This window comes from Canis aureus, chromosome 10, assembly GCF_053574225.1.
Source record: "Canis aureus isolate CA01 chromosome 10, VMU_Caureus_v.1.0, whole genome shotgun sequence".
Lineage (NCBI taxonomy): Eukaryota > Metazoa > Chordata > Mammalia > Carnivora > Canidae > Canis > Canis aureus.
In genome coordinates this window covers 22102452-22307500 of record NC_135620.1, presented here as the reverse complement: position 1 = coordinate 22307500, position 205049 = coordinate 22102452, and the positions used below count along the sequence as shown (strand labels likewise).

General features: G+C 44.3%; 4 protein-coding genes and 2 long non-coding RNA genes across 34 annotated transcripts in view; 3 read left to right on the top strand and 3 right to left on the bottom strand.

Annotated features, from left to right (window-relative positions):
• Nucleotides 1–17288, bottom strand: part of RAD50 (RAD50 double strand break repair protein) — a 92109-nt gene extending 74821 nt beyond the window's left edge. The window contains exons 1-3 of one of the 3 annotated variants that reach the window (XM_077911612.1): nt 17261–17288; nt 15143–15226; nt 33–184 (exon numbers count right to left, since the gene is read on the bottom strand). In XM_077911612.1, the coding sequence (XP_077767738.1) occupies nt 33–100 (68 nt within the window). In that variant the 5' untranslated portion in view covers nt 101–184; nt 15143–15226; nt 17261–17288. Of the gene's footprint in view, nt 1–32; nt 185–15142; nt 15227–16839; nt 17236–17260 lie in introns of those variants that run through there. The other 2 variants (XM_077911611.1, XM_077911613.1) reach the window with 2 other exon arrangements.
• A 1920-nt stretch (nt 17289–19208) lies between these two features.
• On the bottom strand, nt 19209–155061 carry LOC144322075 (uncharacterized). 21 transcript variants are annotated; one of them, XR_013387638.1, is made up of 6 exons: nt 154908–155052; nt 142323–142429; nt 114517–114557; nt 112418–112571; nt 112034–112113; nt 88609–108834 (listed from the first exon to the last, which is right to left on the bottom strand). It is a non-coding gene; the product is annotated as an uncharacterized LOC144322075 (long non-coding RNA). The 21 variants fall into 21 exon arrangements; XR_013387632.1 differs by having other exon boundaries at nt 142327–142429; XR_013387644.1 differs by having other exon boundaries at nt 142335–142429.
• IL5 (interleukin 5) lies at nt 26365–28952 on the top strand. The gene is made up of 4 exons (XM_077911622.1): nt 26365–27100; nt 27304–27336; nt 28206–28334; nt 28451–28952. The coding sequence occupies exons 1-4, from the start codon at nt 26957–26959 to the stop codon at nt 28547–28549; spliced, it is 405 nt and encodes a 134-aa protein (XP_077767748.1). The 5' UTR covers nt 26365–26956; the 3' UTR covers nt 28550–28952.
• Nucleotides 73112–80364, top strand: IRF1 (interferon regulatory factor 1). Its single transcript, XM_077911619.1, has 10 exons — nt 73112–73320; nt 74356–74447; nt 75705–75804; nt 76606–76782; nt 76888–76937; nt 77045–77177; nt 77368–77487; nt 77940–77989; nt 78921–79056; nt 79380–80364. Exons 2-10 carry the CDS (start codon nt 74361–74363, stop codon nt 79490–79492), a joined length of 966 nt encoding a protein of 321 aa, XP_077767745.1. The 5' UTR covers nt 73112–73320; nt 74356–74360; the 3' UTR covers nt 79493–80364.
• On the top strand, nt 154098–190193 carry LOC144322076 (uncharacterized). 3 transcript variants are annotated; one of them, XR_013387653.1, is made up of 5 exons: nt 154098–154547; nt 178183–178307; nt 179422–179488; nt 186212–186328; nt 189301–190193. It is a non-coding gene; the product is annotated as an uncharacterized LOC144322076 (long non-coding RNA). The 3 variants fall into 3 exon arrangements; XR_013387654.1 differs by lacking the exon at nt 186212–186328; XR_013387652.1 differs by lacking the exon at nt 189301–190193 and having other exon boundaries at nt 186212–186737.
• Nucleotides 167520–195241, bottom strand: SLC22A5 (solute carrier family 22 member 5). Of its 5 annotated transcripts, none has more exons than XM_077911615.1 (11): nt 194774–195241; nt 187068–187171; nt 180617–180790; nt 179396–179692; nt 178130–178256; nt 176163–176263; nt 174026–174240; nt 172588–172770; nt 171444–171579; nt 170979–171089; nt 167520–167741 (listed from the first exon to the last, which is right to left on the bottom strand). In XM_077911615.1, the coding sequence occupies exons 1-10, from the start codon at nt 195164–195166 to the stop codon at nt 171002–171004; spliced, it is 1818 nt and encodes a 605-aa protein (XP_077767741.1). In that variant the 5' UTR covers nt 195167–195241; the 3' UTR covers nt 167520–167741; nt 170979–171001. The 5 variants fall into 5 exon arrangements, with proteins under 5 accessions (XP_077767741.1, XP_077767740.1, XP_077767742.1 ...); XM_077911614.1 differs by lacking the exon at nt 167520–167741 and adding an exon at nt 169650–170777; XM_077911616.1 differs by lacking the exon at nt 167520–167741 and having other exon boundaries at nt 169650–171089; nt 179521–179692; nt 180636–180790; nt 194774–195236.
• Between the last annotated feature and the right edge of the window lie 9808 nt (nt 195242–205049).

Below are 205049 nucleotides of genomic sequence, written 5' to 3'. Positions count from 1 at the left end.
AACAGATATTCAAATATAAAATAAACACCTACTTTGTTCTAGTAATGACTCCTTCCAGGGTTTTAAATTCCGTCTTTTTGCTTTTCTGAGTACACACCATAGCTCTCTGCACAGCTATAAGTTCTCCATTGACATCACGAAACCGCAGACGAATCTGGGCTCTAACATCTGTTTCTTGAGCAACCTTTGAAGGTAAATGGAGAAAAATTATGCTACCTTAGTATCAGAATGTTAGTTCTAAAATAAAAGGCACAAGAAATCTTATCAAAAATGAGGACAAAAAAGAAAAATGTCCAAAATAAGTGACATTCTATATGCTATTCAATATAGAAGAGGGGAAGAATAGTCTTTAATTGATTTACTAAAATTGTTTATTTTCTGTTATTCAGTATTAGATCAAATATGTAGATTTTTCAAATAAATAAATCTTACCTTCTTAAATATCAAAAGTGTTTTCCAAAAGATTTTTTAAAACATACACAAGCTTACAAAAAGTAAAAAAAAAACAGTATACAAAACTACTCTCTGAACCACTTGAGATTAAGTTGCTGATCTGATGTCCCATCAATATTTCCTAATAAAATAGGGATACTTTCAAATCTAAAAATCAGGAAATTTAGTGACGTACTACTACCATATGGTCCCCAGATTCTATTTAGGTTTTGCTGATTGTTCCAAATATGTCCTTTAAAACAAAAGAATCCAGGTCAGAATAATACACTGTATTATATACTATTCAGAATTACATATTGTTGTCATGCCTCTAGTTTCTTTCAGTCCGGGACAGTTCCTCAGATTTTCCTTGACTTTCCTGATTGATTACTTTGAAAATTACAAAACATTATTTTATGGACTATCTCCCAAAATTTGGTTTGTCTAATATTTCCTCATGACTAGAATCAGATTATGCAACTTTGGCAGGAATATTACAGAAGTGATGTGTGTTCCTTTCATTGTATCTTGTCTAATGGGACCATGATTTCAATTTATCCCACTACTGGGATAATGGTGGTATCTGCCACACTTCTCTCATAAAAGTTTTTTTTTAATACTTTGCTATTAATAAATATTTGGAGGAGAGATATATTGAGACCATATTAATATCTCATACCTCATCAAACTTTCTTCCACAACTTTTAGCACCTATTAATGTTTCTTACCTGAATGAACTATTTCTATGATAGGGATCAATTAGTTATTTTCCAGTTCCATTATTTCTCCTACATTTATTCATTAAGATTCTACTATACTATAAAGGGTTTTGTCTTTTCCCCCATTATTTACTTTCATTTAAAAAATATCACTGTAGGGATCCCTGGGTGGCGCAGCGGTTTGGCGCCTGCCTTTGGCCCAGGGCGTGATCCTGGAGACCCGGGATCGAATCCCACGTCAGGCTCCCGGCATGGAGCCTGCTTCTCCCTCTGCCTGTGTCTCTGCCTCTCTCTCTCTCTCTCTCTGTGTGACTATCATAAATAAATAAAAAAATAAAATAAAATAAAAAAAAAATAAAAAATATCACTGTAGATTCCTACATTCCACACCTGGACTCTAATTTCCAACCAGGTTGCCATAGTTAACATCTGTGGATGCCTTCCTCCCTTGGCTTCACCAACTGGCTTTCGTATTGAATTAATTAGGAATGAAGGAAGGTGCTGAGTTTTTACCATGAACACTGAATTTTTTTTGTTTTGTTTTGAAAGATTTTTTTAGAGAGAGAGAGAGAGAGAGAGCATAAGAGCAGGCACAAGTGGAGGGAGGAGCAGGAGATAGTCTTCGAGCAGATTCCCTGCTGAGCAGAGAGTCCACCGTGGGGCTAGATCTCAGGACTCATGAGATCATGACGACCTTAGCAGAAACCAAGAGTTGGATGTTCAAGTGACTGAGCCACCCAGGCATCCCACAAATTTAGATGTTTTTGTATTTATTGATGTTCATATGATTTTTCTCCTTTATCCTGTTAATGTGGCAAATTACACTGATCAGTTTTCGAATGTTAAACCTTGCATTCCTGAGAGAAACTCAACTTATTCATGGTGTATTATCTCTACTTGCATATTGATGAATTTGCTAACATTTTCCTATGGATTTTTACATTTTTGTTCGTCAGAGGTATCTGTGGTTTGTTTTCCTATAATGTCTGTCTGGTTTTGGTATGAGGGTAATGCTAGCCTCGTAAAATGAGCTGGGACATATTTCCTCTGCCTCTCTTTTCTGAAAGACTTTGCGTAGAACTGACATTATTTCTTTCTAAAATGTTTGGTAGAATTCAGTGAAATTATCAGGGTTTAAAGTTCTCATCATGAGGTTTTAACTATCAATTTCTTCAGTAGGTGTATTTTTTCTTGGGTTACCTTTAGTAGCTGGTGTCCTTAAAAGAATTTGTCCATTTCATGTAAGTTTAATTTATTGGCATAAAGTTGCTAACAACAGTGCCTTATTATCTACACAATGTCTGTATGATTTGTGGTGACATTGCCTCTTTTACTAATACGATAATTTCTTTTTTTAAAGATTTTATTTATTTATTCATGAGAGACACAGAAGGGCAGAGACATGCAGAGGGATAAATAAGAAGGCTCCCCAAGGAGCGCCAGATGCAGGACCCAATCCCAGGACCACAGGATCACTCCGAGCCAAAGGCAGACAGACGCTCAACCACTGAGCCACCCAGGTGCCTCAATACTGATAATTTCTGTCTTCTTTTTCTTGATCACACTGCTTAAAGGTTTATTAATTTTATTGGCCTTTTTTTTTAAAAAAAAAAAGAACTAGCTTCTGGTTTTACTGGTTTTCTCTGTTGTCTTTGCATTCTTACTTATTTTTGCTCTTAATTCCCCCTTTTGCCTATTTTGAGTTTAATTAGTTCATCTTTTTCAAGCTTAAGATAGAAGCTCTCAGGTTTTTAATTTAGATATTTTTTATAATATAAACACTTGATTCTATAAATTTCTAAGCATTATTTAGCTACATCCCACAAATTCTTCTCTTATGTTTTTATTTAAAGTCTTTTCTAATTTCTCTTGTGCTCTTTTAATCCATGGGTTATTTAGAAGTGTGCTACTTAATTTTCAAATATTAGGGATTTTCCAGTTATTTTTGTTACTGATTTCTAGTTTAATTCTAATGTGGTCAGAGAATACTGGTTTGTATGACTTCAATCCTTACAAATTATTAACACTTGTTTATGGTCCAGAATATTTGTGAATGTTCCATGTGTTCTTGAAAATAATGTAAATTCTATTGTTCACTGGTGGAACGTCTTAACAAATGTCACCTAGGTTTATTTGGTTAAAAATGTTAAAATTGTCCATATCTTTACTGATATTTTGCCTCCCTTTCCTTTTCTCTACCATGAAGGGTGTTGAGATCTACAACTACAGTTGTATATTTATTTCTCCTTTTCGTTTCATAGATTTTTGTATCTTCCATATTAAAGTTTTACATTTAGAATTGTTGTATCCTCTTGATGAACTGAACCCTTCATGATCATAAAATGTCTCTTTTTACACCAGTAACGTTATGGTTTCTGAAGTATACTGTCTAATATTAATATAGCCACTTCAGTTTTCTTATTGTTGGCATATTTTAGTATTTTTTTCCAGCTGTTTACTTTTAACCTATCTGTACTTTATTTAAAAACACTGTTATTCCTTTTGTTTTATTTAGGTCTTTTTTGTTTCATCTTGCAATTTTTCATCATCATTATGTTTTCCTTTTCATCTTTCTACACATTTATAAGATTTGTAATAATGTTCTAAGGGTACCTGCTAATTCTATCATCTCTTTCATTTTTTATCTGATTCTACAACTGAATTTTCTCCTGGTTATGGGTTCCCTCTGTCTCTCTGCATGGCAGGTAATTTTTTACTGTGAATTTTACATTGTTGAATAAAGAATTTTGTTTTACTCCTTTAGTGAGTATTGAACTTTGGTCAGGCATGCAGTTAAGTTTTTTGAGGTTTCTTTCGAACTTTTGTTTTTCAAGATTGTAAAGGGGGATCTAGAGCATTCTTTACTCTGAGACTAATTTAGTATCATTTCCCCTTAACCTCAAAAAACTCCTTTAACATTTCTTGTGGTACAAGTGTGCTGATGACACATAATCGTCATTTCTTAAAAAAAAAAAAATCTGAAAATGTACTCCATTTCCTCTTTAATTCTTGAAGGATATTTCTGCTGGATATAGGATTTTAAACTGAATGTTATTCTCCAGCACTTTGAAGATATCACCTATCTCCCAGCTTTATAAAATCTGAAAATGGGGACAGCTGGGTGACTCAGCGGTTGAGCATCTGCCTTCAGCTCAGGCATGATCCTAGGGTCCAGGATCAAGTCCCACATCGGGCTCCCTGCAAGCAGCCTGCTTCTCCCTCTGCCTATGTCCCCACCTCTCTGTCTCTCGTGAATAAATAAAACCTTAAAAAAAATCTGAAAATGTACTCCATTTCCTCTTTAATATTTAAATGCTATTGCTGCTGGATATAGAATTTTAAACTGAATTTTATTCTCCAGCACTTTGAAGGTATCACTTAACTCTGGCCTGGATGGTTTTTGATGACAAGTCTGTCGTCATTATTTTTCTCCTCTGCATAATGTTTTACTTTATCTTCAGTCTGCTAAAATTTTCTTTTTATCTTTGGTTTTCAGCAGTTTGAATATAATATATAATGTAAGTATGTTTATGCTCTGATGTGTCAAACTCCTTGGGTCATTTTTACTTTTATTTCTCTACCGATAGTTCTCTATACACATAACCACCTTTCCCTTTAAACTGATGAATTTATGTATCTTTGTCTGCTAATCCCAAAAGCTGTCACCTCCAGATCTGTTTCTATGTATAGTTTTCCTTCTAGTTATGGATCACATTTGCTTCTTCATATATCCACTAATTTCTTTTTTATTACATCTTAGACTCTTAGGCCCTGTAGATGCTACACTTAAGAGTTTGGACTGTGTCAACTTCCTTTAAAAAGAGCTGGGTTTTGTTTTAGCAGGCAGTTAATTTATCACAAACACATCTTGATTCTGTCAAAGTTTATTTTAGGATTTGTTTGGATGGCCCTTCTGAGGTCTCAGAAGAATGGTAGGGGGGTTCCACAAGACCTCCCTACTCTAGCATATCAGAACTCAAATGCCACCCAACAGTGAGTAACCTCTAGATTATCCATTCAGCTCACAATCCCACTCCTCTACCCTAGTAGTTGTTCTCTGCAAGCCCTCACTAAATCCTGTCCTGGACATATGTAGCTTAGTAACTGGCCAAAGATTCAACAGTCCCTTACACAGATTTATGGTACCCATTTCTGTAAAGCAACCCTATTCCTATATCTTTCCCACAATTTACAGCCACCTCAGCAAACCCACACTTCTACCTTTGTTTCATCTACCTAGTTTTTCTCTTTGGGGTTCTAATCCCACATGTAGAAAGCTAGAGTGAATGTACAGTCACATCATATATTTCTCTTTTCTGAAGATCAGAGCCCTGCAGCATCTGTTGTCCAATACCTAAAAACTGTTGCTTCAATTTTGTGTTCCAGTTTTACAGTTGTTTATCTTGGAAGCAAAGGCATAATACTTACTATTCTACTGTAACCAAACACAAGTCCTGAATCTTGCTTTTTTGTTTGAATCACAGACTACCTTTTGCTGGCCTTTTAATAAGTTTTTGGCCTAAGTCTAACTTTGATATTAATTCATCAAATTATTCAAAAAGTGACTAGGCTCAAATTTATTAAGCACTTGTAGTTTCTGTGTGCTGTTTTGGTTTAAAATGAAGGACACTTTTTCCTTTGAAGTATGGAAAACAGGTTAAAGAGAAGAGTAGAAAAAGGTGTGTTAAACATCATCTTAAGAGACAAACAGAATGGTCTGGGAACACAAAGTAGGGAACTCTCCTAATCTACCTGGGAGAGTTCTGGGAAGATTTTCTAAAGGAAGTGAATGTTTTAAACTGACAGATGGGCAGGAGTTAGATGAAAAGATCTGAGTAACTGAATAGTTTAAGTAATTTCAGAAAAGTATGGTGTAGAAGTAGGGGAAGGAGGAATAAAGACAGAAAACAAATGTTTTGTTAAAATGCTTTGTACTTAAGGCAACAGAAAGTCACTGAGAGGTTTAATCCAAGGGAAACACATGTAGTAGATATGCATCTTAGACTAATTACTCTGCCTTCAGGATAAACAAATTGGGCGGAGGCAAGACAGGGGGTAGGGAGTAATCCAGGAGAAACAGAAAGATAGCCTGATAAGAGCTTTAGCATTAAGGACGGAGTTAAGGAGGTAAAGTTGAGGACTGGCTGCCCAGAAGTTGTAGGATTCAAAATTAATATACAGAAATCCACTACATTTCTATACATTAATAACAAAATAGTGGAAAGAAAAATTAGGAAAACAATCCCTTTTACAATCACACCAAAAAGAATACCCAGGAATAAATTTAACCAAGGTGAAAGATCTATACTCTTAAAACTGTAAGACAATGATGAAAGAAATTGAAGATGATACAAACAAATGGGAAAATATGCCATGTTCATGGATTGGAATAATGTTAAAATGCCCATACTATCCAAAACAATCTAAAGATTCAATGCAATTCCCATCAAAATACCAACAAAATTTTTCACAGAAGAACAAGTAATCCTAAAATTTGTATAGAACCACACACAGAAGACCCTGAAAAGCAAAAGCAATCTTGGAAAGAACAAAGCTGGAGGGATCACAGTCCAAAATTTCAAGAAATACTAAAAAGCTGCAGTAAAAATAAATAAATAAAATAAAATAAAAATAAAAAGCTGCAGTAATCAAACAGGATGGTACTGGCATAAAAAGACACACAGATCAACAGAATAAAGAACCCAGAAATAAACCCATGTTTATTTATTTATTTTTTTTAAATTTTTATTTATGATAGTCACACAGAGAGAGAGAGAGAGGCAAAGACACAGGCAGAGGGAGAAGCAGGCTCCATGCACCGGGAGCCCGATGTGGGATTCGATCCCGGGTCTCCAGGGTCGCGCCCTGGGCCAAAGGCAGGCGCCAAACCGCTGCGCCACCCAGGGATCCCTAAACCCATGTTTATATGGTCAATTAATCTACAACAAAGGAGACAAGAATATACAATATGGAAAAGACAGTTTCATCAATAAATGGTGCTGGGAAAAATGGACCATTTCATTTGCTATGACACTGGACCACCTTCTTTTACCATATTCAAAAGTAAACTCAAAAAACACCAAAGACCTAAAGGTGAGATGTGAAGCCATAAAACTCCTAAAAGAAAACATAGTGGACATCAGCCCTAGTAACATATTTATGAACATATCTCCTCAGGCAAGGGAAAGAAAAGCCAAAATAAATTAATGGGATTATATCAAAATAAAAAACTTCTGTAAAGGCAAGTAAACCATCAAAAAAACAAAAACAAAAAAGCAAGCTACTGAATGGTAGAAAATACTTCCAAATGATTTATCTGATAAAAGGTTAGTATTCAAAATATATCAAGAACTCATACAACTCAACACCAAAAAAACCCAAATAATTGGATTAAAAATAGGCAGAGGAACTAAAGAGAGATATTTTCCCAAAGACATACAGATGGCCAAAAGACACATGAAAAATGCTTGGCGTTACTCATTATTAGGGAAATGCAAATCAAAATCACAATGAGATATCACTTCACTCGAGTCTGAAGGCTAGTATCAAAAAGACAAGAAATGATGTGCTGGTGAGGATATGGAGAAAAACGAACCCATGTGTACTGTTGGTAGAAATGTAAACTGGTGCAATCATTGTGGAAAATGGTATGGAGGTTCCTTAAATACAAAACAATAGGAATACTAGGGATGCCTGCGTGGCTCAGCAGTTGAGCATCTGCCTTTGGCTTAGGGCGTGACTCTGGAGTCCCGGGATCGAGTCCCACATCGGGTTTCCTGCATGGAGTCTGCCTCTCCCTCTGCCTGTTTCTGCCTCTCTCTCTCTCTGTGTCTCTCATGAGTAAATAAATAAAATCTTAAAAAAAAAAAAAAATACTGTATGATCTAGTAATTTCACTAAGGGGTATTTATCCCCCAAAAATGAAAACATAATTTGAAAAGACAATAATGCTAGCCTTGTTTATTGCAACATATTTACAAGAGCCAAGAGATGAAAGCAACCAAAGTGTGCATCTATAGACGAATGGATAAAGATGTAGTATATACATATAATGGAATATTACTCAACCATAAAAAAAGAATGAGATCTCGCCATCTGCAATAACACGGATGGATCTAGAGAATATTACATGTGAAATAAGTCAGAGAAAGACAATTATTGTATGATTTCACTTGGAATCTAAAAAACAAAACAAAAAATCAGAAACAGACATAAATATTGGGAACTGGTAGTTGCCAGATGGGAGGCAGGTAGGGGAATGGGTGAAATAGATCAAGAGGATTAAGAGGTACAAATATCCAGTTATAAGTTAGTCACAGAGATGAAAAGTACACCATAGAGAATGAGGTCAATAATACTGCAATAACATTTTAGTATGAAGACAGATGTTAACTAGAGTTATAGTGGTGAGCACTGTGCAATGTATAGAACTGTTGAAATTACTATGTTGTGCATCTGAAACTAATATAACACTGTATGTCAAATATACCTAAACACAAAACTTAAAAAAAAGGGAGAAAAAAGAGCTGCCTCTTAGAATATAAATATCTCAGTGAGGAAATGGCCAGATGTTGATATTCAGCTTTGAAAGACATGGGGCTTGATGCTATCATTTAGCTCAAGGAAAGTAGTTGCTAAGGTCTCAATCCACAGTAGTTAAAGGAATTATGCATCTATGTACTAGAAAATTGTTTTAGTTTAATTGGTTTACAACATGCCCTACCAGCAGGCCAAATAAACATTCATTCTCCATGGCACCTACCTTTCTAGGACTTAGCTATCTAGCAAGTATCAAATTATTAAGTAGAACTGAAGCAAAAGGTATCTTGTAACATTTTAATCACAGTATTGTTGGCAAGCATACTGAGGTAGAATCTCTTCAAAAGGAGCAATTTAGATTTTTTTAAGGCAAAAAAATAAATACTACACTTTAGAACAATTTCTGTCCAAAAGAATAAAACAATAAAATATTTTAACCCCTTCCCTTTCTAGTTGGAAAATCATTAAATGGGGTAGAGGAAAGTATGTGTTCATGCTGGTTGAAGGTGCGGGGACATGGCAACTCAGCCTAGAGCAGGGTAACTGTGTAGGCTGAGAAGGGTGTCCACAGGGGGAGACAGCCTGCCTAAGGGCTTCAACAGTCCAAGGGCGTCAGAGTTCAAACAGGGTGACAAGGGCGTCCATGAGAAGGGAGGAGCCAGCTCACAAGGAAGACATAATGTGGAAATTCAGAGCCTGACAATGTTAAGGAGGGAATCCATGAGAGGGAAAGTTTGCTGGGGTAATTCAAATCCCAGATTAGAGAGGGCATCCCTACGAGAGATGATCAGAGACTGAGCAGGGTAAGATGTCCACTTGAGGGGAATGAGAAGGTGGTCTTGCATGGGAAATCACAGCAGGATGGGCAACCAAGCATGTGATGGGGCCAGCCTGAGGAGTTAGAGCCTAAGCAGAGTGAGGAGGGACTTCACACAGGGTAGCATCAGTCCGGAATGGGGTGTTGGGAGCCCTACTGATAGTGATGGGAGATTCATTACAAACACGGAGATTGATCAAATAAGTAAATATATTAAGAATATAGTCAATTCCTTGCTTCTCACGGTCTTCATGGGGTGTTGGGAGCCCTACTGATAGTGATGGGAGATTCATTACAAACACGGAGATTGATCAAATAAGTAAATATATTAAGAATATAGTCAATTCCTTGCTTCTCACGGTCTTCACTGTATTTACCAGGCAATGTATTAAATTCTACTCTCCAATTTACTCAGTGCTTGATGAAATCCAACTTTCCAACTTGCTCAGGGCTTACCACTGAGCCACTGAACTAGACAAAAGAAACACAACCATGATGACTAGTCTTCTTACAAACTTTCACCCACAAACCTCAAGTGAACCAATGACACCATCATGCAACCCTGTTAACACTCCCCTCACCTTACCTCTGAGCTAAAAACTACCTTATACTTTTCCCAAGCCTCTATAAACCCCTTCTCCCACACTCAGTCAATGATTCCATTTATTTTTTCCACTGAAAATATAGAAACAATCCAAAGACAACTGATTTATTCTCTCACCACCAAATATAATTATATGCTCTGTCTGCCATCCTCTTACAATGGATAAACAATGTATACTCCTATTAACTCCTTCAGTCAAGCAATGGATCCTATCCTTGTCTACTCAAGAATTTAACTCTGCAATTATCCCTTCTTCTGCACTCATTTTCTTCCCTCTATCCAGGGTCATTTCTACCAGTCTACAAATGGTCTATCCCATTTATAGACTTTATCCCATATTTATCCATGGCTTAAATTCTATAGTGCTTAAAAACACAAATATGGGAGCAACATGTGATAAAGAAACTGCTGCAGAAATAAGCATGTGGTTAATTTACAGTATCAACCAGAAGCAAAACAAAGCTGATGAGAAGCAGACAAGAGAGAGTTGAGCTTCTGAGGGTTCAGGTCAATTGAGATGCGAACAAGGTAGAGAATGAATGGGAAGGACTGAGGTAGTCAAAAGTTTGAAAGTAGAGGAGAAGGGGGGAAGGTAGGCAAATGGAGCAATATGGAAATCAAAGTTCCTAAGAAGAGACAAATAACTGAAGACAGTTAAGAAAGATTGGTCAGAAGTAGCTGAAAAACTCAGGTGTTTTAGACATGGTAGACAGGATGAAGTATGGGGGGGGAGGGAATTAAAGAAAGGAAAAGAAAAGACAAGAGAAGCTGAATATGTAAGAGGAACTGAAATGATAAAAACACAGCAGGTTAGGAAATTGAGGGGATTTGGGCAATTCGGGTAAGGAAACTGATTCCTTCCATAACAGCGAGTGTCAGTGACTCAAGGGAGAAGCACCGATGAACAAAATAGTGTGGGTGGAAGCTCAAAACTGGGAAATCATAGTAGTTGATAAGCAGGCAGTAAGGAAAGCTAGACAACCAAGGCCAGAAGAACCAGACGGAAGACATGAGCAGACAGCTAAGAAAAATAGCTCTAGAAAGAAGCAAGCATTTGGAAGGAGGAATGGGTGATAGACTGAAATTGTCAGAGATGCTAGAGCATCAATCAACTTAGAAACATCCAGAAGAACAACAAAAATAACAAGACACAACAAAACAAGAAAAATTGCCAACAAAACTCTCCTTGATCCTGCAAACCTTTCAACTAATTCCTTCTTTCTACTCAAAGCAAACTCATAAAACAATTCCGTGTTTTGCTTTTTTATCTCCTCTGGTTTGGTCAAGATGATCAATGGCCTCCAAAGAGCCCAACCTTCCTGGCTTGGGCTATCAACATAATTGACCCAGCTGATGTCTCCCTTTTTGTTAACACTTCATATTTTTGTCTTCCAAGACCCCACTCTCCCAGTTTTCCCCACTTTACCACTTATTCTTTTAGCCTCTTTTGCTGGTGCCTCTTCCTTGTCCCTATTTCTACATGCTAATGTGCTTTAGATTAAGATCTTCCATCTCTTCTCTGTATTCACTCCTTACGTGATCCCATCAGGCTTTCAAACTACCTACATGTAACTAACTGTATCCATCAATGATTCCTAGTTTTCTCTCTCTAGCTTGAAACTCTCCCCTGGACCTACTACTTCTATTTGCCTACTGGACATTTTAGATATCTAACACACATCCCAAATTTACACATTTAAACCAGAGCCACCCAAATTTCCTTTTCCAGAGTTTCCTCATTATGATAAATGTCAACACTACTTTACCCAGTTTTTCAAGTCAAAAAGGTTGGAATTATCCAGATCATTAACTCAGCTATCAGTACTATTTTTAAAATGCAACTTAAGCATTTTTCAACATTTCTAACATTACCACCTTAATCAAAAGGTGGCATCTCACCTGGATATATCTCACCTGGATTATCACAAAATCTCCTTTACTAGGCCTCCCCTCTGTTGACCCTTACCACCTACAGTCTTCTCTCAGCTGCCAGATTGCTTTAAAACACACACCATACCCTTATCCTGTGTCATTTCTACCAAAAGATTCCTATTTAAATGAGAACAGAACCCTAAGGCTTGCAGAACCTAGTCCTTTCTGATTTAGTTTTCTACCAGTGGTTCCCCTCGCCATTTTGTTCCTCCTTGTGATTCCTTGAACACATCAAGCATGCGCCTACTTCAGGAACTGGAATGTTAACTCCTACAGACTGTGAACGACTCATTCCATCTAGAATCAACGAATATTTAAAAGGTAACTCTGGCTGCTGTGTGGAAAAAGAGAACTTCAAGAATGATGGCAGAAAAAGAAATTTGAAGACTATTAGAGTAACTCAAAGGAAAGAGGAAGGTAACTTGGACTGGGAAAGGAGCATTGAAGATGGAATAAAGGGGCAAATTCTAGACATATTTAGTGCAATCGATGAGCCTTACCCTAGGAGAACCACCTTATGATCATGGTATGTTCCTCGCCAGGTTAAGTATCTATGGACATATTTGAGAAGGCTAGCCAAGAACTGCTTCTGAACTGGCAACAGAGAGAGACGAAGGAATCAATCAAAGCATGACACACAGGTTTTGGCATGAGCAAATGTATGGATGGTGATATCATTTATTAAATTGGGAGAGGATGGAGGCAGGACTAGACATGGAAAGGAATAGGGGAACAGGGAACCATGAGTTCTGTTATAAAAATGTTAAAGAGATACCCCTTAAATATCAAAACAGTTGGATATATATATCTAGAGTTTAGGAAAGAAGTTTGAGCTAAATATACAAATCAGGAATAATCTGCACATAACCAGTACTTAAAGCCATGAGAATGAATGAGATCACCCAAGAAGAGTAAGGCAAAAATAGCCTTAGCAAAGGAGACTAAAATATGGCTAGTGAAAAAGAAGGTATAAGATAATGGCACCTGGAAGCCAAGAGCAATGTTAAAAAGGGAATAAAAAGCTATATCAAATCTTCTGAGAAGTTACTGAGAATTACAAAATGACAACTTGATCTGGCAATATGAAGACTGTCAGCAGCCTTGTAACAGCAATTTTAGTGAGAGGAAAAAAGAAGAAAATCTGACCAGAGCAGGCTGGAGACAAAATGGGAAGCAATAAAGTGAAGATGATGAGTACATACAACTCTAGTGAACTGAGCTATAAATTTGAATAGAAGTAGTAGCCAGAGGATGATCTGGAGTAAAGAGAGAGTTTTTTGTCTGTAGATTTTAGCTACCAGAGCATGGTCATATGCATGATCCTATAAAGAGAGAAAATGTTGGGGATCCCTGGGTGGCTCAGCGGTTTAGCGCCTGCCTTTGGCCCGTGGCGCGATCCTGGAGTCCCGGGAACGAGTCCCGCGTCGGGCTCCCGACATGGAGCCTGCTTCTCCCTTCTTCTGTGTCTCTGCCTCTCTCTCTCTCTCTCTATCATGAATAAATAAATAAATAAATCTTTAAAAAAAAAAAAAAACAGTAAACAATTTACCCTTAATGCAAGAGAAAACATAGTACCAATACAGGTGAAGGGTATTTTGGAAGATCTGAAGATTGGAAAATGTGGAAAATGAGGTACTTTTTATCTGATTCCTCCCAATTTTTCAATAAATTACAAGGCAAGATCGTTGACTGAGGAGAAATTGCAGATTTAAGGAGAGAGGTACGAAAAGTCACTGCAGAGAGGGCTCATTCAGTGTACTAAATGATTTTACTATCTCAGAGAAAAGGTTATAAATACTTTAATAATTACAGTTACCTTTAGTCACATTAAAGTGGCAACACCTTAAATGAACATCAACAGAGGGTCAACTGAATAAACTATAGAATATAAACTCAGTGGAGGGATCCCTGGGTGGCGCAGAGGTTTGGCGCCTGCCTTTGGCCCAGGGCGCGATCCTGGAGATCTGGGATCGAATCCCACGTCAGGCTCCCGGTGCATGGAGCCTGCTTCTCCCTCTGCCTGTGTCTCTGCCTCTCTCTCTCTCACTGTGTGCCTATCATGAAAAAATAAAAAAACATTTTTAAAAAAATAAAATAAAATAAACTCAGTGGATTAGTAATTAATTTTATTAAGACCAATGTAATAAAAGCATATATATATTAATATATGCACAGTATGTTACTAAAAATTTCACTCACACAATAGTATAAAGTGCTACTGGTGTTTTGAAATATTTATGTTTCAGTGTATTTATATCCACAAATGTGTTTTTATAAATATCAAAAAAAGGTCTGGGAGAAATATACAATGAACTATTAAGGGGGACTGGCAGGTAACAGAGGGAGGCAAATGAACCCAACATACATATAAAACAAGAGAAACCTATAAGCCAAAATACGTACTATAGAAAATTCTATGTCCTTTACACTTAGTAATGGTATAAACACTATAATTCAAAGATTCGTACACAAAGATTTTAAATTATGGCACATTTTAATGGAAAACCAAAAGCAATCTAAATGTAAGAAAATTATGCAACTATTTAATATGTTCATAATATGGGGTGCCTGGGTGGCTCAGTGGTTGAGCATCTGCCTTCGGCTCAGCTCATGATCCCGGGTTCCTGAGATAGGGTCCCGCATCAGGCTCCCTGCAGAGAGCCTGATTCTCCCTCTGCCTGTGTCTCTGCCTCTCTCTGTCTCTCATGAATAAATACATAAAATCTTTAAAAAAAATGTTCATAATAGGCTACATATTTTAGGTAGAAAATATTTCAGACATACAAAAAGTATAAAGAATAAAAGCAGCACCAATATGCCAAATACTTAGGTTAAGAATTTAATTTATTCTTTAATGACATGGGACCTTATGATAATGTTAAGTGGGGAAAGAATATCAGAATACAAAATTAGGGTATGACTTTAGCTATGTAAGACTGTATGTACAGAATAAAATACATGAAAATGTTAACAGTGGTTGTCACTGGGTCCTAAGACTGTGTGGACTTTCATATCTCTTTATACTTTTTGCCAGGTTTTCTACAATAAGTCTTATCATTTTATAACCATAAAAATACTGAAGTTCACTAGCACCATTACCTTGGGATCATGAACAAATGTATTTCCTTTGGTTCCAGGAGGAAAATCGCCAGTACAAATGTATTTTAGACATTCAATGATGGTCTAAAAAAACAGAAATTTATATTAGCTTTGAGAATCAGAGAAGTTTATCATAAAATGTTAATTCGTTATAAAAACATTAACCACAGACTATAAGAGATATGTCAGAAAAAATTTGATATTATGAAACTTGTAATATAGATATGATTAGGTGTTAAAGAATAACTGCATTGAAAAGCTAATTAAAAAGGTATACTAAAATAAGAAGTTACTGTTAAAATCTTCTATTTCCAATTAAAATCCTTTAATAACAATAGCTAATGTAAAATATGGTTACCATAGCTGATAACACCATATTATATAAACGAAATTTGCTGATGGTAAAAAAAATGTAAATATTCTTCCAAAAAAAGAAATAGAAGAAAAAGAGGTAATAGATGTGTTAACTGGAGAGGAGGGATCCTATGTATTTCCATACATATGCCAGTATGTATGGCATATTAAGTCACCCTAATATACCCTTTAAATATCTTAAAATTTTATATATCAATCACACTCTAATAAAGCCAAAATTTTTTAAAGTAAAATTTTTAAAAATGGCTAATGGTTACACAGGCCTTACTATGTGCCTTGTATTTTACTCACCACCCACCTTTACATACATTAACCACTTAATTTTCACATTAGTCTTAGGTTGTAGAAAACTCTTTTAACTCCATTTTATGAGAAAACTAAAGCGCTATGCCTCTGGGTCACCCTTGCCCGATCACATAGATTATATGTATTTGGATAGCTAGTATTTATAAACACTATGCACTTAATTCTATGTACACAATAAGTAACTTTTCCACACAAGCAAAAGTAGATAAAAGACTGGCATTCAATGCTCAACTCGAAACCTCTTTCTGTATGTTTTTTGCTACGTTTAGTCTTCTCTGTTATACAGACAACGCCCTGCTTTTTCTCAAGCCACCCTTAAAGAGCAGACAGCCTCTTGGCTATACTTTTCTAGTACCTGCATGCCACTCCGGGGTCCAACTCAAATTTCTAAATATTCCCTGGTCCTCAAAAAGCCAAAATCAGTAAGCTGTGCTCCAATTTTCTATTCTGACTGGGTAAGAGCATCCTAACAACAGTTATCCAATGTAAGTAGGCCCCACAGCATCAGTTTCACTTTAAGTCATTTATTTTCCCATTTATTATGCTTACACAGTCGGCATACTCAGAAACTCGTCTACGAAGTTCCTATGCCCATCGTATTTTGTAATTTTTTAAGAAATTCCTATAATGGGACAACTGCCAGGAAATGAATGCTATGTTTTGGGAGCAAGGAAAGTGTATTTAAAAAACAAACAAACAAAAATCAATGCAGACTACAGCTTCGCGCAGGAATGAAAACTCGCTGTAAACCTTGTCCTCCCAACAAGCCCGGACACCCTCACGAGGCTGGGACTGGTCCCCTCCCAGGGGCGCCGAGCCCCGCCGTCCACACCGGGCCACGCCCAGGGCCCGGGGCGCCAGCCGCAGGCCCACACACTTCCTGGGGCCCCAAGAGCTGAGCCATAGGGACGCCTCGCCTTTCATCCTTACTACTGTTGGGCTCCCCAGACATTTTACCCTCTAGATTTCGCAAGGTGTGGCGGACGGTAAACTGAAGGCGGCTACGGAGAACTTACCGTCTTCCCCGCCCCGTTGGGTCCAACCAAAATTGTGAGGGGGCTGAAAAAAGTGATAATTTGCTTATCTTTGTCCTCTATTCCAAAACTCCGCACGCCCAAAATGCTCATCTTTTCGATCCGGGACATGTTTGCAAATGGTTCTTTTCTCAACACGGGGGGACCTCGGGACCTAGAGGCGCGGCCCACCGAGACTTAGGGGTGAAGCCGGAGCAGGACGAGCCGGGCCGTGGGGACTTGCGAGTCTCCGAACTGGGAGGCTCCAGGGAGGAGCGAAGGCTCTGGCTGGAACGCTTCCTCCCACACCGGCTTCCTTCCCGCTTGACTGGCGAGGGAGGGGGCGGGGGCGGGGGCCGGGCCGGGGGTGCCCGCGTAGACGCAAAACACAGACCCTCGGGACCCCGCACAAGGGAGCACTCACGGATTCCCGCCGCGGCCGGCCCGCGGGTCACGTGCGACGCCACGACAGGCGTGCATTTACGCTGCAGGCCCGGGGCACGCCGGGAAGTCGGAGGCTCGCGGTGCGCGCGCAGCTCTGGCTTCCGGGAACGGTTCTGCCCTGAGGGTGTGCTGGTGGCCGCGCGGTGCTCAACGCTGCCGGGCAGCCTTAATGAGCGCTAACTGTGAGGACGGCGAACCTTTGTGACAAACGGCGGTTTCAGAGTACGATTCTGGAACCCCTGGAATGGAAGGGAGTGCGGTGTCGGCTAATGTCAAAACTATCTTCTGACCCTGTTCGGTTTGTTTCGCTAATGTACGCATCTGACGTGTGGTGACGCCATCGCACTGATGGCTAATAGGATGCGTGCTCGTGTATTTCTTGTGCTTAAAAAAAGAGTCTCAATTTTAATTTTCAATTGAGTAAATATTGACAGTTGTAACTCACATCAAACCTCTTTGGGAATCCTTAATAATTTTTAAGAGAGTAGGAGTTTAAGACCAAAGGTTTGAGGGACGCCTGGGTGGCTCAGCGGTTGAGCGTCTGCCTTTGGCTCAGGTCGGAATCCGGGTGCTGAGATCGCGCCCAGCATCAGGCTCCCTGCATGGAGCCTGCTTCTCCCTCTGCCGGTGTCTCTGCCTCTCTCTGTGTGTTTCTCATGAATGAATAATTAAAAAAAAAATCGCAAGATCTACCCTTTTAGCAAAATTTTAAGTATATGATATAGTATTGTTATGCACTATAGTATGGTTAACTACAGGCATTATGGTACACGATGTTTCATAATTCATCTTGCATAACTCAGTCTCTTAAAGGTGTCTCTTCTTATAGTGGTACTTAGAGGAATGGATTTCCTTCACATCATATTTGCAAATATTTTATAGTTTTATAACAGCATTTGGCTTTTGATCTACAACAGCAGTTCTCAAACTTTTGGTCTTTTTTTTTTTAAGATTTTGTTTATTTTTTTTAATATATTTTTTTAATTTTTATTTATTTATGATAGTCACACACACAGAGAGAGAGAGAGGCAGAGACACAGGCAGAGGGAGAAGCAGGCTCCATGCACTGGGAGCCTGATGTGGGATTCGATCCCGGGTCTCCAGGATCGCGCCCTGGGCCAAAGGCAGGCGCCAAACTGCTGCGCCACCCAGGGATCCCAAGATTTTATTTCATGAGAGACACAGAGAGAGAGAGAGAGAGAGAGGCAGAGACACAGGCAGAGGGAGAAGCAGGCCCCCTGCCAGGAGCCCCATGCAGGACTCCATGCTGGGACGGCAGGATCAGGTCCTGAGCCAAAGGCAGAGGCTCAACCATTGAGCCACCCAGGGGTCCCAGTGATAAGTGTTCTTATCACAAAAAAATTAAAAATAAGGAAAGTGGGAGGAAATTTTTCAAGTAATGGATAAACCAATGGCATTGACTGTAGTGATGGTTTCACTGGTGTATATTTACCTTGGAAGTCAACAAGTTGTATGTATTACATATGTCCACCATTTTATATAGTAAAAATTTTTAAGTAAAATAAGGGGAACAAAAAAAATGACTGAATATTGCTTTTTGGAACCCAATTTACAGACGGCTATCACATGCAAGAACCTATAGAAAAAATACAGCTATTACAAAACAGTAGTGGAAGACATAAAAATCAAAGCAAAAACTTTCGATTATTGATCCAGAAAAATGTAGAAAATGCTCTCCACTTAAAATCAGTCATTTGCAGGACTTAATACATAAACTAAAAAATTCAAGTCAAAGGATGCAAGTGAGGAAAGCCAGTGAGTACTCTCTTGATGTACCAAGAAAGAAACAGGAAAGCATCAAAAATCATATATTTTAAGTAACTAATGGAACACAGCAGATTGAAATTATACAGTAGTGCTTTATGTAACAAGCTAAATGTAATTTTAAAAATGAGAAAAGATAAGAGCCCATTTTAAAAGTCAGTTTATTTAAATATTATTTACATACAGTAAATGTCTCCCTTTTACAGAGTACAGTTCCATGACTTTTGACAAATGTAAATAGTTGTAAACCAGCAAGGCCATTTTTTTTCTGCACAGCATTTGCATTGCTTAGATACTTGGATATCAATAGGAAGAAAAAAGCAAATCTGTATCTACAAATTACCACTCTAAGTTTCAGGTGGATGAAGATCTATATTTTTCTGGCAGCAATAAGAGTAGAGCCCAAAAATGTAATTATACACACTTTTATTTAAAAAAAAAGATTTTATTTATTCATAAGAGACACAGAGAGGCAGGCTCCCTGTAGGGAGCCTGATGCTGGACTCAATCCCAGGATCTCAGGACCCCAGGACCACGACTTGAGCCAAAGCCAGACGCTCAACCACTCAGCCACCCAGGTGCCCCTTACCCACACTTTTTTTTTAAAGATTGTATTTATTCATGAGAGACACACACAGAGAGGCAGAGACACAGGCAGAGGGAGAAGCAGGCTCCATGAAGGGAGCCGGATGTGGGACTTGATCCCAGGACTCCAGCATCACACCCTGAGCCAAGGCAGACGCTCAACCACTGCGCCGCCCAGGTGTCCCGACCCACACTTAAAAAAAAAAAAATTTAAGATTTTATTTATTCATGAGAGACACAGAGAGAGAGACAGAGACAGAGACACAGGCAGAGGGAGAAGCAGGCTCTACGCAGGGAGCCCAATGTGGGACTCGATCCCGGGACTCCAGGATCATGGCCGGGCTGAAGGCGGCGCTAAACCGCTGAACCACCCGGGCTGCCCCCGACCCACACTTTTATATGAGAATTTTTGTGATGCCTGAGCGTCTGCTTTTGGCTCAGGGTGTGATCCTGGGATCCGGGATCAAGCACCACCTTGGACTCCTTATGGGGAGCCTTCTTCTCCCTCTGCCTATGTCTCTGCCTCTCTCTGTGTCTCTCATGAATAAATAAAATCTTTTTTTTAAAAAAAGGAATTTTATGACTCAACATAAGAAATTAGCAATGATTGAGACAACCAGTCTTTTTATATGTCTCCTGCTGTGATTTTTTTTCAAATGTAGCTGACTCACCATGCACATTAGTTTCACGTGTACAATATATTGATTCAACAAATTTATACAGTATGCTAGGCTCACCGAAAGTGTAGCTACCATGTGTTGCCATGCAACCTATGACAATACCCTTGACTATATGCTTCTACTGTGATCTTGGCATGAAGTACCAAATATCTCCTATGCAGTTTGGTTTTTAAAAATTAACTTGAATCTAATCTTTTTTAAAAAATACTTTATTTATTCATGAGAGACAGAGGGAGAAGCAGGCTCTATGCAGGGACTCCGACCCGAGACTCGATTCCAGGTCTCCAGAATCACACCCTGGGCCAAAGGTGGCGCTAAATCGCTGAGCCACCCAGGCTACCCAACTTGAACCTGATCTAATCACACTTTTACACTTAGCCTCAGGCATTAGGATTAGGTTACTAATTCCACAAGGACAGAAAAGACAAATCTGGAAGGAAGGGTGTGTTATAAGACACTGGTCCAGGTTCTCAGGTCAGTATCATTAAAAGAAGGACTGCTGCAGATTTTAAAAGAGTTTTTAGAAAATATTTATTTAAAAAATATTTATTTTATAGAGAAAGGGAGAGAGAGGAGCAGCCGAGGGAGAGTGAGAGAGAGTACTAAGCAGACTCTGCACTGAGCACAGAGTCCAATGTGGGACTCAAACTCACACCCCTGAGATCATGACCTGAGCTGCCCCTAAAAGACTTAAAAAAAAAAAAAAAAAGCAACACATGGTCCTGGGGTGGATTCTTGTTTGTGCATAGAAATGTGAAGGGAATTTGGGGGATACAAAGGGAAATTTGAATGCAGTCCAGAAATTACATGCTAGAAAATTATCATTGTTAATTTCATTATATTTGATGCGACATTATCTTGCTGTGTAAGAAAATGATTCTTTTTTGAGATATATATGAAGTGTTGATAATGGAGCATCATGCTTTTCTGTAATTTACTTTAAAATACTTAAGGAGGGATCCCTGGGTGGTGCAGCGGTTTGGCGCCTGCCTTTGGCCCAGGGCGCGATCCTGGAGACCCGGGATTGAATCCCACGTCGGGCTCCCAGGGCATGGAGCCTGCTTCTCCCTCTGCTTGTGTCTCTGCCTCTCTCTCTCTCTCTCTCTGTGTGACTATCATAAATAAATAAAAATTAAAATAAAATAAAATATTTAAGGAGAAAACAGCAAGCTGAAGAAAAAAGTTTACAAGATAAAGTAGCCAGATTCTATTACAAAAAATTCAACTTTGTTAACAGTTTTATAGGAAACTATAAGACTAAGAGAACATATAGGAAACTATGAGACTAAGAGAACAAACTAAAGGAAGGGGGTAGAAATGAATTTCGATAAAAATGATTAATCCCTAAAATAAAAAAAAAAACTGAAAGAGCAAACCAATCCAATTCCTATTTCTCAGTAAACTATTACTGGAAAATGTTTTCTTTTTCTCTTTTTTTTTGAAAATGTTTTATTTTTCTTATATCATAATTAGTGAAATGAAAAAAAAACTTCTATGAGTTATTTTATACTTACTAGTGAATCTCTTTTTCTTTGTAGTACTTTCTGACACATTCTTTTTCTGATATTGATGTTGATACATTAGCTTTCTTTTGATTAGTGTTTATCTAGTATATCTTTCTATCCCTTGATTTTCCATCTTCTAATGTCATTTTGCATGAAGTATATCTCTTGAAAATAGCTGACAGATGATTTTGGGTATAATTTCATAGTGTCTACCTTTTAATAGGTGAGATTAATCTTTTCAATTACCATGATTCATGATAAATTTGGATGTATTTCTCATATCTCTTTCAATGCTTTTCTTTGCTTCTTTTTCTCCTTTCCTGGTTTCTGGATTGACTAAACTTTTTTTATGCCCTTGTTGTGTTCTACTGATTTGGAAGTTGTACATTCTATTCCTGTTCTTTTAGTGGTTCTTCTTAAATTTTTCATATGCCTATTTTAAAGTCTAAAGTTAATACCTTTAGGAAACTTTTAAACAGTACAACAACAGTAATATATACCAACTTTGATCATTGTATCTTCCACATTATCATTGTTTAGTATTTTTGTTCCTCATTGTCTTAAAATCCCCTAAGTAAGTTATTTTTTGACCAGCATTAATTTATTTAGGTTTACCACTATTTGTCAGTCTCTTTGATAACCACGGCTTCTTGCATCACACCTTTCATGGGAGGTCATTTCACTTATCACATCAGCAAAACTGTTTAACCCTAGTGCTGAAGAGCCTTCAAGGAAAGAAATCTATCCCACAGTGCTGATAACCATGATTAAACAGTTATATTAGTGCAAGTGCTTTGTAAGTTGTAAAACACTAAAAATGCAAGGGATTTATTTTATGTCCATTTAATATTTTCAGAGGGGTGATCTGGTAAAATGTAACAAGAGCTGTAAAAATGTTCACACAAGTTTCTTAGCATAAGGAAATATTTTTTTAAATTATGCAAAGAGCTTTCTTAGCATTATTTATAGTTGTGAAAGACTAGAAACAATCCAATCAGTGAAGTAAACAATAGATACAATTTCATCTAATAGCAGATAACCTTGAAAATAATAAGTAGGGATCCCTGGGTGGCGCAGCGGTTTAGCGCCTGCCTTTGGCCCAGGGCGCGATCCTGGAGACCCGGGATCAAATCCCACGTCGGGCTCCCGGTACATGGAGCCTGCTTCTCCCTCTGCCTATGTCTCTGCCTCTCTCTCTCTCTCTCTCTCTGTGTGACTATCATAAATAAATAAAAATTTAAAAAAAGAAAATAATAAGTAGATACATGAAAGAGAGGTATTAATAAGCAAAAAAGATAAACACAAGCTGCACATACTCATTGATTACAAGTCTATGAAGTTATCCATGCATTAATAAAGATTGGAAGAAGTCATAAAAAAACTCAGTTGCCATGCTGAGGGGAGGAAGTTCTGTGTTTCTCTTCCCGTAATGTTATTTATTCAATAAAAAGAATTATTTTAAAGATATTGAAAGCATGAAGGTTAAAATACGGTAAAAAAAAAAAAAAAAAAGAGAGATGCTATCATTTTACCTTTAGTCACCACAAAAAATTTGTGGCATCATGCCCAGTCGATTGATTAGAATCAGTTCATAGAAAAGTCATTTGACCTTAAATGACTACACAGTTAGTAAAAAAACCACAGTTACCAGTTTTTTAAAAACACGTTGCCAATTTGGAAGCCACTAATAGAGATAAAGGTTTTTGGGCAAAAGTTTGGATGTTACCCATGAATACAACTTTTCAACACTATTCAAAATCCTTTTGCATAATTACTAGTAATTCTTAAAAATTCCAAGTACTGATTGCTAATTTTCTATTCTCCTAAAATAATGTGGGTTTTAAAAAAATGCCAGGTAGTTCACACTGACTTGGTCTCTACAGCTGAGCCTTAAAGTTTTGCTTTATCTTTTTTTCCAGGAGTGTGCCAAAGATTTTTTTTAAATTACTTCATGCTCCCAGCCTCAGGGAATAGACTCCTTGAGTTTCCACAGTATTCATATTAATTTGTTCAGCTAACACAACATGACTGCGTATTCATTCAGTTATTATTTTCAACAAACATTGAATGCCTACAATAATAGGCCAGTCCTTGAAGACAAAAAGGTCAATTAAATAAAATCTTTCTACTCAAGGAGCTCAGTCTAGTAAAAAGGTCCTGAAGTGGGACGCTTGGGTGGCTCAGGGGTTTAGCGCCTGTCCTTCGGCCTGGGTCTCTGCCTTTCTCTCTCTGTGTGTCTCCCATGAATAAATAAAGTCTTAAAAAAAATAAATAAAAGGTCCCGAAGTGCATGACATCTACAGAATGCAGTCTTTTTAATAATCATAATAGTAAAAACAATCATTAACTTCTTTCAACTTGCAATGTTTTGTTTAATAAGCTTTTATTTCAAATAGTTTTAGAGTTGCAGAAGTCGCAACAATGTTATAGAGAGTTCCTGTGTACCCTGCACCCAATTTTCTCTATCGTTTATATTACTATATATTATATTTGTCACAACTGTGGAACCAACAATTGGCACATTACTAGGCTCCACTGTTTTTTGGAATCTCCTTAGTTTTATCTACCATCCTTTTCCTGTTCCTGGATTTCACCCAGGATACCACATTACATTTAGTCACCATGCTTGGACTCCTCTGGGTTGTGACAGTTTCTCAGACATTGCTTCTTTTTGATGACCTTGACGGTTTTAAGGAGTATTGCCTGGCTATTCTGTCCCTCTGGGGTATTTGGATATGTATAATGTTTTTCTCATGGTTAGATAGAGGCTATCGGGTTGGCGGGGAATACCACAGAGATAAAATGCCATTCTCATCACATTATATTAAGACTAGTTGCTACTAATGTGACTTATCACTATTGATGTTGATGTTGGTCACCTGGCTGAAGTTTGCCAGATTTCTCCACTGCAAAGTTCCTCTTCTTACAATCTCTTTCCCATATCGTATTATTTAAAATGTATTCCTTACTTCAGGAGGATGATGCACACCTTTTGTGAGAGTGGAATATCAACAAAAATTATTTGGAAAAAAAAACTAAAAAAAAATTTATTTGGAGTTCCCTCCTGCACAGTAGATTAAAATAATTAACTTTTGTATGCAGTTTTACATTAATAAAGTTCTTTCAAATATTATTTTATAGTCTTTGCTATAAGAGAGTTTAAAGTCAGGTTTGGGAGATCAGTTTCACAGAGCAAAAGTTCAAAAATTATGACAAGCAACATAATTTTGGACATCCATGTTCATAGTAGCATTGTTCACAATAGACAAAAGATGGAAGCAACCCAAATGTCCATTGACAGGTAAATGAATAAACAAAATGTGGTATATTCATACAGTGGAGTATTGCTCTGCCCTAAAAAGGAAGGAAATTGTCAAATGCTACAATGTGGATGAATCTTGAAGATATCTTAAGTGAAATAAGTCAGTCACCAAAAGACAAATGCCATATGATTCCATTTATATGTTGCCTAGAGGAGTCACATTTGTAGAGACACAAAGTAGAAGCATGGTTGCCAGGGGCTGGCAACATCCATTAAACAGATGTAGAGTTTCAATTTTGCAAGATGAAAGGAGTTCTGGAGATGGATTGTACAATATTGTAAGTGTACTTAACACTACTGAACTATACACTTAAAGTGATTAAGAAGTTAAATTTTATGTGTATTTTACCATAACAAAATATTTTAGGAGAAATATTATTTTGAATAGAAGACATTTTTCAGTAACTAGCCCTCCAACTTGACCTTGTACTGTAAATCAGAGGCTGCACAACGGTACACTATAAGTTTTTAAAAATATGAATTGCCAGCATTTAAAAATCAATAGGTTATATATAATAATTGGGGTTTCTGACTTCTTTATAAAATGGGATGATTCAGCTACAGAAGTCCAAGGGTGTTACATGGAAACAATCAGTGGAAGCTGAATAGCATCTGCCACCTTTAGACAGGTCACATATGCTGCAGTTCACTGTAGCCTTACCGCCTTGTTGTATTACACCTGTGTATTCCATTGATTTGCACAGTCAGCTAGCAACTTGAGTGGGGTAAAGCCTATTTCCAGCCTCAGAGAGAACCAATCCATATATCCCACACCCCTGGCAACATGTTCAAGGGTGAACATGTGGTCCTTTGTCATAAGGAAGGGGAATTCCAGGACTTTTTTTTTAAAGATTTATTTATTTACTTACTTATGACAGAGAGAGAGACAGGAGGAGGGAGAAGCAGGCTCCATGCCAGGAGCCCGACGTGGGACTTGATCCCGGGACTCCAGGATCGCGCCCTGGGCCAAAGGCAGGCGCTAAACCGCTGAGCCACCCAGGGATCCCCAAATTCCAGGACTTTTGATTGAGCAATCAGAATAGTACAATTTGCCTTCTCCTGCTGCTCAGAAACAGGATACATACAGATCCAGGAGATCTGACATCATCTTGGGACCATAGTGGGAGAGCTGCCTGACAAGGGAGCCAAGGAAGAATCACCAAGGAGCCTCTCTCCTGGACCATTTGGTTGTATGATCTAACAATTCCCTGTTTGACTTCAGTCTGGATTAGATTTGGGGTCACTGGCAACAGGAAGGGTCCTAACCTAGTCTCTGGTGAACTTGGCCCTGCTAAGTTTTGATGATCTCTAATCACCATCTCTCCACCTGTATTTTACATTCCTCTTAAGAAAGATCAGTCTAGCAACAACAGTGATAGAAGTTAGTCAACCTGAAAAAAAGATATTCCCAATATTTATACATTCTGGTATAAAATTTAATGCATCATACTTCTCCTTTTTACACACATTTTTTAAGAGGAAATTCAGTCTTCTGATTTTAAGAAATGCAAATGTGAGGTAATGATATATCAACCCAAAGATTTTCTTTGTAATAGAAAATGTTTTTAAAGGGGGGAAAATAGGGATTTTTATTATTATTAAAAGATAAAGGCAAAATTATTTTTTAAGATACAAGGCATTGGAAACAATTCGTATTACGATATGCCATTATTGGGCATTCTCTATCTGATTGTTAGAAATTATTCATTTCCTCAAAGATAGAGAATAAATTGGTTGAGGATGCAATCTTGTACTATGCACTTTCTTTGCCCAAGGCAAACACTGAACATTTCAGAGCTATGAGAATGCTTCTGAATTTGAGTTTGCTAGCTCTTGGGGCTGCCTATGTTTCTGCCTTTGCTGTAGAAAATACCATGAATAGACTGGTGGCAGAGACCTTGACACTGCTCTCCACTCATCGAACTTGGCTGATAGGCGATGGGGTAATTTTCTTTTTGATTCCTACAGTCTTTAAAATGCATGGGTAATTGGTGGTGGTGGCTAGTTTTTAAAGATCCATTATCAATAATGAAGTAATGAGTGTTAATAATATATAATGGGTAACCATGTTACTCAGAAGAATTATATTAAAAGTTATGAACCTTACAATACATTAAAAATGAATGTTGTTTCCTTTCTTTTTCAGAACCTGATGATTCCTACTCCTGAAAATAAAAATGTAAGTTAAATTATGATTTGATAAAATGATTACATGAGTCAGTTTCATATTTTAAGCTATAAAGTATCAGTTAACATTGGGATGATTTAATTTTATCTATTTTGTTTTTATGTGTGCGGATGTAAATTATGTGCTTATGAATATTAGGAATGGTGTTAGGAATGGCTCTACAATATTAAGTAGAATCCATTAAGCAAGTGGATCAGGCCCTTTTTTGATGTTGTCAGTTCTCCATCTCAAAGAGCCTCGTGTCAGGCATTCTTTCCAAAAGAATTCCATATTGGGTCAGAGATACTTCCTAGGCTCCATTCACCTCTGTCGTTGGCTTTCCTCACTTCAACGTTTTTCTGAAAGTACTAGCAACTTGGGGTTATATTTTTAGAATTATGGTCAGTAGACATGAAAATATACAGTGAAGTCCTATATTAATAGTCACTTCCACATATTTAAATGATTTTTAACTCTAATGGAATCATATACATCTGGAGTATGTCATGGTCATATTAAAATGTTAAAAATGTGATATCATTAGTCTAAATAGAATAAAATTACCAGCTAGAACTATACGAGGAAATTCTGAGGTGAGGTAAATCAGTAAGGCAGTTGTATTATACCTCGTAAGCATTTATTTTTCATTAATCATTTCATTTATATCATTTGTAACACTTCTCAGTAATTATATAAACATCATTTACTTATGGTAATTATAGCTTAGTATAAGGTGGTTTCCCACCTGGAAAAGACACAAGTAAAAACCTCTTGGGAGAAGGGAACTTGTGTAAACCCCACAAAACAAAGTCTAACTTTTTGGACCAAATTTTTATGCCTTGTTTTGATGAATTATATTTTTTAAAATCTTCCTCATTTAGCACCAACTGTGCATTAAAGAAGTTTTTCAGGGTATAGACACATTGAAGAACCAAACTGCCCATGGGGAGGCTGTGGATAAACTATTCCAAAACTTGTCTTTAATAAAAGAACACATAGAGCGCCAAAAAGTAAGTTAAAGACATTTGGCAAAAACTTAAGTATATTTGTCTGACTCTGCCTGTTTTTGTTTTTTTTTTACAAGAATTGACAGTTTCCTACAATATCTCCTCTGTTCTTTTAACAGAAAAGGTGTGCAGGAGAAAGATGGAGAGTGACAAAGTTCCTAGACTACCTGCAAGTATTTCTTGGTGTAATAAACACCGAGTGGACACCGGAAAGTTGAGAACAAACCGGCTTATTGTAGTGGAAGATTTTGGAGAAGAATGGTTTTTTGGCGATGAGAATGAGGGCCAACCAACAGTAGGGACTTAATGGCCAGTATAACTAAGCTTCAGAGACAAAGTAAATATTTCAGGCATCCTACTACTTTATCACTTCACACAGATGAAATATATTTGAGATATATTTCAGGTATCACATCATTGAAGTATTTTCCTCCAGTTTGCTGCAGGCAAAATAAATATGTATTTTAATCTTATTTAACACAGCGTTCTATAAAATGTCTGTTAACTTAATATTTATTTATGAAATGCTTAAGAATTTGATAAATTAATATTTATATCAGATTAGGCTATGTTCCAATAAAACAAAAATAAACGGCTCTGATTCAGTTCGTTGCTAGCCTCTATGCTACTCCTTTTTTTTTTTTTTTCAAGATTTACTTATTTATTTGAGAGAGAGCATGGGGTAGGGGGCAAAGGAAGAGAATATCCAAGCAGACTCTCCCTTAGCAAGGAGCCTGACACAGGGCTCTACCTCAAGACCCAGACACAGGCCTCGATCTCAATGACCCATGAGATCGGGACCTGAGTTGAAACCAAGAGTCAGACACTTAACCAACTGAACTACCCAGATGCCCCATCCTACTCTTGAAGTGAGCACAGTCTGTGTGAAAACATGCTGGGTTTGGAGGGAGAGCCTGCATCTGTGCTGGCTGAACATTCCCGTCTTCCTGGTAATGGAAGCCACAGAGTTGCTAGGCATACTGCAGGTGGAAGTGACCCAGCAGGCCCTAGTGGGCATGTGGGTATAGGAACATGGGCATGGACTGAGCATGGTTTCCTCACCACAGTATACCTGAACCGGGGAGGGCATGGGTTAAATGGTAAGTGATGAAAGAATGAATGAATGAATGAATGAACTTTCCAGGGCTGCCCATAGAATTAAAATGACTTTCAAGGATTTTCCTAGGAGGAGAATATGTAAAAATCTGTAACTAGGTCTCTTCCTAGCCAGTGAGAAGAATCTGGCAGGTCAATCCTATTGCCAGTTCAGGGAAGGAGGCAGAAACCCTCTTGGTGGGGCCCAGAGCACCGTGGCCTGGGACAGTACTTCCTCATCTCACCTAAAGTAACAAAAGGTGCAGAGAGACTAGGTTCTGGTGGCTCAGTGGTTGAGTACCTGCCTTTGGTTCAGGCCATGATCCCAGAGTCCTGGGGATCGAGTCCCACATCAGGCTTCCTACTTGGAGCCTGCTTCTCCCTCTGCCTATGTCTCTGCCTCTCTCTGTGTGTCTCTTATGAATAAAAATAATAATAATAAGACTGGTTTCTAAAGGGTCCCATCATCCTGTATTCCCAGGGGGTAGAGCAGCAGCACTCTGGCTGCTTATGACGATCAGTACCGTAACTGAAGGTTCTTCTGTTTGAGGAAATTTCTCAAGGATCCAGAATATGTGTTCTTTAAAATGTATCTTAATACCAAAATAGAACTAAAGGAGAGATCCAAGAAAAATATTCAACTATGCTATTGACTCCTTCATTCATTTACTGGTCACAGGGTCTACACTGTGTGCTGGGATACAGTTGCAAGCATAGGCTGGCACTCCTTACCAATGGGTGCCATTACCCAGGGGAATTATCTGCATGGATTGTGTGGGTTACACTTGGCTGTTTCTGGGAAACAATCACTGTTTCTGGGCATAGGAGAGGGGACAGAGCAGGCAGGCATAGAGTCTCGGGTTGGAGAATGCAAGTCCCTCTGTGTAAGAAGACACGTTTTCCTTCCAACACAAACCCAGGCATAGTGGTTAATGCTCTGCTGTGGCCCAGACCCCACCCCCAACTGTGTATCTACCAGGCCTCGAGAGTCAGAGCCAAGCTGATGAAAAGGAAGATGGGTCAGCACAGCCCCATGCTGACTGTTCTAAACACTGTCAGGAAACAGGAAACTTGATTTGTGAAGAGACTGAATGTCAATTTAATTCAATTCAGCAAATATTTACTGAACTCCCATCTGGTCTAGGACTGTTCTAGGGACTAGGATCCACCAGTGAATGGAACAGATAACATTCCCTTCCCTTACAGACTTACATTCTCTCTCTGGACCTATGAAGGTCCAGTACAGTGCAGGTGGGTTTAAGGCTAGAAGAGCCTATCTGAAATCCCACTTGTGAACGCTTACCAACCTACCAGAGCTCAGAGAAACTAAAAGGAATCACCACTGTATGCAATCAACCCAAATGGGACTTCTTAGATGTACCAATGGTTTTTAAGGCAGAAACTATGCTCCTCAAGCTGATTTTACTTTCCTTTTATTTCAGAAGCAAAGCCATCCTGATGGCCCCTAGCAAGTCACATCAACTGGCCCCTAGCTCAGGCCTGATGACTGTGGGGCTCCAGAACCCAGAGCACCCAGGGAGAGAAGGAATCGGCAGCCTCCAGGTTGTAAGACTATTTTCCAGAGCCTTGCTTTTCCTCTCAAAAGCTTATCCCAACAATGAAGCATCCCTTCACTCTATCTTAGTAATATCACTCTTACTGTCCAGTGAGAGGAGCCAGTGTGAGCTAATAGGCTGAGTTTTGGAGGGACACTGAGGACCTTCCCAGAGGACACCTTGACATAATATGTCCAAAACCAAAGTCAGCTTTTGTCAGCCATCCTCATCCCCTGAAACCTGCCACTGCTTCTCCTCTGTGTCTTTCTTTCCCCTCTTCCTCTGAGGTCCCTTATTTTGGCTAATGTAACCACAACTATTTCACCATCACCTTTCTGGATGACCCCCTCACTAAATTTAACCCACTGTGCCCTCCATCCACCATTCAGCCTCTGACATGTCACTCCTATTCCACCTCTGTGTCCCCACTCCTCCAGTGGAGGCTGTGATCTCTCAGCTAGACTGAGTCAGCACTACTCTCTGTTTCAGGCTCTCCTCACGCCTTGTCGAGTCAGGGCTGTGGGTAAAGTACACTCATGTCCACATGTCCCAAGGCACAAAAACCTCTGATCCACTTGAGACATCTCTGTGCATATCAGTCAGGCTCACTGTCTCAGGTCTAGCCGCCTTCACAGGGCATACCTCTGCCTCCTCCAAACCCTGCCATAGAGAAATGCAGGCATCTCTCACTTAACATTGTTTATAAGAAAACACTAACTAGGAGCCTCGTTCCCATTATTTTAAGTGGAAAAACTTTTACTGCATTACATCTCAATCCAAAATCAACCAACTTTCCAAAACACAAAGCAGTAAAATGCCTGAATATAAGCAACATGTTAACATATTAGGTTGCAAAATATTTTTAAATTTATTTTTTGTATTTCATTATTTAATGAACTGTGGCAAAATATTTAAAACACTACTTCCTGACCATCAAACCATTAATATGGCTGCTTTGTTTATATAATACACTACATGTCTCCTTGGTTGACTGTCAGAGCCTTTCCAATGACCTTTTGTGAACCTTAATATGGAAAGAAAGTAAAGACTTTCTCTGTTGAGCTCGCTACCACCACTTTACTCAAAAATGCATCCACTTTGGGGGAATAAGTATAACATCTTTCCTACATAAATACTGGTAAAACAAAACAAAACAAAAAACCCAAAAAACAAAAAACCAAAAAAAAAAAAAAACCCCACTGTGTTGAAGGACACACATTCTATGAAGAAATGTTCCACGTGGAAAGCCTTCCGTAGAGCATGCTAGTCTTATTCTTTCCAGAATACCTCTGAGAATGTTCACACTGCCATGTGTGCCTCACGCTGCCCACGCTGCCTCAGTACATCTGTCTTTTCCCAAGCAGAAAATGTGTAACTTTCTGCCCCCTCTTTCATTCCCTGCCAACCATCAGAATTAGTTGCCCCTTCTCAGTGCCCTGCGTGACTTTGAACATTCCTTTGCCGGAGCTCTTGCTTTTACATTACAGCATTATCAGATCCATCTGATATATCTCTGTATGTATAGCAGTCAGAATAGTCTAGGTGATGCTGCAGTAACAAATCATCCCTGAATCCCAGGGGCTGTATACAACAAAAGTTTGCTTCTAAATTACACAGTCTTCTGTGGGTGTGGCTCTGGGCAACCTTCCAGAGCAATTGTCTTCTGTGTGTTGGTTCAGCAGTTCCAGGATACTTCCATCTTGTTGGTATGGAGACTCCATATCAACAACTGCCTTTGCAATTCCCTTGGTAGAGAGCAAGAGCAATGAAGAATCACACATAAATTCTTAAGTATTTCACATCATATTGGTTAGTGCAAGTCACACTGCCAAGAGTAACTTCAAGAGCCAAGGAAAATACAGTTCTCCCATGTGCCAAGAAAAAGAAAAGTCAGAGGCAGTGGAAAGGGCGACTGGATGGCTCAGTCAGTTAAGTTTCTGACTCTTTGTTTCAGCTCAGGTCATGATCTCAGGGTTTTGAGATGGAGCCCCATTACCTGCTCAGCACTCAGCGGGGAATCTGCTTGAAGATTATCTCCCCCTCCCTTTGCCTATACCCCTACTCAGGTGAGTGCTCTTTCTTTCAAATAAATAAATAAATAAATAAATAAATAAATAAATAAATAAATAAATAAATATTTTTTTCTAAGAAAGAAATACTGGAGAGTAGCACTAATATTTAACACAATAGATCCTCAACAAATGTTCACAATGTTGCAGTGTTATGCTGAGGAAGGGGAGTAATGTAAACTACCATTTACTTATCTCCTTAAATGGGTTAGGACTTCACTAGACACTTTATATCACTATCTCAGTTAATTCTCATCACAAGCCAATGAGAGGCAGTAGTATTCCTTCTTTATGATATGAAATCAAAGGCTCAGAGAGTTTAAATTACCAGCCAAGGTCACACAGCTAATAGGTTATAGGGCTGAGATTCAAACCCATGCTGACACATCATTATCACTCAAAGTCCACAGTTTACATTAGGATTCACTCTTGATGTTGTACCTTCTATGGGCTTTGCCAAATGTATAATAACATATATCTGCCACTATGGCATCACACAGAATAGTTTAACTTCCCTAAAAATCCTCTGCATTGTGTTTCTTCATCCTTCCCTCCTTTCTAATCCCTGGCAACCACTAATATTTTCACTGTTTCTAAAGTTTTGCCTTTTCGAAATATCCTATCGTTGGAATCATATAATGTATAGCCCTTTCAGATTGGCTTCTTTCACTTGGTAATATCTATTAAAGGTTCTTCTGGGTCTTCTCATTGTTTGATAGCTCATTTCTTTTTAATGCTGAATAATATCCCATCATCTGTATGTTCCACAATTTATTTTTCCATTCACTTACTGAGGGATATCTTGGTTGTTTCCAGGTTTCAGCAGTTATAAGTAGAGTTGCCATAAACATCTATGTGCAGATTTTTGTGTGGATATATTTTCAACTCTTTTGTGTAAATACCAAAGAGAGTGATTGTTGGATTGTTTGGTAAGAATATGTTTAGTTTCTATTAGAAACTGCCAAACTGTCTTCCAAAGTGGCTGCAACTACTTTGCATTCCCATCAGCAGTGAATGAGAGTCCCTATTCCTTCACATCCTTGCCAGCATTTGGTGTTGTCAGTGTTTTGGATTTTGGCCAAACAGGTGCATAGTGATGTCTCATTTTTATTTACAATTCCACAATAATATGTGACATTGGGCATCTTTTCATATGCTTATTTACTATATACATATAGTAAATATAAAGAGAAGATATATATAAAAGATATGTAGAGAGAAGATATATACACACACAGAGAGAGAGAGAGAGAGAGATGTCTGTTCATGTTTTTTGCCCATTTTAAAATCAGCCAAAATCACTTTAGGAGGGATTAAAAACTGAAAGAATGTATTACCAGTAAGCTCTCACTAAAAAATTTTGATAGATTGTACTTGTGGGAGAAAAACCATCTCAGAAGGAAGGTCTATAATGCAAAAGGGAATTAAACAGTCACTGTCTTACACAAGATGATGGTGTCTTCCTCCAGAAAGGATATACTTCACTTCCAGCAAGCAATTAGGGTAAGAACAGGTCATCTCAATCCAGTCTGAGATGCAGGTGATTGAAAGCTGGGTTTTAGTTTTAAAAGACTGGTCTATTTCTGTTAGTTCTTAAAGTATGACTCTTTAGGGGTCCCGGTGGAAAGCCTGGAAGGATTTACAGAAACCCCTTCCTACTTCGTGGGCTCCAACCTCCAATTTTTATTCCTTCATATCCATGAAATGGCTTAAAACTCTGCTTTACCCATGGTCCCTCAGCCATAGCGTTTCTTTTGGCTTCTCGGCTGCTCAGCTCCTCCACTTCTATTCCACTGCTTACTAATTGGTAAGTGCCTCAAAGCAAAAAGCTATGTCAAATGTCAGGACCATTTCTAAGCTTACCTCCTTTATAGTCTCTCGAGTCTTCATTGCCACGTTAGTTCTCTGATTGTTCTAAATAGATTTTTCAAACCATTTGGCCATCTTTCCTAATTGTTTAGCTCCAGGGTAGTTTGTACAAGCTAGTCTGCCACAGCCTGAGTTGAAAGTGTGGTTCTGGTTTTTGCAGAGGAAAGAAGATAAATGCAATGGAAATATATACCTTTAAATCCCCCTGTCCCCATATATTTCAAGTCTTTCATAGTGGCAGTCATCCAGGAATACAGTATTTGTCTTTGATTTTCTACCTTGACAGGGTCCGGATAGTTTCAAGGCCTTCCACTTGTCCCCTACTTCATGGGTTAGAGAACCAATATGAAGGCTCTCCCAGGTGTTAAGAATGTTTATCCCATGTATATGGTAAAGAACCAAAAAAATAATCAGAGGGTGTAAAAAAGATTCATGCCAAAGCTCCATTTGTTATTTGTCCTAAGCAATTTCCATTCTAACCAGAATATCATGGTGGCATTTAGGTTTTCCAGGTGTCTGGGTCAGCTCACACCTCGTATGTACCAATCTTTGAAAAGTCTGAGTATTTCCTGGGGCACCTGGGTGGCTCAGTTGGTTAAGTGTGTGACTTGGTTTTGGCTCAGGTCATGATGTCAGGGTCTTGAGATCGAGTCCCGTGTTGGGTGCTGCACTGGGCATAGAGCCAGGTTAAGATTCTCTCTCTCATTCTGCCACTCCCCCCACCCTGCCACCTGCTTGTGCTTGTGCTCTCTCTCTCTCTCTCTCTAAAAAACAAACCAAGAATACAGTTTTCTGAGCCCCACTCTGGATCTACGTCTGGCTCTGTGCTCAGTGGAAGTCTGATGGAGATTCTCTCCCTACCCCTCTGTCCCTCCACTCCTCCCCACCCTATCATGCATGCACGTGTGCACTCTCTCAAATAAATAAATAAATAAATAAATAAATAAATAAATAAATAATAAAAATACTTTTAAAAAAGAGAAAAGTCTGAGTATGTCCTTTACCAGTACATGGCTATTCTGATGAATGGCTCTAGGTCTCATTGGTAAACGGTTGAAGAAATAAAGTTTACTGTATGAAGTAGGATTGTAGGGTCCCTTCCATTTAATGAGTGGGCACTGGCATCTGGGAAATGGATAAATAGTCTGATTTTCCATTGTGGTGGCTCTTGCACACCTCAATCTATAAGCTCTTGATTGTATCTAACTACCTATGGCATACAATAGCATGTTGATTGATTATCCATCTCTCTTGCCTCTTGAAATCCTTCATTGTATTAGCCACCATTATAAAATCAAGGGTCAAAGGACTTTATATAGCCTGCCTGCTCATTGCAGTAATTATGACCACTTTGCTTCTGATGGTTAAGTGCTTCCAACCTAGCCTCTGCCATTCTAGGGATTCCGTCTTGCCCACTGATATTAGGGAGCCCATGTCAGCGGCAGCGTCCCCCACCTTCAACTCAGCTTATGGAGAACTTCTACTATTAAGCTTTGTAATGATGCCTGTTTCTCCTCCCTAGTGCATCTTGTGCTGTGTTAGTGAGAGGAGTGTTCTCTGTGCCCTCCAGAGAACAGAGTCAGAGAGCGGGTACTCAGACCATGTACAACATATCCATCTAGTATTCCTGCTTCCTGAGCTATCTGCCCTCTTCTTCAACATTATGGAAAGGAAGTTCTGGCACCTCCATTTCATATTCTGTAGGCTACCACCAAGTCAGGCTTCAAAGAGCCATTCCAGCAAACTGTTAGGATCAGCTCTGGGTGTTCTTGCCAAAACATTAAATCCTGCATCATCGTGAATAGCCTCCCTATCAAGGAATTCAATTCTATCTACTCAACTCCATATTCTTCTGGACTAATAAAATCCATGTGGTCTTGGTTTCTGACAGTACATATATGTGAGATCCCGCACACCTGAATGTCAGCTGGAAAGCTAATGCCTCTCAGCTTCAAACACATCATCTATATGCAGCTAGAACTGGGAGCCTGAAAGCCAATTTCTCCTCTACCAGCTGATTCTCTGTTAGGATCTGTCAGTAGGGGGTGCTAGACTAGGAGGCTGGAGGAAGAGGAGACTTGCTCCTTCCTGTTTCCTTCCTATTCCTTGTTTTTGCCTCCTATTTCTGTCCTAATCCTAATCTTAGTGTTACCCTGGCAGCAGTGGTTCATTCCAGCAGCAGCAATTGGTTAAAGTTTGCAGTTTCACCAACATTCATTTGAACAATGTTAGTGTACCTCACCCTTCTCCCCCAAGACCCCAGCACCTCTCTACCAGCATCACCTTCTCCCTAGAGATCTGGATTTCATTCCCATAGGCCCCTTTTCTGAGCTCAGAAACCCCACCAGCCACAGAGTAGTGCCTCTTTACAGAATTTTGAGTTTCAGGACCATGAGTTCCGTGCCCTAAGGTTGTATGTTTTAATCATTCTAACCTTTTCCCTTTGATCTCCAGCCATAGGGGCAGTAGCTGCTTTCCACAAATCACCACCTTCCTAAAATCTTATTGTTCCCTTTTTGTCTCTTCAGTTATCCAATACCTGCTTAACAATTATTTATATTCACTTCTCTCTATTAAAATAACTGGTGTAACTTCTTTCTTCTGATTGTGCCCTAGTTGATCAAACTATTCTGAGCTCTAATTCTGATTACCCTGCAAACAGTGGGGAGTATTGAGGGAGGGTTAGTTGGAAAACAAATGTCATCTTTTGACATCACTTGTGTCAAGAGAAATGATTTTTCTGTCTCCAAGCATGGAGGAGCTAGTCCACTTTGGCAAGGGGAAAGGGCTGCTTCTGCCAGTTAAGGAGAACTCAGAAGAATTTGGGGGTTTCAAGAGTCTCAGGTTTTCTCACTCACATGTTCCTATCTCAGGTCTCATGATCCCATACTCTTGCTAGAAGAGCCACAACTTTGCCATAGAAGAATGCCAAAGGTGCACAACTATTCTCCTCTGAAGCTCTACAAAAATCTGCAAATAATCAGGCCCTGAACCTAATTTTCAACCCAGTCTGCAGTCTGCCTTGTGGCTTCAGGAGATAAGGGTCTCTTCTTCATTTTTAAAAAATTTTATTGGGCAGCCCGGGTGGCTCAGTGGTTTAGCGCCGCCTTCAGCCCAGGGCGTGATCCTGGAGACCCAGGATCGAGTCCCACGTCGGGCTCCCTGCATGGAGCCTGCTTCTCCCTCTGCCTGTATCTGTGCCTTTCTCTCTTTTTCTCTCTCTCTGTGTCTTTCATGAATAAATAAATAAAATCTTTTAAATAAATAAATAAATAAATAAATAAATAAATAAATAAATAAAATAAAAAATTTTATTTATGTAATCTCTGCACCAAACGTGGGGCTCAAACTCATGACCCCTAAGATCGAGTTGCCTGTTCTTCTGACTGGCTAGCCAGGTGCCCCAGAGGTCTCTTTTAAAGTTACCATAGAAGTCTGCTAGCATTCAGAACATACCTTAAATTGGAATTGCTCTGAGCCTATTGCTCTCTAAAGGTCTCCAGGGCTGTCAGAAAAGTCACTGTGCTCTGCGATCCTTATAATTAACATGGCTTCCATATATCTCATCCATTCCATCTTCCATTGCCTTGCTCTCCATTTACCCTTCATCCAAATTAACCAGTCAAAAGCTTAAAAGACTCCAAAGCCACTGCATACCAGAAATTACTGTCAATCTGCTTAGCACCAGCAATAGGTTCCTATTATTTTATAGAGGTGAGTAATTGAACTTCAAAATTTCATTCCAAGGGTCTGTTACATCTGAAACCAATTGTCCATAGCTCAGGTAATCTTAGAAATCAGAGCCTGAGGCAAATATTAAGTACTGACACTTAATTCAGGATTATAAGCCTAGTTTGGTTAGGTTAAATGAAAAAGGGAAGTGAGGCAAGAAAGTTGTGCAGCAGTGTGGTGTGATATATTAGTGAACTGGCCACAACTTCACACCAAGATGTGAGCAAGCATAGCATATCTCTCTGCAGGTATGTTTGTCCCAGGGAATTTCTGCAGGAGTGCTGAAAGAAGAAGGCAGAAGAGCACAGAGAAAGGGCTAAGGAGAAAGGAATTCATATGCCAGGCTCCCTTTTGTCTGCGACATTCCATTGCTCAAATTCTCCTCTATTGCATTATTGGGTTGGTGGCAGCCACTTTGATGCCAGCCTTAATTTCATATAGTGTGGCATTTCACCTATGCCTAGAAGCGTAGGGGTAACTTGGTGTGAGGGGAGTGCTGACCAAGAGAGAGTAAGAGAAGGTGGAGGAAATCTGCGAAGGCGCACAAATATGTGCCCAATACAAATATAAATTCCAAAAATGGATGCAAGAGTTGTATTACCATTAGAATAATTGAATTAATCATTTAAAGTATTCCCACAAAGAATACACATAGGCTAGACAGTTTTATTGGCAAGTCTTCCCCAACTTTCAAGTCACGTGGGTTTCAAAACTCACGTATAACAAACGAAACACAATATTTCCCAGTTTATTTTGAGGTGAAATCAGAGGGGAATGTCATTAAAAAAAGAAAATTATGATCCTATACTCATTCATGAACATGCACACGAAAATTGTAAAGAAAATGTTATCAATCCAAATCCAGCACGTGTAAAAAGATATTACATAATAACTAAGTTGAACTTATTCTAAGAATTCAAGATTCAAAATTAGAAAATCTATTAATGCAATTTACCATGTTAAATAATTAAAGAGATAAATCACATATCAATGCACAAAAAGCATTACTGAAATTTAACATCCACTTATTGTAACTACTTTCACAAAGTTAAAATAAAAGGGAACTACCTTAATCTGGTAAGTTTGCAGCAAATATTGTACTCAATGGTGATATGTTAGAAATATCCCTTCAAAAGCAGTAACAATGCAGGGGTGCTGGGTGGCTCATTCGGCTAAATGTCCAACTCTTGATTTTGGTTTAGATCATGATCTCAGGATTGTGGGATCAAGCCCTGAATTGCGCTTGGAGCTTTCTTGAGATTCTCTCTCTCTCTCTCTCTCCTTCTACACCTCCCCCTTCAATATATAAGTAAATAAATAAATAAATAAAAGCACGAACAATGAATGAATGTACAGGACCACTTACATGCACTGTACAATCCCAGGGAGCACCATTTACATCATAGACATTGTGGATTTGAATATGTATCATGATATTTCCTAGCAGACAGAAGTAAAGGGTACTGAGGAATAAGTTTCTTTTTCCAATTTGCACAAAAACTTTATATGGGCTACTGGGGGCGCTGGATAATATTAAATCCATTTCTTTTAAAAACTGTGACTGCAGATACTGGGCTTTGCAACAAGATTATAAATAGTACTAATAAATATGAAGATTGTAACAGAAGAAACAAAATTCATGTACAAACACAAATACCTGCATATATATATATATAAATTATATATATATATATATATAATTTTGCAGATGATGCAAAAATGACAAAAACAAAACGTCAAAGAATGTAGAGGTAGTAAAGGATTATAAGTAATAAGACTTGGGATCCCTGGGTGGTGCAGCGGTTTGGCGCCTGCCTTTGGCCCAGGGCGCGATCCTGGAGACCTGGGATCGAATCCCACATCAGGCTCCCCGTGCATGGAGCCTGCTTCTCCCTCTGCCTATGTCTCTGCCTCTCTCTCTTTCTCTCTCTGTGACTATCATAAATAAATAAAAATTAAAAAAAGTAATAAGAGTTTAGCAAATTGCTCGATCAATATATAGAATCAATTACATTGTTACACATCACTAACAAATAGAAATATAATCTTAAAGATTATAACACAAAAATAAAAGGTGCCAAAGAATAAATCTAATAAAATATGAAAAACTTTATTGAAAGTTGATTTAAAGCTTTATTAAAATAATTTTTAGGGCAGCCTGAGTAGCTCAGCAGTTTAGCGCTGCCTTTGGCCCAGGGCGTGATCCTGGAGACCCAGGATCGAGTCCCACATTGGGCTTCCTGCATGGAGCCTGCTTCTCCCTTTGCCTGTGTCTCTGCCCCTCTCTCTCTCTCTCTCTCTCTGTGTCATGAATAAATAAATACAATTTAAAATAATAATAATAACAATAATTTTTAAAGGATCTTAACAAACACAAAGACCTACCATGATCATGAATACAAAAACTCAATACCATAATTTGGAACCTTACCTATAAATTAAATGCAAATCCTATCAAAACCCCAACAATTTTTATCATGGTACTTACAAAGCTGATTCTAAAATGTACACGGAAGGATGAGAGTCCAAGAATAACCAACACAATCCTAAAGAAGGAAATCAAAGTGGGAGATCTTGCCCCAAGAAATATCAAGAATATTTAAATATCAAGAATACTTAATAATTAGATCAGCATGATCTTTTTTTTTTAATTTTTTTATTTATTTATGATAGTCACACAGAGAGAGAGAGAGAGAGAGGCAGAGACATAGGCAGAGGGAGAAGCAGGCTCCATGCACCGGGAGCCTGATGTGGAGACCCAGGATCGCACCCTGGGCCAAAGGCAGGCGCCAAACCGCTGCGCCACCCAGGGATCCCCCAGATCAGCATGATCTTGACATAAGGTAGAGTAGTGGTTCTTCACACAGAGCAATTTTCTCCCCTAGGAGAATATTTGGCAACTTTTGGTCATCACCTTTGGAGAGAAGAAAGGGGCTACTGCATGATCTCATGTGGAGAGGCTAGGGATCCCACATTGCACAGGAGAGCCCCCACAGCAAGGAATTATCTTGTATAAAGTGTCAGTAGTGCCAGGGGCAAGAAATAGCAGAGGAGAGAGAGAGAGAGGAAGAGAGAGAGAGAGAGAGAGAGAGAGAGAGAGAGAGAGACACATAAATAACAAATTTTAAAAAGACTTTATTTAGTTGAGAGAGAGAGAAAGAGAGAGAGCACAAGCAGAGGGAAGAGGGAGATGTGGAACTCAATCTCAAGACCCAGGGATCACGACCTGAGCAGGAGGCAGATGCTTAACTAAACCACCCAGGTGCCCCTAACTAACTTTTTTTTAAAGAGGCGGGTGGGACGCCTGGGTGCCTCAGTGAGCTGGGCATCCAGCTCCTGATTTTGGCTCAGGTCATGATCTCAGGATTATGAGATGAAGCCCCACGTTGAGCTCCACAGTTAGTGAGGAGTCTGCTTCTCTGTCTCTCTCTTTCCCTCTTCTTCTGCCCCTCCCCTTGTTCTCTCTCTCTCTCTCTCTCTCTCTAATAAATAAATGAATCTTCAGAAGAAAAAGGAGAAGGAAGAGAAGGAGGAGGAGGGCGGCACCTGGCTGGCACAGTTGGTAGAGTGTGCGACTCTTGGTCTTGAGGTCATGAGTTCAAACCCTACATTAGGCATGGAGACTACTTTATAAATAAATAAGAAAATATGACCTTGAAGTGAGCATATCCAGCTGGAGACAGCTGGAATGTTTCCAGGAAACTGGGTAATTCGAGGAAATTTTATTTAATAATGGCGTCATCATTAAATAACAAGCTGTAAGGAAACCAGGAAGGCAAATGTCATCCTCTGGCACTAAAAACAGGAGCTGTAACAGGAGAGGGATAGTTGGTGAAACTCCAAGGTACAGAGAAGATGCCTGTGGGAAAAGGGCCACCAGTAGGAGTTAGGATCTTCAATCAAGGGACACAGCTAACCTGTAGCAGCCTCACAAGAAGAGAGCTGGGAGAAAAATACCTTGACTTCACTTAGCTCCTACCCTTGGTTTGTCTATGAGAAACCTCCTCATGGTCAAACCCAACAGGGGTCCCAGGAGTAAAGAAGTCATTAATGTAGGGCAGACAAGTCTGACTCCAGGACAGAGAGAGAAGGCCAAAGATATGGATCTGAAGGAGCAAAAAAGAGCTCTCCAGAATGAATGGAAGGATTTCATAAATACAACCCTCAAAGCACAGTCATTAAGGAAAAGTCATTAAGGATTTCATAAATACAACCCTCAAAGCACAGTCATTAAGGAAAACTTAACATTCAACGAATTCACTGAGTGAACAGACAAGTTACAAGCTAGGACACAGAATTGTGTTACGTATAAATGACAAAGGATTCGTTTTCAGAATGAGTAATAAAGTCCTCTTAATAAGAAAAAGATAAGTCTTCAATAAGAAAAAGATAAATAACCCACCAGAAAAAAAAAAAGGTAAATGACATGAATAAGCATATTCTCAGAACAGGAAGCACAGATGGCTAATAAACATAAAGAGATGTTCAACCTTGTCAGTAGTTAGGGAAATGCAAAATTAAACCACAATAAGATAGCATCTCACACCCACCAGACTGGCAAAAATTTTAAAAGTCAAGATATTACAAGTCTTGCCCAGAATGTGAAGTAAAAGGAATTCTTATACATTGTGTGTGGGACAGTAAAAATTGGTACTCTTGAAATGCAGTGCCTAAAAGCATTGAAGACACTTGTACTCTTGACCCAGATTTTCAATCTGATATACATACTAAAGAAATTCTTGCACATGGACATTAGGAGATTTAAGAAAGTATGTTCATAACAGCATTGGGTTTTCTTTAAAAAATATTTTATTTTATTTTTAAATAATCCCTACACTCAACATGGGCTTAAACTCATGACCTCAAGAGTCAGATGCTCTACTGACTGAGCCCCATAAGATTTTTTATTTTAAAAAAACTTTAGGAAAAAAATAATAAAATAATTTTAGGGACACCTCAGTGGCTCAGTGGTTGAGTGTCTGCCTTCGGCTCAAGGTGTGATCCTGGAGTTCTGGGATCAAGTTCCGCAACAGGCTCCCCATGGGGATCCTGCTTCTCCCTCTGCCTATGTCTCTGCCTCTCTCTCTGTGTCTCTCATGAATAAATAAATAAAATCTTTAAAATAAAATAAAACAAAATAATTTTAGATTTACAGGAAAAATTGTGAAGAGAGTGAGAGTTCCCTTGTACTCTACATCCAATTTCCCCTACTATGAACATCTCAAAATTGGATGGTACATTTGTCACATTAATAAACCAATATTGATACATTACTATTAATTAAAGTCTATGTCTTATTCAGATTTCTTTAGTATTTACTGAACATCCTTTAGCATCACTGTTTTTAATAGCTAAAACTGGAAAAATATGAAATATCTATCAGTACAAAATAGATAAATATGCATTTAGTCACTCACTGGGTTGCAGTAAAGGAGAGAATGTACAGCTTTGGGTCAACACGGATGAGTCTGAAAACATTTTGTTGAGCAAAATGAAAACATTTTGTTGAACAGTAAAAACGAATCTTAAATACATTCAACAAGATTCCATTTATAAAAAGGTAAAAAATAGGCATGCCTGGGTGGCTCAGTGGGTTAAGCATCCGAATCTTGGTTTTGGCTCAGGTCCTAACCTCAGGGTCATGAGATCTAGCCCCATGTCAGGCTCCATGCTCAGCGCAGAGTCTGCTTGAGACTCTCTTCCTCTCCCTCTGCCCCTCCTCCCACTGTCTCTTCCTTTCTCTCAGTCTCTAAAACAAACAAATAAATCTTTTTAAAAAATAAATAAATAAATAAATAAATAATAAAAAGTAGAAAAAAATTTAAAAATTTAAAAAATAAAAAAAATCTTTTTAAAAAAAGGTCAAAATAGGCAAAATAAAATCAGATATAATTTAAGAATATTTACATATGTGATAAAACCATAAAGAATAGCAAAAAAATTATTAACCACAAAAATCAAGATAGTGTGGCTACCTCTGGTGGGAGGGAGTGGGATATCATAGAAGAGTCACCTGATTCTCAGGGATAGGGTGGTGGACACATGGATTTTTAATATTTGGTTATGTTTTAAACTGTACGTGTATGTAGAGTTTTTTGTATATATGACATTTCATAACAATAATTTTAAAAGCTCTCATCCCTTGTTCTTTTTTCCCCCCATAAAAGATATTTTCCACACAGTCCTCATCCTCCAGAATTCTGGCTAAAGGGAAAAGGTGATGTATTAGAGGCAGAGCAAACAGGAACCCCAGCCCTCCATGCCCAAACCAAAGAAATGTGATTATGTCTCTTATCATCCTTTCAAGCCCTACCACACATCATGGTGCTTCCTGTTTCTCAGAAGCTGAAAAGGTGCTGACATAATGTAATGAGTGGAAAAGAAGTTGTTTCCACAGGTCCACCCAGAAGCCTGGTATCGCCCCAGTGGACAGGCTAGACTCTCGGCTATTGTCAGGAACAAGGCTAAACCCAGACCCTTCATTGGGGAATGGCCCCAAGTTTGAAGAATCATGGAACAGGTTACTCTTGTTATAAGAGCAAGCAAAACCACTATCTGCTCTGCAAGATCCCTTCTGCAACAGCAAGAGGCAACTTCTTAGCAGATCCCTTTGCCCAGGCACTGCTGGGCTCTGGGCACCAGACTCCTGCTAGTGCCTGGGAAAGCCTACCACCACTGGCACTCATGTTCCTCCATATTCATCTCTCACATGTCTGTTTGCTTGGTGTTTATTCCTTCACCCAGCAAACACCGAGTACCTACAATGTGCCAGGCACTGTTCTTAGCATTGGCATCACTGCAGGGGGCAGGACACAGTCCTATTCTAGCAGCACGACACCATGAGAGGGGTCAGACTACAAAAAGCAGAACAACTATAAATTATGGTAAGTGCTATCCAGGAAAGAACAACGGTAGAGGTAAAATAATCCAATGTCAAGGCGTGAATGCAAAAGTCAGGCTGCCTGAGCTCAAATTCTGCTTCTACTGCCTATACTTTGGGAAAATTACACTAACTTTGGAAGGGATAATCAAACCTACCAAACAGAGTTGATTGAACATTTATTCTTTCAAAAATTATTTACTAAGCGCCTCTATGTGCTAGGCACTGAGGATTCGTAGTGAACATGACAAGCTAGCTCTTGCACTCAAGGTGCTTACATCATAGCGGAGGAGTCACTGGATAAGCAAAGGCCATTTCAGATAGAGATGAGGACTAGGGACCGATGTGATAGAGGGAGATGGGGGTGGGGAGTACTGGGAAGCAACAGCCACCTTATATGTCACGGAAGACCTGAGAAGGTGACATTTGAAAGCTAACTGATAAAAAGAAGCCAAATATGTGAGAGTTTGAGGGAAAGAGACAACTCAACAGAAGGGCAAGATGCCCCGAAGTGGGAATGAACGTGGTGTGGTTGAGGAACAGTAGGAAGACAGATGGCTGGAACACATTAGTTGCATGGCAGGAGATAAGCCTGGGGGGGGGGGGGGCGCGGAATGGCCCATACACACCGGAGAGAGGACTCTGCATTTCTTTTAGTAATGGGAAGTCAGTGAGGGTTTAAAGCAGAGGAGGGTCATTATCTGACTTCCATTTTTTGAGAACTCTTGCCTCGGGGCATCTGCCTTTGGCTCAGGACGAGATCCCGGGGTCCTGGGATCAAGTCCCGCATAGGGCTTCCCACAGGGAACCTGCTTCTCCCCCTGCCTATGCCTCTGCCTCTCTCTGTGTGTGTCTCTCATGAATAAATAAAATCTTAAAAAAAAAAAAAAAAAAAAAAGCTCTTGCCTCTGTGTAGAAAGAGATGAGGTGTTAACATTTCATCAAGGAAATAAGTTAGGAGGGTATTGCTTTGGGGTTGGTGGCTTGAATTTGGGTCTGTGTGTGATATGCAGTGGTGTGGGATGAGCTGGAGGAGGCAGGATGCCCTCATGTAGGGCTTACAGGGCTTGCAGTGGACACCTGATCTATGTCCTCTCACCCCTTCAGCTCGTTCTGTTCTCTTAGGATCCACACCCAGGGTTCCATATTCTGCAGGAAAAGCCTTGGACCTCTTAGAATTCTATTCTCTCTGCAGGTGGTAGGGGGTCCCTGGACCTGAGCTCCTTCCTTCCTTTGCCCACACCTTCCGTGATATGGCCCTAGAACCCTCTGGTGTGACTCCCATGTAAGCTAGGGTCTCCCAGGCTCCTGAGACCTGAATGAGTAGGTTCAAACTCCTCTTTGCCCACGTGCGAGTCCAAAGCCTTTGCCAAGGTGGCTGCACATCCCCAAGGACTTGTGTTAGCGTGACCACCGCTGGGTCCCTGCTCCGCTGTGGGGTTCATCCTGACATTCTACCAGAGTCGCTCCTGTTCTGCGCACCACCAGAACGCAGCCCTTTCACTGGAGTCCTGGCCACACAGCAAAGGTGATCAGCTACACAAATCTCTCCGTGGCAGAAGCAATCTCAAACTAAACACTAGTGTTCCTGTTCTCTGAAGTCCTGTGGCCACCCCACTGTGGAGGATTTTCCTCTTTACTCCATTTTGCATTCCTCTTGTGCCATCTTACCAGCTCCTCCTTCCTCCTCACCCAATTTCAGTGCCTTTCTTTTTCTTTCTTTTAGATTTGAATTATGTATTATTTGACAGAGGGCTGGCGAGAGAGCACAAGCAGAGGCAGAGGCAGAGGGAGAAGCAAACTCCCCCACTGAGCAGAGAGCCCGATGCAGGGCTCGATCCCAAGATCCGGAGATCAGGACCTGAGCCGAAGGCAGCCACTTGAACAACTAAGCCACCCAGGCGCCCCTCCAGTTCATTTCTAACACACAGCAATTTCTGGGGGCTCTTTTGTGACCTCAGTCCAATTGTTCACCCACGATCTCGGCTCTCCACCCCCCTCTACTGGCTGCTCCAGGTATTTCCCCAAGGGTTCCTCCTAGCGCGGGCTTCTGGAACTGGCTGCAAGGCTGCCATCGATGCCTTTTTACGCACAGTGGCTGTTTGAGTTTAAGGTGCTTACAACATATCACAAAAGCTAACGCAGCCTGGCTGAAGGAAGCCAAGCTCTGATTACTGTCCCCCGGCTGAGGCAGTTTTCTGGCATTTCTTTGACATGCCCCAGCACCGCCCTCTGGTGGCTGACAGGTGTTAAGAACTGACTGCTGGACTTCAGCGGCAAATCAGGACTTCCCAAACTCATCCCCTCAGCCGCGCATCCACCAGGTGAGGACAGACCGCGGCGGGCTACAGCTCTGAAAACAGCTTCCCAATCAACAACCCCCACCTACTCTCCCACTTCCAGCCCCCAGGTGACGATTTCTCTGGTTTCCCTCTGGCCTTGGTCCCAAATATCTGCTCTTCGTTGTCAGAGCCCTGGGCTAGGAGTCAGGAATCCTGGCTCTACCATCAATGAGCTCTTTGAGTCTCTCATGGCCCCATCTGTGAACTGAAATGGGGCGCTGTCTCGGCCCTAGGAAGTAAGTGGGATGGGAAGGTACCCAACCATACTTAGGATTGCAGCGTCCTGCCTCAGAGCTGCAGTTCTCTCTCACTCCCTTTTCAGCATCAAAACTGTTACATGCATGATGTAATACATATCTATTATCTATCTATCTATGGCATAAGACAAAATCCTCCCAGAAGTATCCTCTGTCAGTTGGGGATATACTGTTATTTTATAGCCTTGATGCCATTCAGTCTTCACACCAACCCTGCCAGGTGGGCACTTTTATTATCCGTGTTTCAGGGATCCCTGGGTGGTGCAGCGGTTTGGCGCCTGCCTTTGGCCCAGGGCGCGATCCTGGGGACCCTGGATCAAATCCCACGTGGGGCTCCCGGTGCATGGAGCCTGCTTCTCCCTCTGCCTGTGTCTCTGCCTCTCTCTCTCTCTCTCTCTCTGTGACTATCATAAATAAATAAAAATTTTTAAAAAATTAAAAAAAATTATCCGTGTTTCATAGATGCTCAGAACAGTGAGGATTAAAGAAGGCAAGGAACTTGGTCAAGGCCACACAGTTTGTGAATGGTTAGGTTGGGATACACCATGAGGACAAAAGATTCAGTGCTGGGGGACACCTGGGTGGCTCAATGGTTGAGCATCAGCCTTTGGCTCAGGTTGTGATCCTGGAGTCCTGGGATCGAGTCCCACATCAGGAGCCTGATTCTCCCTCTGCCTATGTCTCTGCTTCTCTGTGTGTGTGTGTGTCTCATGAATAAATAAATTAAATCTTAAAAAAAAAAAGTTAAATAGTGCTAACTGTAGCCAGCCATATGCTGATTTCTCACTTGGGGAGAGGAGTGAAAGCTTTAAATCCCATAACTGCCATTCATAACTGGGTTACAAAACTCTTTCTTTGTCACTGGATCCTGTGCTCCTCAAGGGCAGCCAGTATTTTATCTTACAGCTTTCTTCAGATATAATTAACATAGGAGAAACTGAACCCAAGGTGTACAATTTATTAAATTTGAAATATGTATGTACCCGTGAAACCATCACCATGATCAAGATAGTGAACAGATCAAACACTTCCCCACCTGAGGCAATCACTGATTGGTTTTCTGTCACTATAAATCAGTTTGCATTTTCTAGAATTTTCTAAAAATGGGATCATACTCAGCCTGGTTTCTTTGACTCAGTAGAATTACTTTGGGATTTATCTGTATTGTTGCCATATATCAATAGTTTATTCCTATTTTATTTTTAAATTAATATATGGTGAAAATAACAACTTTGGTGAGCAGGTCTATGATTTTAATACACATTTAGGTTTGTGTAACCACCACCACAATCAGGATACAGAAGAAAAACTCTCTGGTGCTATCCTTCAGTAGTTCTACCTCTCTCTACCCCTGGGCCTTGGGAACTACTGATCTAATCTCCATCAACATAGTTTTGTCTTTCTGAGAGCATCGTATTAATGGAATCAGGCAGTAGGTAGCCTTTTGAGACTGGCTGCTTTTACTCAGCATAATGCCTTAGAAATTCATTCAAATTATGTTATTACTTTTTTTCTGAGTAGTTTTCATTGTATGGATGTATGCATCTGTTTATTCATTCACTCACTGAATTTTCAAGTTGTTTCCAGTATTTAACAATTATCAATAGAGCTGCTATAAACATTTGTTTAACATACATCTTCATTTCTCTAGGATAAATATCTATGAGTAGGGTTGCTGCATCCTACGGTAAGCAGATGTTTGACTAGGAGAAACTGCCAAATGGTTCTCCAAAGTGGTGTATCATTTTGTATTTCTATCTGCAAGGGTATGAGAATTGCAGCTACTCCATCTCCCCACCAGCACTTGCTTTTGTCAATATTTTCTATTTTAATTATTCTATTAGACATGTAGTGGTACCTCTTCACAGTTTTAATTTGCATTTACCTAGTGGCTAATGATGTAAAAACATCTGCTTTTAGTGTAACAATTGATATATTATGGCTTAAGTCTACCATTTCATTTTTTTATCTCTGTTTATTCTCTCATTTCTTATTTCTTTGTTTTCTATTTTTGGCCTTCTGGGTTCTTTATATATTTTAGATATGTCCTCTACCCAATATAGGATTTATAAATATTTATAAATACTTTGAAGTATATGGCTTTGACATTTTCTTGATGATGTCTTCTGAAAAGCAGAAGTTTTACATTTTGAAACCTAGTTAACTTTTCATTTATGGATTGTGCTTTAGGTGTCATAACTAAGAAATATTTGCTTAGGGATCCCTGGGTGGCGCAGCGGTTTGGCGCCTGGCTTTGGCCCAGGGCACGATCCTGGAGACTCGGGATCGAATCCCATGTTGGGCTCCCGGTGCATGGAGCCTGCTTTTCCCTCTGCCTATGTCTCTGTCTCTGTCTCTCTCTCTCTCTCTCTGTGTGAGTATCATAAATAAAAATTAAAAAAAAAAAAGAAATATTTGCTTAATCCAAGGCCACAAAGATATTCTTCAATATTTGCTTCTAAACATTTTACAGCTTTAGCTCTTACATTTAGGTCTGTTATCTACTTTGAGTTAATTTTCGTGTGTAACATGAGGCAAGTGCATAAATTCTTCATTTTGTATGAAGATATTCAATTGTCCCCAGCGTCATTTGTAGAAAATACAACTGAATTGCCTTAGCACATTGAATGAAAATGAATTGACCATTGGGGTGCCTGGGTGACACAGTCAGTTAGGCATCTGGCTCTTGGTTTCAGCTCAGGTCCTGATCTCAGGGTCATAAGATGGAGGTCTGAGTTGGGCTCCCTGTTCAGACTCTCAGACATGCTTGAGACTTTCCCTCTCCCTCTGTCCCTCCCCACCCCACCACTCTCTCTCTCAAAGAAATAAATCTTAAAAAAACAAAAAGAGAATGAATTGACTATAAATGTAAGGGTTTATTGTGGTACTCTCAATTCTGATATGTATATGTGGGGGGCAGTAACACAATGTGTTGATTACTGTAGCAGTAGAGTAAGTTTTTATTTGAAATATGTTATTGAGTTATATTTGAAATAGAACATTGCATAAGTTTAAGGTATATATATTAGTTTGATGCATTAATATTGCAAAATGATTGTCATAACAGCATTAGTTAATACTTTTTTAAAACATTTATTTATGATAGCACAGAGAGAGAGAGAGAGAGAGAGGCAGAGACACAGGCAGAGGGAGAAGCAGGCTCCATGCACCGGGAGCCCGACGTGGGATTCGATCCCGGGTCTCCAGGATCGCGCCCTGGGCCAAAGGCAGGCGCCAAACCGCTGCGCCACCCAGGGATCCCGCATTAGTTAATACTTTGACGTATTAATGTTTGTAATACAGTTTTGGTATCTATAACACTGTGCCATGTAATAGGTCTCCAAGACTTATTTATGTACTAGTTGCAAGTCTGTAACTTAAACAACATCTCTCTCATTTTCCCTTCCTCCAACCCCTGGTACCACCATGTCCCTCCAAGCTTTTACAATTTCAGTTTTCTGGATTCCACATATAAGAGATATTATACAATATTTGTGTTTCTCTGACTTACTTGGCATAATGCCCTCAAGGTCCACCCGTGTTGTTGCAAATGGCAGAATTTCCTTTTTTCTCATGGCTGAATAGGACTCCATTGTATAAATATACTACATCTTCTTTATCCATTCAACTGTTGACATTTAGGTTATTTCTATATCCTGGCTATTGTGAGTAGGGCTGCAATGAACATGGGAGTGCAGATATCCTTTTGATATCCTGTGTTTATTTCCTTTGGATATATATGCAGAAGTGGGATTGCTGGATCACATGGCAGCTCTATTTTTAATTTTTTGAGGATCCCCCATACTGTTCTCAATATCGGCCCAACCAGTTTAAAATCCCACCAACAATGCACAAGAGTTTCCTTTTCTCTATGTCCTCCCGACACTTGTTCTCTTGTCTTCTTTGACACCTGTCAAAATGATGAAGTGATATCTCATTATGATTCTGATTTGCACTTTCCGGATGACTAGTGATGTTGAACACCTTTTCATGTACCTGTTGGCCATTTAAATGTAATTTTTGGAAAAATGCCTATGTAGTTCCTCTGCTTGCTTTTCACTGGATTTTTTCTTATTATTAAATTCTATGATTCTTTAATAAATTTTGGATATCAACCCCTTATCCAACATGTAGTATGTGAACATTTTCTCCCATTCTGTAGATACCTTGTCATTTTGTTGACTGTTTCTCTTGCTGTGCAAAAGATTCAAGTTTGATGTAGTCCTGCTTCTTGTTTTTTTTTTTTCTTTTGTTGTTTGTGGTTTGGGTGTCCTATCCAAAGAAACACGCCATGGCCAGTGTTGAGGAGATTCTTTCCTATGCTTTCTTCTAGTTTTATGGCCTCATGTCTTATGTTTGAGTTTTTGATCTATGTTGAGTTAATAGTTTTTGTGAGTGGTGTCAGACAGGAATCTGATTTAATTTTTCTGCATGTGGTTACCCAGTTCCTCATTACCAGTTGTTGAAGAGACTATCCTTTCCCCACTGAATGTTCCTGGCTCCCTTCTCAGTTATTAGTTGACTGCAGATGTAGGTGTTTAATTCTAGGCTTTTCTTTTCTGTTCTGTTGATCTGTATGTCTATGTTTATGCCAGTACCATACCTTTCTTGTTACTGTAGACTTGCAGTTTGAAATCAAGAAATGTGACGCCTCCACTTTTTTGGGGATTTTGTTCTTCTTTCTTATGATTGCTTTGGCTAATTGGGGTCTTTTGTAGTTCCATATATATTTTAGGATTATTTTATCTACTTCTGTGAGAAATTGGAATTTTGATAGGGATTCCATTATAGATGGCTTTGGTTAGCATGGACATTTTAACAATCCACTCTTCCATTCCACAAACACACGATGTCTTTTGTATCTTCTTAGATTTCCTTTTGCAAAATCTTTGGCTTTTATTATACAGATCTTTCACTTCTTTTGTTTAACTTATTCCTAACTATTGTATTGTTTTTGATGCTATTGTGAATGGGATGGTTTTCTTTATTTCTTTCTCGAAAGTTTCAGTATATAGAAAAGCAACTGATTTCTGTGTATTGATTTTATATCCTGCAACTTTACTGAATTCATTGATTAGATCCAACAGTTTTTCAGTCGTCTTTTGGATTCTTCAACATATAAAATCATGTCATTAACAAATAGTGATAATTTTATGCTTTCCTTTTTGGATCCCTTTTATTTCCTCATCTTGCCTGATTATTCTAGCTAGGACTTCCGTTTAAGTGGAAGAGTGAACACTCTTGTCTTATTTTTTATCTTAGAGGGGAAGCATTCCATTTTTTTCCTGTTGAGTATAATGGTCATGTCATATATGCCATATTTATGTTCAGGAGTGTTCCTCCTATGTACCCAATCTGGAGTTGGAGTTTTCATCATGAAAGTATGTTGCATTTTGTCAAATACCTTTTCTGCATCTATTGATTTGATTATATGATTTTTATCTTTCATTCTATTAATGTGGTATATTGGTTTGTGTATGTTGGACAACCCTTGCATCTCAGGGATAAATCTCACTAGGTCAAGGTATTCCTTTTAATGAATTCTTGAAGTCAGTTTGCTAATATTTTGCTAGAATTTTTACATCTATTTTCATCAGGCATATTTGTCTACAGTTTTCCTTTCTTGCAATGTCCTTCTCTGAGTCTGAGTTTGGCATCAAGGTAATGCTGGCCTCATAGGATGAGTTTGGGAATGTTCCCTCCTCTTTAATTTTTTGGAAAAGTTTAAGTATTGGCATTAATTTTTCTTTAAAATATTTGGTAGAATTTTGTCATGAAGCCATTAGGTCCTGGCATTTTCTGTGTTGAAAGGTTTGTTTTTGATTACTGATTCAACCTCCTTACTCACTATCAGTTTGTTCAGACTTGCTATTTCTTCCTGGTTCCGTCTTGGTAGGTTGTATGATTCTAGGATATTATCCATTTCTTCTGTTATCTAATTTGTTGGCATATAATTGTTCAAAGTAGTCTCTTGTGATGCCCCGTATTTTTGTGGTGTCAGTTATTATTTCTCCTCTTTCATTTCTGATTTTATATATTTAAGCCTCCTCTATTTTTTTTCTTAGTCTTGCTAGGGGTTTGTCATTTGTGTTTATCTTTTCATAAAACCAGCTCTTTGTTTTGTTGATTATTGCTGTTGTTCTTCTGATCTCTATTTCATTTATTTCCACCATTACCTTTATTATTTCCTTTCTTCTACTAACTTTGGGCTTAATTTGCCTTTCTTTTTCTAGTTCCTTGAGATGTGAAGGTAGGCTTTTAAATTTCTATCATTTTAATTTTTGTGATCTTTCTAATTTCTTAGTATGTGCACTTATAGTTCTATACTTCCTTCTCAGAACTGCTTTTACAATGGAGCACCTGGGTGGCTCAACCAGTTGGGTATTGACTCTTGGTTTCAGCATGAGATCAGCCCTGTGTCAGGCTTCATGCTCAGCCTGGACTCTGCTTGGGATTCTCTCCCTCTGCCTCTCCCCACCTCTCTAAAGCAAATAAATAAATATTAAAAAAAAAAAAAAAGAACTGCTTTTGCAGCATGCCATAGGTTTTGGTAACTTGTGTTTCTATTTTCTTTTGTTTGGTGATATTCTTGGACTTCTATTTTGATTTCTTCTTTGACCCAATGGTTATTTAAGAGTGTGTTATTTAGGGGGATCCCTGGGTGGCTCAGCGGTTTGGCACCTGCCTTTGGCCCAGGGCGCAATCCTGGAGTCCCGGGATCGAGTCCCGCGTCGGGCTCCTGGCACGGAGCCTGCTTCTCCCTCTGCCTGTGTCCCTGCCTCTCTCTCTCTCTCTCTCTCTCTCTATTATGAATAAATAAATAAAACCTTAAAAAAAATAAGAGTGTTATTTAGCTTTCATATATTTGTGTAGATTTTCCAGCTTTCCTCATATTGTTGACTTCTAGGGCCATACCACTGTGGTCAGAAAAGATCCTTGGTATGCTCTCAATCTTCTTAAATTTGCTAAGACTTGTCTTGTGTCTTATCTTATGATCTATCTTTGAGGATGTTCTGTGTACTTGAGGAGACAGGTCAAAACAACTACAATTCCTTGAGAATAAGGTCCATTTTGCTCCTTCTGGTACTAACAACCTACATTGGGAATACATTGGGAATGCAAGCTGTTGTCTTCAAGGTTTTCACCACACTGGAGGGAGGAGAATGGGGCTTGGGTAAGTTAAAAAACCACAAAGTTCTACCAAGATTCAGCTAGGCTTTTTGTTTTTTGTTTTTGGCCTTGACTAAACATTTCCTTGGTTGCTGTAAACTTTTAGTTTTTAGAGTTCTAATAAAGCTGATTCTGACAGTTTTTGCCAGTGTATTTCCTGATTTTGTGTAGGGATGGACTTTTGTGGATTCCTAACTTCAACATTTTTGCTGACACTGCTCCTACACCATTTACATTTAATGTAATTATTGATGTGATTGAATTTATGTCTATTATTTTATTATCTGTTTCTTTGTTCACCCTCTCTCCATTTCCTCTATCTTGCATGTTTGGGTTATTTCAACATTTTTTAAGTATTCCATATAAATGCATCTATTGCATTTATAACTATCTTTTTTTCTTAAGATCGACATTTTATTATTTTAAGTGGGATGTAAAACCTTACCACCATACAGATTCCTCTACTCTCCCTTCTTTATGTTGTCCTTTCATTATTATATAAACATACTTTGAAAACACCATCAGAAAATGCTATAATTTTTTTCAATCATAAAACATATTTTAAAGAACCAAAGAATATGTCAAATAATAAAAACAGAATGTTAACCTAGATTTTACCATTTCTGTTGATCTTCCTTCATTCCTGATATTTCAAGTTAACTTCTGGTATCATTTCCCTTCTGCCTAAAGACCTTCTTGTAGCAATTATTTAAGGGTAGGTTTACTGTCAAGGAATTCTCTTAGTCTTCCTTCATTTGAGAATGTTTTTATTTCATTTTCACTCCTGAAGGATATTCTTATTGGCTATAGAACTTGGGTCTATTTTTTTCCCCCTCCATCACTGTAAAGATGTGATTCCACTTCTTTCTGGTCTCCACAATGAGACTTCCTTCTCAACTTCTGTGGTAAATCTGAACTAATTTAAATGTATTCCCCTACACTAGATTATTTGATTTTTGGGTATTGAGTTTCTTAAGTTCTTTATACATTTTGGATACTAACCCAAATCAGATATGTCATTTGCAAATATCTTTCCCATTCTGGAGACTGCCTTTTAGTTTTGTTGATTGTTTTCTTTGCTGTGCAGAAGACTTTTATCTTGATGAAGTCCCAATAATTTATTTTTGCTTTTGTTTCCCTTGCCTCCAGCAATGTGTCTAGAAAGAAATTGTTATTGCCAAGCTCAGAGGTTGCTGCCTGTGTTCTTCTCTAGGATTTTGATGGTTTCCTGTCTCACATTTAGGTCTTTCATCCATTTTGAATTTATTTTTGTGTGTAGTGTAAGAAAGTGGTTCAGTTTCATTCTTCTGCATGTGCCTGTTCAGTTTTCCCAACACCATTTGTTGAAGAGACTGTCTTTTTTCCCTTGAGTATTCTTTCCCACCTTGTTGAAAATTAGTTGACCATACAATTGTGGGTTGATTTCTGGGTTTTCTATTTTGTTCCATTGATCTCTGTGTCTGTTTTTTTGCTAGCACCATGTTGTCTTGATGATTAATAGTGTTTGAAGTCTGGCATCGTGATGCCTCCAGCTTTGCTTTGCTTTTTCATGATTGCTTTGGCTCTTCTGGGTCTTTTGTGGTCATACAAGTTCTAAGATTGTTTGTTCTAGCTCTGTGAAAAATGCTGGTGCTTTCTGACAGAGATTGCACTGAATATGTAGGTTGCCTTGGGTAGTACAGATATTTTAACAATGTTTGTTCTTCCAACCCATGAGCATGGAATGTTTTCACATTTCTCTGTGTCCTCTTCAATTTCTTTCATGAGTATTCTATAGTTTTCAGAGTACAAATCTTTTATCGCTTTGGTTAGGTTTATTCCTAGCTACCTTACAGTTTTTGGTGCAGTTGCAAATGTGATTGATCCCTTGATTTCTTTTTCAACTGCTTCATTATTGATGTATAGAAATACAACAGATTTCTGTATGTTGATTTTATATCTTGGGACTTTGCTGAATTGATGTATTGGTTCTAGCAATTTTTTGGTAGAGTCTTTCAAGTTTTCTACATAGAGCACCATGTCATCTGCAAATAGTGAAGTGGAGCTAGGTGTATTATGCTAAGTGAAATAAGTCAGAAAAAGACAAATGCCATATAATCTCACTCATATATGTAATTTAGGAACAAAAACAGATGAACATATGGGAAGGGAGAAAAGAAAAAAAGGAGAGAGGGAAACAAGCCATAAGTGACTCTTAACAATAGAAAACAGGGGCACCTGGGTGGCTCAGTCGGTCAAGCATCTGCCTTTGACTCAGGTCATGATCCCAGGGTCCTGAGATGGAGTCCCACATCCAACTCCCTGCTCAGCGGGGAGTCTGCTCCTTTCTCTCCCTCTGCCCCTCCCCCTGCGTGTGCTCTCTCTCTCTCTCTCTCTCAAATAAATAAATGAAATCTTTAAAAAAACCAATAAAGAACAAACTGAGGGTTGACGGAGGGGAGGTGGTGGGGGACTGACTAGGTGGATAATAGGTTAAGGAGGGCACTTAGGATGAGCACTAGGTGTTGAATGTAAGTAAATGAATCAGAATTCTACTTCTGAAAACAATATTGCACTGTATGTTAACTAACTAGAATTTAAATAAAAATTTGATGGAAAAAATGTATTACCCTATAAATAATGTGTCTTTTTTCTGCAATATATATTATTTATTATATATTTATATATTGCATATATTTTATAATTATATACAGTATTATATATTATATGTGCATATAATATAACATAATGAACTTTTTAAGGAAACTGCCAAAATGTTTTCCAAAGTAGTTGTATAATTTTATATTCTTGCCAGCAGCTTAGAAACATTCTAGTTGCTCCATGTCATCACCAATACTTGGCATAGTTAGTCTTTTCCATTTAGCTTTCCTAGTAGATGTGTAGTGATATTTCATTGTGGTTTAATTTGCATGTAGTTAGTGACTAATGACGTTGAGCATCTTTGCAGGTGCAGTTTGCCATCTGTATTTTCTTTGGTGAAATGCCCATTCAAATCTTCTGACCATTAAAAAAAAATATGTTGTATTCTTATTATTGAGTTGTAAGCATTCTTTGTATACAGTAGTCCCCCCTTTTCTGTAGGGGATACATTTCAAGACCTCCAGTGGACGTGTGAAATTGTGGATGGTCCTAAACCCTACTTTTATTGTTTTTTTCCTACACATATATACCCACGATAAGATTTAATCTATAAATTAGACAGAAAAAAATTAGACATAGAAAGAGATCCACAATAATAAAATAGAATAATTACAATGTACTGTAATAACAATTACATGAACATGGTCTCTCTCTCAAAATATCTTATTGTACTATACTCACCATTTTTCTTCTTGTGATGATGTGAGATAATAAAATGCCTACGTGATAAGATAAAGTGAGGTGAATGATATAGGCACTGTAACGTAGCTTTAAGCTACCATCGACCTACTGATGATATATCAGGAGGATCACCTGCTTCTGGACTACACTAGACTATAGGTAACTGAAAACACAGAAAGTGAAACTGCAGATAAGAGGTGACTACTACAGTCTATATGTAAGCCCATTTTCCAGTATTTGATCAATATATAATTTGCAAATAATTTCTCTCATTCTGTAGGCAACACATTTCATTTATCTCGTGTTTGGCTTTCCCTCCAAACTCTGCCTAGTTCCATCCCTTCTTCTTTCCACTGATACCACCACCATCCTGGTTCACCTCTCCTGGATCATCCTCCCACTCTGGCTTGCCTCCTGGTCTTGCTTCCACACTTGCAGAAAGACTTAGACTGGATTACAGTCCAGTCTGGAAACAGCAGCCAGTAAGCATTTAAAAATGCACATTGGATCAATTCACTTCCATGTACCACATCCTTCAAAGGCCCTCCATTCCTTTTGCATTAAGCCCAAGCCCCTGATGGGGGGGGGGGTGCAAAATAGCCCCACCTCATCTGACCCCCACTGATCTGACCGTTCCCATTTTCTAGCATGATCCTCCTTACCTACCATGCTGCGGCCACAGTGCTCTTTTCCCTCAAACATACTGAGCCTGTTCTCATTCCAAGCCCTTCACATTAACTCTTCCCTCTGCCTTAGAGTGCCGTTTGCCCTGTTCTGCACGTTGCTGCCCCTTTTATCACTTACAAAGTTAAAATGTCACTGCTGTAGTGGTGCAGGGTACTGCAGTCGGTTGAGTGTCTGACTCTTGATTTCAGTCAGGTCATGATCTCATGGTCATGGGATTGAGCCCCATATGGAGTTCTGCACTCAGTGGGGAGTCTGCTTGGAATTCTATCTCTCCCTCTGCCCTTCCTGCTCATGCTCTTTCTCTTTCTTTTTCTCCCTGTCTGAAATAAATAAATATTTAAAAGAAATTGTCACTGCTCCAGATAGACATTCCTTGAACACCCAATATAAAGTACCTACCTCCATAATCTCTATGACACCATGCTATTTTATTTCTCTGCAGAATAGTCATTACCATATTACACTTTCACCATTGTTAGCCTGCCTTCACTAAAATATGAGTTTCATGACAGCAGGAACTTTGTCATGTTCACGTCTATATCCCTAGTGTCTAGACCCATGCCTACCACATCCTATGGGATCAATAAATTCTTGTTGAATGTCTTTGCCATGGCAACTACCTATGTACCTGGCACCTGGCCATACTGTAAATGTTTGCTGTCTGAATTTGTCACTTAATCCATCCCCATGGCACCAAGGGTCAAAAAGCAACCCTGAGCTAGCAGAGGGAGAGAAAAGATACACATGCAGGAAAATGACAAGAAAAAATTTGTAGAGAAGCCTAAAAGAGAAGATCAATTCCTCTAGAGGTGTTTTGGGAACTCTGTGACAGAGTTGCCATGTTCCTGGCTCTGACGTGGGCTCCGACCCGAGGGCCAGCCTTACCTTGGTTGTGGAGGCTGTGAGGCTCACACAGAATGCTCACAAGGCAATGGTGCCATGGCAGGAGCAGCCTCACAAGCCTTCACCAGGGGATGCCTGGGTGGCTCAGTGGCTGAGCACATGACTTCGGCTCAGGTCATGATCCCAAGGTCCTGGGATCGAGTCCCACATCAGGCTCCCCTCAGGTAGCCTGCTTCTCCCTCTGCCTATGTATCTGCCTCTCTCATGAATAAATAAAATCTTTTTTAAAAAAAGCCTTCACCAGGCCTACTTATCAAATATTTTAGACTCTTTGACTTCATCTGGTTTTACTCTGCTCCTGTACTTCCTGGTGTCTGCAGCTTGATTTTCCCATCCCACAATCCTCAGGCTGGTGGGTCAGCCCTGCCATGAACCAGTGACAGCTCTTTGCTCCCACGCTCTCTCAGGCCATGTGGCACCAGGCCTGCAGGCTAAGCGTGGCACCTAGGGTACATGGGCAGTTTTAACACATAGCACCACCAATTTCTTCTCTTCATGTTCTCCCATTGGCCTCATCTCTCCCTGAGAACCTGGTAGGTGAGTGGTCGGAGGAGTCTCTGTGAAGAGCTTACACTATTCAAGATGAATTGACATGACTGCTAAGGCCACCTTGGGGCATGGTGAGGAGCTGCTTTCCTGAGCACTGAGTCATCTCTGAGTCCTAAGAGAACAGCAGCCACCCACACTGTCTTAGCCTGGGAGAGAAGTTTCCCTGGGGTCAAGACCCTTGCCCGGGCTCCCAGAAGCCAGGTGAAGTCTATGTACCCAAGAGTCATGATGTAAACAAATTCCCATAAGCTGCTTTTCTGAGGTGGGGACTCCAGATGCCAGGGCCATGGATGGGCAGGGCTCACTGGAGAAATCCACCCTTCTGTGTGTGTGTGTGTGTGTGTGTGAGAGAGAGAGAGAGAGAGAGAGAGAGAGAGAGAGAGAACCTTCAGGGAAGTGGCTGCCTAGGGTGTGACCCTGTTTGTGGACTTCCCGGCTCGGAGGCAGCACAGGTCCTGTCACTCTTCTGTCCACTGGACATCTTACCTAATACTCCAACTTGGTCCCTATGTCCTGAGGCCCTGGCCTGGAGCTCAGAAGGGAGTGAGTCCAGAGGAGGATGAATCAGAGGAACCATGGAGAGCTGCTCAGGAGCTCTCTCTGACTTTGTTCTGTTGAGGCATCACCACCTCCATTCTAGCCTGGGTTGGAGATTTGAAGCAGGAATTCTCTCAGGGGACGACTCTTCCTACTTTTAGATTGCCCAGGGCATTGACCCCTCAGAGACCTATCCCTGAGCCCTCAGTCCCAGGACAAATCCTCTGTGGGGCCCAGGGGGTTTGTTCTGGGAGAATCGGAGGAGCTGTCAGGGCCCACCCAGGGTGTCCAGAAGGGGCTGATTCTGTGCTCAGAATAGGATGTGAACCTTCCTGGGCTGTGATGCCAGGGTAGGGTGGGACGGTGGATTGATGAGAGGCTCCTTGCTCTCTGGCCTCTCTCAGTAGTCCTCTTAGACAATGTCAAAGTATTCAAATTAAAAAAAAAAAAAAGAAGAAGAAAAGAAAAAATGCCAACACGAACTAGAAGATATGCTAAGTGCAATAGGTCTATCAGAGAAAGATAATTATCATGTGATCTCACTCATATGTACAATTTAAGAAACAAAACAGGGGAGTATAGGGTAAGAAAGGAAAAAATAATACAGAAATAAGAGACGAAATCAGAGAGTGAGACAAACCATATGAGACTCCTAATCATAGGACACAAACCAAGGGTGGCTGGAAGGGAAGGGAGTGGAGGGACAGGGGTAACTGGGTGATGGACATTAAGGAGGGCACGTGATGTAATGAGCACTGGGTGTAATATAAGACTAATGAATCACTGATCTCTACTTATGAAACCATTAATACATTATATGTTAAGTAATTGAATTTAAATAAAGTTTTAAAAATGCAAAAAAAGAAAGAAGAAAGAAAGAAAGAAAGAAAGAAAGAAAGAAAGAGAAAGAAAGAAAGAAAGAAAGAAAGAAAGAAAGAAAGAAAGAAAGAAAGAAAGAAAGAAAGAGAAAGACTGAGTCATCTCTGTCTTTGCTTGGTCCCGTCTCTCTGGCACCCACTCAAAGGCTACTGACCAGGAAGCAGGTGCTTTGTTTACCAGGTGGCACCTGCCTATCTGCCTTAGCCAAAGTCCAACCTCAACTCCTGACCCCGCCCTTTAAACCTTCATTGACCCTTCACCCTTCTTTCTCCCCAAGACCGCTACACCCCCTTTTCCAAAAGCAAGAGAAGGGGGAGTATCTCTGTTAGCCAGCAGAGGGCACTGGTGCCATAGGGTCAGAGCTTCAGAGGCAAGAGCTAGGAGAAGGGAACCACTAATCCCTGGGGAACACAGGACCTCAGGGTGGACTCTGGTCCCGCTGGACAGCAGATGATGGTTTGATGGACACACCCAATCCAGCACTGGAGGCACCCTTATCCAGCCTTCCCTGTGTGTTGTGCCCACACACCCAGTGTCCAAAGGGCAGGGTCAGGGCCCAGGAGTCTTGGAGTACTGTTACAGGTTCTAGCTACCGTAAGTGGTGACATAGGCATTGCCGGGGTAGGCTGTGGCCTACCTCTGCCCTACTACTCTCTTTAGCTCAACAGTTTCAGCCCCCAAACTCAAAATCTAGATGAAGCCAAGGCCCAGGGTCCAGCCTTGGCCCCAGATGCAGGCATACAAACTGTTAGCAGAGCGGGGGCCTCCCTATACTCTTCATAGGATGGGGTATTATGGAGGGCACCAGAAGGGTCCTGCTTCAACCCGTTCCACATCGTGGTTATCCCCAAATCCTGTCCTCTGATCCTACTCCCAAGTAGGCCCAATTCTCTCAATCCCCTATGGCCATAGATCTGATTCACCTGGATCAACTGAGCTGCCTTTTGGCCACTGCCCTGCCTCCAGTCCACAGCCAGATCCCAGACTCGGGTGAAGCAAACAGGGGCCTGGGGTGCAAAACTTGAGGAGGCACTCAAACTCTCATGGTCATGCCAGTAGACCTGGTCCCTGAGAGTGGATGCCTCCTTAGGTTCTGTGGCCTCAGAGACTGTTTGCCACACCCTGGTCCCACCCTGGCGTGCCCATGCTTCATTCATCATGGTAGTCATGCAAAGTTTTCTAAAGCATGGTCACTCCCGGTTACCCTCACAGGGCCCACCCTAGAATTTACTTCAACAAACATCTGATTATAGACCTAATTCTCTAGAAGGAGAGGAACCATGGGTCCTGCCCTGAGGAGCCCCTATCTGCCAAGATAAAATCCTGACTGTTGAGTATGCCATTTGAACCTCTTCCCAGTATGGCTCCCATTGACTGGTCCAGGCTCAGGAATTGGGACAGCGACACACAGCCATACCTGTACTGCAGGCAGAATCTGTCTCACACTTTTGAGTCTCCAAGCTTTTCCTTGGGCCATTCCTGCATCCCAGAATGCCCTCCCCCACGGCTGGCCTATGAAACTGTGACTCATCCTTCAAGGCCCTAATGAATGCCACCTCCCTGGAGTAGCCATCTGTGGACCCTGCTGAGATCAACAGCTCCCATCTCAGTACCCAACATCTCTGCCCCTTTGTCTAATTCTCCAGGTATTGCACACATTCGTCATTCTGCAATCAGCAGTGCACTTACTAAGTGCCTACTGTTTGTGAGGAGTGTACTGGGTGCCGGGGGGATGACTCTGACTGTTAACATTTGCATCCTCTGCCCTAGGAGAACACCCAGGTTAGTGATGGGGACCATGGCTGCTCACTTCCAAGTCCCCCATAAGACCAGCACAGGCACAGGGCTGAGCAACATTCCATGACTTGCAGATGCTCCTAAGTTATCAGTCTTCTAGAGTTATTTCTCCACTAAAAGCAAAGTAATACATGTGCTCTCCAGCCCCTGTGGAAAGCCGCTTCCAACATTCCTAAGGGCTTTCCAGGAAGGGAGAATGGCTTTGGTTTCCTCGGGTGCCCAGAGCTCCTTCTCCCAGCACATGCTGGTCCATTCTGCCCTCAGTATGGACCCAGTCCTCTCAAATACTACCAGAGCAACATTTTATGTTGAATATCTGACACAGTGACAGACTCATTGTGGTTTCTCATGGGCCAAACTGAACTAGACAGTCATACTTTCTCCTGGACCATCCTGGTGGGTGGTTCTCTGCTGACTCTTCATTCCTCCTCCTACCAGTCAGCTGGTCAGTGAACACATGCTTTCCTGTGGACACACTCGTTCAGAGAAAGCACTGGAACCTCTCACACCTGGCTGAGGTCCTACTTAAATTGAGCTCTTTTGTGGACCCACCTTCTTTTAAAGATTTTATTTATTTATTTATTTATTTATTTATTTATTTATTTATTTATTTATTCATTCATTCATTCATTCATTTATTTTAGAGATAGAGGGAGATGGAGAGAGAGTGCAAGTGGGGTGAGGGGCAGAGGGAGAGAGACAAGCAGATTCCATGCTAAGCACACAGAGCCTGACCACACGGCTCAATCCCACAATACACAGGCCATGATGTGAGCTGAAATCAAGCATTGGACACTAAACCAACTGAGCCATACAAGCCTCTCGTAGACCCACCTTCTGAGAGAGGAGAGAGAATCCACCTGTTATTAACAGCCCCTTCCTCTTATTCTATGTCTGGCTGGTCCTTGTCACTGTACTCTCAGTCTCTCCGCAGGCCCTAGAGGGCACACATGTGAACAGGGCAATGGCAAAGGGAGCAAAGGTCTCCTTGGATGGACAGAAATGACCACAGTGCTGCTCAGGGAAGCCTCATCCCTCTATCCTTCCTCCCTTTGGCCCATCAAAGACTTTCTGTGGCAATTGTCTTGTTGCCAAGACCACCTCAGGGAAAGTGTGCACGCTGCTGAGATAATCTGAGAACATCATCCATCCATCCATCCATCACCTACCCACACCACACCGGTCCATAGGGCATCTGCTGTGTTCAACCAAGTCTGGATCCTGGGGATACAGCAGTGAACAAGACCTGAGCCACCCTGTTCTCTTGCTTCATGCGCTGCTTTCCCTATATGAATATACCCGTAACTCAGCACTTGCTGAGCACATTGACACATTTCTGCTATCTTTGAGTTTGATGTACACCTACTGTTTCTGAAATGTGATCTTGAATGGGGCCCAACATGGACACTCTGAAAACTAGGTCCTCTCCTATGTCAAATTTATTGGCCAGGCTGAATGAGGGTTTGGCTCCCTGCCTCAAAGATATTATTTGGACCCAGCATGGGTCCAGCTTTGGGAAAAAGAAGGAAGGGACGATAATCTACTAGTGGGGGGCTTCACTAAACTGCCATCATGGTTGTCAGGACCCTTAGGGGCGCGCGCTCTCCATCCTGAGCCTTATTCCCAGGGCAGCCCCTGGAGTTGGGATTCCCAGGATGAGTCACCAGGGTCACCAGGGACTGTGCTCAGAGCACAAGCTCCACTCTTGCAGCATTTGGAGTTTCCCTGGCTGTCTCCCAGGCCAGCCACCCTGGTCCTTAGCCTGGGCCAGAAGTCAGTGATGGCATGGACAAGGGATGTTGGAGGGTCTGTCTGCCTGTCCCTCTCGCTGGCTTACCAGCTACTTCCAAGTGGCCCCATGCCGCCCACCCCACCTCCAGCTCTTTTGGACTGAGAGAGCTCCCCTATTTTCTTTCCAAGAGTCATAGTCTTCAGACTATCCTGAAGGAGACCCCTGTCACAGACTTGGGGGCCCCAAAGCAAGAATTTAGGTGACCCTGCCCACCCAGACTCCAGGCATTGCTTTGGTCTGAAGAGGCCAGGGAGGATCCAGGACTCTGTCTCACCATTGCAAACTCCCATCCTTCCTGGCTCAGATCCAGGCCCAGCCCACATTCAGTCCTGGACTGAGCTGCAAGCCCTGGGGAGGGAAGGAAGTAGCTGACCCTCAAAGCCAGCATTCCTCTGTGATGACTATAGTCTGCTTACTGCCCAACCACCCCATCAGGAGGGCAGTTCTCAGGGAGCTACAAGGGACTTCCCCACAAAGAGGCCTTTCCTAAAAAGGGGGTCTTCATTAGCTAGGGACATCAGGATCTGACTGGAGTCAGGAGAGCTGGGCCCAGAGGCCTCCTGGAAGCAGGTCAGAGGGCCACAAGGCCAGCCCTAGAAGCTTCTCACTCCATTTCTTCACTCTTTCAGTAAACACCGAGACTCTCCTTGTGGTTAACCCTGTTCTAGGCCCTAGGCGGGGCGCGGCTGCACCCTCCAAGGGCTCCAAGTCATGTAGGAGGAATCCCCCAGTAAAAAAAATAAGTACATAAAGGGGATCATTTCAGCAATGATAAGAGCTATAAAGACAATAAAACGAGACGTGATGATGTGCGCTGAGTGGTACAACTGGGGAGTTTGGCCGTGTGAGGGGGCCCCGATTTCTCACACTCCACCTGCCCAAGCACAGTCCCCTCCTCCCGCGTGCTCACAGCCCCCCCCCCCCCATCCCACCGCCCCTTCTGGGTGGGGACTGCGGCAGGTGCATTCAGGTGGGGCTTTTCCGGGGCCGGTTTTCCCCCAGCTCCTCTTGGAACTTCCAGAGGGCCACTGACCCGCGACGCTGGACGGCCGCCCGTCCCCCTCCGCCGCGCGAACCTCAGCGCTCCCGGCGCGGTTCCCGGAAACTCCTCGGTTTCCCTGTGGCCGCGGCGTTTGCAAGAAACCGAAACCCAGGCCCCGCCCCTCGGCGCGGCCCTGCGGTGCCGGCGTGGGGGCTGGGGCCGCGCGGGTGGGCCGATCCCCCGGGGCGGCAGCGTCCCGCGAGCAGAGTCAGCCCGGCGGCTCGGCACGTGCACGCCTCCCGCGGGAGCGCGAGTGGCTGGGGCCGCAGCGCGGCCTCCCTCTGCAGCGCCGGGGACGCGGGCGCCATTTCTGCGCGCCTACTGTGTGCCCGCCAGCGGGGGCATTTACGCAGAGCTCCGCACCCCGGTGCCGCTCGCCGCATCCTGCGGGCGGGCTGGGGCAGGGGGCGAGCGGCGGCGGCGGTACTGGGCGCGAGCAGCTCGCCAGCTCGCCCGAGCTCCCACGGCCCGGAGCTGCAGAGCGGGCTGGAAGCGCTGGGCCCGCGGCGGGAGGCTGGGCGGGAGGCTGGGCGGGAGGCTGGGCGGGGGCGGCGAAGGAAGCGCCCGGGGCTGCGGGCAGGTGAGCGGCCGGGCACGGGCGGGGCGGGCCCCGGCAGGGCAGCCACCCCGGCGGCGCGGCGGGGAGGCTTTGCTTTTCTCCGCCCTCCCTCCCTTTCCAGGAAGCCGGCCGCTTACCCCGACTCACCCCCAGCCGGGGCCGAGCTGGAATGTGGAAGTTAGCCTGAGAGGCTTGTGCCCCCTCCCCTCCCCTCCCCTCCCCTCCGCACACACGCGCGCGCGCACACGCACACTCAGATCTGGCTGGGGCAGCGCGATCGTGGGTCACCTGGAGGCGAGGGGCTCCAGGTCAGGACTCGGTACCCAGGGCGAAGTAGGGGTGCTGCTGCCCCAGGAAAGCCTGGAATTCTCCGAGGGGCGCTCTAGGAGCACGACAGTGGGCGCCGGCGGTACTGCAGGACCCGGTCGTGTGGGGGCGGGGAGGATGCTGCTCCCAAGCGGAGTGACTCTGGGACGTGGCCGCCAGGCCTCGCCCCGGAGCACCCCCGCACCCCCGCCCCCGGCCCCGGGCCTCACGGGGCGGATGGGGAGCTGAGGCCTCTTTCCTCCCAACCCAGTGTTTATAAGAAATGAAACTGCACAAGGCATCAGCGGCAGCCCACACTGACACCCGCGCCCCCTCCGCGGTTCCGGAACAGTCCACAGCGCCGGAACGATTCCTGGCCCCCTCTTCCATCGCAGGACCCCCTGGCTGCCGCCAGCTGCAGCCTCCCACTCTGTATTTAGGATTTTTGTAAGAGCACAACGCTTATTCTGCTGTGTCATACAGCATTTTTGCCAGAACTGTGAGAGGGGAGGGGCGAGTCTTCAGCCAAATCCGGAGCTGACCTAGAGCAGGAGTGCGATTCATGATTTGTTGAATGAATTAAGAAATGACTTTTTTTTCTTCCAACTAGGCTCCTTTCAGGCAGGGTGATGATGGCAGGATTCTTGAAGCTTTTGGATGCTTTCTGATGATCTGATGCCTGATTTGTGTTCTGCACTTAACAGTTTGGGATTGCCTGCATCCCAGGTTTGCTGGGAAAATAGAGATGATGCCTGGAAGGGATTTTTAGCGTCTCAGAAAGCCCACTCTTCGCATCTGGAAGGCTAGAAGGCTTGCTGGGGGGTTCATCTCTTTTTGGGGACCATGGCTTTCTCTTTGGATAGCCTGCCCCACAGGAGCCCAGGGTTTCCCTTCTCTCAAAAACCTGGTGAAAGCCTGGCAGGGTTCTGTGCTTCAGAACTAACTGGAGCCCCACCTCCCCAGGGGGGTGAACATTGTATTCTGAGAGCCTAAGGGAGGGGGCTAAGGACTGGCTTGGTCATCAGGGAAGAGGCTCCTACAAGGTTGATCTTGCCTCTGGAATGCCTATTGCAGAAATCACCTCAGAGGAAGTCTTGCCAGCCCAGGAAACTTCAGGGCCTGACACAAAGGAATTAATCCTTATTAAGTAATCGTATAGATGGGAGGCATGCCGTGAGACCAGAGCAATAACCTTCAGCTAACTCCACCTGAGTAGCCAGATAGATCTGTAGAAAAATGGAGACTTTGCTCCCTAGAAAGTCACCACCCTGGTGATAAATGCAGAAAAGGCAACATAAAAGTTAAGCGCCAGGGGGTTCTAAGGTGGGGAAGGATTTTGGTTTGGCAGTTTGGGGGTACTTCCTAGAGGACCAGGCATTTACTCTGGGCCTTGAAATGGAGACCGACACCGAAGTGTTTGGTGGGGAGGGTAGAAAAAGTGAGAATGAGACAGAGAGAGCCAGAGAGGGGGGAGACTGAGTGTTGCCAAATATCACAGGAAGATAGAGATAAGGAGCAAATGGAAGGAGCAAAGACATAAGGGGAAAAACACAGTATGTTCAGAGAACAGAAATGCAGTGAAAGTTGTTAACACTACTGTTAATACATGTCATTTTGCTCAAGTTTTAGTTTATAAAGTTTGGTAGTCTAATTCCATCTTCATAATAATCAGGAGAGATGGGCAGAGTATTTCTTTTTTACAGATGAGAACACGGAGACCCAGAGAGGAACAGTAACTTGCCTAGGGTCACACAGCAAGTAGTGGAAAGCACACTATCCCAAGGCTTTCAGACCCGAATCCTGTATTCTTTACACTGCCCTCTAGTTACTGCTCAAGGGTAGGGAAGCCGTGGGAGACAAGGTTGGAACCAGAGTGAGCCTCGACTGGAATGTGGGGCTAAGGAGTCTGAGGAAATTCAGAAGCTCCTGGTGGACCTGAATGTTTGGGAGATCAGCAGAATTAGGCAGATCATCCTAGTGCAGAGGCACCAAGAAAGGAAGACCAGACAGGGAGGGAAGGAGAGAGACCTGAAGGTAGGCTGTGGTAATAACAGTCTGGGACTGGAAAGTCAAAACATGAGGATTTAGGGAAAGAAGACCTGGAGGACCAGGTGAGGCAAAGAGGAGAGGAGGACAGGAAAGACTTCATCTGGGAAGGAACATGAATTAGGATGAGAGAAAGCTGCTGGGAGGCAGTGTAGACTGGGAAGGCCAAGAGTTCGGCTTATGTCTATGTGAATCTGTGGATAGGGTTGTAGTGGAGCATCCAGAAGGCAACCGGAGCTGTGTTTAGAGGCTACTTGCCCCCAAGGGATGGCTGAAATGACAGAAGATGAGTATTTTGAGTCAGCAAGGCTCACCCAAAATGCTGGCCCTGAATTACTACGAAAAACCTAGGGAAGGCTCTGTTTTGATTAGCACCGTAGGGGATACGTGATACATTTTCGAATGGGATTCAAGAAGTGTCACAACAAAAATTTGGGGTACTTAAACAGGGTATAGTTTTATTTCACTGATTTGTAGTGAGGCACTCCCAATCATGATAAGCAGATTTTTTTAAAGATTTTATTTATTTATTCATGAGACACAGAGAGCGAGAGAGAGAGAGAGAGAGAGAGAAAGAGAGAGAGGCAGAGACACAGGCAGAGGGAGAAGCAGGCTCCCTACACGGAACCCGGCTTGGGACTTGATCCTGGGACTCAGGGATCATGCCCTGGGCCGAAGGTAGGGGCTAAACCACTAAGCCACCCAGGCATCCCCGATAAGAAGATTTTTATAGGCTTCAAGATAAAATAAGAATCCCTAGACTTAAAAGTAAAAAAAAAAAAAGTCAAAGACCCCCTTCAGAGATGTAAATGACAACTTCATCAGTAAATTATAACATTGGGGAATTTGGGGACTTCTGGGTGGCTCAGCAGTTTAGTGCCTGCCTTCCACCCAGGGAATAGTCCCAAAGTCCCAGGATCGAATCCCACATCAGGCTTCCTGCATGGAACCTGCTTCTCCCTCTGCCTGTGTCTCTGCCTCTCTCTGTGTGTGTCTCTCAGGTGGCTCAGTGGTTTAGCGCCTGCCTTCAGCCCAGGGTGTGATCCTGGGGACCCCGGATCGAGTCCCACATCGGGCTCCCTGCATGGAGCCTGCTTCTCCCTCTGCCTGCTTCTCTCTCTGTCTGTGTCTCTGCCTCTCTGTGTGTCTCTCATGAATAAATAAATAAAATTAAAAAAAAAAGATATGGGCAAGATACAGCTACACAGTGTTGTTTGTATTCAGAAAATATGGAAATAACCTAGTAGGAGATTAATGGGTAAATAATTATCCTTATTAGAGAATAATATATACCCAATAATATGTATCATAGAAGTACATTTCATGGCATGAAAGATATACATACAGATGCAGATGATTATCTGTGAATTAAAATAAAGTTTTTGTCAAAGCACTTCTTACAGACTCCTATTGTCTTAAAAGGGTCATTTTGGTCAATTTCTGACACCGTATAAGATGCAAACTTCCTTTCCCTGATCTCATTTTGAATTTTCCAGTGCCTATATCAGGTTCTTCAAGACAAGACAAGCATCCATTTGCTGCCCAGAAAACAGACTTCACAACTCAGGAGCCACTTGCTTTCTGCTCTTCTTGCTCAGAAGGTCTTGATTTCTGTAGTGGGTGTCCACTCCACCTGTCACTTACAGCACCCTACCCCTTCTCCCCCTTCCTGGGTCTCAGCACCTTCCATTTTTCTTAGCCAGCTAAGGCTCATTCCTTGTGGTTCCTCCTGTCTCTTGGCCTCTCTCTCAGGGACTGCACCCACTACTCTCTGGGAGACAGCTCCGACCCATTCTTGTTGGTCTCTTGGGAACCAAGCTTCATGTTAATCACAGCATCAGATCCTGGTGCACGGGGATTGGATTAACCCATCCATTTCCTCTGTAGGAGGAAGGCAGCTGAGTGACTGACAGGTGGAATGCTGCATCAATGTGTCTATTTATAGTCTGTACCATTGCAACTGGGTGCTGCTGTGGAGGGAGAGCTGGGTGAGGGGAGTGACACAACCAGCGCAGCCTAGAGGAGCAATTTACTTCTGAGTCAGCAGCTTTGGGGAGGTGAAGGAAGGAACATGCCAGGCCAGAGTTCTGGACACTCAGCCCAGCCTTTAGGAGAGTGCAAATGGGGCAAGGTCTACTTTAAGGCACAAGAGTTAAGTGGTTGCCCTTTCCAGGGGACTGGGACCTGGGTTCCTTAATTCTTTGTCCACATCCATGGTCTTGACCGACCCTAAGCAACTTCCCCCATGCTGCCTAGAACCTCTCTGGGCCAAGCGCCGAGGGCCACAGGCAACACCAATGCTGCTGCTAAGGAGCACCCCTGTAAGGGCTCTGTGAGGCTGTGGAGGTGGCCTAAGACAGGAGTGCTAGGGAGCAAGGGTACCCAAGCCCTAGCCAACTCCGTAGCCAGGGCTTCTCCGAAACCCTTCTCCTTCTCCCTAAGGTCAGGTGTATGGCAGCCCCAAGGATGTAGACCCAGAAGCGGCACCCAGAGAGGTGCCTCTCTGTCGCTGTTAGGCTCTGGGCAGGGACCTCAAAAGCCACACAGCACCTGCTGTCCTCAAGTGCGGCTCTGTGCTTCACAGACATCGTTTCTGGGTAGCTGTAAACCAGCAAGTTAGGGCTGCTTGTTTTACAGTCGAGGAGGCTGAGGTTCCCAGTCCCGTGCCAGGCTGCACCTGCAGCGGCCAAACTGGGATTTCCTCTCTCCCTCCCGCAGCCCCAGTCAGCACCCCAGGCGCAGTAGGCTTTCCTGGACTTCCCCAAGGCAGGTGAGGGTCCTGGGGGCCGGCCGCCCCTCAAGAAGCGAGTAGTAGGAGGGCCCAGACGCTTCCTTCTTGGCACCCCGTTAGCAGGTTTGAGGAGCCAGGCTCGTTTACGGGGTTTCAATCCCGGGCTGTCCACTCTGAAGAGGACAGCAGGTGCCCGGGTGACCTGCTCACCTGCGCTCGGAAGACAGACGTCCCCCGCGCCCGGCGAGGAGGCTGAGAGCAGGCCGGAGAACGCGGAGCGAGGGGAGTGGCTGCGGGTGCGGGTGCGGGCCGGGGGCGTCCGGCTTTCCAGGACAGCCTTCCCCGGGCCGCGGGGGTGGGGGCAGGGGTGGGGGCAGGGGCAGGGGCAGGGGGAGGGGGAGGGGGAGCGGACGGGGCGGGCCCGCGGTCGCCCCAGGGCGGCGGCGCCGGCCGGAGGGGGTGGGGAGGAGCAGCCGCCCTGTACTTCCCCTTCGCCGCTAGCTCTACAACAGCCTGATTTCCCCGAAATGATGGGGCGGCACCGACCAATAGGCGCCCTCGCGGCTCCTCGGGAGGCGGGGCCGGGCCTGGGTTGGGGGAATCCCGCTAAGTGTTTAGATTTCTCGCCGGCGCCGCTGCCCCGGCAGAGCGCGCCACTCCTTCGTCGAGGCAGGACGTGCGCCGGAGCCCGGCCGGGCCGAGGCCGAGGGAGCCGCGCCAAGCCAAGGCCAGACGTGCCCCCCGCCCCTCGACCCGCGCAGCCTCTGCCTTCGCGCCGCTCCCTGCGGGATCGCGCTCGCCGCAAGGACACCGCCGCGCCAGCCGACCGGGACCCTCGGGCGCCGCGGGTGGATCGCGGCCGCTGCGGAGGTGAGCCCGCCTTCGCCGCGGGGGGGCGGTCGGTGGCGTCGAACAAAGGCGCGCGGGGCTCCGGGAAGCGGGGCCGACCCCCGGCCGGGAGAGTCGCGGGCGCGCGGCGTCGCGGGGGCCCCCGCGCGGGCTCCGGAGGGCGCTGGCGGAGCGGCGAGCCGCGGCGGGGAGGGCGGGCCGCGCGGCGTGGACCGCCCACGAGCCGAGCCTGCCGAGCCTGCCGGCGCCCGGCCGGGTCGCGGATCTGTGTGCGCGGAGCCCCCGGGCCTCTGCGCCGCTCGGTAGACCTGCCGCGCGCATCCGTTAGCGGTGCGGGAGACTCGGCGCCCCCAGCTCCGCGCCCAGGCCTCAGGTTTCGGGCTGTACGTGCAGGTGTTGGGGTGGGGGGGGGGGGAGACTTGCTGCCTGAAAGGCCGGTGGACCTGCTGAGGCTACGCATGCGAAGAGGCGCCACAGGTGTTCCTTCGGCTACTTCGCGGAGGACGGGAGCCAGACCGGGAGGGGTACCTGGTCTGGGAGCAGCATAGAACAGACTGGGGGGTGCAGGGTCCCGGTAGAGTGCAGGGTGGTTGCTTGCCACCAGTGCACGGCTAGCTAGTGGTAGCGGCGGCAACTCAAGTAGGGGGATTTATGGGCATCAACCAAAAGAAGCCTGTCCCTTACCAAAGGATTTGAATTTGGGGAGGAAAGTTCTGGCATTAAAATATCTGTGTATTTTGTCTGTTTCTTCTGCACATAAATCCTGAAACTATCACTTGCACGCCTGTCTCCTCCCCAGAGTGTTTAGAGGATCGTGAGGGAAGGGGCTTAATTGTTTTTGCCCATGATGCTGAAAATATTTGGAGAACAGTTTTGTTCTGGTGAAAGCCTTCTTTCCCATGATTATACTACTTGGTACCTGGTGGAGGGCAGGGGAGAGTTAACTGAATGACCTTGGGCGGCGGTGGGGGGGTGGAGGTGGGGGTTGCAGGCAGGGTAGTGCCTAAGGGGCTGCTCTGCAGACTCCAAACAGGAGCGTCTGTTTTCTCTTCACAGCCAACATGCCCATCACTCGGATGCGCATGAGACCCTGGCTAGAGATGCAGATTAATTCCAACCAAATCCCAGGGCTGATCTGGATTAATAAAGTGAGTGTCACCTTCTGGGTTTTTATGCCACTATTTTAACACATGTTCTTTGAGGGGACCGAAGCTTCAGATGCAGCTCAAAAACGGAAGTGATGAGGAGGAGGCAGATGTGTTTGTTTCCCAGTGGGTCCTGCCTGCAGGCAGTATGCAAGGGCCCAGCCTTGGGCCGCTCTGCCTTCTTCCCTTCCTTGGTATGGACAGGGCACTCACCTGAGGGCACTGACAGTTTGCATCAGCAAGACTCTCCCCGCATCTGCAGAGCCAGAGTTCTGGTCTCTTTTACGAGAGACTCCTGCAAACATACAGCATCCTACAGGGTTCCAAACAGCCAGGAGGCAGAGAAATGAGCACCTAGTGGTGAGAAGATGGCTGGAGGAGCAAGGGACCTGAGAATTAACCTTGCACTGCTGGCCCAGGCTCAAGAAACCTCATGCTGGTGCACAAACCCTGCAGACATAGTAGTAATAACAATATTCATAATAATGCTTACTGTCCACTCCCTATGAGCAAGTGTGATTACTGTGCTACGTCTGTTACTTACGTTGTGTCATTTAATCCTCACAGTAGCCCTGTGAAGTAGATCCTGTTAATAGCTCCATTTTCAGATAAGGAAAACTGAGGCACTGAGAAGTAGATAATGAGATGACACAAAAAGTGATCAAGTCAAGATTTGAACCTGAGCAATCAAACTCAGAAATCCAAAGTGTTAACCACCAGTAATGATAACAGTGAGACTTAGTCTTTATATTTGTCACTGTGATTTCTCATTTCACAGAAGAGAAACCAATGAGGGACCAGGAGGTATAGGGACAGTGCCAGTGTCACACAGGTAGTCAGCATCCAAGACTGGCCCAGGGCTCCCTCCCTGTGTAGGAGCCAGTGGTCCCAATTGTCCTAAGCATCCCCATTTAATGGATGGAGTTTTCACTTCTGCGTTGGTGCTGAAAAGCCAGAGAGCATCCCAAGGTGCTCCTTATGGGTCCCAGCACACCTGTAACAGGCAGAGGGAGAGCTTTGGTGAGCTGATACTGCCATAGCTCTTCAGAACCCAGAGCCCCTTCTGAGAGATCTAGAATGATAGAGTAGTCTGTTTAAGCCATTCTCAGGATGGGTCAACTCAAGCCAGATGTCAGGGTGAAAAGGGGAAGTCAGCTTTTTCTCAGACTGGAGGTGGGGGGGGCTGGGCAGGCTCCTGCTAAAACCCTGTGGCTTCTGAGCTGACACAGCCTTGTATATATGTGTGTGTGTGCCATTCAGGAGGAGATGATTTTCCAGATTCCATGGAAGCATGCTGCCAAGCATGGCTGGGACATCAACAAGGATGCCTGTCTGTTCCGGAGCTGGGCTATTCACACAGGTGTGTGCCCTGGTCTCCAGCCCTGGAGGGCCAAGGAGAAGACTAGAGGAATCACTTCTATTAACACAGAGGCTCTTCATCGGGTTCCTTGAGATTGTGTACAAAATTTGGGGGTGAGCAGGGGGCAGATTTGTATTTCTGGGGAAAAGTTCCATCATTTCAGCAAGTTCTTAAAGGAACCTGTGAAATCAGCGTCTTAGAAAGTGTGATTTCAGGGAGTTTGTAGCTGGATTAAAGCTCCTTGGGGCAAAAGCAGTTGTGAGCCTGGATACTGAAAGACCCAAGTCTTTGATTTTCTTGATGTTTACCAAGGTCCTGGCCCAAGGCCCATCTGGTTGGCAGCCTCTTTTTATCCTTGAGGTCTGGAGCTCTTGGTCCATCTCAGATCAGACAGCACACCTATCAGTAACTGTTCTTTGATGCCTCCTCTTTGTCCACTGCTGTGTTTGGAAACATCAGATAAACCCTAGTCTTTATTTAATCTCTGGCTGCTAACAGCCCAAGCAGGGAGACTGGTTCTGGTCCAGCACCAGTACAGCCCGTGAAGACATACAGGCCCTCTAGTGCTTCTGGCTGGGCCCTTCATAAAGGTCTGCTGGATGTGTCTGAGTCAAGCATGGGCATTTGAGAAGCCCCAGGGCTTGTAGAGGGTCACCCAGGAATACCGTCTGTTTGGCTAGTGTGGATCTCTGGCAGCATGAGAGCTTAGGGGTACTCTTGCCTTCCTCCTCCCAGGCCAGACAGCAGCTAAGGATTCCCACCTCTGGTCCTTATAGTCCTCTTCACTCTTCTGCCGACTAGGTCGATACAAAGCCGGGGAAAAGGAGCCAGATCCTAAGACATGGAAGGCCAACTTTCGCTGTGCCATGAACTCCCTGCCAGATATTGAGGAAGTGAAGGACCAGAGCAGGAACAAAGGCAGCTCAGCTGTGCGGGTGTACCGGATGCTCCCACCCCTCACCAAGAACCAGAGAAAAGGTATCCAAGGGCTCTGGATCCTTGGGAAGCTCAAAGGGAGGGAAGAAGAAGGGCAGCGGGGGCTGGTGTACCTGTACCAAGACTGATGGCCCATCTGCTTTGTAGAGAGAAAGTCCAAGTCCAGCCGAGATGCTAAGAGCAAGGCCAAGAGGAAGGTGAGTGTGGCCCTGAGCTACTAGTCTTTGGTCCCCCGGGAGTCAGGGTGGGCAGTGGGAGAAGTGCCATGGCAAGCCTGGGCCTAAGCTCCTTTCTCTTGTTGCAGTCATGTGGTGACTCCAGTCCTGACACCTTCTCTGATGGACTCAGCACCTCCACCCTGCCCGATGACCACAGCAGCTACACAGCTCACGGCTACATGGGGCAGGATTTGGAGGTTGAGCGGGACCTTACTCCAGGTGAGGTAGGCCAGGTCTGGCAGGAGGCCACACAAGGTCACAATGGGATGGCTCCTTCTTTTGGGTCCAGGAGGCAGCGTGCTTGAGGAGGGGGTGGCAGGTTGGAGCAGGCCGCGGGGTCAGGGATGCTGCATGTCTTGCAAACTCAGAAAGCAGCCAGTTCTGACCTGTGGTTTCTGCTGTCCCTCAGCATTGTCACCGTGTGCCGTTACCAGTACTCTCCCTGACTGGCACGTCCCAGAGATAGTGCCGGACAGCACCAGTGACCTCTACAGCTTCCAGGTGTCACCTATGCCCTCCACTTCTGAAGGTTTGTGCCCTTGCGGCCCACATGCCTGCCTGTTTGGGTCCTGGGGAGGGTTTCCTGAGGGAGAGAAGATGCTCAGAACTCTACCTGGCACTGACCGAGATGACTGTGCTGTGCTGGAGAAAAGAGGGAAGGGGGCCCAGGGGCTGTATTTGGGTCTGAGGTTGCTCAGTTCCCTGGCTCCTCTGCAGCCCAGTCTCTGTGGGTGAGGAAGGAAGCAAGGGGGTGGGAAGAGGTGTGGCTTCAGGGTGCGGGAGGCTGAGTCACAAGGACAGTGTCCTGTTCTGGAATGTCCATAGCAGGTACATGTCTGCTGGGAGGTATGTGTGTGTGTGTGTGTGTGTGTGTGCGCACACGCACGTGCGTGGTAGGGCAAGCACTATGGTGGAACTGCAGGGGCAAGCCTGGTTGACTACCAGCCAACCTCTAACCTCTCTGCTCTTCCCCATCCACAGCCACAACAGATGAGGACGAAGAAGGGAAATTAACTGAGGACATCATGAAGGTAAAGCGCATTCCTCCCTGAGCGCTCTTGTGAAGTGGCTGCTTCTTAGGAGAGAGAAAACTACTTAGAGCTCAACACATTGGAGGGTGGAGGCAGCTGCTACTGTGACCTGGCTGCTTGTATCATCCTATAAGTGCCACATCCACTGTGCCCTCCTTGGCTGGTGGGAAAGACACTGGGGAAGTGAGGACAGTGGGGAGGCCTGGTTTCTGACAGGCTGTCCTGGAGGCAGCCCTAGGGCCTGGAACCACTCTGAGTCAGCCAGCACCAGTGCCTGGTCCCTGGCCTGCGTCCTCTGCCCCAACAGGCCCCAGGCCTGCTGCCCTGTTAGTTAGGGAAGTGCACATCAGGTTTTAATAATCAGCTTTTGGGATCTGGGATCTGATGAGGGATTTTTTCCTTTTCTTTCTTTCTTTTCTTTTTTTCCTTAAAGCAAATTATTCTCCAGGGGTGTGTTTTTTTTTGTTTGTTTTTTTTTTTTGTTTTTTTTTTTGTTTTTTTTTTGTCCTGCTTCAATCTTAAAAGCGAATATAAAACAGTTGTTGCAGTAGTTGTACCCAGGCTGTGTTTCATCAGCATAGAAAACTTGAGACGTAGGCATAGCTCCCTATCTCTAGCTTTTCTTTTCTTTTCTTGACTTGTGATGCTGTTACTTTATGCCACATTCCTGGTTGGTATGTCCTCACTCAGCTGAGGGGGAAAGTCTTAGGAGATTCTGTGCCAGAGGGGAGATGTAGGAGCATGAGTCCAGGGCAGATCCACAATTCGCAGGCCCCTGTCCTAACCACAGTCCACATTTGCATCCATCTGAGAACATGCAAATGACCAAGGGTACGATGCTGGTAGGGAAGGTTTGGCTCACCGAGGGCAAGACCAGAGGATGAATCTGCCCTGGAAGTAACCTGATGGTTCCTTATTCCTCTGTCACCAGCTCTTGGAGCAGACGGGGTGGCAGCCGACAAACGTGGATGGCAAGGGGTACCTGCTAAATGAACCTGGGACTCAGCCCCCCTCTCTCTATGGAGACTTCAGCTGCAAGGACGAACCAGAAGTTGACAGCCCTGGGGGTAAGAAGTCCCTGTAGCTGGAAGGTTTCTCCGAGAAGCGAGAAACTGGCAGGGGGTGGGTAGGAAAGGGCTGGGGGACTGGGCTAGGGAGCAGGAGAGGCAAAGCATCTTTCTTCAACTCTTCTTGGTACAGACAGCTTACAAACTGGCTGCTGCTCCCACGTACTCAGGTCTGCCTGAAGATGGAGGCAGGGTGCTTACTGCCATGTGGGGACAGTAGAGGCGGCTGTGTCTGTGGCCTACAGGGATAGGGCTGAGGGGCAGGAGGGGAACACACCTGTCTTTACCCTCCATCCTCATACAACCTTCTTCACATCTTCTAGGGTATGTTGGGCTGATCTCTTCAGATCTGAAGAACATGGACACCAGCTGGCTGGACAGCCTGTTGACTCCAGTCAGACTGCCCTCCATCCAGGCCATTCCTTGTGCACCATAGCTGGGCCCTGGCCCCTTTGACTCCCCTAGGTGTTGAGCAGGACCTGGCATCATGGTTGCCATGATGCAAAGAAACAGGATTCCTGTGGGCTCCTTGACATGGCAGAGAATGACTCCATTGCTGAGCAGGGATGGAACCTCCCTCCTTAGGACAGTGACCCTTTAGGTTCTGTTAGGCCAGGGTCTGGGCTCATCTTGTGGGGTAAAGCTGGCCCTGCCTCCTGGGAAGATGGGATTATGAGATTGCTGTGTCAGATGGAAATCTCAGAGAGGAGTCAGCCTCCAGCTTTCCCCCTCAGCCCGACTGCCTTGAAAGGGTCTCGCTGTTGCTGAGGTGGCCCAAGGGAACAGACCAGTGACCTCAGAGAAGCACAGCACCAACCCCAGGGCTGGCTCTGCACTAAGAGACAATTGCACTAAGGGAATCCTGTTCCCAGAGACCCTCCCCCCCTTCCCAGCTGAGCCCTAGGGACTGTTCCAAAGCCAGTGAAATGTGAAGGAAACGGGGCCCTGCAGGACAGTGCTCCCTCAGCTGTAGAGGAGCTCCGCCCTGCTTGGGCTCAGGGGCTTGGGAAAGAACATGGCACTTTTTCTTGTGGACCTTGCCACTTTTCTGATCAGAGGTGTACACTAACGTCTCCCCCAAGCTCTCAGCCTTTACATTTATTTATGTTGTGCCTTGCCCTGCGCCCACCTGCCCCCTCAGGCAGGCCCTGGCAGCCCTCAGCAGGCCCTGGGAGGGAAGTGGGAGCGTCTTGGTGTGATTTTTAAAATTGGAAACGCCATCTAACCACTAAGTCATGTGTGACCACATATGTACATGTGTGTAAATATGTACATTTATCTTTTTATAAAAAGTTAATTGTTTATAAAGGGTGTGGCCTTTTATTTAGAGATAAACTGCAAGTGGTTTTTTTCCTTACAGAGACATTTTATTTTGATGGAGTCATTCTTGGCATCCTGCCTGAACTTGACTGGGGGGTGAGCAGTGACATGCATCTATTGCAGAAGCCTTCCAGTTATGTTCATAGAGAAGATGACAGGAAAAAGGGACAATCACAGTACAGGGACATGCTCATATAAATATAATCACTTGCCCTTAGATTTATAGCCAGGCTGTGAGTTGAACTGGGGCTCCAAGGTCTGGACAGTGTTAGGTTTTTCAGTTCTGAGTAATGTGTCCCATAAACTATATGTCCTGCTAAACTCAAATCCAAGGGTATTCAGATGCTACTTCAAAAAGTTAACAATTAGTACTGCATGGTCATGGACAGTTACAACAGACACCAGCCCAAAACAGGTTCCTGAGGCCTGTTGTGGTGGGCATTCCTTGTCCGGTTTTTGCAGTGATGAAAATGTCCTCTCCCTCTGTACTGTCCACTGTAGTAGGTAGTGGCGAAGTCACATGTACCAACTGAGCACTGGAAATGTGGCCAGTGTGATGGAGAAACTGGATTTTAGTATATGTGCTGCTGAAGTGAGCACAAGAAACTGAATTTTTAGTTAAAATGTAAATAGCCACATGTGGTCAATGGCTACCATACTGGACAGTACAGATAGATACTGGGTTGGGAACAGATCTGAGAGGCAGAGGCTGGGGTTGTTGGAGAACACTAGGGATGGACACCTGCCAATTCAAGAGTATTTTGCCATTCTGGTGGCCAGCAATAATATATTGGTGCTAAATACAAGACCTGTAGTGTACCATGCACAAATGGGCTAAGAAAACCTTGGATGACCTCACAACAAGCAGGTTTCCTTCTCCCATGTCTCTTCAGGGTTCTGGCTGAACTTAAGCACACAAAATCTTTATGAAGCAGTATATTTGATCAGAAGAGTTTCTGAAAACCACAGGCTGGGAACCACTGCCATATGGCAATGCCCCCTTCAGATAAGGCCCAAGTCAAAGGAATGTCTAAGGGCGAGAGTTCTGGATATGGACCTTTCTCATGTCTCCCCCACCCCCATCCCCAGCCTCTGGCCCTGAGGCATAAACAGTACCCAGTAGTAGGCAGGCTGGCCAAGGGAAATCAGCTGATACAACTCGCATCATCTAGGGAGTGAGGTCATGGCGGTAAGGAGGTTCCTCAGAGAAACCAAGCCCTGTGGATGCTTATCCATAGTGCAGTCCCAGAAACTGGACTTAGATCCTGTCCCTCGGCCCAGCCCTCTGGAAGGAATATGGGCCCCTGTGGGGAAGGCAAGGCTGAGTGAGAAAATGATGAAAAAAAACCTAGAAAATGAGCAAGGATCAGTCTGACATTCTGTCAAACTCAAAGTATTTTTGCCTGATCTTGGACATGCTCTTTGAATAGCAGGTGGCTTCCTGCCAGGTGGGCCTTTTGCTTGTGGATGCCTGGAGGGACCCCAATATCAAGCTCTTCCCAGTAGAAGATCCACCTGGATTTTTCACCTGGGAGTAGAGGGGTGGATGAGATGACCTTTCTCACCTCCAAGGCCGAGCCCTTATTGACAAGTATTGGATTAACTTCTAGCCTTGTGTGGCTTCTAACTGGAAACTTGGCAAACTCTTGAAGGGGGTGATGACTTCTCTAGCTAAGGATGTTGGGGGTGGTGTGAAACCAGGTACAGTGGGCTAAGGAGGGATGGGAGGGAAGGGATGCAACCCAGAGCAAATGGCATTGACTGCTTCTGACCTTTCTGCTCTCCTCTGGTCCTTCAACCTAATCCCTGACAGAGAGTAGGCAAGCGGGTATGCTGAAGTCCCAGGTAGCTATGGCAATCTTGCAAGGTCTGATATGTGATGTTAGTTTATCACTTAAAAGTTATTAAAATGAAAAAAAAAAGTTATTAAAATGGGAGAGGAATTCTATCCATTAGCCTTCCAATCTCCAAAGCCAAGGTGGAGTCCTGACTTCTTCTAGCTCTTCTTATCCCAGGAGTCCTAAACAGTTGCGACTAACTCGAAATATCTAGGGATGAACTCCCAAACTCTAACTACTCCCCATCACAAGGGAGCTGGGTTCTGGGGACTGGGCCTCAAGAAGCAGTGTGGGATAGAGCCAGACCTTCCAAGCTGTCCCATCACACCCTGCCATGGACCTCGGCTCAGGCCTCACAGGGGAGACAGTAACTGTGATAGCAGCTGACTCTAACTCATTAGCCAGTTGGTGCCCAAACGGAGCAACACCAGTATAACGGGACCCAAATTTGAGCATAATATTTTAAGGTGATTCTCAGGGTCTGTCAATGCTTTTGTGGCTCATTCTCCAGAGTTTGAGTCTAAGCACTAGTGGTGGAAACTCTTGGCTAATCAAGCTAGGAGGTCAATGAAAGAACTGTTTTGTTGGGGTTGTGGTAACATTGTCATTAAGGACTACTTTCTGTTGGGGTAAACTGGCAAATTGGGGCTTGGTCATACCAGCTAGAACTCTGGCTAAATCTATGGACATTCAGGGGGCATTTCTGGTTAGTTATAGGTTTCATTGCCTTACTCCAAAGACATCACTTTAATTGGGCTGATTTATTCATTTAGCTCACTCGACAACAGGAAGAAAAAGAGAGGCTAATATGTTAGCTGCCCATAGAGAGGGTCATGATCACAGAAAATCTTCAGGGAAGACAAATGCAAACCATCCCTTCTTCATAAATTAGTCTTCAACATCTGTCAGTGGGCTATGTGCAAGATAAGAGCTTCCCCAGATTTCTGGAAGTCAAAGACAGGAAAAAGTCCTGCGCCTGGCTGGAGGTAGAGTCCTTTCTTCTGGGAGTGAATCCCACTGGTTGGTGACATTGAGTCATTGCCAGGCTGCCACTCTCTGGGACCATTTGGACTTCTTTCACACTCTTTGTACAGATTCCAAAGTTGTTACATTAGCAGGGTACACATTTCCTCAGCAGCCCTGTGGAAGCACCTAGGGAGGCTTTGTGTCCACCAGATGCAATGCTCTTGCTTAACTTGGGCACGACTAACCCTCCATGATAAGGATGCATGAAATTCACTAGACCTCTGCACTAACCTTTCCCCACTTATGACAGTGGTCACAAGGGCAGGAGAATGGCAGGGGGCTGGTGCACTCTCTTTTTCAGGATTAAACTTACTGGGCAGAGTGACATGTGTCTTTGTCAGCCAGGCTTCCCTTGTGAGGCCAAGTCTAAGGCAATACAAGGGCATAGTTGGCTGGCCATGTGGTTTTCCTAGCTCCAGGCAGCTCCCAAGATACTCATTTCTGCTGATTTTCTGGTGGTAGGGAATTGCAGAAGCAGCTCCTACTTCTGTAAGCTCAGTGGGGAGGCAGGCCTAGGGAGTCTATGCTAAGTTTCATTTTAGTTGGGGAGATACTAGAGGTAATGAGACAAGGATATAGGGATTGAGTATAAGAGGAGAGGCAGACATCCAACCCACCATCCCTCCTCTATTTCCACAAGCTCAGAAATGGGAGGAACTGGGAAGGACCTTCAAGTCTGGCCAGGAAATGACAACAAAAGTCCTGGGTGCTCACCCCACAGCAGGTGCTATGCCAAACTCCCACATGCACTGTCATACTGGTGCCCCACCACAGCACCTTGTTTGCAGACCAGGTGACGAAAGCTCAGTTGGTATAGGGCGCTTGCCCCGGATGACTCAGCTAAAAAGCATGGAGCCTGGATTCCAGCTCACACCTCCCTATGCCCAGAACCCAGATGAGTTCTACCATATTAGGCTGTTGGCAGAGAAGGAAACTGAGGCCTGGGAAGGATGTTTGGGAGAGCTTGTCTGGGACAGGGCACTAGCACTTCAAGCCAAGAGAGCATCTGGGGACACAGAGGGAAGGCAACAAGAGTTGCATCCACTCTGGATACTGTGGGACTCCGGCCCTGTTCTCCTTCTTCCTGGGCAACATGGCACTGCTGCTACAGGCCCCTGAGCCCCAGGAGGTGGGGGTTAGCTTGGTCCTCAAGGGAGGGATGCCTTACCTATGCCCTGGAAGCCACCTGCATTTTCAAGGGGTGGGGCTCCGGGGAGGGTAGGACACAAACAGGGCTGTAACGTGGCCTCAGGGCAGGGGCGGGTTGGCCACCCCAGCGTGTTTGTGAACCTGCTTCCAACTGCAGGGGACTCTGGCCTGCTAGGCCTTATCTCAGCTCTAGGGATCAAAGAGGAATTTTCAGCTGCGCTTCTGTCTGAGTAAGGCAATGAGAACTCTCCTGTTCTGCTCTAAACCAAACCCTTCATTAGGTCCTGGGGTACTCAGAAATCTGAACTCTGGGTGAATGTATAAGCACCAGGACTACTCACAGGTGCATCCTACTTCCAGCCATGAGACTAGAGTCTCATAGTCCTGGAACTATGGCTGTCTGGAATCTAACCTGGCTTCTTGGTCCCTGAGCAAATACAGCACCCCTGGCATCTGGCTGGTTGCTGTCCTATACCAGGGGAGTTCTCAGACTCCCTGGCAAGCTTCCTTCAGGAAAAGCTCTCGCTTGCCCTCCAGACCCCAGCCTAGATAATGGGGTCCTTACTTCCATTTCTGGACAATTGCCTTGGATTGGTCTGGGTTTCCTTCTCAGTTTCTGCCCTCTCCTTTTCCCTAAAAGCCACGTGGATATGGGAGTGTCTAGTCAGATACCACTTCTCACTTGTACTATCAATTAATCCTGAATCTGCCCAGAATTACAGTAGGTGCAGTGAGTTCTTCCAGAGCAATTAAAAATAATCAGCCACATCTTTGCTAAGAGTCGTGAAGGGATATGTCTGGGAACTTAGTTCAGGAGCAAAGTAAGTGGCCAAGGCCAAAGGAGTCCCAGGGTGCAGGTGGTGGGAATTCTGTACTAGGCTTTTCTGAGAAAGCTGACTCTATGGGATGAGGGATTTATATGGATACACAGTTGGTGTCTGGGGACCAGGCGTGGATAGGGAGGTAGTCGTTAGGCCAGAATAGCTATCACTTTCCTAAAACTAAGAACAAGTCAAGAAGTCATGTCACTTTAGCCACACCAGGGTAATGGTGGATTTCAGTCCTTGCTTGTGGGAGGTGAAGTGTAACTGCCTCTGCTGAAGATCCAGAGCTTCTTTCCAAATGCTCCTTCTGGACTTTCAAGGGTGGGGAGAAGAGCTGGATATCAGGATGCCGAGAGCCAGGGTGAGGGCTGTGCTCCTAGGTATGGAGCCTGACATTCTTAGATAGGGCGTGGGGACAGGACAGAGAGGAGGGCCTGAAGGGGTGTCCAACTTTCCAAGGCACCCTTCTGTCATGAACTGGCCAGCAGCCAGAGTACTTGGCTCAGGAGACCATCTGCCCCTATTGGGGATCACTCACTAGAAACCCATTTTCGGTCTCTGGCCAAACTAAGACATGTACAGGGTGCCCAGGGGCCCTCTTTTAGCTGATGGCCCAGAAAAGCACAGCCTCACCATCCAATGCCTGTCCCCTTCCTCTCTGCCACTCCCCTTGTGGTCTGTGGGGACCCAATCTCTCCAGACTGGAAGCTCCCCAGGAGCTCTGTATTCTCACAGTGCTTAGGCAGGACTGGCACTTGAGAGCATTTCCTGTAAAACCCCAAGTCAGCATCTGCTTACCTGTTCTGTCCACTGCCCACCTGGCTTCTCTGAGTCCTCCCGCACTCTGGGGACAAGCGAGGCTGGACTCTGGAGTGCAGGGGACAGACTGAGAGGCAGGAGGACAAAGTAGTAACTAGCTCTACCACTGCAGAAGACCCTCGGACCATGACCAACCAGCAGCCAGAGCAGAGGCTGCTGTGTCCCACTCCATGTAGTATATCCCATCCACGTCCCTCAGCAGGACTGCTGGAGGAGACATGAAGGCAGAGTCATTAATTACTTTCTTTTATTAAAAATGTACACTAGTAAAAAGTTTAATTGTACAGAATAAGAAATACAGATGAGTATTAAGAGACACATTAATTAAAGCTACCTGCAATACATCACCCAGGTAATCAGGATATTACAGTTTTTAGAGACTCGGGCAAACATGATTTCTCACTCCCCCATACAGGTATCTAGAAGCTCCATCCCATGCAGACACAGGCATTGTGTCCATGTGTGACACGTCTGCTGGCAATGCTGCAAGCAGGAGTCTATATTCCCCTATACCAGCCTGGGGCCCCTCCTCCACCCACAGGTCTCTCCACGCCCACATATTGTGCAGAACTTGGCATCTAAGAGTCCAAAGAGCTGGCTGTCCAGGCTGCAGAGGTAATCTAGGGTAGATTAGGAGGTACAAAGGGCCTTGGATGTAGGGTAACCAACTGTCCCAGTTTGCTCTGGACCGAGGTGAGGGATTTTCAGTGCTACCACTGAGAAAGCCCTGGGTAAACTGGGGCAAGGTGATCACTGTACTTGGAGAGCCAAAGGCTTTGTCCAGCCCCTCTCTCCTTGCCCTGCCCACAGGCCACCCTGCTGGGTCTCAGAAGCTCCGGGTGCTCATCAAGCAGCTCTGGGACAGAGGTTCTCTCTGGTGGGCCCCTAAGTGTTCCAGCCTAAGGCCCAGGGATGGAGAGGGGAAGGGGAATGATGATAGGCATCATCATCTGAGAGAGGATGGCCAGATGAACTCTGGCTGTCCAGAGTGGCCCGGGATGCAGCCATAGAGGGGCTCTGATACTCGGCCAGCTACTCCTCCAGCCTTAGAGCTGTCCTTAGACCCCAGGATCTGAGTCCTCACAGGACAGGCTCTGGCCCTAGTTCTTGGAAAGTGCAGTATCTCTGGGTGGGAAGTGCTCACCGCCCCCCCCCCCCCCCCCCCCCCCCGCCTCCCCCCGGAGCTTTCCATAGCCCTGGTGCAGCCAGCCTCATATCCTCCTCCTCTGTGTCCAAACCTGCTGGTGCTTCCTGCTCAGCTTCTCTCTACCTAAGGCTGGGAATTGGGGAGGAGAGAAGAGGAGTGCAGGACAGGTTGAGCTGAGTGAGAAGCAGGCAGGTGGCAGAAAGGACCTCTTTGACACAGGTGGGAACATCCTGATTGTGATCTGGCCTGTCTGTGCCTGAAGGTGAGGCCCTTGGAGAACCCAGAGGAGTGGCAGCATGATGGTCCACAGGGGAATAAAGATGTCCACATCCTAATGCATGTAATCTGTGAATATGTTATCTTAATGGCAACAGGGAATTGAAGGTTGCAGATAGAAATAAGGTTGCTAATCAGCTATGTAAAATAAAGAGATTATCCTGGATTATCTGGATGGATCCAGTGTAGTCACTTGAGTGTCCTTAAGTGGGGAAGAAGGAGGGAGGAGAGACAGAACCAGGGATGTGGCATTATGTGAAAGAGTGGACCAGCCACTGCTGGCTTTGAAGATGGAGAAAGGGGCCACAAGCCAAGGAATGCAGGTGGCTTCTGAAGGGTGATAAGAAAGGACTAGGAAACAGATTCTCTTACTAGAGCCTCTGGAAAGGAATGGAGCCCTGCTGACACTGTGAGTTTAGGCCAGGGAGACCGATTTTGGACTTCTGACCCACAGAACTGTAATCTGTGTTGTTTTAAGCCACTTAATTTATGGTACTTTGTGACAGCAGCAATAAGGGAAACCAGCTGAGGGATGCAGCTGCCCCAAGTCCCTTGGTTAGAGTCTGTCTCACAGAGCCCCAGAGTCTCTCTGTGGCAGACCCTATTCTGTTACGGGAGTCACTGAGACTCTAGTGTGCTGGGCAGAGAGTGAGCCTCCATGGCCTAGGTGGGTCAAGAAGGATGCCTGAAAAATAGTGGCTCTGCTGGACATGTCTACAGGTAACAGCTTCTTCCTTGAACCCACCCCCTTAATCTCCAGTGGTGCTGGCTCTGAGCTGTCCTAGAAGAGGTGCTCAGAGGTCAGGCCACTCAGCACCTGAGCCAGGGCTTGGTTTAAGATTCCCAGGGTGGGCTTCTGTCCTTTTCCACACACGCATTATACTTATAGCACTCTCAATCTTTGGTTTCATAAGGGCATCCGATTTAACTCAAAAAAAGCTAGGACTAGGGGGAAAAAAGTTTTGAGGAAAAATCCCTAAATTGGATGTCAGCCAGATCTGCATCAAGTCCTGGCTCTGCCACGTACTAGCTGTGTTGCCTCAAATGAGACCTCCTGTAGCCTCAGTTTCTTCATCTATACAACGGGTATAACAGCTTTTGTCTTACTGCCTCACAGGGGTAGGTAGCACAAAAGAAAACATGCTGCACCAACTGAGATGCTGTTTTTATTAATAAACAATAGCGATCACAACCACACATGTGCCTTTAGAGGGAGTGGATGATCACACATCCTGTGTTGAGGAAGGAAGGGTGAGGGCACATTCATCAACTCCTTTTTGCCCCAGGCAGGAGGCTGCACGGCCTGGCCAGGAGAGGAGAAATGCTTTTCTCTCTCTGAGCCCCTCCCTCGGAGCTCCCACCAGACATGAGGCAGAGCCACTCTGCAGCCAGCAGAGTGTCCTCCCAACCACCACAGATGGGAACTTTTGTCCTTTTCCTTTTTTCTTAAGGAAAAAAATTTTCTAGAGTTTCTTTTAGATTGAAAACAGCCCTCCTTCTCATAAAAACGCATTTTTTATAGGAAAAAAAAAAAACAGAACATGAAATTATACACAATATAATTCCAATCTAATGCATATATAATGTATAATTTTATGTGAAATACCTACTGGAAGAAATGCTTCAGAACACTAATGGTGATTACATTTGGGTGGTGGGATTATAAGTGATTATATTTATTTTTTATGTTTCCATAACTTAAAAATGCTCTACAATGACCTATAACTACTTTTACAGTCAGAAAAAACTTACATATAGTTATGTGTCAAAAATGCCAGGGACCTCCTTTTATGGGGCCACAAACTGGGGTTGAACTGGAGTCTGCACAGGTAGGAGTCCTGGCCCAGATAGTTGCTTGGAGACTCATGCCTTCCCCTGCCTAGCCCCTGCAGACCTGGTGAGACAAGAGGCTGGACAAGATGCTCTTGAGGGTCCTTTGCAGTCCAATAATGAAAAGACTTCACCTTGCTCTCATCCATCCCTGCTCCCTGCCCAGCTTCTGGGGCTCCTCTGTGCCTAGAGAATTCCCTACTCAGGCCATTCCTTACTCAGACTTGCCCTGGGAGTCCCTGCCTCCTGGCATTTGCCTGCATCACAGGCTGCACTTCTCAGAGCCCTGCCCTTCCTTGAAGAACAAAGCCTGGCAGCTCCTGTGCAGCCTGCTGGCCTGCGGTGACCCCGCTTCCCTCTAATTCGTGCATAACAATAGCTGCCATTTGATGACTGTTAATTTTAGACCTCTTTGCAAAAGTGCTCTCATTTAATCCCAGGCCACCAGCTCCTGCAGAGACTAAAATATGAACAGCACCCCCTGGGGTTGTGCAGTGTGGGGACCCTATCTGATTCTCTCTTGCCTTTGAGGGATGTATTGTGATCTCAACTTTCAATGGCAATATAACTGAAGCTCAGAGAGCCCAAGTGAACTCACCCATGCTCATGTGGTTCATGTGTGGCAGAGCTAGGACTTGACCACTAGTAAGTTTGCTTCAAGCTCACTGCTCCTCGCCTCCCCAGTGGTGTCATCCTCAACAGCTCCCACATTCCAGCACTGAGGGGAAGGAGGGTTGTGAATTGAACACACAGAAAGCACCCAGTGAATGTCTGGTGGCAGCAGTGATGATCACAATGAACTCAACCAGGGTTTATCATTCAGTAAACAAGTCTTCTCAGAGCATCCGGAGGCTCTGGGAGCAGTGACAGGCCTATTCTGTTCCCGCTCTATTCTGGCACCCAGCAATGTCTGACACATTGTATATGCTCAGTGAATGACACTGAATCCATGACTGTTTATTCAAATAATAAAACAATAAAATAAGTACTATGAGCTAATATCTATGGAGTGCCTACCATAAGCCAGCTCTCAGGGAGCCTCCAGGTGAGCTGAGGGAAAATATAACACTGGTGAAAAGGGCCATCCAGCATGGGGTATAACCTCACAAAAGTGTCTATGTATAGGCCATGCCAAAGAAAGAAAGATGATTAGCAGCAACCCTAAACCTTCTACCATGTCAGAGGCCATACCAGCAGCTGTCACCATCGCAGCTTGAACACAGCAACTGCCAAAGCACACAAACCCTGATTTTTCGTCTGCATCCACGTTCAGACTACATCTGGATGCTCTTTGCCTCTCCAGGCTAGACAACTGGAATGCTGAGGGCTGTAAGGCAAACAGTTGTAGAAATTGGCGATATTTAGCTTGGAAAGAAAGAGGAGGGTCGTCTGTAACACCTGATGAGCTAGCTGCCAATGGGCGTCAGCTTGGGGCACCCCCTGAGGAAGCCTGCTCTAGCTGGCTAGGCTGTCTGGAGACAGATCAGAGGAGGGAGCCTGGTGGGCTGTTTCTCTGGCACCTGATGAAGCCTTACCTTTCACAGCATATACTCTACACACTTGTTCACACAACAAACATTCATTGGCTGTCATCCCTGGCCTATTCCAGTCTAGAAAGATAAAGATGAATAAAACAAGTCACAACCTTAGAAAATGCCAGGCCCTTAAGGTGAACTACTGGTCAGGAATCACTAGTAGGCCTTCCCCAGCAGTGGTGACATGTCAAAGGATGTCTTCCAAACCTAAATTGCATACCAGTCTGTATCTTCCACTCCCTCCAAGGTCCCTTGGTCTGCAGTAAAAGCTAAAAGCTACAAGTTAGCAACCAGTGTGGCATCTTGAGGAGTTTTGTTTTTGTTTTTGTTTTTTGGAGAACCTATTTTTATTCCTGGTTGAGACCCTGAGTATCTTCTTTCCATGTAGAAGAATACAACGGTGTCAGGGCGCAATGAGGTCAATATCTGCTCCTCAACAAACCATCCCCACCGGCCCCTGGGCCACCACTCTAATGCCAACTGATGAGGAGCTGAGCCAGCCAGCTTTCCTCAGGACAGATGATGGCTTCATGAGGAAAAAAAAAAAAGAGGCTGGCTCAGGTACAGCCTCCACTACAGCCCTGTCCACACACTGGATTGAACATACGCACACTTTTATTCCTCATTGAGAGACAGTAATTATGCATAAATACACACAACACATATGTTCAGTGTTTTTAATAACATAACGTTCAGCTTAATAAGTGTAAAATATAAAGCAAATATTTGTATAACCACCACCAGGTCAACAGATGAAACAACACCAACCCCCTCCAAGACCCCCGTAGGCCACTCCTTATCACAACCTGCACCCTCTCCTGTGGTCATGCCTAAACTGACTTTTGTGACAGTAATTTTTGTGTTTTCTATAGTTTTACCTCTTCTGCCTATACCCTTAAAACAATACAGTCTGGCTTTGCTAGTGGTTAAACTTTGCCTGAAAGGAATTATACCATATGCATTCCTTTGTGCATATTATGTTGACGAGAGTCAGTCATTCTTACAATATTATTATCCAATATTACAGCTATTGCAAGTCACTGTAGTTCATTCATTTTCATTGGAAGAATGTTGCACAATTTCTGTGCCTTCTCTAATGCTGATGATAGGCATTTGGGCTCTTCCTGGTGTTGTGTGGATAGTGTCATGCACATGGTAGGTAAGAGTTTGGTCAGAGCAGACTCTTGAGGAGTGGAGCTGTTGGGTTATAGGGATGTGTATCTTCTTTACCAGATTGCCAGATATACTTTGTTTTTCTTTTTAAAGATTTTATTTATTCATTCATGAGAGACACACAGAGAGAGGCAGAGACACAGGCAGAGGAAGAAGCAGGCTCCTTGCAGGGAGCCCGACGTGGGACTCGATCCCAGGACTCTGGGATCATGACCCTCGAGACAAAGGCAGATGCTCAACCACTGAGTCACCCAGGTGCCTCTATACTTTTAAATTCTGAAAATGGTTCTCAGGGAAATAGTGCTGTCATACCCCGCTTTGCCTGGGGTAGAGGAAATGAGGTATGGCTGCTCTTGCAGCTAGATCAGATCAGCCTACCTTCCATCTTCAGCACCTTGTCTCCTCCAGCCCACACACCCTGTGCCCTCTGGTACCCATAGCTCACGGCCCCTTGGCAGCAGGCTGGGCTCTGGCCTCCCTATCTCGGGGATGCAGTTGAGTGGGGGTGGGAGGAGGCTGAGAATGAGGAAGTGGAAACTAAATATGAGGGCCACAGAGAAGTCCGGTTCACAAACCTCAGTGTTTCAGCAGCACACTCTGTGGGAGAGGAACATGCAAGCTGCCCATGTAGCAGCCCTAGCAGGCGCCAAGGTGCACTACCAAAGTGCACTTTGCCCTAGGTTCCTGCACGTAGGTGACTCCACGCAGTCTTCACTGTGCACCAACACTGACAGTAACATGTTATCATCCCCACATCACAGATGAAGGCATTGAGGCACGAGATGCAGAGTGACTGCCAGTACAGTATGGCAGTTCATAGCATGGGATCTGGGCCTGTGTAAAGTGGGTTCAGCTTGTGGCTTGCCTACTTACTGATGCAGTCTTAGGCCAGTTAGCTGACTTCTTTTGGTCTTAGCTTCCCCATCTATAAAATGGGGCTGACTCACTGGGTTACTGAGTTAAGATTTAACATGAAGGGCACCTGGGTGGCTCAGTCGGGTTAAGGTCATAATCCTGGGGTCCTGGGACCAAGCCCTGTGTTAGGCTCCCTGCTCAGCAGAGTCTGCTTCTCCCTCTCCCTCTGCCCCCCATCCTGCTTGTGCTCTCTCTCTAATAAATAAATAAAATCTTTTAAGAAGACAGAGATACTTTGAAGAAGGAGCTTAGCAGAGTGTCAGCACAAAGGAGAAATGAGCAGGACTATGAAATGGGACCTCTGGAGTTCCAATGTTGACAGCCAGTGCAGGAAGTAGGGTGTGGAGGGGGAGGGCACAGCTCCTGTTAGCAAGCTGGGACCAGGCCACCAAGCTGAGGGAGCTGATCCAAGGCTGTGTGAGAATGGTCAGTGGAGTGCTGGCAGGGTGGACTCTGAAACGCAGGAACCCAGGCACCTTTGCCCAGAGCTTTCTCTCTATCTGCGGTTGCTTCAAAGGGCACTGATTTCTGACAGGGAGCAGCTGGATCCCTGCACATGTGAGAGCTTCAGCCCTTCAGGCCTCCAGGAAGCTGCACTGGCAGGCGGCAGCAGTGGCAGCCAATGGGCAGCAAAGCCTGTTGCTAAGGTCACTGGTGAACCTTATTTGGCGACATGGGGCTGACCCTGCATTCACCTCTTAGAACCCTGGGAAACGCCAACCACAGATGTGAAATGAACGTCTCCAAACCACAACTGCATTTCCTTTGAGAAAAGATTCGGCTCTCTTCTCCAGCCTGCCTCTCACGGGTTGGACGCCTCCTGCACAACAGCTTGCAAGCTCAAGAGAGAAAAGTCTGCTACAAACCCATGCTGGGCAGAGAAAGGGCAAGGGGCTATGGCCCCAGTGGCCCCAGGACCCATCAAAGACCTCCAAGTTTTCTGTTCTCACCCTGGCAGCTGCCGACTCCTGCTCAGGCCTCCCTGCACACACCCTGAGGAGTTTCTGGCCCCACTTCCTGCAGCTTTGGGAAGCGGCTGGTATGAGGAAGACCCATGGCACGCAGGGAGGAAGTGGGCCTGCCCGGGCCCTTACCATCTGCACCGGCCACACTGCTTTGGTGCAGCTTACAGCTCAAACGGTCGGCGGTTTCTGTTTTTCACCTCCCTTTTGTGCATCTCTAGTCTAACACTGAATAAGGGAAACTGTTGCCCCACCCCAGACAAATGTGGGAGAGAAGCTGTGCCTTCAGTATTTCCAAAACAATGCTCTTTCCTCATATTTGTACACTGCCTTCAAGTCTAGAGACTGTGCTTACATATGCTGCTGTCTTGTTAGATCCTGTAAGCCCGGGGAAGGTAGTAATAGTGATGACTGAGCCCTCATCATGTGTCCGGAACATGACTTAACTCACAGAACCCACTATCCTTTTTCCTACTTTATGGGAGAGAAAAAAGGAGGGAAAGAGGGATTCAGTGATTGGCTCAAGGTCACACAGCCTGTGAATGACAGAGCTGGGATTTTTATCCTAGACAGCTCGATTCCAAATTTCTATTATCTTCTGTTCTATTGCTTTTCAAAGCACATACATAAGAACAAATCCCATTTACAGTGAGAAAGTGAGGCTAAGATTGAAAGAATGTAGGACTTGAAGACAGAGCTGCCCACATCTACTCCTAGAGGGCTATCCACTGGCATCATGCCTCTGCCCACACCCTCACCTCTTGACCCCCTGAGGCTAAAAGTGGCCTTTCTTTTCTAGGTATCCCAGGGAGCCAAGAGTCCTGGCCTATCTAGAAGAGGCTATGTAAGTCCATCTGTCAGGTAAGGGCGGGGGAGGGGGGGGGGCACAAAGCCAGGCCCTTTGGAGGAGGTACCACAGAGGAAGCCCCTGCCGTGGCCCCGAGAAACCTCCTGCACACCCCAGGACAGTAGTCAACCCATTCCACGGACTGGTGTGTCTGGGGACCATGGGCAGCAGAGCTGGGACATCTGTTCACAGCATCTCAACTGCTGGTACGAGGTTGGACACTGAGGAATGCCACTGCAGACCCCCTCCTGACACACTGTCCTTTTCTTGGGCTCTTCAGGCTATCCTCGTACATTGAACATGCTTTTTTGCACACCGACAATGTGTCAGGCACTGTTCCAAGCATGGATGACACAGTGGTGAACCGTACAGACCAAATTCTGGGTCCTGGCAGTTTTAGTTTCAGGGTGGGACACAGGAGGCAAATACTCCCAAAGACAACTGGGGATCCCTGGGTGGCTCAGTGGTTTGGCACTTGCCTTTGGCCCAGGGCACGATCCTGGAGTCCTGGGATCGAGTCCCGCATCGGGCTCCCTGCATGGAGCCTGCTTCTCCCTCTGCCTGTCTCTGCCTCTCTCTCTCTCTCTATCATAAATAAATAAAAATAAATCTTAAAAAAAAATAGACAACTGAAGAGCACAGGGCTCTAGAAGGCGCACCTGCAGGGTCTTAATCAAAGGAGTATGTGGTGGGCCTGCAGATTAGGGCAGCCATTCTCTGAGACGAGTGACATGGAGGACAGAGGGCTGGTGTGGAGCTGTAGGGTGGGGATGGTTCTTGGCCCACATCCCACAGTCCTCATCTCATGCCTTCAGTCCCTTTAAGAAATCTGCAGCTGTGAAAGCTGCTCTGCTGGTGTCGTCAAAGCTGCCCCTGAGCAGTGTCTTGGCTGGGACCAAGACTGTTTTTGGTACCTGTGCCTGAGTAAGCATGAACTCCGAGCTCTGGCACCTGTTGGGGTGGCTGGAGTTGGGGAGGGGGTAGGACCAGGATTTGGGGTCTCAAGCACCTCCATCCCTCCTCATCAGGGTGCTGCGTGTGCATGTGGGAGAGCACTGGCAGGCCAAAGCGTTCCTGAAGGGAGCCGGTGTGGCAAGACGCTGCTGGAATGAAATGCTGATTTCTGAGAAACGGTTTTGGAATGAAACATATTTTAGATTAAGCGAGAGCCCAGGACCCTTTCCCAAAGTACCTCTGAAAAGAGCTTTTCAACCTAAGTGGTGAAATTACCTTTTCCTAGTGAGGAAACCCTAGAAGTGCTGCCAGCAAACCTGCCAGCTTCAGAGGAAGCTGGTGAGTGGCCATGGCCCTCCCTGCGCGGGCGCCACCCAGCCTGCAGGCTGCCAAGGTGGCGTGTAGTGTGCCCACCACCAGGCTGCTTCTGGAAAGCCCTCGTTGCCTCACTAAACAGGCTGCTCTCCCCCACTGGGGACTCCCCGTGGAAAAGAAACCCCAGCACTCAGGGTGGCGAGGCTGTGATTTCCAGTTTCATTTTCCAGGTTCCATTGAGAAGCAGCTCCACTCCCCATGCCCCCGGGGCACCACAGAGGAGCTGAGGGGCAAGGAATGTGTTCCCACCAGCACCTGTTTCCTGGGGCTCCCGGAGGGTGGAGACTGGCTGAAGCCCCTGTATGGGAGGTTTGTTCAATTCAGATTCTTGGCTCCCCAGTTGCTGAGGGGGGAGGTTTGGGCCCGTCAATGGTTCTGATGTGGCCCGGGGGCCCTGCTAGGCAGTCACAGCCTCAGAGACCATCAAAACAGCCAGAGTACAGCTGGAGCGCAGCCCATTCCCTCTCCAAGGCTCTTCCTGCCAGGAGCGCTGGTGGAAGGAACGTTGTTCAGAATCTCCTCCCTTTCCCTCGCTGGTGTTGACCATGCTTCAGATGTCAGTTCCCTGGGCCTCGAGGTCTATGGAAAGCCCAGCCTATGGTCTTCACACAAACTCCTCTATTCCCCACATTCCACATTTCTCCTTAAGGTGCTAATTTGTAATAGGCATTCATAGAAATGAAGCGAGAAAAGTTCTATTAAGAGCCTTTAGGTCCTTTTGTTCTGTCCCTTGTTCCGTTTATTTGTAATTTATAGCCTATGTAATTCCAAAAAGACTGTAAGGACGCTTATGTTTTTGTTTTTTTGCCCTGAGTGTGTGTGTGTGTCCATGTGTGTCACATGTGTGTGACTGTATTTGAGGTGGGCCTTCCAATGTACCCTTGCCCCAGTTTGACCTTGGAGGGAGCAGGTGGTGAGCTCCCCAAGCCTGGCAGATGTAGACCTTTCCTAATCTCTAGGGCAAATTTGTTCTTCGGTGTTTCTAGTATCAGTTTTTGATCAATCATTAATCAAAGTTGCAATAAAAAAGATAATCTTCTCAGGACTGGGCTGTAAAGATCCTGGTTGAAACCTTAAATAAACCCTTCTGTGGAAGCCTGAAAGCCAAGAGAGAAGGGTCTTATGTCTGTGGCTGGATCTGCAAGCAAATGAAGTCATCAACCATCTCTAATCAGGGGGTACAGACATGAACTTCAGTCACCTGCATGGCTGGGGCCTCTTGCTTCATTTTTCACTGCTGATGAAGCTGGCCAAGCTCTGCCTACTAGACCAGGTGGCAAAGGTAGGGAAGGAGGATATAGTTGGGCCCAAATGTGAGAGTCTGGGGGCACATCCATAGGATGTGACAGCTGGGATATATGGCTCTGGGGCCAGTACTTAATGGCAGCAGAAGCAGGGCAGCTAATATAGCCCACCTAGCCCACATGGTGGGGGGAACCCCTCTTTCTGATAGCTTTGCTCATTCCTGCTGACTTGTAGCTCTGCAGGGCACAGTGGTGCCTGGGATGGGGCAGGAGGCCCACTTCTCATGGGAGGAAGAGAGGAAGCAGCTGCTCCTCCACTGGGCCCAGCAGGGGTCAGAGGCTGTGGGGCCCTCACGCTTCTCGTAGCTCCCTCACGGTAGAGAGGGGAAGGATGTGCTCTTTGGGGCACGAGGTCACAGGCTCCTGACAGGCTACAGAAGTCAGATCTTGGGGCTAGCACCAGGGATAATGAGGCCCAGCACCAGGTCCAAGAAGCAAGGAAAACAAGGCAGAGCACAGGGCCCTGGGGAAGGGCAGCCTGGACCAAGATACTCAGGGGTTTGGTCACCAGTGGCTTCCGTAGGACTCACAACGAGTGCATTATACAAGAAGCCAACACGCTCATGTAGACCTACCGAAGATGTGTGGAAGCTGAGAATGGGGAGAGGCACTTGCTGTTTTCTCTGACCCCTCCTAACACATTACCAGTCCCACTCTAGTATCATGTTCTTAGAAACACAGATCAAAAGTTAGGTGTGAGAAATTGTTCAAAGAACTGATGTCCAGAACAGGAACAGACTTGTCCTGGGAGCCTCAAAGGGAGGAAGCAGCATTGACACGAATAGTTGAGAGATGGATGTGAGGAAGAGACTTCCCATAGGTTGAATATGGTCTCCAAAGATAGATCGGTAGATATACATACATATTTGTTTTTGAGAGAGAGAAAGGAAAGAGAGGAATAGAAAGGTACTCACCTCATTTTTAACAGCGGATGTTTCTAGCTGGTAAGGTTTAAATTTTTTCCCTTTGTGCTTACCAACAGTTTCTAAAATGTTCATAATGTGCTTATATTACATTTTAAAAAAATTTGGTGAAACATATATAACATAGAATTTACCATTTTAACCATTTTCAAAAAAGTTTTCTTTATGGGGTGGTTGGGTAGTTCAGTTGGCTAAGCGTCTGCCTTTGGCTCAGGTCATGATCCCAGGATCATAGAGATAGAGCCACACATCAATGGGCCCCTGTTCAGTGGGAAGTCTGCTGCTCCCTCTCCCTTTGCCCCTCCCCCTGCTTGTTCTCTCTCTCTCTCTCTCTCTCTCTCTCTCTCAAATAAATAAATAAAATATTTAAAAATAGGGACACCTGGGTGGCCCAGTGGTTGAGTGTCTGCCTTCGGCTCAGGTCGTGATCCTGGGGTCCTGGGATCGAGTCCCACATTGGGCACCCCACGGGGAGCCTGTTTCTGCCTATGTCTCTGTGTCTCTCATGAATAAATGAATAAAATCTTTTTAAAAATATTTAAAAATAAATATATAATAAAAAGTTTTATTTATTTACATAATCTCTACACCCACAGTGGGACTTGAATTCACAATTCTGAGATCAAGCCACACGCTCCTCCAAATGAGCCAGCCAGGTGTCCCATTTCGAGCACTGTTAAGTGTGCAATTTATTTTTATTTTTATTTTATTTTATTTTTTTTATTAATGATAGTCACAGAGAGAGAGAGAGAGGCAGAGATATAGGCAGAGGGAGAAGCAGGCTCCATGCACCGGGAGCCCGATGTGGGATTCGATCCCGGGTTTCCAGGATCGCACCCTGGGCCAAAGGCAGGCGCCAAACCGCTGCGCCACCCAGGGATCCCAAGTGTGCAATTTAATGATGATAAGTTGAATGTATAAGCAGCCATCACTACCATCCAGCTCTAAAAATTTTCTATTGTCCTCAATAGAAACACCAAACCCATTAGACTAATTCCATATTCCCTTCCAACCACCGGCCACTGGCTGCTACCACTTTACTTTCTATTTCTATGCATCTGACTACTCTAGCTACCCCATACAAATGAGGGACAATACAATACTTGTCCTTTTCTGTCTGGCTCATTCCACTTCTTAGTATAATGTTTTCAAGGTTCATCTATGCCTTACCATGTAGGGGAATTTCCATCCTTTTTCAGGCTGAATAATATTCCATTTCATGTGTATACTACATTTTGTTTATCTGTTCATCTGTCAATGGACATTTGGATTGTTTTCACTTTTTGGTTATTATGAGTAATGCTTATATGAACATGGGTGTAAAAATACTTCTTTGAGTTCCTGCTTTCAATTGTTTGGGTATATATCTAGAATTAAAATTGCCAGATCATATAGTATTTCTATGTTTAATTTTTTCAGTAGACACGATACCATTCCCCACAGCAAATATGCCATTTTACATTCCCACCAGCAATGCGCAGAGTTCTAATTTCTCCACATCCTTGCCAATACTTGCTATTTTCTATTTTTTTGATAATAGCCATCCTGATGGGTGTGAAGTCATATCTTATTATGGTTTTGACTTGCATTTACCTACCTCAAATTACTTATTTTTTAATCCAATTCTGTCTGGATCAAATCCTGGATCAAAGCCTTTGTCCTTTATCTCTTGATAATATGGACCTTTCTCCCTTATTCCCTTTGTCTGTACTTATTCTTTGCATTATATATATTCTTTAAAATTGTGGTAAAGTACACACAACATAAATTCTACCGTCTTAACCATTTTAAGTGTACAGTTCAGTATCTTTAAGTAAATTCACATTGTTATGACCTAACCCAAGTTACCATATAAAAGGAAACAAGTACATAAAAAAAAAAAAAGGCAAGCAAGCAAGCAATGATTCTCAGCCCGTGGAGACATTCACACACTTTGGCTCAGTCTTGGCAAGAGTTTACATTCATCTACTAAGCATCTCTGATGCTCTGGGCTCTATGCTGAGCAGGAGACTTTGAGGTGAGTGTGATCTGGTTTCCGCCCTTGGATTTCATCTCTGCACAGAGCAGTTAAAACCAAGGCTGTTCTGGGACAAAAGGACCACCCTGTTATGCAATGCAGTGTTGGGAAGGTGGCAGATGTGGGAGCTTCAAAGGATCTGTGGACATTTGCAGGTACTCAAGTGCAGAGAGGACGTGGCCTGTGCTGTTGGGCTATGGCGGCGCTTATCACAACCGCCATTACGTAAGCACCTGTTAATAATTCATGTGTGTCTTCCAGACTCAGCTGTAAGCTTCATGAGAGCAGGGCCAGATGGTCTTGCTCACTGTTGAACCCTACTGTGCCCAGCACAGGCAGGGGTAAAATGAATACTTGCTGAGTAAGTATTGAGGAGGAAGAGGAGGAGGAGAGAGATGTCTCTTTCCAGAGTCTTGGCTGTGAAAGGCAGACAGCATGGCTGTGCTGCATGGGGACAGAGGGTGGAGGAAGCATCACACAGACAATGTTGGCATGAGCACGTCAAACATTGAACCATGGCAGCCAGTAGAGTAGAGCCTGAAGACCCAGGTTTGAAAGAACTAAAGGGCAAGATTGCTGGGAGGGGGCCCTGGTGAAAGGGGAGAGGCTGTGATGCATTCTCAGTGGAAGGAGAGGGGTCTCTCTTTTTATGAGACTCAGATGGCCAAAGACAGAATGTGCCAGTTGTTGGCAAGGACGTAAAGCAACTGGAACCCTCAGGCACTGCCATGTGTTCTCCCTGTTAGTATTCCAGGCTTCAGATAGCACTCTGGTCTCTGGTTGGTGCAGACTACCATTTACACCAGTCAAGAGAACACCAACATCTGTACTTAGACCACCAGACACGAAAGGCTCTATGTCCGGAGCGATTTCCAAGATGGGCCTGAATCCATGGAACATGGCACGACTGACAGCCCAGAGTTGGCTCCATGCTCACCAGCCTACCAAATGTCAACCTTGCCTATGTGCCTCCATCTCATGCCACATGGTTGGCAGGACTTCAGTCAACAGAAAGTGGACTGTGCTCTTTTCAAATAGCATGTGGATGGGTCCTGGCGAGGCTGCACCCCTGCTTGCTGAGCTCTGGACACCACGGTGAATTCCATCAGGGCGTCCAGAGCCCTTCTGCCTAAGGGGCCTTTATGCATACCAAGCCGGGCACCAGCATCCTAGTCCCCTGCTGGTGGTCCCACTCCAGACTCACTGCACAGAGCTCCTTGCTCCAGACATGGGATGTGCCAACAGGGAGCCCACAAAAGGCAGCTCTGCTCAATACCTGCACAGCTCCAGTCTGAGGGAAGGAAAATGCTGACTCCGTGTGTGGTCTGTATTTTCACTGCATCTTCCTTTTCAAGTTGGAAGTTGTTGTCACTGAGTTACCAAATGCCCTCTACCCACTGTTGGGGAGCAGAGAGAGGTGCTCAGCAGTTCCTGGGGTAAGAGTACAGTCCAGAGGGGGACATGAGATGAACCCAAATGACAGCACAGACCCAGTACAAAGCAGTGTGCCATCAGGTGCCACACTGCGTGGTCTCATCCTCAGTGCTGCAGGAGCTCAGCAGGGTGAGGGGTCCTATAGGGGTGGGCTGGGGAGGGAAAGTCTTGGAGCAGGGCCCCCACGGTGGGGAGCAGAGGACAGAAGAGACCATTACAGGTGACAGAAACAACAAAACAGGACCTCTATGCAAATGTACAGAACTCAAGACCTGGCCAGGCTTGGACTCATGTGGGAGAGGCTCACTGGCTGCCCTTTTACCCAGGAGAAAGGCCACAGATGGCAGGCTCTCGGCCCCACCCAGGCCCCTGTAACACATGTTCCACTGTCCCCAGTCTGACCACAACCCCCACATGAGCTGTGTCCTGTTCATGCTCGCTTAGAAACTGGGAAGTACCTGGCATGTGGCCCCTCCACTTCCTCCACATGATTGCTTGGGGCTCTGGGGGGATCAGCGAGGGATCATTTTTGTGGTCAGGAAATGTCTGTGGCAGCTTTGGACACCACAGGCCCTCTCTCTGTGCCCTTCTGAAGTAGAGGCTACATTCCCAGAGACTTACAACTGCCTAAACTCCAGCTCCAATCTCTTGCTTCTTCCAGGTAGGCTTATCTTAGTGTGGGGGACGGAGGGTGGAGGTTACCTTTCCCCAGCTTCATGAGGTCCCCTCAGATCCAAAATACTCTGAGTTCAAGGGCAGGACATCGAGAAACAGAGCAGCAGATACTAACTTGTGGTTTAGTTCAATGGTTTTCAACCTTGGCTGCACATAAGAACCACCTAAGGAACTTCTTAAAAATACTCATGTCCAAATACTTAAACAGGCACTTTGCAAAGAGGGGATCTAAATGGCTAATAAACATATGAAAAGGTGCTCAACTGTATTAGTCATCAGGGAAATGCAAATTAAAACCACATCGTGATGCCATTGCACACCCTCCAGAATGGCTAACAAGAAAAAGATATAAAATACCAATTGCTGGCAAAGACGTGAAGCAACCAGAACTCTCATATATTGCTGGAGGGGTGCAAATGGGTACGGCCATTTGGAAAATTATTTGGTATAGAGTACGAAAGTTGGGGATCCCTGGGTGGCTCAGCGGTGTGGCACCTGCCTTTGGCCCAGGGCATGATCCTGGAGTCCCGGGATCGAGTCCCACATCGGGCTCCTGGCATAGAGCCTGCTTCTCCTTCTTCCTGTGTCTCTGCCTCTCTCTCTCTCTGTCTATCATAAACAAACAAACAAACAAACAAATAAATAAATAAATAAATAAATCTTTAAAAAAAAAATAGACTACGAAAGTTGAACACATTCGTATCCATGCCTGCCTTAGCAATTCCACTTCTAAGTATGCACCCAATGGACATGCATACAAATGTGGTCCGAAAGCCGCCACTGGTATGCTCATAGCAGTAGTAGTTATAACAACCTCAAACCCCAAACAACAATCCAAAAACCCAAATACCCAACAACAGTAATATCCATACGGCTGAATGCTCTATAGCAATGAGAATGAATGGACTACAGCAACCATATGCAATAGCTTGCGTGAATCTCACAAACACAGTATTAAGTGGAAGAATCCAGACATGAGAGCCCAAATACAGTATGATTCCCTTTATATAATATAAAGCTTGAAAACAGGTAAGACTCATTTCTACCATTAGAAGTGAGAATGGTGGTTACCCTTCAGGGCACCAGGGGACATTGGTAATGTTCTGCTTCTTGATCTGGATGCTGGTTACTTCGGGTAGCTGGAGTTCACTTAGTGAAAATTCACTGAGATTTCCACTTAGGGTTTGTGTTGTTGTTGTTGTTGCATGTATGTTATCCTTCAGTACACACTTAGATTTTTTTTTTTTTTAACCCGGGTCAATTCAGCTGGCCTCAGTGAGACTAAGGCCCAGGCATTAATATTTTTTAATATCCTTGATGACTGTAGTGTGCCACCAGGATTGAAAGCCACTGGTTTGATTTTTTGGGAAAAGGAGATCCACTGAGAGGCTTCAAACAGTCCTGACAAAAGGCACTCTCCAATCAGGTGGAGCACGATACCCAGGCAGGAAGAGGTCCATCTTTGCTGAGGTGAGCAAGCCTCCTGCACGGGCAGAGGAAGCACTGTGGCCCGCTGTTGTAATGTTTCTTCTCTGGCAGTGTCTGTTGAAAGCTGGTTGCATCAGTTTGTAATGGGGTTTAGTGACAGCAAGGTGGACCCCAGCCGCGCCCCAGAGCACTGGCTTATCAGCACAGCTGCTGCAGGGCCATTTATAGAGAGGAGGCAGCTGGCCTTCCCAGGGATATTACCCAGGCCAGAGGCACTGCTGAGGATGTGCCACTTGGGCAGGGGCAGGAAGGGGCACGGATGTCTGTGTTTGTCGGTAACATGCAACTCTGGGTTCCAGATGATACCTAAACTCCCTGGCCTCTGGGTTCAGATTAGGAACTTGCAACATCTTGTTGAGGACTACAATGTGCTTGGTTCAAGTGCCCAGGCTGAGAATTTTCCTTCCTCTCTTTGCGGTTAGAGGCAACCACCCTACAATTGCCATCTCCAGCATACTCTGGACAACGGGCAGCTTGGACCGGAAAAGACAACATGGGCTTACACGTTACGCAGGAGTTCTACCCACCTGGGCCTCATCCCAGTGCATGGACCATGAACCTCCCACTGTGGGAAGGATCATGCGTCCCTCAGAAGCTTCCCCCAGCCCTCCAGGGCCCTCTCCAGCCATGGGTTGCCTCTTGTCCGTGTCCCTACATGTCTGCCTCACAGCATCACGTCTACAGAATAAGAGTGAACAGGAAGGGGCCTGGGCCCACTTGCAACTCTGCTGAGTGGAATGCAGTTGGGGGGGGGGCGGGTGTCAGGGGGCTCGGCTAAGCTTACTTGGCCGATGGACACAGAGTGGCGTGGGCTGGAAGAGGACAAGCTAAACCGATGAAAGCTAAATCGCTGGAGGGTAGCCAGCAGAACAACGAATCTGTCTCTAACTGTCCAGTCCCCACTCCTCAAATTAAAAAAAAAAAAAAAAAGCCCTAGAAGTGAAAGAAGCTTGAATAAGGAAGCCAGGTTGTAAAGATATGAGTGTCTCTCCAGTGAAGCTGTAACTCCCCGCTTCTCTGGCTTTCATTGTCCCCTCTCCAGGAAATTGGGGTGATACTCCAATCCACTCCTGGATTTTCCTCCCTGCCCAGGAGGGGGGCTGAGAGTTAATGGCTCTGCTAGAGTGGCCAGTGGGACACTGTGCCAAGCTCTGTGCCTATGCTGTCCCTGGCTGGGGCCTCGGCCTCCATGAGCCATCTCACCTCCCTCATCTGTGAAATACCACATGGCAAGCCCCGCCAGCCAGAGTGCCACTACCCCTTCCTGTTGTCTGCTTTACAAAGCATTTGTGAAATGTTTCCTTTTTGTACCTCAGGAAATAGGTGGCCAGGAAGAGTACTTGATTCTACCTTTTCCCTAGAGGTATGCATGCTTCAAAGGGCTGTGCAAATTAAACCAAACCTGAGGTCTGACTAGGCTGGGAGAGTGAGGAGGAAAGAGAATCCTGAGAGTGTTCCAGCAGGGAAGTCATGGAGGCCCAGTGAAGGCTGATCTCGGGGTGTGGCTGAAGGACAGATGGACTCTGGGTGCTCCTCCTGCATGTGACTTGTGACCGGGGCCTAGGCTGTGGGCCTCCCTGGGCTCTAGGTTATCCTTATCCTAGGGGACAAACAAGCACACGACACTCCTCAGAGCAAAAGTATCAAGGAGGCCACTGAGCTGGAAACACACAGGCTCAGTGAGTCTGACTGAAAGGACTCCTAATGTCAGATCTAGGGGAATCCCACGTGGACGTGGCCTGGATGTCCCCCAAATGTACACTCTTACCTTAAAGACCCAACAAGGATCTGTTATTCAGGGAGTTATTTCTTCATTTTTCTGAAACTGTTGATGTTTTCTGGTCAGTCATATAATTTCTGAAAGTCATCATAAATTCTCTCTCCTGGTTTCCTTTTATTGACATGCTTATTTCCCTCCTCAGAACACTCCAGTGAGTAATATTTCCCCATATGGAGAAGTCACTAATCCAGCACCTTCTACCATGTCTTATAGCTAAAAACTTGAATGGGAATTTTTAAAAGCCACCCCCCCCAACCCCCCACCCCACCTCATCCCCTGTGTCATTCAGAGACGTCACAAAGCTCATACAAAGAACTCTTAGGAGAATCTTGCAGGGACTATTCTTGTTTTAGATGCAAATCAGAAAAGGTTTCTGTATCGTCAGAGTCCCAGTGGGAACCAGATGCACTGCACCGATAAGCAAGGAGATGGAGTAAGGAAGGACTATGTCCCCTATGTCCTGGGTGAGCAGGACTAAGGAAAGCACAAGGGGAAGAGAAGCCTCCCAGAGCCAGCAATAGGCTAGGGTGGTGGGGGAGGGGGAGGTGTTACCTCCACCTTGAAGGGAGGAGGGCGAGGGAGCCCATCCATGGTGGAACAGACACAGGGCTGCAGGAGTGGGCTGCTATAAGGGTTGTGGCTTTAGGGTGGAGAACACAGACTCTGCTGACCAGAGGCCTAGCAGAAGAGGTAACGGGGGAGGGGTGGATAAAGCACCCCACTATTATTCTCCAATCTCCTACAGGGTTGGCCAAACCCAACTGGAAGCATGATGACGCCATGCTGCCTGGTTGATGCAGTCCAACAAACGTCAAATACTGGGAGGTGTGAGTAAGGGTAGAGAACAGGTAGGGGCAGGGCAGTGGCAGGATACTCCACACACTCATCTGGGTTAGCCACTCAGAAGGAGTAGATTGGAAGTTAATGTGCTATAATGTTGCATCCTCATCACAAATGAATGGCACAAGAGGCAGCCACGACAGAGATGATGGTGGAAAAAGGCTCAAGGCAGGGGTGGGGATGGTGATGAGGGTGGGTGTGTGGCTCAGTTGGTTTCGGCTCAGGCTGTGATCCTGGAGTCCTAAGTAAGAGCCCTGTGTTGGGCTCCTTGCTCTGCAGAGTCAGCTTCTCCCTCTCCCTCTGTTCTTACCCCTGTTGTGCTTTCTCTCATGCTCTCTCTCTCTCTCAAGTAAATAAATAAAATCTTAAAAAAAAAAAAAAAAGGCTTATGGGATTTTAGCACAGTGACCCCAGTCCCCATCACAGAGGGACAAGTTACTCTACTTAGCTTCATAATTCCAAGGCAAACATGTACATTCATAAAGTTGACTCTGAATTACCAGCAAAGGGTTATATGTGGTCACTGTACTACTTAACAGAGCTTTAACTGGGCAGGCAAGATTGTAACACAATTTAGACAAGTACTTCCTTCCAAAAGAAGTAAAACAGGGCTTCCAGTTAAAGACATCAGGTTACTCACATGTCCCAGTCTTCTTTCTCTCCTGAAGTGTCACAAAAATGCCAGTCAGGAAATAAAATGGTATACTGGGGGGAGGGATGAAATTGATGGTGGGTATTAAGGAAGGCATTTATGATGAGTACCGGGGGATGTATGAAAGTGTAGAATCACTACATTGTACACCTGAAACTAATTTTACACTGTATATTAACTGACCGGAATGTAAATAAAAACTTAAAAATAAATAAAAAATAAGTTAAAAGAAAAAAGAAAGGAAATGGTATAAACCCTCAAGTGCAAAGACAATAGTAAAGGAGACATGAGTGGATGAGATTTGAGCAGACTCCAGGAAGATGGAAAGCAGATGGAGGAATGATGGCTGGCATGGAGGAAGCTAGTCTCCTAGGGCCCACGGAGGAGGATACAGACAGGAGGTCAGTCCTCTCATGCCCAGAGCCCTGGAGGAACTCTAACCTCAGGGTAATTATGGATTGTGATGGTGGGCTCAGGAATAGGAGGCAGCAGAGTAAAGAACTAGAGAAATCCTTCTAGATCCCACTACACATTCTGCCTGGCACAGCAGGAGACTAAAGACCCAGAATCAGAGAGATGGAGGCAGAGGAGATAGCAGATGAGCACAAGGATGCAAATGGGGCACGAGGGCAAAGTCTGAAGACCGAACAGTGAGATTCAAGGTCTCCAGTCCTTTCACCCCAATCCTGCCCCAGGCATATATCACCCTATTCTGGAGTGTGTTGTATTTAAAACATGGCTGCACATTTTTTTGAACATATTTTCCATTAAGAAGTGGGTGTCGGTCTCCTTCCCTGAATCCCTGAACAAGTGTAAACTTGTTATTATTACCTATTCTTAGAAAGTTTTTGAGATGTACTTTATGTCTAGGTGTGGCAATTTTTTTTTTACCTAAGTTCAATTTAATTGACATATATTGTATTACTAGTGTCAGAGGTAGAATTTAGTGATGCATCAGCTGCACACAACACCCGTGCTCATCGCACCCCGTGCCCTCCTCAATGCCTGTCCCCAGTTACCCCGTCCTCCCTCACCCCCACTCCAGCGACCCTCAGTTTGGTTCTTAAGAGTTAAGAGTCTCTTATGACTTGCCTCCCTCTCTGTTTTTTTAAATGTACCCTATGTGCTCAAGAAAAATGTTTATTTTCCGAGTCTTGTTTTCTGTATATGTACACTGAGCTTGTTGATTGTCCGAACCTCCCATATCTTTACTAACGGTCTTTTGCCTGACCTGTCAGTAATTGGAAGAAGTGCTCTGAAATCTCTCACTGTAATGATGGATTTTCAAATTCCCCTTGTTTTATCAGTTTTGCTTTATACATTTTGAGGCTATCTTGTTAGGTGAATAAAGTTTAGAATTATGCCCTCAAAAACAAAAACAAAAACAAAAACAAAAAAACATTTTATGCCTGGTTTTTCCTGGAGCTGAGATGGCATCTACAGCTCCGATTCTGGCTCTGGATCCGGCTCCGGCTTCAGCTTCACCTCTGGCTCCAGCTCGGGCTCAGGGTCAGGCTCAGGTTCAAGGATCCCTCTCAGAGGCCTGTGGGGTTGCTATTAATTAATTATATGGCATCTTACGAGCTGAACGTCAGTGATGGTTATTTATCTATGGTCTGTTACTTCGATGAAGACCCGGATGCACCTGTTTATGTCCCCTTTTTCCAAAACCAAGCTGAGGTGAAGAAAGAACACACAAGGCAGTTCATAAGATACCTGAAGGAGCATAAGAGTAAAGTCTGCCTTCCAGTGGTTAAGAGGCTTGACAAAGAGTACTGAGGAACGAATGTACAAGCTATAGTGATGGCTTTGGAGTTGGAAAACGGGTTACACAAGCTCCTGCAAGACCTGCAGAACTTGGCTTCTCAGAAGAATGAAACTGATCTCTTAGAATTCCTGAAAAGGTTCATGGGTAAACAGAAGAGGAACATAAAATATCTGGAATACTAGCATAGCTATCAGAAGGAAGTAGAAAGGCTGACTTCGAAGGAAGGTATCTTGGAACAGTTTGGTGAAGCATCAGGCAGACAGGCTTAACATCTGAAGGCAACACAGCAAGTCTTCCATTGTAGTAGTTCCCAAAAGCAGCTACTTAAAAATCTGGATCTCTATTTGACAGAAGACTGCTTTCCTTTTAATAGTATCCCAATCTTTGTTGTCATACATGGAAATAAATTGGCTTTGCATTACAAAAAAAAAAAAAAAGCCCATCTTGGGCTCCTCAGTGCTATGGGTGCCCCTTGGAGGACCCAGGAGCCCTCCCCATAGAACCAACACTGATATGACAAGTCTTTCTTCCTTCATCCTCCAACATGCAACATCAAAGAGAAAAAAAAAAGAAAGAAAAAAAGGAGAAAATAAAGCCTTACTTTGTTTTACTTGCCATTTATTGTAAGAAAACTTTAAATCATTTTTAAGGAAACATTCTAAAGCAAGGCTGGAAAATGTCTGATTTTTCTATAGAAAGTTGAGTATAGTATGTAACTGCTGGCAACCCACTGTCCCTTTGTGGTCTGTGGCACCCAAAGCATGTGGACATACTTGATGTTCTCAGCAAGAGGAAGAAAGTATGGTCCAAATTAAATTTTCCAAATTAAAGATTTCAGTTTATACAAAATGCATCTAGCATCATGTAAATTTTTCTATGACCAAATATCTTTTAAAGTATAATCCTGAAATAATATTTTTGTCACATATAAGAGCAACTTTTTAACATTGTAAAACAGTCCAAACAATATAAATGTAAACATAATAAAGAATGAAAATTCCGGGATCCCTGGGTGGCGCAGCGGTTTGGCGCCTGCCTTTGGCCCAGGGCGCGATCCTGGAGACCCGGGATCGAATCCCACATCGGGCTCCTGGTGCATGGAGCCTGCTTCTCTCTCTGCCTGTGTCTCTGCCTCTCTCTCTCTGTCTGTGACTTAAATAAATAAATAATAAATAAAATATTAAAAAAAAAAAAAAAGAATTAGTCCCTTAGGGTAGAATTGCTCTGCAAGTAACATGCATGTTGTTTAAAAAAAAAAAAAAAAAAAAAAAAAAAAAGAATGAAAATTCCCTTTATTCCTCAAAAAGAAAAAAAAACCCAGGTGGGCCTTGTGACTACGGTGGCAAATGATGCCATGTGACTTCCAACGCCAGGCCATAAAAGGTCATGCAGCATCCATATTGCTAGCTGGAACATTCACACTGGAGCTCTGAGCTACCACATATGAAGTCCAACTCCTGGGCAGGATGCTAGAGAGGCCATGCGTAATCTCTCTGGTCACCAGTCCCAGCCAAGCCCAGGCTCCCTGCTTATCCCTGCCAAGGGAAGAACCATCTTTAAAGTGGACCCTTCAGGGATCCCTGGGTGGCGCAGCGGTTTGGCGCCTGCCTTTGGCCCAGGGCGTGATCCTGGAGACCTGGGATCAAATCCCACGTCAGGCTCCCGGTGCATGGAGCCTGCTTCTCCCTCTGCCTATGTCTCTGCCTCTCTTTCTCTCTCTCTGTGTGACTATCATAAATAAAAATTAAAAAAAAAAAAGATTTTAAAGTGGACCCTTCAGCTCCAGCTGTTCCAATCCCAGCCACTCAAGCCTCTGTTCATTTCAGTCATCCCAACCTAGGCTCCAGACACTGGGGAGCTGAGCCTTTCTGAATTCCTGACTTGTAGAATAATAAAATGGCTCTTGTTTATGCTGCTAAGTTCTGGGGAGGTTTGTTATGCAGCAATAAGTAATGGAAACAAGGAATCAGAAATGCTTCTCTTGAGAAGTGGAACGGCTCAAGTGGTGGTTCTCAGTGGGGTGATCTTGCCCCCCCCCCCCCTGCCCAGGGGACATTTAGCAATGTTTATAGACATTTTCGGTTATCACAACTCTAGGAAAGGCATCTGGAGCTTCAGGGATACTGCTCAGCATTCTACAGTGCATAAAAGCCCCTGACAACAAAGAATTATTTGTACTAAGATATCCATAGCACCAAGGTTGAGAAACCTAGTTCTGGGGAAAGGCTCTGACATTTAGAGGCTTGTTAACTGAAAAGACTGGCTTGCTCTCTACAGAGAAGCCCTAGCTAATAAGTTGTTCCCAAACAGACTATCTATTTATTCATTCATTCATTCATTCATTCACTCACTCACTCATTCATTCATTCATTCATTCATTCATGAGAGAGGCAGAGAGAGAAAGGCAGAGGGCATAGGCAGAAGAAACAGGCTCCCTCTGGGGAGCCTGATGCAGGGCTCAATCCCAGGACTCTGGGATCAAGACCTGAGCCAAAGGCAGACGCCCAACCACTGAGCCACCCAGGTGCCCCTCAAACAGTTTAATTTGGGTTTTCATTGCTTCATTCATAAGTATCGACAGATAGCCAGGACATTTGACATTTGAGGAGAGCCTCCAAAATGAAAGAAAACAAACAAAAGGCAACTAGGTGGAAACAAAGATAATAAAAAGAAGAGATTAAAACAAAACAAATAGACAAAAGAAAAATAAACGATGCCTTCAGAGAGGTAAGAGGGCAACAGTATATCCATAAAACAAGAACGTGATATTATGAAAGACAGCATGGAAAACAAGAATGAATAATTATATATTAAAAATATGGAAGCCGAAATTAAAATAAAATCAGCAGAAGGCTTGGGGGATAAAGTCAAGTAAAGTTTCCCAAGAAGTAGACGCAGAGGCAAAGGTCAGGGCAATACAGAAAATACAAGATCCGAAGAGTAATCCAGTAGGTCCAACAGGTAAAATAAAGGGGAGAAAATTACCAAAGATAGAAGATTTTTTTCCCCCAGAACTCAAGGACACACAACACACTACTTAGCTCTGCAATGAAGACTATGTCTACATTTACTTCTGAGTTAACCAAAAGTCATGTTATATTCTTACCAGGAGACCAAGGGAAGAGAACTGGAAGTGGCTTTATAGGAAAGCTCAATTCTTGACTCCCACAAGAGGTCAACAGACGTCTAAAATGGGTAAATCAAGAAATAACAATATAAACAGAACTAGAAACTAATGAAAGAGTTGAAAGATGCTACCTCTAGAGAGAGCTGGACTGAGAAAGCTAAGGGAGGGGAGGGGATTTTTATTATGAGCCTCTCTGTACTGTTGATACAGAAACCATTTGCATGCATTATTTTGACAAATTTGATAAAACAGAAATTAATTAAAAATGAGTACAGTTAAAAATTGCAATGCGATGGGATTAAGTTTGATTATTTGGAAAATTCGCTGATGTGGATGAGCCATGCCATGCCATGCCCCATTTACCTCATGAATGTGGAGGAGTTTCTCCTGACCTCACTGGCCAGTGAAAGCAGTTTGTGGGTGGGGGTGGGATGGGGACCTACACACCAACCCCTTGGAGGGGGGGTCACCAGTTACTGGATCCCTTTCCCAGCATTGCTGCATTTGAGTATGGATCCTGCCAGGGTGCCAAAGGAGAGAAGAGCTAGTTACTCTTTGAGAAATTTAGGAATTCACTAGGATTTCTTGCCTCTTCTACTCTGGACTCGGACAAAGTGCTAGATTTCTGAAGGTCCAGAGCCTCTGTGCTGATGTGCTCAGCTGCTAGAGGTGGCTGCACACACTCATTGTCTCATGCGACAGATGGGCCTTGAGTCACCATATCTCCTACCAGGAGCTCCCCAGGAGGGGCGAAAGCAGGGAACATGCCTGTAAGGGCTTGTGCCTTACCTCTAAGGTGCATCTCTTTGGGTGCCAGGCCTCAGGCCTAACAGTCCTTCCTGTTCTTTCCCTCACCCACTGCCCTTCCTCTTCCTCCTCCTTCCTGCCTCTACCCACCACCCTCCTCCGTGCCCCCCCAGCCCCGCCCTAGGGGCTGCTCAGCTGGCTTGCTTGCCAAATGCACCGCAGGTTTTTTCTTTTAACCTTTTCAATTGTTACTTCCTTTTTGAAATTACATCATTATTACATAAGTAACATGTATTCCTCATACAAAAACAAGAAAATTTTGAAAATCACTCACAATTCTACCAGCCAAATAAAACTCAGTACTTGTCTATGAATTTCCAGGATGTTTCCAGGCTTATGCACAAGTAGAAATACTACTGGCTCACGCCTCATCTGGGTACCCATCTGTTGAGCACTCAACACAGGCCAGACCCTGTGCTGAGGCCTTTAGATGTGTTAATCCCACCCAATTCTCGAAACTTTGCGAGACCTGTGTTATTATGCCCATTTTACTGGCAAGAAGTAGAAGCTTAAGGAGATCACATCACTTGTCTGAGCTCTCACATGGGTTAAGAGACTGACCTGGATTTCAACCCTCCAGCCTGAGTCCCAAGCCACTTGCCTTGCATGTTTGCTGAGCTTTCTACATTTCTTTTTCTTTCTTTTTTTTTTTCACTTAGCAATACATGTAAACATCTTTCTTGCCAATAAATATACACCTAGGATGTGCCAAATTTTAAAGGACCAATTCCTTTTTCTTGGGCTTTTCAACGTTTCTTTCCTTTTTTTTTCATATTATAAAACAATGCAGTGACAACTATCTTTATACATATATCTTTGCACGATTTTCCTAGGATAAATTCCAGAAAGAGGAATTGCTGGGTCCAAGGCTAAATACATTTTTAACACTTCTTCTCTAATTATGTCAGCAGTACACATCGGTACACAATTGCCCACATCCATTATTTACTGAGTGTTTTGCTCTCTAAAATTTGGGCTGTGATTTAACACAGAATCAGAGAACCCTGATGCAGGAAGCATTCTATATATCTCTAGATCTAGACCCAAACATCTTTGCTTAAAAAAAAAACAATGTCGGGGATCCCTGGGTGGCACAGGGGTTTGGCGCCTGCCTTTGGCCCAGGGCGCGATCCTGGAGACCCAGGATCGAATCCCACATCGGGCTCCCGGTGCATGGAGCCTGCTTCTCCCTCTGCCTGTGTCTCTGCCTCTCTCTCTCTCTCTGTGTGACTATCATAAATAAAAACAAAAACAAAAACAAAAACAAAAAAACAATGTCCAGGACCCTGACTTCAGCAGGCCTGATAGAAAACAAGGAAACAAAAGACCAAGGAGAGGCCAGGAAAGCACAGCAGGAGGCCAGCTGTGGACACAACCAACCGGCTTGGAGGAAGTTGTTCTGTTTTCCCAAGGAAAGCACAGTCTTCTTGGGTCTAAAGACCTTGAGGCCACCATGGATGATCCACTGCTCAATACTGAGCTGTCCTCACTGTCCATAGCACCCACAACTCTATCCAGGAATTCAAGACGAGTCCGCTGGACCTTCACTTCATCCAGCTGCCAACACTTTCAACACTCTGGTCTTCCTTGAATACATTCCAAGGCCTTTTAGGTTGGGAAGTCCCAAACTAGACACAGTCTTATTGTTCTCTTACCTTGATGTTGTTTTCTTCCAACAGGTTGCAAACTCTGGCACCTGGAGAAGAAAAGGAAAGTAACTGATTGAGACAGAGCACTGAGGGTAGGTCCTGAGGCGCGCGTGCACACACACACACACACACACACACACACACACACAGCCTGGATGGAAGCTACGTGGGGCCCCTCATTGGTGGTGGATTCTTCAGAAGCCACTGAGGTGTGAGCTGGCTGCATGCTGGCCCAGGTCAGACGCAGGCACCATGACTTCTACACACAGACATTCTCCGCTTGGGGCGTTTAATTTTCTCACTCAGTCTATTAATGCTCCTATGCTGGCAGGAACCCCAGTGCTTTTGCCACTATGTCTCAAAGCCTTTTATAAACAGTAAGCCATTCTTTTGTGTATTTTGAGTCATACAGCCATTCATCAAGTATTTGTTGAGCCCTGACTATATCAGGCTCTGGAGATACAGCAGTAGACAGAAGAGACAAAAATCCTACCCTCAAGGAACTTGCATTCTACTAGGGGAGACCAACAGCCAGAGAAAGAAAAGGATACAATCTATAGTAGTGAGAAGAGGAAAGTTCTCTGGAGGAAAAAGCAAACAGGAGAAGGGGAAGGGAGTATTGGAGCAGGCATGGAGGAGTATTGAAATTCTAAATAGGGATCCCTGGGTGGCGCAGCGGTTTGGCGCCTGCCTTTGGCCCAGGGCACGATCCTGGAGACCCGGGATCAAATCCCACGTCGGGCTCCCGGTGCATGGAGCCTGCTTCTCCCTCTGCCTGTGTCTCTGCCTCTCTCTCTCTCTCTCTCTCTCTGTGACTATCATAAATAAATAAATAATTAATTTAAAAAAATTCTAAATAGTATGGCCACGGAATTATGAACAAAGACCTGAAATAAATGAGGGCCTGAACCTTGACATTTAATGCGGAAAAAGCTTTCTAGTGGTGAGAACAGCATGTGCAATGGCCCAGAGGTGAGAGGCTGCCTGACAAAGATCACTGGGGAGGGTGGCGTGGCCAGAGCAGAGTGAGTGAAGAGGGCATAAGGGAGGGGATTAGAGAGGCGGTGGGGCATGCAGGGCACTAAAAGAAGGCCCTTGTATGAACTTGAGCTTTGACTCAGATAGGAGCCACTGGAGAGTTTTACACAGAAGACATGATGTGACTCATATTTTAACAGTATCATTCTGGGGATGCCTGGGTGGCTCCGTTGGTTAAGCATCCAATTCTGGACTTCAGCTCAGGTCATGGTCTCAGGGTAGTGAGACTGAGCCCCGCATTTGGCTCTGGGCTGGGCACAGAGCCTGCTTGGGATTCTCTCCTTTCCTCTCCCTATGCCCCTCTCCTGAGTCTCTTAAAAAAAACAAACCCCAAAACAATATGACTCAGGATGCTGTGTTGGGAATAAATTGGGGAGAACAGGTAGAAGCAGTCAGGAGGCTACTGCAGAAATCCTGGCAAGAGAGGATGGTGGCTTGGACTAGAGAGACACCATGGAGGTATTGACATAAGGTCAGATCCTAGAAAGTAGAGCCAGTAGGATTCGTCGATGGATTAGAAGTGGATTTGAAATAAAGAATTCAACTAGGACTCTCAGATTTTTGGCTTGAGCAAATAGGAGACTCAAATTGCCATTATCTGGCTTGCACTATCTCCACGCTGATGGAGCATGTTTGGGGGTAAGACAAGGAACTTAGTTTTGGACATGTTAAGTAGGAGATGCCTTTTAGATGCCCAACTGAAGAGGCCTGTAGGCAGCTGGATATATGAGTTCAGGGAAGATGTCAAGGTTAGAAATGAAGTTCAGCATGTAGCTCTTTAAAGCAATGACACAGGATGAGATCACCAAGGGGCAACTGTCTAAGGGCTGAGACACAGTAAAGAAGACTGAGAAGGAGTAGCAAGTAGAACAAGATGGAAATCAGGAGAAAGGGTTTCAAGGAGGATGGGGCAATCCACTGTGATAGGTCATGACAGGACAAAAAATTCATCACTGGATTTGGCATCTTGGAGTCCCAGGTGACCATGGTCAAGGGCAGATTCAGTGGAATGGTTGGGATGACAACCTGACAGCAACAGGTTCAAAAGAGAAAAGTGGAAGTCATCAGCCTGGGGGACAGAGAGATGGCAGCAGCAGGAGCCTTGGGAGGGAGGGGGGAAGGAATGATCAGATAAATTTCTTCTTTCTGCACTTCACTCCTTTATAAAATGTAGCACACAAAGCTGGCACCTCCACAACATGTGTCAGTGGCAGCCATGGTTACCAAGTTGAACTGCATTCCCCAGGTTGCTGAGCTTCATCCAGCTTCTGGCCCATGAGCCAACTACCTGCTTGTTTCTAGACTCCCATGAAGTAATTCCCATTTTCTCACAGTCCCTTGTAGCCAGAGGGAACAGGATAGGCAATGTTTCGCTCTCATGGAGCTTGCCTTGTGAAGGAGACAATCGCCCAACAGACAGACGTGCAGAGAGGTCATTTCAGGTGCCAACAAATGAAGTGAAGATAATAAAATGGGGTGAGAAGGGGAGAAAAGTGTTGGTGGGGTGGGGCCTCCTTCAGCCAGACTGTGTGGTCAGATGGCCTCTCTGGGAGATGGTGCCTAGGTAATTCTTCTCACACTGGCCCCTGCCCCACTACTCTTGGGCTTTCAAATGTCCCAGAGCTGCCTGGGGTCTGTGGTCAACTAAGTATAGGGCCAAAAGGAGACATTCTCTTCCTCTTCTCTCTTTAATGTATACTGTGGAATACTCCATGATTACAAAAGACATGCATTTTCACTGAAGGAATTGGAAAATATATTGAAAAGAGGAGGAAAAAAAGTCACTTACAATTCTACTACTCAGAGATGCCTACTGCTCACACTTGTATGCATCCTTGTAGACATTTTTGCTATGCATATAAACACATAGTTTTTAAAGACGGAGATTGGCTTGGGGTGCCTCAGTGGCTCGGTCAGTTGAGTATCCAACTTGATTTTGGCCCAGGTTATGATCTCAGGATCACAGTGGATCCTTGGGGGGGTCAGGGTCTACACCCAGTGGGGAGCCTGCTTTTCTCCTTCCACCCCTTCCGGAGGTCACATGGGCTCGAGAGCTTTCTCTCTCTCATAAATAAATAAATAAATAAATAAATAAATAAATAAATAAATAAATAAATAAATCTTAAAAAGAAGAGACCATGTTGTCCATTCTGTTCTGTGTACACTGTTTTAGTCTTGAATTTTGACTAAATCTATTATAAGCACACTTCTGATGCCATTTAATTTTCTTCCACATACCAATTTTAATGGCTGCACAGTATTCTACTGTGAATGCATACTTTTACCATACTTTATTTAATCCCAAGAACATTGGCCATTTAGATTGTTTCCAAGTGAGTGACACTAGGAGTAAATGCTATAATAAACAAACCTGCATTTTTTTCTTTCTTAGTGGAGTAGGTTTGCAAATCCCTGATTGTTTTCTTGGGTTCAAGACAAAGCATCCCTGCCCAGCAGGAGTGTCGTGGGTCTCATGGCATCAAGAAGCAGCCTGACCAGGGCGCAATCCTGGAGACCCGGGATTGAATCCCGTGTCGGGCTCCCGGTGCATGGAGCCTGCTTCTCCCTCTGCCTGTGTCTCTGCCTCTCTCTCTCTCTCTGTGTGACTATCATAAATAAATAAATAATTAAAAAAAAAAAAAAAAAAAAGAAGCAGCCTGAGGCTGAGGGCAGTGGAAGGGCAGAGCTGTGCCTTGTACCAAGGAGCCAGAGTTCACTCAGATGCCAGAGGCTGATTTTATCCTCAGATACACCCTGGTCCTGAGTTTTCCTCCCTTGAGGCCTAAACAATAGGAAAACAGTAGGCCCTTTTCTTAAACCCAGTGAAATCCAAAGGGATTCCCCACCTGAGCCAGGAAGAGGGTGTCTCCCTCTGACAGGAGCAAAAAGAGCACTCCCTTCTTCCTTTGAAATCCCCTTGAGGAAGCTGCCTCTTCCATCCCTCCTTGGGGAAAATATCCAAGTGGTGAGGCATTCAGCCTTTTTCAGGGCAGGGCTACCAGGGAGGGTTTGGGCACAGAGGGTTCTACAGAAATGGCAGCTCCTCTCCTATCTCTGATCCAGCCATGCTCCTGCATCCCTGAATTCCCCAGAAGGCTGGTAGGGGCAGTCTGTGCCCCAAATGAGAGGAGTGTCCTGGGGAGTAGTGAGTTCTGGGGTGAGGTGGGAAAAGCACAAGCCCAGGAGGCCAGAATCACAGCACATTCTGGCACATTCCAGTCTCATTTTGGGCAAGTGACTTCACCTATGGAACACAAGCTCTAGAAGCAGGACACTTGGATCTGTTTTGCATAGTTATATCTGCAACATTTAGCATGTGGTAGATGCTCAATAAATACTGTGCTCCATTATCTTTTCTAACCCTCAATTTGCTTATCTGTAAAATGGGGATGATAAAACCAATATCATAGGTTCATTGTGAGGACTAAATAAAACATGGGTAAAATATTTAACATAATGTCTGGTGTTCAACAAACACCACTTCAAAGCCCTAGAAAGTTGCTTTCATGCCCCACACCCCATGGCATGGACAGGATGCTCTGCAATTTCCTCTTATTAGATAGAATTAGTTTGCCTCCACTCTGCTCATTATTTGCAACCCAAACAAGCCTCTGGTCTGGCACATATCACACAGTGTGTATGGTTGTCTAATTCCCTTGTTAGGTTTCAAGGCAGTTTAAGGACAAGAATTTTCTTTCTGTATCCTCTGTGTCGCTGAACAATACTATGAAGTAACCAAGGTCATTGTCACCATTCTACAGAAAAGAAAACTGAGGTTCAGAAAGGTTAGGTGCTTTGCCCTGGTCACATAGCAAGGGAGTGGCAGAGCAAGATCTAAATCTGCTTCTGATTTCTGGGTCCCCACTCTCTTTTAGAGGAATCTTTGGCAAATGGGATTGGGGAGGTGGCAGTGGGTGAAGAGGAAGCAAGTCAGTTTCAACATCTCTGAGGGAAAAGACAGGCAGGACTCCAAGTAAAAGGAGGTCCTTAGGAAGTCAGCAGGGCACTGACTGTCACCTGAGCCCTGTCTCATCTTCCTGTGGATAATCATGTATACAGTAGCTGTAATCCCCAGAGACCTATGATTTGACTGGTCTCGGGCAGGCTGATGCAAATAAAGAAGTCCCTAGGCTCCCTTTATCAATGTGGAGCCCAGCCAGCAAGGGGACTTGGGTTTCCTCAGGTCAGAGTTGGTGATGGCCCCAGCAATAGCGGGAGTGGTTGTTGGGCACCTGCTCAGAACTGGCCTATCCCCAGGTATGGGACAGGTAGAGCTTCCCACCAGATCAAAAGCATCTTGATTTACTTATCTCTGTGACCCCAGGATCCTGCTGAATGGTGACAGCCTCCAACCTCCAGCACTGGGGAGTGAGGAAGAGGAGGAAGCTAGACCTAGACCAGGGATGTGAAGGGAAAAGAGACCAGAAAGAAGGTTTTTTAAGGATTTTATTTATTTATTTATTTGAAAGAGAGAGAAACAGAGAATGATAATGCATGCATGAGGTGGGGGTGGGGCAGAGGGAGAGAGAGAAGCAGGCTCCCCGAAGAGCCAGGAGCCCAATGTAGGGCTCAATCTCAGGAGCCTGAGATCATGACCTGTCGCTTCACCCAGTGGGCCACCCAGGCACCCCTAAGAAGAAGGGTTTTTAATGACCAGGAATGCCCTCTGTGTCCCTCCTCCCTATTAAATTATGTGTTTCTGGAGGGCAGGTTGGTGGCTGATTCATCTGTGTCTCTACCACACCCAGTAGATTTCTTTGCAGAGAGTTGGTACTCATTGTAGCTTATTGGAGGTATAACTGGAAGCCAGTATCCAGGATGCCATCTGCTTTTCATACCTGGGTCATCCAGGAAAAGGCCTGTCCTGATGGTCTGATGTCTTGACCAAGACAATCCCAGGGAGGGGCAGAGACTGTTAACCTGAGGCATTCAGAGTTGACCTCTGTCCCCAAGCTCCACCCAAGTGACTATCTCTCCCTTCCTTAGCCAAAGAGAGCCCTTTTGGGGTAAATCTCCAGGATCCAGGTGATAGAAATGGACTGGGTATGTGGTGTAACACCTTTGTCCTTGGGAACCTAAGAGGGCTCTGGGCCACGAGAAAGAAAAGTCTAGAGCAATTATCTCTTTATTGAGAGAGTAAAACTGCTGCTTTTGCCTGAACGGTCAGATCAGTAGATTCTTTTTGCACCTGCCATCCCCACAACATGCACGTACCGCACAGCTACAAATAATCTTGATGTTGCATATTTAAAACGACGCCTTTTTACATCCAGATGGCCAAGAGGCACATGAAAAGATGCTTAATGTCATTCATCATCAGGGAAATGCAAATCAAAACTACAATGAGATATCACCTGACACCTGTCAGAATGGCTAAAATAAAAAACACGAGAAACAAGTGTTGGCGAGGATGTGGGGAAAAAGGAACCCTTGTGCTCTGTTGGTGAGAATGCAAACTGGTACAGCCACTATGGTTCTTCAAAAAGTTGAAAATAGAACTATAGCACAATCCAGTAATCACACTAGTGAGTATTTACCCCCAAAATACAAAAACACTAATTTGAAGGAATATATGCACCCTACATTTATAGCAGCATTATTGATAATAATTGAATGACAGAAGTAGCCCAAGTGTCCATGGATAGATGGATGGAAAAAGGAGATGTGATATGAATATCATTCAGCCATAAAAAAATGAAATCTGCCATTTGTAACATCATGGATAGAGCTAGAGAGTATAACACTAAGTGAAATAAGTTAGAGAAAGACAAATACCACAATTTCACTCATAGGTGGAATTTAAAAAACAAAACAAATGAGCAAAGGAAAAAACAAAAAGAGAGAAACAAACCAAGAAACAGACTCTTAGCTCTAGAGAACAAATTGAGGGTCACCAGAGGGGAAGTTGGGGGGGGGGCATGGATAGGTGAAATAGGTAAAGAGGATGAAGAGTACACTTATCATCATGAGCACTGAGCAATGTACAGAATTGCTGAATCACTATGTTGTATACCTGAAACTGATACAACACTGTATGTTAACTATACTGGAATTAAATTAAAAAAATAAAATTGAAAATAAACTGATGCCTAAAATGCTTGTGTGCCCATCAGCATGAGTGGAGTCCTCCTCTGCAGATGTGCTGTGTGCAGAGCTTGTCTCTACAAGGCCAAATGCAGTATGCATTTCTCACCTGCATACCTGGACAGCTTTAAGCTTCAGGCTGAGTGGGGATATCCCAGAGAACAGCCATTACTCATGTCCTTCCATGTGGCCTTAAGTTAAATCTATAGAATTATGTCTAAATTCCTCAGACAGCCTTCAGGTCACGGGCCAGGACACCTGTCCACACCCCCCTCCCATCTTGCCGTTGGCTTACCTCACACTGTGGCTCAGGTGAGATGCAATTGGCTGGACTAGCTGTGTTTTCACAAGGCCTCCAGGCAATTCTGACGTGCACTAACTAGTACTCAGAAACTACGTGGTTATGAGGCTCCCTTGCTGAGCCTGGGCTGCCCTTCTCAGGCCTCTTCTGCCTCACTATCCCTCTCAGGAAGCCCTCCTCGTCCCCTGAGCACCTGTGAGCATCCCTTCCCAGAACACACAGCTCCTCCTCCATTCCACTCCCCATTCTGGTACAAAGGCTTCCTTTCTGCTCCTCTTCACAGCACATAGGTTCTCCTTCATTTTATGGGTGAACTGTGAGCATTTGTTAACTGCCTCCCAGATGGATTCCACTCTAATGCACACATGAATGTGACTCTGAAGGCACCTTCAGGAGTGAGGGCCTCACTTTGCTCCCTGTCAACAAAAATCAACTGAGGGCCTGCCAGCTGTGGCAGGAATTGAGCAACTGTGCCAGGCACTGGGGCTGGTTCAGTGATGAAAGGTGTGGTCCCATCCTTCAGGAGCACAGAATCACACAATATGCACTTTGTTTGTATCTAGCTTCTTTTGCTCAACATGTCTGTGAGATTCACCTATGTTGTTCTGTGTCATCACAGTATGCTTTTTAAAAAATTGCTGTGGGGGATCCTTGGGTGGCTCAGCAGTTTGGCACTTGCCTTTGGCCCGGGGCGTGATCCTAGAGTCCCGAGATCAAGTCCCACATCGGGCTCCCTGCATGGAGCCTGCTTCTCCTCTGTCTGTATCTCTGCCTCTCTCTCTCTCTCTCTCTCTCTCTGTGTCTCTCATGAATAAATAAAAAAATATCATTGCTGTGGTGTATTCCACTGCACAGATATGACACAATTCACCTATCCATTCTATTACTAATGGACATTTGTCTGTTTCCAGTTTGGGATTTCTATGAATAAAAACACTACCAACATTGGTGGACATGTGAACTCACTCTTCTTGAGTATACACCAGAAGTGGAATTGATGGCTATGAAATGGGCATAATCTTAGGTTTAGTAGGTACTGCTGAACATTTTTCCAAGGTTATTATACCACTTGGCACTTCTGCCAGCAGTGTGTGAGGGTTTGGCAGCTTTGGCATTATCGATTTTTTAAGTCTTAGTCCTTTGGGTATGTGTACAGTAAGTTTCAATTCGTTTATTGGCTAACAGGTACCCACTTTTTCTTTTTTTTATGATAGACAGAGAGAGAGAGAGAGAGAGAGAGAGAAGCAGACACAGGAGGAGGGAGAAGCAGGCTCCATGCCGGGAGCCTGATGTGGGACTCGAACCCGGGACTCCAGGATCGCGTCCTGGGCCAAAGGCAGGAGCTAAACCGCTGAGCCACCCAGGGATCCCCAGGTACCCACTTTTAAAAAAGATTTTATTTATTTATTCATGAGAGACACAGAGAGAGAGGCAGAGACATAGGCAGAGGGAGAAGCAGGCTCCATGCAGGGAGCTTGATCTGGGACTCGATCCCCGGACTCTGAGATCATAACCTGAGCCGAAGGCAGACGCTCAACCACGGAACCACCCAGATGACCTTAGATATCCACTTTTAAGATGTTGCCAATCAAGACTTTTACCTGTTTTGGGGTGCCTGGGTGGCTCAGTTGGTTGAGCGGCTGACTCTTGGTTTCAGCTCAGGTCATGATCTCAGGGGTAGTGAGATGGAGCCCCATGGTCCAGCTACTCAGCAGGGAGTCTGCACTAGATTCTCTCCCTCTGACCCTCCCCAACTCCTGTGTGCATGCATGCGCTCGCTCTCCTTCTCTGTCTCTCAAATAAATAAATAAATAAATAAATAAATAAATCTTTAAAAAAAGGACTTTTGCCTATTTTGTCTTTTTTCTTATTGACCTGCAGGAGTTCTTTGTACATTCTAAATATAAATCCTCTGTCGAGTACATTACTGAAAATATCAGTCTGTGACTTACCTTTTCACTCCTTTCAGTGGTAACTTGCGATGAAGAGATGTTCATGAAAGGTCAATTTATCTATATTTTCATCTGTGACTAGTATTTTTTTGGTAGCCTATTTAAGAGATCTTTATTTTAATATTAAGAAATCCAGTGGACACAGAAATAATGACAAAAATCACCAATACTAGTAAACAGAAAGAAGTAATGGATAAAGTCTGACAGTGAGTGTGGGAAAAGCACTGGCTCTGCTCACGAGGGTGTGCCTGCTTGAGTGTGATGTGCAAAGCCTGGGCTTTGTTCTGGAGTGGGGTGGAGGTGAAAGGGGAGTCTCTGATCAGTTCAATGAACGTGTGCTGGTATCCAGGTTGGATGGGGTGCTGTGCCGGGTGCTGAGGATGGCTCTGTGGGGACAGGGAGACCCTGAATGACTGACTCAGGAGAAGGACTGCCTCTTTTCATTTGTGTTAAACTGGGTTCAGCCCCCCAAACTCTGCAGGCTCCCCCTAATCCAGGCCCTGCTCCTCCTCTTCTGTGCCAGAGCCTGCAAAGACAAAAGTGTTGACACTTGTCCAGCTGGCTCAAGAAGGGGAAATTCTCCCTCCCTGAGTCACCACAGGCAGAAGGCGCTTCACATAACAAGCACGGGACTACAAATGATCACTATGCTTGTTTCACTATGCTGCATCACTTCCAAAATCCCCGATGATGCTTTCGAATGAAGTCTGGGTCCAAAAACTTTCCCCATGTTTCCCCCAGTTTGAATAGAACAATACCCAGGGAATCACAAGCTGACTTGTGAAATTGACTTCCCCAAAGAAAAGAAAACAGATATGTAGTCCAGAGTGGTCAAGCCCCCACTTCTTTTGCCAGGGGGAGGGGTAAGGGGTGGGAGTAGAAGGCTAGTGGCTCCTGTCACCTTGCCAAGAGGACCCCAACCCAACAGATGGACATAAGCCTCCTTCTGTCTCCTCCAGCAGAAAGCCAGCTCTAGAGTCCCTGGGACATCTTTCTCCCCATCCAGCTTAATGGAGATGTACTGCACATGGCCTTGAGAGCTCAGAGATATGGTGCACAAGTCCCCAACATCATTAGCTGACGGAAGCATACCTTCTCTCTAGGGCAGGGCAGTGACCACAGCTGGGTGACAGACATCCATTTCTAACATGTTCACATTAGTAGCTTTGGGGAAAACCACAAGTGATCTCAGGTCCCTCACTTGCGCCTGTTCCCCGGCCCCTCCCCACCACCCATTTACCATCCTCTCACAGAATTCAAGAGCTCCAGGGCAGGGTCAGTAGAAGGATCCTTGAAACTCACAACGGTATGTAAAATTCTGGATGTTCGTCCATCTATTTCCTTTGATTCTGGAAGGGGTGTGTGACCTCAAAAAGGCTTAGAACCACTGAACCAGGACCTCTTTAAGTAGAATGCATCAGTTCGATAAAGTTAATTTGCATTAATGAGTTATGCATCTTCAGCTAAGTGCACTTCCAAAATAACACCTGGGGAAGAATTCTTAACTGAAAATAGATTTCTAATGGCAAATATGAGGTCCAGTTGAAATTTGAACGGGGGTGGGGGGAGGATGACAATGAAGCAGGAGGACCTTCTTGTTTCCTTTAAGCCACTACCACTAGTGCACAAAACCAGTTTAAAAAAAAACAAAAAAAAACAAAAAAAAAAAACAGTTTTTCTCTCTAGAAACTTTTCAGAGGCTATGGGGAAGGGGGAGTGGAGAGTAAGAGAACAGGAGTTGGTGACTAGGATGTGCCCAAAGACACAAGCATTTCTCAGATGGATCCCAGCCCCTCAGGTCTCAGAGGCTGCCAAAACCTTAACAAAGAAGAGAAGATTCCCACCCTGACTTGGGGGCCCAGGAACCCTGCTTCTGTCATCATACCAGATCTCAAATGGGCAGAAAGTGTCTGGAGCACGCATCTCCCCCCTGCAGGGACCACGTCCCCAGAAGCCCTATGTCTGCCACATCCTGGGCCCCCATGCTCCACTGGTGACAAGACACAGCTGCTCTTACAAGGAACAATCTGAAGAGCCAGCTCTTGCTCCTCTGGTCTTTCACTGAGCTTTCAGACTTAGCCAGGGCCTGCCCCCACTGCAGTCAGGAGGAAGTGATTCTGTAAGGTATCCCAGGGACTCCCAGGGCTGGCTCAGACAGCAGACTGTTAAATAAGTGGGATTTTTTCCAGTGTTTTCAGAAACTGTTGTTTAAAAAAACATATATAACCATCCAAACTATTTACGTAACCCTTGGGAAGTCTCCACAGATATGGCTTCCAATTTGTAATCATGGCCAGGACTTAAAAAATCAAGTAGAGGGACAGTCACAATTGGAGAGGCTGTCACGTTAAAGTTCTGTGCTTTTGTAAGCCAGTTCAATATTTTATTCTACTTTGAGAAGTTTCTTTTCATGCACTTTCCCCCTTTTCTGGTTTTCTTTTCTTTCATTGTCTGCTGCTGTGCACCAAACACTCCTAACAGTTTCTGGGAACATCAGAACTGTCACCCGGGAGACCAGAATCAGCCCAGAACTCAGGTTTGTAGGGGTGTTTAGAAAGACTATGCTGGAATGCATTTAAAAGTCTAGGAATATTCTATTCTCATTGATATTCCATGCTTACCAGGCTCAATACAGCTCTCTTCTCCCCTCTCCAGACACTTGCAGAGTCTACTCTGTGTCTGGGTTGTCCTCCCTGGAGGTAGGCATCAGATTTCTTGGTTCAACTCTCAGGGGTTCAGCTCTCTGGATCCATGCTGACCTAATCCATAGGGTCCCTAAACCGCAGATTCTGATTACACAAAGCTCATGGGAGGGATGATGATCTGGGCTTCTTTCTAGAATCACCCTGGTGTCTCCACTACTCAGTGCCCATCATCCAACTAGAATCTGGCTTTCATAGGAAAACATCCTTTTTTCTTTTTCTTTTTTTTAATTAGAAAGACTATTCTTCTTCGGATTAAAGAAGTGGTTTGGATCATGGACTTTACTGGTAAAAAAAAAAAATTTGATGAGAACTATGCCTTCACCAAATGTACTATTTGATACCACTTGAGGGGAGAGGGTGGATTCAACAAGCTCTGAAGATAAGCCTGTGAACACAGAGATAAGAACCTTGGGCTTACAACGGGCTTCCTAACACCACAAAGCTCTAAGAATTCATAACCACTGCAAATCAACACCAACAGCCAAGACCTCAGGCTAGAGCCTCTTTGCTGATACTTGCACTGAACACACTACTAGAGAAGGCAGAGGCACATGGCTCTCACTCTAAGAAAACCCTAGGGTGTCCTCTGAGGACCCCACAGTTTGGAGAAGCTGAGGAGAGAATAGAGGGTGTGGCCACCCCAGCCCCAGCCTCCTTTAGCGAAGGGATAGTGGCTAAGGGACATCTAAAGGAGGGTAGTGAGTCTGGGCCAGGAGTTCTTTCTCTTCTCTCTGCCCACCCTCATCCCTACCAAGCTCTGATGTCGGCCCAACTGTGGCCGCTCCAGAGATCTTCAGCCATTTCCCACAAGTCCCCTCCCATTGGAGTTCTTTAATTGGTGGATGTGGGAAAGAGAAAGAGGAAAAATATTTCCATCCCTCCCAATCCCATCACTCCACAAAAACCCAATCAAAAAATAATTATTCATCTGACTGGGAGATCTCATCCCAGGTCTTAATAATTGTTCTTCTTATGCCCATAAGGAGAATGAGTGGTGAAGAAATGCAAAATCCCAACTCCTAAAGATGTGGTTGAAAAAGGGAAGCCCCCCAAAAGTTCCCATCTGCTGACCAGAGGCAATAAAATGATGACTTAAAAAAATTTGGGGTCTTTCCAAATCATGGCAGAATGTATGAACAGAGGAAGATGTGCTCTAGTTTTGAAACTCTGACCTGGTACCAAGATAGGTGATGCCCAATGACAGTACACACCCTCTCCCCAAGACCTTCTGCCCACCTTCCCTGTCCATGTGAGGCCCAAGCAATTCAACATTTATTGACCACTGACTGTGTGCTTTCAACCCTTCCAGGAGGTGGAGCTCCACAGCCTCTAGGTGCCATGAGAGGGGCAGGTGAACAACTCAGCCAACATTTGCTGTGCTGTGTTTTGAGGTTCGAGGGGACAAGATTCTGAGAAAAGATTAGCTAAGAACACTCCAAGTCTATGAACCTACAAATAGCACCATAGATGCAAGGAACAATTAATTTTGCATGGTGGGATCAGGGAAGGTGACCCAGAGAGGTGACATTTAAGTTGGGCTTTGAAAACACATGAGGATTTTGATGGGAATAACTGGGGAGGAGTGGCACACCAGGCAGAAAGAACTGGGTGAGCAAAGGTCAGGGTTACAGACAGTTGGTTGTGGGGGGTATGGCAGGGAGTCAGGCCAGTGGTGCCAGAGCATGGGGTCTTGGAGCAAGAGGTAAAAGGCAGGCTGTGGTTCATGACAGGCATGGACAAGAGCCATTGAGAAAAGCTGCTACACAGAGTGACAGCTTGCAACTTCAGGATCTGCCAAACCATTCAGGTCAAGGTCACTTTCTCTCCTGGGAAACCTCTAGCTAATGGCAGATGATGGCAGGGTGTTAGAGCCTGTCTGTTTCTACCCAGAGTGACTGCTTTCATGGGAAATCTTTGCGGTGGAGCCCCCAACTGGGCTGGCAGAGACAATCTCCACGTTGCATCACAGTCGGAGGATCTTAGACCTCTACTGCAGTTTGTCTGCCTACTTCTGCCCCCTTCTCTTTATCTTTCACAAGTGGTACCCCCATAAGTCCCCTGCACTCCAGATTCCATCTGGGTGTGTGCCTCTGAGAGGACCGAACTGGTTGGTCTCTGGATGAATGCCCAGTGTCCGGGCTCTGTCTTACTGGCAAGGAGGAGCCATCGGGATTTCTTCAACAGGGGAAGGTGCGGTCAGATCTGAGTGTCACAAAAGTAATCCAGCAACAGAGTGAGGAGCCAACCACTGGGGCAGAGGTGGAGTGGTATGGTGTAAGGACCATTTAAACGGATGCTGCATTTATTGGTACCAGGTTTTGGCAGCCTGTGTAATTTACTATGTACGCTTTCACTCAACAGTCTCAATCTTAGAAATCTGATAGGAACCTTGGCACAAATGCATAAAAGTGTAAGGATGAGGATGTTTATAGCGGCCTCACATATAGTTACAGGACATTGGAAACTCCATGTTCATTATAGGAGGGAAGAGGAAATAATGGTGTATCCATGCAGTGAACAATCCCAAAGAGCCTTTGAAACTAGGCAGTAGGTCCCTCTGTACTATCTTAGAAAGAGGTACACAGTATATTGCTATTTTTATTTTTATTTTTATATTGCTATTTTTAAAAGGCCAGCTGCTGAACAAATATATAGCATGATGGAATTTTCATGAACAACATTGTGCACATGTGTGCCTTTTGTTTGTTTTATAAGTAAATCCAGAAAGAGATACTTCCACTGTTATTAGAGGTTACTCCTTGAGGTAATAGGGATTTTGCTTTTTACTCTATGCATTTTTAAAAATTGAAGTAGAGTTGACAAACAACATTACATTAGTTTCAGGTACACAACACAATAGCTCAGTAACTCTCCATGTTATGCTACATTCACCGTAAGTGTAGTTACCATCTGTCATTATACAAGGCTATATTTTGTGTTTTTATAAAGTAGCAGTAAGAGAGAGTTTCTAGCTTTTATTTTTTATTGTGTTTGGGGATTTTCTGTATTTCCTGATTTTTTAGATGATGCCCATGTTTCATTTCTCTTATCAGAAAACAAAATTTTAGTTAAAAAAGCTCCACGTCTACTTAGAAAAAGCTTTTTAAAAATTCTTCATATTGCCTTTCAAGAGAACAAATAATTTTTAAAAATGAGATATTCAGGAAATCTGTCAATGGCCTGGTCTGGGTAAATAGGAATTTAAAATGAGCTGGAATAAAGCTGAACACAGGATGGTGAAGACAGAAGTCCCCAAAGAAGCTCAAAGTCTATCTTTTGGTCGCAGGCAGGAAACCTATAGGAGTGAGTGGGGAAAAGCACAGGAGTGAGCATATGTGCTGAGTGCACTGACTTTCAGGAGGCTCAGGCCAGGACAGGTAGTGTATCCGAGAGGTGACACTGGCTCCTGTCTGTCCTACAGCTCAGGAGACTATTTGGGTTTAGAAACTCATGACCTACAAGAGATTCAAAGCTCACCAAAGGCACTCACCAATGGATAAAATGTTAAGTATAAACAGTGAATCATAAAAAAAAGGAAAATATTTGTGGATATTTACCTGATCTGAATGGAGAAGGGCTTCAAATATGCGAGCAAATCACATTTTAAAACTCTAGAAAATTTAACATTAAAAAAACCTATGCTTTAAGAATAAAACTCATCTACAACATCAAAAAGCAAGCAAAAATGGGGAGAATAATAATTACATTTACAGAGAAAATATCCTTCCTATGTAAAGAACACTGATCAGTAATGAAAAAAAAGATGCTCCAGAAGAAAAACAGAACATTTTGTATTAGTTAGAATTTAGTTCAGTTACGTATAACAGAAAAGAACACTGGCTTAAACAAAGATGGGAGTGTATTTCTTTCTCTCTCTCTCTCTCTCTCTCTCTCACACACACACATACACACACACCCAGAGGTATCAGTCCAGGGCTGGTATGGTGGCTGCAGGAGTCATTAGGGACCTATTCTTCTTCTAACTCATTCTGCCCCATCCCTACGGCACACTTCTCACAGTCCATGTTAGTTGCTTGAGCCCTAGTCATTGTGCTCTCATTTATTTTTTTTTAAAGATTTTATTTATTTATTAGTGACAAAGATTTTATTTATTTATTAGTGACATACACACAGAGAGAGGCAGAAACATAGGCAGAGGGAGAAGCAGGCTCCATGCAGGTAGCCCGATATGGGACTCGATTCCAGGACCCTGGGATCATGCCCTGAGCCGAAGGCAGTTCAACCACTGGACCACCCAGGTATCCCCATTGTGCTCTTATTTAAGAAAGCAGGCTGGAGAAAGGGAGATGGAGTAGAAGACACACCCCTCTCCTTTTTGGGTGACTTCCTAGAAGTCTCATATGATATTTTCACTTATATCTCACTAGCCAGAACTTAGTAACATGGCTATACCTAGCCACAAGGAAGCCCAGAACACTATTTTTTAGTTGGCTGGCAAAGGGCTCAGCTAAAAACAAAACTGGGTTTGTTATGAAGAAAGAAGGGGAGAATGGATATTGGAAAGCAATTGGCATGTTCTAGCATACATGTGAAGAGAATTAACAAAATAAATACAAATGTAAAGGATTTTTAAAGAGCCAAACTTACAATAATCAAATAAATGTAAAGTAGCCATCTTATGGTTTTGTCCAGCTATGATCTTGAAGGACTGGCCAGATGAGCCACTGAGGGGACAGCCAGGAAGTGATGTCCTTATAACAACCTCCATACAGCTGCCCATGGAGAGAGTTTCAGGGTAAAAGCCCTCCCACCTACTGAATGGTGCCTGGCCCTTCTCCCCAGTCTCCCTCCATCCCAAGTGATGTCAGATTCTGTAAATGCTAGGGAGTGGAAAAAATTCTTCACCCAGGGATTCTCTAACTAAGCTATGGCTACAATTAAATTTTAGGTGTTTTTGAAAGTTCCTTAAAAAGTAATATCCTCATGCAAACTGAATCAGCAGTTTCAGAACTAAAAAAAACCTCTGCCCTGTGCTTGGGGTGTTACAAACTAAGCGTGAAAACTGACCACTAAAATAAAAACCAGTATTGGGGAGAATTAAGCAACCCCGAGTTAACTCTTTTGGTAAATTCAGAACTATACTTCCAGCCCCACAGGATTGTAATGTCAATGCTGCCATCCCTCAGAACACACAGAAGACGTGGCCAGTGTGAAGCCTAAAGGCTTCTGAAGTTCTTAAGCCTATTTTTAATCATTACTATGCCTTTCTCCATTGCAGACTGTCCTTCTCACTATTTACCAGAAAACCTGCCTTTAGCACTTCTAATTTTTGCTTGTTTTAAATGGTTGTGGACTGGGAAACAAGATAAAATAATAAGCAGATATTTAGTGGCGTCTGGGGAGATGGTCTCCGGTGCATGGGAAGCAATGGGGATGTAATGACTAAATGTACACATCCTTAGTTGCATGTATCAGGAACACCTGCATTTGAGTCTTAGTTCTACCCTTTACTCTGTATGCCCTTGGACAAATTATTAAACTTCTCTGAGCCTCACCTTCCTTGTCTTGCAATGGGGTGAATACAAAGTTTATTATACTGTCAAGGTCCTAAAGGAAACAGATGGCCTACTCAGCCTAGAAAGGTTTAAGGAAACCAACAAGAGATAGGGGAGCACTTTCAGGTTAGCAACAGTGTGGAGCTGTTACCACCTCCAGCCTGAAAGCGTGGAGGAAGGGAGGAAGGAGGGGAAGAGGTAAGGGAGTCCAGAGGCCATCAGAATGGGTGTCTGGTAGGAGCTGTGGGCTCCCATGGATGATGCAGTTGTATAGTAATGACCTGATGTGGATCCAGGGGAATAAATTCTTGACCTATTTTTCCTATATCAACTCATCTCCTGCCACTGCTCCCCATCAGCCAAAGCCTAAAGCCAGAGACAAGGTATATGGTGATGCATCGCATACAGGTCAGCCTCCCAGTGCACAGAGCAGGGGGAGTGAGTGCAGAGCAGATCTGATGGGGCAAATGGAAGAGGTTTGGGGAACATTAAACAAAACAGAGAATGTGATGAGCTTAGCACAGTGCTTGAACATATAGTAAGTCCACAAATCCTCAATAAATACTGATTAATTTTGGACTTTGGCCTCTCTCCCTCTCTCCTTGTGCCTACCTTTTTAACTTACTGCTTACTTCCTGGTTTTCAATAGGTTGAATGTACTCCCAGGAATCAAGTGTGATTATCTATATCGGAGAGTTTTGAGGGAGTAATAAGTGTAAAGAAGATTACCAGGGGCTCTGGGGGTTAGAAACAAGAGAGGAAAACAAAAGGGAAGACAGGAGGAAAGGAGGAAAGAAAGCTGTATGTTCCCTATCAGGCTGGAATAAACACAGCATTATCTACTTTATGATCATATTATGCATTTATTGGGATGTGATAACAGTCTTCGCAATTTTACAGCCTACTGAGACTCGCCAGAAAGCCTAGTGAGACTTGCAAAGATCTTCCTGCCCTAAACGCAAAACTCTGTTCCTACTTCTAGATCAACAGATTTTATCTTGGTGCTCCCTTCCCTCCAAAAAACCAAGCAGTCAAATGTGTTCATATGGATGTGCAAATACTTGCCCGCTCCCATCTGGGTGCCTGGTTCAGGTGATTCTTCAATTCTGAATTGGAAAATGGCTGCAGGGGGAGCTGGTCCTCCCATGGGATGGCTCCTGGTAGGAAGGGAGGCCCAGAGAGTGGTCTGAGCTCCTGAACCTCAGCCGTCCTTTCTTTAAGCCGTTGCCCACCACCACTCACTTGGCCCCCTCAGAACTTCACAAGGTACTCTCAGATGTGTGGTAAGGGCTCCGGGCTGTTCTTCTCACATCTGCTTACCTTCCCCTCCTAGCCCTCACATGGGCCTCTCTCTCTGCCTGGAACAGATGAGCTCAACGTCACTCCCAGACCCCTCAAGTGTCACCTCCTCCAGGGAGCCTCATATAGAGTGTCTCCTTCCCTTAAGGCCCACAGGGATTGAGAAGCCCCTCCTTGGTTCTCTAACCCACAGCACTTCCCACACTATCTTGGTTCCCTGTCCTACCTCTCACAACAGACTCAACAGCCTTGAGAAGAGACGCTGATATGTCCACCTTGCTTTCACCATGTCCAGCAGAATGCCTGGCACGCATTAACAGTTTCCTGAATGAATGTTTAGGGCACAATTCAGAAGATAAGAAATTTACAAATCACAAAGCATTAAGTTAGGTCAGCTATATGTTCTAGAACAGCCTTCCTTTCCTGCTGTCACTCTGGCTTTCCTGTCCCAACAGCAATCAGGACAGGTAGTCTTGTGGACTGCTCACCTCCTTTGTCCTTCTCTTCTTTTTTCGGTATTCTCTTACATGCCACTTCCTCAGAGGCCATCCTTGGCCACCCTATCCAAAGGAGTCTCTTGGTCACTTGATTATACATTAGTGTATTTTAATTTGCTACACACTACTTATTTTCTCTGTGAAAATTTTATTTATGTATTATTTCCTATCTTCACCACTAGACTGTAAGCTCCATTTGAGCAGGGATGGTTGTTCATGGCTTTATGCTCAGCATCTAGCACACTGTGAGCCACACAGCAAAGTGTTCATTAAATATTTGTTAAATGAATGCAAGCTACTATTGGGATGCCTGGGTGGCTCAGTGGTTGAGCATCTGCTTTTGGCTCAGGGAGTGATCCTGGGGTCCTGGGATCAAGTGCCGCATCAAGTCTGCTTCTCCCTCTGCCTATGCCTCTGCCTCTCTCTTTCTGTGTCTCTCATGAATAAATAAATAAAATCTAAAAAAAAAGAATGCAAACTACTGTTACTGTATTCTGATTTAATTTGATGTACATCCTCCATCTATGCTGTTGGGTTAGATGCTCCAGAGAAACTTAGACAGGCCTACCTCATGGCACTGGAAGGTGGAAGGGGGACCTCAGGTCCCTTCACAGGCCAAGGTGGGGTATACTGCCTGCCTATAGCTTCCTTCTGGCCAGATGCTGAGGAATCTGGGCCCAGAGCCTGCAGGCCCCTCATCCTAGAAATGCTCCTCCAGCTTTCTGTGAGAGCAGCTCCAGCTGCCCGCTTCCCAGACGGACAGAGGAATGTGTCCAGGGTGCCTAGCTGGCCTGGCACCCAGCAGGAAGCAGGCACAGTGGCTTCTGACAGACGTCTTCCTTCCCTGCTAGAACCGCCCCAAGAATGCACATAACTGCCTGGCTGGGTGCAGAAACTGGCCCTGCTTCATGCTGGCAGGGCAGTGTGGCTCTTTGGCTCTGCTGTGGAACAGGGCTAGCCTTGAGAAGCTTTCCTTGCTCCTGCTCCTCCCATTCCTGCAGACATCCCTCTGCCAGCTCAGGGGAGGGCCAGGCCTAGAGTCTCTCACCTGCCCCTGGCCCTTCCTTGAAGCCCTCTGGTTTACTGGAAATCATAAACTGTTAGAGACAGCCTTTATCACACCCTCAACAGTGCACTCTTAATATTTAACGCCAGAGGCTGAGACAACCAGGGGCGCTGGCCTCCCGGTTACTCCCAGTGAGTGATATTTGCACCTGGTAATTGAGGTCAGATTTGCTTCTCTTAAGTCACATGATTTGCCTCAAGGCAGGAAGGTGTCAGAGCCACTTGTTGCAAAGGGACCAGGAGGTGATTACAGAAGCTGCAAAGGCTGTCCTTCTCAGGGAGCCCAACCTGGGAGTTCAGAGCTGAGCTGGCAGCTGGTAAATGATCATGTGGGGCCTAAACCCCAACATTTCACCAAGAGCAAACTTAGGGCATCTGCTGAATGGAGCCACTTTGAATCCTCTCTGGAATTGGGTGGGGTATTAATTAGTTAATTAACTAAAAAACTAATTAGGCATGTTGAATAGGCCACCTGGAAGATTGGTCACGTAAGGGTCTCCAAATCACAGTACAGGTCCCATCTATTCAGACACCTAACCTCGCTCCAGGCTTCTCTTGACCTCAGGTATTTATCTCCTGGTTGTCATGGAAGCTGCTCAGATAAACAGCAACACAGCCAGCCTGACTCCTTGGTAAGCCTCAGATCCTTCTGAGAACAGTGGAGCTCCCTGGTGGCTACTGGCAGCCCTGCCCCCTGGGCTGGAGGCAGCTCTAGACCAACTCACATATGTGGCTGTTTTCACATAGTCTTCTGAGGCACACAGGGGTGCCTAATGCTCATTGTATGAAGGCACCTCCAGGGGGCATGTTAGTTCTCAGGCTTCAAAGTCCCTAAATAACCCCTCAGTGGCTGCTGTGGTTGGAGCAGATCCACCCCCACCCATCACACCAGTCACCCCAGGGACTGCAGGCCAGGCCGGATACAGCCACTCAGCTCCTCAAGTCACCCAGTTGGCCCCCAGGCCACTTCTTCACTCCCAGAGCCCAGCAAATAGACCTGGGAGGAAGGAGCCAGCTGAGGTCTGGTGACTCAGGTGGAAGGAAGGTGGGGACACTGTCTGGTTACACTGGTGCTGAATGCTCCATTCCACAATCACAGAGGCAGAAAGGCCTCACCGTCCACATGCCTGTGGAACATCATCAGGCTGTCTGCCTGTCCACCCCAGGACTGAGCACACTCTCAGAGTAAGTCCCTAACTACTCTGGACGATGGATGGATGGGCCTGAAACAGACACTGCAAGGGAAATGAGGAAGAAGCCACTGTTGCTACAGACTCCTAAATGGCTACCAAAGGAGGATCGGCAGTGTCCTCAGAAAAGCATCCAAGGTAGGGCAGATGTTCCCTCTGGGGCAGCTCAGGCCAGAAAGGGGGCTGGGGGACAGGCCAGAGCAAGACCTGATCTCTCAAGGCCACCAAAGTCAACCACCGCCCTGTTGGGGAGGCAAGGCAGGGCTCTGGAATCAGCCTGTGAAGCTGGGGTCTGCTGTGTCATGGCAGATGCACAGGCTCCCTGAGGCTGAGCCACACGGGAAAGCGGTTTCCACCCATATACTAGTGGGGCCCAGTGATGTGTTTAATAATAATGACAGGAATGAGGGCCACCCCAGGCCTAGCATGTGCCACGTTCACACAGGTTACTTTATTTGTTTCACACTGCATTCCTGTGAGGTAGGTATTCTCATTTTACAGATGGAGAAACTGAGAGCCAAGGAGGCTAAATAACTTTCCAAGCATGCCCACCCAGCCCCACACACGAAGAAGCAGAGCTGGGATTCAAATCCACGCCTGACCGACTGTGGCCTTCTCCACTTTGCTAGACCATTTGAAGCAAAATTCCAAGCACTATCCATTTCCTGGGGAAACCCATCTGGGCAGTCCATCATTGTCCTTCACCAGGAGCAAGGGCCACCACTGTGTACCTAAGACTAGTGGGAACAGTCCTCTGGCGACAGAGTGAGTGGGGCAGCTGTATGCCAAGGGTGTCTGCCACCCTGGCCCCGAATGGCAAAAGTAGTGTTTCTTTTTCCAAAGGGTTTTAAGGAGATTCCTCCTGTACCCAATTCCTAGGCTGAAGCCTAAAAGTCCTCCCACCATAGTAACGACTGGCTCTGCTCAGGGATGGAGAATTCTCGAGTACTCACCTGCTATGTGCGTGCCTGTCCCAGTGCCCACCCCAGGCCAGGTGTGGTCTCTGTGAAGCCCCAGGGGGCTTCTGTAGGATCTGGCCAGCAAGCAGGCAAGGCGGAAGCAGGAGAGCACTGGAAGCACACAGCCTCGAGATCCCTATACTTCTCAGAAAACAAAGAGAGAGGCTTCCTGTCCACTAGTATCACAGGTGCCCCTTGCTGAGGGGCTCCCAATGCCCAGGATCGAGAGTCCTGAGTGCTGATCCCCTACAAAATCCCCTACAGAAGCCAGAACCATCTACCAGGGGATTAGACTCAGAAAGAACTGTCCATGTGTACTAACATTTCCTTCTAGAGACTAGAATGAATCCTGGGGAGAGAGAGCACTGGCCACTGACCCCATGAGCCCTGGCTCCTATTTCCAGCTTTGCCTCTAACTCTCCACATGACTATCAGGCAAGTCACTTACCCTCCCTGATCTAAGGCTTTCTTTTCTTTTATATGGGAATAATTATATATAATCATCATTGTAATTACCATTCACTGAAGTTTTACTCTGAGCGAGGCCCTGTGCTAGAAACATTGTCACATTTACCCTCATAGTGCCCTCAGAGGTAGCTATTTTCCTTTCCATTTGTAGATGAGGAAACTGTGGAGGAACAGGGAAGTTAAGGAGCATGCTCACAGACCATGGTTAATAAAGCTGAACCTGGGTCTCCGTACCATGTCCACTATGACATACAGAATTACTTTATAAAGATCAAGGACAGGGGCGTCTGGGTGGCTCAGTCGGTTAAGCGTCTGCCTTCGGCTCGGGTCATGATCCCAGGATCCTGGGTTGGAGCCCTGAATTGGGCTCCCTGCTCAGTGGGGAATCTGCTTCTTTCTCTTCCTCTGCTCCTCTTCCTGCTTGTGCTCTCTCTCAAATAAATAAATAAAATCTTAAAAAAAATAAAGATCAAGGACAGATACAAAAGTGTTTTGAAAGAAAAAGAAAAAAAAAAGGAAGGGGCAGAGGTTGCATAATACAAATATAACTCACAAACCCTTGGACATGATTTAAGGGATAGTCCTAATCCCTTTAAGAACATTCTGTGGAATCCTGTCTACAGAATCAGAGACTGCCAAGAAGGGAGAGACCCTTAAGTCATTTTCTTCCTCCCTCCCTCCCTTTGGATAGGAATGCTATGACTCGCCAAATTCTACAGGTGAGACCAGAAGGGTCAAGCAAGGGTGATCCAGGACCTTGGGTTGTTCTGTTCATTGTCACAAGTTCACCTGGTACGTTGTAGGTGCTTAACTATTTGCAGAATACTCTAGGAAGGGTCAAGGGAAGGAATGACTAGAAAACTTCAGGACAAACCAAATCCTCATGTTCTCCTGCCTGCCCTGAAGGAGCAGGGCGGTAACAAGAGTCAACGTGTGCTGGGGCTGCAGCTGTGCTGTCACCCCGCCCGGATCACTATCAGCCCTGCGGCTCCCACTTTGGAGGAAAAGACTTGCCCGGGGACCTGTAGCTCCAAAATTCCCTGCAAGGTCTCTGCCGCCCTGGGAACGTGCCTGGACTATTGCTGCGCCGACCAAGGGGGCCTGGCTGAGTGCCGGCCCCTGCTTTCCCAGGGCCTCAGACAGGCTGGGAAGTGACTTACCCAAAGTCCCCTTTCTTCCCCTAACCGGTTCAGCCCAGGGAGTGACGCTGACAAACAAATGCAGTCACGTATAGCCTCACAGGGTGACATGGGGTGGAACTGGCTGGAAGACTCAGAGCAGTGCACACCTATATGTATTCTGGGGTCTGGTGGATCCAAGCTCCACTGGCTACGTGACCTTGGAGAATTATTTGAAAAGAAAATATTTGAAAAGCACTGGTTTTCTCAGGTGTAAAATGGAAATAAAAATCTCTATTTGAAACAGTAGTAAGCTCGTGTTCCTGTTCAAAAGTCTTTACTTCCTATTCTTTTTTTTTTTTTAAGATTTTTTTTTTTAAGTCAGCTCTATACCTCAACATGGGGCTCAAACTCACAACCCTGAGATTAAGAGTCCCATGCTCTACCAACTGAGCCAGCCAGGTGCTTTATTTCCTATTCTTTTTTTTTTCTTTATTATTTTATGTATTTATTGGAGAGAGAGCAAGTAAAGCGAGAGAGCACGAGTGATGGGGAGCGGCACAGGCAGAGGGAGAAGCAGACTCCCTGATGAGCAAGGAGTCCAATGCAGGGCTCCATCCCAGGACTCTGGGATCATGACCTGAGCCCAAGGCAGACACTTAACTGACTGAACCACCCAGGCACCCAGGGAACAAAGTTTTGACTCTCAAATCACAAGGTGGGATCCTTGAGGGTGACTGTCTCTTCTCTTACTATGTGTCTCCCATCAGGCATTAAATAATAAATAACAAATTCCTGCTGACTCACCTGAGTCAGAAATTCAGTTAAAACGCTCCCTAGTACTCCCTCATGTCCCAAGGGAAGAAAAATAAAGATAAAGAAGTAAGTTAAATTGGAGGCAAACTCAAATCACTCCTATTTCTGCATGCTTGGTCAGTTTGAAAAGAAAAAAAAAAATGATCTCTAACTCAAACCCAGATGTGAGAAGCAGAGGAACTCCCTAAAAAAAAAAAAAAAAAAAGCATAGAATAAATCACAAGGACTAACCTCGTTTAAAGATTTCAGGAAGGAAAACACAGTTAAACTGAAAACTGTTAAGTGATGTGAAACACACACACATACACACACATACATACACACAACAAACAGCCCGGAAATGTTTTTAGTACTGCACCTATCAGAGTCCCTTGGGGGCTTGATCTGTCCTTCAACATATTCTTCCTAACACCTGCTTTTACTAAAAACCAGCAGCCCAACACCAGAGCTCTGTGAGTCAGAAGCAGAGTGAAACTAGACCCCACAGGTACTCAGCTGCGAAGCACGTCACCCAGATACCAAGCAAGAGCCACACTAAGCATGACCTGTCAGTGCCCTGTGGCCATGGGGTGGGCCACAGGGAAGCTATAAGAACAGATGTGTGGCCCACATCATCCCAGATTTTCCTCCTGCCTTCTTCCTCTCTCGGCCGCTGCCTCCACCTCACCCACCCAGCTGCCAAATGTACCCGGAAAAAAAGTCCCTCTGCCACCTGCCACCCAACTAATTCCACATCATTTCAAGTGAGACCTCAGGACCAACACAAATATCTTTCTTGTTCTTTTTTAAAATAAGAATAGCAAAACATTAGAACTTGAAGACTCAAGTGATACAGAGAAGAATTATATCTAAATACCTTTTGGGTGTAACCTTGTGTTATACAGTTAATCACTCTAAATGCAAATCTATGTCTATGCAAAGAAACTGTCCCTTAAAATTACAAGCAACGTCAACATGATTCTTGTCCTCTCTCAAATTTTTAGAAGCTGGACTTGCTCCTCACAGTTTTACAGAGTCACAGAACCCAATGAGGCCCATGCAATGCACTCCAAAATATTCACAGCATTGTTCACAATCGCCCAAACTGCAAACAACCCCAAATGTCCACCAAATGATGCATGAATAAACAAAAGTGGTATAACCATACAATGGAATATTTGGCAATGAAAATGAATGGAGTACTGACACATGCTGTGACATGGATGAGCCTTGAAAACATCGTGCGAAATGGAAGAAGCCAGACACAGAAGACCATAGGTGTTGTGGCGCTATTTCTATAATGACCAGTATAGGAAACCTACAAGAGGCAGAAAGCAGGTGAGTGGTTGGGGGGGGGGGGGGGGGCCTGGGGGAAAAAGGCAGAGTAGAGGTGGGGGACAATCCAGGGGTACAGAGTTTCTTTTAGAGTAGGAAAATGTTCTAAAATTGACTCTGGTGATGGACATACACTCTGTAAATACACTAAAGCCATTCAATCATATATTTTAAATGGATAAATTGTATGGTATGAGAACGATAGCCTAATGAAGTTTTTTTTTTTTTTTTTTTTTTTTTAAAGACAAGGGAAAAAGTCTCTCACATAAGTTAGTGACTGTTGCTTTTGCAAGTGACTGTTGTGTAAATCTATCAGTCTGAAACATCCACAATGAATGTGTCCTTGAGGCTATTTGTCCTGAGTGGCTGGAGAGGAAGTACCCCAAAGTAGTGCTCAAGAAGATACCCCCCACAGGCAAAGGACAGCTTTTCTTTAACTGGCCCGTTTTAACTGTAGCATTTTAAAATGGTCAGATATGGGCAGGCACTTAAGAGTGACCTGGTTTATAAAATAACTGATTGTGACAACATTTAAGATTTTGGTTGCACCAGTCATCAGAGCTAAGCTGAGACAGAGTCCTGCTTGGGGCGCTCAGGGTTGTCAGCATGTGGATCCTCAGATGGGCACAGAAGACTTTTCACACTTGGACACTTTTCAAACTTTACCAATTTATGGAGGTCACAGGTCCTCCAAATGAACCACAAAACTACCTCACGTCAAGTGGTACACGGAATGGTGCACATAAGGATTCACATAAGGCAAATAGCAACAAAGGCAAATTTTACTCGTGTACCAACAATTCAGGTTAAAAGAAGTAAGAAAGAAAAATAGGATTATGTGAAGTTAAAATGCTAAATTCAGAGAGAGAGGTTGTTTAGGGACTATAATTTTGTTTTCCATTAGTTTTACTTTGTTCCTTTTTCAGGTCTACAAGAACAAATATGATTCATCTTCTACCCTGAGGTGGCCAGCCTCATTTTCTGATAAGAGGCAAGAGTTCCAGAGATCTTGGGCTGCCATCCTGCCTTGCTACATCTGAGCTCTGGACATAATTTAACCTCTGAGCCTTGGTTCCACATTTATAACAAAGGAGTAATATCCCTATTTGACCAGGTTTTTGTGGGGGCTGAAGGAGGTGGAAACCGCACAGCATAGTATCTGACACACAAAAGCTCGGGGCAAAGCTGGCATAGGGTAGGGCAAAGAACTACGACATCAAGCTCCCTACAAAAAGAGACTGGGGACACTGAAGGAGGATGTCATAGAGATTGCAAGTAGTAAGGAAGAAACATCATCGCAGGAAGTAGGTGCTGAAAATCAGGGAGGGACGGAGGAGAGGTTCTCTCCTAGACCTCTCATTACAATGACAACAAGGGGTGCATTGCCTTTAGCTTTACAGACAGCAAGTACCTTACTCCCAAATATGACACTTAGAATTATCGTCTCTTGAGGACAAATGGGGTCGAAAGAGAATGTAAACAGTCCTCACACACATGCTCACACTGCAGACTGTAGAAGGGAATCCATTTTCTTGCTTCTCTGCGGTTCTGCCTCAGGACTACTGGCAGCGCAGAGACGTCCAGGGCGTGCTGCCATCTGCAGGCAAAACAAGAAAAAGCACAACGTTATGGACTAAATCATCCACCTTAATCGCCTCCCCCACCCTCCCTGGGCCTGTCTTCAGGCAGCTGGAACAGCTGGGTGTATCCAGGTGCAGGGAGAACCCACTCAGTTCTGCATTTGTGATTCCACCACAGAGTTGTGATAGACATAGTAAAAATTCTAAACTATTAAGGACTCAAACATCTCTTAACAGCAACACCAAGCAAACTCACACAGGGCTCGCCATGTGCCAGATACTGCTCTAAATGATTTACATTTATTAATTCATTTAATCTTCACAAAAAATTGAACATTTTAAAGGTCTCTGCTGATTTGCCTGATTACTGAGTTAGCATGAATAATTAAAATGAAGAACATGGTAATAGCTAATTTCCAAGAGGGATCAGATACGAAGCTCTGTGAGAGGTTCTAAGCATCCTGCATATCTTGCATCTCCCATTTATCAAGTTCCTGTTATGGACCAGACACTGCTCTAGGACCTGGCATGAACCCAAAAGACAAAGTCTCTGCTCTGGTGGGCTTCCATTCTGGTGGAGGGAGGCAACAAGAGAAGAGGCAATAAATGCTGTGCAGAAGTAGCAGCAGGGTAAAGGGGACAAAGGGTGATAACAATGCTGTTAATATTCATTCACTTATTCATGTATCCCCACATACTTACTATACATAAGCCAGCCACTGTGCTGGGATGCAACAGTGGCCAAAAACCAGACATGCGCCCAGCCCGTATGCGATACTTACTCACATAGGAGAAGCATGTATTATTAATCAAATGATCAGTTAAATAAATGCAAAGGTATAACAACCTCAGTTGACATACTCGTGACAAACTCGTGACAGCAGAGTGACACAGGTACTATGAGCATCCTACAGAGACCTGACCTTGTCTGGAGCCTCAGGAAGGCCTGGAATGAAGTTAGGAGAGGAGAAACATCCTTGGTAAAAAGCATACCATGCACAAAGGCTAGATCACAGACAGCAAGCCAGAGGCTGAGTAGATAGAGAGGAGGCAGAGGGAGGTGCAGAAGGGATGTGAGGAACCCTGCACAGAAGCCCCGGAGAGGCCCTCATCCTCGGAGGACTGGCGTACCACATGAGAATTTTAGGCAGATGAATAATCTGGCTGGATGTGTGTGTTTTTAAAAGGCTACACTATGTGATAGGCTGAATAATGGCCCTACCAAAGATGCTGATGTCTGAATCCTTGGAAGTTGCTAATGTGTTCCCTAACATGGCAAGAGGCACATGGCAGAATGTGATTAAATTAAGGATCTAGAGATGGGAAGATTATCCTGGTGGGTGCAATGTAATCATAAGTGTCCTTACAAGAGGGAAGCAGAGAGACTTGACTATAGATGAGGAGCATCAGAGCAGTGCAGTGTGAGAAAGATTTGTTGGTTTTAAAGACAGAAGAAGCGGCCATGAGCCAAGGAATGCAGGAAGCCTCAAGAAACTGGAAGGGACAGCAAAATGAGTTTCATCCAGAGCTTCCAGTAGGCACACAGCCTTGCTGAAACTTTAGTTTTAGGATTTTGACCTTCAGAACTGTAAAATAATAAATTTGTATTGTTTCAGTCAAGCCACTCATTTTGTGGTAATTTGTTACAGCAGCAATAAGGAGACTAACACACACTGGCTTCCGTGAAAAAACAGGCAAGAGGTAAGGGGAGGTAGGTACCAGAAGGAAGTCACTGTGTTATCCAGGCAAGAGATGTGACTGCCTGAATCACAGCAGTAGTGGCAATAGGGGTGGAGAGGAGTTGAAGGACCCCAGGAGGGGTGGAGAAGTTGGCCAGTCAAGGGTCTTACTACAACCTAGCAGATGTTATTGGAATGCCACAACAGGCTTCTGTTAGGTTCAGGACCTAGCTAGCTGGCCCTGGGCAGAGCCCAGCTCCTTTGTAGAAGGAGAAAGCTTACACCAGAGCTGTAAGACCACTCTCCAAAAAAGATAGTATTTATTTATTTATTTATTTATTTATTTATTTATTTATTTTTTTTTTTAAAGATAGCATTTAGTCACTCAACAGAGACCTACCAACTCCATTCCCACAAAGGAATTCAGGTTTCCAGGAACAAGCTCTAAGAAGTAACATCTTGAGAATTCTACGATGCAAATGGTAGCAATTGTTTCTGCCAAGCATTAGGCCTTGCAGCAAACATTTTTTTTCTTCTCAATAGAGATTCTGTAATTCTAGAAAGGAGAAATCCAAATTTAAATATATGCACCCCCAACCCAGGTGATGCGGAACCATGATTATATCTAACATACAGAAATTTCACGGCCATGTAGAATAATACAGAAATTATAGTATGAGAATAAATAAGAACCTAGGAGAACCCCTTTCAGCATCTACTTCTAATATTTAATGCTCCAAACCCACTGAAAAAGTGGGATCCTGATGTGAGCCTGCCTAAAAGGGCTGTTGGGAAGAAAAGGCAATCGAAATAATTTAAAACTATTTTGTATATACTCCTCCGTTTTACTCCAAAGGAATAATTATATGCCCACCAAGACCAAATATCTTGGAGTGAATGGAGAGGTGACAAGGAAAGCTTGAGGATGTTATCCCCCTCTGGCTCTGTAGCAGGCTACCAGGACCTCACTGGGTTCCAGGAGCATGGGAGCACCCAGGAGTGCCTGCAGATGGTGAAATGCTAAGCAGTCCTATTAGGGTTGGAACAGGTTAATTTAAAAAATAGATATATGTAAAAAAAGATATATAGATATATGTATACACTTTTTCTGGTAACAAAGTGATATATGTTTATTATAGGAAAACACAAAAATCTGTAGTCTCAATCATCCAGACATAACTTGTTTGGAATTATTTTTTTCTACTCCTTTTCCAAATAAATTTATGTATCAGCCTCTTGATTTTGGCTCAGGTCATGATCTCAGGGTCCTGGGACAAAGCCCCATGTCTGGATCCGTGCTCAGTGGAGTAGACTGCTTGAGGCTTTCTCTTCCTCTCTCTCTGCCCCTCTCCCTGCTTGCGCAGGCATGCACCCTCTCTCTCTAATAAATAAATAACCATTTTCAAAAAAGTTTTAGTTTTTAAAAAACTAAGTTAGGGACGCCTGGGTGGCTCAGTGGTTGGGCAGCTGCTCAGGTCGTGATCCCGGGATACGGGATCCAGTCCTGCATCGGCTCCTGTGAAGAGCCTGCTTCTCCCTCTGCCTATGTCTCTGCCTCTCTCTCTTACTCTCTCTGTCTCTCATGAATAAATAAATAAATCTTTAAAAAAAAAACTAAGTTAAAAAAGTAAAAAAAATAAAAAATAAAAATAAAAAGCTTTTGATAAACACCATCCGAGTTAGTTTTACCATAGTTTCACTGTGACAGTGCTCATTGTACTTTACCCTCAAATAGTTAAGTATTATAAACAAAAATGTTAAAATGTTAAGCTTTTTAGCATAAGGTATTCAGCAGCTGAATTCTCAAAGCTATTTTCATATTTCTCTAGCCAGTCTCCAACCCTGGGGCAGGGCCATTACATGAGCCTTCAGTTAGTGGTTTAAGTTTACACAAACTGATATTGCTCTTGGTTTAACTAAGCTAAAAGTAAACTCAGTAAAACACGAGGAAGTGACTAGCATTTGCAAATACTTCAGAATGTTTTTGTGCCAACAAAGGTCAAACAAGGACCAGAATAGCATGGATTCCAAAGTAGATTTTTGAGAAATAAGGAAGCTAGAGAAGAATTATTCATGACATACCAATCACTAAAAATATTCAGAAAGCCAATGAAAACTCTAAAAGAAACATATGTGTGAACCTTCCTATCCTATGTGATAGGCAACTGCAGAAATAGGTTATGGATTAATGCAATTGTTAACAAAAGATTAATAAAATAGAAAAAAGGAAAGTGTATTTTGAAGCATGAAGAATTAACAACAGGAAGTTTCCAGATTATTTCAGTAATTCCTGGGCAGACACTTACGTGTGTATGTGCCTATGAGGGAAAGTAGGGGAGGAGGAGAGAATTAAGAACATACTACAAAGTTTCATGGGGTGTGTGGGTGGCTTAGTTGGTTGAGCATCTGCCTATGGCTCAGTCATGATCCTACCGTCCTGATATTGAGTCCCGCATCAGGCTCCCTGCTCAATGGGGTGTCTATTTCTCCCTCTCCCTCTGCCCTTCCTCTTGCTTGTGCTCACTCTTCCTCACTCTCTCTCAAATAAATAAACAAAATATTTTTTAAAAAGTTTTGGTGATCCCTGGGTGGCTCAGTGGTTTAGCGCCTGCCTTTGGCCCAGGGTGTGGTCCTGGAGTCCCGGGATCGAGTCCCACATCGGGCTCCCGGTGCATGGAGCCTGCTTCTCCCTCTGACTGTGTCTCTGCCTCTCTCTCTCTCTCTCTCTCTCATGAATAAATAAATAAAATCTTAAAAAAAAAAGTTTCTTATGTTTGGGAGGACATTAGAGATTCTGTTTAATATTTGGTATTTATAGGAAAACATAAGTTTGTCTATGCTTAAGAAATTAAAGAGGGCTCCTCATAAGATAGAGAATTCCAAGTCACTAAATAAAAAGAAGGAAGGAAGGAATGGAAACAGACACCTTGATTAATACAGAATAAGTCTTAAGAAAAAAAAGGAAAAGGATGAACTCTTGATAAATATAAATCAATTAAATTCCACTATTAAAAAACCAAAACATTCAATCTAATTGCCCTAATTGGAAAAGTTGTAGACAAATATATAAGAGAAAAGCGTCCAGAAAAACACCAACTTGGTAATGGTGGTTGTCTATAAAGAGTGAGATTGTAAGAGACAGGAGTGGGCTTTTCTTTCTTACTTTACAAGTGTCTACGTTGTTTGAAACTTTTACAAATAGCATATTAGAGTATGCTATTGCATATAAAGAAACAAGAAGAAATGAAATAAAAAACATAAGGGCAGAAATCAATGAAGCAGAAGATATAGAAGACACAAAATAAAGGTGATTAACAAACCCCAAAGTATTTCTTTGAGTTTTTTAATTTAAATTTTATTTTTAAATTAAGTTTTAAGTTTTTAAATTTTAATTCCAGTAGTTAACATACAGTGTTATGTTAGTTTCAGGTGTACATTATAGTGATTCGACAATTCTATACATCATTACTCAGTGCTCATCATAATCAAAGGATTTGAACACAGAGAAACTGAAAAACTGACAGAAGATGGGAAAAAAAGACTATGAAAAAAAGAGGAAATGACAAATATAGCAGATATTTAACAATTTATAAAAGAATATATATATGTACATAATATAGCTATATTATTCTACATAACTATAAATAACTGTATAACTCTAAATAACTATATGACAATACATATTGAAAACACAGAAATCAAGATTTTCAGAAAAATTGCCAAAATTGCACAAAAATGATAGCAAATGTGAATAGCCATTTAAGAAACTGAAGTAATTTAAAACACTTCTTCCGCATAAAGTCTCAGTTCTAGAAGGTTTTACAAGAACATTCTACCAACTTCCAAGGAACAATCTTTACTTAAATGTATTACTACAGAAAATTAAAAAAAAAGGAAACATTACCCAACCTAAATTTACCATAATTTTGAAACTTGTAATACAGATTGTCCAAGAAAAGAAAAATACAGGCCAGTTTAACTTAAAAACATGGATGCCAAATATCTAAATAAATTATTATCTAATCAAATGCAAAAAAATGTTGAGAATATGTCATGATAAAATAATAAAAAATGATTCAAAGTCAGCAAATCTCTCAATGTAATTCCCTACATTAACAGATGATAGAGGAAGTTACCATTGTTCACCACCTCTCTGTTCTCCTTTCCTTCCTGGGAATGCCATTAAACTTCCCAGCCACCTTATAAGTAGGTGGGATCGTGTGACTAGTCCTTGCCAATGGAACGTGAGGAGCAGTGATCTGTGTCCTCTCTGGCCATCATGGAGAACCTGCTGAAGGACCTAGGTCCAAGGAGATGGGGAAGCAACTGGCTGGAAAGAGACTGTGTTCCTAAACAACTAAGTGAGAAGAGTCCACTATCTCACCAACATCCTTGGACTGCATCATGAGAGATAAATAAATAGCATTCCTGGTGTAAGCCTTTGAAATGCTGGGACTGTTACAATAGCTAAGATTATTCACCCTAATAATAGATGGAAAATTGAGATGGGGGAAACAGATGATCATCTCACCAGGTACAGACAGAGCGTTTGACAAATTTCAATACTAATTCATGTGAAAAAAAAAAAAAAACAACACAAAACCTAGCTCTTAAAGAAGTAGAATTAAGAGACCAATCTCCTATCTTCCCTACCACCATCTTTTCTTCATGGCTTAATTATTAACTGGTTTAGCCACCACATGTGATAAGTTTTGTTATAAAATTTTTTTCATTAGAAAGTAATGCATGGATTGTATCTGTTTTCCTTGATATCTCAAATTCTAAGGAAAGGAACTTCTTTTCTTTAATAAAGACTATGATCTACAAACCTATAGCTAACATCATATTTAACAGAAAACTATACTCTTGTTAAAGAATGGAACAAGACAAGAATGCAGCTATCCTCACTACCATATAATAGAATTATAGAAAAAGTAGCCACTAAAGGAAATAATAAAAAGCAAAACAAAGTATAAAATTGGAAGAAAGGAGATAAATGTCAGTGTTTGCAACTGGTATAATTATTTCACCTTGAATTCTCAAGAGAATCCACAGAAAAACCATTAGAATTCATGAGTTCAGAACAGTAGTTAGATATGAAACCAACCTAAAAACAACTGATTGCATTTCTCCATACTAGCAGCAACTGATCAGAGAGAGTTGTAACAGTGTAACCAGCAACAATGTGACAAAATAAGAAACCACTTATAATAGTAATATTATTGAAGCTAGGAATTATCTTAATTAAAAAAATCCAAGAGATTTGTGGAGAAAATTTGAAAAACTCTATTAAAGTAAATCTCAGAGAAAACACAATAAATGGAGAAATTAGACCATATTCGTGGGTGAGATGAGTTGACATTAAAAGGTATCAATTGTTCCCAGATCAACCTATAATTTCAATTAATTTCCACTCAAAACTTCAGAAAGCTTTTGTGAACTCTATAGACAAATTTTAAAATGTTTATGGAAGAACAAGTCCATGACAAGATAAGAAAAGTTTGAAAAAGAATAAAATGGTAGATATTAAGACATATTACAAAGCCATAACAAAAACAAAATCCAAATGGATTGAAGATGTAAATGTAGAAGAAGAAACAATAGGTTAGCAGGAGAAAATATAGAAAAATTTTATGATCTTCAATAGATAAGGATTTCTTAAGATGTAAATAGCACAAGCTAAAAGGAGAAAAATGATGGAAGTGACTACACAAAATTTAAAGATTTATGTTTAGGTCTATGTAAACCATTTGTGGTAAACTATATGTAAACTATAAAGCTCTTAGGTGAAAACATAAGTGTGGGGATGCCTGGGTTGCTTAGCAGTTGAGCACCTGACTTCGGCTCAGAGCGTGAGGAGCCTGCTTCTCCCTCTGCCTGTGTCTCTGCCTCTCTCTGTGTGTGTCTCTCATGAATAAATAAATAAAATCTTAAAAAAAAAAAAGTAAGTGTGACTCTTCATAATCTTGAGTTAGGCAAGGATTTATTAGATACGACACCAAAAACACAAAAGGTAAAACAGAACACTGACTAGCTGGATATTAACAAAATGAATTTTTTTTTTTTTTTTTTTGCCTCAGAGAACACCATCAAGAAAGTGAAGAGAAAACTCACAGATTAGGTGAAACTATTTGTAGTTCACATAGCTGATAAAGGACATGTATCAAGAATATATAAAGAAGGGATCCTTGGGTGGTGCAGCGGTTTAGCGCCTGCCTTTAGCCCAGGGCGTGATCCTGGAGTCCTGGGATCAAGTCCCACATCAGGCTCCCTGCATGGAGCCTGCTTCTCTTTCTACCTGTGTCTCTGCCTCTCTCTCTCTGTGTCTCTCATGAATAACTAAAATCTTTAAAAAAAAAGAATATATAAAGAAGTGTTACAGTTCAATAATAAAAGACAAATCATCCAATTTAAAAAATAGATTTGAACATTTCTCCAAAAAGATACACATATGGCTAATAAGTGCATGAAAATGTGTTCAACGTCATTAGCCATCAGGGAAGTACAAATCAAAACCACAATGCCCGAAACTTCATACCTGCTAGGGTAGGTCGGCTCTAACCAAAATGATAGACAAGTCGTGGTGAGGATATGAAGAAAATGGAATCATCCCGCACTACTGGTAAGACTGTAAAGTGTTGCAGCCACTTTGGAAAAGCAGTTTGGTAGTTCCTCAAAAGTTTAAACATAGAGATACCATATGATCCAGCCATTCCACTTCTAGGTATGTATCCCAGAGAAATGAAAATACATGTTCACACAAAAACTGTACATGAATATTCACAGAAGCAATATTCATAATTGCCCCAAAGTAGAAACAATCTAAATGTGCATCAACTGATGAATGGATAAACAAAATGCAGTATACCCTTATGATGGAATATTATTGGGCATTAGCAAGAAACAACCTACTGATGTATGCTATAATCTGGATAAACAGACAAAACACTATGTTAAACAAAAGAGTCAGTCACAACAAACACATGTTGTATAATCCCATTTGTATGAAACATCCAGAAGCAGGGAAATGAAAAGAGACAAGAAGTAGATTAGTGGTTGCCTAGGGCTGGGGAGCGGCATAATGAAAGTGGAGAGTGACTACTAACGGAGTAATAAGAATATTCTAAAATTAGGAGGACCTGGGTGGCTCAGCAGTTGAGCGTCTGCCCTCGGCTCAGTTCCAGGATCAAGTCCCATACCGGGCTCCCTACAGGGAACCTGCTTCTCCCTCTGCCTATGTCTCTGTGTCTCTCGTGCATAAATAAACAAAATCCTTTTTTTTTTTTCCAAGTGCTCTATATTATGCTGAGTGAAATAAGTCAATCAGAGAAAGACAAACATTATGTGATCTCATTCATTTGGGGAATATAAAAAATAATGAAAGGGAATAAAGGGGAAAGGAGAGAAAATGAGTGGGAAATATCAGTGAGGGAGACAGAACATGAGAGATTCCTTACTCTGGGAAGCAAACAAGCGGTAGTGGAAGGGGAGGTGGGCGGGGGGATGGGGTGACTGGGTGACAGGCACTGAGGGGGGCACTTGATGGGATGAGCACTGGGTGTTATGCTATGTGTTGGCAAATCGAACTCCAATAAAAAAAAAGTGCTCTAAAATTAGATTACAGTGATACTCATTCAGTAAAATATACTACAAACCAGTGAACTACTTTAAAAAGGTGAATCTTATGGTATATAAATTACACCTCAATAAAGTTATGAGTAATCATAAAAAGGAGACCATAAATGAGGTTAACAGGTGACAAGATGGGGGGAAGACTTAAAATATCCACATCTAACAGAGATCTAACATTTTTAACATGTAAGGACGCCAATAGGAACAAAATGCAAACCCCATATAGAAAAATACCAGAAACCTGAAAGAAAAGAGGGGCAGATCAGATGGATAGATGGAAAAGCAGTTCACAAAAATGGCAAAACAGTATGATGAGATGCTCAATTAAAGCAGAAATGGAGTACTGCTTTAACCTACCAGTTTTGACAGAAATTCGTAAATTAGCCAGTAGTAAGTGCCAGCAGATGTTGGAAAAGAGACTCCTGATATGCTCCTGGTGGGAGGAAACTGATGAAGCCATTCTGCTGCACAATTTTTAGTGAAAGACGTTCCACAAGTATCCTAGAACCAGCAATCTCCTATCTGTCTATTAAAAAGAAAATTCTTGCACAAGACGCAGGGAGACACCCAAAAGGATGTTTGGTGCAGCACTGATCCTGTAAGTAAGGAGTTACAGGCCACCTCAGTGTATTCCCAGGAGGCTGGTTAAGTATTTGTGTTGTATACTTTTGATATAAAACTATGCAACAGCCAAGAGTAATGAATTAGACTTACATATATATAGCAATATGGTTTGACTCAAAAACGTAATGGGGGGGGGGGATCCCTGGGTGGCTCAGCGGTTTGGCGCCTGCCTTTGGCCCAGGGCGTGATCCTGGAGTCCCGGGATCGAGTCCCGCATTGGGCTCCCGGCGTGGAGCCTGCTTCTCCCTCCTCCTGTGTCTCTGCCTCTCTCTCTCTCTGTCTATCATAAATAAATAAATAAATCTTAAAAAAAAACGTAATGGGGGAGGGGAAAAGCAGTATGAGCTATATAGCATGAAAGTATTTTTTTTACATTTGTTTTTATTGAAGTCCAACTTGCCAACATATAACGACCAGTGCTCATTCCATCAAGTGCCCTCCTCAGTGCCCATCAGCCAGTTACCCAAAGAAAGTATTTTCTTGTTTAAAGATTTTATTTGAGAAAGAGAGCACAAGCAGGGGGAGTGGCAAAGGGAGAGAAAGAAGCAGGCTCTCCGATCAGTGTGGAGCCAGCCCTGAGGGCTCAATCCCAGGACCCTCAGATCATGACCTGAGCTGAGGGTGGACATTTAACCTTAACCAACATAGCCATCCATGCACCCCTAACATAAAAATATTTATTTTGGTAAGTGTAACAAAGCAAAACGTGACATATGTTTTAAAGATACACATGTGCTAAGAAGATATAATGAGAGGTAGTTTAGAAGAACAAACAAATATGCCAGCACGGCTGCCTGTTTGTGTGTGCAGGGAGGAGGGTGTTGACAGAGAACTGGAATATGAAGGGAGGAAATAACAAAATAAAACAAAATGAAAGAGAGACTCTAAATGGAGCAAGGAGTAGTGTGCCATGAACTAAGGCATATAAGCAGTTCAATTTGGTAGACCTTAGATACTAAGGAAAACAAAGAAATTCCCATGCACCACTTTTTAGTGAAAAATATAAGACAACCCATCACACGTTGGGGACTAAATCAGTAAATCATAATGTTATGGAGAAAAGAAGGCAGCAGGAAAGACAGGGGTTTGCTTGGTTTTCCACTAAGTAATTCCCTTTTCTGGAACATGGAAGCAAGAACCCAGGGTGGTAGAAATGGAGTGCATGGTGTCTCCACTACACCACCTCTTCCTCCCCGTGCAGACTGAAGCTGGGGAGTAAAAGGAGAGAAGTGTCCACTACTGTTCAAGTTTAGGTAATAGAAGGAAGAGAGAAGAGGACATTAGTGAATTCCAAAGAAAAGGAATAATTCACTGAATCAAAGAATCTAATTTTCTGGCTCATGATAAAGGCTGTATTTTCTACATGCAATGAATACTCAACAGGGCACCAGAGCAGGGCAGAGGAGGGACTCCATGTTTTAAAAATTAGTATCCTATATCATTGTTGTGAAATTCAGATGGCTATTCTCAAAGTTAAGATCATTCAAGTTTTGATTCAGTAACAGGCCTTAGGATCAGATCTGTGTGATTAGGCTGAATTCAGTGTTATTGAGACAAAAGTTGATTCAAAGGGGGTTCTTGGTATTGGCTACCAAGAAATGTAATTCAAGTACCTGCAGATTTAGTCACCTTACTTTCAACATTTAGTGTCTTCTACCCAGTATGCTTGTTCCACAGAGCTGGCCATGTGGGCAATTTGCATACACACATACACACATATATGATGTTTTTCTCTTTGCAAAGGGGTTGTCTCCCCAGCCTTGGGTGGAGCCCAATTCTCGAATACCACCACTGAATTAGTGTGTATGTGACCAATGGCAAAGACCAGAGAGAGCACTTCTGTTTCACCCTTCTGCTGGCAGATGCAGTGGCCCGGAAGATTCCTGGTCTGGGAAGGACTCGGTCCCTGAGCGCACCCATCCCTGACCATTTTGGCGACCCCCAGTTAGGGGGTGGGTGGGTGGGTTGGACTCTGCAGAGTAAGCTCCTGTCTTCTCATGGGCAGGGCCTTGGGGAGAGGGAGACATCCTGGACTAGCTGATGTCCGTGCCTAGGACCGAGAGAGGCGAGCTGCAGGCTTGCCACTTCAGGGAACGGTAGGTAGGAAGGCACCCCAAGTACGCTCAAGGGCACCCAATCTGTAAAACGCAGAAAGGCCGACTGCAGGAGGAGTGGAGCCAAATGGAGAAGAGTCTCAGAGGTAAGAGGGGGTAAAGCACGAGTTCCTCCTCGCTGAGCTCAGGTGAGGCCCTCTGCTCAGCGTTGTCCACGCGTCCTCCCACTTGGATTTCTGCTGAAAGCCGGTCGCGGGTGGGGGTGGGTGGCGTTGCGCAGAAAGGGAGCCGTGCTGGGACCGGCGCCCGGCCTGCGGGTCGCGTGCGCCCTGGGCTCCAGCTCCCGGGCCCTGGCACGCCAGGCTGAGCCGGGGCCACGCAGGCGCCCCCAGCCCCGCGGCGGGAGCCCCGCCCGGCCCGGCCCGCGTCACCCGGCTGCCTGGCGTCCCGCCCGCCCGGTCCGCAAGGCGGAGCCCGCGAGGCGGCCGCCGAGGGGCTGCGCTTACCTCGCCGGTGCGGGCCGCGGCCCCAGCTCGCGGGCTCCACGCAGGCCGCCGCCTCAGCTCGCTGCGCCCCTCGCCCGGACCGCACCGCGCCGCTCCGAGCCGCGGCCACGGTCACTTTCATTTTCCTCCGCGACGGCTGCAGGAAAGCGAAAGCGAAATCGGCCGAGAGGCGGGCCCGCGGCCGAGCGCGGTGCACGCGGAGCGCGGGCTGGCGGCCGGAGGCGGGGGCTCGGGCCTCGGGCCTCGGGCCTCGGGCCTGCACGCGGGAGGCGGCGGGGGGCGGCGGGAGGCGGCGGGAGGCGGCGGGAGCCCCGGGCACAGCTCCGCGGCGCGAGGCCCGGCCGGGCGGGGGGGGGGGGGCGGCAGGGGAGAGGCCCCCGGCGTGCCCTCGTGCGGCCCCGCGCCTCGGCCCAGGGCTGCTTCCCCCGTCGCCCCTCGGCCGGCGCCTGCCCTGCTTGGGCCTGGCGGGGCCCCGGGTTGGAGCGCTGGGCCGGCCGGGGCAGGTTTTGTTCGCAGACCCCAGGGCTCGGCGTGTCCCCCAGACCCGGGCATGCGCACTGGGCCCTCCGCCCGGCTGTCTGCACCTGTCTGCACCGTGGCTTGCAACGGCCTGGCCTGGACCGTGACCGCGAGGTTCCAGACGCTTCATCCTCGGGCAGCCGAAACATCAAAAGCCAAGAGTTTCAGTGAAATACGGGTCACGTCATTTGATAAGAAAAACTGAACAGCAAGCTTACGATTCGGACTCCCTGCTCGAATTGGTGCCCATTAATACCCCACCCAGGATTTAGAGAGCCCTGAACTTGTCCCTTACTGGCTGTGTGATTTTGGGCGGGATATTTCCTCCCTTAGTCTTCGTTTCTTTCCCGGTAAAATGAGGATAACCACACCTACCTCAAGGTTGTAGGAATTACACGAAACGATATCAGGGAGAAATACTTGGCGTTTTCTCTTAGGCTCTAGGTGGGTTCTTTGAGGGCAGCCACCAAGTCATTCTCTAATGTTAGTTGATAAAAGTGGAGATCTCCAGGAGAATAAGATAGCTTTCAAAGTTTAGACCGTGTTATCTTGACTTAGAGGGGCTGAGGAGGCACTGCAGTCTTTTTGGAAGACACCTCACATCTCACTTGACAACTAGCCCCTATAATTATGACACTGGATCAAGTTCTGTTAAAGTAGAACACTACTCCAATATTGAAGTTTGAACAAAGTCCCTACAGCTCTGTCCAGCATCAGTCACTGAGATCTGAAAATACATTTCTACTTGGAAAACATTCATGAGGCTTCATACATACTCCAAACAAAATTTGCCATCTGTGTGTTTGCTCATTTTTGTGATAGAGCGGTCTGATAACGAACAGAAAAGCAGAATTAACTGCCTAATCTTGGCAGAGTCACTTTGGCTTGCCTGTTTGAAATTCAGACACATTCCCTGCGTGATGGAAGCCTAGATCTGTGACTGATGTTGTGGCTTTCTAAGTATAACTGCAGTATTCTCCTCACGAGCAGGTGGGGAAGGGATACCTGGGTGGCTCAGAGGTTTAGCACCTGCCTTTGGCCCAGGACGTGATCCTGGAGACCTGGGATCGAGTCCTGAGTCCCATGTCGGGCTCCCTGCATGGAGCCTGCTTTTCTCTTTGCCTGAGTCTCTGCCTCTCTCTCTCTCTGTCTGTGTCTCTCATGAATAAATAAGTAAAAATCTTAAAAAAAAAAAAAAAGAAAAAGAAAAAGAAAGAAGAGCACATGGGGAAGTGGGGCAGGCCAAATAGCAACCTTAGATAAACAAGAGCCCGTATTTCCCCCTCCAGGAGATGATGCTTTTGGTCTATAGCATGAAGGAAAAAGGAAAAACAACAACAACAACAACCAAGGGAAGCCTTGGAGCTCTTCCTTGTGATGGGACAATCATTCTTGATCCCATGAGAACAAAAGAGAGATAAATATGTTTCTTCATAAAAAGTATGTCTGGGAGATGAGGGTTAGGAAAAGAGAGGTAGAGATGTAGGAATGTAAAGCCACATTCTGGTTTCCTTTTACAGATGTTATACATGTGACCAGAGAGGTGCCAGGAGGTGAAAGGCTAGCCTCTAGTCTATCATCTTGGTGATTTCACACAGTCCAGATTTGGTCTTTGATCCCGTGGGATCCACAATTTCATCTTTTCAGTATTCCAGTGTTGATTTAAAAATCTACGTTGTATAAAATCAGAATGCAAACTTATTGATTTCATTCACTGTTTGCTAAACTCTCTGCTAAGTACACTACATGCATTGCTCCCTTTAATTCTCCCTGTAATCATGTGGTATGTTGTGATCTTTTTTTCAGTTGGGGTAAAAAAGATGAAGGAAATTCCCAAGGTTAGTATGTACAGTATGTAAGTGGGAGTCAGGGTTCAAATGAAGGCCATCTGATGGAGCTTAACCATGACTGTTAGAAGCAAAATAGTCAGGAACATGAGACTGGAATTTGTCTCGTGAATGCACTCTCTTAAGTGTATAACTTGGAACCTAATTGTTGGAAGGTGGCTTGACGAGCTTGAAGTTGGAAGCAGAAGAGTGAATTATCTGATTTAAATGTTTAATGGTATCAGCCTTCGGGAGCCTGGTGCATCTTCCTTCACACCAGAGGTCAAACAAGCTGTTGTGAGGATTGGCCACTCATTCCTGCAGTCCCGGCCAGCCTGTCTCCTGGGGATGGTGGCCAGCAGACACTCTGTTACCTAGGTTCTCCTTATTATGCTACCAGGGTTGTTCCTCCTTAGATGAACACATTTCTTTTTTAGATAGAGCAAGGCCTTACTGAGTAAACAGTACTGTTAGGACTTGTAGGTCCTGGAGTCCTTATTTCTCTTTCAGGAGGCATGTTCTGTATCTTTGCTCTGATTGGTTTGATTTATAATTCAACTTTCAAAGGCAACTTTGTATCCCAAAGCTTTGGAAGCAACTTACTTTCTTTTCCTTCCTACATCCCTGACCTTTAGCTCTAGAATAAAATCTTGTGCCACAGCAAATTCTGCAACAAGCACTTTATTCTGGCCTGCAATGCTTCTCAAGGAAAACTTGAAAAATCACAAGTCCAAGGCCAACTCTCAAAGATTTTACCATGGGCGAAGGGTGGAAGTAGACCTAGGTGGAGATCATGAAACACAGCTGGAGAACAATATAAATAGAATGCACTGGTTAGAAAAGAAAACATATGGAGTGTGATTCAAATAAAAGGGGAAAAGATGCCAAATAACCTTTTAGATACTTTCTTTATCCAACAAATATTTTGTTGCGACTGCAAACTGCCCCCACTCTGCTAATACTGCAATAATGAGCAAAAATGGACATAGTCTCTGCCATAAGGAAACACACTTTCTGGTGAGGTATCAGTCAGATAATCAAATACAGAATCCCATCCTAATTGCTACAAAGTGCATTTAATTCATGATAAAATGGAATTACAAAGGATTCAAACTTGTGTAAAGGTCAGAGAAGGTTTTCCAGAAGAAACTATATCTGAATTGGTAGCTAAGTAATGAGGATTAGTTAACTGGGTAAAGGGGCATGGAATTGGAGAAGAGATAATTGGTAGAAGGAACAACATGTGCAAGGCTCCTGAGGCAGGAAAGAATTTGGAGCATTTGGGGAATTGGAAGGAGGTTAGATTTAATGCTATCTGATGCTCAGAGGGTCAGTGGAGCAGAGAGAGTAAGGACAACCCAAGTCCACAGACTGAAGAGTAAGGCAAAAACTGACACAGGTAGGGCCTTGAAGGTCATGCTAAGGATTTACGTCCTTATCCTATGAACATTGATGTTGTTTAAGCAGATCTAACTTATATTGTAGAAAGATGGCTCTGGGGTACCTGGTTGGCTCAGTTGCTAAAGCCTGTGACTCTTGATCTCAGGGTGATAAGTTTGAGCCCCACATTGGGTGGAGAGATTACTTAAATACAAAATCTTAAAAAAATTTTTTTTTTAAACATAAAAACCCTGCTCTATATGCTGTGTGGTGAGTAGATTGAAAGATGGTTGGGAACAATATGACAGTGGTAGTGGTGGAGGAGATACAGAGAAACGGACAGATGTGAGAGATATTTAGGAGGTGAGATGGTTAAGATCTTGCCAGTAGACTGGGTCTTAGAGATAAGGGAGAAGAAGATATCAGGCATGACTTGCAGGTTGCATAACTGAATGAATGAATGTGCCAAATGCATAGCTACTCAGATCAGTCTTCAAGAGAACCTTCTACAGGGGCACCTGGGTGGCTCAGTGGTTGAGCGTCTGCCTTTGGATCAGGTCATGATCCCAGGTTCCTGGGATGGAGTTCAGCATCAGGCTCCCCATAGGGAGCCTGCTTCTCTCCCTGCCTCTGTCTCTGCTACCCCTTTAGATTTGCTGCAGCATACACACAAGGCTACACACTCTCTGGCTTCTCCCAGACAATGAATGAACTCGGTGGGGGTACCAGAGCCAGGCCATTTCTGCCCAACGTGGGACTCAGTCTAACATGCAATCTGTTCTGTGGGGCTTCCAATCAGTGTGGTCAACAATTTCTCAGAACCAATCTGTAGCCTGAAGCCCTTCCTGCCTAATTCTCTTCCTTTCTCTCTCCCTTTTCAGAGGGGATAGACCTGCATCATGATCTGAGTCTCTCTCTGCCTACTCTTGCCCCTTCACCTCTTTACCTTTCATGAACATTTTCCTCAATAAGCTCTTGCATGTTTAATTCCATCTTGGCATGTGCTCTAAGGGGACCCAAACTGACACAGTGCTGCCCTTCATTGAGCTGGAGAATTTTAGAAAAGGCTCACATTTTGCAGGACTTAGATTCTGTACATCTTGGGTGAGGTGTCAGGTGGGCAGGGAATCTCATGTCCACTTTCCCACTCATAAGATGTATTTGTGCTTTGCTACTAAACTATCAACTATGTCCTCCGTCTGAGCTAGTATCTGATCTGCTTTGTAAAATGTTTGTTCCATGGACAATCTCCAAACCCCAGTTTAAAACTCAAAATGAAAACTGTTTGCCTCTAGAAAAATACAACCTACACGTAGCAAAAATATCCCTTAACTTTCTTAAGGAGAAAAAAGTAAACAAATAGAAAGTGAGAGACCAATTGTTCTTGAACAGCCAGATTTAAGTAATTTTGCTTTGGGTGGCCCTGGTTTCCTGTGAAAAAGGAATAGTCTTTCCTAAGTGTTCCTAGAAGAAAAGACTTACAAATTTGGCAACACAGATGGGAATCTTTCTGTGGGGAAAAGAAGCTAGTACTCCCAAAGACACTCTTGCTTTGACTTCTGTCTGCCCTTCGAGAGGTTGGCAGAGGATGAGCCTGTCATGAAGATTGCAGTCCCCGGCAGCCTGTCTGAGTGAATCACCTGTGAAAGGTGAGATATGTTCAAGTCCAACATTGGTTCATCTACTAAATCAGGCTTAGACACAAAACATGACTACTATAGGAGTATTTGAACCCTGAGTTCTCTCATAAGTCAAACAACATTTCTTTCACTAATTGAAGACCCCAGACAGCCCAGCCCATCTCGCTGTGAAGTGTGATGGCTGACAGTAGGTGAGTTTGCCAGAAGCCTAGATACCATTAGTCTGCTTGGACTAAAAAAAGAAAGAAGGAGGTGTGGGCATCATGAGGTACATTTCCCCAAGGGCTCTGGCTTTCATTAAGGGATGGATAAGTAAAAATATTTCTCCCAAAGGTAGTTATAATTTCCCTGATGGAACCAAAGAGAACATAAAAAGGACTAATTATTTGTAGAGTTAGTAATTGCCTTAGGGAGGTCTGGAAGAATAGGAATATTATTATTGTCAACACAAATTTAGTATTGTTAAGGACTTTACATGCTAATTTAATCTTTTTATTTTTTAATTTTTAAAAGCTTTATTTATTTGACACAGAGAACACAAGCAGGGGGAGCAGTTGAGGGAGAAGCTCCCTCCACTGAGCAGGGACCCCCTACACACACACAATGTGGGGCTCCATCCCAGGACCCTGGGATTATGACCTGAGCTGCAAACAGACGCTTAACTGACTAAGCCACCCAGGAGCCCTAATTTAATCCTTTTAAAACCCCAGTGAGGGGAACTTGGCTGGCTCAGTTGGTGGAGCGTATGACTCTTGATCTCCGGGTTGTGTGTTTGAGCCCCATGTTGGGTGTAAAGATGACTTAAAAAATAAAATCTTTAATACTCTAATAAGACAGGTCATTTATTTTGTAGATGAGGAAACTGAGTCTCAGAAACATAAAGTGACTTGCCTAAAGTTATTGAGGTAGTAAGCTACTTTTGGATGACCTGGACCACACATCTGTTCCAGGTGTGGGCACTTGTATACCCTATAGGGCTTCCAAGGAAGAGGATGTGCTGGAGGTGAATGCTGAACATGAGTAGCATTGGGAAATCAGAGATGAAGGATGGTGGTAGGAGTGTCAAAGACATGTAAAACTGGGAGTGTGTTATATCAGAAATCAAAATTAAAAATCTGTGACGATTTGGGAAAAGGTTGAGGGAGTTTTAAAAAATACTGAAAAATACACAGAAGAAAATAATTCGTCTTTATTGTCATCTTGCATATTTACTTCTGGTTTTATTTTTTAACTAAAAACCACTTCAAAACATATACATGCTCATTGTAAGGAACACAGACACCATAGAAAGTACAATAAATGCCTTAAAAGTTCCTCCAAATCTTACCATCTAAAAAGTATTGCTACTAATATTAGGAAAATATTCTGTACATTTTTCTTTGCATTTCTACAGAGAAGAGGATGGATGGTTAAGTGAAAATGATACCTCAATATTTTTTTCATTTGTATTTCTCTTATTAGAAGTGAAGCACAGAATCTTTTCATATGTTTAAAAATCATCTGTATTTCAACCTCTGTATATTGTTTATGCCTCTTATCCATTTTTTTAATTGGGGTTGATGATTTTTTCCCCTATTTATTTGTAGGAGATCTTTTTATATTAGGTTAATTAGTTCTTTGTTATATGAATTGCAAATGGATTCATTTATTAGGGGCTTAGACTTCACTTTTAAATAGTTTCTCTCAAAAAGGATTCATGAGTACCTTACTACTTAAATTGAATACTTGAGAATTTTTATTGCCATTACCCATGAGCAATTCTTTTAAAAAGTTAATTATTGTGGTAAAATATATGTCATAAAACTAATCATTTTAACCATTTTTTGGTGTACAACTCAGTGGCATTAAGTACATTCACATGGGTGGTCAACACCACCATCCATTTCCAGATCTTTTTCGTCATCTCAAACTGAATCTCTGTACCCATGAAACAATCACTCCTATTACCTCTTCCTTTCAGCTCCTAGTAACCATTATTCATCCATGTTGTAGCATGTATCAGAGTTTCATTCATTTTAGGACTGAATAGTATTCTATTACACACACACACACACACACACACACACACACAGTATAGTTTATCCACCCATCCTCTGATGGACACTTGGGTTGTCTCCACCTTTTATATATAATAATCCTATTATATATAATTATCTAAGATAGATAGATAGATAAATTCTTCTATGAACATAGGTATACAAATGTCGGAGTCTGTGCTTTGAATTCATTTGGTTATATACCTAGAAGTAAAATTGCTGGATCACGTGGTAACTCTATGTTTGATTTTTTTGAGGAAATATAATACTATTTTCCATAATAGCTGCACCATTTTACACTGCCACCAGCAATGCACAGCTGTTTGAATTTCTCCACATCCTCACCAATTCTTGTTATTTTCTGTTTCTCTTTTTAACAACGGCCATTCTAATGAGTATGAAGTGATTTCTTATTGTGGTTTTGATTTGTATCTCCCTAATGAATAGGACTTCTTTTCATGTGCTTGTTGTCCATTTGTATATCTTGTTAGATGATATGTCTACTTAATTCCTTTGCCCATTTTTTATTTTACATTTTTGGCTGTAGGAATTCTTTATATATTTTGGATATTAACACTTTAGTAGATAGATATATGATTTCTCCCATTTTCTGGGTTGCCTTTCACTCTTGATGGTGTTTGATGCACAGAAGTTTTTCATTTTTCCCCAGCTTTATTCAGATATAATTGATATATAACAGAAGTTAATTTTGATAAAGTCCGATTTATCTGTTTTTTTTCTTTTGTTGCCTGTGCTTTTGGTGTCGTATCCAAGAAATCACTCCTAAATCCAATGAAACTTTCTCCCATCTATTTTCCTCTAAAAAGTATTAGGATTTTAGCTTATTTTTGTTTTATTTTTTAAATATTTTATTTATTTATTCAGAGAGACAGAGAGAAAGAGAGGCATAGACACAAGCAGAGGGAGAAGCAGGCTCCATGCAGGGAGCCCGATGTGGAACGTGATCCCGGGTCTCCAGGATCACGCCCTGGGCTGAAGGCAGTACTAAACCGCTGAGCCACCGGGGCTGCCCTAGCTTCTTATTTTTAGTTTTTAATCTATTTTGAGTTAATTTTTGCATGTGGTATTAAGTAAAGGTTCACCTTCATTATTTTGCATGTAGACATCCAGTTTTCCAAGCATCATTGGTGAAGACTGTCCTTACCCCTAGAATGGTCTTGGCTGCTTGTTTGAAAATCATCTTTTTTGACAATCGTCTTTTTTGACTATATCTGTGAGGGTTTACTTCTGGACTCTATTCTGTTTCATTGATCTGTCATTCTGCCAATACCACACTGTTTTGATTACTGTAGCTTTACTTCTTAATTCTCAACTTGGATACATTTTCTTTCTTTTGGGGATCCCTGGGTGGCGCAGCGGTTTGGCGCCTGCCTTTGGCCCAGGGCGCGATCCTGGAGACCCGGGATCGAATCCCACGTCGGGCTCCCGGTGCATGGAGCCTGCTTCTCCCTCTGCCTGTGTCTCTGCCTCTCTCTCTCTCTCCCTCTGTGACTATCATGAATAAATAAATAAAATCTTTAAAAAAAAAAAAAAAAAAAAAAAAAAAAAAAAAAAAACATTTTCTTTCTTTTTCTTGCCTAATTGCTGTGGTGTTTTCATAGATGCCATTTATCATGTTGAGGAAATCCCCTTCTATTTCTAGTTCATTGAGTGTTATTTTTTTTAAGATTTTATTTATTTATTTATTAATGAGAGACACAGAGAGAGGCAGAGACACAGGCAGAGAGGAAGCAGGCTCCATGCAGGGAGCCCGACGCGGGACTCGATCCTGGTACTCCAGGATCACGCCCCAGGCCAAAGGCAGGCGCCAAACTGCTGAGCCACCCAGGGATCCCCTCATTGAGTGTTTTTTTAATCATAAAAGTGTGTTGAATGTTGTCAAATGATTTTCTGCATTAGTTGATATGATCTTTATTTAAATTCATTCAATTCACATGTTGTATTACATTATTAATATTTTAAAATTGAACTACATTTGTGTTCCTGGGATAAATCCTACTAGGTCAGAATATATAGTCCTCTTAGTATGCTGCTGAACTTAGTTTGCTATTTTATGGAATATTTCACATCTATGTTCATAAGGGATATCGATTTATATAGTTCCCTTTTCTTTTGGTGTCTTTGTCTGGGTTTGGTCTCAGGGTAATGCTGGCCTCACAGAATGAGTCAGGAAGGGAGGTTTTGGGGAGGTTTTGGAGGTTTTTGGTTATTTTGGGAGGCTTTTGATTATTTTGGAAGTTTCGGATTATTAATTCAATATCTCTACTTATAAGTCTGTTCAGATTTTCTGTTTCTTCCTGAGTCAGTTATGGGAACTTGTATGTGTTTCTAGGAATTTGTCCAGTTCCTCTAGGTTGTCTAATTTGTTGGTACACAAATGTTTATAGTGTTCTCTTATAATTCTTATTATTTCTGGAAGGTTGGCAGTAATTTCCTCACTTTCATTAATTGTCTTTTATATTTACTTATGTTGTTTCCTTTATCCATGTGTTTTATTCCTTCATGTGGATTTGGGCTGCTGTCTAGTATCATTTCAGCTGAAGAACTCTCTTGAACATTTCTTATAGGGCAGGTCTCACTTCTTTCGGTGATTAGCCCATTGTCCATTTTCTCCATTTCATCTGTTTTCTATAGTGGTTTCCAAATATCTTTGAAGAGGGAAATAAATAAAGGCCTTCATCCAGTCTGCTTTTGCCCTGATTTGGGAGTCTTAGGGAGGTTGCTTCTGATGTTGATGACTTTTCATTATGGCTAAAGACTTTAGGGGTCATTGGGTTGTATTTCATTGCTAGCATGTACATAGAATGTTCTTTTTTTTTTTTTAAAGATTTTATTTATTTATTCATGATTGTCACACAGAGAGAGACAGAGAGGCAGAGACACAGGCAGAAGGAGAAGCAGGCTCCATGCAGGGAGCCCGACGTGGGATTCGATCCCGGGTCTCCAGGATCGCGCCCTGGGCCAAAGGCAGGCGCCAAACCACTGCGCCACCCAGGGATCCCTACATAGAATGTTCTAACATACAGTGTTAGAATCTTCTCTTTCACCAATTTTTAAAAAGATTTTATTTATTCATAGAGACACAGAGAGAGAGAGAGGCAGAGACACAGGCAGAGGGAGAAGCAGGCTCCCTACAGGAAGCCCAATGTGGGACTTGATCCCGGGTCTCCAGGATCACATCCCAGGCTGCAGGCGGCACTAAACCACTGAGCCACCAGGGCTGCCCTCTTTCACCAATTTTTAAAGTGTATGTATTACATCACGCTGCATGCTTGTTTAATGCTGGTGAAAACATTTTATAGGTTTGTACTTTTTTATACTCATTTGATTGGTATAGGGGAGCATAGTTCTATGAGGACATTTGGAATTTTTTAAATGATCAAAGGTTACATGATAATTAAAAATTTCAGATCTCTTCAGGACACTGGCTCTGTGAAATACTCATACCTCTGCATGCACTTAGCACCGTGTCCTTGATGTGTGCATTCTATGCCCACACCTCTACACATTCATGAGAAGAGTTTCTCATGTGAGACTCCTTCAGAGGTAAAAAGAGATGGTCAGGTGCCTGACTGCTGCCCTCTGGCTGCTCCAGCAGAAAGATGATGTTCCAGTGTCTGGCAGCTTCTTATACAACTGTTCTTGAGTTAAGTCCCTTCCTCCCAAGGTGAGACCTTCCAGGGTGGGTCTATCTGAGATTCCAGGAAGACATGTGACTTCTGCTGGTTTTGTCACCCTGGGGATGCTTTACCAATCTCATAGGATTTGTATAAGGATCCAATGAGCAAATAAGTGAATAGGCATACCTTGGAGATACTGCAGGTTAGGTCCCGGCCTCTGCAATAAAGCAAATGTCACCAAAAAACCAAGTCAAATTAACTTTTTGGTTTCTTGGTGTGTATAAAAGCTATGTTTATGCTATAGTCTATTAAGTGTGCGATAGAATTATATGTAAAAAAAACCAATGTACACACCTTAATTTAAAAATACTTCATCACTAAAAAAATGCTAACCATCATTTGAACTTTCAGCCAGTGGCAAGATTTTTGTTGGTTGGAGCCTCTTGCTCGATGTTGATGACAGCTAACTGACTGTGGAAGTTGCTGTAGGTTGGGGGCTGTGGCAATTTCTTAAAATAGGAGAACAATGAAGCCTGCCACATTGAATGCCTCTTCCTTTCCATACTATCTCTCTGTAGCATGTGATGCTGCTTGATAGCATTTTACCCACAGTAGAACTTCTTTTGAAACTGGAGTCAGTCCTCTCAAACCTTGGTGCTGCTTGATCAACTACATTTAAATCACATTCTAAATCCTTTTGTTGTTATTTCAAAATCTTCACAGCATCTCCACGGGGAGTAGATTCCATCTCTAAAAACCACATTCTCTATTCATCCACAGGAAGCAACTCCTTATCCATTTTACTGTGAGATGGGAGCAATTCAGTCACATTTTCCGGTTCCATCCCTAATTCTAGTTCTCTTGCTCTTTCCACCACATCTGCAATGACTTCTCTACTAACATCCTGAACCTTCAATTTGCAAAAAACACAACAGAATGAATTGCAATAAAATGAGATAGGCCTGTATTTTTCCAACCTACTTATATAACAGTGGCACACACAACAGAAATTATTGCTAATACTGTGTTGCATCCAGCCTCTGTCAGCTGAAAAGCCCTTTAGGAAAAGCAATTCGATGGTAAAACACCTAGGGGAAAGATTTGTTGGGCTACTTACTACTTGACAGAGAACAGGGCCCTTTGCCCAACCCATTCACCATCAGTTAGACTAGGTATTAAGTAGAATAATTCTCTTTGGCAAATACCAGCCCTTCTGGAATTCATGAGAGTGTTTAGGGAACCCTGATGGAGACAGGAATTAGTTGCCAGGAATAGGAAAAGATCATGGGGTATACTCTTGTTTTCATCTTTATCTGTGGCAGAAAACAATACTTTTTTTTTTAATTTATTTTTTATTGGTGTTCAATTTACTAACATACAGAATAACACCCAGTGCCCGTCACCCATTCACTCCCACCCCCCGCCCTCCTCCCCTTCTACCACCCCTAGTTCGTTTCCCAGAGTTAGCAGTCTTTACGTTCTGTCTCCCTTTCTGATATTTCCCACACATTTCTTCTCCCTTCCCTTATATTCCCTTTCACTATTATTTATATTCCCCAAATGAATGAGAACATATAATGTTTGTCCTTCTCCGACTGACTTACTTCACTCAGCATAATACCCTCCAGTTCCATCCACGTTGAAGCAAATGGTGGGTATTTGTCATTTCTAATAGCTGAGTAATATTCCATTGTATACATAAACCACATCTTCTTTATCCATTCATCTTTCATTGGACACCGAGGCTCCTTCCACAGTTTGGCTATCGTGGCTGTCTCTTCAATAAATGGTGCTGGGAAAATTGGACATCCACATGCAGAAGAATGAAACTAGACCACTCTCTTTCACCATACACAAAGATAAACTCAAAATGGATGAAAGATCTAAATGTGAGACAAGATTCCATCAAAATCCTAGAGAAGACCACAGGCAACACCCTTTTTGAACTCGGCCATAGTAACTTCTTGCAAGATACATCCACGAAGGGAAAAGAAACAAAAGCAAAAATGAACTATTGGGACTTCATCAAGATAAGAAGCTTTTGCACAGCAAAGGATACAGTCAACAAAACTCAAAGACAACCTACAGAATGGGAGAAGATATTTGCAAATGACATATCAGATAAAGGGCTAGTTTCCAAGATCTATAAAGAACTTATTAAACTCAACACCAAAGAAACAAACAATCCAATCATGAAATGGGCAAAAGACATGAACAGAAATCTCACAGAGGAAGACATAGACATGGCCAACATGCATATGAGAAAATGCTCTGCATCACTTGCCATCAGGGAAATACAAATCAAAAATACTTTTAAAATCTGAATTGTTCCGTCACTTCATTTGCTTTGCCCTTTGTATTTCTATGGGTATCCAGGTTTCTAATTCTTATGGGTATTAACTGAGCACCAACTTTCCCTGTGACTACAGGCTATGCACCCCTCTTTCCCTGTAAGGATATCCCTGGTCAGGATAACCTGACCAGGTTAGTCTTCCCAAAGGTGTGGCTCTGACAGAAACAAGCCCAGGGGACCCAGAGAGAGGGCTTCGATTTTCAGATACTTGGCTCAGCCCCAGAAGCAGTGACATGAGCTACTTATTGCCTTGCCAAAAGAAGAGCTCTAAGCATTCAGGTAATTATGATTTTGACCCACAGAAGGTCACAAATGGTTGGAATCAGCACTGAGAATAAGAGAGAAAACTCAGACACTGTTCACTCATGCAACAAGAAAAGGGCAGGCAGGACCATATTTATATTCTGGAGTTACCGTGAAGCCATTTAATTAGGAACCTGGCACAGAACCAGGTTTGAGGAGAGTAGAGAAGCCAACAGGGATCCAGAACATGAGCTTCCTTCCTTCCTACCTGAGTTTGATACTGCGTGTTATATTATAAAACAGGCCTTTTGAGTTACCTGTCCAACACTGGAGCTTTTTACCCAAGTCTATCTACATGTTCTAGCTCAAGTCGCCTTGTGGCACATTTTATATACACAGGTATTGTGGACTGTGTCCAAACCATAGTCTTCCCAGACTCACCACTTACTCCAGCCACTGTTGCAGTAACCAGTTCACACAAGCTTTGATCACCTTCACAGAAGCACAATCTGACAGTGCCTCACCTTGGGTCTGCCATATATCACCTCTTGCTTTCTACCCAGGGGGAGGATCCTGCTCGGAACTCACACAGGTGTAACCTAGAAATGTGGGGAGGTGACTCCTGTGGGACTGCCTTTGATGAATGAGGAAAGGGGGCCAACACATAAATGCTTTCCCCTTTTATCCATGAGGCAGATCAGAGGATTCTAAGATACATTTCATAAGGCTCCTCAGAAGTTGTGGCTGGCTGGGGCAATGCCCTTGGCACAGACAGTGCATCCTTGTGTTGAGTTTCTATCTATCCTTATTTCCTCTCCCATCCTTAATCCTGCTCCCTCGAATCTTGTTCCCAAATATACTACGTAACTACACTGAAGCAGGGGTCTCAGGCCCTGCTTTCAGGGGAACCCAGGCTAAGACACATGTGTAAGGAGGCTGGCTCTGTCCATAGTCATTAATGGCATGAAGGTTTCTAGCACATAGGGATTAAATCTTATCCTTAGGCACTCATCACCAATCACAGCTAGAATTAGCCCAAGTTCACACAGACAATGCTGTGGTATGACTCACCAAATTGTGGAAATAAAGGCTGGAGGCAGTTGCTATTATTTAAAAAATCATTTTATTTATTAAAACGTCTTCATTTCCCAAGGCACTTCAGTAGTTTTCACAAAAATATGGTTTTTATCCAGGTAAAGCATATACTTTAGGAGTACCATGGTAACATAATCATAAAAGATAGTTACACAGAACACAAAATATCTCCCAATATTACGCGACTGAAGTGAGGAACCCTGAACGACTGTGAACACAATCTGACTTTCTTCTTTGTAATTTCTTTCCCATGATTAGGTATCACAAAAGGAACACATACAATGACGTCATTTTTGGCACTCAGAGAAGTGCTAGTGGCTGAGGCTGATAAGGCCATGCACGAATGGCAACTGCAGATCTTTGCCAGAGTAATTTTGGGTTGAAAAAAAAAACAAAAACAAAAAGACACCAACCAGGAGGCTGAGGAACCAGCCTTTCCTAAGTCTATTCTGAAGGTCAAATAACTTAAGAAGAAAAAGACATCACAACAAACAACAAACAAACAAAACACAAAAGATAAATTCTACATCATAGTTTGAGAGAAGAGATGAGTTTGCTTGTCTCTCTCACTGACAGACTTCCTTCGAACCATACGTCAGAAACCACAGGAGCTAGGAGATTTGACTTACACAGTGGTGGAAAACAAGAAGAGTAGATTCTGTGATGCATCTCATATATGCCCAGACAAGCCCAGAGCTTGGATCAGATGTAAACAAGTCTACTCAGGAGTCGCACCGAGGGGTATGAGAGCTCACAAATCAGTGCACCTGCCCATGGTCTCTATCTGCTCAATTCCCTTCATATTTACCACCCATAGCTTTCCCCAGATCCGTGCTCTCCTGCCTGAGGAAAAAGGATCCCCGTTACTATCCCTTGAGACCAAGAAAGTGTGAGAAATCAAACTCCTTGTGCAATTCTTTCTTTTTGTCTAAGTGCACCATCAGAGGGAAATGGGGAGGGCAGGGAAGGGATGCAGGCCAGGAGAAGGTCAGGAGGGGAGATTAGGCCTCCACTCTTTTCAGGAGGTCTGAAATTAAAAGGTAAATTTAGTAGGTGCCTCTCCTATTTCTTCGAGGTCCCACTGGTTCTGGTGAAGCGTTCACTTCTTAGGGAGTGCCAATCCACCATCTGCCAGGTCTGTAAGTTAGGACGTAGCTAAAGTTGTCGGTCTGGAGGGAAGGTAGCATGCCAAGGCCACATACAGCCTCTGAGGCTGGGTATCTAGCCATGAGCAAGTCAAACACGAGGTCAACAGGATGAATGGCAAAGCCCTCCACCACTCAGGGACCCAGTGTCTACACAAGATATTTCTTATGAGACACAGTCTTCCCTCCTCACCTTCTCACGCTCTGGAGGTCGTGTTATAAGGCTGTGCTTTTAAGGACTATGGAGCTGTCTTCACTGTCTTTTAACATCCTTGTGTGGCCTGGAGTTTGCCTGTATTTTATTCTGTAAAAACAAGCAAAACCAATGTTAGGAACCAATCTTTAAAAACATGTCTACCAGTCTCTAAACAAACAAAACCCAGAACCAAGGGTATCTTACTAAGGGGAAAAAGCAATCTTAACAGCAGATTCTGAAAGGATTCTCCTGGTCTCTGCTGTCCCAGGCTGCTGTAGTGGTAGAGACGTACATGGTGACATAGTGGTCTGGGTCAGACTAGACATGGTTTATAAGCACCTTGCCATTTCCAACCCTCTGATGGTGAAACTAGTCCATGGTGTCTGTGAGAATCTGTGGGTAACTCTCGGCCAGGCCCAGACCCAGTGCATCAATCAACACTGCAACCCAGGGCAACCTTACCCCTTGACCCTTAGCATCTGGTCAATGGTGTCCGGGAGGGGGGTGCCAAAGGTCTCTGGGAGGAACAAGGTCAGAATGGCTGTCAGGATGGTCAGACTCCCCATGAGAATGTAGGGCAGGAAGCGGTCATAGGCACCTATGGCAAAGCAGACAGAACCCCAAGCCAGGGGTGTCATCAGACTCGGTCTCCCTCTCTCCCATTGTGCTCCCAAGACTCTACAGGGGACCACATGCCTCCTAGGCCTCTGCATCTCCCACGGTCTGAGCTGCCCGACTAGAATCTGGTACCTAGACAGGTCTTAGAACCGCATTGGCACAGAGATGCCCAGAGGTCCAGCAGGGCCTCACAGGGCAGGGAAGGGATGCAGGCCAGGAGAAGGGGGCCAAGCTGTGATTACTATTCCTATTTCTCAATGTTGGGTTTCCACAGAACTCAAGGTTCTCATCCAGGGACTAACTCCTCCACCTCTCCAGATGTGTCACAACTTGCTCGATTTGCCTTTAGGCTAGATAAGGTGTTTCTGCTTGTCAGATCCATGTAGTAAGTTCACAACACTTACTGGGTCCTCTCAAGGTGGCTGCCAACCCTCTCCAAAGATATGCTGGCTAGAGAATGTGCCAGGGAATAGCAGCTGCCATGAGCAAGTAATTTTAAGGCATAAACATGAATCGAGGCAGATCTATACACAGTGTAAAACCAAAGTGCTCCAAATTACAATAAATCTCTGTCCATTGGACCTCTTGAATGGCCCTCTCTCTCTCCATGTTCCTTTTATACTCTGATTCCAAGAAGAAATTTCTCCAATTAAGTCCATCGGCTCCCTATACCACCATGCAGTTTCTTAGGAAAAGGAAACTGTATCTTCTGATGGAAGGCCTGGGATGGTTAAGACAGAAACAAAACTCTCTGCTTGCGTATCTCATGGATTTCTAGCTTGTCTATAGGTGGTTTTCCATTTGCAAGGGAGTGCTTCCTCCACAGTGCGCCTGGACAAATTCCTTCTCAAGCACAGATCTGGTACTGGATAGATCTCGTTTGCTGTGTGTGCTGGCTTTGCTGTTAACAACCCACCATGGCTCCCCTTAAGGGCAATCAGTGCTTGCACCCCACTGTGCCAACATGCCCTCAGCCCATGGGACTCACCGAGGTAGACAAAGTAGGGAGACAGAATGCTGCCCAGGCGGGATGCTGTGGAGCTGACACCCACGCCCATGTTTCTGACCACGGTAGGGTACAGCTCGGCTGTGTACACGTAAACCATGGAGAAGGCAGCAGTAACTCCAAACTTGCCCACCATCACCAGGACAGTGGCCAAGTAATACAAATCTGGAGACGCAAAGGGAAGAGAGTAAATAGAAGGCACCAATTCAAGAAGGCTATGCAGCCATCAGGGGGTACCCAAAGTGAACATACTTTCTCCTTTAGGGGATATGGGGGATGGTTTCTCTGATGTCCTACTGTGGGATAAATGGCTGTAGTCAAGCTGTCCCTCCAAATTCATTACTGAGAGGACAGTAGCTGGGACCTGCAGCTGTGTGAGGACATGCTCTTCTCCTCAGCCTAGAGACCACCAACGTGAGCCCTTCAATAGTCCAAGTAGAGCTGCTCCAGGCCACAAACCATTGAGGACATGCCTGTCAAGGGGTCAGGTGGCACCCAGAACTGCACTCTGTGCACACTGTGGGATTAACAACAGGCCTGTGGATGAATGATAATTCCGTTCTAACTCTTTTCCAGTTTTATGTCTAATCAGACCTCAACAATTCCTAGGCCAGCAGACCCCTAGGAATGACCCTCCAACCTACCTTGCTTGCTGTGCCAATGAGACTCTGAGTGAACCTCTATGTATGGACACTGACAAACTCTCCCCTGCCAGGGTGCAATGGCCCACAAATGATCACCACAAAGTCTCCACCTCTGCTGTTTTTTTGGCCTGAAACGTTCTGCCTTGAGACCTCTTCATGGCTTTCCCTGATACTTCTTCTACATTTCTGCTTGACTGCCACCTCTTCGGGGCTGTTGCCCATGACCATTCTATATAAACTAGTTCTCCATCGTCCTTTACTGTTGTCATAGAAGGTAACCCAGTCTGTAGCACGTTAAGAATTTTATTCACTTGTTTGTTGTTTTCTCAACTATAGCGTGAGCTCCACAGAGACCTGGGGTTCTGTCTGTTTACTTCTGCATCATTACTTTATGCCCCAAGCACAGAGCCTAGCCCGGAGGGGCACTGGGAGCCACTTGCTGAATAAATAATGACTAAGATAGGGCCAGGTTAAATAGTCATGGTGTTGGCTCTCTTTCCTTCCCCTTACTCTGCAGAGAAAAACATATATGCACTCATGAACTTGGGCAGAGAGTAACATTAACCACCAGCCTCATATAGTTGCTCTCACCACTCCCCCAAAGCCCTGGCCATGACCAGTGCTGGTCCCAGGAGACACTTTCTCTTTTTTTTTTTTTTGTGAAGGATGCAGATATGCAAGTGAGCTGTCATAGCATGGTTTTATTGGGGGAGACAGCCTGGTAGAGAATGTGTGACTCAGCGAAAACCTTGACCATGGATGCACAGGGTCCCTACCTGGGGGCACCAGCTGCACGAAGAGAAGTATACTGCCGCCCAGGAAGAGGGCTGTGGCCATGGAATAGCGCCGGGGCATGTGCTGCAGCAGCAGCCAGGCCAGCACGTACGCAGGGACTTCAACCACTGCCGAAAGGAAGCAGTTCACATAGACGTCCCCATGCAAGTTAGGAGTGTCAAGGGAGAGCCCGAAATAGCCTACTGATATGGTCATCCTGAAACAGAGTGCAGGGGAAAGCTGGAGAAGCAGCAGCCATGTGCTCCCAACCCAGACAATTTTTAAGATACAGTTAGTGTGGAAAATTCAAAACAGCAGATTTAACCCCGTGTCTTCCCTCTTAGAAGAAAAGATAATTTCCTCCCCACCCAATGTTAACTCTGGGCCAGAGCAACATCAGAGCATTCCAAACAGAAAGTGTCCCAGCAAAAAGGCTTATGATAGTTCAGATGGATTTACTTTGTTGGGAAAAAAACAAAAACAAACAAACAACAACCAATAACCCAAAAAACCCAGAAACAGCCTTCAACCTGCCTTTCAGCATTAAAAACCCGAAGCTGAAGTACTCACAAAAGCTACTTCCCTACCCTCTAACCCTCCCCAAATCCTGCAACTGCAGAAGGAGGGAGGGAATGAGCAAGGAGGCCCATATCAAGTGGGGTGTTACAGGACTGGAGCAATAAGATGAAATAGGGACCAATCGTTAGGTCAGACATTTGGAGAAAGACCCCCGGCAGACCTTCTGTCTGTGGCAACCGGCCAGGAGGAAGCTGGACAGAAGTGGCAGATCCCAATCCTACTGTACGTGTGAGAAGAGGAGGAGCTTCCGATGGTGAGCCCACATCATCTCCCATCTGCATGCTTCCTGGTGTCCCAGAGGACCTGTCCCTACTAGACATTCTCTCTGCTGATGACTGGCACTCTCTGGCAAACCAGACCTTTATGGAGTAGAATGCTTTTAACTCATCTGCATGTTGGAACCATAGATGATACAATTAGGGGAAAAGGGAAGGCCCAGGAGTCTCTGGGAAATAAGAGCCCGAGGAGCACCTGGGTGAACCACAGAACTGGTGACTCATCGCAGACTTTCAAATCTGTGCTGCAGGTTGAATGTTGGTCCTGTCTGAGGCCAACACAGGGGTGGTGCACTGCCCTGAGGGATCCTGGGCCATTCCCTGGAAATAGGTGACTCATAGTATCCCTCAGTGAGCAAAACAGCTGGCGGCCCCAAAGCTGGATGGCACTTGTAATAAGGGCCGGGAGATGAAGTCTGCCAGCAGGCTCAGGTATTGGTCTATAATCCCAAGGGTCTGGTTGCCCAGCAAAGCCTACTGAGGCACTAGGCTGTGGCCCCTCTCTCTGGTAACTCACAAATGCCTTTCTGACACACTTGGCGAGATGCCTCATTAGAAGGAGCCCGAAGAGGCCATCTAGACCATGGCCCTCCCTCCAGGGCAGTCTCTGAACATCCCAGAGGGAGGATGTCCTGCTTCCACATTTCCAGACAGTACTTAGCAGTCTCTGTAATGGAAAGGACATAATGTTTTTACTTAGATCCTTTTTTTTTATTTCTTAAAGATTTTATTTATTTATTCATGAGAGACACACACAGAGAGAGAAAAAGAGAGAGAGAGAGAGAGAGAGAGAGGCACAGAGACACAGGCAGAGAGAGAAGCAGGCTCCATGCAGGGAGCCTAATGCGGGACTCAACCCCAGGACTCCAGGATCATGCCCTGGGCTGAAGGCAGGTGCTAAACTGCTGAGCCACCCAGGGATCCCCATACTTAGATCCTTCTTAAAGGCCTCCCCTCTCCTCTTCAGTCACTATCTGAGGCACAGGGGGGCAGAAACAAACTAGGGCCCACAGTGAGCAAGCATCTGCCCCAGGATCTGGAGGGATTCCCCAAAGAGTCTACAGCTTCCTCAAAATCCCCCCAACAGATTTCATACTCCTTTTTTGAGATTCTATCAAGCTCAGAATTATAATATGCCCACTTCTTCCATTGCAAGGCAGATCCTTTCCACTTTCTGACGACACAGGCTTTCAGTTTTGGTCTGAGACATGTCTGCAAATGAGAGGCCTAGCAGCCACTGCCAGAAGCTTTGTCTGGAAGCTTCAGGTAGGTCTCACTTACGCACCACAGAATTATGGACATGACGGTGACTATGCGGATATTCCGGGTTCGAAGCAGATCCAGGATGCTATGGGACTGCTGCTTCTCAGAACTCAGGTCTTCCAGCTGCATGAACGATATGACACAGGTACAAGAGGGAGAGGCTGGAGACTCAGAGATCCAATAATATACCCCAAACCCTAGTACCTGAGCTTTCTGCATCTATGAGTTGGTGAGTATTTTATATTTCTTTCTTGAAAAGAACAGTAAATACAGTGAGTGTATCTTGAGCTATGGAAGGCTTCCCGGGGCCTTGTCAATGACCCATTAGGGAAGGAGAATGAGAAGGAAAGGTAGGTGACCAGTCCCTCAGGGGATGCAGCCAAGGCGGAGGCCCACACTGACAGTTCCCTCTTGGCCTCACCCCAGCCTCCATCAGTGGCCACATTCCAGGGAGGACTCTGAGCATTCCTTCCCAAGGCTGGCTCCCTGCCCTTTGGGTCAGAGAGAGAAACTGGCTGTGTAGTTTATTGATCTGATATTTTAAAAGAATTTCTGCTTTGAGTTCTCATACCATGTAGTTACTGGTCTACTTCCAGGGAAAAAAAAATTCAGATAGAAAAACAGGAAAATTGACCTCAGCTTCACCCAGAGTAACTTCCTATGAAATTTGGCACAGCCAAGGACATTAATAAACCACACGTCTAAATACACTGATGTTGCTTTCTTAAGCAAACTCAGCTTTGGAGTTTGTTTTTCTCAAGTTAGCAGTTCAACAAAAGGTCAACTCTTGACTTTAATGGAGCCCCTGAAATAGCCTCATTTCCTCAAAGATGCCAGTGGGGCTTCTGGATTCACCTCCACTGAAAAGCCACCAAGGCCACCATACTTAAAAGCCTGCCCTGCCATCTCCTCCCACCTAGACGGCCATGATCTAGAGCCCTTACCAGTACATGTTAAGCGGGAGCTGGTACTGGGCCAGCACTTAACTCTCAGGCCAGGATTTCCCTGATGCCCACAGTAACTGTTCTCTGGATCTGCATCCCGAGTCCTGAGCAACTCTGCACACGCCTCAGTCTGACTGCTCCAGGCTGTCCTCACAGCAGGTCCCTTGTCTTCCCATCAGATCAGAGACACATTCCAGAACTCCATCAGCCAGCAATTACAACTTCTGACCTCTTGTGGTAGTCATGAGACTAAGCAAAACTGCCTGCTGCCAAGGGTGGAGGGAGAGGGAACAGGAAGGAGAAGCAAGACCCAGGAATCAGGCAGAGCCAGGAAATTACTCACGGTGCATGAGAACAGGGTTTGCAAGAGGGGTGGCATAGAGGGAAGAGGCGGATATCAAGAAGGACCAGGCTGCAAGATGACATGCAACAACTAATGATTGGTGGGTGTAAAGAGACTGAACATTTCTAACTCCAAATCTACTTCTGCTTCATATTTTACACACTGTATTTCTTTTAAGTGCCTGGGTGGCTCAGTGGGTTAAGTGTCTGCCTTTGGCTCAGGTCATGATCTCAGGGTCGTGGGATCCAGCCCCACGTTGGGCTCTGTGCTCAGCAGGGAGTCTGCTTCTCCCTCTCCCGCTACCATTCCCCCTCTGCTCCTGCTCTAGCTCTTGCTTTCTCTCCCAATAAATAAAATCTTAAAAAAAAAAACACTTCAAGATGAGAAACTATATTAGACATAAGAAACAATGATTTCCCACAATGGCAACTTCACAAAAGGTCTATTACTCAGAGTGTTATTCAAATTAATGGTTTATGATGGTTTCTAGGTATGATTGCCTAGAAAAGAATCATATAAAATATAACCCAAAACCCACAGGAAAGGAGAAGAGTTGGTGCCTATTCCTCAATGTGTGAATTTGAACAGGGCCTGCTTCAGGGCAGCTCAGGCCCAGGGAGGAGGAGGGCTGGGCTCCTGCATGATGCTGCCCTAAAATTATGGTCAATGAGACCTTTCCACTAGCTCCTATATAGCACTTACCTCACTTGAGTCGAAGATAGTTGAGGGTGCAACAATCCCGTTCATTTTGGCAGCCTTGCGGATAATCACCTCTGCCTCTTTCAATCGCCCCTGGGAGATGAGCCACCGGGGGGACTCCGGGATGAACCTGGAAGTACAAGGAGCCATCTCACTAAGACCATCCTGCCCAAGGGACCAGGTATAGCATATGTGCAGGTGGGAAATGGGGTTTTAGAACCAGAGTTGGGTTGGGGGAATGTCTGGTGTTTCTGAACCAAGCAAAGAGATGGTTCATACCATACCCACTAATGACCTAATGTTAAGCTTCTGAGAACCCTAGAGTGCACAAAATTTATAGAGTGGCCAGCACACCAGGATGGGATTCCTCTTCAGGCTGGTCACCTCCACTTCTGAAGAGCAGTGGTGCCACCTGCTGGACACTGCAGAAACAGCCACAAGATGGGGTCCTGAGGCCTAGCTTCTTGCCTCTGGCACAGCCCCGAGCAGCCCAGCCCCTAGTCCTGTTGTTTGCTCTTGTTGCCAGGATCAACAGAAGCTTCTGCACTAGCTTCTTAACCTGTAGTTTTTTCTCATTCTCCAGCCCTGATCCATCCGAGTGACCTATCAGGCACTCCACCTATGTTTACCAAAGCACCTGGGACTTTGAAACTTTGTGGATCTTATTTTCTACCTCACTAGATGGCCCCTGCCCTTTGGTCATGACCAAGACCCATGCTGCGCTCTGTGTCCTCTCCCATCATGCTCTGAAATGCTCTCAGCTCTGAGGGGAGCAGTGATCTCACCAACCCTACCTGCAAGGTGCAATTCCCGTCTCAGCCCCTCTATTGTGTTCCCTCTCTCAGTCAGGAAGGCCTCTTCTCTGCCTGCCTAACTCCTCGATCTCAGAGGCCCATATGGAGCTGGCTTCCTCCATGTAGCCACGCTGGGGACTCTCACTTCTAGGGCTCTCCCTCTTCTTCTGCCTGTGGCATGAGGCCTCAGCAACACACAGCCTGAACCAGGGCCTAGGCTGTCTTGTCAGTCTGATAACTTCCTGAAGGTCATGCTAGACCTCATCATCTCTCAGCTACTACTTCTTCCTTTTCCTGCACTTCGATCAAGCCTAACACAGGACTGAGAACAAGTCTGTTGACGTCTGGGGATTTTGTTTTGTTTTTTTTCTTGGCTGTTCTGAGTGTAGAGAAAAGATTCTGAAACAAATAATTTACAAGTTATTTATACTTTATATTTATATAATATACAAATTATAATTTATAAATTATTTACAAATAATTTATACTTCCTGTCTCCAGGAGCCCAAATAGGGATTTGTGGCTTGTTGCTGCCCCCTGGTGAAGGCTGAACAGAAGACATCTGCCGGTAGGCACCCCGGGGGCACAGGCGAAACTCACCACCAGAGAGCTGCACACAGCACCCCTGGTAGCGTCAGTGCCAGCAGCAGCATCCGCCAGTCTCTGATGAAGTAGGCAAATAGTGGCAGCATCATGTAGCCAAATGCATAAAATATGCACACTCCTAACGTAGAGAATATAATACGAACCGATTTGCCAAGAATTTCTGTTCCTGTTTGAAACAAGGAAGGAGTTATGTCAGTCCTTTAATTTAGGTCATTTCCTTACTAATCTTCTCTTGTATAATTTTAAACATACAAAAAAGCAGCCACGCCCTGGAGAGGGATGGGATTTTGAATCTGCTGCAGTCTGACCACCTGTTGGGGGTGCCCCACTGTGACCTCTTAGGCTTCCCAGGGACAGTCCTGCCTTGAAAATTTCATTACTTCCCCAAGCCATACGCTAAAGATGCCACAGGAGGCCTCAAAATGTAAGCCTCACGTGAGGAAGAATTTATTAAAGGGGAAGTCATAATGAAAGACTCACATGGGCTTAAGGAAATATTTTTAAGAAAAGATTATTCTATTGAATGTGAAGAGAAAGAAATAATCCTTTCAACATACAAGCTAAGGCCCAATAAGCTAGAGTTAGATTCCTCCAGTGAGACTGGTGACTCTTCAGTAAAAACAGGCCAAAGCCCTACGGTATGTACTTGGAATTGAAACTCTGAAGGTCTTGAGACACTCAAGTTCATTCATATCAATTTGTTCTCTCCAATCAGTTTCACTGGACACCATGCTTTGCAGAAGAGGTAGCTTTCATTCATGGCCCTTGCTCCTCATATCACATCTCTAACTCTCCTTAGCAACCTCAGCTCTGGGAAGGGCCCTGTTTTTTTATGGATGATCTTGGCTGAGTTCTAGTAAGATGGTTACTGAATACTAATGAGACCAAGGTCCACATCTCTGAGAGCAGAAAAGCACTGGAATTCAGCATTCAGGCTGTGTGCTCCTGGAGACTCAAGGCCAGGCACATAGGGTTCACTGCACAGCCCTGGTTGGTGCTGCTAGAGACCACTTCCCCTTGAGGGACACCGCAGCTGTCTCTAGAGAGTGGGTGGTGGGGTGATGGTGAAACACAGGATCAAGTACTCAACTCCGACTGGAGGGCCATACCCAGGACAAATGCTGCCACATAGTTGGAGATCTGGCCCATGCCCACAAGGACAAAAAGCACAGTAAACATCTCAAAGTTCTTTGAGAAAATCTGCAGGAAGCTGAAGCCCGTCTGCATGCCCATGGTCACAAAGAGCACATTCTTCCGGCCAAACCTGGGAGGGGAAAGAGAGTAACAGAGATCCAGTGAGGAGAAGGTGGCCAAAATGGGCCCCACCAAGAGGGATTTTTCCCAGAGCCATTCAGGGATGGGTCATGGACAGTACTACCAGGGTATGGGACATAGACAGTCCTGGTCTCCAGCCCATACCCCCCCCCCCCCCCCCGGCCGGATCACCATGTAGCCCAGGTACCAGGACTGCCGTCAAGGCAGTGCCAGAATTACGATAATGATTGCGAAGGACTGAAATACATTCATTATGCTGAAATCCATATGTTCATAATGGTTTTTATCTTTTAAAAAGAAAGATTTAATTTATTTATTTGACAGAAAGAAAGCCCAAGCAGGAGAAGTAGCAGAGGGAGAGGGAGAAGCAACCTCCCTGGCTGAGCAGGGAGCCTGACGCAGGGCTTGATCCCAGGACCCTGGGATCATGACGTGAGCCAAAGGCACTTAACCATTTGACCCACTCAGGTGCCCTCATATGGCTTTTTAAAAAAAATAACTTGTGGGATCCCTGGGTGGCTCAGCGGTGTAGTGCCTGCCTTTGGCCCAGGGCATGATCCTGGAGTCCTGGGATCGAGTCCCACATCAGGCTCCCTGTAGGGAGCCTGCTTCTCCCTCTGCCTGTGTCTTTGCCTCTCTCTCTCTCTCTCTCTCTGCCTCTCATGAATAAATGAAATCTTTTTAAAAAATAAAAAAATAACTTGTTTACTATGGAGGATGATGGAAAAATGGGTTATTTTAAATGAAGACTGATAAAGGAAAGAAACATTTGTCCTGAAATTCCTATGTAAAGTATGTCAACAGGAACCAATAATGAAGGAAAATATCATTTTATAAAAGTATTCCAACTGTTAAATGAAAAAGAAGGATAAAGTTAGAATATCATCATCTTATAATTCTCAGTAAATGGGCATTATGTTTCAGCGACTGCTGACAGTCATTTTATAAAGAGGTAATTGAATTAGCATGATTCTTACTCTTGCTAAAGGGTATGAACTTAGATCTGATGAAGTCTCTAGATCCAGCCACCAATTTGCAAGAAACGCAGTCAGAGGAGGAATATGCTGAACTGCACCATGAGTATGCAACCATCAAAATCCAGACTGGGAAATTCTATAGGCCTGGGTGCAAAAGATAAAACGTATGGCCACAAAAAGCACAGAGGGAGAATCCCATAATCCCTCAAAAACATATCAAAAATTTTTAAGTGGGCTAGACTCAACTTGTTTTTAAGGATACACACCTGGATGATAAAACTACAAAAACCCCACAAGGAAGTGATTACTATGAAAGCCAGGTTGGTGGTTACTTATGGAAGAGGGAGGCTGTGATATTTGGGATGAGACGTGCACGGGGGCTCCTTGGTGGCCAGCAAGATTCTATTTCTTGACTTGGTGGTAGTTACAAGGTTATTTCCTTGGAATAATTCATCAACCCACACATTTGCTCTGTGTGGTTTTCTGTACCTGTGTTCTTTTGAAAAATGTTTTTCAATGTTGGTTTTTTGATGGGTTTATTCTATTTTAAAGACAGTGTCACAGGCAGGGAGGAACGAGTCAATGTACTTCACTCAACCTAGCAGGTTCAGCTGGAGTCTGGTCAGTACTGGCTGCCACCCATTTTCATTCAATGAATGTTTATTTGAAATCAATTTTATACTAGGCACTAGGGATACAGCTGAAGTATAAAAAACAGAACAAAACTCTCATTTCTACCCTCAAAGAGCTTATAGCTATAGTTGGTGAGATAGACAGGAATCCTATTCTAATCCAACAACGACCCTACTGAATGTGCAATCACACACTGACATAAGTGTGCTGAAGGACCAGCACTCAGGCTCACCAGGAACCTATCCTGGCCTGGGAAGAGGGCTTCAGGACGTGGGCATTCAGGGAAGGTCTCCCTGATGATGGGACACTGAGATGAGGCTCAAAGAAGTTATGACTGACAAGGGGGAATAGGCAAGAGGAACCAAGCTTTTGATAATATTCACTGTATAGTGGAGGAGACCAAAATTAATCATGATAACATCTCTTATTTACCAATATCTGATAGGTGCTATGAAAAAAAAAGCACAAGGAGCCAGGGTAGTATAAACCAGGGACCCCAAGTTAGCCTTCATGGTCAAGGAGGGTCATGGGTGTAGTTGGAGAATGCTGAGAAAAGCACACACAAGTGTGGCTGGAGGGGGTGAGGAGACATGTGCAGTCAGCAGCCAGCGTGACTGTAGGGATCGCGTGAAGGGGGTGGGGACCAAACTGCAAAAGGCCTTGTTGCCATGTTAAAGAGTCTGGTGCTTCTCTCCACTGAAACAGGTTTTATGTTTGTCTTTGTGCTACTGGCCATCTAGTAGGTAGAGGCCAGAGATGTTCTAAACACCTTAAAATGTCCAGGATAGCATCCCATAACACAGAATTCTCTTGCTCAAAATGTCAATAGTGCCAAAGTTGAGAAACCCTGTCAAGGAGGAGACCAACTGCCCCTGCATTATTCTATAATAAGAGTACTCAACACACCAACCAAGAGAAGGTCCCTTCCTACAGGGAGTAACCTCCATCCATGCCTCCCCTTCCCGGGGATGGATGGTAGGGAAGAGAAAGACCCAGCGAATCCTTATATGGCACCAGTCTTTGGCAGTCTGGGGCTGGACTCAGAAATGCTTGCTTTTAAGGTTTGTCAACAAAACGTCAACCACACACATGCTTACGAAAACAGAGTCAGTCTACTGTTTCCCAAGGCTATGTGCCCTCTTGTAATTTATGCACATAGGGCAGCCCGGGTGGCTCAGCGGTTTAGTGCTGCCCTCAGCCCAGGGTGTGATCCTGAAGACCCGGGATTGAGGCCTACGTTGGGCTCCTTGCATGGAGCCTGCTTCTCTCTCTGCCTGTGTGTCTGCCTCTCTTTCTCGGTGTGTTTCTCATGAATAAATACATAAAATCTTAAAAAAGAAATTTATGCACATAAAGGTAACTCAGTAACATCAGATAAAATGTTTGTGACCACCCAGGATTATTTTCATTGCTCTTGAATTTCAGGCTAATTGATATGTCAGAAAGGAAGCTCAATCTTTGCCCTACACAGGAAGTTACTGCTGCTATCCAGACAAGTTGAGGCAAGAATCTACTGCTCTGAGGTCATCTGTTTGGCCCAAGCTTTTGACTCAGCTTACTCAGTCGGGAACTGTCCATCCCACAGAGCCTAGTGCCTCTCATGGGGGTACAAACAAGCTTGGGGGTGATGCTGGGAGCTGAAGGTAGGGCTGCAGTCAAAATGGCCACACTTTTAGCTACTTCATTTACTTGATTTAGATGGCCTTACTTAGAAGAAGTCTGCTGGAAAGCTTTTTTTTAGAGGATTTGTAAAACACTGTATTTGCCCTTCAGAAGACTAAAGTGGTCCTCAGCATACTCACTAATTTTGCTTCTACTGTTTCCTTGGGATTTGATTTGTGGAAATGAAACACTTTCCTCAGGCAATCATGGTGTTCATGGTAATAAGGTTCTTGGGCTGGCCCACAAAGATCTGCTTAATCTATGACACAGATGACCCAGAAAAATGCGTTGAGTTTCAACTTCAAACTTGGGGTACCTCTGCCTGGATTTTCACATCAAGGAAATTCCTCTCTCTGCTGTCACTCAACTCTGTGACAGGGATCTGCCAGCAGCCCACCCAGAAGGTCTCAAAGCTCAGTCCTGGGCAGCTCCTCTTCTCACTCTATACTGTCTTGTGGCAATCTCTCCCACGCTCCAGATGCTCTGCTGAGGGCCCTATGGAGCTGACAATTCCCAAATGTGTTTCTCCAGCCCACAGCTCTCATGGAGCACCAGAGCCACACATCCACTTAGGACTCTCAGTCACCTCAAATTCAGTACAACCAGACTGAGCTCTGGACCTACGAACATGGTCCTCTTCCAGAGTTGTCTTAGAGAAGAGCATCATCACCTGCTCTGCTGTGTAGGCCTGAAATTTCCCCTCATTTCCTGTATCCAACCCACAGCCAAGTCCTGCTGATTGGACCTCCTATTTCTCTCTCCATTTCTATCACTATCAGCCTAGACCAAACCATCATTATTTCCCACATAAATTATGGTGACAGCCTCTTAATTGGTTTCCCCTCAACCCCAGTCCTTGCTCTGCAATGTTATCAGATAATCGTTTAAAAAAAGTACAAATCTGGGATGCCTGGGTGGCTCAATGGTTGAGCATCTGCCTTTGGCTCAGGTGTGATTCTGGGGTTCTGGGATGGAGTCCCACATCAGGTTTCCCATAGGGAGCCTGCTTCTCCCTCTGCCTGTCTCTGCCTCTCTCTGTGTCTCTCATGAACAAATAAATAAAATCTTTAAAAAAATACAAATCTGATTATGCTGCACAAACTCTCAATAGCTCCCCACTGTTCTGTGACTAAAACTCAAACTTCTAAATGTCATCAGCTAAGCCTGGTCTGCTCTTCTGCTCGGGCCTCCTCCTGCCTCACTGCTTCCTCTTTACACCACTCTCCATACCTTCACCAGAGAGGACTTTATTCCAGTTCTTAAAGTGTGCAGCTTCTTCCTGACTCTCTAAAGTACATCTCTTTTTGCCCACAATGCTCCTTCCTCTCTCCATCTCTTTATCACTGGTTAATTTCTATTCCTTTTTCCACTCCCAGCACATGCTTCACCTTCTCCGGGCCTCCTGTCAGACCTTCTCTTAGCATCCTCTACTTCTCTGTATTGCTTACACCACAAAGGATGAGTATACCACTCAATTAGTTGTTTAATACATTCTGTCTTGCCAGAAGGCAAGTTCTAGAAAAGCATGGCCTGAGAACAGTAGTCCACACAAAACAGAGGGTCAAGACTCTTTGGGCCTAAATCCTACCACTGCCACTTGCTGGCTTTGTGACTGTGTGAGTGATTTAACTCCTCTGGGTTTCATTTTCTTCATCTATAAAATGAGAGTAATAATACTTCCTACTTCACAGGGTTGTGATGGGATTATTTTTCTTTCTTTTAAATTTGTACAGTGCTGATAAGAGTGGCTGGCACATATTAGGTGCTGTGCATTTATTAGACAAATATAAGCAATCAACTGATGCTTGCTGTTATATTAAAGATCTCAGGAAGCAAAGGTCTTTCTCCCAAAAAGGCATGTGTCTCAGTCTTGTCTAGAACTGTCAATCAGTGGTCATGGCTACTTGACTCTTTAATGCTCACTGGTGCTGGTGACTGCAAGAATTTGTCCCTTTTCCAATGGCTAGATACACTTGGGAAACACAAATCTGTGAGAAGTGCACATATTTCTCATGATTCTTAGGTAAAGACAATCTATGGGTGTAAACGTGCCAGGACATCATCTGAGTTTGTGCTATGGGATAATAAAATTTGTTCTTAAAGTAGGATGACATTCTCATCCTGAACTTTTCTATTAGACCCCAACCAGCCAGGAGGATGCTGGGACTCTACCAGGTGATACAGTATGGCCAAGGACCTTGGTGAAGGCTATTCTTCTCACTGTGGACTTCTCCAACAGACCCTGGAGCCCTGTGGTAGGAAGATACGATGTAATTGAGCCCTCTGAGAACTTTATGGAAACTATGGGCCTTTATTCAGAAAAAAATGCTCATATACAATCTCTAAAATTTTGCAAATAATTTCAAGAATAGATGAACTCCTTAAGCCATGAATGTAACTTGAGTTAAATGCCTTGGAATTACATAAATGACCTGCTATAGGTCAAAAGAGCACATGTCCTTCCTGTTGCAAAGTATGTGCTAGAACCATAGGTAGCTAAGCGGTATCAGCCCTATGAACACAAGAGTTCTGCCTTTATGCCACTACAGCCACTACTGTCTAGTTAGATCTCCTCTCATCATGCAGAGAAAATGATGGTTGGGGAACACAGAGGTGGCCATTCATTGTACACTTGAAGATCTTCAATAAAGTTCTCTGCATGTGTGTGTAGTGTCTACCTCTCCCATGGTCGGGGACATGAAAGAGTTACCTGGGGAAGGCCAGCCAGACTGGTACAAGAAGTGAATCATGGCGTACTTTCTGGTCAACTAGATCATGGATACACTTAGCTCAGGTTGTTCTATTCAGCAAGAATGAGGGAGAAGAGGTTATTGGCTCTCTTCTTTACTTGGTATGAAGTCTAAAGTATAGACACAGCTTCTTCTTCCTGGGCTGAGAGAACACTACCATCTCAAGTTAAGAGCCAGGCACATATATGCTCCTTACTCAGTGCCATGGTCCCCTGCAGCTGCAGCAGATAGACACCCACCTTACCTGTCTGAGAGCTGCCCTGAAATGAAGGAGCTCACCAGCACACCCACGAAAAACAAGGAGACCGTGAGTGGGGCCTTCCAGTCGTCCTCACACACCAGGTTCCACTGTAAGGGGAGCAAAGAGATGCATCACTCACTTCTTTTGTTAAAGTTTTAAATTTAAGGCCTCTTAGAAAATGAAATGAGAATGTTCCCTATCCCTGCAGGCTCTGTTTGCAGTATTGAATGGGTGCATGAGCTCATTCAGGCAGCCAAAGGCTTGTCTGGACAGCAAAGCAGAGAGGTTCCCCCTCACAGGAAGAGTAGGTCCCCTCTCATTCTGGTTTTCATAGCTTTCAGCTCCATTGTTTTGTGACCAATTTGAGGAGAGAGGATAGATAGGGAGCAAGTACAGTGCCCATGTGTCAATCCAGGAAGTGAGGCCTTTCATGGCTGCTTCTAAGAATCTGGGGGGAGCCAGATGTGGATGGGGCAGGGGATCCTTTCAGTGGGGTTCAGGCCATTGACAGGAATGGCACAGGAGTGGTTCTAGAGCAGGGTTCTGGGGCTCTAAGAGTCAAGGCATCCAGCAAGGGACTGAGGCCACAAGGCCTGGGATGTACCTTCTAGATCTGTTCTTGCAGCTCTGTTGAGGCCCCCCTCTGAGCCAATGAGCGCTGGGACACTCAGATGACATTTACAGCTGGGATCCCTGATGCTGTGCCAATAACACCAGGCCCAATTACAGCCAAGAGTTCTGAGGTGGAAGTCAAGAAATTGGATTTAGCCTCTACTCTACAGTTAGCTGGTTATCCAGGGTCAGTCAAGATTATTCCCCCAGTTTGCCTTCTTCTTCATGTGTAAAATAGGGGTTGGGGTACAGAACAGGCCGTACTACTTGAGTTTCCCAGCTCCCAATGTGCAGTTCTATCCACAATTCCCAAGAAAAGAAGTCTGCAAGCATGGGGAAGCAGCTGAACATTCAGACTCTGGGTTGCCTTAGCCAAACAAGGAGCTAAAAAAAGGGACGAAAAGCCAAAACAAGAAGCTTGGTGGTTCCCAGAAAAATGTTTCCTAGCACAGAGAGATAGTGCTCAGTAATCACCGAGAAGGCTGCCCTTCAGGGAATTCAGACCCTGGCCCGCCTGGTGCCAGGCTGCTGACCTACACTCTGTGGAGCTTGTTGGCTCCCGAGTAACAAACAGGGGGAGTCCATGGCTTCCAAGAAAGCATTTCTTCCAGGTCAGTGACAGAGGAAAAAACAAGTTTGCTTCCCTGCTGGGCAGTATATGCACACAACCTCCAGGCACCCCAGAGGGGGTGGGAAGCAGTCTCCAGGGTGGGCATGAAAAACTTCCATAGCTAATAAGGATCACTTAGTCGCATAGCTGGCTCTTCACTCTGGAAAAAACATTCACCTTGGATGGCATGAGAATGCTGTGGGGATCCCTATACCAAGGAAGAGGTAGGATTTCAAACTCCTATCTGGAGAAAGTTCTAATTAGCAGGAGGCCAGAATATTGGAGCATCTGAATACTCAGGCTATAGCAGCCCTCCCACCTCTGCAGCCTCAGTGGTTCTAGCACCTAGGTACCATCTCTCTTCTAGAAGGGTCAGTGCTCCTCGGGCAGCCCCCATACAGACATGACTGCTAAATTTAGGACAGGAGTGGCCAGGGAGTCAGAGCTAGGGGACTTGGTGATGGGGTGCAGGCCTCTGGGTGTTAGATAAAGTATTAGGCAGAGTTTCAGGAGCCAGATTATAGCTACCGCTGCTTCTATGATGGGATCTATTTCTAGCCAGCATGTGTTAACTTTTGCAGCAACAGAGATGAAAAACTGAAGAGTCAGTGGCTGCTTCTCATCGGGACTCTAAGGGATGGGATTCCATAAGGCTGAGCTAGACTACATATCCACAGGGGCTTCTACAGCCCTCTCCACTGATAATGTCAGATCCCCCAATATAGGCTGGTAGGGAATTCTGAGCTGATAAGGACAGGTGCACCCGAAACCAGGTCAGACTATGCTTTGCAGCAGACAAGGTATCTGTCATGCTCATCTTGGGATAGATGATAGATAGATAGATAGATAGATAGATAGATAGATAGAAAGATAGAGCATCTTTCTAGGGCCTGCAGCCTCAACCCAGCCACTTGGTCCAGCCTGTCCTTACTCTGGGCAAATGTGTAACTCCCTGGAATAACTGGGCTCTCTGTCCGCCACTGAAGATCGGTTTTGTTTGTTTGTGTTTGACAGTGAGGGGGAGCGCCAGAAGGAGAGGAAGAGAATGGATCTTAAGCAGACTCCATGCCCAGCGCAGAGCCCAACATGGGCTCAATCTCACGACCCTGAGATCATGACCTGAGCAGAAATCAAGAGTCAGAAGCTTAACCAATTGTGCCACCCAGGCATCCCACCACTGATGATTCTTAACAATCCTCAGGATCTGGTTTTAGCCCTCCAGAAGCAAGCATGAGTTAAGACTTCCTTCCCACTGGCCATACATAGAGAGCCTATGGGTAGGGCCAGAAGACATAACTGGTCTCAAAAAATGAACACAAGAGCAGGCACGGATCAGATCCCATCCACCCAACCCGTTCACTTACCTGTCAACCACCACATGGATTGCAATGGGGCCAGGACTTGGCTTGCATCCTCCTTAAGAGGAGCAGGATGAGAATCTCAGAGTCCAGGCCATGCACCCAAGGCTTGTTGCATTTCCAAAGAAATCTAGTGTTCCTATACTGAACTCCTGGCTCCCCAGCTGTGACTAAAGCAGCTACAGACTAGCTCACTGATGCTTCCACTTGATACGTCCGATGGGCTGTACTGGCTAATGATAACAAGTCTTAAAGTTAGAACCAAATATGTGGGTTTAAGATTCAAGTCATGCATCTAGCATTGTGACCCCTCAGCTGAGTGAGCTGTGAAAGTGGGCACAATATGAAAAAAATCTGGGAGCCACTCTGGCAAGGGGCCTAAACTTGCTATCCTTCCTGGTCAGAAATGTCTCTGTCTGGTGGCGATACTTTCACAGATCTCTCTCTCTCTCTCTCTCTCAAAGCTTTTCAAATCGCACACTTTACTTATGTGCCATTTATTTTATGTCAGTTATACTTCAATAAAGCTGTTAACATTTTTAAGAAGAGAGAGAACCGTGTCTCTTGTACACACCATATAATTAGAGCTGCTTCTCAGTTATGGGAAATAGAGGGATGATGTAGCTCCCTGGGACTAAATGTTCTTACTTATAAATTGGCTGGAAGGGAAAAAAGATAGGGTCTGTGCCCATAGGGCAGAAGCTCTTCCCTGAGATGTACCTGGCCTGACCGCATCAATGGTCAAACACCCAGGTAAGCATCGCCTGTTACTGAATGCCATGTATTCCTTTTTTTTTTTTTAAAGGTATTATTTATTTATGATAGTCACAGAGAGAGAGAGGCAGAGACACAGGCAGAGGGAGAAGCAGGCTCCATGCACCGGGAGCCCGACGTGGGATTCGATCCCAGGTCTCCAGGATCGCGCCCTGGGCCAAAGGCAGGCGCTAAACCGCTGCGCCACCCAGGGATCCCACCATGTATTCCTACACACATTTTGTCCTGCCTCCTGCTGCAGTTAATGGCAGATCCTTATCCCAAAGTCGTCAGGGCAAGGAGACAAAGAATTTGCTGCTATATCCTCTATAATGCTTGGCAGTGCCCTGCAGAGGAGAGGCTATTTTGTACAAAAGTGAGGGAAGGAAGAGAGGAATAAAAGGGCTGTTAACTTTCAACACCCAGTTTCCCTTCTGTGAATGAAACTGTCCTTTCCTTCTTCAGCTCTTTAACTTCAGACAGCATTTCCTAAATTGTTCATTAATACATTCGACAAAAATTTCCCAGAGTACCCCAGTCTGTATCCGGCATAATGTCAGGGAGATGCAAAGATGTAAAATTGTCACAATGTTTAGTATCCTTTGGGCTTGACCTTAGGCTTGGCTGCTCAAAACCCAGATGAACTCTGAACTTCAATCTCTAGGACAGATTTTATTATATTTTCTTTCTTTTCTTTCTTTTTCTTTTCTTTTCTTTTCTTTCTCTTCCTTCCTTCCTTCCTTCCTTCCTTCCTTCCTTCCTTCCTTCCTTCCTTCCTTCCTTCCTTCCCTCCCTCCCTCTTCCTTCCTTCTTTCTTTCTTTTTCTTTCCTTCTTTCTTTCTTTTTCTCCTTCACCCTCTTCCCTGTGTCAGCTCAAGAACTTTGACCCAAAATGTTTGTTCTCCGCTAGCTAGCGTAGGTCAATCTGACCTCTCATAGCCAGATGGGTCTGCCATGACTGTGTGTGCACAGGGACCTAAGGAACCCAGCAAGTGACTTCTCTGGCTTTGCCATAAGCTCCAAAGGCAAGGCTAAGTGTCTGGGCTTCCCCAAGTGACACAGTAGGCAAAAACTCAGCAGTGAAGCACAAGCTCTAGGTCTTTCCACAAGGAGTCAGCCCAGCCCTGCCTCCCAGGCTTTTCCTTCAGGAGGGCTTGTAGATAAAAGTGGGGGCTCTCCTATCTTCCAAGATGATCTATACAAGAGATAAGAGTGATAGAAAAGATAGTCTAGAGAAAGAGGCTTTCCAGGACAATAAGGAATGGAGTCAAAGTATTGCTATGGGCTGTGGGAGGAGGCTTCAGAGAAGGAGAGAAAGGCCAGAAGCAAAGGGACAGAGACAACTGCTAGGTCTTCGATGAAGAGACCTCAACTCATGGGTGCCAGGGGAGCTGTAAGTTTCTAAAAGAATCTTTCTGGCTAGGGAAACATCTAAATGCAGGAGGCTGGGACAGCCTGAGAAATCACCAGGTTCCAGAGGAGGGGAAAGTCCTGGGCCAAGAAGCTCTCAGGGATTGGAGCAGCATGGCAAGGAGTGCTGGCTGATTCTCCAGTACTCCAGCCATGACTGAGGGGCCGGGGAAGGGGCCACCCTAGAAGTACGAGGCCAAACTCTTCCCCAAACATTCCTTTTCGCCTCATAGCGTCCCCTCCTTTCCACCAATTCCAAAACCTTGTTGCAGATCCATATAGGGGCAAGTCACAGTTTGTGGGCTGGGGGATTACATTTTTCTTAAAATATTTCAGTCAATGCTTTTTGACTACCTCCCAGTTTCCCTTCTGTGAATGAAACTGTCCTTTCCTTCTTCAGCCCTTAAACTTCAGACAGCATTTAAGTTGTTCATTAATACATCCAACAAAAATTTCCCAGAGTATCCCAGTCTGTATCCGGCATAATGTCTGGGAGATGCAAAGATGTAAAACTGCCACAACATTTAGTACGACATGTACATTCTTCAGCAAAGAAAAAAAAAAAATCAACAGGAGACCTATGGTTCTCATCTTCTGTTGAAAAATAAAGAATTCAATACCAATGTACTTATAAACACCTCTATGTAGGATCCAGGGCAGAGGGCAGGCTTGAAACATTTAGCAGACCTGGAACTAGTTGCAGTGGTCAGCAGGCTAGGTCCGTGTTGAAAGAAAATCAGAATATTAATGCAGTAACTTGCAACAGTGACTGTTCATCTGGGAGAAACAAGCAGTCTTGGACTTAAGAGTCAGACATTCCAGCATCCCCAAACAAAAGGCTAAGTAATGTATTAACCTCGCCTCCCTGCAAAGGCGGACAACCCATAAGTAGGTAAAAGGGCATACAGCTCTTATGAAACCGCTAAGATGGCTAAATAAATAGGCTAAATACAAAAAAGGAAAAACTGACATTGGCAGCAATGTAGCCGCTGTTCAAGGACCCCTTCATTAGAGTTGCTCTTGGGAGCTCATCAGTGCCATCACCAGCCTCACTCAGCCCAAAACAGGATGGCGGGGCAGTGAAGCAAGAGCAAATGACGTGAGTAAGCCAAGGGACTCTAGAAGTCAGGGTAAAACCCACAAGGATGCCATGAGCTTCTTCTGACTTCACTGCCTCTCCCTTCCGTGTGCAGCCAGAAGCAAAATTTGCAGGGACTTCCATGTCATGAAGTATGTTTCTCTTTGGTGGCCTCTGCCAGCAACCGGAGGGACAACCACTGTTTCCACAACTCTCACTGGCTTCCAGGAGTGTAACAGACTGCCTTGTGAGGCATAACAATGCCTCAGGACACTGCCATGATGTTACTAGCTGAGAGATCCCAGTGGGGCTCAGATCACACTCCTACTATGTATATGTGGGAGTAAGGGAGGCACAGATGCTAGGGGCATCAGATGTCCAAACAGAGAGAGAGAGAGAGAGAGAGAGAGAGAGAGAGCTCTAATCCCACCCCCACCCTCCCCTCCAGCCAAGAGTCTCAGAGCAGTGATTAGATTCCCTTGAAGGGTGACACCTACAGAAGAAACATTAAGAGGGAGCTCAGGACCCGGGTCAGCCCTTTTGGTTTGAAGCCATACCAAGACCTATGAGCCTTCCCCTTTGGCCCTTACCCTGTGAACTCTGCCCTCCTTCTATGTTGTTTCCTGCTGTACCAGTCTTTGCATATAAACACCTCAGACTCAGAGAGGCTGCCACCTCCAGAAAGCTTTCCCAATTTGTGAATCCCTGATCCTGACACCCAGAGAAACTGGGCACCCTGGTGCCTACTGAGGATTCTTTTCACTGCTCTGCTAGCTCATTTCTGCTAAGACTCCGGGGAGTTTAGCGTTCCAGCATCTGAGTAAGATGCAAAGCACAAGTACATGCATCCATTAACATCACGCCATGTATCTAGCTCTAATGGCTGCAGGGTCACCAGGGGACATACAAAGCCACTCCAAAAGGAAAATCCAAGGGGTTGGGGAGTGAGAAGTTCCCACCCCACACACATACAATTCCTATTAACTAAAAGTTGTATGCTTTAATTACCTCTGCCTCCGATATTGCCTTTGAATACTCTAAAATATTCCAGACCAACAAGTCACCCTGAACGGATCTTCAGATGCATGGACCCTAAAATTCTGATAACTAACCATAAGCAAAAAAAACAATTCCTGACAAGGTATGACCAGACTTATTTTGGGTGAAGGTGGGTGAGGAAAGAGTAACTGGAGAAAGGAGCATGTGACAATTTTATACACACGCTTCCTTTAGCTTTAAAAGTTCTTCAAGAAGTGTTTCTCTGGGGATCCCTGGGTGGCTCAGCGGTTTAGCACCTGCCTTTGGCCCAGGGCGCGACCCTGGAGTCCCGAGATCGAGTCCCACGTCGGGCTCCCCGCATGGAGCCTGCTTCTCCCTCTGCCTGTGACACACTCTGCCTCTCTCTCTCTCACTCTGTGTCTATCATAAATAAATAAATAATTCTTAAAAAAAAAAAAAAAGGAAGAAGTGTTTCTCTCTCTCTCTCTGAACAGATGCCAAGAGACTAGAGGAAAAACTGTAACAGCCCCGAAGCCCAAGCTCTAGCTCTGCTCCATTCAACCCTCCCACTTCCATCTAGGAAAAGTCTTTGATCATTCGGGGTCTTGGAGTATCTGCCAGGGGCCACCAAGGCCTTCTGGGTTCGTCTTCGAGGTGGCCATCAAGATAGGTGGCCAGCAGGACACCCGTGCTATGAAGGGCATGGTCTGGTTAGAAGTCACTTCGCAAAGTGGTGCTCGGAGGATGTCCACTTTGACGTGTGTAGTGTGTTGGGGATATAGAGGGGCAGCATGCAGCGTGCACCTTTTCGGGAGGAGGGCCGAGGTCCTCCCCTCGTCCCGGGCTCGGGGCTCCGGGCTCCGGGCGCGGCGCGGGGGCTGGTACCCACCTCGGTCACGATGGTGGACTGGTAGACGTCCTGGCTGAACTCCCAGCCATCCAGGCAGCTCTCCTGCTCCAGCTGCTCCAGGTCCACATCGCGCCCCGGCTCCAGCCCGAGCGCCGAGAAGTTGGCGATCGCCGCGAGCCGGTAGCGCCGGCAGCTGTGCGGCACCTCGCGGCCGTCCTGCAGCCGCAGCGGGATACTGTGGTTGCGCCACGCGCGGCTCAGGTTCGCGGCGTCGGGCACCCGGCAGCGGTGCTCGGGGGTGGCGGCCAGGAACACGGCTGACATTCCATTGAAGCCGTTGGGGATGATGCTGGCGCTGAGCAGGAAGAAGATGAGGCGCTGGAAGGGCCCCCACTCGCCCAGGAAGGTGGTCACCTCGTCGTAGTCCCGCATGCCGCCTCCAGCGGCCCGCGGCGCGCGGCCGGGGGTCGAAGGACGCGGCGCCGCGCGGAGGCAGAGGCGGGGCGTGCGCGTGCGCGTGCGCGGTGTGCGCGTGCGCGGTGTGCGCGTGCGCGCCGAGCCCTGGCGCGGCGACCCAAACAAGGACCCGCTGGAGACCGCTTCCCGAGAGAGCAGGCTCGCGAGCTTCCGCCGCCCCAGCGCGCGGCCTTACATAGAGCTGCAGGCCGGGGCGGGCTCTGGGTCTGGGCTGCGCGGCGCGGGCGGGGGCGGGGGCGGGGGCGGGGCCGGGGCTGTGCGTGACGGCGGGGGGCGGGGCGGGGCGGGGCGGGCCGCCGCGCACCTGGGACTCGCGCGGGGCGGCTGACCCGGGTTCCGTCGGGGGCGCGTCGGGGTCCCGTCTGGCTCCCGCCGAGCAGGTCCGGTCCAGCCCTGAGCTTGCCGCGGGGGTTCCCCTGGCTCGGCGTAGGAAGGCCGCGAGACTCGGAGCCCCCGGCGTCTCAGGCCGAGGCCGCTGGCGCTGCGCGGAGCCAGGGGAGGGGATGCGTGGACGAGCCGGGTGCGAGACTCCAGTGTTACGAATACCGTCCCCCCACCCCTGCCAGCCTTCTGCCGGGACGGGACGGTGACTGCCCCAGAGCCTCGCTGCCAAGTCCCTGCCCTTGACAGCCCATCCTTGTGAAAGTGGCACGGATTATTTTGAAACCAGAACTGTTAACTACCCCAGTGGTGAGGCTGGGAGCAGTGACTTTTAATTCTAAAATGTCTTTTCAGTACTTGGGTCTGCGACAGGCCCCTCTGTTGGCCTTTAGCTCGTTAAAACACATGTAAAAATTTAACTTCAAGTATTGACGATCCCAGTCTAGGATTAAATGTTTCCCTCAGATTAGGCATTTCTGCACAGTTAACTCCATAGTTGGCAAAGCAAAAACGAAACGGAAAAACTAGATAATTCTAAAGCCTCGCTGTCCACTAGTATACCTTTGTAATTTAAATGTGTCTAGTAGTCATATTAATAAAGTTACCAGATCTAGCAAGTAAAAAATATAAGACACCCAGTTAACATTTGAATTTCAGCTAAAGAGTAATTTTATAGTATTAAAACATAGGCAGGGACATAGGAAATTCAGATGCAACTAGATGTCCTGTATTTTTATCTGGCAGCCCTGTTAAGGATAAAGAAAGGGGTGGGTGAAATTATTTTACTCCTATATTTACTATGTCCAACACTATAATTTCATTATGTAATCAATATAGAAATTATTGAGATATTTTACATCCTACTATAAAAATTATTGATCTTACATCCTTTTCATTTTCACTAATCTTGAGAATCCAGCTTGTATTTTATAGCACATTTCAATTTGGTTTAACCACACTTTAAGTGCTCTGTAGCCTTAGTGCCTATATTATTGGACAGCACTGTTTTAAAGCCTTTAAGGACTAGGGCTGCTAAGTTTAACGTTTAGCAGTATATTCCTTTTTGTAATAACAGCGGCTTAGTGATGGAGAATTAAATATACATTTTTAAATGTGATCTATTGGATAAGCACTATTTAATAGTGATTATATTCTAAATTGAAAATAAAAATAAAGAAGGGCAAGCCAGCATGTTTTATGCAGGGAAATATAAACATTTCCTTAAAACATAATAGAATTAAAAACATAATAGAATTTTTAAAAATTAAGGTAAAAATGTTAACACGAGTGTTAGTCATTTTGTTTATATATACTGTTCAATATTCCTCAGAAGATGGCTGGCTATGCCTTCAGAAATACACTTAATCCTTTCTAACATCTTATCTCAAGTAACAGTCCTTTTCTGGAACTAACCAAAAAGGAAAACCAAGCTTCTTGAAAATAAACTTGTTTCTTGAATCAATTCTCAAAATTGTTTCAATATTTCAAAATAAAGGAAAGCTTCTATGAGAAGAATGCTGACCTGTGTCCAGACCAAACAATGTGAAAAGGTCTTAGTTTAAGAAACATTGGTTGGACTTCAGAAAACTCCTGAAATGGTTTGAAAACAATTCCGTAGGTTATGGGAGAAGTTGCAGATCTTAAAAAAACAAACCTTTTGTCAAAAACAGCTTGTCCTGTACATGTGCACAAAGCAAAGAGCAACCTGTGGCAGCATCTTCCAGTTCTAGGTGGGGCAGTGAATACTATCTGAATGTTACTGTTGAAATTGCATCTTTTAAAAGAGAAATTGAACTTAGACTCTGAGAAAATCAGTTATTTGAGGCCCTCCAATATTCAAAATTCTGAGTTTAAGATGTTCCTGTTTTAGAAATAATAGAAAGTAAAACTGATTGACATGGCAGCAGATTCAGGGTTGGAACCCTAGTTTAAATGGGTTAAAATGCTACCAGACATGGTAGCTGGTCTCCAAGATGATCCTTGTCACTCAGTGATCCTTGTCTCCTGGTATTCATATCCCACGTAGGCCTCACCCACTTTGTAACAGAGTTGGTCTTTGTGACCCATAGCAAAGAGCAGAAGTGATGTTTCATCACTTCAGTGATCACATTTTACTAGATTTCCATCTTGAGCGTTTCATCTGTGTCCTCATTCTCCCCTCCCCTCCTTCTCTTTCTTTTGGAACATCAAGCTATAATTAGTAAGAGGCCCAGGTGGTACCGGTGATAAGAAATGAAGACTACTGTCAAGCCAATGGGGAACATAGCCCTCCGTCCCACATGTGAGTGAGCTTGTTAGAAACAACTTCAGCATCTGTTGAGTGTCTCTCTCTCTTTTTAAGATTTTATTTTTAAAGGAGTGCCTGGGTGGCTTAGTTGGTTACGCAGTTAAGTGTCTGCCTTCAGTTCAGGTCATGATCCCAGGGCCCTGGGATCGAGCTCTGCATTGGGCTCTCCGCTCAGAGGAGAGGCTCCTGCCTCTCCCTCTGCTGCTCCTCCAGTTTGTGTGCTCTCTCTCTCTCTCTCTCTGTGTGTCAAATAAATAAAATCTTTTTTTTTAAATTTTTATTTATTTACGATAGTCACACACAGAGAGAGAGAGAGAGAGAGAAAGAAAGAGAGGCAGAGACACAGGCAGAGGGAGAAGCAGGCTCCATGCACTGGGAGCCCGACGTGGGATTCGATCCCGGGTCTCCAGGATCACGCCCTGAGCCAAAGGCAGGTGCTAAACCGCTGCGCCACCCAGAGATCCCAAATAAATAAAATCTTAAAAAAAAGATAAAATATATTTTTTAAAAAGACTATTTTTAAGTAATCTCTATACCCACTGTGGATCTCAAACTTACAACCCTGAAATCAAAGGCCACATGTTCTACTGAGCCAGCCAGGCACAAGTTGAGTCTTCAGATGACTGCATCCCTAGCCAACAGCTTGACTGCAACCTCATGAGAAACTGAACCAGAACCACCCAGCTAAGTGGCTCCCAGATTCCTGACCCTCAGAAAGTTTAGAGAAGTAATAAATGCTTATTGTTTTAAGCTGCTACATTTTGGGGTGACGTGTTATGCAGCAATAAATAAAACACAAATTATTAATATGTTGGACTAAAATAAGGAAGAATAAACATCTATAGCTCTTTGATTTGTTTTACCTTCTATTCAACAGGGTAGAATTTTATAAACTTTATAATTACTTCTGGGATAAGAGACAATACAGTGTATTGGTTAAGAGCATAGCCTCTGAGTATAGCTGTCAACATTCAACTGCTGACTCCTTCAAGTCCTCGCTTGTAAGATTGGGCAAGTTTTTAAACTTTCCAAACCTCAGTTTCCCAGGTGGTAGTAGTTAGGTCAGTGCCTAGCAGATGTTACGTGTGAAATAAATACTAGCAATAGTTATTGCTTTTATTTTGATTATTAACTCTAAAGAAGCACCTGAGAAACTATGTGTTCTTCACAGATTTGGACATTTTTATATTTATGTGGGCTGAAGCGGTCAGCATTCATTTGCTCAAAGAAGGGAAGCCTCCAAAGAAAGGACTCCTCCTTTGGGAAAAGAGAGGAGGTCCAGTCTTCAGCATTAGAGTAAAGGATGATTCAGAGGGTCTGCCCAGGTTCTGCTGTTGATTCCACAGATCGTGTACAGATTTTATGGAAAGGGCACCATGAGGAACATCTGAAATCGCTACTTTTGCCAAGATCTCTGTGGGACTTTATTTGCCTTAGCCTCAGAATATCAGGGCATGACTCAAGAGTCGAAGAACAGGAGTCTATTTGTCTCATCAGACATCATCCCAAGTGACATGTCATCACCCATGCATATCCGCATTTTGGGCCAGCAGAGCAGTTTCAGTTGAATTTGGCATAGCAGGACTTGAATTGCCAGTGGGAATGTTCACTTTTGTGCCATTTTCTGCTGTCCACTGTAGACATGCCTCAAAAATAATGTCAGGATGGCCTATCTTCATGAGTCCAAATGTGGACAAAGATTTGACTTTGAAGGAAATTGGGGTTGCAGCACATGTAGAAGGGCCAGCAAAATCACATTTGTGCTATCATATGGTCCTGCCTTTTAAGCCCAGTCTGTTTTGGCCTAGACAGATAGATAACTAACCATGAAGATAATGAGCCTTAAAACCATTCTTTAGGGTAGCCCGGGTGGCTCAGTGGTTTAGTGATGCCTTCAGCCCCGGGCATGATCCTGGAGACCTGGGATAGAGTCCCAAGTCAGGCTCCCTGCATGGAGCCTGCTTCTCCCTCTGCCTGTGTCTCTGCCTCTCTCTCTCTCTCTCTCTCTGTGATGACTATCATAAATAAATAAAAATTTAAAAAAAAATCTTTACACTAGAAGTATGTAATGAAATACTTTGAACAATTTTTTAAAGACTTTAATGTCCAGACTTTTACTCTGAATGAGTGTAATTTCAATATGAAAGCCTACAATTTGGTTTCAAAAAATATGGGACAATTAAAAAACTCCATATAAATAATTACACTTTGCTATGCTTTGGGTCAGAGCAACAATGTAAACTTGTTCCTTTCAGGGTATGCCTCATAAAATGAAATGTCAGACTTGCTGCTTACATTTTAAGACGAGTTACCACGTTCTAGACTAGATAAAAAGACACTGGTGATGTATAATGTTAGAAATACCAGTTTACCCAAAAGGCTTTTTGTTTTTTGTTTTTAGGGCTTTTTTTGAGGGAGAAAGATCGTTTGCACACAAGCAGTGGGGGAGGGGCAGAGGGAAAGGGAAAATTTTAAGCAGCCTCCATGCTCAGCACAAAGCTGGACATGGGGCTTGATCTCACGACCCTGAGATCATGACCTGAGCCAAAAACAAGAGGAAGCTTAAGTGACTGAGCCACCCAGGCACCCCTTCTCAAAATGCTTTAATAATACATATGTGACACAGAAGGAAAATTGGGTCATTAAAGTTATTTAGTTCTTCCTTCAGTCAGCAAATATTTGAATAGGATGTTATGTGCCCAATAGTGTTCTGGGTTCTGAGATTCAAGAGACAAACAAGTTATCTGTTCTCACGGAGCCCAAACTTTAGTTGGGGGATGGTGAAGCTGATGATAAACATGTGACAACAAAAATGAATTTGTAATAAAGGTAAGTGCCAGGAAGAGAGAAAAGAAGATGACAGTATAAAGCCTGACAATCAGAGTGGGTGGCTACCTTCGATTGGATGGTAAATGAGTTCTTTTCTGAGAAGGCGATAGCTAAGCTGAGATGGAAGGGATCAGAAGGAACCTGTCATGTGAAGATGTGGGAAGAGAGTGTACCAAGCAGAGGAGCAGCAAATACACAGTCTGCAAGGAAAGAGCATATGCTTGGGGAAGACCAGCATGACTGGAACATAGTGATCAAAGTGAATAACGATGGGACATGAGATCAGAGATGTTGGCAGGAGGCCAGTGTGTATGGACACCAGATCATCTAACACCCTGTAAACAGTTTGAATTTTATTGTAGGTGCAGTAAGAAACTTCCTCCCTCCCCACAGCCCTTAGCACCATCCTTCTACCTTCTGTTTTTTTTTATTTTATTTTTTTTATTTTTTATTTTTATTTTTTTTTTTAAATTTTTATTTATTTATGATAGTCACACACACAGAGAGAGAGAGAGGCAGAGACATAGGCAGAGGGAGAAGCAGGCTCCATGCACCAGGAGCCCGATGTGGGATTCGATCCCGGGTCTCCAGGATCACGCCCAGGGCCAAAGGCAGGCGCTAAACTGTTGCGCCACCCAGGGATCCCTCTACCTTCTGTTTTTATGAATTGGACCACTCTAGGTACCTCATATAACTGGAATCATACAGTATTTGTACTTTTGTGACTGACTTACTTCATTAAGCATAGTGTCTTCAAGGTTTACGTGTGCTGTAGCATGTGTCACAATTTTCTTTCATTTTAAGGTTGAATAATATTCCGCTGTATGTATATACCACAGTTTATTCTTTCATTCATCTTCTATAGACATGTGGGTTGCTTTCATCTTTCTGCTACCTTGACGTTGCTATATGAACATGAGTACATAAATATCTTTGTGTCCCTGCTTTTTTTAAAAAAAATATTTTATTTATTAGAGACACAGAGAGAGAGGCGCAGAGACACAGGCAGAGGGAGAAGCAGGCTCCATGCAGGGACCCCGATGTGGGACTCGATCCCGGGTCTCCAGGATTCTGCCCTGGGCCAAAGGCAGTGCTAAACCGCTGAACCATCCGGGCTGCCCATGTGTCCCTGCTTTTAACTCTGTTAAGTATCTACTGAGAAGTGGGATCATATGGCAATCATTGCATGCATGGATCATATGGCAATGCTATTTTTAATTTTTCTGAGGAATTGCCATGGTGTGTTCTGTCTTCTGTAGGACTGCAGCATTGTACTTTCCCATCAATGGTACACAAAAGTTCCAATTTTTACACATTCTCACCAACACTTGTTATTTTCTATTTTTTGTAAAATAGTAGCCATTCTAATGGGTATGAGATGATATCTTATTGTGGTTTTGATTTGTATTTACTTGATGATTAGTGATGTTGGGCATCATGTAATGTGCTTATTGGCCATTTGTGTCTTTTCTTTGGAGAAATATCACTTATGTCCGCTGCCCATTTTTATACTATGCTGTCTGTTTTTGTTGTTGTCTTGTAGGAGTTCTTTCTATATTCTGGATATTAACCCCTTATCAGACATATGACTTCCAAATATTTTCTCCCATTCCACGGTTGCCTTTTCACTCTGTTGATCATGTCCTTTTATGCACAAGAGTTTTAAATTTTGGTATAATCCAATTTATCTATGTTTTCTTTTGTTGCCTATGCAAGAGTTTTATCTTAAATATAAAAATGAATTTATATTTAAGTATATTAATATTTTAAACTTACATTTCAGTTAAAGTTTGGAGACAGTTGGATATACATGAGTATGAAGTTCATAGGAGAAGTCAGAATGAGATTTAAATTAGGGAGTTATCTGCATATGGATGGTATTTAAAGCCACAGGTTCAGATGAGATCATACAAGAGGAAAGATACATAGGAACATGTAAGTCTCCTTATGAGATAGAATGGGATATGAGCCCTATTGGAGTAAGAGTCCATAGGAAGATATCAGGAGGCTTTGGCTCAGTTAGATTTGGATAATCTAAGTTACCGATGCTTTTAATCTTCTGAGCTAGATGCCAGGTTAGGGTAGAAATTAGTCCTGGTCAAGCAACCATCCTCTCTGCTATTGTATTATTACAATAATACTACCAACAATAGCCCATGATGTCATTTAGTCCTCACAACAGCTCTATGAGATAGATATACTTATTGTCCTCACTTTACAAAGAAACTGAAGAGAAGCTAAATACTTTGTCCAGTTGCTATAGTTACTATGTGGCAAGTCCAAATTAGAACTCCAGTTGGTCTACCTCTGAGCTTGCACTCTTAATGATTAATGCTTATTATGCTAAAAAAAAAAAAAAAAAGAAATCTAGCTCTTGGCCCCTACCAAGTGACCACATTCAGTCTCGTCAGGTTTCATATCAACAGAGTCATGTCTTTGGTGAAAAGTCCAAGAGAAATAGAGCAGATTATTTCACCTTCGGCTGATATGCAGTCTGTTCTTTTGGATCTTAACACTGTGCCAGGTTCTCATATACACCAAATAAAGGGGAAAAAAGTAGATGGGCACAGCATACTAGGACAATAGAATGTTGTCATGTTTTTTTTGTTTGTTTGTTTTTTTGTCATGTTTTATTCACTTTCGTCTTCAATCTAAATCTTATGGTCCTTTGCTTTAGTCAATCTTACTTCCTCCACTGTCTTGTCATTCTGATCATCTGTACTGCAACCCCCAAATTCAACTATGTGTGTTTTATTCGTACCCCGCACTGGAGAAAATCACACAACCATGTGAATCAATATCTCTACACTTTTACATTTCCAGTCACAGCTGGAAATGATAAGCTCAACCTGCTTGTCACTTTCTCAACCCACATGTTCCTCCAGCTCACAGAAGACCTCCCCTCCCTCACCTATAACTTAATTCAACAGCTTGGATTGAGTATGAAAAGTAAAGTAATTTGACTTATTTTGGGTTTAGATTTTGCAAGATGAGTACACAAAAGGATCAGGGTAGTGGGTGAGTGAATTGAAGGGATCACGAAATATAAACTAGAAGGAAAAGGAACCAACTGTGTCAAGGTCAGAGCTGAAGGGTTGGGAGGAAAACAAAAGGTATTGGAATGAGGTGGACAGCTCCAGGGTGTGTCATAGGCTGAGAGGAACTGAAGTTCAGATAAAGGTCAAGCATCTGAGACTGAGGTATAGGATTACCCATCTGAGCGCAAAAGTCATCGATTGGTGAGGCTGGGTTGCTGAGAGTTCATAGAATGTGAATAAGCAACTGGGAAGATTGTTGGTAACAGCAACCAGAAGGACACAGCATAGAGGTGCCTGGGTCGCTCAGTAAGTCAGGCATCTGCCTTCAGTTCAGGCCATGATCTCCAGACCCTGGGATTGACCCTCATTTCATTCAGCAGGGGGTGGGGGGAGGTATCCCTGCTCAGCAAGGAGCTTCTCCCTCTTCCTCTGCTCCTCGCCCCTTCTTGTGTTCTCTCTCTCTCTCAAATAAATAAAATCTTAAAAAAAAAAAAAAGGATACAGCATAAACCTTGAAGGAGGTATTTCATGAATGTGAAGGCGAAAGAGTTATAGTCTGGAACTGCAGTGGGCAACTGGGAAAATGCTGAGAGCTCACCTGGCTTTGAAGATCACAGGAAGTTGGAAGTAAATGGCCTCCATTTGAGACAGGACCAAGACGGAAGTGGCGGAGTGCTCAGGGGGCAGCCAGGTCTCTGTTAGGAGAGATGTTGAGAAAGCACCCTGGGATATATACTTGAAGGACAACAAATGTCTGTCCGCAGTGGAACACAGTAGAGGGGAAGGCAACAATGGAGGGTAAGGTGGTGGGCTTTGCAGGGACAGGGAGCACAGAGGGAAGTCAGAATTAGAGTGACAAAGAGGGTCAAATTTGCAGTGTTTGATAAAGAAGTTCTCCAGGTTCTCAAAATCAGGTTTAAGACCTTTCTGTGCCAACATAGAGGCAGTGATAGTTCAAATCCTTATAATTTTTTTTTGCAAATCTGCATAATTTTTTATAATCCATTTTATGTCCATTTTTATAATCTGTTAAAATAATCTCAGCAATAAAGTAATTTCCTTCAGAAGAGCGAGTGTGGCTTGGTAAAACCAAATCAGGGGAGATGTGACTGCTGCTCAAGCAAAAAGGAGAGATCTAAATATGCCCAGGTCGGGATGGGAGAAAATGACTGACTGGGGTTTCAGCTCCACGGAGCTCAGCCCTAGGTCGGGGCACTGGGCTAGCTGCTGAGGCCACAGACAGGAATTTATCATCTGGCTACACTGAGCCTACTACAAGCAAGAATTTTGCATTCTTCATCTT

Bases quoted from the DNA above. Each gene is read 5' to 3' on its own strand.
- IL5 (XM_077911622.1), top strand. From the start codon at position 26,957: ATGAGAATGCTTCTGAATTTGAGTTTGCTAGCTCTTGGGGCTGCCTAT. The intron at 27,101-27,303 runs GTAATTTTCTTT...TTTCTTTTTCAG, and splicing joins CTTGGCTGATAGGCGATGGG to AACCTGATGATTCCTACTCC. The intron at 28,335-28,450 runs GTAAGTTAAAGA...TTCTTTTAACAG, and splicing joins AACACATAGAGCGCCAAAAA to AAAAGGTGTGCAGGAGAAAG.
- SLC22A5 (XM_077911615.1), bottom strand. From the start codon at position 195,166: ATGCGGGACTACGACGAGGTGACCACCTTCCTGGGCGAGTGGGGGCCC. The intron at 187,172-194,773 runs GTGGGTACCAGC...CTCCCCTTACAG, and splicing joins AGTCCACCATCGTGACCGAG to TGGAACCTGGTGTGTGAGGA. The intron at 171,580-172,587 runs GTGAGTCCCATG...GCTTTGCCATAG, and splicing joins TCCCTACTTTGTCTACCTCG to GTGCCTATGACCGCTTCCTG.
- IRF1 (XM_077911619.1), top strand. From the start codon at position 74,361: ATGCCCATCACTCGGATGCGCATGAGACCCTGGCTAGAGATGCAGATT. The intron at 77,990-78,920 runs GTAAAGCGCATT...CTCTGTCACCAG, and splicing joins TAACTGAGGACATCATGAAG to CTCTTGGAGCAGACGGGGTG. The intron at 79,057-79,379 runs GTAAGAAGTCCC...CACATCTTCTAG, and splicing joins AGAAGTTGACAGCCCTGGGG to GGTATGTTGGGCTGATCTCT.